The 288,358-nt window shown below is 40.3% G+C and overlaps 4 protein-coding genes across 10 annotated transcripts; 2 read left to right on the forward strand and 2 right to left on the reverse strand.

Annotated features, from left to right (window-relative positions):
* The first annotated feature begins 16,646 nt into the window (after window positions 1-16,646).
* LOC149068738 (fatty acid synthase-like) lies at window positions 16,647-80,120 on the forward strand. Of its 4 annotated transcripts, none has more exons than XM_089250533.1 (29): window positions 16,647-16,733; window positions 46,174-46,373; window positions 47,640-47,792; window positions 48,015-48,188; window positions 48,324-48,524; window positions 49,447-49,569; window positions 52,174-52,404; window positions 52,538-52,980; window positions 53,939-54,178; window positions 55,567-55,756; window positions 57,357-57,586; window positions 57,744-58,045; window positions 59,037-59,407; window positions 59,633-59,884; window positions 60,078-60,257; window positions 60,849-62,061; window positions 62,178-62,329; window positions 65,990-66,196; window positions 66,332-66,661; window positions 69,563-69,682; window positions 72,203-72,325; window positions 72,442-72,662; window positions 72,789-73,139; window positions 73,264-73,507; window positions 73,943-74,182; window positions 74,832-75,334; window positions 75,465-75,737; window positions 77,520-77,771; window positions 79,783-80,120. In XM_089250533.1, the coding sequence occupies exons 2-29, from the start codon at window positions 46,244-46,246 to the stop codon at window positions 79,891-79,893; spliced, it is 7,560 nt and encodes a 2,519-aa protein (XP_089106659.1). In that variant the 5' UTR covers window positions 16,647-16,733; window positions 46,174-46,243; the 3' UTR covers window positions 79,894-80,120. The 4 variants fall into 4 exon arrangements, with proteins under 4 accessions (XP_089106659.1, XP_089106658.1, XP_089106662.1 ...); XM_089250532.1 differs by lacking the exon at window positions 16,647-16,733 and adding an exon at window positions 36,254-36,565; XM_089250536.1 differs by lacking the exon at window positions 16,647-16,733 and adding an exon at window positions 38,162-38,247.
* Window positions 80,121-83,190: 3,070 nt separating this feature from the next.
* LOC149068739 (uncharacterized) lies at window positions 83,191-83,556 on the reverse strand. The gene has a single exon (XM_089251215.1). The coding sequence runs from the start codon at window positions 83,554-83,556 to the stop codon at window positions 83,191-83,193; it is 366 nt and encodes a 121-aa protein (XP_089107341.1).
* A 5,320-nt stretch (window positions 83,557-88,876) lies between these two features.
* Window positions 88,877-198,641, forward strand: Pxn (Peroxidasin). Of its 2 annotated transcripts, XM_089251319.1 has the most exons (22): window positions 88,877-89,169; window positions 157,429-157,500; window positions 163,122-163,193; window positions 163,359-163,430; window positions 163,632-163,703; window positions 164,149-164,220; window positions 164,542-164,705; window positions 165,720-165,837; window positions 166,754-166,926; window positions 167,110-167,379; window positions 169,308-169,424; window positions 169,712-169,867; window positions 169,978-170,247; window positions 175,006-175,269; window positions 175,370-175,603; window positions 178,043-179,136; window positions 183,382-183,571; window positions 183,967-184,084; window positions 186,720-186,931; window positions 189,618-189,895; window positions 190,205-190,327; window positions 190,447-198,641. In XM_089251319.1, exons 1-22 carry the CDS (start codon window positions 89,003-89,005, stop codon window positions 190,537-190,539), a joined length of 4,401 nt encoding a protein of 1,466 aa, XP_089107445.1. In that variant the 5' UTR covers window positions 88,877-89,002; the 3' UTR covers window positions 190,540-198,641. The 2 variants fall into 2 exon arrangements, with proteins under 2 accessions (XP_089107445.1, XP_089107447.1); XM_089251321.1 differs by lacking the exon at window positions 164,149-164,220.
* A 3,037-nt stretch (window positions 198,642-201,678) lies between these two features.
* LOC149068741 (uncharacterized) lies at window positions 201,679-214,119 on the reverse strand. 3 transcript variants are annotated; one of them, XR_016195109.1, is made up of 5 exons: window positions 213,230-214,116; window positions 210,516-210,697; window positions 207,225-207,373; window positions 206,346-206,423; window positions 201,679-201,847 (listed from the first exon to the last, which is right to left on the reverse strand). XR_016195109.1 is itself a non-coding variant. In XM_089250481.1 (4 exons), the coding sequence occupies exons 1-4, from the start codon at window positions 213,974-213,976 to the stop codon at window positions 201,843-201,845; spliced, it is 1,083 nt and encodes a 360-aa protein (XP_089106607.1). In that variant the 5' UTR covers window positions 213,977-214,119; the 3' UTR covers window positions 201,679-201,842. The 3 variants fall into 3 exon arrangements, 2 of the variants coding, with proteins under 2 accessions (XP_089106607.1, XP_089106608.1); XM_089250481.1 differs by lacking the exon at window positions 206,346-206,423 and having other exon boundaries at window positions 213,230-214,119; XM_089250482.1 differs by lacking the exons at window positions 201,679-201,847; window positions 206,346-206,423 and having other exon boundaries at window positions 207,046-207,373; window positions 213,230-214,107.
* Window positions 214,120-288,358: the final 74,239 nt, after the last annotated feature.

Raw genomic sequence — 288,358 nt, forward strand, 5'->3', positions numbered from 1 at the left:
CTTGAGTGATCTGTATATGCACCGTTGGAAGCTTAAATAATCTGCAAATGTGCTGTGAGCCACTTAAGTGGTTTGAAAATGCGCCACAGCCTCCACTTAAGTGATTTAATCATCTTTCGTGGGACCGCTTGAGTGGGTTGGTTATTTGTCTTGGGCACATTAAATGTCTCCGAGAGCCACATTTGGCCCGAGTGCCATGGATTGAGCATGTATGCGTTAGAGGGTTTTAAGATTTTATTCCTTTTTCAACACTCTTCATGAAACACGCCCAGGGGAAGAACGCAGGATTGGCCTTTGTGGGAGGTGAAAAGGCACCAGAAATTTCTCTAGATTAAAACAGCGTATGAAAAGCATTTTCTTTCAGTACATTTTACTCCTTTTACGAAAGTATTTGGATTTTACTATAAATTTTTCGTCAGCTTGTGGAGGGGAGGGGGGTAGCCACAAGCCCCCGACTGCCCCTTCCCTCCTGCGTACTTCTCTGTGCACGCTGTACAAATTATGGGCGCTCCCCCCCCCCACCCCAAGCACTGTGTTTTTCAGAAGAGGGGACATATATTTTCTACATACATGCAACATGCATCTCCCATTTCACTTCAAATATGGACGACAGGTAGCAGCACTTCTCGAACACGGAACCCACATTACTCTTGCATCATAAATACGCTAGGACCTCGCATTTACCTAAATACAGTGGATCCCATGTTTCGAGAAACAGTCAATAAAGAAACTTTGTAAGCGGGAAGACGCTCTGAACGGAAGATATCGATTAGCGTTAATTAGAATTACGAACATGAACATGAAAATAATTCTTAATAGGTGGGGGAAAAGCTCTAAGTGGGAACGTTATAAGCAGGATGCACTGTTGTAGCCTGACGTATTTTCTGACGATAATTTTTTTTTTTCATTTTGTTAGATTGACGTCAATCGGAAAAAAAAACAAAAGACTTACATTTTTGGTGACGGCTCTGAATGACTCAAGACCAATCACACGGGAAAAAACTTGCTTTATTTTTAGGCACTTCAATGTCGTGAACCCGCATAACTCTTGTATCATAAATACATTGGAGCCACGCATATACGCACACACAGCATTTTCCGGAATACTTTGGTTCAGTAGTATCCCAAGTCATCACGACGCAACTTACATCACGACATGGCGGTAGATTGAAGCCGTCTGTCTCACCCAGTACGGTACGCCGTAATGTTTACGGCATCACTTCCGGTAGGAAGTTTGACTTGCAGAATCAGCAGCGAGTATGTCAGAGTAGTGCCGACCGAAGCCAATAAAAAGCTGCGAGTGAGGACAATGATATCACATCCAGTGTAGCCGAGGTCTCTTCTTTCAATGGCTTCCCTCAAACAGCGTCCTTCAATAGATTCGAACAAGGGATCGAGGCAAACAAACTTCCTCGCGATCGTCGATTTCAGTCTCTTAAATTCTTCGTGGACTTCAGCAGCTGAACAGCTCACCAAGAAATAAGAGATCGCTAGCTCCAAAAAGTATATGTACCACGTTATACGTACACACGCCGAATCAGCGAATTCCATCATTCCGAAAATACCCGCCAATCCGGTGAACATGTTGACGAAGGCACCAGTGAAAAAAAGCATGACTGGAAAGTTCAGGGTATTTTCGGCTTCTTCTACGACGTTGAAAATCACGCGGCATTGGTCTAGAAGCAGCCGGCCTTCGAGCTGCGTTCCGTCTAGGAACTTCCTGTGATAATTCGAGATCAGCTTCTTCGTCTCGATGCAGATGCAAGAGAAATACACCCCAAAGAAATCGCGCAGTAAGACCGTTATGCACGTGAAGACGAGGTAGAAGAACAACATGGCATTTGTGATGTGTCTGTCCTCTTGTCCGAATGTACAGTAGTATTTAGACACGACGGTGTTGGTCTCGTTCACAAGATTCGCCATGGGGGTCATAACCACGGGATAGGCTACAGGTAGCACCCATAGAATGAATATATGCAGCAAATGGACTACATACAAGCCTTTGCTCAGTTCGGTCGACTGGTGGGTAATGATGTTGTCAGCACGAGAAAGATCCTCGACGAGACATCGCATTCGACGGCTCCTGCTGATGATGCAGTACCAGAAGATGGTATGATAGATCATATAGAATATGAATGTGAATACAGACACGAACGTTTCTGATGAGGGGTTTTTTCTACATAACAAGAAAGCGTAGATCGAAATGTAAGCGAAAAAGCTCGCCACAATCATGAGGTTCCTGAAGAAACGGTTGGTTTCCATTCTCTTGCTGCCACTTCCAAAGTCCATCATCGTGATCGCCAGAAGCGACAGCTTCGTCGCGAGAGTTTTGCGACAATTTTCTGCTTTCGGGTGTTTTCTTGAACTAATGCAATTGAATATGTTATTCTTATGGGCATCTATGAACTCCACTGTAACCGTCATCATCGATATCTCTTCCTAATGCCAATACTCGAACTTGAAATCTTACTTTTTCTTGACAGTTAATCTGCTATTTGTATTATCTACAACAAGGTTCCTCAACCCTTGTAAGACAGCGAGCACTTTCCACTCCCAATATCAGAAGAGCATACACACGGCAGCTCTGACTTTTGCTCGAACTAAAACCAGCAAAATGTAGATTTCCTTGAGTGCACCTTGAATAAGATGCTTCACTTGTAATGTCGATGAAGATCTCGAGCACGTTGAGAACTCTTGGGTGATTCAATGAGCACCTCAATTTTTGAGGGCGGCAGAGTGAAGAAATATAGAGATAGCCCAGTAGTATATATAGTTCGAGATATAGTTCGAGCCCAGAAGATGTGAGCACGTTGAGCACTCTTGAACGATTCAACGGACATCGCAATGTTCGTGAGCAGCAGAATGAAGGAGGAAAATACCTACACGCATGTTCCGGAATAATTTTGGTTCAAACAATTATAGCCGCGTCCACTTCATGTCCTCTTCAAGCATTGATACGGTTTCAAGCTCCGTACGAACTCAAACGATAGATAATGTAAACGGTGCGTTTCCTTTTGTCGTATCTGAATAATCGCAAAACGTCAGCTATGGATTTGCTGAGTTTTTTCCGTGTTATTGCTCTTTCTAAAACACGTGTCATGGCTTATACGCGTTACAATTTTTTCAACTGATTTAAAGGTTATTTCATTTTGACTCGGCATGCCGGATCTATCCTTTCATGTATCCGCATATCTGAAAGCTAAATTAAGAAATAATCGGTGATGGCTCCAAGTGATAGCGAGTTTTGAACACGAGGTTCAGTTTCCTCATAGACGCATGTACATGGAGCAAATATTTTAAAATTTCTTACGTTCGCGGTGTCCCTGTTAATAAGAAATATTTCATAGAACCAACCCCCTGTTCGATGTCGAAGCAGTTTTTTCTTGGTGGGGGGGGGGGGACGTGACAGATAGCATGGCCATGTCCCTGAACAAAGATCAAATAAGACCTTAAAGATCATATACAAGGGATTTTTTTTAACAATAAAAGGTATGATGCAGATTTAAAGGTAGGTTATATATGAAAAACAACCAGCCGAGAATTCCTTGCTACAGCATATGCCTCATGTCTAAAACAATCTACCAACTGAATTAGATGGCATTTGTCTCACAGGGCTAAATTCTGTTTCTTACTACAATAGCTTTGTCGGATTCCCACAGTAGGTCCCCACAGGTCAGACTGGATGTACGAAATCGTCTTTCTTACTGTTCTATAGGGCTGCAGCATGCGTAGAGAGTCGGTCTTTGCTGCGCTCGATGTGAAGCTGTCCACTTCGTTTGCAAGCTCTTCCTGAGTTTTGAGGGAGGAGGGAAGGTTTGAAACGGTCGATCGATACTGTTTAAGACTTGCCATTGCCGTTGAAGGTGTGGAACGTGTCAAACCGTGTGAGAAGCTTAAAGTACAGCTGTATCTGTTGTAAGGTGTCTGAAGAGGTTGTCGAACTCCCTCAACTCGGACGAAAACATGGGCAATTGGCAACGTTCGAAGGACGTAGATGTCCGTGTTTATGGCGCCCCCCCCCCCTTATTCGAGGTACCTGTTAATTACCTGTTTAATTCGACCTTTCCCCTAAGAATTTTGATAATTCGAATTTTGATTCTGATATGTCATTTACAAAAAATGTCTCTTTTCTCTGAATTTCTGGCAAATTTTTAGTCTTTTTTTTATGTCGTGGTTCACTGATTTTTAGCAGACTACATTGAAACATTAAAAAAAATGGAGTACGCTGTGTCATAGACATGGCCGTAAGTTTTGACGTGAATACGTTTTATATTCCTCATACGAATATTCCTTTGCCTACCATTGCGTGGTAGGGACCGACGTAATGAAACTGGTATCATCGGATTTGTCTATGGAGTAGCTAAAGGACGATACTAATTTTGCCTATTTGCGTTGCAAACCTCCTGAGATCGACATCAATTTCGTTAGAAAAATGGGCCGCTAGCCTGGTGCCCAGACCAAAAACGATATTTAAACCGGTGTGGTATCATGGGATTTTTCTTAAAGATGCCTATCAGTCAACACCATAGGCTTTTATTTGCGTTGCCAACTTCCTGAGATATAGCGTAAAACAATTTCGTTGCGAAAGCGGGCTAAGAGCATACTGCCTGGACTGAAAGAGGTGCTAAAACCAGAGTAGTATCATAGGATTTATTTCAACGAGATGTACCCGCAGACATCAAAAACACTGATTCATTCTGAATACTTCGTGAGATATGAGCGTTTAAAGCATTTCGATACGCAACTTTTTGCGAGCGCATCCATTCTCGTCAGACGATTTAAAAGACTGAGGTTTTAACAGCTGGCTGATGCGAAGATATGCTAAATGCTAAATGGTAGATTCTATTGCTAAATGCTACATGCTGTCACTAAATGCTAAATGGTAAATTCTATTGCTAAATGCTACATGCTGTCACTAAATGCTAAATGGTAAATTCTATTCTTAAATGCTGCATTCTATCACTAAATGCTACATTCTGTCACAATGCTACATGCTGTCACTAAATGCTACATTCTGTCACAAAGCTACATGCTGTCACTAAATGCTACATTCTATCACTAAATGGTAAATTCTATTGCTAAATGCTATTGTACATGCTGTCACTAAATGCTAAATGGTAAATTCTATTGTTAAATGCTACATTCTGTCACTTAATGCTACATGCTGTCACTAAATGCTACATTCTGTCACTAAATGCTACATGCTGTCACTAAATGCTACATTCTGTCACTAAATGCTACATTCTGTCACAATGCTACATGCTGTCACTAAATGCTACATTCTATCACTAAATGCTACATTCTATCACTAAATGCTACATTCTGTGACAATGCTACATGCTGTCACTTAATGCTACATACAAATGCGTCATGGACGTTAAGCCTAAGCCAAGAGATGGGAACGTGAACGACATCTACAGAAAAATGAGCAAGAAAGCCACCACGATTTCAGCGATCCACAGTATATCCGAGGGACTGATATTTGAGGACGAGCGTAAATGAATTCGCAGTGTATCTAGAACAGCAGTTCTCTCCAAATGACGTCTCCACTCCAGAACATCGACAGCGAATAAATCAAGTAGTCAGAGAGTACCTGATTGACCTGACTCCATTGGATCACGCAATTTTGCCACCGACGAGCCTGGGCAAAAGAGAGAAAATCATATCCAAATTGAAGGTCCGTAAAGCACCTGGCATGGATGGCCTCGCATCTAAAGCGATAAAAATGCTTACTCCGAATACCATCATATCTTTGACAAACATTTTCAATCTCATGTTAATTCTGGCTTATTTTCCCGCGTATTGGAAAAATGCTATAATAAAATTAATTCCAAAACCTGGTCAACCTCCAGCATTCACATCATCGCATAGGGCTATCGCTCTTCTTTCTCATCTGCCCAAGTTATTCGAGAGAGTGTTTGCTGCAAGACAGATCGAATTTTCTCACGAATTCAAGTAGGCCGAATGGAACAGTTCGGTTTCAAGGCAGAGCACGGAACAGTTCAACAGCTCGTTGGGGTGATCGAATGCCTTCATACAGCTAAAAATTATAAAGATTACTCTGTTGCTGGCTTTTTAGATTACATTCCAGCTTTTGATAAAATTTGGCATGAAGGGCCGTTTTTCAAAATGATAAATAGCGGCTACCCCTCAATCATAATCAAATTTTTGAATTCATGTTTATCTTTTCGGACCTTTCAGGTAAAGATAAACGACTCATTATCAAAAAAAGACGTATAACCGCAAGAATTAACCAAGGCTCCTGCTTGGGCCCGATGATACACAATATTTTCATGGATGATTATCCTATGGTACAAAAGGGCATCCTGAATTTATACGCCGACGATGTTATATCAATTTCAACCGACAGGAAGCCCTTGAAAGCGCCAAGTAACCTCCAGGAGATGATCACAAATGTCGAAAGATGGAATGCATACAACAATGCCAAGTTTAATGTGAACAAATGTGTAATGATGTGGCTCACAAACCGAGATGTCCCATCGAATACGAAGATCATCATAGAGCGACAAGATATCGTGCCATCGACGCACACTAAGTACCTGGGCGTCACCCTGGATGAAAGACTCAACTTCAGGAGCCATACCAAGAACAAAATCAAAAGGGCTCAGATGCTCTTAGAGAATCTATTGAGATTCTGCTATCCGAAGTCCAAACTTTGTATGAAGAACAAAGTTTTGATGTACGAACAAATCGTTCGCCCAGTGTAGACACATGGTGCCCCAGCTTGGGCTTTCGCATCTAAGAGCAACACGTGCAAATTAAAACGATTCCAGAATCGCGTCCTCAGGCGCTTCACTAAAGCACCAAAATTTTTCCGCCTCACCGATCTGCACCAATATTTGATGGTGTCGTCTATGTATTCCCACATCAAGGAACTATCTCGAAACTACTTCAAAAACAAGAAAGTTCGTGTCACCAACATCTGAGAGAGATCTCCAATTATGATGCTCGCGAGTTACTGACACGTCTATAAGGTCTAAAAACATACTCCGCACAAAATACGTGTCGAGTTTTGAAAAATGTGCGTGCGCTTCCATGTACATATATATACTGTATTTATAAACGATGTCGGGTGGAGGTGCGTCTCTTTTCCGATGGGGTTGGCGGAATAAATTCCTAGACACTTGATATTGGAGGGGTTTCCAATTCACGCACAAAACTACGGAACTTAACGAAGATGACTTTATTTCAAAGCACACTCACAAAACAGACAACGGAAGCCACATTCCAACTCATTCTCTCCTCTCTTGGAAGATAAAATTTCTCTTCTCACCTTCTTTCAACAACGTATAAACAAACAAAATGCATTATAAAGCCACGGAGAGATAGTAAAAATGTCCATACTGAATAAAGTAGAAAGAAAGATTCTCGTTACATATTTATTTGATTTCATTTATTTTTATTCTTCTTGTAAACATTCAAACATTCGATAGTTCTTCTTTCAAGACAATCTTCAAGACAGTTTCACGAACGAAAACATCAAATATTTGACAAGCTGGTGGATAAGACAATTTTCCGCAACAAATTTTATTTCCTTTTCTCTTTAATATTATCATTTCATAATTATTATCATTTTTATGCCATATTTTATGCCAATTTAATATTGTGTTACTCCAAGATGAATGGGATTAGGGCTCTGCTGAGATCGGTGCTCTGTAAAATGATCACGGTCACGAAAAACGTAACACCGAAGTTTTACCAGGTCTCCCTGGTTAATCAGAAATAGGCATATACCCGTCGAGATACCAAAATTGAAACACTCATAGATTATGTCGAAGGGCCATAGGCGGAGATAGACTTGGAAGTCTGGGGGAGGGCACGGTCATTATTGCTGGGGGCACGATGATGATGATGTCAAATCATATATACATTTATACATTAGATCAGTCGACTCCACCTTAGACGCTGGGGGGGGGGGGCCGTGTCCCCGCCCATGCGAAGAGCTCTCCAAAAACTGCTATGATTCTCTACTCAACTCTGACTGTGAACATCTTCGGGAAATCTTTAATTAAGATATATCACTCACACTTTCAGACTTAAAAAGCCTATAACTTTTCTCGAGATGTCCAGACCTAATATTCCTGGTCTCTTATATGTACTTGTATTACACGGCTAATTTCTTCCTTATGGTCAGCATTGATGCACTGCATTATGTCATTGTAAATACTTCATGAATTGCACATATTAGACTTTTGAACGGGGAGATCGACTAGCATTCGCGCCTTGAAGTTGGGACTCTCTTGAGCTATTCCCTATTTAATCTCAAGTATATTATTAACCATTATTATTTTTATCTACAATATCATATTCATATAATTGCATCACTATTAACATTGTTGCATCTCCAACATCCTACTCATCGTTTGGTGACTCTTTATCGTCATTTATTCATATTACATCATATTATCATGTATAATTAGTTACCATCAACTATGATCTACACATGATATCCATTAGTTCCTGTGGTGGAGGCTGTTAATTCCCAGGGGAAAGACGTACTTCCATAGCTACATTTCTGAATTTTTCACCATCTTAGAGATTGCGTGAGATGACTCTTAAATTGTCATGATCCCTATTCCTCTTATTCCAGCCATGGCTTCAATACACCACTGCTTTTAATTGGCAGAGTGATGATGGCGGGGGGGGGGGTTATGAACTGTTAAAGTCTCATCTACGGCACCCCGATATACGAGTGAAGGTTCAAGGAGAAAAATTTTTTTGAAATTATTACATTAAGAGCGGGATTTTGATTCTAGAGGATTTTTATCCGAATAAATGGGGTATCGTTTATGCGTTATCCTATTAATCGGGGCCCGACTGTAATTAGTAAATACACAATTTTTCATTGAGAGTGTTGCCTTCATATTTCGAGTGTGATTTAAATTTAGAGAAAAATATTTCTCAGCAGTTTCAATCAAAAATAGTTCTGGGGATACTTAAAGCAAAAAGCGTGAAGACATCGTGAGACATCTCGGTATCACGTCACCGAGGATGTGCGATGCATTTACACATTTTCTTTATAACGAGGGCTCGGAATCAATTAAAATTTTGAACTGATTAAATCAAAAATTTTTAATCTACTGATTAATCAAATTTTAATCGAAAATTTTCAGATACTAACCATTTATAACCGTGGCTTGAACATACTAGGTCAGGGCCCGTAGGCTGAGATCTTAATCCCCCTCCCCCTTCTGCGGACCAGATCACGAGTCCCTTCTATATTGAATTTATAGCTTGAAAAAATAAAAAAAATCATGAGAATTGTCCTGGCTCCAAGGCTGGAGTCCTGTCAGCCCCGCCCATTTGGGTAGGGTCGTAACTGGGCATGGGGGCAACTGCCCCGGATGGCAAGATTTAGGGGGAAATTTTAGTTGGGAACAAAGTTACAAACACTGTTATAAAATTATCGAGTTTTAAAGTTGTGGGAAGCGGGAAAATAATGTTTGCCCCGGGAGGAAAAAATCCTAGTTACGGCCCTGCTTGTTGGGGGCCACATGTTTATAACTATACATGGCAAGTCCTAATTCGGCCATTATTTCACCAACCATACATCGTAGAGGTATGGTTCCAATTATAAAAATACTTGAAATCTGTTCAGAAATCACCCTACCAGGTTTGCGCGAATTTGACAAATTTTTTTTGCATTTAATTGGCAACTTTACTTGCCTTTAGAATTTTATTTTTAGCTGTAATTCGCAACTTTACTTGCCTTTGAATTAATTTTCTTTTTAAATCCTCTCGTTTAGAGTCCCGTTAAAGTGTTCCCGGACCAGGAACCAGAATGTAGTGGGTCCCCTCAACTCTTCCCTCTCAATATGGCTCTGTCTCTAAATCACTCTTTTGGTTGATCACATGCTTTCACATTCCATAATAACTCTTCTCATCCCTCACTCGCTAAGTGACTCTTTTTGTGACGATTGCCTCTGGGTCAATCCTTTGGTCTCTCGCTGACATGTTTCCTAGTTTTCCAGATCACTCCCATGTTTGAACACTTTCCATGGCACTCTCTTGGTCAATTACATACGTATGCATTTTGATCACTCTTTTAGTCACTCACATGCTTGCACACTCATTTGGTCACAAGTGGCCTACACTCGCTTTCAAGGGTCAACCTTTCGGTTACACAGTGGCGTATTCTTTCACTCTCTAGGTAACCCACATGTGTGCACACTCGCTAGGTCACTCTTTTAGTTCCTCCCATGCTTGCACGCTCTTTAGGTCTCTCACATTCCCAGTGAGCGACCAAAACAGCGTGCAAGCGTGTGAATGACCAAAAGAGGGACTTAGAGAGCGGGGATCACGTGTGATCCTTTTGGATCCAAAAGGGACAAAAAAACAACACGGAAGTGTGCAAGAATCGGAGTGACCAGATAAGCGACATAGGGCCAGAGAAGTATTGACAAAAGCGAGGACTAAGCGGGTCGGATGGCCCAGGGTAGAAATTTTGAGGAATATGTGGTCAAGAAACTTAGATTAGAATGGAAGGAGAGCAACAAAATTTGTGTAGCCCACAAGTTGCAAAACAATATAAATCTTCCTCTGCTCATGCATAGGCTGAGATTTTTCATAGGCCCCTGTCTAGAAAAATGTAGACTCATGTTGTGTCATGTAGTAACTCATTTTGTCGTGATGAGAAGATAATTCCAGGATAAGGAGCCTTGTTGGATTGGAATTTGAATTTCCAAATGTTTCGTTCAGATCTACGGGAGGGGCAGTCACTGTGGTCTTTTTGGCTCTCCAGAAAAGACCGACACGGCAACAAATACTGTATATCAGGGTGTGCTCAAACTCCCCCCCCCCCCCCCCGGGCCAAATGCAGACACCGTCAAGGGATTCCATCCTGCCCGCGAGAGGTAGAAAACTATCGGTACACACACAGCACACGATAAATGCTGACTATATTTCCCTCATAAAAATACAAATGAGTAAAAACACGTTTTACTCCCCATTTACTCTGTTGTTCCCCCCTTTTTTTAAATTCACGTATCTCAGCAAATATCACATTTAGGAAAGCGGAATTTTTTTTTCCCGCAGGAGAAAAAGGGCAACAACTTTCTCACTGGATTTTCGAAGATAGGGTGTGTATTCGTATAAAAAGTTAGTTTTTTATTTTAGTTTAACAACTATGCAACCCCTAGTAATAATGAGTGATTTATCTGAGGTCTACACGTTATTTGTAGATATACTTTTTCTACGCAGGACCAGCGGTTCGCCAGTAATTTGCGGTGCGTGTTGTTAGCTATGCACCCTGTATAATATCCAGAATCCTCAGTTATTATTTTCCGACAGTGCCGCTATCACTCTTTCGTCTGATCATATTTTACTTCAATATCAACAACCGTAGAATTTTTATTATTTCGGACACACTTCGTGAAAACACCCTGTGTATCTTCATAACTGATTTGTGTGGTCAAGCAATTATAGTCGCGCGTCCACTTCATGCCCTCTTCAAGCTTTGGTAAGATTTCAAGCTCTGTGCGAGGTCAAACGCCAAATAACACACAAAAGAATAACCCTTAATAAGCAAAAACAAAAGAACTTTAGCAGTAAATTGCTTTTGTAAGTAGTCAGTTTCCTTTTGTCGTATCTGAGTTTATCGGAAAATGACAGTTATTGATTTGCTGAACACTTCTCCCCCCCCCCCCCCCGTGTAATTGGTTTTCCTCAAACCCGTGTCATTGCTAATACGCGTTGCAATTTTTCAACTAGTTAGTCAGTTTGGGGTTACGGCATTTTGACTCGGCATGGCGGATTTTTCCTGTCATGTATCGGCATACCTATAAAAACAAAATTAAGAAATGAACGGACGGACGTGTGTTATGTAATCGGTGGTGGCTTTAAGAGATGGCGAGTTTTGAATATAAAGATTAGTTTCCTTATAGAAGTAACTACCTGGAGCGAAAATTCCAAAATCGTTCATATTTTTGGCGCCCTTGGAAATAAGAAGGTGAAGCATTTTTGAAGGCAAACCCCCCCCCCCCCACTACTACAGTAGCGTGAAGCACTGGTTGAAAACCACTGTCCAGATAAATATATACAGGGATTATTATTTTGTACAGGGTACATATTATTTGTACAGTACATATTATTTTGTCCCTATATATATACTTATTATTTAAGTATATATATAGGGACTCTGCATACGGAGGATTTTAAAATATTTGGACTCACAGAAATGGAAAAAATGGGCTCGAAAATACTAAATACAGAATACTCGTTAAACATTGTTTCTATGACGAAAAAGCGATCGTTTAGGTGGATTTTTCAAAGGCATGTATCGCTACCAAACGCTCCCTGCCGGCCGAAATAGTGTGAATTCATCGGGGAACTCGACTGTTCTCATGAAGAGTGTGTCTAGTGTTGTGCTAAGTGTTCAGTAGGTGCTGTCATCCACTATTCAAACTGACAGTGGGTGAATTTAGTTTCTAATGTTATAGATCAGGGGTGGCCAACCTGATTTGGCAGCGTCACAGCCAAATCAGGGGTTCCACTCCGGAGTAGAAGTCACACACCACCAAAATGAACCGTAAATCTTAGTGATTTGTATACGGGTTGTCCTTAAATTCATAAATAGTTTAAATAAGTCATAAAAGTTGAAGGAATTGGTTTTTGTGAAAAAGTTATTCTCACGAAGGAAGGGGGTGGGGGGGTGTTTTTTTTTGGTACAGAAAAAATAGTTCAAATTTTTGTCGATAGGAGCGCTGCGCGAAAGCAACTCACTGGGTAGATGCAAATCAGAGTCCTATAAAATGCAAGGTGCATGATTAATAGCTCATTTCTGATTTTCCTGTTACTGGCTTACATAACAAGGTTTCTATTGTGATGTTAGAACATCGGTGAATAAAGCGCTATTAGTGAAGTTGTTTTACTGAAGTTTAATAAGTCCTTCAATTTTTATGAAGTTTTTTAAGTATTTACGAATTTATGGGACACCCCACAACTTACCTTATCGGAGATCACTCAAAATCACCTCGTGGGCCAGCTGTTGGCCCACCCCTGTTGCAGAAATTCCATGTAGTGAGGCGAGAGCTCGGTACTACCGTGGATATGCAACCGCATGGTGACAACAATTAATTTACTTATCTGACTCCATGAATTGCTACTACTTTAGATTTTGGTAAATTGACCGATTCATTTATTAAAAACATAACTTCAGAATAAACTGGTTAACATGTTAAAAAATTATGTAACTTAAAACGCATATAACGAAGATGCATAATGTTAAAAGTAAAAAGTTGAATGGGAGGAGCGAGTCGTCACCGCATTGTTATACAATACCAGCGGTGACGTCACATCGACATAATCGACATCTCTTTCTCGTTAGCCTCGGACATAACATAAGGTGCGATAACGGTACAGCAACATAGAACTTTCACAGCGACACCTACAATACTCCCCCCCCCCCCCCACGAGTCCGGAGGACATTACATGAAAAATTTTATAATTTAGGTACAAATCTAACTTTACGGCTGGACCTCGTGACGTAGGGCTTAGGTTCAGTAACAGGATCTGAAATTATAAGATCAAATTCATTATTAAACAGTAATATAAATCATATAATATTATGATATATAATTATATTATTAAATAAATTTTTTATACAGTCCCCGTGTGCCCCAAAACCCAATCAGAAAGTTGTTACCCTGTCTCTTCTAATGACAACAAAAAAATTCCATGGGGACTGTGTATAAAAAGTTTTTTTTTTTTTAAATTTCAATAACTATACAACTCCCTTGAAACATGGATGACATATCTGAGTACTACACGTTATTTGGAAACTTTTTCTAATTTGAAGTATACCTCTAGGATCAACGGTTCTCCAGTAAAATGTCATGCCCCCGTTTGCTATACACCCTATATAATTATACGGGGTGGGCAGGTAAGTCCGTATAAACTTTAAAAATGAATAAAAACCCGAAAAAAACTGAAATAAAAAACGGTTTGCAGGGTCAGCATCGATAGGTCCCGGGAATTTTTTTAAGACAGGAAAAAACAGCCGATAGGTGGCGCTGGTACGAGCGACTTCGGTGGAAATATGCAAATGAGACGGTTATAAGAACTTTCGCTTCTAATCCACAATCAGTTCACTGTTGTAAACCGTGTACGTGGAGCTGCTGCACTATGCCGTTGCTGGATTTGTGACTCGCCTGCAATGTGTTGTCCCCTGTGGTGGTGGTCATGTGGAGCACATACTGCTGTAATAAACGATTTGGAGGAATTTTGTTCGATATTTGCGTATCTTTTCTTTGACTTGTGTACGTCAGCGCCACCCATCGGCAATTTTTTTTTTTTCCTGTCAGAAAATATTCCTGTGACCTAGCGATGCTAATCCTGCAAACCGTTTTTTATTTCGGTTATTTTTCTGGTTTTTTTCTTAAGTTTCTACGGACTTTTTGCCTACCCTGTGTATATTAATATAATGATGTATAGTGATATTATCACATCTAGAAGCATACAGCGGGTATAGTAATATTATAAATAATATAAATCAATTCAAAAGAAAACGATGTTCAAAGAATGTCGACTTCGGTGGAAGAAGTGTCTAAGTCACCAGTAAGCCGGGGCTCTCTCAAGACGGCAGCGGCAGTGAATTCTCGCAACTTCGATGAACTCAAAACTCGTAAATTGCAAGAAAAGATGTGGAAACAAAAATAATTACAGTAAAAATAAACAAACTATTTCACCGAGAGGATTGTTGTCCTGATATTTCGAGCGTGTGATATAAATTTAGAAAAATACATCTCAGCAGATTTTGAATCAAAAATAGCTTTCGATAACAAAAAACAAGATGGAAAGCGTGAACACATCGTGGAAGAATATTCGGTATCACACCACCAAGAATGCGTAATGCATATCTCAAGACATGGGTGTGTTCCGAACACGTGATGATAAATCCTCCAGACGATGACGATGATGAAATCTAATGTTGCCTCATAGAAACTACCCGAAAAAGCGAAATCATTCGATCAACGGCTGCTCACACCGTGAACGAGAAATCGTGCGATCTCCCCCCATTTATGCATAGCAAATACTTGTCGAAACGTACTTATTTTATTACCTCATTATTGTTAATAGCGTCGCGTCACGATAGCGCTTGAACGCCCTCCTGAGATAATGAGATAATTCGAGATAGTTCTCATGACGAGCTTTGCGGCGCATCGTCATCTCTTGGGGGTTTCTTATTTAGATCCGATCTGGAGGAAGGGGGGTTTCTGGGGTCAAGCTACATGAAATGCCCCTCGCGTCCCATTGTGAGCAGAGCAATCATTGCATAAGCTTCTACGGTGACGGCCCTGGAGATCGGTGATTCTTAAAATGGGAACTTGGGGGAAGGAGGGGGGGGGGGTTCAGGAGGGATTCCGTGTGCTTGGATGAGAAAGCAATCAACTTATTTGAAATCAATTGGCTTTCTAGATATTCTGCCGAGGTGAACAGGAAAAAAGGCGTCATCTCTCCCCACCGGGAATCGAAACCAAGATCTCTTGCATACCGGGCAAGCACACTGATCATTATTCCATAGAGAAGATCCTTGTATCCTTAAAACACTCACTGTAGCGTTACTTGCTGAGTAGAGACATTGCAGCTAAGGTGCATGAAGATACCTTATAGCCGAGCAAAAATTCAACATCCAATCAAATTATTGTTTTTACATTATTATGCGCTGAATATTATCCCTGGCCTTCATTGACACAAACTGTCCGTGGAACGCAAAAGGTTAAGAACCCCTACCCTACATGCATAGGTGTCTCATATTAATAAGATTAATGAGATGATTTAAATTGTGAAGAGCTCAAAATGCACCACCTTTTACCCAAGAGCCTTTGATTCTATTAAGACGACCCTAGTGTAGGGTGAAATTTTATGTGGGGTTTCCAATAAGCACTTACCATTGGTCACGCATCTAGAAAATCAGGGACCAACTATTTGAGCAACAAACTATTTTTATCATAATTTTGGCATTGGTAAAAAGCACATCCCATGCTTATCTAGAAATTCTTATAGAACCGAAGGGGCCCCACGGACCATTTTTTGATACCTTGAAATTTGAATTTCAATCGGCTATGTTGTGTCATCTTCGGTTTCAGCAGGAGTTCTTAACCTTTTGTGTTCCATGGACCCCTAGAGAGAAATAAAATGGAAATCACGGACTCCTTTATAGAGTAATATCCAGCATATAATGAAGTTAATTTTTTCCCCTATTTAACCTCACGGACTCTGAAAACTCTCCAAGGACCCCAAGCGGACCCCTGGTTGAGATCCACTGGGATATATAAATATTAGCTATTTTTTTAATGAAATTATTACTTCCAAGCTAGAAAAACAAATCACCAGATTATGTTGTTTTTCTTTTTGTCTTTAAGTAAGGGATAATTAGATAAACTATAATCTAAAGATTTTCGGGAAAGCAACCTTGGCAAGTTGATATCATGAAATGAATCATTGTAACTTGTAATATTATCGAGGCCGGCCATAATAGCCAAGTCATGTATCAGCAATAAGGTTTTTAAGAAATCTTCTTCCGTTTCCATCCAATTAAGTTAACCGATGACTGACAGATGATCATCGCGGGGGTCGATGATTTCTCAGTCCAAAATTCATCTCTTTAGTCATTAAAACAAAATAGACCTGGACACGAGAGCCGGATCCCATTCCTACATCTGACCTGAAGACAGAGACCAGACATACCCCAAGCTCACCAACTGACAGAAAAGGTAAACTATGTTCAAGTTATTTTTATCATTTACTATTATCGGGGTTGAAAAATGGCCTTCAACTCATTAAAACATTAGTGATGAATTTTAATTCATTAAGGCAACTGACTACGTGTGGGGCGCTTTTCTTGAAAACCCTGTGATTTTCACAAAACAAGTGGGGGGTTTGAAACAAAGTAAATAAAGTAAATGAAATAAGGAAATCCAGTGAAATTTTTCGAAATACAGTAAACCTCGGTAAGTCGTCACCTTAATAAGTAGTCGTTTTTCTTCAGGCTTGTCCAGCTTTCATAGACAACAATGTTATTAAACCCTCGTTAACTCGTTGCTAATTTCGGTTAACTCGTCACCATGAAAAAGTTCGAGAGAGATAAACAGATAATTTCTATGGCTTCCTTTAAAAAAATAGCTTGTGTTAACAGTATTACCATATGCTTAAAAATCACCATAAAAGTCTTATGTACCAAAACGTAACAGTTCAAGTAATGAAAGTTACGCTGGGGAAGCTCATTTGCCGACTAAAGTTTCTGAACCATTAAATACTGTTCGAGTAAGACCTGATTTCTGCATGGGTCCCACTAATTTAGGGCTCCAAATTTAATATTATCCTTGTTGGAAAAACCAGACATTTTTTTCCAAAGTTGGTCTTCTAATGTGTGATTTTTCCCTACTCCAGGTCCTCCACAAGTCCCTCAAAGTGTACCCTGTGTTCGAGATCACCTTGTAGTTAGTATGTGGAAGATTACCGTGATAAGTTTTACCAAGATTACCTTGTAATTGTTTCATGAACTACTGATAAAGAATTAAAACACTAAAATTAAATTTCATACATATGTAAAATTGATGTGCAGTAGTTCTGTTGTGAATAAAAGCTAACTATTTTAGCAATTGCTCTGATTAGTCTAAATTAAAAATTACTAGTATAAATCAAAGTGTACCAGTACATTTTAACACAATAAGTTAAGTAATAAGAGCTCTAAAAAGGTAAAAATTCCAATTTTTTTTTTCTTCTGCAATCCATGAATTTTCTTAATATTGTAATTCTAATTCATGTTTTAATATAAATGTTATATTACTTTAAATTTATGCTGTTTTTTCACAATACTGCACGTTAAAACTGACGCCACTTCGCTTAAGTCATAATTTTTCGATAACATGAGATGACGACTTACCGAGGTTTTACATTATCTCTGAAATCTTTTGAGATATTCTGAATTATGTCCTCAAAATTGGCTCATTTGCAGTACTTACGCTAGACATTGTGCACTGAAAACCACACAATTTATTTGAATAGTTTTGATATTGTATGTGATATTCTATGACTGTTTTCTGTGGAATGAACTAAAAGTTTTAAGATACGCAAAATGTTCTGAGATATATATGACAGAAAAAATACGTGAATTTTCACAAAAAAAAATTCAATTTTTTTTCATTCAAACAGCTGTAAAATATTAAATTCTAAACATATGGCCGAGATTCTAGTTCATGGCACAGTTAAGGTTATCTGGAACACTGTTGAATAATTTCATGAGAATACCTTGCATAATTTTTGAAAAATTTGATTTCGCGTGGAATAAAAGTCACGGAAAAATGAATCTTCGAAACTATATATATATATATATATATGTATGTGTGTGTGTGCGTGTGCGTGTGTGTATAAACAGGGCTGCAACTAGGAGGGAGCACCCGGGTCTGGTGCCCCGGGCACTGGAGCAGAAGGGGTGAGAAATTCCTTCTGTAATCACTCCTTCAACATTACACGGGGTGGAGGCAAAAATTCGAGCTTGCCCTGGCTGATTGAGTATCCATTTGGGGATTATTTTCTTAAATATCACATATATACACTGAAGAGCCAAAAAAACTGGTACACCTGCCTAATAACGTGTAGGGTCCCCGCGAGCACGCAGAAGTGCCGCAACACGACGTGGCTAATGTCTGAAGTAGTGCTGGAGGTAATTGACACCATGAATCCTGCAGGGCTGTCCATAAATCCGTAGGAGTAAGAGGGGGTGGAGATCTCTTCTGAACAGCACGTTGCAAGGCATCCCAGATATGTTCAATAATGTTCATGTCTGGGGATTTAGGTGGCCAGCGGAAGTGTCTAAAGTCAGAAGAGTGTTCCTGGAACCACTTTGTAGCAATTATGGACGTGTGGGGTGTCGCATTGTCCTGCTGAAATTGTCAAAGTCCGTCGGAATGCACAATGGACATGAATGGGTCCAGGTGATCAGACAGGATGCTTAAGTACCTGCCGCCTGTCAGAGTCGTATCTAGACGTATCAGGGGTCCCATATCACGCCAACTGCACACGCCCCATACCATCACAGAGCCTCCGCCAGCTTGAACAGTCCCCTGTTGACATGTAGGGTCCATGAGGTTGTTCCATACCCATACACGTCCATTAGCTCGAAACAATTGGAACCAAGACTCGTCAGACCAGGCAACGTGTTTCCAGTCCCCAACAGTTCAATGTCGGTGTTGTCGGGCCCATGCGAGGCGTAAAGCTTTGTGTCGTGCAGTCATCAAGGGTACACGAGTGGGCCTTCGGCTCCGAAAGCCCATATCGATGATGTTTCGTTGAATGGTTCGCACGCTGACACTTGTTGATGGCCCAGCATTGAAATCTGCAGCAATTTGCGGAAAGGTTGCACGTCTGTCACGATTAATGATTCTCGTCAGTCCCGTTCTTGCATGATCTTTTTGCGGCCGCATCGATGTCGTAGATTTCATTTTTTACCGGATTCCCGATATTTACGGCCCACTCGTGAAATGGTCGTACGTGAAAATCCAAATTTCATCGTTACCTCGGAGATGCTATGTCCCATGTCTCGTGCGCCGACTATGACACCACGTTCAAACTCATAACCTGCCATTGTAGCAGCAGTAACCGATCTAACAACCATGCCAGACACTTGTTGTGTTATATAGGCGTTGCCGACCGCAGCGCCGTACTCCGATTGGTTCCATATCTCTTTATTTGCATACGCATGCCTGTACCAGTTTTTTTTGGCTCTTCAGTTTATATTACCCTGTGTAAGCATTATATATTTGGGAGAAAAAAAAATCTTTGGGATTTTTACTTGGTTTTGCAACCAGGCAATGCGATCTATCTACCCATAAACGCTCATTTTGATCTATCTGCTTTTGAATCTGGTTCCTTCACTTATCCGGTTTTGCAACCAATCGCTACTCAGACACGAATGCTTTTAAATGTTATGGCTTCACCTGCTGCTAGATCTGTAAAAAAACTAAAAATAAATTAAATAATCTGGAAAAATCTAAAAAAAAATGAACCCATCTTGTTTTGAAACTAGACTGTTTAATTGTGATACTGAAAATGATCCCCTTCTGCATTTAACCATACCTAAACACGTTTATCCTCATTCTGGAATATTCAGTAAAACCTAAGGAGGTTGTCATCTGTTCCTTAGTGCAATGTTTCTCAACCGCTCGTTCGTGGGCCAGTCTGTGGGAATTTCCTACTAGTCTACGAAACATTTCCCAAAATTCTTACGCCCAGTAGCATGGTGAAAAGGATCCTTCTGAAATTTATCTCAGAAACAGCGCTGAAGCCACGTAAAAAGGGGTTGTCTAACTACGGAAAAAATGAAACTTCGAACTCCTAAATTTGCTCGTCTGGGTGCCGGAGACTATAACTGCTCATAACCGCCCTCCATCATCCTTATTCATCATCATTGCATTTTCGTCGACATATTTTGCAAAGTCCCTTTTGGCTTTCTTGGTAACTTCAAAGTAGTTAATGATGTGCGAATAAAAGACGTTTATATCAAACATCTCTCCAATAGATCTGAGTGTGTCAGAAGGATAAATTATGTTACCTTGAAAATCGATGAATGAGTTCAAATTCTATTCGCTTTCCATTCTGATATTTTTGCATATAAGAGAAATGCTCATAAATGTTGCTTAAAATAGAGAAACATCGTTCCAGGGCATCTGCTGCCACCTATCAAATAAAAACAATACCATTTGTAATTATTTTTCAACTAAACTTGATTGTTGTTTTAAACTGGCGTGCAGCTTGAAAATAAATAATATGCAGTATGATTCATATATTGTCCATTTTCATATTGTATACCGGCGTAAACCTTATGCGCCAAAATACTTAAAATGTTTTTATGTTTACCGCAGCAGTGTTTACAAAAAGTGATTTTGCGGCAAACATAAAAATTTATTAATAACCGATATTTTGGCGCATAAAATTCCACGCTGGTGTGCAGCATAAAGCTAAAACTTTTTGTATTATACCTCATATTGTTTATTTTAAGCTGCCAACAGCCAGTTTCATTTGAAGAATTATAAGAGGTGGTTCTCTTTTTTTATTCGATAGATGGCAGCAAAGATCCCAGCTCAATGATGTTTTTCTCAAGTATAATTGTGCGTATAATAGTAGAATTTGAAATATAATAAAAGTAGTGTAGGTTAGGAGAAAATTTTCTCCTATTATGGTTTCCTGTAATTCTCAACTTCGAGGCGCGAATGCGAGCCGATCTCCCCATCAAAAAAAAAATCTTGCCACGGAGAGCAACAGGCCTACTACGATACAATTATTCAATCATAACACTGCACTCATAGTTAGAAAACTGATGGCAGCACTATATCAAGCATTACACAGAAACAAAGCTTCACGTTAAGTTCACCAACACATGCACGCACATTTTGTAGCGTGGCCCAAGTCTTATTCGACCACCTGCTTATATCTCTTCATTGAGACAGAGTGGCGTGCCATGATCTGGTTAGGAGGAAGAGGAAGTGCCACAAGTGAAAAAAGTTGAAGAAGACCGCCTTATATATAGAACCGCCCCTACAGAGATGTAGTCCCTGTGAATAAGTGAACTAATATTTATATAGGGGAAAAATTCCGGCTTAAACAAAATCAGCATTTTTGTTAGGCACCCCGAAAAACTCACATTTTTATACTGCCCGCGCAATGAAACAAAATGAAAAATAGTGAAATATGCGTCTTTTTTCGTCATACGAGAGGAAATTGACACCGAAACATTTCGATGAAAAAATCGTCATTATATCGAAAGTCAAAATTCTTGATTTTTGCCACTTTGTATGTGCCGAGTCTGAAAAGGAATACGAAAATGATCATGAAAATCTTAACATTTTCAACTACTATTTTATACCTCGACGAATTTTATTTGAAGGCAAGGGGGGGGGGGGTGAGTTTCTTATCACGTGATACAAAAAAAGAGCAAATTACAGTAAATAATTGATGTATTTTTGGAGCCGAATAAAAATTTCAATTCTTAAATATTTCTTCACTATTATTATTGTTGATATTTTCTTTTGTGTGTGTGTGTGTTTCACTTTAATTTCGGAATCAACTGAACGAATATGATTTATATTTGGTTATAACGGCATTGTAGATTCTCCGAATTTTGTTATTATGACCGCGAGGTGTCGTTTTCAAGAACTTTTTCATATGATAAATATAATTAGATGTAATCAAAAATAGTATGGATGAAGTTGTTGTTTTATTATGACTGTGGAGTGGTCATATTTGATCACGAAAAATAAAGAAAATTGGGATCACAAGCGAGAATGGGGGGGGGGGGGATCATCGTAAATTCTCGTCAAAAAAATGTCGCCAATCGTCGGTAAAAAAAAACCCTTGGCGAAAAATGCAGTTTGTAGTGATTTAAACTGCATTTCACGGGGGGAAAAATTTAGCAAGCCAAATACGTGAGATTTATATTTATATAGGATAATATTGGCATAGAAGAATACGCGGGTGTGGAGGGGGTTAAGGAGGTGTCTCCCCCCCCCCCCCAATAAAAACAAATTGTATTATTATCACGAAATGAGAAACTTTGCCTGGCGGAAGAGCGTAGAGCGCTCATATTCGTGCCCTACCATTCACTATACATAAACTCGGCGATTCGCTCTCACCGTTCGAGGAGCATGTATCCCCTTATGCATAGCCTAAGGAATAAAATAATTCATACGTTTTATGCAAATTATTTTCATCCTCAATTTTGGTAAAGATTATGATTTAAGGTAAGTTTCGTTGTAAAAACAGCATATTTTGTAAAAGAAAATTCAGGAATCGAAAATTTGTAGAATGTCTCTGGTCTACGATCACCCTAATTACAATAAATGAATGATACAAATTAGTGACGAAAAATGTGCCGTTATATCCGAGGTCGCTGCGTTTTCAACATTATTTTATTCAGGAAAGACAGGGAACGCGTAATTGCAATCCTTACATTCTTGGTAACGCAAGAGGTATTAGCACGAAGTGATAGATAGATAGATAAAACCGCTCACAACCTCGGACTGATGCAAAGCACCTTACTTCCGTTATCTAAAAAGAGGCAGAGTTGCGTCGGAAAAGTTAGCAAAGATTTATAGTAGTGGCTCCCCTTGGCCCCGTACTCACAAGTATCGAATCACTCGCGACGTTCTCCCCATGAAGACATCTATCAAGTCAATGCAACGTGCCAGCCATTTGACTGTGACGGGAAACGAAGAAACAAAGCCTCCTTCCCCAGCGCTGGGCAGTTCTGTTTCCCCTTTCCTTTTACGGAATATGCAAATTTACCCACACAGAAAACACACAGAGCCTTCCGTTGACAGTGCTGGGCATTCACATTCGAATTACACATATATTATTTACATTATAAAAATTTCCCCTTTTTTACGTTATATTGGGAATGTACATGAACATTACTATGAAGGTAATACATATTGGGAACGCATTACCTTCATAGTAATGTTTATGTACGAAGTGATTGGTTATACGAACAAGAAAGATAGCAAGACGTCAAAAGGAGAGAAGCTTCTGACGAAACTTAATTTCGCCAAATAACTCGCTAGGCACTTTTTCCTTGACACTACTGTGGAGCTGCTCGTCTTCCACGATATTATTCACAAAAGATGATGGCAACTCTATTGAAAAAGTTAATTTTACCTTTGAAAGTGCCTTTTTTTTTTAATTAATAAAATAGAACAAGAATCGAAAAAAACCGCCCGCACCCACCTGAGAAAACAAAACGATAAGGGGAAAAAACATCACTCAACTTCGCCAAATGTAAATTTCTCCAAGTATTTCACTATGAGTGACGTAATGGTTCATCACTGAATCCGATCAATCACGATGCGCTAAATTCCATACAATGTATCGTTAAAAATGTAAGGTTTATTTATACGCAGTCGCCAATAACTGACGTTATACAGGGTAATCCCATAAAAATTCGTTAATAGTTTGAAAATTCATTAAAATAAAAGGAATGGATATATTTGAATGCGGTTTGCAAAAAAATTATTCTCTCAAAAAGGGATTTTTTTTGGATGAGAAAAAAAATTACCTCAAATTTTTGTTAACAGAGGGCGGTTGCATGGAAGCAAATCACTGCAAATGTGCAAACTAGAGTCCTATAAAATGCAGGGTGTACGATTAACAGCTCATTTCGGAATTTTCCTGTTACTGACGCTTACATAAGGTTTTCATTGTGATTTTGGCATTGGTGGATAAATTATTGTTGCTGAAGTTCCTTTACCTCAGCCCCGAACCACCGGCTGAAGCTTTACGGACGTTTCAGACACAGAAGAGATTGAAGAAAGATTCAGGTCAAATAACTCCTGTAGGACTGGCGTGCAATGTCCTCTATCTACAAAAATTTAGACTGAATTTATTTTTTCCTGAACCAAAAAATATCCCTTTTTGCGAAAATAACTTTTTCGCATTCAAATATAACAATTCCTTCAGTTTTTATGAATTTGTAAACTATTTAGTTATTTATGGAACACTCCGTATAACCGAGGTTGTTGTAACCGTGTTCAACTGTACATGGATTAGAATACATCGAAATGACGAGAAATATCATGCCAGTTTAAGTCAATTAGAGGTTATTTTTTTTCTAAAAGATTACTATTCTAATATAATTTCATTGAAGGTAATCATAGTTAGTCGAACATGACCGCAAACAAATACAAACAATCTAGAAAACTGCCGCTAAGGTTCGGAACGACCGTTAATGAATAGTTCTATAAGTAGGCGTAAAAAAGGAATTTCCAACATATACACATAATGGAAAAGTCAGTAATTTCCTTCACACGTGACGCCTCGGACATTGGCAACATCCGGAAATTTCCATGGCATTGGGTAATAAAAATGGAAGCGAGGTCACTAAACCATTAATATACTTTTTTTTTTATTTCTCGAACGTTCACTCCTCTTCATTTCATCGCATAAGAGAAAAAATAACAACGTTGAGTATAAAAAAAAGAAATAATTTCGAAATCTTGTTAAAAAAAGCATAAAAAGATGCAGCCCAAAATGACAATGATGAACAGCACCTACGTTATGAAGAAGAAGAGAAGAAGCCGTTCTTATATAAAGGGTATAAATGTTGTTGTTTGTGTGTGTTCTTCGTTAAGTAAAAGTGACGGCAATTCTCAAGGTTTTTCCAGCGTTCTTTCATTTCTGAACGGCTGTGGCCTAAGGGCTAATGGGATGACCGAAATGATCTAGAAACGGAAAGAAAAGTTCTTACCTTTAATTCTCGAAAGAAGAACCAAAAAGAAAGAAGTTACGCGTGGAGAGTTGCGGGAATTTCCGCGAATTTATGTAGACGTCCTGAAATTTTGAGATTGTGACTCGTATATTGTATAACATGGCTTCACACAAGGGTAGGGCGGAGGACAGGGCTTCCTCCCACCACCCGGAGGGCCCCGGTACGATTCTTATCACTTTTGGTTTTTTCACACTATAAATTCAGTTTTTTTTGGGGGGGGGGGGTGTCAGTGAATAATCTCGCCTTGGGGTCTGATCAAATTCCTTACAACAAAAAACGGCGACTTGACCGCAGCAAAAAATTGCTATCGCAGGGAATCCCCCATCGACGGGGTTAGCGCACCAACCTCTCGATGAGTATAAAAAACAAGCCTGCCATTCGGAATCGGCAATAAATTGTAGGTCCTGGTCTAATTAGCCCTCGTGCGCAGAAAATGACCGTGGTGCGACAAAAATGATCGAAATGATCGAATTCCTCTGCCAGGCCCGTAGATAGAAATTTCGTTCGTGGGGTGGACAACTTTCATTTCGGGGGGAGGGGCAAATTGATAGAACAATAGATTTAGCCATCTTTTCCACTTTTTTCGGTCATTTTTTCACATTTCGGGGGGGGGGGGGACCAGACCAATACGTCATCTACCCCCCCCCCCCCCCACTCGATCTATGCCTATGCGACTTGATGAAAGATGAGGAATTTTGTTTTGAATATGAAAAGCATTCTATGGCAAATATAAGTACACATCATATTAACCCTTCAACGTCGAGTGTCGTAGTGAGTACGTCGAGCCCGGACTGCACACGTGCCATCGACCGACGTGGTCACTTCGTCGCGGTGGGCATCGGAAGAGGAATAATGTGGCTGTGTACGAAATCATATCTTATATGTTATTTTCATTTATCATATTTTATTGTGAGTGTTTCAATAATACGAAATTTTCGATTTTCTTCTTTCACACTCTCTGAACGTTTGCTGCTTAAAGAATCTAATGATGCAAAATAGTTAAAAAAAATGTGAAACGGTTCAAAAATTTGAAAAAATAAAAAAAATCTAAAAATTACAAATGTTAAAAAAAATTTTTAATGTTTAAAAAATTCGAAGAATGTGAGCAAAAATTTTAGGAATGTGAAAATAGAAGACAATATGAAAATAAAATGACTAATTATGAAAATAAAATAAAATGACTAAATGATATGATAAAATAAAGTGATTAAATATGAAAATAAAATAGCTAAATATAGAAATAAAATTTAAAAATGTTAAAACAAAATTTAAAAATATTAAAACGAAATTTATAAATGTGAAAATAATATTATAAATGTGAGAATTAAATGACTAAACAAGAAAATGAAATTATAAAATGCACAAACAAACAAAAATACTAAATGAGGAAACAACACATGGAAAAGTGAAATCTCAAAATGGAAAAATAAAATTTCGTAAGGTGAAAGTAAAATTTCGAAATGTAAAAATAAAATTGAAAGATCATAAAGAAACCCCATAAATCGGAAAATTGAAAAAATATATAAATGACAATTTAAAGAAAAAAAAACAAATGCTAAAAAAAAAGTGAAAGTTTCAGAAATGTGAAAAATTCGAAATAAATTTATCGAAATGTATAAATCAGATAATTACACCACGCGTGAAGAGCCACAATAAAGTTATTGAGATCTAAAAATGAAAAAAAAAATGAAATGAATACATTAAAATCCAAAACTTAAACAAAATTAAATACTCATAAAATATAACAAATACGGTATAAAATAAACTTTTTTTGTTAAAAATGAAAAAAAAAATGAATAATAATAATCGAAAATTTAATTAAATGGAATGAAAAAAATCTACAAAAAAATTTTTTCGCAAAGATTACAGTCTAAATTTTTGGAACAAATTTTAGGATATGAATAAAATATTACATTTTCTTTAGTATGTCCCAACCAGTTATCCAGCATATTGCATAGAGACTAGCAATGAAAAAGGATTATGAATATTGAATACAAGTTTTCTAGAAGGAAAATATGTTCATCATAATTTTTTTACACATTTAAATACTCGTGAAAGCGTTCGTACTCTGTTAGTGTGGTCAGGTTTGCGCCGTGAACAGAAGTGAAAATTCTTCCGCACTCACTACTGAAATTATCAGTTACGTAGGATAAAAATCAAACCGTAAATTTCACTTGTCTTCGTAACAGTACTTCAAGTCGGAAAAATTCAGAAATCGTATACAGATAAACGATAAAACGGGGAAAAAAAGGGGTTATTCCGGCATTGCATTCCTCTATGGAAAGATTTCGTGACCTTGAAAAAAAAGCAAATGCTACCATAAATACAGACGAAAATTTAACATGCAGCTCATGCCTTCTATCTGATAAATAGCATAGGATGACGTAACTGTGAAAAAAAAAAGTTCTTGAAAAATGTACGAGTTCCTTTTTTACTTCTTATATCTCAAATTGTTTGCACAGCGAATATCTCTGCAATCGTTGGCTTTGGAAGCATACTTTCAATTAAAACTTATATTCAAATGACGTGCGGTTGCTTAAAATGTCTTAAATTCCCCAAGGGGTCGTATACATGAAAAATGTAGATTCTGTGTGCTAAAACTTACAATTATTCAAATGTAAATGCGACTCAGATGTCATTTACAGAAAATTGCTTACTTTTAAATGAGATATTAACGGAGGTAGGGAGATCCGATATATATGGAGTTTGCAGCATTTATCGGATTAGGGCCCAGATGCTGATGACATTTTCATTTTTTAGCATTCTTTGCATTTTTCCGCACTTTTTCACTTTTAAGGCATTTTTTAAAGTAAACAAATTATATGCATGCTTATGATACATTAGGTAGTTACAAAAAACAAGGCTGGATTTTTTTTTTGAACAAAAAAAGATGCATTGCTTTCATCATTTCATTTATATCCCTCTTTTCAGATAATAAGCAAAGTTAAGTATGTACCAATGCAATTCCAAGTAAATTTAGTACTCAGTAAAATTTTTCAAATGCTGCCACTCCACTAAACATTAAATAAAAGTGAATACAAAACAATTCTGATCCTATATGAGAGGTTGAGAGAGACTTCTTTTTCTGTTATTTAAAAGAATTGATTATGAACATGGGAAAATACGTGCATATGTTGTACTGCAGGGAAAATTTTTAAATCTCCAAATTCATGTTAAATGACTTTGATCCCTAAGATGCTGCGTGCATCAGTATTTCACAAGCTTTGTTTTGCCAAAAGAATATTGAAGGGCAAATGACATACAAAAGATCAAACTTCAGCATTCTGGGGTTTCTACCATTCCCATTCTTGCAGGAAAAAACGGGTTGAGATCATTAATGCTATGAATCAAGTCAGTGATGTCCTTAGTTGTACGAAAGACCAATTTGCTTTTACAATATTCAACAGTGGACTTGCTACCCTTAGAAAAATTTCTCTTGTCTCGCTAGCATTTAAAAATTTTGAAGTTAAAGAGAAATTAATTTTGTGTAGATTTTTTTTAATATCTCCAATAACATCTGTTGATAATGAGGAAAGTATATCTCGATATAAAATATGACTTGCAGAAATTTGTATTTAGCTTTTTAGATTTCTTAACCCATTCATAAATTATAAACGTTTTATTTGAAAAATTTCATTGAAAATTTTTGATGAAATCTAATGTTTAGAGTAAATTTAGATGCAATTTTTAAATACAAAAATTTTTTTCGAATGAATTTTAAAACTATTCGCTTTGTTATTTTAAGAGCGTTTTTGTCATTTTTTAGGGCATTTTTTGTCATTTTTAGAGCATTTTTTATGGTAATTTTTTAGGATTTTCAGGTCAACAACAATATCCGGGCCTTAGTAATGATTGTGGGTGTGGTTCACAAATTGTGAAACGAAAATTAAAATCAAAGTTGTGAAAATTCTGCAATTGTCAAAAAAAATGTGATTGCTATTTATTGAGAACAAAAAAATAAAAGGGTTGAGTTCAATTATATATTGTGCAGTCCCAAAAAATAGTAACTTTTGAGTCAATGAAAACATGCCAATATAGTGATAAATTGCCAAAGCATAATGGTTTTACGTATTTAATATCTCGGTAAATATTGCATTTAAAATTATGAATTTTTTCGCGAATGATTTTTCAGAGCGGGATCTACATTTCAATAACTGGAAGTTTTAGCTCACGTGGACTGTATCAAAGGGTAATTTCTTTGTTGTTGTTTTTTTACGTAAATGACCCCTCAAAGAAATTTTAAGTTCGTCATTTAAAAACTTTATGTACCTGTGGAAAATATGTTTCTAAAGTCAACGGTTGCAGAGATATCTGCTGTGCAAACAAATTGGGCCAGCCTGTATAACAGATATCGAGTATAATACTATACGCTCAGAGAAGCCGATTTGAGCAGTCGGCTTTCTAGCCAATCATCACAGTACCTCTGGAGTTGAGCGGTTTTTTGAAATGTTGAATGTTTTCTTTCTGTCCATGCCGACTGTTGATTGACAGGACGGGGAGGGGGAGAAACATGTTATCACGAGAAGAAAACTCACAACGGTAGCTGGGGTCGGGGATGCTGAAACAAAAGACCTCTAAAAACCCGAGATATTTCTGGTTACCCAAATAAAGCAGATCAAGTTAGACGAGATATCTCGTGACTGCCACTGTAAGGGTTAAATTGGGCTGGAGAAAGATGGTTTTTTTACCTTCTAACTTTTCACCCAATTCGTAGGTGTTTATAAACGGGGCATGTCAGTACCTTCCCATAGATAAGACCATGAAGGTTGCCATCAGGTCGATGGGTTCGATCCTTGGGAAGCAAATGAATAACGAGTTCTTTTCCGTACCGAGCCTGAAGCGAACACTGGCAGATGGGACGTTTCATTTCCAAACCAACTCGTCCGGTAGTAAATTGCTGTACGGCGATATGACCGGAGTTGGTATGGGGAAAAGTAGCAGCAGCAGCACAACACGAAACAAGCACAAATCTGAGGTCAGAGCTGTCAACCGCTATTTCATTCTGATCACGTTTTTTCGTTGGGACAGAACGCGTTTTTTCCACCTAGGTAACGACACCCACGAGTGCCGAAACATATGTCGGTGCGTTATAAAAATGTTATTTGTCCTCATCACGTTGTGAATATTTTCTATACATTTTTATATAAATCTAATAAAATTTGTTTTTCACATTTATCAGTGATTATGTTTGACTTCCAGCTGGTATTGGTAAATAGGATAAATCGTCAGTAAATTAATCAAATTTGCAGGAAATTTTGCTCAAATTTCGGTTTAGGACGATGTATTCGATCAGTGATGTAGTTTATGTTTAAAAATGTTGATAAATTTGAAGAAAGCTAACATTACAATTAATGACCTTATCAAAACATGGGCAACATGGCTTATCGTTACTGGCAAACAAGTCGTGCCCTCTGCCCAGCCGAAAACATGTTTCTTTACAGAGCAATTGGTTCGCTTACATTTTTTTTTTAAAAACTGTGGAAAATTTTAAAACTCGCTCTATCTTAACCATGATGAAATAATTAATTTTTTTTAAAAACCCCGGCTTGAGCAACGTATACCATCAAAGGTAACAAGCATCATTGGTAATTCACAAAAAAAATCCTCTCTATATATAAATGCTTTTATGTCAGATACGAACACTTACCAATTGCTCATTATTCATGTGCATTTTTAAAAGCAATACTCATTGAATAGCATCTGCCCTGCTAGAAGGCATCTTGGATTCGTCTCGGAATTTCTAGGGCGTTGGTCAAAGCGTGTAAAAATGTGTGGGAAAAAAGACACACATGCAAATACTCTTATCAATGCTTCAGATTGAAGAAAAATAAAATTACCCTGAAAAAAAAAGGATTCTGGACACTAAAGGACAAAAGGACAAATTTTCCGAAACGTAGGAGGACGCTCCGAATGACACCAAAAAGGAGGACGGTTGGTAACCCTATTCTAGAGATCTGTGGTAGCCTCCTCACAAAATCTTATTGTGCCACGGGCTTAGTGTCGTCTAGCCCAGTGGTTCTTAACCTGGAGTCATAGCCCCCCGCCCCCATGGTCTTAGGATATTCTAGGGAGCTCCCTAGTCATTTAGAGGCCCGTCATTTAGGGGGGGGGGGCAGGGGAAGCTGTTGCCCCCACCCCTGGCTTTTGAAAATACACTAAAAATGGTATACATAAATAAATATATATATATATATACATTGAGTAAATGCGCTTTGCCTCCTCCTCCCCCCCCCCCCCGGAAAAAGTTGAAATGACGGCCCTGCTAAGGAGGCAAGAATGAAAATCGGGTGAAAGTGGGGAGCCACGAAAGGTTGTTAAGGGGCCTCAGAAAGCTGTGAAAAAATATTCTGCTGTGAAGAAATAAGCTTTCAGGTGAAGTATGGTGGGTGAAAAAAGACGAGACTACTTTCATGATCCATTAGAGCTGCCCATAGAATCTTGACCCATTTAAACGCAAGGGCCCATCCGGGCATGACCCGGAGGCATCATGTCTATAGAAGACCTACATGATGAGAGCTGGTACCATGATGTTTTGCGAGTTAGTGAACAAATTTATTAACTCAAGGAAACAGATATTTTTTGGATATTATGCCGAGGTGAACTCAGAAAGAAAAGCAATCTATTCTCCGCCAGGACTTGTGTGTAAACCCACGCCTTCTTGCAAACAGAATTAAAATTTGTTAACTGTTACTTCGTGCTAAATATGGGGTCCAAAAAGTGGTATGTCCAGTAAAATACGTGACGATACAACGAGACTACACAGTAAATACCCCTCCTGACTTGGATCCGTTCCTTCCCTGAACTAGGTTTCAGTGAGCTTCTTTCTTATGGGAGAGGTTCTGTGCAGGGCTGAAGATCAGAAGTCCTCGGGAAAAAATGGTGTTCTGGGACCCCATCATCATCATCATCAACCATCCATAGCTGGATGTAGGTCTCCTCTAAATTTTTCCATTTCACTCTGTCTGATGGTTTTGCCATCCAGTTGACTCCAGCCACTTTTCGGATCTCGTCGATCCATCTTGTTGGGATGCCTTCTATGACGTTTAACACCACGGGAGTACCAATCCAGAATACTTGTGGTCCATTTGTTGTCCCGTCTTCTTATAGTATGTCCAGCGCAATTCGGTTGTTGGAAACAATGATCGCGCCCTCTGGATCCGCTTCCTGTGCAGGGTTCCAGATCGATCTTATTTATAAAATTTTCGCTCGCTATTAACTTAGTTTCGACTAAATTCAATTAAGTAAGTAAAAAGGATCACACTCCTAGATAAGTGGGGGGGGGGCCGGATAAGACGGGAGGCACAAGAAGAAAACACGGTCCCCAAAGGGATGCCATGGGATAAAAAATGTTTAAAAACCAGTGATCCAGCCGCTGTCCTGACTGTACAAGACCACTATTCTGGATATCTGTTGGAGATCACATAACATGCTTCGATTGTGTATTACACGATGGCCGTGAGGAAAAATTCGGTGAACATATTTTTCCTGACCAATGAAATTGCTTATCTTACCGTTCCTTTGCATGAAGCTTATCGAGTTGAAATCACATTTGTGAGCATGAGAAGAGAGAGAGAGAGCTTCAATCCTGATTCAAAGAAAATGCAACAAATTACACAGGAAATATCTAATAACCGTTTCGTATATTTTGTAGCTAAACCATCCGTCCAGACAGAAATTTGAGGTTAATGATTGATTGTGTATTAAATATTTTTTTGTTCCTACTAATTTCACAAGGTCGTTTCCCTCGAAAAATGTAATAGTGAAACTATTCAGAGAGAGAGAGAGACTCTTCCGCAATAATTATCGCATCACTTCCTTGAAGAATATTTCTATGCACTGAGAACGCGGAAGATTATGCATAAAACTTTCGAATAAGAAATGAAAACAATGCCTAAAATGAAGGTCGGATGACGAGAAAAATGGACGATATCCTTGGAAAAATGATGATATTATCGAGAAACTTAAGTTTTTAAAGGGTTTTTTTTTTTAATATTTATGTAATTAACCTGCATAATAGGAGGTTTATAGGGAATCAGTTACACAGTAAAATATGTCTAATAGAGGAGGGCCTTTCCTCTCTCCTTACAAAGCTGACCTTTTTTTTTTTTTTATTGAGGGAAATTATTAGGGAAAATACCGTGATATATTAAAGTAATGTTGATTTTATTGCATTGCAACCTCGCCCGAAATACTGATAGAAAAACAAAACTAACTGATAATAGTTTCCCGGTTATGTACGTCACATAAAATGAGCAACGATATGATACGAGTTTGCATCATTCTTATCACTGCGTGGAAGTTTTGAGTTCTTTGAAAATGATTATCTTACAGTGATCACACCCAGGAAAGAATTGCACCATAAATGACTTGGTATTGTGATAGGCAAACTACGGCCCGCTTAGAGGTTCTATCCGGCCCGCCGCAGATTTCAAAATAATAGTATAGAAATTTTCGATTTCAGTGTATTGAAAAAATTCATTTAAGCGGATGATCCCCTATTTTTGCATATGGGGAAATATAAGTGTGAAAATTTAAATAAAGAAATTTATTTAAAAACTTTTGCATATGCAAATAAATGGAACACATACGCAATAAATATGCATAAAATTGTTAAAAAAATGCTTCCTGTATTTATTTTTTCACAGTTGCGAAGGATAACCCATTGTCTCATTTGCAATTAAATATTTTCAGGTAGTTTTCAAAATATACAACACATTCCGTCACTTTATTGCCAAGCGTGAAATTCCATTTACCGTATTCCCCCACCCCGTCTTTAGCCGGCATGCCGGGAAATTCGAGTCACATACTCTGGAAAATTCTTAAATACTGTATCTATGTTTTAAAAATCCATTCAATTGATTAAATGCATATTGTGATCCTTATTGAACCTCGCTTTTCCCGGAATACGGGGAACGGACCAGACCCCAACATCCAAAAATCTGATGTCCCTCGAGTTTTATGGAATGCCGGCTAATGCGGGGGAATATGGTATGAATCAATATAAAGTTCGAATATTGCCCAGCCCGCTTCTAAAAAAAAGTTTGCCCAGCCCGCTTCTAAAAAAAAGTTTGCCCATCCCTTACTTTAATACAATATTTTGCGTACCTAATATAATTATCCATATGCATATTAGTCATTGACCCCTCATCCCTATATGTATAAATTCCATCATGTTCGTTTGGTGTTGGTTTTTGATTTGTGTTTACCATCTCTTCAGTTATCATTTTAAATTAGGTATCAAAGTCAAGTTTACCTGTTCCCTTGAATCCGATAAAAATCGTAATTAGGGGGAGAGGCAAACAGGACTGAACAAATCTCCAAACATTTACATGCCTTAGGCCGGGATTACACTGTAAAAGTTTTGGAAAAGTTCTTCAATAAAACTTTAAAAATTCAACTAATAAACGTATCGGCTACATTGGATTGAATGTAATAGATGCACTTATTGGTTGCATTTTTCAAGTTTTATAAAATAACTTTTATCATTTTATCAAACTTTATAGTGTAATGCCGGCCTTACATTAAAATAATTAATACATACCTGAATCTGTACTTTAGGGGGTCATTCAAGTATTACGTCAGCATCGGGGGGGGGGGTCAGTGTTTCGCTGACTTTTGCTGACGAGGGGGGGGGTCAAAAATGGCTGAAAATCTGCTTACGTAATACTTGAATGGCCCCTTATATGAAAGCGTCGGGCATGGCACCACAAGGGTAGGGCTGACAGGGCTCCGGCCTAGAGACTGACGATAATGATTCTTGTTATTTTCTGATTTTTTTTGCTTTTTCACAATATAAATTCACTATAGAGAGGTTCGTGAAAAGTTTGTCCTGGGGTGGGGGGCTACTAAAGATCCCACTCAAGGGTCATACTGCATATGGGCCACGGTGTACGGCACGTAATTTTGAAAGATGCATATCCGATCGAAATTTTTACACATTCACTGGACATTAATTTGTCCAACCGTGGCCACAAGTTACCTCCATCTTGAGAAGCAACCATTTTAAGAGAAGGTATTCACAATCAGTGCCGTCTTAACGCATGAGCCCACCCGAGCACGGCTGAGTTGCAGGCATCAAGCGAAGAAGGAGGGGGGGGGGGTCTCACAAAAATGAGATCTCGTTGAAATTCTCAGTAATTTGCCTGGTAGTGCCTCGCAAAAATGACTTGGTCCGGGGCCCCCCATGATGCTCTTAAGATTACCCTGCTCACAACTCGAAAAAAAAAAAACGAAATCCCCCCCCCCCCCCACCCCGTTCCATAAATTCTCAAAAACAATTTTTACAAAAAAAACCAAAAATTCGCAACTGTAAATTATATTATTTTATGATTTTTTTTTCTTTTCATATTTTCAATGGTTTCAATGATTCCATTGATCATGGATTTAGATAAAAATCTAAATTAAGAATAAATTTCCAACAACACTTATAAAAATAGCATCGATATATATGACCGATGATCGATAAATGATATGACGTCACGTGAAAACCATCTATTCATCAACGAAATACCAATAGAATTTTTTTTTCACACCACTGTATTAGCCGCCACTGTATTATTATTATTATAGTATTGTAGTAGTAGTACATGAAATCCGCATGATTTTAACACGTGAAAAACTGCTGTGCTAACATGAGCTATTAGCGCACAAGACGTAAGAGCATGGCGTATTCAAGGACGTATAATAAAAAAATATAAAAAATTCTAGTCTTTTCCTATCATTTTTTCTTATAATGATCACATTCAACCATCTCTATTCCCGGGAGAAGAAGAAGAAATAACAAAAAAAGTAAAAAAAACAACTGACCGGTCTCTTTACATCACTGCCGTCGACGGCGAGCATCCTGATTTGCTGGATCCGCTCACGTGACATGTGAGACCACGTCGTTCCGGCCATCCTATTGGCTAACGTCTCTTATTGTGGATATCGTACCATTGCGGTGACGGGATTTGACTAAAAGGGGGTTTTTGTAGGATTGATTCTCTCTCTTTCTTTCACTCGGGGAATACACTCAATACTCTCGTGCTCGAAATCTGATTACAATAAGCACGTAATACCTCTCTCTTCTTATTTTTTTACTTCAAAAAATTTTTCTTATCAATCGTGATTTGAAACCTAAGGATTATAAATAAATTCCCCCCGCGAGCAGTTTTCATCTCAGAGTCAGTGGTGTCGATACATTTCTATCATCAGGTGCCGGTCCTCTCTCACTTCATCAACATTCCACTGTAAATACATTTTCTACATAAATCTTGTGTGGATTAGTACCTTGAATATTATCTACTTGAGGTAAGTTACGCTTATTCTTCTCCGAATATGATAAATTGCTTCAAATATTTTCCAGAGCCGCCCTTGTGAGTGTGTGACAGGTGCAGTCGCACCGGGCCCAGCGTTTCAGGGTGGGGGGGGGGGGGTCCCCGTACTTACAGTAATGATAATTTCTTTCGGAAGTTCTAAATTTCCTCAATTATGGAGTTGTTTCTTTCATTAATTCTGCGTACTCATCTACAAAGAAATAATTCTGCATTTCCGTTTACAAAGAGGTAATAATTGGAATTATACCAAATAACTGGTATAATTCCAATTATACCAGTTATTTCGAATAACTGGAATTTTTCTGAATATTTTCATCTAGAAAGAAATAACTCTGGAATTTTATTTCTTCCAGAAATTCTGGATTTTCATAAATTGTGGAATTGTTTCTTTCATTTTTTCTGGATTTTCATCAATTCTGGATATTTTTTTCATTTATTCTGCGTTCTCATCCACAAAGAAACAATCTATAATGAAGTAATTCTGGAATTTTCTACATTTTTATCTAGAAATTTATTTATTTATTTATTCACGTCTCAACAGGCAAGGATTGCCCAATTTACAGAGATGGACAAAAGAATAAAAATACAAAAACGCAAATACAACAAACTACAAAAAAAAACGAGTGGAACAATAGAAATACATACGGAAAAGCATAATAACATGAATATTCAATACTCACACATAACTTTGAAGAAATTCTCTTATAGTTGAATTGAACATATCGGGTTTTACATCGCACTGATTATATATATTGCACATCTCAAAAATATGGGACCGTCGTAAAATATTTGTTCGGAGTTTAGGGAGGCGAAAAGTTCGCCGAACAGGCCTCCTATTTCCAATTTAAAATTCTTCAAATTCTTTAAAAAGCTTCCCAAATAATTCTGGAATTTTATTTCTTGAAGAAATTCTGGATTATCATCAGTAATTATTCTTTATCAGTTCTGTAATTATTTCTTTCATTTATTCTGAATTTCATGGGTGCTGGAATTATCTCTATCAATTACTGTTCATGTTTTCAATTCATGGATTCTTGTGCGTCTATATATATATATATATTTTTTTTTTTTTTTTGTATAGATTTTTTCAGCATTCCTATATATTTTATAATAATGTATGATTTTTGGAGGTCGAAATTATTAATACTAGTCTGGCAAGGGTGGCCCTGATTTTTTTTCTCTACATATTTTGGGAATAAATTTTCTTCTTCAGCTGACTTTTCGTGGAATAGATAAATGTCGATTAATATGGTTGGATATTCTGAATTGTTTCCGTGGGAGATTTTTATAGGAGAAATGATAATCCCCGTGTCACATTGAAGCTTTATTATATTGAAGCAAGCAAGGCAGTGGCGTACACCTGCTATTGTTGAAGAAGAAGAGGAGGAAAGAGTAGAGTGGAGAGAGAAAAGCAGTTGTGTTGCCATAGAAACGAGCTATTGGAGTTAGAATTTTTCTTTTCCCTTTATGATTTCCGTCTGGCAGTGGCGTAAAATGTCAGGTGATGTTAAATGTTACGACCTCACCTGAGCTGATCGGGACTGAAAAGGAAAACATCTCTCTTATGTTTAGTGTTAAATATCACGGCACATCTCTTCTCATCCTAGTTGAGAGTGAAACCTATCACACTGTGTGTGAAGTCAATACAGTTCAAAGGTATTGCTTTCTTCTTTTTTTCCTTTCTTTTATTTCATTTTAAAGTTCAAGCAAATTTCAAAAATGTCCTCGATAATAGTAAAGAAAAAAATGTAATTGTTAAATTTGTTTTTCAATATCGATGACTCGTGTCTGTAGCATATAAGTAATCACATGATGTATTGTATTATGAAAGAGATTTTAAAGTCCTATTCAATTCATACATTCCAGTGGCACATACAGTATCTAACTAATAGATTGGAAAGATGTGGGGGTATAGGGAACTCCTCTTCTCTACAGAAATTTTTATTTACTAACCTAAGCAATTAATTAGTAAGTAAATTTTGCGTAAATGAGTCCAAGTAAGTTTTAAGTAAATGAGTTCAAGTAAATTTCTAAAATGTCCTCGATAATAGTAAAATAAATTAATTGTTAAAGTTGTTTTTTTAATATCGATGAATCATAAAAGAAATCATGATGTATTGTATCATAAAAAGGAGTTTAAAAATTCATACATTAGTAAGGAGTTTAAAGATTCATACATTCCAGTGGCGTATGCAGGTTCTAACTTTACAATGATGGATTGGGATATGAAGAACCTCTTGTAGGGAAAATTTTGTTAACCAACCTTCATTTCTGATCAGTGACTCTCAAAATTTTGTGACCCCCCTTTTGTGCTCCCTTACCCTAGTTATATTTCATGCGCAGCTCCCCAGAATAGTGCAGTAGATATTCTGCATCTGAGAACAGGAAAACATGAATATCGCCCGCACTCCGCGATGCCCTGGACAAAGATTGGGGACTCCCCAAGGAGTCACGCCACACACTTTGAGAACCTCTGTTTTAGATTGATAAAAAATAGTTTCAACGAAGATATTTGATATTTTTAATATTTGGTTGACTTGAAAATAGGCACATGTTCCCCCTATGCTCCCTCCCCCCCCCCTCTCACCCTGAAAAAGCCTCTGATACGGGGTGTAGGTTGTGATTCAGAAAGACAGGTCGTTGGCCGTCACCCATTTTTTAAGAATCACGGGTAAACCCTTTGTTTATTCTGAGTGCAATCGACTTGTTGAAAGTTCCAACCAGTGTTCTCCAACATGCATCAAAACTCAGTTTCATCCAAATTTCGTTGGGGAATGAAAATATTTCACAATCGACACCCCAAAATTGTATAGGTTACTTTTTTCAATGGAACTATATTTCTCACTGACAGCTTATTTTGCAAAACCCTTATAATTTTGAAAAGAACAGTGAAAAATAATTACTCTTAAAAATTATTTTTCCGAATAACACTGGTTCCAACCCTTAGGTTTTAAGGCCAATCGACCAAGGTTCCCACCGTTACCTATACGAAGGAAACGAAGATGAATTCGTATAATTATTATTTTGGCTATTTTTAGAAGCTCCCGACATTCTGAAGTAGTCCTCTAGACCAGGACTTGACAAATCCCAGGCTCCCGGTCACCATGCCGACTAGGATATTGGAATTGGCGCCTAAAATTTTATGTATGTGATTGCTAAATTCAGTCCATGGATAACACAAAATGTTCTGATTACATGATAGCGTGTATTTTTTAACATAGGAAAAGGGAATAAAATCCCGGAGAAGTTGAAAAAACATTATTTAGGACTGTGTTTTTCTCTCTTGATGTTAAAACCTTCCTTGGCTCCTAAGAAATTTGGTGTCGCGGCTGCTAGGGGCGTCGCCAACCTTTTTCAGGGACATCGCAGTGAGCTGACGATATTGATGTGTGCCTGTTCGGTGCTTTGTTCGATCACCTTGGGAGGCGCAAGTGACCAAGAAAAGGGAGCCGCGGGTGCGGAAAAGGGAACCACTGCCCTAGACAAATATTTTTAGTGCCCTAACTTAATTGCAGTCATGAGTAGTAGGAGTGGGAGAGAGGCATCCTATATATATATATCGAGTTCGTAGTAAATTTACAGTATACAAAACTTAAAAAAATTAAGGAAAGTCCACAGGCTTCTAAGCTACAATCCAGTCAGTCTCCAATACGCATCATGGACGTATAGTGTTATGAATATCGGAGAAAATGTATCTTATTTTTAAATTTACAACTGATTTATTTCGTGATCGAATATTCTTATTCCTGTTATTAAACCTGCGAATATGATATATCACTCATGTAGTCATCCTACCGATGAGAATAATGACAAGATTCCCCAAATTATTTACATTTGCAGCAACCATGAGAATAGAATTTTAAGTATTTCCCGGCACCCCTGTATGATATCGAGGTGCGTGCTTTTTTTTTTATACATACTAAATTGCGGAAAACACACTGGATGGTGAAAATATATCTATTTCTATTTTTAATATAATTTTACCGCGAAAAATATTTTGTGGCAGACACCCTGTGTGATTCTCGCGGCACCCCAGGGCTTCACAGCATACTATTCTGAGATCAATATTCAAATCAGTAGGTAAGGTGTTCTCTCTCTCTCTCTCTAATCAAAAGAATATATTTGATCAAAAAAAAAATTTTTTTTGAATGGATACTATCAATTTCTGAGTTTTAATGATTCCTGAAAATAGATTAATTTTACGCAAGACTATTCTAAAAAAATGCACTCATCTCTATCTGTAGACTAGAGGCATATTTACATGGGGATTAGGAAAAGGCTGCATGGGTGCCCAAGGTAACAAATTCGGATAGGTGGAAAATTTAGGGAATGAGTGGTCAAAATAAAATCAGATCTGAAGATGAGGGTAGCAGTGCTCTTACAGGCAATAAAACCCACAAATCCGCTTTATCACTGGACCAGTGCCGGAAAAAAAAATTCCAATTCTCTAGTGCAATATTCACTGAGATATTCGAGTTCGAAAAACGAAGGAAAGTTGGGCGGAAAAACTGTATTAAATGCGTGTAAAACGGTTTCCCCACATTCAATGCTGGTTTTTTTCCCAACTTTCCCCCATTTTTTAGAATTTGAATATCTCAGTGAATGGAATGGAAGTCTCAGCACTTGGGAATGCATATTTTTTTGACGGTAGGGGAGTCAGGAGAACAACTTTATAATTGGAAGTTAGAGGACAGGGGACAGTATAAAAAGTTAGTTTTTTTATTTTAATAACTACACCCTTGCAATATGAAAGGCGTATCTGAGTTCCGCATATTATTTGGATACTTTTCCTAGTTAGAAGTATGTCTCTAGGATTAGTGGTTCGCCAGCAAAATGCCGTGCGTGCTGTTACCAATGCACTCTGTATATGCATAATTATAGTGATGCTCCCCCCCCCCCTTTCTCTCGAAGAAAATTAACGCTTTCACAGCAGTATCGCCGCATCTAGAAGTGGTGCTCCTGCGGGATCTTTGGCAACACCCCCCCCCCCCCAGACGAAGATAATTTTAATGGGTCTTTCCTAATCAATTTTTGTGTGAAAAAATATCGTATCTCGGACCTAGGGACGCAGCCCTGTCAGCTCTCCTTCCCCCATGGCCCCCATATGGGTGGTGCACGTGGGAGGGGGGAAGCTTGGAACGATATATATTTTTTTTTTTCTCAATATTGTTCTGCAGTAGAACCACTGGATAATGGGCAAATATTACGGAAGAAGATTTTGTCCGCTTACGAGGAGTTTCCATTTTAATGGATAGTAAAATACATATATTTAGGCAGTTGACGTAATTCGAAAAGTGCCCGTCAGTGCCGGACTTCGGCAGGTGCGAAGGGTGCGGCCGCGCCGGGCCGCTAAATTTTTGGGGTCGCAAAAGGGGATAAAAGTTTTTTGATTACATTTTGACTTCAACTTCTTAACAAAGCAATAGATTGAAATTCAGTCCAAGATAGAGAACCTCTAAGGTTGATGGCCAAGGTACATACAGTCAGTCCCGCTTATAAGGTTCCCGCTTACAACTTTATCCCGATTAGTAAAAATTGTTTTCGTGGTCCTAACTCTAACAAATTCTCATTAAGATTTCCCGTTTAAAGCGTTATCTCGCTTACAACGTTTTTTCATGACGATTTTTTGAAAACCGTTACAAGCGGAATCCACTGTAATCGGTTTTATAGCCTTGAGAGCTCTAAACCTTCAAGTGCCTGGGGGCGCACTCACAATTTTTAACTGGAAAGCGGACACTTGTGTCCATATTTATTGCCAAATGACATTTTTTTTTTTACGACCACGAAGTAGTTTTACAGTCGTTCACCAGTGTGAACCTGGTGGCCACCAGAGTACCCTTTCTTTCTTTCTTTCAAACCGAGCACAACTCAGGTCTATCGCCATGGGCAATTTACTACCTAGTGAGTTGTGCCGGAAGTGTAACTGTGTGTGTACCTAACCGTCTGAGTGCGTATGTAGTGTTGTGTTTGACTTTTCAGTGCTGCTATCTATACTGCAGAAGTGAAGTGAGTGATGTGTTATGATTGAATTACATTTGTAGGTCTGTTGCTGTCTGTGGCGAGACTTTTTAAAGGGAGATCAGCTCGCATTCGCGCCTCGAAGTTGGGAACCACAGAAAACCAACTTCAGCCGACCACCACTGTGGTGACGGTGGGGTTCGAACTTAGGACCTCGCGACGCGAGTCCGTCACTATGACCACTTGACCACCACAGCGCCACCAGAAGGTACTGGAAAATCCCTGTTCAGAGAGGCCGCAATTTTTTTTTTTTTTTTTTGCACCGGGCCGCAATATACTCAAGTCCATCCCTGGTGCCCGTTAACGAGAGTGTCAGTTTTATGCGAGGTTTCACTGTAGTATGTATAGGGACCAGTGAAAAAGCTTACCGGGGGTCCGAGGAAGATTCCAACCCGGTGTGGCCGTGAAGATCCCTTCTATGTGGGGCCATGACTTTTTGGATGAAATAGGGCTTAGATTTCACCTTGAATTTAACCTCAAAAAATCATTGTTGATTAGGGTGACCGGTATTTTTAAAAAAAACTCTTTGTTGGTGCACATCTCTCACGTTGAAGAACTAATTCACGATTTAAAAACTTTAAAATGAGCAAACCCGACAAAATGAGCATTAATGCTCATTGTGATTAATGCTCATTTTTTTCATCATGAAAATTTTCATTAAAACGATGATGCGAAAGCCGAATATTATGAAAATATAACTATTATTATATCATGTCCCGGATTATACGGCTCATGTGGCCATGGCCGTCTTAAAGGTAGGGCTATCAGGGCTCCAGCCCGGGACGATCTCAATTTTTTTTTACACTATAAATTTATTGTAGAGGAAGTTCGTCCAAGATCTCAGCCAAGGGACGCAGATCTGAGATGTGGGGGGGGGGGGCAATGCATATGATCACCTTATCATAGCTACCAAGTCTCCCGGATTTTCCGGGAGTCTCCCGAATTTCTACTCTATCTCCCGGACTCCAGAAAAATTCTTCCATCTCCCGAATTTCGCCCACGATTGTAAAAAATCCCTACATTTAAGGGAAAAATATTCCCCAAGAACACACCTGCTGCTTCACAAGCGTTGTGTAAATTTTGTCGCCCATCGTCAAATCACAAAAAAAAAATTCATTTTTGGGGAGAAAACAGTAAATTCGCCAATCAGCAAGCGTCAATCCGACGTTTCGAAATCTAAAATTGGCACGATCACGTGTATCTCCTTTATCCATATGTCCTGTTTCGGTACCGACGGAGATTTTTTGGTTTGCGAGATTTGATTTTTGAGAGGTAATTTGAACCAATTTCTAATTTAGCTCAACCTACTCGTTAGCCATGATTGGCGATGGCTTGCACGGTGTCACAGTTTTTGCAACGTGAAAATATCCCTAAAATTTCCTTTTTCCTAATGAAAAATCCCTAAAATGTTTTAACAGATCACTTTTACTCTGTACGGAACTTCGATCCGCGCGAAAACCTCCCGAATTCTCATTCTCCAAATTTGGCAGCTGTGCCTTATTATTAATCCCTTTTTTAGACTCATGTATATAATTTCTTCTTTGAAAATATCATTTAAAAAATATTAATTCTCATCCAATCATCTCAAAACCTAATTTTTTGATTTAATATTTTAAGAGCGAAAACAATGCATTTTTGAAAATCCCGCGTTTTTTCCTCTTCATCGATTTTGTATGCAAAATGCATGGAGGTATTATGGGGATCTAGATAATACCTCCATGGCAAAATGCTATTGAACATTACGCCATCAAAATCCCATACCAAGCAATATCAAGGCTGCCACTCATTAAAGTAAATATAATTTTTCATTCTTATCTTCAAAATTTTTTGTGTAAAATACTAAATAATTTAGTTTTCTTACGCACAATTTTTCTTTAAAAATTCCGAACCAGAGAAAACTACTAATAAATAAGCCGCGTTTTCATGGGTCGGTTAAGGCCGTACCGATGACTCCAAATTAAAAATAAAAAAAAAATGCTTTTTGCGCAGCACAGATTGATTTAGACATGTAAAGAGCACGTCATGCTTTGAAAAATCCTTGAAATGGACGTTTTAATAAATTATTAGCGTACGTTTTATTTATTTTTTTAAATTTTAAGTTATTATTAAGATGTAAATATTTGTCCACGTGTACTTCATACTCACTTATAAAAAACAACTAATCGAAACCAGTGAGTTAAATATCGATATAAATTCGTTGTTTAGAATATAATTTGTTTATGTACTTTCTCGGAGGTTGTAATTCAAAGTATTCATTAGATATTTTATTAATAGGGGGAAATGATTGTATTATTTTTAAGAATTGGTGTGTTTTTTGAACTGTAGCGGATCTGGTTTTGCCACGTGTAGGATACAGCGCCGTCTTAACGCATGGGCTCACCCGGTGGCCTCAAGAGGGGCCTCTCAAAAATGAAATCCGGTTGAAATTTTTTAGAATTTACAAGCTAGGGCTTCAGTAAAACCACTTGGCCCGGGAGGGGGCATGATGCTCTTAAGACAGGTAGGATAAACAAATTTTACCGCCCTTCTCCCATTTTGGTCTAATTTTCTTCACCACTCATTCCACCCCGAAAATACAACTCATCTCCAAGTCACTCACATGCTTTTGCACTTTCTTGATCATTTTTTTGTCACTCTTTTGGTTGTTCACTGATATGGTCATACTCTAAGGCACTCTTTTGATTACTTACATTCTTGCAGACTCTTGGTTGTTCACATGCTTGCACACTTTCTTAATCACTATTTAATCACTGACATTTAATGAAAAACCTCTGGGATTAGGTTAAGTATTTTGGTTTGGTAGATTTTGTCAAGGTCTTAAGAGTTGTCAAATCACGTTTGATTGCGATATTGTCATGTTCCCAACTTTTAGGCAAGAATGCACGCTGATCTTCCCGTTGAAAAGTCTCGCCACTGAGAGCAGCAGGCCTACACCGATACAAATATTTAATCATTGCACTTTATTCACAATTTGAAATATAGATGGCATCACGGAAAAATTAGACAACACTAGATACACACTTTATGTTCCAGACTATGCCATAAAGCTTGGCTGAAAGAGATCTCAGCAACTGGATAAATCTGGTAGAGTTCTGGCATTCGCTAATTCAGTTTGAGTTTTTCAAGGTTCGGTTTATGATGTGTGTGTGATTTCATAGAAGTTAACTGTTTCGTGGGGATTCACTTCTTTCTCATCACGAATGATGCAAACTATGCCGATAATCGCATATTGCAGAACTTTTGACTCATCTCAGTATATTTATGATGGTACAGTGAAACCTGTATATAATGATGAACTATATGTAATGATATTTTCTTTGGTCCCGACAGAATTCCTATTCAATGAAAAATAGCGCAAATGCTCAAACTGTTTGAGAATAACCTGTCTACAACAATATTTTTTCTAGTTCACTGCAGTATCATTATAGACAGGTTTTATCAAAATATGAAATCTATCCATACCATTTATTCCATATATACAGCTTTATACACTTGGTGCAGTAATGATTTTAAATATGATTTTATATGTGTTGTGTTAATTGTAATTTATTGTTTTCGTTCCAGGAAATTTCATGTTATTTATTAAGCTGTAAGTTCCTGTGTAAAGAATCAGACTCTAATAAAAATCAACATAATGGATAGTGATATAGTCATATCTGGAATCTCTGGGAAATATCCAGAATCTGAGAATGTGGCTGAATTCAGCGAAAATCTCTTCAGCAAGAAAGACATGATGACAGAGTCAACCAAGCGTTGGGAACCTGGTAATTTCTTCATGTTTTAAACTATGCTTGGAAAAGCTTCGATTAATTTCTTTTAGAAATATTTAGTGCAGTTATCAGATCATTCATTGGGTGCCCTTTTTTCAAATTGGCATTATTTGGAGCTAATTTTTATGCTCAACCTGTATCCCTCTGAGTCATCTGAAGCGATTCCCAAACCTAATTTTATAAAAATGAACTAAATGGCATATTTACAGATGCCTTGAGTGACCTGTGACACAGTTCCAGAGCATTTAAGTGGCTTGTGGTACAGTTCCATACAACTCGAGTGACCTGTGGCACATTTACTGATCACTTAGTGATGTTTGGGGTGCAGTTCCAGAGCACTTGCGTAGCTCCCAGTGCTGGTCCTCATCACTCAAGTTACCCACAACACGGTTCTGGTTCACTCAAGTGGCCCATACGCATTTACACATAACTTTAGTGGGCTGCAAAACACATTCCAAAATCACTTAAGTGACTATAAGCACTGTGCCAGAGCACTTTAAGTAACCCACAAAACATTTCCAGATCACTTAAAGGATCCACAGCACAGTTCCAGATCACTTAATTTGCCCACAGCACATTTAGAGATTACTCAAGTGGCATGTGGCACAGTTCCAGAACACTTAAGCGTTCCTGCAGTGCAGTCCTACATCACTTAAGTTACCCGCAATGCAGATCTCCAAAGTGACCGATACACACGCAGAACATTCTCATATCACTTAAGTGACTTAGAGCACAGTTCCAGATAACTTGAGTGACCCGCAGCACATTTACAGATTGCTTGAGTGGCCAGCACTCTCCTAAAGGTTGAGCACCCTTGATTAAGAGCACTTTTGATGGTAGCCTGGTAATCCTGTTCATACTTTTGTACTCAGCAACTATATTTTATTTAATCATCAAAACCTCAAAACAGTTTCACATAAGGCTTGGCTGGTTTTTTTCATCACCAATTGGAAATTTTTCTGGATTCCTACAAGAAATTTTTACTGCTACAACTTCTATTGATGCACAAACCTTTAAATTTTTGGGTAAAAATGAACAGTTGGGGTGTATTTGGTTAGAGGAAAAAATTGAGACCATCAGAATCCATTGAAATCCATGTATACGTCTGGGCTTGACTAATTGAAAAAACAATTCACCAGAGACATTTCTTGGTAGCCAATTATATTTTTGCTTCGAGAAAAATAATTGTTCAAGTTGCTAGAAGATTTTTATGTATAAAAAATGAACTCTGATCTTATATTCTCGTAATCTCTCACCTAGGTATACATAATCTGCCAAAACGTTTGGGCGTGTTGAAAGATATTAGCAAATTCGATGCTGGTTTCTTTGGTGTACATCATAAGCAAGCAGCTCAACTGGATCCTCAAATACGAATCCTCCTTGAACTGACATATGAATGTATTGTGGATGCCGGTAATACGCACAGTCCTTTTTTCAAGTTTTTAGTTATTAGTATCTATGATTTAAAGTTGTCATTGAAATGTGAAGTGATCATTTATTTCAAATGGCATTAGCTGTCTATCTTAAATACAGAAATATAAGTAGGTCTTTAAAAGACATAATGTGTCAAAATTGATTTGGTTCGGATTTTCACACGTATATCTAAAAATGAAAAATATATCTTCATCATTGCAGGTTATGACCCATCCGAACTCAGGGGAAAGACAATTGGTGTATATATCGGAAACAGCTCCTCTGAAACTGATGAGTATTTCAATAAGGATCCCAAGATGCTCAGTGGCTATGCAATGACTGGATGTTGCCGGGCTATGTTTGCGAACCGTATTTCATACACCTTCGATTTCAAAGGTATTGAATTTTTTTCCATTCTTATGTTGTAGAATAAGCATTATGTTTTATCCATCCTGTAAAAAAAATGTTAAAATGTGGTTTTTACAAGTTTTTTTTTTACATTATATATTATTATCTTTATTATTAATTCAGGTCCGAGTTTTGTAATGGACACAGCATGTTCCTCTGCCGCACTGGCTCTCCATGAAGCTGTTGCCGCCATCAGAAATAATGTTTGTGAAGCAGCATTTGTTGGAGGAGCGAATTTATGTTTGCGACCGGGAACATCGATCATGTTCAACAAGCTCAACATGTTATCTGCTGATGGGAAATGCAAGTCTTTTGATGCCAGCGGTAAGTTCTTTAATTTCCCCATCTTTATGATTTTTTTTAAAACTTATCTAACATGCACTTTGTTCCTCATCTATTGTTTCTTAATATACTCACCAATTCTAATGCACACTTGTATAAACAAGTTCAATTTCAGAGAAAGTATAAGTTAGATTTCAAATAGAAAATGTATCATAGGTGCTGATGCCTCCGCTTTTTTTCAGGCTTATTAAAGTTTTCTGGTCTGAAACCAGATTCTTCCAATTTTTCATATCATTACAGAAAAATCTTCCAATTGCGTTTAGTTTAAATGAAAAATCCTCAAAGGAAATATTCTTTCAGTCCTTGCAATTCCAGGCTGACGTTTTCTCAAGAAAAATGTAGGGCATTAGGATTTTGAACATGGGAAATCTGCAATTGTCGCGAAATATAATGTGAAAAGTAAGCAAATTTGCCAATTGCTGCTATAACGAAAAATCATCAATGGCTGGAAATGAGGCACTATTACAAATTACGGTGGATACAATTTTTTAATGGTAACACCATTAAAATTTAATTGAAACATTTAATATGACAAATATGCAAATTAAAATATTCATATTTAATATAATTTTCATTCATAAGTTGGCAAAATGATTTTTATTCTTGATTTCAGTGAAAGATACACTTGAAACTCAAGTGGGGTTTGTTGAAAAAACAAAATATATTTAAAAAATGCATATATAGGGACTGTAAAATCTGGGCGTGTCCTGGGAAAACAGGTCATGTGGTCACAACAATGCAATGCCAAAAAAATCCCATATGACATGCTTCCTTTAGTCTGAAGTATTTCATCACGTTTTTGACTAAAGATTTTTCAAGTCTGGGAATCGGCACCTACGATATATTATTTATACTTGAAATTTTCCTTGCAAAATTCACAATATATATTTTTCTTTCGGTTCAGGTAACGGGTATGGAAGGAGCGAAGCTATTGTTGGCTTATTGTTGCAAAGAGCGAATGTTGCAAGAAGAATATATGCGACCATTGTCCATGTGAAGACAAATACAGATGGAAACAAAGAGCAAGGTAATGTTGATACCGTTTTATTTATAACTAGCTATAATACCCGGCGTTGCCCGGATTTTCTTCAATGAGGCTTTTTTGGATCACGTGATATCTCCGTCTTTCTTTGAGGGACATGCAAACCATGTCCAAGTTCACCAATATGGCGACTTCCTACGCGACTCATGAAAGAAACAAATGTAGATTTAAAGAAACATAAAAATAAATATATTTTTTTTCTTTTTGTAAAGGGTGCTAGGTATTTCGAGTCCCCTTCTGAACTTCAGGTTATCTCTGCCTTCATCTATCTCTGCCTGTTTCTGCTTCAAAAAATGCTTAATTAAAGCTGTGGAATTTTTTCGATGTACTTTTTACAGGCCCATAATTAATTTTAAAGCAACCTAAACTTATGAAAATTTATGCAGTTCAATATTAAAAGTCAATACAGGGACAAATTTTCATGCTTGAGAAGATATAAATAGAAAGTTGAAGTCAATGTTATTGCATGGATATCCAACTCAAAAGTAGGTCTGGATAATTACTTCATATTTAATTTTCTCTGGGCTTCGTATATCTCTAAATGAACTCAATATTTGAAAAATTGAGAATTCAATTCAATTTTTTAAAATATTGATGTGGGAGGAAAAAACCCCACCAAATTTCCGCATTTCTACATTAAAATCGGCAATTTTGACACTGATTTCTATGGGGGGAATCATCCTTTGCCTTACCCTCAAAGTGATGCTGATGATGGTGTCTATTCAAAAAGCTCTCATTACTAGGAGCATTGAATAAAGTGGCAAACCATTATAAAGGCATAAACTATTATACATATACGTGCAGCATTGAAGAAATGACAAACCATTGTAAAGGCATATACACGTCTTAAACGCATTGCTAGGGAACCACGGTAACCAAAGTAAACGTTCAGAAAGTGATTGTTGAGGTCCAAAAACAATTGTTGCCCTAAGGCTTTTTGCACATTTGCCCTGGTCTGACGAAATTTTAAAGTAGCCTATCTTTCAAGTCGGATCCCATTTGGTATATATGCAAAATTTGGCGACGATCGATTTAAAATTATAGATTTGTATAGAGAACATACACACACACAGACAGAAAATCAATTTTATATATATAGATTAGTTATTACTAGGACTCATTAAAACTCTGAGCTCTAGTTATTATTGTATTTCTCTGTGTGTGTGTGGCATGACACTGAGATTGTTTTGAAAACATTGTTCTTGAGCATATGGTAGATAAACTTGGTCTTACTCTGAAAGAAAATTAGCTTCAAATATCAGATCATTGAGTTGCATTGGAAGTGTTTAGAATTTAATACTGCTCATTCAGCAAATTTTAGCAACAGCTGTTTATTTGTGAAATAAATTTTTTTTTAACAAAAAAATTTTACAGTGCTGGATACCATGGAACCACCAACCCTTATGGATAACACACCTCTCATTATGAAAAGATGTAGCAGCTCTAACATAGAAGGTTAATTCCCAATATACGGGTTTACCTTTTACCACCTAGTTTTCAACTACGCCAAAACAACAATATATTAGCAACAGCATTCCCCCTCCCTGGACTGTTTTGTAATGTTATCGGGTGTTGCTATCTTCCTACCGGTAATCCTAGAAAATGGCAGAGATTGTTTTGTTCATAAAAATATTGTCACGGTGTATTGTTAGCAGCGCACAATATATTTAAAATTTACTGCATAAAATTCACGCATATAGTTTTTTTTTCCTCCTTTTTTATTATTCCCTCTGAGTAGTATACTTTTTCCAGTAGCTTACACCAGACTTTCTGGTAGGGTGAGGGAAAGGGAGGTTACATTTTTCACTGCATAAAAACACTACAATCTTTGCTGGGGAGGCATATTGTGTATGCTAGCACACTTGACTATTATGATCAAATTTCACAGTCTGAAAGGCCTATGCTGATTTATTTGAGTTGCTCTAGGAAATTTTATTATAGTATAATTTGATCTTGGAAAAAGTCTCTCCACAGAGAGCAGACCTTCAACAAAATACATAGATAACATGAAAATTCAAGCATTTACAATCCAAAATATGGAAGACAGATTACAGCACCTTCAAAAACACAAAACAAGCACAACTCCAATAACATGAATACGTTATAAACCTATACAAACAACTCGGAGCATGCATTCCAACATTCATCAGAATGTAGCATTGATTCATTAGAAATTCCGCAGAGGAATGTATGAGGTACATGTACTGTTAAGTAATAAGTATAATTTTATCATATTAGTGGTTCTGAAAACCCTATTTTATGCTGAAATTGATGGTATTTGGTAAGAATTGGCTAGATATATTATTATCATGTTGCAATCTGCTCACTGTGAACATTTTATATATAACAGCTGTTTGTGCAAAATGCCATGTGTCAAAATCCTGAATTTTTTTTTTTATGCCACTGCAAACTCCACATGTGTTTCCTAGGGATGTTCCCTAGGAGCTACGATGCGCAAGTTCAGAAACACTGTGTTAATAGTTAAAATTCAAAGGTACTAAAGACATTGTATTGCCATTAACAAAAAATATATAAATGAACCATAAACAAATCAAATTTTAAAAAAAATTCATCTATCCCTCTTTATAGGTATCACTTTCCCATCTGACAAGATGCAGAAACGCCTCATTCAAAGCGTGTATGAAGAATGTAAACTAAACCCAACAAATGTGAGCTATGTTGAAGCTCATGGTACTGGAACCCCAGCTGGTGATCCAATCGAGATGTCAGCAATATCAGACATTTTTTGTAAAAACCGGAAAGACCCCTTGTTGATTGGCTGTGTGAAAAGCAACATGGGACACCCCGAACCATCTTCAGGTAAGAAATATATTGACAATTTTCTCATTATTGAGAATCTTTTTTTTTTTCATATGCAGGCTTATGCTCATGCGATAAACACAAAAACTAATATATATATATATATATATTTTTTTTTCATTTTGTTTTATAGGTTTGTGTAGCATAACAAAAGTAATCATATCGATGGAAAAAAAGTGTATTCCACCGAATCTCCATTTTGAAAACCCGAATCCAAACATCCCTGCTTTACATGAAGGGAAAGTGAAAATCATCACGGAACCAACACAATGGGAAGGAGGTTATGCATCAACAAGCTGCTTCGGGTTTGGAGGTGTAAATGTCCATACCATTTTAAAGTCTCATTCACCTCTTCCGGGACAAAAAAGGACTATGGAGTCTTTGTTTCCACAGTTGACTCTTTACAGTGGTCGCACTGAAGAGAGTGTTGAGTGGCTGTTCAAGTACTTAGATGAGAATAAAGTATCCAGAGACTTTTTTGGACTTCTTCACAAATCAGTGTATTCGTCACCCGTGCAAAAGCCTTTCAGAGGCTACAAAGTGATTGATGCTGAAAATGATGTTTCTGCTGTCAAGGTTGGTAGCCTCAGTTAAATATTCAGTTGGAGTTCAGCTTTTTCTTCTTGAAATTCTGTGTGCTCTTGGGCGGAAACATAGTGGGTGGCAATGACCCCCCTCCCCCAAATGTCAATGACAGAGCCGACTGACCTAATGTTATGCATTTATATGTTACAGTAAATGTGATAAATCCGGTTATTGTGTGTAATCGCCAAGCATTTCGGTAAGTTTGATAAGTTCTCCTAAATTTATTACCAGTGATTATACATAGTATTCAAGCATTGTTGATAAATTTCCCTAAATCACTTTTACCTGTGATTAATCATGGTATCCAAGCATTGTGTCATAGATAAACGTGATAAAGCTTACTATATATGATATACTATACATGATAATTCGTACACGTATTGTCTCATTATATTGGGGTATGATTGTCAAATTTATTATATCGAGGGGTCCGATTATAGTCATTGCACATAACTGCAGTACGCTCATCTAGAATTCTTTTTTTCCATATTTATCAAATTCACCAACTACACTAGGATATTGTATATAATCACAGACAAAGGCGATAAATTTCAAGTAGTCATCAAATTTACCAGTGACGCTTGGGTATTATACATATTCGCTGTAAAAGCGATAAATTTATCAAACTTGCCAAGCCAATTGGTAAGTATGCATATAACCTATTTATCACATTTACAGTGTGATATATATTATGATTATGTTTCAAATATAATTTGATGCAGATTGCATTTTAATTGCCAAATCCATTTGATATGGTAAACTGGGTATAACCTCAGACTAATTATAAAAGATATATTTTATTTTTATTGATGTTATCTGTTATTGTTTCTTCTAAATATTTTTAAAAATAATTTTGAACATGCGCTTTATGTTTAAGCATTCTGTCGTGCCATGTTTTGAATTGAGCATTCTTGCCTGTTAAAATATATTTCATCCTGCTTTATTTCAGCAAGTGGCAACTATGGAGAAGCGTCCAGTGTGGTACATTTTTTCGGGTATGGGAACACAGTGGCCAGCAATGGCCAAAGATCTCATGCAGTTAGATGTGTTTGCCAAAACCATCCATAAATTGGCAGAAGCTCTCAAGCCTCATGGAATTGATCTTATCGAACTTGTCACAAATGGCGTCAGTGATAAGGAGAAGAAACGAGCTATCATTCCTGCCTTCGTGTCTATCGCTGCTGTTCAAGTGAGTGGCATGGAACTGTAACTTTGACTTTGTGTTGTATGATGTAAAAGGTGTGAATACAGTTAAAACAAATTTTGATGGACTGAAAGTTTGATTTGTTGTATCTATGTTCACAACAACCAATCTAACAAGGGGACATCCGATGGGGTTGGTACTGAAAGTTTGGTTTGTCATACACCCAAAGGTTCACTTTATTAGGTTTGACTGTATAATAAGAATAACTGAATGTTTTGCTGTTTTGGGGGGAAGTCATGTTTGTAATGAGGTATTTCATGTATTTATCATATTTTGCCCCAAAGTTTTTGTGTGTTTTCCAAACGTAGCGGCATGTCACAACTGCAACATAACTAGAACTAATATATTTGCAAATGTTTTTAATATATGGTACAGCTGCCAAGTCTCCCAGATTTCTACACCATCTCCTGAACTCCCAAAAAATTCTTTATCTCCTAAATTTTGAACGTGATTGTAAAAAATCCCTACTTTTGGGGAAAAAAATTATTCCCAAAGAATTTACTTGTGCTTGCCCTTACTTCTGTTTTTTATCCCTGAAATGACGTCACAAGTATAACGTACATTAAGGAACTAGACATTTTCTGGATATTGTGCTGAGGTGAACTCTGAAAGAAAAGTCATCTCGTCTCTGCCGGGACACAACTCAGGACCTCTTGCATACCAAATAAGCATGCTACCATCTACACCACTGGAGACATGATCCGGCTTTCCTTATTTCACATCACTGTGAATATAATGTACATTGTCGCCATTGTGTCAAATCACAAAAAAACAAATTTATTTTCAAGGAGAAAAATAAATTGCTGAACAGTCAGCATCAATCCAGTTCAAAGATGTCCAAGATTGGTGACGCGATTTGTATCTGCTTTGACCATATATGTCCCGTTTCACACATTGTTGGCGAGATTCAATTTGAGAGTAGTAATGGCAGGTGATTTGGCCTACTGGTTGGCGATGATTGGTGACTTGGCGCTGATCAGCAGTGACTTGCCAAAGACCCCTTTTTTGAAAATTGAAAATATCCTTACAATTTCACTTTTATTATTGAAAAATTTAAATGATTTCTTCAACAAGAGGTCATTACAAGCAGCATTAGCATGAATCATTATTGTGTGGTTTCATTGTCCAAATAAGCAATACTGCCCTTTTTTTCTCTCTTTGCATTTTCAATCTCTACACCTCTGGCTTGAACCCAGCAATATAGAACTGCATGGTTTTTCAAAAATCCCTTTTATATTCATTTTTGTACTGAATTTATATCCCTAAGAAACCCCCTAATTCTCATTCTCCAAGCAGTTATGTAATGATTGATGCGAAAAAAAATGTCAATATCTACATTAAATAAAAATTGAATTACTTTTGCCTCCTTCTAGGTAGCTTTGGTCGATGTATTGAATGAACTGGGAATTGAACCAGATGGCATGGTTGGTCACAGTGTTGGAGAACTTGGATGCGCATATGCTGATGGTTGTTTCACCGGTGAGCAGATGGTTTTGGCTGCTTATATGAGAGGAAAAGCTGTTGAAGACTCCAATCTTGAATTAGGTGCTATGGCTGCTTTAGGTAAAAATATGATTGGTTTATTATGTTTAATAATACTACTTTTAATTATCTTAATGTTTATATTATACATTGAAGCTTCTTTGTAACGAAACTCTGGTATGTTATAAATACAATATTACTTGCAATAATTTCCCATAATATTACAATAATTTCCCATAGCAATAATTTACATCAAAAGTCATATTCTATCTATAACAATGAATTTTTTATAACAAAAATGTCCATTTATCATTATTATAGAGAGAGATTTCACTGTAATACTATTTGTATTAATCACATGTGTCTACAGATTTTATCAGTAAACTTTCATATAGTAATATTTGTGTATAAAAAATGTCTGTATAATTAATATTGGCATGTTCTGAGCTGTCTAAAGCCATGATACAGTAGAACCTTGATAACTCGACACTCTAAAAGTATCAAAAAACATGTTGACTTAATCGGGTGTCAAGTTAGCAAGAGATTTTATTTCATTTCACCTTTAACAATTTTCAAAAGTTGTTTGTGTATGTTATATGTGCCAGTATATTGTTGAAAAATATGGCAGCAAGACCGAAAACACCCGTTCTCGTCCGATCACAGAGGTATATTGTTGAACAATTTTATATTGCATCATCTACAAGTTCATAAAATGTTTTTATCTGCAATTTTCTATGAAAGGTTTTCGTATTGGGGATAATCCCAAATATTTTAACAGCCAAATTTATTGAATGAGCATTGCAGTTGCTTAAAATAACTTTCCTTCTCTCACTTGAAACATTTTGATCTAGCTTTCTTAACCATCTCTCAATCAAAAATTTCAGAAACCATTCACATCTTTGTGGCTGTCATAATCCCAAAGTTGAGTTTTCATGTTTCAAACAGAAGAATAAAGTGAATTAACCCACACTTTAAGGTGTGGGAGGAGAATTTTCGACTCGTATCAATCAACGAAAGAAAAAGGCAGAAACAATGAAACAAAATTTTTGAAATACGCAAAGTGATGTGAAATTTTTTGAACTGATCAACACGTGTGATTTCCAAAATTTTAAATTCCGAATTTGAGTTGTCATATTGCAGTATAAATCTTATTGGACTTGAGCAGAATGTGGTCATCATGTGTCGAGTTAGAGCGATTTTTTTCCTCCATTGCATTTAGTATTTTGCCAACCATGAAAATAAATGTTGAGTTATCTGTGTGGCAAGTTATGAATGTGTTGCTCTGTAGCATGCCTTTTATCAGAAATCTAAGAAATTTTGAGAATGTGATAGAAATCTAGAGCAAAACAGAAAAAAAAAATCGGTGACATAAATCTATAAAAAATATATATGTATTGACGATCAGAAGATGTTTTCTGTTTTATTTTTCTGCCGAAACTCTTATGAACACATTGATTCCACCCAAAAACTATGTGAAGGTTTTCTTTCTTTGAAAATGGTCCAAAAATTCCACATCTACTTTCTTCCTTAAGAAGTTCTCAAAGTTTCATAATCATCCTGGTTTGTAGCTTAGAATATGCCAACTTAAATTATAGACACCCTTTGTCTTATGTAATATGGAATAAATATTTATCACAAATTTTTGTGTATAATTTGTATTTTTCTCTTGTTAATATAATAGGCTTGACTTGGGAGCAGGCTAAAGAGCGCTGCCCAGAAGGTGTCTATCCATCCTGTCATAACGCAGCAGACTCTATCAGCATATCAGGCACGAAGGATAAAATCCACGATTTTGTTGAATCTCTTAAAGAAGAACAGATATTTGCTCGTGAGGTTGATAGTTGCGGTTTCGCATTCCACAGCAAATATATATATCCAGCTGCAGAAAAGTTGAAATGTGCTATGGAGAAGGTATGTGATAATAAAAAGATTCCCAGGAGAGCTTTAGAATTCCAATATAATTAGTGTTATTCAGACTGTATTTGTGCGCACTTTTATTTTGTCCCTACATTCATAAATTTATAAGCATAACATTGGATTAACAACCATGTGAACTCTTTAATATTAGGTTATACCAAAACCGAAAGTGAGGACAGCTCGCTGGGTAAGTTCATCGTTCCCTGAAAAAGAGTGGAGCGAATCATGTACGAAATTGGCTGACGCCAGTTATTTTGTACACAACTTGGTGTCACCCGTGCTATTCCATGAGGCACTGTGTCATGTTCCGAAAGATGCAATCGTCATAGAAATAGCGCCACACCATCTTCTTCAGGCTATTTTGAAGAGAGTTATTGGGCCGGATGCTGAATACATAGGCCTGATGAAGAGAAACACCAACAATGCGGTACACCTTCTTTCAAGCATAGGACGGTAAGTGTTATAACTTATCAGTTTGGATGTGTTTAACATTCCTTCTAATTCACCCCCCCCCTCCCACATGTTGTATGACAATGTAAGGAGCATAAACTGAAATAGACATGAAAGGCTGGAGGGGAAAACATGATAATAAAAGTTGGGGAGGTATAATGACGATGCCAATTAATATACAGGGAAACCCATCAATAGACTGAAATAATATTCCATTTTAGACAGATTTCAGATTTATGAAGTTGCAAGTCAAAGCACTAATCATTGAACAGACTTTTGATTCCGTTCAAGACAGATTTCCATCACATGCAGTGTCTGTCTTTAACATATTTTAACACTGATGGCTATAGTGTGCCTTCTCAGGATCTCCGAGGCGAACTTTTTCTTGGGAAGAGGAGTGAAATTCCTCTTCAAAATTATTTTTTCTGAAATGCATCTGGTAGACTACTTAGCAACTTTTTGCAGACCACAAAAATCACTGCTATAGAGTATCTCAAGAAATCGTTATGAACAGCAATAGCATGAACCAGTATCTACACCAGCGGTTCTCAACCTTTTTTGACTTGCGGGCCCTTTCTGGTATATAATTTCTATGGTGGAGTCCTGTTGGGCTATTTTTTATTCATTTATCAAAGTTAATTGGTTTATTTTTATTTAAAAATGTTTATAATTTTTTTTTAAATTTAATGTTTTTTATTTTTCTTGAATGGCCGCGGAACCCCTAGAGAGTTCACATGGAGCACCGGTTGAGAACTGCTAATTTACACCATTGTTTTACACATTTCATGCAACTTTATTTTATTAACATACATACTTTCAGTTCCTTGACCTAACAAAAACAGATTCTATCTTATTTTTATATGGTCCTTTGTTTTGGTGCATTTTGACCTAATTGGTCCTTGCTCCAATAAGTTCAAAATCCAAATCAAGTCATTAATTATTTTTGTGTGGTAACAAATAAGCAAGACTACTTTTTTTTAATTTGCATTTTTAGTCTCTACACCTCTGGCTTGGACCCAGTGATAGAGAACTTATATCCTCCAGTGTCCTTCCCGGTTGCTCCAGGAACACCAATGATTTCTCCTTTGATCAAATGGGATCACTCAGAGAGTTGGTTGACTGCCAGTTGGGTAAAGAATGAAAGTCAATCTCAGATGATCGTTGATGTAAATATCAGTTCACCCGACTCTGGTGATGACTACATTTCTGGGCACGTTATTGATGGGAAGTGTCTGTATCCAGCTGCTGGGTACCTCAATTTGGTATGGAACGCCTTTGCAGAGCAAAAGAACAAGCCAGTAGAAAAGCTGCCAATCATGTTTGAAAATGTAAAAATCCACAGAGCTACCGTCTTATCGAAAACAAGTGAGTGAAATACCTTGAAATAAAGTTTAAAAACAAAAAAAAAATGTGTTTCATAGTGTATATGAAACTTTCACTCAGTCTAATTCTCAAAAATGCCAATAATTATGATTTTAGTTTATCTGTTCATTTTATAAATTTCAAGCAAGATTCAAGCATTTTATTGTAAGCGAGAATGAGAATTTGATAACTAACATTAAATGTGTATGGATTTATATGTTTATTTAGACATTACCAAGTTTATGGTAGACATCACTTCGGCTGGAGGAGAGTTTGAAATCTCGGAAGCTGGTATGACAGTAGCAACTGGTCGAATCTCAGTGTTGGATACTGATTCGTCTGCTGTCAATCCATCTTTAAAAGAGCCCTGTTTGACAAACGGGATCAAACTAGACTCTAAAGACATCTACAAAGAGTTAAGACTGAGAGGATATGATTACGGTTTGACTTTCCAGGGTGTTCTTGAGTCAGATTTAGATGGTAAGTTTCAAAAACTGATGACATTGATATAAGACTATGCATCACAAAATGCCAATAACATTTCATTATTAATTTAACTTGTTGGGGCAATTTCTTATTCTTTTTTTCATTCTTCCCTATTCTTTCATTTCTATGGATTCCTTTAACTTGTCAGATAACATTTTACCAGAAAATTTTTGTTTTATTTCTTCAGGTAACAGAGGATTATTGAAGTGGACTGGAAACTGGGTTGTATTCCTGGACAATATGTTGCAGTTCATGATTGTAGGATCTGATAAAAGAGCGCTTTGTGTTCCTACAAGAATTCCGAACATCAAGATAAATCCTTTGGCTCATAAAAGAATCGTCAAAGAATTGGCTGATCCATCTCGAGGTGAGATTTTACTTCTGCTCCTGTATATATGTTTACGAGGAGTTTCTCTTCAATGCTTTGGTGAAAAGACACTCAAATGTACATTTTCAATACATTCAAACTTGTGTTGGAACTTTGTGGGGAGCTAGTGAAACCTTTGTACGATCACAAGCACTTGTAGTCATATGATTGTTTCGGGGGAAAGATGGCAGCTTCACAATCTAGACTAGTATTTCCCTCAAAATTAGCAATATCATCCCATGGGTGGGCATTAGTTCTTTTGTTTATAATTTAGGTTCCTATAAACGCACTTAAAAGTATCTAGTGTTTTGTGTGAATATTTAGTGCTGCCATTAATATTAAGACTGTATTAAGAGGTTCAATTTCTGTATGAACATTGGGGGCGGACATTTATGCAGGGCCTCAAAATTTGAACAACATATAATCACTGACTAACCAAAGATCTTTGACCCTCCTCCAAGTTGCAGGGTCCCCTTATTCTTGCTTTGCCCCAGCCCCAGAGCCTCTTCTTGTAAATGTCAGGTGCTGACTGTATTACAAAATAATTTATTCACTTATCAACAAACTTATTTAGCATGATCATTTTCGTAGGTGTCCCAGTCATTCATGAGAAAGAGACAAGAATTTGTGCTGCAGGTGGAATAGAAATGACCCATCTGAAATCTAACATCATTGCAAGGCAGCCAAATCGCCAAATTCCTTTGTTAGAGGAGTATTCCTTTGTTCCTTACGAACAAACCAGCGTACTTCTTAAATCTGAAAAGGCTGCCGTTGAAAACTACATCCACGCATGTTCTACCATAGCCAAAAAAATACTTGAATGTTCAGGAAAAAATAAAGAACAAATCTGTGATGTGATGAATGGATTCGGTGAAGTGGATGAGAATGTCATGTCTACTTACCTCAATGAGCTGTCATCAAATCAAATCCTCCTGAAAACTCTGGAGAACATTCTTGAAAAGGTCAGGACCGAAAATTTTATGGAACTTGTAACTTCAGCTGTTAAGAAATATCTTGATGATCAAGATGAGGACTTCATCCACAGAACATTAAAAAATGAAATTCCTCTCAGAAATGTTCTGGATGTCATCACAGAGAACTCTGCGTCAAGATTATTGAAATTTCTGGAAGTTTGTGAAACCAGATTTCCTTTGACTACAGAAATCCAAAACATATTCCACGATTTCAGCATGCATAATGTTTCTTGTACCATCGCACACTCAAATCCTGATATCATTATCGAAGAAGCATTATCCTCCAATAACATCAAAACAATGAACTGGTCGTTATCATCTAAAACGCCACCAGATACCAAAGATATCGATGTAGTAGTTATAAAGAACTTAAACTGTAGTAAAAAAGAATTGAAGAATTCCATTCTGAAAATTTCATCAGTTGTCAAAAACTGGGGCTTTGTCATCATACTGCAGCGAACGAGACTCGTACCTGCCGAAATGTTCTTGTCAGCAGTGAGTGAAATTCCTATATCAGTGCATACAGAAACCGAAATGGAGAAAATGTTCAAAGAACTGAACTTAGTAACCATATGCAAGAAATCAGACTCCCTGGCATCCTCCATGTATTTGCTTCGTAAGCTTCCGGCCGAAATCTCATTTACTGATACAGTAGTCAACATCAAGACTGGTGCTTATGATAGCTGGGTTGACCAACTCAGAAGTATCTTGAGTGATGAAGCTGCACCAAAAGACCGTAGAATTTGGCTTGTTGCTGAAAAGGATCCAAACTGTGGAATAGTTGGGTTGGTCAACTGTATTCGACAGGAACCTGGAGGTGAAAACATTAGGTAATTATTGAATATTTATTTACCTTAAAAATATGTTGCCTTGAAAACTATATTCTGTGAAACAGTAGACAAAACACCAATAAAACTCTCGTTAAATCTGTATATTTATTTACTAGATGCATGTTTATTGACTCCTCGAATCAACAAAAACTACCCAAATTCAAGACTACCGATACCTTCTATAAGGATATGGTAACGAAGAACTTGGTAATGAATGTCTTCAAGAATGGAGTTTGGGGCTCTTATCGTCATATATCTATTTCAAATAGTAAGTAACTATTTTCAAAGCAGCTCTAATATCCGTGTATCTAATCCTTTTAACGGTTTTACTCATAGTTTATTCCAGAAGGAAAATGTTTTTCATTGAATTCTCCCTCTCTCTTCTAATAATATTTTTCTTATAACAATTCTGTCTGGAATCAGCTTCACAAATTCATACCCCAAAAAATTATAAACAGACCTTATAATTTCTATTTGATGGACATTATTTTGAGTTATAAATGGTTTCCAAACTCGTAGGAAATGGTCTAAGGCTTTTTCTTTCTGATCGTCCTCATCTGTGGCGAGCATCTGAGGTTAAACACGTAGCTTTCTACGACAAGTTGTTCCTCTTTATAGACTTCTAAGACTTGATTGGTCGCATTGGCTAGCTGGAGTGGATGCATCATGCTCTGATTGGCTGTGTGTGGGTCAATGTCGTTTCTTCTCTGGCTCTCGTCGGGGGCACATCTCAACTCTCTGCACCACTGAAATAATGAGACCCAAGTGGAATGCACCTTCATCAATTCCTCCTTTTGGTTTATGTTGTTGTGCTTGAATATTTCGATCTCTTTTGATTTGGGTAAGCATAGTGCACCTCAGACGATATTACCTTCGTATTTTCAAATTTAATTTCATGTGTGGTTTTCCCACATATGTTCTGCAATGGCTGAACTTTCTCTTTTCCTCAGGCAGCAGCTTCTCTGGGCGGGACATTATATATATTCATTTTTAGATTTTATAAATTTACTAGAAAATAAATATAAATACAGTATGTTCTAATTATAGCGACTGTTCTGTTACAACGACCGTGTGCACTAGGCCTAGATGTTTTATGTAACAACTATCTTATTAATTTTTCTTCTAATGCAATGACCCACATGTTATAATGTCCATTTTTGATGGAATGATGGGGATGGTTATGAGAAGCATTGACTGTATTATATTGATACATAGCCAAAAACCTTGGGCCAGGGACACCACTCACAGATAAAGAGGTTCATGGTCCCAATCTAAAATCACACTGTTTGAGGGAAAACTTTCATGAGTATTAACATTACCTCAATTTTTTTTTCACCCTTGCACATGTGGATTTTTTTTTTTTTTGAGATATAATAATAAAATTAGATACCCCGTATAGGCCAATTGTGTACAGTATATGGTGACTTTGTATGTTCTTGAATGTTTTGGTTTGGCTTCATGCGACCACATATGCTCAATAGTGTAGTGAAAACAGATTGTTATATGTAAAAACTGTCATTGAAATTAATACAGTGGAACTTGCTTACAAGAACAGATATTACAAATTTTCACGTTTAAAAAGTTTTTCCCATTTCTATGCTTATGACTCTGGAGCCAATATCTGCATCGTTTGGAGAGCCCTAGATAGAAGATTTTAGCAGCAACTTCTCTACATGCCAACATCATTGACCCTGCAGACAGTCATGTGAGAGAAGATGACTATGCATGGGAAGTTAAAAGTTTCGGCGAAGTTTGTGTTGGTCACCTATCGCCATCCTGTCTTCGCAACCAATATCCGGGATTCGTGGCTGGACTTCCTGAAGAAGCATGGATTCTCTGTGGGTATTCGGAGTGACCAGTTGCACACATTGAAAGAACAACACATCCTACTTGAAGGTTGTTACGACAAAGTCCTTTTGTGGAAAGTGATGGCTGCTACAGAATCAGGAATCCTCAACAGGTGCATGCACAATGCCGGGATCTGAACCATTCTCTTGAGAATGCTGTAGAGCCGTAAGAGAGGGATCCATTATCATAAGGGAGCATTGCAGAGAGGTGCTGGCGCCTTGTCGAGGATACCATGCCCACAGAACTGTCGTCTTTGTCTGAAGGCAGGAGAGAAATATGGACCTGCGGGCAGTATAATGAGACAAATAACATCTCAAGACTTAAGAAGTGACAATGCTTGGAGTGATGAGAACACCCAAAAAGCACAGCTGAAAGATCCTGACATACAAGTGATCATTCACTGGAAGGAATCCACTGGGAACAGACTAATGTGGCAAGACGTCGCCTCTTCCAGTCCAACCATCAGGAGATATTGGGCCCTCTGGGACTTCTTTACATCAGTGGCATTCATCGGCGTGTGCAAACTTCTGGGAATGGAAAAGACACGAATTACTCCACTTCATCCGAAATCCGATATAATGGTGGAGAGATTCAACTGAACCATTCTGAATCACCTCTCGTTGTTTGTGTAGAAGAACCAACAGGATTGAGACTCCAAGTTGCCACTCTTCTTGCTGGCCTATGGGAGTGCTGTTTGAGGCACCAGTCCCTTCAGAGGCATGGGTTCGGATCCCACACTGCCACCATGTTTAGTGATTGAATTCTACATTGATTACGAACGAGAACATAACTAAACTTTAATAATCCAGAAGAGACATGTTGCCATAACAACAGAGCCGACATTCGAAAGCCATGCTGTTGCCATTCTGCAATTTGTTATAATAATAATGATAATAAATTAATATCTTCAACAGAGAGCGCCTAATTTACACCATCACAGATTTCGAACCCGAAGCACCGGAAAGGATTGTTTCCGAAACTCTAGATTTCATGGGACAGATCTTATCGTGTCGTGAAGTAACTAAATAACGTTGTGATGAGAATTCATGGGACACTGTTGTGATGAGAATTCATGGGACACTGTTGTGGAAGTTCAAGGTGGTCCTTGTTAAAGACGCTAAGAGGATGTCAAATGTTAACAGGATGTCAAATATAACTAAAATACAGCAACTCAATACAAAAGCATATATCTCAGAAATAATTAATACTGTATAATACACTGCCCATAAAAAAGAAAAAGAATATTTTATGGTCATCTTATTTAAGTATGGATAGCTTCTCGATTTATCCGAATATGTTTATCATACTTCTTTTTTAAGAAGGTAAGCTATTTAGCTAGGAATCGTGATATCCTTCCACTATTTCTATATCCTTCTGCTTTACAGCCCTACCAATGAACGTAGAATGGAAAATTAAACCATACTTTGGAGTGTTACCTCTTGCTTTAAGCGCTCTGAATAAAGTTTTTTCTGCACCCAATATCTGAAGTCAAAGCTGGATACTCTTTGTGACAGTTGAGTTAATGCTTTGTTATAATGACCCGCATTATTTTGTCAAAAACGATGTTGTATTTGGTGGTCATTTATATCAAAAGGATAACATAGTTGCTGGAAAAACGTGTGGGACTTCTCATACTAATCCTTGCAACGGAACAGCCTTTATAATGCATGGTCATTATAAGAATCATCGACTGTATATTCTCTATTCATCAATACAAATGCATGTGAGACATCCAATTATGTGATACACCACTGCGTTACATAGTGTTTTGTTTTTACTGCAACACAGTTACTTTTTTCTTTATATTATACCAAACTTTGTGATAACTAGTCTCATTTGCATCATACTCATCTTATCTACTAAAGTCTCATCTATTAAACTACCATTACTGTAGTGATAAAGGGTAGACATTTCTTCGCCAGATTTTGTGTCCTTCAACCAATGATAGGCCTGCCTCTATCTGTCATTGAGCATTATAATGAATTGTTATTACAAAAATAACGAAGCTTTCATTGCAACAATCAAATTCTTGAGTTTATGAATTTTATTTAACTTTTTTTCTATTTTCTGGCTTGAATAGATAAGAAACCTGTTACCTCAGAGCATGCTCACTTGAATGTGTTGACCCGTGGAGATTTGACCAGCCTACAGTGGATAGACTCGCCACTTAAGTACTTCTCATCTACTGCATCACCAAACGATCTTTTATGTCATGTATATTATGCTCCACTCAATTTTAGAGATGTCATGCTGGCTAGTGGAAAGTTACCACCAGATGCTATACCAGGTAAACAATTTATTGAGTGGGTTTTGTTTAAATAGCGGTAAGATTGAAATCACTATGTATGGTCTTGTGTCATGCAGATCATCTTTCAGTGTGTCGTTGATTCGACATGATATTATTGTCATTTCTTACTTGAAGGAGACTTGGCTCTTCAAGACTGTATTCTTGGACTTGAGTTTTCGGGCCGGGACAAGCAAGGTAAAAGAATCATGGGTCTTGTTCCTGCGAAGGGTCTTGCTACCACGATAGCGGTGAATCGTGACTTCATCTGGGATGTGCCCGACAACTGGAGCCTGGAAGAAGCTAGTACAGTGCCTGTTGCTTACTCTACTGCTTACTACGCCCTTGTCAATAGAGGTGGCCTACAAGAGGGTGAAAGGGTGCTCATACATTCTGGAAGTGGTGGTGTTGGACAAGCAGCCATTGCAATTGCCCTTGCAAAGAAATGTGAAGTTTACACTACTGTAGGTGAGTGGATGAGCTGATTATGTAACTGTAATAAAGAATGCTGGAAAGTGCATTTCAGATATAAATGTCTCTTGTCAAGCTATAAAAAGTCTTACGAGATACTTATAAGTTAGTAAAGGGCTGAACATTGAAAGAATTTGCTTATTTTATGTTTAATTTTACATAAATCTGACAAAATATTTTTTGCACTATTTCTTTGGTCACTGGCTTTGTGCGCAGCGTCTCAGTTCACACAGGTTTTTGAATACGCATTTGGGATAAATTTTTTCAGTGTATAGGAGGTTCTATTCCATATTTATTGAAACATTTCTGCAAAAATACCTTGGAAATTTTTTCAGAAAAGTTGACCTTTTGAACAAATTTGGATGATGTATATTTGAAGTATATCTGCAATAATTAAAAAAAACTGGTTTTCCTTGTTAGAAAAAGGAAGAAGAAAGGAAAAAAGAGACGAGAGAAAACATTACAGTAAATATGAGAGATTACAGTAGTACTCTTTTGCCCTTGACCATTTCTTTCTCACCCCTCCTTACATGTTCTATTTTTTTTTTATGTATAATAGAAAGAGATGTATTATATGTGGGGGAAAGAATCACACTAAATAGGAGCGAAGAAAGAACGAGGAGGGGAAAAACAACTCTCGCTCATAGAGTTACAATGAGGCTTCATGTTGATGAGAAAAGAAGTAAAAAAGCCAGAAGGCTGGAATGAATTTCTTTGATTGCTTTTGGATGAGATATCTCGTCCATGATTGTTAATGGATTAATAATTTTGTTCTTTTTTTGAAATTTTACCTTTAACTTTGCATATCACACATTTTTATAGTCAGAGTTTCTTGAGCTAAAGGGCCACAGAGAGCATCACCCCAACAAGGGTACAAATATTGAATCATTTTCAATCTACTCATAGTTTATAGAATAGATGGCAGCACTAAAAATTCAGGCACAACATTAGATACACACACTCAAACTGTGAGGTACACGTGTATGCTTCTGGCACAACTCATTCCGTAGTAAATTTCCCATGGCCATAGACCAGAGTTGTGCTTGGTTTGAAAGAAGGAAAGCTAAAGGGCTGACCTTGTGTCTAACAAGGAAAGGGTCTCAAAGTTGCATCTTCGAAAAGTTTTGTAATTACCTCTGATTTTCTACTCATTTAAATATGCACACAAAAATTATAAAAATCTGGTGGAATTCAAAAAACTGTAAATTTTTACATTTTGACTGCCAATAGAGAGGCAGAGAATGAATTTAGAAATCCTGCAACCCTTAAGTGTTAGACTGATGATCAAGCACAGCACAAAGAAAAAAAGATAGAAAATAACTAGTGTTTTTAGAACAGAAAATCTGGAGGAAAGAAAGGAAAAAGTGAAAAGTTTTTTTTATAGATACTGCCAAGAATCACAATAGGTGATGAGTAGCCGACTGTTATAATTTTTAATAACTTTTTTGCTGCTTCGATAATTATATTCCGCTGCTAATTTTTTTTTTCCATGGGTGTCTGTTGAGATGAATATGTAAATTTTTTCATAATTTTTTGAGTACAACATCTCTTGGGGGCCCTTTCCTTGTCATTTTGTTATCAATAGAGCCTGGAAGTTCAGGCAAAAATTTTTGCCTATTTTCAAACTTTTTTGGTAAAAATGCCTTTTTTTTTAATTTTTGTACAATCAATGCCTATTTTAATATAGTTTTAAGTTTATTAGTGAATTTCAGAGGAATTCAGAGAGGTTAGACATGAATGATTTTGTTTCAAATGAACGCAGCCCATGTTAGAAAAGCAGAAGAAAATGAGAAATTTTTGTTTCTTCACATGCTTCACATAATGTCCCGCTCAGGCACTAGACTGTTTTATGTGTATAGCTTACCAATGACTGCCTCAAGAGGTCATGAATTGACGTCATGGCTCACACAAAGTGGGGGTAGGAGCAGACAGTGCACTGGGGCACATTTTGTTTCATTCATTTCATTTTTTTCACCATAAATGCACTGCAGACAACTATGGCTATTTATTAAACATACACATTTAGTATTCGATTTAAATTGACCAGAGTCACCCTCAGGGGTATGTGACAAATGCAACTACACAAGTCCCCGCACTTGAAGGAGTCCTGCATGTGTGGTAATATTTAAAAAAATCATTTTTTTTACAAAAATAGAACCAGATAGCCATGTTTCAACTATACAAATGACAAAGATTATTCATAATAATACAAGAAATAAACAGGGATTATTCGCAACTCGGAGCCCCCCACAGATAATTTTCTCTACCGGCTCCACGTCTGGTAATTGTGGTCTTGTATCTGGCCTAATCCTGAGGGTCTACTAACATTTTATTTTGGGCTTGAAATCAATTTAACTTGGATAATAATGCAGTTATAAACTGTAATTAAAACAGTAGATGGATTAAGTGCAACCAATTTTTCAGGTAGTTTCTGGATCCTCAATACCTTTATTTTTAGTTATTTTTCTTCCCTCCAAAAATTATTTTTTTAGTGGCTTTTTCCCTGCCTATTTCGACCATTTTTAGTGCCTAAACTTCCAGGCTCTAGTGATCAATGCTTCCCCAACACTAGTGGTTGGCGTCGAAGATGTTGAACAAACTCAAACTAACAATAGCTCTTTTTGTCTAAGAAACTCTTCTATGTGACATAGGCAACAGCTGCAAATACATGGTTGGCTATTTGTAAAAATACCTATTAATTATATACTGACTAATTGGTCAAAAGAATGTTTTGGTAAAAATTCAAAACCCTTAATATTGAAATATCACATGAGAGGATAATAATATCATTTTAGTAATACAGTATACTGTGTGATGAATTTTTAATGTGAAAAATATAATATATATTTGAAAAAATGTTGCAAAAATGATTTTGATATGATTCAATTTTAAAAAAAGGATCCAATGAAAAGAAAGAATTTTTGAAGAAAAGATTCCCTCAACTGAAGGAAAAGAATTTTTGCAACTCCAGAGATCTTAGTTTTGAACGACACATCTTGAACAGTACAAAAGGAGAAGGTATTTTGTTAAAATTGAAATTTTTTTAACTTTCATCAAAGTTTCAAAAAATCACAATGAAAAAATCTCTTAAAATACACTCATTGCCATATAAATTTCCACACCAAGAAGTAACTGTCACATCATAACGAAACTCAGCATGAAGATATGTGTCTGGAAGATACGCAAATCATTAGATGCACATCGTGATTGCATAATGTGTAATATGCCACATGAGGGTGTTGAACTTCATTCTCCTTGGCTTATAAAACAGATATGCAAAGGAATTTTGCCTGTACTTAATCTGCTGCAGAAGAATGTTTTTTCATTAGGGATGCTGTTATGCCACCATCAAAGACAATATGATCAGCTGTCAGAGTTTGAGAGGGGGAAGAATCATCGGTATGATGGAAGCCGGGTGGTCAACTCAGCGAGTAGTCTGCCACTTAGGCCAATCTGACTTTAGTGTGAGGTGTTGGGATTAGTAGATGAGAGAGAGGTTGCGTGCGTGTGTGTGTGTGCACGATGGCCAGGCTCAGGACACCCTGGCAGACCAATATAAAAGGCTGTTACATCACTTGATAAGCACGCACAGCACCAACTGCATCATTGTCTAGTATTTGGACACACTTCATTGTGGTAGGCCTGAGCTATAGTCGGTTTCAGATAAAGATAAAGTATTTGGACACAAGCAGCAGCTTCACTACATGCTCCTGTGTCTCTCTATACTGTCGTAAAACTCCTTGCTGAAGAATATTTGGTATCACGGCGCCCATTACATGTGCTACCAATGACACCCACCCACTCAGTTGCCTCCATTTGGAGTGGTGTCAAGCTCGACAGGATTGGACTGCTATCGAATAGAACCAGGTGGTCTTCAGCGATGGATCAAGATTCAATTTGGGCAGTGATGACAACCATGTACGTGTGTGGAGACCAAGTAGCAAACGCCTCAATCCTGCCTTCACTATACAGAGTGCACTGCTCTCACAGCTGATGTGATGGTATGGGTGCTGTTGCACGACACCGGGTCACCTTTAATATTCATCCACGGTACTATGACAGCCCAACGGTACGTTCGTTACATCCTTCAGCTACATGTGTTTGCCACTCATGGCAGGTCTCCCAGGAGGCATTTTTCCAACAGGACAATTCTCAACCACACACACAGCAAGAGTGTCACACGAATGCCTTTACCACATTAGCACCCTTCCTTGGCCTGCCAGAACCCCAGATTTTTCACCAATCAAACACATCTGAAATCACTTGGAATGACAAGTTGGGCAGCCTATGAATTTGATTGAACTAGAGGCGCTCTTACAGCAACTGTGGAATGAGATGATGCAGAACACCATACGGGATCTGTATTCCTTGATGCCACCTGTATCACATAGTGTATTCAAGCTAGAGGTGTCCCAACACGGTACTAGAACCGCCATTCATTTGTAGTTTTTCATGTAACAAATGATTCTTTTGCTTTAATTATGTAATCACTTACTTATATCAGTGTTGTACTCACATATATCAAATTTCTTTCCATTCGGACAACTCTTTCTTGGGGCCAAGTTTTTATGGCAATGAGTGTATATGTTGACAAACTTTGATATCTCCAAACGTTGCTGGAAATCAATATTATACTCTTTGAGATATCAAAAACTTGAATACAGTAATTTTCTGCGCATATAATCTGCATGTATACGAATTTCATTCACCAATTATGGTATCTAAAGGAATAGAAAGATATGTTGTTTGTCACAATAATTTTCTTTTAAGATTACAATTTTCTTACTTGCATCTATACAGCCTGTTATTTTTCATGAAAATCTGATCCTTAGGCAGGTGTTTTTGACCACCCTTGTGCTAATAGATGAAAGACACACTCTTTTCAGAATAATATTCAGTATATGATACAATATTATTACATTACACGCTGCTTAATGTGATAACATCAGGACTCAGGGTTTCTGATAATAGTAACCAGGTGATAACTATACAAAAAATCACGGTTATAAGTATGATGACCATATGCCCTGCTATTGCACCTAAAATTTCATTTGTGCAATAACTAAATTGCCAACTGAGAGCAGCACAAAATTCTTGGAATTTATAGCATCGTATCTATCTGCCAACATGAAAGAAAGAGAGGGAATCACTATGCCCTGAAAACACGTTATGATATTGGTCTATTCTGTACTTTATGAAAGTGATAATAATACTCAAATGATAACATTATCTGTGATTCTCTAATAAATTCTGTCTATTGTATAAAAATAATAAGTTAGTATGACTCTCAACTAAGTTCACAGACTCTGAAATCTTTCCGAGGATTTCAAAGGTCCATTGTCCCTGATTATGAACCCCCTACCTTAAATGTGTGCAAGAATCTCTTAAACCATAATAAAATCTCAAATTTTCTCATAATAGAAATATGTTGTATTGCCATTTTAATCTAGCCAAAAAAAAAACAAGAATTTACAATGACTATTATGCATATGTTCTACGATAAACCCATTACAATAATCGTTAAACTTTTTTCCCCAGGAGTGGATGTTGTACTCAATTCCCTTGCTGATGAGAAGCTGAAGGCCAGTTTGAACTGTCTCGCTCAACACGGAAGATTCCTTGAAATAGGAAAATATGACTTGTCAAATAATAGTCCTCTAGGTAGGAAATTGATTAATGACTATACACATTATGTGAGATGTTTTTCGAAGTTTCATGTGCAGAGTGAGAATAGAGACAATTTTTTCTTTTTTTAAGAATTGTATTTTACACCTTAGGAATGGCAATATTTTTGAAGAATGTTGCTTTCCATGGCATATTGCTAGACGCTTTGTTCGAGAAAGTCTCAACTATGAAAGATGTGCAGAGGTTAGTTAGTGAAGGAATCAAGGAAGGTACTGTTAGGCCCCTGAACACTATACTCTTCAACTACGATCAGGCTGAGCAGGCATTCCGCTTCATGGCAAGCGGTAGGCATATTGGTAAAGTTGTCCTTAAGGTAAGAGAATCTTCAAGTCCATTTCACTACAGTTCAAAACTGTTAGAATTTTTATTTAATGTATAATTCTAATGACACCTCAGGACTTCTATATCACTTTATTTAAAAATGTTTATATTCTAACAGATAAAAGAAGAAGAGACTGAGAAACGTGCCATTCCGACTCCTGTCAAGATTTCTGTCCTCCCAAGAACAGCATTGGATCCAAAAAAGAGCTACATAATTATTGGTGGACTTGGAGGTTTCGGACTGGAGTTATGCCAATGGTTGATTGACAGAGGAGCAAGAACCATCATCCTAACGTCACGATCTGGTGTTCGTTCGGGTTACCAGCACTTGTGCTTGAAACGTTGGAAGACAAAGGACATAAATGTAGTTGTGTCTAAGCTGAATGCTTCGTCGTATGGAGATGCTAAGGAACTTGTAGAATTAGCTTCTCGACAAGCTCCTGTTGGTGGCATCTTCAATTTGGCACTGGTGAGTATCATAAATTAGTACCAGGGTTTTTTTACTTTTTATTACAGCAGAAATAAACGTTGTGTCTCAGGTGTTGCAAAATTGTAAATTTGCCATTAACTTGAATTTGTTTTTCCTTCTCCAGGTCTTGAGAGATGCTTTTATGGTCAATCAAACAGCAGAAAATTACAAGCTTGTCTGTGAATCCAAAGTACAGTCTACAGTAAACTTGGACGAACTTTCTAGGTCCATGTGTTCAGAACTTGAATACTTTGTCTGTTTCTCATCTGTCAGCTGTGGTCGAGGAAATGCTGGACAGAGCAATTATGGTTTTGCAAACTCTGTCATGGAGCGAGTTTGTGAGAAGCGTAAAAGTGATGGTCTCTGTGGTGAGTTTTTATTATGCAACATAGTGTATATGTCGTTGTCATTATTTTTTATGCTGATCTATTGCTTCTGTAAGAGGTAGTTACTGTAAATCATTGCAAGATGATTTGCCAGGAGTGTGATTAGTCATTGATTGGTTGTCAATGTCTCAAGTCCAGATGCTTCACAATGCCGCCTACCATTTGCTTGGGGCGCGTCTAGATTTCAGAATTTCACCATAAAATATACATCCATCCTGTGTGCTCATTTGAGACTTTTCCCTCATTATTCCGTCCTGTGAAACTGAATCTGCATTACATCAGTGAAGTCTGTCAACTTCAGATTGATATCGCTCTTTGCTGAACTATTATTTGAACTTTTTTTCATATGCTATGTAAATGGGAGAGGGGAATATTTTGAAATATAGAATAACATCTTTTTTTTTCAATACTTCTCAGGTTTAGCCATTCAATGGGGTGCCATAGGAGATGTAGGCGTCCTTCAAGACACAGTGGGTAATGATGTAGTAATCGGAGGAACAGTTCCGCAAAGAATAACTTCATGCTTGACTGTCCTGGACTCTTTCCTAACACAAACACAACCAGTCGTCTCGTCGTTTGTTCCATATCAACCCACAGATTCTCCTGGACAGAAAACTTCTAAAACGGATATCTTATCAGCATTGGCTAATGTATTTGGTAAGCATAACTATCTCTGGTTTAGCCATTCAATGGGGTGCCATTGAGTGGCTAAACATATGGAAATTATAATAAATTGTCACACAATAATTAACAGTTTTTACTTGGGGATGAAAACTATTATTTCTTTGAGTTCTAATATTATTTAGATTTCATTTTCATGAGCCCTCTCTCCCACTGCATTTGAGATGCCCGGGAGAGAAGCCCATGGGTTAAGACAGCACTGCATTCTTTCTGTTTCCAGTAAGGGCATTTTCTGTAGAAATGACAACACTTAATCTTTCTTCCCCAAGTATCAGAGGTCAAGTTCAAACACTCCTCACAACAACAGATTTTGTCCATATCTTTGTAAAAAATGGGGGGGGGGGCGCTGAACTGAGTTTGGTCGTTGTATTAGATTGAATGATATTTACTGGCTGTTATATTGGATAAAAAATAATATGCAAATATAGGAAAAAATTTGGAACCTGTGATAATGGTCTTTGTAATGGAACAATCATTATGACGACAAGTGTCGACTGTATAGTGTGTCCATAAATACTCCTCCCCGAGGTGTTAGAAACCCTGATTGAGCGTGAAGATGTCAGTATCTTTAACAGTGAAATATTTGAAGTAATTTCCAATGCTCAATTTGTTTTCACTTTAACAGGAATCAAAGATACTAAGACCATAAATATGGAAAGTACTTTAGCAGAGTTGGGCATGGATTCTCTGATGGGTGTCGAAATTCAGCAGTTTATCGAGAGGAACTATGAGATGTCGCTCTCTATACAAGATCTCCGTCAAATGAAGATTAGGGATCTTAAGAGGCTTGATGCTGGCTCATCTGACGTCAAAGAAAATGGTAAAGTAAATGAAGGTGGTGATGGTGACAGTGAAGGCAGTAGTACCAAAGAAGTATCCAATTCTCTGGAGAAATCTATCAGAGAAATCGCCTACCCAGCGTTACAAAATATAGTTCCTGATAAGGCTATTGTGCCACTCAACCAGATCAAGAAAGGCACACCATTGTTCATTGTACATCCAATAGAGGGTTTTGTCCAGATGCTGGAGCCTCTGGCCCAGATGATCAGATGCCCTGTGTATGGCTTGCAATGCACACCAGATGCACCATCTAATTCTATCCAAGACCTTAGCATGTGGTACTTGGAGGTGAGGAGCCTTTTCGTTATTCATATTTTCAAAATAAAAAATTAACGTAAATGTGTTTGAAGCTTTGAAAGTTACTTCGTTTCATGTTTTAATAATTGTCTTCTGACCGATACTGAACATTTTCTTTCAGAAAATTAAAGCTCTGAATGTCGGAAAGACCATTCATGTCGCCGGGTATTCTTTTGGTGCTTCAGTAGCTTTTGAAATGGCTCTTATAGTCGAAAACAAACAGGTGTCTGATATTCAAATCAAGGAACTGTTCATGCTCGATGGCTCTCCGGCTCTTGTAACCGCATACACTCGAGCTCAGGAGTCTCACTTCACAGTCAATGCTTCAGTCGAAGGAGAAGCACAATCCCTAGCCGCATTTGCTTTGCATTTTACAGATGTCAACTTAAAAGAGGTAAATTGAAGATATTTATCAAGAAACATCCAAGTGAATTTTTTTTCTACTAATATTGTGTGTTCATAAATTGATCACATCTCAATATCTGTCTATAAACTGAAATGTTGATGTCAAATTCAGTTTGTGTACCTTTGTTTCAAGAAATTAGAACATCCCAGAAATGTTAAAGTGCAGTTCATGAAATGCTCAAGTTAGAAAGCCAAAATTTACAGTATGGCTATATTTTGCATTTCCATCTTCTAAGAGGTTCTTCTTTAGTATATTGGTCATAAAAAAATTTCATAAAGTTGATTGAATTCATCGTAAAATATTAAATTACCGCATATACTTGTGTATAAGCCGACTCGTATATAAGCCAACCCCCCACTTCAGGACCACCAAAACCGCAAGAAATTAAAAACCCGCGTATAAGCCGACTCCCAAAAAATCCGTGCAAATCAGAAAAAAAAAATTCTTATATTTTCAAGCAAAATGAATAGCTTGCGGATATTTACAATAGAAAATGATTCAAACTTTTTAATCCGTTCCTTCTGAGTCTCCACGCTCATGGTAATCCATCAGATCATCACAGGGGATGCGGCATCTTCATTTTTATCCTCATCGTCATTGTCACTTTCAAAGAGGATATCATCTTCAGTTCCGTCCATCGCATTGCTGATGCAACACTTTTTGAAGGATCTGCGGAAACAGAATTCCACACGTCTCATGTACCCATTGGCACACTAGGCCAATGTCAGGTTTCTTCAAGGCGACACTTTTTGTAGTTTCTTATCATCGGAGCTCATCCATTCGATCCACAAGTTTCTCAAATAGTCTTTGAGAGGTTTGTTGATGCTCACATCTAAGGGCTGTACAATCAACGGTTAGCCCACCTGGTATCAAAGCCAATGATGTTTTCAAATTCTTTGCCTCGGTTGACATCGGTTCTGTGGGATTTGAACATAGCCCATACCAATAATGCCGGTTTCCCGAACTCTGCTACAAAAATGACTACTGATTTCGGGGGGTAAATATTTTTTTCATCAAAAACTGACTTGAGTATAAGCCGACCCCCCTACTTGAGGAACGAATTTTTCTACAAAAAAACTCGGCTTATACACGAGTATATACGGTAGTTTTTTCTCCATTTAAATTTGCATCAACTTGATCAAATTCATGTTGTATGTCTTTAGTTTTTATGTATGTAAATAGTTCAATCTTTGTGTTATGGGTAGAAAAATATGACACATCTGGAAATAATTAAAACCATGATTCCCATCGTCACTATTATAGAGCCAGCCGATAGCAGCTGGTTTACAATTGGCCAGCTCATTTTCTTAGCGCGACACTACATTCTCTTGATAGGATCAGTATCTGGTACAATAATCATATATCACAAAACCACTGAAAGAGGTAAAGTTTGATAGGCATGGCCAAATTCTTGATCCAATCTGTGTTTTGCCATCTTCTAAGTCTTCAGCTGCTGGAACCAAAAGATAGACACCAATGAATCAGAAGAATTTCTACCTTTGATTCCAGGTGTTGAAGGCGTGTGGAGATGAAAATTTTATTTGCCATCAAGATTTTGCCTATGTAAATTGCTGCAACATTGATACAGCTTCTTGGATAAAGGCCAAATAGTGATGGCAAATGAAATTTCCATCTCCGTGAAAAAATGTCATTTTTCTGTGTCTTCTGGTTTTTAGTAGTACTGCGTCTTTTTTTATATGTGCAAAATAAAATTCATGTTTGGAATTTAAATACTGATACGAGATTCTTTTTTTTATTGGTCTTGTATAGTTCAAGGAAAGTCTCATGGCTCTTCCAAGTTTCCAAGAGCGGGTAGACCTCACGACTGATTTCATAACGCTCTCTTGTCCAAACATCGAAAAGACTGAAATTGTTGGAGCTTTTGATCTCTACTACAAGAAACTCATGATGTCCATGAAATATACCGAGACACAGACACTGAAGAGGGGTCTGTCTTTGATCAGAGCTTCCAATGCGCTGAATCTCATGAAATATTTCTCTGACAAATATGATCTAGAAAAGGTGAGTTCGATCATTACTGCTATACATTTGCTGCAGCTAACAGTATGTGTTTATCTTCTGCCACTACAGTTGAACCTCATTATTAAGAAGTCTCAAATATTTTGTGCTAACTAAACTTCATGTTAACTGATAGAAGAATGTTCCTGATTATGAATTCTCTGTAAGTCTGTATGTGAAGTGAACATTCCTTTTTATTAATTGCAGAGCTAGTGGCAAAATGAGGAAGTTTGGGAAGTTTATCGTTCAACTGTTCTTAAGAAATTTTATCTGTACATTCCACACACATTTCTTTTTTTTAGTTGCTTGCTTTTTATATTATTTCCTTTTATCAGATTGAAGTTTATTTGACCACTTAAATATTGGCTGATTGCTGTTTTCGTGACCCAGAGTGAAATTTATTGAACCATATATTTTCTGCACTGTGGTCAACTGCCCCTTTTACTTTTGTAAAAAAAAATTTAAGTTGCTTCTGCTGCATTATGGCTAGCCAAACTATAAATAAATATTTTTATCCCATCCCATTTAATGTTCTATAATTAGATCAGATAAACAACCTGTGGATATAGTATGAGCCAGATTTTCATTTTCTTGAAGTTTGTTTCGACTGGATTTAACTGTACACTCCTGTCCAGTAGTCACGTGATACAATCAGTGCTCTTATGCAAATACTTGCAATATTAAACTATGCTGTAAAACAGTTGTTACTTAGCCTATATCATACGCAGATTCTATTAATGGTCTATTACATGGTTCTTCAACTGTTGACCCATGGACTAGCACTGGTTCACAAAACATTTGGACCAATCCACATAACTGCAACATGATTTTAGATTTATTTACATATTATACTGTGGCTATATAGGTTTTTATTTCTGTCTTAGCTGTCAGTAGGTCTGTGAGTGCCCGAGTGGCATGGTGGTAAGATACTCGTCTACCATCGTGAAGGTTGTTGTCTGGGTCCCGGGTTCGAACCCAAGGGAGGATATAGATAAGATATTTTCCCTAACGAACTCGAGACGACCACCGATAGACAGCGCCTTCACTTCCAACCTATCTCACTAATGGCAGTAAAATTGCAATATAGCGATATGGCCAGAGTTGGTGTTTGGTGAAGTACTAGGTCTGTGAATTTTATTAATGTACTTTTGCGTGTCTGCAAATCATTTCTCCCATTTATTTATTTTTCCTGCCCATAAATTATTTTTCAAATTTTTTTTCCCGTGTCATTCTTGAAAAGAAATTCCCATTCATCTAATGTATTTTTTTGCCAGTTCACAAATTATTTGTTGAATTTTTTTTATTTCTTGCCGGTCTGCAAATTATTTGTCAAATTAATTTTTTTTTGCTGCATGTACTAATTATTTTTCTAATTTATTTATTTATTTTACTGGCCTTTAAATTATTTCTCTTATTTATTTGTTACTGTATTTCTCCTATTTCCTTATTTTTTTTGCCAGTCTGCAAAATTGTTCAACTACGTACTTTTCCAAAATTTTTGTTCCATTTCTCCCCCTCCCCCAAAAAATTTTTTCTCCTCACTCATCTCAAACGAACCCATGGGATCCTAAAGTCCCCCAGAGGGTAATATTGCCCACTTTGGGAAACACTGAACTGCTTTCACTTGTCCGTAGCTTTAATAAGGTTGAACACTGGTCTATTGAGTAGGCAGATTTAACTTATGAAAAATGTTTTCAACCGGTCTTTTATGACATGATGGAACAGTCTCATGGTTTTTCTCATATATATATATACACAATTTTTTTTTTTGTAAACCCTAAATGTTAATATTAATGTTATATTTATGTAAAATATTTCTGTTTTATGTTACTAATATTAATGTTAACATTTAGGGTTTACAAAAAAGAAATTGAGAAAGAAAACCATGAGACTGTTCCATTATGTCATATAAAAGACTGGTTGAAAATATTTTACATAAATATATTTACATCTTTATCATTCGAAACCACGTTAGACACATCTATTAAATTCTTAATACTTCTTATCTTTCTAGGTATGTTCTGGAACGATAAACATGCACATAATCAGTGGCAACCATAAGACATTCATTCAAGACCAAAGTGGGAAAGAAGTGTCAAAAATATTTAATTCGTTGGTCACGTAATAAGAGAAAAAATATACAACATTTAAGGACCGGTGAAAAATTTTATTTAAGAAACAAAAAAAATTGCATTTATTATTTGTTTTACGTGTTTATTTTATCATTTCATATTTTTATCTCGTGCAGAGTTATATCGATGTATGTTATCAGTATGTATTGAGTGTATTAAAAAAAAACCATGGGTTGTTATGTACAGAGAGTATCAAAATAAACATGCTTTGTGACCCTAACTTCATTTTTGTTGATTTGTGTGAAAATGTTGAATTCTTATGTCATCAGGGACGGGCTCAAATATTTTATGGCCCATTGCAAAACAACTTTTGTGGCCTTCTATATAAAATAGGGTTTTCTCAGTGTCCATAAATACCCTAGTGCATGCTAGGTTTCCATTGGCACCCGAGAATGACCATCAAACTACTATTCCATGGTCATATTATTTGACAATAAATTTGGATGATAGTACCCGCAAAAAATTGCAAGTGTGTCCCCAGGCATTTGAAGGTTGTTGGGGCTAGAGAACCGATTGTCTACCCAGGGTCACAACCAGATGAGCTGTGAGTCTGCAAGCATTCATTAGGCCTGCCTCGTCATAAGCGCTGGGATCTTACGACAGACTGAGTGATATGCAATGACCCTTTCCTCTACTAAGTGCGATCTTGAGTCACATATATGCTGGATAACTTATAACCCCGCCCCCCTAATATTTTGTGTCAGTACTTCTGTCCTGACATAATTTTAAAAGAATTTAGTGCGTTGCTTCAGTCCAGCACCTGGGACACCAGTACCACCTACAATCTTCTCTTTTGTTGGGGAAAGGGGTTCTCTGAAACCCTAGAACAAAGGGTTCAATGCCCGAATTTTAGAGGTCTTAGACAGAATTTTGTACTATTGCTTTAAATTAAAGCGGGGGGGGGGGCGGTCTTAACCCTTTCTCGAATCACGAGCACTGCCTATACTTACCAACAAACTAAAGAGCATTCCTTACAGCAAGGGTGCTCAACCTTTAAGAGTGTGGGCCACTTCATTGGTTTGAAAAGTTGTCACAGGCCACGTAAGTACTCGACAGTCACTCGAGTGATCTGTGAATGTGCCGCGCGCCACTTAAATGATCTGGAACTGTGCTGCGAGCAGCTAAAGTGATCTGTAAATGTGCCACGGGCCACTTAAATGATATGCATAAAAACCCTGCAGGCCGCTTGTGTGAACTGCAACTGTGTCACAAGTCACGTATCACTTAAGTGATCTGAAAATGTACCGCTTAGTTCATTTTCACAAAATTAAGGTTTGAGGCCGCGGGTCATGAGTTGAGCATGTATGCCATACGGCAACATATGCTTAAATTCTGATTAATCGTAATTCTTGAATGCAATTTTTACAGGATATTTAATTGAGTTGATCAAAGCAAGTACTCGCGAGAACGAAATCTGGAATGAGCATGGAGCACTCTTGGTGCTTCAGGTGCTCGCGAGTAACAGGTTTAAGATGATTGAGTTAAAGTATTAATGCAAACAAAGTATTTTTCCCCTTATTTAGCGGCCGCACCCTTCGCACCTGGCCAAGTCCGGCCCTGTATGCCATGCAGTATTAAATTATAGCCGTTGTGGTGGTTATAGTGACGGACTCGCATCGCGAGGACTCCACTACCGTAGTGGTGGTCGGCTGGTTTTCTGTGGTTTCCAACTTCAAGGCGCGAATGCGAGTTGATCTCCCCGTTAAAATGTCTCCTCATCGAGAGCAACAGGCCTACAACGGTGCAATTAATCAATCACTACACTTCACTCATGGTTAGAAAAACTGATGGCAGGTGACAGCACTCTAAATTATGTGAGAAAAATAGGTCTGCTTAATACCCGGGAAGTTCAGACGAACCTACACAATAAATCAAACCTCTCGACGCATCACGCTGGATCCACACCTGCCGTGAATGGCCGTCTGTATATTTTGGGTCCTCGAGCATTTATGTTCCCCATACTCAGCTGTATAAGTAACAGATTACACACATTTTTGAAAATCAGTGCTAGATCGCGTGTAGACTTCCTGTGAAGGCCTCGAGTCTAGCCAACATGAGGCAGATGGGTTAAAATGACCCAGGTTCTATGGAAAGCTCTGCTGTAGATTCTGAAGATAGTCATCCCCCTACCACTTGTGGCTCCCTTAGAATATCCCAGGACCCACAGAGGAACCGTATGGCCCCAGGTTTAAAACCACTGCTCTATTATACTAGTATGAACGAACAAGTTAGTCAGAAAATAACTCAAGGAGGATGAAACCCACAACATCCACATCTTAGGAATACCATTGCTCGCTCAGCAGCAGCTAATGTTTAGCACTGGGAGAAGGTTACCTGGATCCATCTCAATAGCATCATGGGGCCCCAGGGCATAGTAATATTTCAGGAGGGGCTTATACGTGGCCACAAATACCAACCTATCAATTTATAAATGTACTTTCAAATACCATATTTGGAAAGTACATGATCCAGTTTCCACTAGATCTGATTGTCATGGAATCCCTTTTGTATAATGTACACTTAGTACACATTCATTCATTCAAACCGAGCACAACTCCGGTCTATCGCCATAGGCAATTTACTGCCGATTGAGTTGTGCCGGAAGTATGAGTGTGTGTGTGTGTCCCACGGGCCACGAAAGCGAATGTATATTAAGTGTACCACATACAGAATGCATTCAACTGCCTGAAACCTGGCCAGCCCAGCCCTCAAAGTCCAGCTGCTCATCCGACATGGTTTCAAGGGAGCTGCCTCGCGACCGTTGCATACAAGGAACAGCTTTCGCCCTTATTTAATTAAAGACTAATGCGTGACTTCCTGCCTTCCTCCTTCTTCGCCTCGTCCTCATTGGAAGTCGGAGCCTGGATCGTCTGCCTCTGGATCGTCTGCCTCTTGATCGTCGTTTTCCTCCTCAGTCCATTCTTCTTCTCCCTGTCGTCCTCTGTCTCCTGACGTCTTCTGATTCTCTCACTCCTCCTCCTGGGTGCAAGTGGGCTCGACGCTCGATCTGCCGCTCCCGTCCGCTTATTATGGAGCCACTCCGTGTTCTCTTCCAAAAAGCCGACCAGTTCCTTGATTTTCCTGAGTGCTTTATCATCCTTGGCCATTTAAATCACTCGTTCCCCCAATTGCGACGGTGGCTTAACTAATTGGAAACGACTGGTGTGGACACATTTCGTGGCAAAGTGAATTGGACTTCCCACTCCTCCGCATATACACTGCTCGTTGTCGGAAATTTTGAAACGCTTGAAGTTGGTGGGAAACGGTCCATGGCCCGAGAAGAAGATTGTCTATTGCCTACTCCAGTAACGTTCTTTCCACTGGACTTTTGGGATTACTCTATGAATAAGGCGTCCGTTTATTTTTGGATCATTCCATTGTTTCTGCCATTCCACTATTGTCTGCCCTTTAATTATTCTTTTGACCGTTGCCGCAGGGATTTTCTTCTCCTGGGACGTTGTCTCCAGTTTCGTCGCTTCCTTCGCCAACTGATCTGCCTCCTCGTTCCCACGTTCGCCCACATGACCTCTCACCCACATCAGTGCTACATCCCCCCTCTCTTTCAGTATTATTCTTATGGCTCTACCATCTTCGTGTCTTGTTAAAGGGTCCTTGATAGCTTCCAAGCTTAATTTACTGTCTGAATATATGGTCATCTTCTCCAAATTATCCTCCCGTTGTTCCTGTGCTTTTCGGATCACCCACAGCTCTGCTTGAAATACCGTGCATTCCTCGCTCAGTTTCTCTCTCCAGGACTTGACTCTTTCACCCCCCCCCCCTTTATACTCCACGTACGCGCGCTGCTCCTGTTCCCCTATCCGTCTTGGACCCATCCGTAACACTTAGTATGCAGTCGCTTTCGTGGCCCGGGGAATTTGGGGGGGGGGACACACTCATACTTCCGGCACAACTCAATCGGTAGTAAATTGCCTATGGCGATAGACCGGAGTTGTGCTCGGTTGGAATGAATGAATGTCATGGAATCCCACTATGCACCTGAACAAGGGCCTAGCTGCAGGGCCGCGGGATCATGACCCGCGGGAGAAGTAATTTTTCTGAGAGCCTCCCTCCCCCGCTACAAATGCTTACCAATTTCCGTGTTTACTCTCGAAATTTTTGTTATCAAATCTCATTTTCGTGAGGTCTCCTTTGCACTTCCAGCCGCCGGTCTATGTACGGGTGGGTCCATGCTTTAAGGCGGGACTGCCCAGGTGGTGTTGTGGGTGTCAGGTGCGATCCAGAGAGATTAAAATTGTGTAGGTTTGGGAGATCGTCCCACATTTTGCGGGGCTTACCGATTTTTGCCGAATTATTCGTCTCTTGGGAGGGGCAACCGTACCGCTTCTGGATTTGCATCTGTGTGCAACGACAACAGAAAAGAGCTGTCTATGGAGAAAGGCTTACCTCACCTTATTATACCCATGCTGTCTTGGAAAAGGCTACATACCCACTCCGTTGAGCAAACCAGAGGCCTAGAAATTCAGGAAAATGAAATTTCCTCTCTTACGTACAGGGTGTCCCATAAATTCGTAAAAAGTTTAAAAATTCATAAAAATTGAAGGAATTGGTATATTTGAATGTGGTTTGCGAAAAAAGTTATTCTCACGAAGGAATATTTTTTAGCAAAGAAAAAAAAATTAGTTCGCATTTTTGTCGAACAAGGGCGCTGCACGAAAGCAGAATTCCTTCATAGAACCTTTTGTTGAATCTATTCTGTGTCCAAAACATTCGTGAAGCTCTGAAGCTTCAGCCAGCGATTCGTGGCTGAGGTGCACAACAGCTTCACCAACAGTGCTTTACCCACCAATATGTCACCATCACAATGAGAACCTTATGTAAGCGCCATTGACAGGAAAATTCAGAATTGAGCTGAATCCTGCGTGTTATAGGACGAATATATTTGCATATTTAAAGCGATTTGCTTTCGCGCAGCGCCCTCTATTAACAGAAAGTTGTACCGATTTTTTTTTCTGTATCGAAAAACCCTCCTTTGTGGGAATAAATTTTTCGCAAACCGCATTCAAATATGATTCCCTTACCAAAATTTATATGAATTTTTCAACTATTTACGAGTTTATGGGGCACCCTGTATTTCGCTTGTTTGGCTTAAAAATATTGAAATCAAATTCAAAAAGTTTCTAAATGTATCGCTAGAGGGCATTAAGATGATGTTGTGTGATAAAAACTGTTCAGTTTATTGAGTTGAAAAAGAAAAAAATCTTTATTCCATTTCTCTGTTTCCGTTCAAAAAGTGTAAAAGGGTATATCCCATATGCATATATTTTCTATCTCAAAAATGTATATTTCAATCAGATGGGGGAGGGATCTGTCCGGAATGCCCATGATGCATTTGAGATGACACTAAAGTCGGTGCGTAGCCACGTGGTTGGAACCCTGGGTGCCTATTGGGAGGCATATTCACACGAATCAATAGATTTGATTGTAACTATCACCAAGATGGTTACAATTTTTCTTTGTGGCACATCAATCAGAAACCGGTCGTCAGTTTCAATCTAAGACTTACAACAGTTTTATTTGATAGGTGGCAGATGGCGTTCCAGTTCAGTGATGTCTTTCACATGCAATATAATACTAAACTGTGTACTCATTTTCAATATTTTATAGAAGGCACATTTTTACTAATAATTTTTTATTCTTTTTATTGCTTATGGGCAAAAGTAACTAAGAAAAGCACCATTTTTTCACGGTGCGTAAGTTTACAAAATATGGACGTACCTAAAGTCTGAGAATTCTTCCGTATACATAGTTTTTTGTTGCCCAGAAAAAAATTCCAGATAGTGTATAAAGTAGCAGGTTATTTTGTCATTCCGCATTAATATCAAAATTCTGTGCCCAATGCAGGTGAAATAAAAGCGAATGCGATCCCCCCACGTATCTGGAAAAAAAAAAGGAACCATCGTATACCATCATAACTGTTTTTTATACCTCGGAAATATGTACCGTCCAGCACACCACACATAAAAGAAATTACTGTAGAATAAATGAAAGAAATAATTCTAAAATAAATAGAAATAATTTCGGAATTAATGAAATATAATATATATATATATATATAAATAATTTCAAAAGTAGTGAAATAAAAACTTATAAATCAATGTGCGAAATAATTTCTTAATTTCTGATAGAGATTATTTCGCAATCAATGAAAGAATAATTGCATAATTATTGAAAAAATTATTTCAAGATATATTGAGAAGAGAGAAAAATAATTTTAGGATTACCGAAATAGATAATTAAGGAAAATTAGTAGAATGGGAGGAAAAAAAGGCGACAAAAACTTGTATAGCCCACCATAAATCTGCCTCTGCCCAAAGAGAGAGGGAATAGGTCAGTGAGTGACTAAAAGATTGACCTAAAGAGCGATGGGTTAGGAGCGTGAGCAAGCATGTTAATGATCAAAAGAGTGATCTAGAGCAGTGGTTCTCAACCGGGGGCCATATGGGCCCCCTTGTGGTACTGGGATACTTCAAGGGGGCCACGGAAGAAAATGGAGAAAGGGGCCATGACAGGTGGTTTGGAGAGCTGAGAAGAAAAATTAAGGTGTGAAGAAATAAAGATTTTATATTAGTGACTAACACTTACAGTGAGAGAGAGAATCCAACAAAACCACCCATTAAACCAGGGCCTTCTATAGGGCATGGACCCACTCAGGCCTCACCGCCTACATTTTGCAACAAGTTCCCGGCTAAATTTTTCAGACCCCCTTCCCCATATGAAATTTATTGTATGAAAAACAAAAAAAAGATGAAAACCATATTAGGCCCCGGGCTGTAGCTCTGTCAATCCCACTCTTGTGAGAGCCCTCATGCCCATAAGTGACCTCACCTTATGATATTTTGTATAGTACAATTAATTTTGAAAATACAGGGTGATTATAAAAAAACTATCCCGACATATGGGCCCCTAACTATCATACCATTCACAGAAACTGAATGAAATTTTGGCATAAGGTATTTTGATGTATGCGGTCAAGAATGATATGGGCCCATATGTCGGGATAGTTTTTTTATAATCACCCCGTAAATAGGAAATATGTAGGCTGTTTATTCCCAGCTAAAGTATGGGACTACCATAGCATCACTTTGCCTAGGGGGGGGGGGCATGATATTGAGACGGTCCTGATAGAACTCGGACAATCGGGGAGATCAATAAATTCTAGGCTACTAGGAGGCCAATTTTCTTTGCAAATATTTCGTTCAGTATAAATTCACTGAAAAAAATCATTTCAATACGTATAAAGTGTCTTGCTTCTAGATGAGAGTTGAAAACTCTGGGGGTAAGACAGGGGAGCCACGAGAAAAAAATATGGTTCAAAGGGGGCCACGGGCAAAAAAAGGTTAAGAAACACTGATCTAGAGCATGTGGTAAGCTTGTGAAATGATGACCTGTTAAGAGAGGGGGCATGTCCAAGTGAGTGACGAAGAGTGAACTAGAAAGTGTGTGGGCATGGGAGTGGCGTAGAGAACAAGGAACAAGGTCAGTGAGTAACCAAAAGAGTGATCCAGAGCGTGTGACCAAAACAGTGTGTAGGAATGTGGATGACTGAAAAGTGACCACACACACACACACAAAACAGTGTGCAAGAGAATGTGAATGACTAAACTGGTGAAAGAGCATGGAGTTATCAAAAGAGTGACATAAAAACGCAGGTGTACTCAGGGCAGACGGGCTCAAGTATTTTGCAGACCGGTGCGAAGACAGTTTTGCGGCCCTCAGGAATGACTTTTCCGATGCTTGGGGGGGGGGGGTGCTTGAAATAGCCTCAGAACCCCCCCCCCCCCCCCGACAGCTTCCGATGCCTATGCTAGGAACCCCTACTGCAAAATGTATGCACCATGTGTACAATATCTGTACCACCACAATGGAAGAGCTGTCAGGGCTAGACGACGGACTAACTGCCCAGAGTGTCAACTAAATACTCTTTCAGCTGTAGCAGGTATACATTTTGCCACCCCATGTAGTTTTAAATACAGTACGTCGTTAGAATGAAAATTCAGCGTTTTTTGTCCAGCACTCGGGGAACCAAACGCGCGTGCACTCTTGGCTTGGGCCAAGGCCTGTTTCTCGCATGGGCCAACTAGTGCCCAAAATTTTTCAAAGTGCCGAAATTGATTACCTTTTGCATTGTAGGCACGAGTTCCCCCCCCCCCCCCACGCCTCTGCCTCAAAGAACATTGTTTGCCTAGCGCCCGAACTTATGAGTTGCAGGCCCTGAGGGTTTGAGAAGGGGTTATCAATATCTTAGACCTCAAGTGTCACCCATCTTGGCAGAATTTTAAGCTTTTTCTTCGTTACGAAGTCAAAATGTTACTTAATGTAATCAAAGCATTATTTTTAATCCTTTTTGCTGGCCCTAAAATTTAGCGGCCGGTGCGGCTGCACCCTTCGCACCTGCGAAGTATCCCCCCCCCCATAAGTACACCTAGGACCACGTCCGCCGGTTCTAGGTGTACTTATGGGGGGGTGGAGGAGGGCAAGCGGGTTATAGAAGGGCGGCGAAGTCATGAATCCGCCTCTGCCTGGGCTAGCTGTTATTTTCGCCAGGGACGCAACTGAATGCTTAGTCATTTGGTGCCCCCTTGTAATGTTGAAGGAGAGGTTTGAGAATAAAATTTGCGCCCTCTCTGGTCCAGCGCTCGGGGCACGAGATCCTCCTGCTCCCCACTAGTTGCGGCCCTGATTTTCGCACCGGTCTTCGCGTCTGGTAAGGGCAGCCCTGGGGCCGTGCTGTTGTCTCTCGCAAAATTATTTCACAATACCATAATTGAATTTTTGTACTGCTAGCGAGATGATATTTCTTGTGTGAAAATATTCCACACATCTCTTAGCAGAGACTTTTCTCTTACTGGAGCCAACAATTTTCAGTCGGTCGCCAACTTGGCTCCAAAAGGATTCACACTTGGCTGGCGGAGCATCCCGATCGCGTGTTGTTGCCGGCAAAACAAGATCGTCTCCGTTGGGTGGTGTTTGTGTTTTCTTCTTCTCTCTCCCCCCGTTTTTCTCCATGTGGTTATTCTAACAGCTGAGGAATTAGCTTTGCCGATTATTTTGTAATTAAAAATACTCATAATAATTATCATTATGTATTTTTCGGGTGCGTGGATTATTATATTATGGCTTTCATTTGTTGCTGATGGTCAACAAGACCCTTCGTGTCCACACCGGTGCTTATGTTTTAGGACAACAGTGAGATGCATGTTCTTACAATTGGAGAAAGTTCCGGACATACCGCCGGAGGCGACTATCCTGTAAGTTTCATGTTTTTCCCTTTTGTTTCAGACTTGATATTCAACATGCTTATTGAGTGATAACATTAATTTTTGTTCCTAAAAAGAGGGCCGGACTTGGTCAATTTGCGACCCAGTTCAAAAACAGTTTTACAGCCCACCACTAGAGGCCAGAGGCATGGGGGCCCCCACAAGCGTGGAGCTGTCAGGGATTCTCATAATTTTTGTTTTCTCGTTCTCATCATTTCACTCTATAAATTTATCATTGAGGGAGGCCCGTGAAAGTCTGTTCTGCCCTCCCCCCCCCCGCTGCAGGATGTGGGGGGCCATGGCTAGAGGCGTATTTACGGGAGGGAGGCCGTGCCGTCTTAACGCGTGGGCCCATCCTTGCAACACAAGTGCAGAGTGGGGGGGGCTCCCCATGAAAATATCTGGTAAACATTTTCGAGAGTAAGCATGTAGATTGGTAGGCGGACATTTCCAGTGAGGTAGGGGCCTCAGAAAAATAACTTATCCCGGGGAGCCTATGATGCTCTTAAGACGGTCCCTGGGGGAGGGGTTAGCGGGCTATGGCCCAGGGCAGTAAATCTGAGGATGCGTGGCTATGAAAATTAGTAGAATGAGAGAAGGACGGCAAAATTTGAAACCGCACAGACGGGTAAAACCAGAAGTCCCCTACTTCTACTGCTGCCTTGAGATATAGGGACAGTGAATCAAACAAACGAGTGACCTAAAGAGTTTACAAGCATATGAGTGACCCACAGAGTAAGAGACCAGGTAAATGAGCGACCAAAAGAATGATCTAGAGCAAGGGTCTTCAACCTTTTTTGAGTCGCGAAGACATGCCTATCATATGTAGAGCATCCTTACGGCAAAGTTGACATGCATGTGCATTGAATCTGCATGATTGTAATTCCTGAATGAAATTTTTCTTAGCTATTTAATTCAAGCTTTGATCAAATGCTCGCGACTACGAAATCGGGCACGAACATAGAGCAGCACTCTTGGTGCTCCAGAAAGCACAGTGGTGCTCGCGAGCAAATGGTTGAAGATGGCTAATCTAGAGAGTATATTCAAGCATGTGACCAAACAATATGCAAGCATGTGAGTGACCGAGGGAGCTAGGGGCTACGTCAGTTAATAACCAAAAGAGTGACCTTGAGAGTGATGGACCAGACCAGTTAATAACCAAAAGAGTGTTAATAACCAAGGACCAGGTGCGTTTGGCTATACATTCTTCCGCCCTCCACCTGTTCTAGTCTGAATTTTTTTTTACCACAAATTCGTTACCCTGGGCAGTGGGTCAGTTACGCCACCCCCCTCACCCCCACCGCGTGCCATATTTGGCCCTCGATGCTTTTTGTCGTGGCCCGCCGATAATTTCCAGAAAACGGTCGAAAACATTAATAAAAATTAATAAAAGAAACAATTTCGGAATTAAAGAAAGAAAATAATTTCATAATTACCTCAATAAATAATTACACAATAATTCGAAGATAATTTCAGATCAAAACTAATCATAATTAATTACTAATTTAATCAGTAATTAATCAAAAACTTTTTCAGAATTGGTGGAAAAAAATGATTTCAGAACTAATTGAAATTTATAAAATGGAGGAAATAATTTCGGAAAATAAATAGTCTCCCATATTACTTTTGTCCCTGTTTAACTCCTTCTATTAAGATGTTACTAAATTACACGAGTTGGTGGTTCGCGGGCTTCGTGGGAAGTTCTGATTTGGTGGCCCACGGTGTTTGAAAGGTTGAAGGCCCCTGCTTTACGATATCTGTATGATTCTTGTGGGAAGCGCCATAGGAGGCCCCTAGAGTCGAGCTAGGCCTTTCTAAAGCGTAGATTTCCAACTGGTGTTCCGCGGGACCTTGGGGTTCTACCAGAGACTCGGGGGTTCCGCGATATAAAAATTTTATTTTCATTGGTTTTAAAAATTTCACACTGCTTATACCTTGAATATCACTGTGAATATATTTGAGATATACTGCATTATCTCATGTTTTTGCTTGAGTTTCGTAGAACAGTCCCGTAACAACCAAGGGTTCCGTGGAACAGTATTACCAAGGGTTCTGTGGGACTGCATCACCAAGGGTAATGCGGGACAGTCTCGTAATCATCGAGGGTTCTGTGGGAATCTCGTTACCATCAAGGGTTCTGTGGGAATCTCGTTACCATCAAGGGTTCTGTGGAACAATCTCGTTACCATCAAGGGTTCTGTGGAACAATCTCGTTACCATCAAGAGTTCTGTGAAACCGTATTACCAAAGGTTCTGTGGAACAGTGTCTCTCGTAAACATCAAGAGTTCCGTGAAACGATATCACCAAGGGTTCCGTGGAACAATCTCGTAACCATCAAGGGTTCCGTGGAACAGTATCACCACCTGGCTTTGTGGAACAGCGTGTCTCGTAACCATAAAAAGCTCTGGGGGTGGAAAAGTATTATCAAGAGCTCTTTGGAACAGTACCATCAAGGGTTCCGTGAAACCGGCTGATAACCATAAAGGGTTCAGCGCGAACTGAAACCTTGGAAGCCCTGTTCTAAAGAGAGAGCAAATCAATATGAAAATAGTCGGTATATTTTAATCCAGTTTTTACTGTCCCGACTCCCTCAATATTTTGCGGCTTCACTGTGCACATATGTGGTCCTTGACCATACAATGTTTTTTTTCCTCCTTGCATATCCCCACAGAAAAACAAAAACTTTGCTCCTTAGGCTATAACCAGTCACACACGAATGTTTGAAGACGTTTTATGTGTAAACTGTTTACTCTCTTGAATAAACTCTGGGGGCACGTGCCCCTCGACACTTGAAAGTTCATATAAATAAAATTGCAATTTCATTTTTAAGCTCGTGAAATGTTTTTCTTTTCAGCCAAGGATTTCGAGTTCAGGTTTCAATAGACAAAGATGTCTGTCTGCGTTTCGAAATGCCATCTTCGAAACTACAAACACGATGATTCTCTTGAACCTTTGCCCCCAGAAATAATTTACCGACAGGTTCCTTACCCTTGCCCGCGATTAAATAGGGGGTCCTTTATTCTGTTGATAATTTTCTTGCGGATTTATTATCATAACCTTCTCCTGCGCCAATGACGAAATAGGCTCCTTTGTCCTAATAGGCCAGGAGTCCTTGGAGAATTTCCAAGATGGGGAGGGGAAAGGTCGTGAGTTCGGACAAGAATTGTTTTCACATTATTATATGGTCTACATATTATTGTATAAAGGGGTCCGTGATGCTCATTTTTGCTTCCAAAAGTGGTCCGGATGTTCATTTTACTGGCGAAAGAGATCAGTGGCCAAGGGCTTGACAAATTCCAGACATCGCGTTGCCATTGCGAGTAAAAAATTAATATTAGCACCTAAAATTGTCTCTGTTATATATATGTATATATACGATATAGCAGGCCGACGTAGGCGAAATCTTTACCTTTTTTTGCAGTATATCCAATGACTACCGGTGAAATGGAAGACTTTAGTGACGTCAAAGCTTTGCGCGGAGAGTTTCTGCTGTAGAAGGTGTTGCCGGAGCCCTGTCAGCCCTGCCCTTCTATGGGGCCATGCGCTGATGGGTATGATGATTAACCTCATTTATTAAATGTCTGTACTCTATGAATTGACTCTAAAATCGACAATGAGTAGAAAGGTTCTCACTCCTGGACAGTAGCATATGCATGTTTCCCCCCCCCCAAAGACGGGAGGGGGGATGGGGAGAAGGGAATAATGTTGGTTCAACGTTTTTCTTTCGGGGGGTGGGAACAATTTGTTTTTTACTCGGAATTTTCTCATGGGTGCTGGAATTATTTCTATCCTGAATTTCCAAGATTATCATTTTCTGAATTTTCGATTTCACGCTTTCAGCATGGGTGGAGATACCCCCCCCCCCCCCCGCGGAAAAGATGGGGCCTACTGATATAATATATATGCGTATCAATGGACATAATCATGCCCCCCCCCCAGACTTTCACGCCTATCTCCACCTATGGCTTTCGCAGAAGAGGAAAATTGTGGCTAAGAGGCCCCGCTATTATTCTCTCACCTTGTCCCCACCGCGTCTGGTAAGGGCGGCCCTAGAGATGTAAAATTCTCGAGGAGAATATTCTCTGGTAGGACTACTATTATAAATAACTTGAGAATGTTCTTATAAGTTCTTGATCAGAATATTCTCCGTTATTTATAATATAGTTACATATAATATTCTTGAGAATATTCTCTGGAAGGACTACTTTCATAAATTACTGGGGAATATTCTTATAGACTTATAGAAAATAATGAGAATTATTCTCAAGTTATTAATAATAGTCCTTAAAGAGAATATTCTCCTCGATGAGAATATTCTTCAGTTACCGAAATCTTTCCAGAGAGTATTATGAAGAATATATGTAATAGCATGTATTATAATAAATAATCTCGATAAATAACTTGAGAATAATAATTATTTTTGATAAGAATATTCTCTTGTAATTTCTAATAGTCCTTTAAGAGAATATTCTCTGTCCCCGTCTCTGTTCCCGTCAAGAAGATGGGCATTTGAAGTTTGTAGACCACAAATATTAAAGTTTGAAAGCAAGAAAATTAAACCAACAGGGCTGAATTGCACAGCTTTTAAAGAAATGTGAGTGATACAGAATTTAAGTGTATGTGCATTGAAGAAAACAACAGTTCTGTATCTTCTTAGACTGAAGGTGATTAAACTAGTAATTATATAAGAATAGCTTCCTTTATCAAACAACTTTGGTTTAATTTCTTTTGTTTTGAACTTATTTCTGAAAATTTATCTAATTTTAAAATAATTTTTTAAGGTTTTAATCTAAAGATTTCTAAAAATCTTTATAACCAAACTTTTAAAACGTCTCATCATGACCTGGAGAATATTCTGAGAATATTCTCGAGCTAAAAGTTGTCATTGGGGAGTGATTATACCAAAAATTGTTTTGTTGTAAATGTTTCAGGCAATGAAAACTGATTTATATTTCACAATATAAACAAAATTAGTACAAAAAATTTAAATTATTTAAAAGAAAAATGAATATTCTCGATTATTCTCCAATTTTTACATCCAGGAGAATATTCTCAGAATATTCTCGTTCTCCGAGAATATTCTCACCTCACATCTCTAGGCGGCCCTGTCTCCAAAGGTCGATTCTGCCTATGCCCCTGGTTGTGGGTCCTGATTAAGACAAAGTGGTCTCAAGGACAAAAAGACACCCCCATGGACGAAAAGGGTTAAGAAACACAGCTTAGGTGCGAAAAAATATTTTCATATTTTCGTGGTTTTTTTTTCCCCTTGATTTTTTTGGAATCCGTTGGATTCAAAGCCGTGAGTGAAAATTCAAAAATGGCGGTCTTGGATTTCATTTCTGGTTCATTATCAGACCGATGAATACTGAATTTATTGTCTCTCCCCTCTTCGATCATAATCATCACCGTGATCGATGAGGGCAGAAATGTCTGGCTGGTTGCCATCCTCTCCATCAACGCCATTTATTATTATCATTTCTTATCCCGACCCGTTTTATAATAAGACTTGTCATGTGTTTAGCCTATTTTGATAATAAAGTCGTGACAAATTCGGGTTCTTATCTCTCATGAGATCCCCCCAGCCATCTCACCAAAGAAGTTTTTTTCTGCCATTCACGCTGTTGCTGATGGCAGTTTCCGCGGCGGACATCAGCGTTATCAAAACAGCAGTTCGTTGAGGCGACATATGCGCATAAATCTTTACCACGAGATAGTTATACCGTCCAAGGGAGGGTCAAAATATTCGGTGGCGGACGTGCGTGAGTTCGTGCCTCATTCGTCCTTAAATCACAAGACAGAAGCCATCTTTCACTCGCAAATAAGCCATGATCTTTTTCCAGGCATGCATTTGAATACGCGTCGTATAATCTTGATTAGACAAGAAATTCGTGATATCATGAACGTCTCTGCAGATGTTTATGCGCTGATGGATGCTCTGCAGATTATGTGTGTTTTACGATATTTATCTGTACTGTGGAAGCCTATAAATTTAGCGGAAATCAAATGTTGCCTAGGTACGCTCCAGGGCTGAACAAATCTCCAAACATTCACTCCAAAAAACAAAAATTACATACCCGACCAGGTATGCAACTTACATTAATAGATGTCCGAATCAATAATTTTCGTGCCCGAAAAATATTATCACTGGATGCACTTACTTAAAAAAAAAATTGGAAACAAATTGTGATTTATTAGCAATCGAAATTTTGAAAGAAACGCGAAAATTCGAAAGCGGGGGGAACGGTAGCACAGGTCGATAAGCTACTCGCCTAAAGTACCAAAGGATGTGTAGAGGTGTCGCGAGTTCGATACCCGGTTCGTGCTTGTCAGAAACTTTCCTGACGCAAGGGTACAACAGAAACAGCGACATGACCACAGAAAAAGATTGCTACCACAGAGAGTCCCACACCGAGGGGGTTAGCCACGGCCGACTAGACATTCGATTAATTGTTTAGTGGGCTATGGGTTAGCGCACCAACCTCTATCTGAGTGTATAAAAAAAGATGCCGTTCTCTCTCTCTCTCTCTCCTCGCTAGGAATCGGCAATAAACTGTAGGTCCCGGTCTAATTAGCTCTCCCGTGCAAAAAATGACCGTATTGAGACAAAAATGATCAAATTTAAACGGCATGATGTGGTCACCAATTATAAAAATCTAAAATTGGTAAAACTGCTAATTATGATTTTTCCCGCTATTGGCGTCGGAAAAGAATGTCACCAAGTTACAATTCTCCTCGCTTATCCCAGGGAAAGTTTTATAAAAACATGGGTTTTTGTTATACGAACGATCGTTTGGGTTTAAAGGGTTATAGAATCATAGCCGATTTACGGTACGGGAGTCGCGGGCCTAGGATAGGTTGGTTATATCACGCGACTGAGAGGCCGCGACAAATCTTAATAAAAACAAGGACATCTTGAAAAAATTTTTTTATAGGTCATTATAGTGTTGAATTAAAAGGCAATGGACAAAATTACCTATTGGAACTAAAAGAATGGGTCCTTGTACGATTTAGTTCAGTGTTCAACCTTTTTTCTATTGCAAATCCGCTGAAACTGGGTGAAAATTTTGAACCGGCAGAAATGGGAGAAACAATTTCTCGAACCGGTAGGGGGAAAAAAAAATTTGGAGGAACATTTCCTAACCTTCCGATTTATTACATTTCATATTTATATATTTTGCTATTATAATTACTGGAAACCGCATTAAACTGGTACCCCCCTATTGTCATTTTGAGCCTTGGTGAGAACACTGATCTAAATCGTATTTAGATCAGTGTTCTCACTGAAGGTGGGAGGGAGCAGGCTGGTCTGATGCCCTTCTCCAAATTCACCATTTAACCCAGTAGTTATCAAACTTTTGTTGCTCGCTGCTTCCTTGCCCAATTCGTGGTTCATCTGTGGTTATAGTGCACGTGAGTTTCCGATTGGTTAAAAACCCCAAGGAAAGAAATGGGGAGCAATCATGTGGACAATTAATTTTCTATTATAATCTAGGTTATAATTTATTTTAATCTTCATACCAACCAAATGGCTTACTTATCGGACTTGGCCCTGAACTTGGCTTGGATGTTCGGGGCGATTCCTTTGCTGGCAGCGCAGGCGTCGCAATTCTTGCGCCACTCGTCCACATCGGTTCTGGATTTGTCCCAGTAGAACCCCTCACGGACCTTCCAGAGTCTTAATTATGCCGAAATGTCCACCGGTCGGGCTTTCGTGCAATTCTTTCAGCACTTCTTTCACACGGCTCCTTGGCAGGACGAGTTGTTACCGGAACGTCTTTCCATCCTCCGACTCCCATCTGAAGTACAGCACGCCATCTCTCATTTCCAGAGTCCCATAGCGTCCAGTATCTTCTGGTTGTCGGACTGGAAAAGACGACGTCTTGCCATGTTGGTTTACTCCCGGTGGATTCTTTCAAGTCCATTATCGGTCGTATGTCGGGATCTTCTAGCTGGGCCTTTCGAGTATTCTTGTCGCTCCAAGGATCGTCACTTGAGACTTGAGATGTTATCTATCTCACTACAGGATCCGCCGGCTTGTACTTCTTTTCTGCCTTGAGGCAACGACGACGGTTCTGTGTACCCGGTGCTCTCGTCAGGGCGTCGGCATTTCCATGCGCTCTTTCTTTACGAGGCTGGATCGTCCTCTTCATGCCATCTGACCCTCGTGAGAGAATAGTTCCGGTCCTGTCATTGGTCTTCTCTGCATCGGCGATGCACTTTTTTCCGCCTCTGGAATGTCCATCATTTTCCTTGGAGGTACTTTGTTACGACCACATCCGAGCAAGGCGATACGTTCCTGCGGCGTGTGCAACTGGTCATCCGTCATGTTCAAGGAAAACCCGTGTTACCTCAAGAAGTCCACTCCGATAATGCACGGATCCCGTATGTCTGCCACGAAGACTGTGTCGGTAGGTGACCGTGGCGAACTTCAGTGAGACTTTCAATTTTCCTCGCACAGTCATTTTTTATCCGGTGACTGTCTGCAGCGTCTGTCGATGGCCATCCTACATGGCAGTCCATCAATCTCGCCTCTTACATGGAGTCCGTGGTCTCTTCCGTGCAGCTGTGAGACGTGGTACACTCGGCGTGGCGCATCGCTCCGCAGGTGGCCCTTTTCGTGTCGTTTCCAGGTTCCCAACGACTTGTCTTTCTCGTTCCCACGATCGTTTTTGGCACTCTTCAGATCTTTCAGCTTTGTGACGGCAGCAATGGAGGTGGTGACATCTTTCACGGCTGCCCTCATGGCCTCCTTCCTGAATGGAAGATTTCTTCATCTCTTCTCTTCGACGATGTCCAACTTCATCTGGCCCATAACATTCATCAACTGGTTCAGCTGTTCTCGCATCGCCATGTCCATCCTTCTTATCTTCAGAAAGTCTTGAATTATCCCACCTTTGACACCAAATTGTTCCAGATAATTTTCCACAAGACTTCGAGGTCGTAAAACAAGAAGCGGTTCGACGGACAAACACATATTTATTTACAGAACAGCAATTTACACGTATTTACAAGCCAATCAGAGAGCTAACAACTTTCTCTCAACGTTCAATCACAACTGACTGTTCATCGAATCTCTCTAAAATCTCCCTCTCCTGTGTGATTGCCTCTCTATTCATAACCCTAGTGGAAACTTCAAGAAAAAGAATGTTCTAAAAAATTCCATTTTACAGTTTCCAAGTTGACGGCACCACCGTACGGAGGTGTGGGAACCACTGTCTGGAGGGGCGGGACCTTCCAGAATGTTCTCACCAATCGCACCCCTCTCCGATAAACCGAAACCGGCATCAACTCCCGTTGCCAACAGAAGGCCACGATAAAGAATTGCGCCATCTATCGTCTATAGTTCGTAACAATATATATGCCCACGTCAGGTATGAGGTCGAAATGTTTTCATGCCTCTGACAATAGATTTGTTCAGCCCTCGTGCTTTCATTTTATGCAAACGAAGTGATTGCGATGGGATATATTTCTCTTATAGCTTTCTGGGGCAGCCACGGCATCAGTAAAACAAGGCCGTGAGTGATTCCCTTTTTCATTTTCACGCACTTATTTCCCATTAGTCATCGTGTGCATGACCGGGCCCTCCACTCATAAAAAAGAAATCAATGGCCGCGGGCTCCCATAGATTGAGAGCCACTGTTCTAGGGAGCTTCAGTCATTTCAGACTTGAGTGGACGAAATTAAAAAAAAGGTCAACAATCATACTTAATGCTCTTAGAGTTACCAAAATCTGCACGTGCTTCAGTCCCCTGAAATCTGCACATTGCTTCCACGAAATCTTAATGTGCTGCCCCACAAGCTTCCAAAATTTAAGTAGGTTCCCAAAATATATGCACTTATTTTCCCAAGAGTTCCCAAAATATGCGCTCCTAAAATCTGCAACTTGCTCCATTGGTCTCTAGGAAATCAGTGGAGGAATGTAAAGATTTCAGTTTGCACATCCCTAGAGCCATCTTAAAACATTGTTCAACGGTCACGATTTGACTCGTGTTTTTGCTCGCAAATACTTCGCCGGCGTGATGAGTGAGCTTTTTTCCTATATAAAAAGACCGGTCTTTCTTTTCTTTCTTTCAAACCGAGCACAACTCAAGTCCATCGCCAGGGGCAATTTACTACCTAGTAAGAGTTGTGGCGGAAGTGTAAGTATGTGTACCTAACAGTCTGAGTGCGTATCTAGTGTTTGATTTTTCATTGCTGCCATCTATATTTCAGAAGAAAAGTGAGTAAAGTGTAATGATTGAATATTTGTACTGTTTGTAGGCTTGTTGCTCTCTGTAGCGAGGCTTTTTAACGGGGAGATCGGCTCGCATTTGCGCCTCAAAGTTGGGAACTACAGAAAACCAATTTCAGCCGACCACCACTCGGTGGGTTTCTAATCCGAGACCTCGAGATGCAAGTCTGTCACAATGATCACTCGATCCGCATGGCATGTGATCACCTACTGAAAAAATCTAAAATTAGACAAACAATCATTATTTTTCACGCTGTTGGCGTCGGAAAAGAAGTCAAGTTACAATTGGACGGCTTTTATATAAAAGAAACCGAGCGTCATTTTTTTACTGTGGGCTCGAACCCGGTTCCCCGTGATGCGAGTCCGTCACAGTGACTAAAAGATCGGTCTACAACGTAAGAAGCACTGTTCTATCAGCACCATGTACACCACTTCCCACCCCCCCTCCGGTCTGAGGCGCATGCAGTGGGGGAGGCAGCATATTTCGCTCATGCCTTTGCGAATGGATATTAAATTTCTAAAAGATTATAATACCTTTACTTTTGTTTAACCTTCAAAAGAATTTTTCACAGTTTTTTAATACAAGCAATTTTTTAATCGTAATTATAGTCGACGCATCATTTCGTCAGCCCGAGGAAAACCGGAATCATGTTATTGACATCATTACCCCCCCCCTCCTCCTCCTCCTCTTCACCCATTGTCATGCGTTTCAATGGGGGAGTGAATCATACCACCATTTGCTGGTTATTTTGAATTACATACCGTATGCTTTTTTCCTCTGTCGTGCACGATTTTTACTGTCAAAACACCGCTGCCTTTTTTGGTTTCAATCAACTTCTTGACCCGATTCTCTGCCGTTTATTTCCACAGAACTCGTTCTGCCATCGAGAATTGAATCGAGAAGCATTTGCAGATATATTATGGCTTGATTGATTTACAATTGCTGGTGAGATCAATTTATGAAAGCAAATTGTGTAATGATTTCCTGGTATTCTCTCCCATCCCCCCCCCCCCGAATCATGACTTGCCCTCTCATCCTCCTTATTTTCATTTCAGAGACACAACGCCATCTAAGTATTCATGTGATATCGCCATTTAGTTGAAATTATAACTAAAGTTATTTAGGTGCTTTTCGATATAGAGGCCTATGTTAAATAAGGTTCATCAATTATCCGCGCGTTTTAGGTTTCTTTGTACACTTCCACAATTCTTCATTTCTGTCATCATTTTCAGCATATCCCTCTGTGTTTTTCTCGCACGCTATATTTCCGCATGGGCAAGAGGGGCATTTGCCAACGGCCCAAAACAAAATTTGACCCTAGTTGCAAGGGCTCCCTCCTAACTCTTGCTTTGCCCAGGCGCCCTTCTCACGTCAAAGTCGGGTTCTGTCTGTGTAAGGCCGGGATTACACTACAAAAGTCTGATAAAAGTACTTTTATAAGACTTGAAAATTTCCACCAGTGAGCTTATTGGTTACATTCTAGAAAATGCAACCGATGATCTTATTGGTAGCATTTTGCAAGTTTTATAAAAGGACTTTTATCAAACTTTTATACTGTAATCCCGGCCTTACCATGTTAATTCCCACCCTCCAGTCAATCTTCATCGAAATTTAGCAGAAAATAAGTCATGACGTTTGCCGAGGGAGGGGGAATCCAGTCACTATTGCTTGCAGCTACGGCTCTCCTCTAAGACAATAATAAACAATTTTTCATATCATAACCATATAGTAATTTTCATGCTGCACACCGGTTCAATTTTTTGGTCGAATAAATTTTTTTTTCTCGCCCTCTCTCCTCGGATTTGACGCTGTCGTAGAACCGGGCGGAAACAATTTTCCCAATTTCTCGGTCACAAATCTTTTTTCCGCTGCCTTTTCACCTCGGATCATAGGCAGAGATAGACTTGAAAGTCTGGGGGGGGGGGGGGCGGCACGATGTTATATTATATTTATTCATATATACACATATACATTACATCAAACGGCTTCACCTTTGACGCTGCCTCCCCTCCCTCTACTCTTAGACCGGACAGAAATAATTTTCACCCCGTATTTTCTAATATTTTGAAGCCCAATATCCAATATTAGCCACTATCAAATATGGTCAGCCTACTTTTGCGAATTTTTTTCCCCTCTGAAAATGAACCCTCTCTTCGCGCGTCAAGGTCAAAGGCCAACTCAATATGGGCATACAATACACATATACATTAGATCAGTCGATTCCACCTTTGACGCGGGGGGTGGGGGAAATGCTCTTCCCCCCCCCCCCGTATCCCCAGCCATGACTTTCTCTAGCCAAAAAAAAAAAATCTTCGCCCTTTTACCTGGAAATCGGCGCCCGTGTGATTGATGCACGGCCCAAGAGCACAATAGACTTTTCACTGTGAAAAGTCTGACCCTGCACATTCAGGATTTCATAATTTTTCTAAAACCTACTAATATTTTCGTGGTATATTTTCACGAGAACCCCTTTTATTTTTGTATTCGGTGCATAAAAAAAAAGGGCCAAAGGTCACTGAAAAATGGCTCCGTGTCCAAACTTAATGTCAGTTATAATAGCTTCTTTATACGTCAATACCGCAGACTTATATATATATGATGGCCAACTAATATCGCTTTACTTGCAACCAGGTATTTATTTATTTATTTACCGGGAGGCATTTGTTAAGACACGATGGCTCCGTAATTACGCAACAGGCGTAGAAAACTTCTGAGAAAGAAGAGGGGGGAAATAGGCGTTTTTTATTTTATTTTAGCCGCCATTAATCATGTCCTGGATGGAAAGAAGATGGTGTTTAATCTTTGGCTAAACATTGCAATGGCGGTCTCTCCGTAACTGTTTTTTTTTTTTATTTCTCATTCAGTCAATGAATGATCACTTTTCAGTTAATGGCGTGGGGGAAAGGAATGTATTTTGTGCTGCATGTTGTAGGGGGTAGGATATCGTTTCCGAAATGAAAAATGGCCATCACTCTCATGAATCCGTTTTCTTTTTGTTTTTTTTAGTTTAAGGACGCATGTTGTGGTAGGAGATGATTAGAGAGGCGGAAGCTCTCTTTCTCTCGTGGTTATTTCATAAATAAATTGCACTGAAGCCCAAAATGCCCAGTAGGTTAACTCTTTTTGGTTCGGCAACTAAAACCATATAGTACTGTAATGTCTTAATTTTTTCTGTACTTAATTGACGCCGTTGTGGTGGTCGAGTGGTCATAGTGGCGGACTCGCATCGCGGGGACCCGGTTTCGAACCCCACCGTTGCCACAGTGGTGGTCGGCTGAAGTTAGTTTTCTATGGTTCCCAACTTCGAGGCGCAAATGCGAGCCGATCTCCACGTTAAAAAGTCTCGCCACATGAGAGCAACGGGCCTGCAAACAGTACAAATACTGTATTCAATCATTACACTTCACTCACTTCTCTTCTGAAATATAGATGGCAGCAATGAAAAAATCATACACTACACTAGATACGCACTCAGACAGTTAGGTACACACACTTCCGGCACAACTCGGTAAATTGCCCGTGGTGATGGACCCGAATTGTTCTCGGATTGATAGAAAAGGCTCGAATGCGAGCCGATCTCCCCGTTGAAAAGCATCTCTCACATACATTCATGTCCATAAATTAAGGATAATTAAGAATCACACGGAAATCGAAATCTAAAGTAAAAATTTCACCTGTATAATTATCACACACATCTGCAAGAATGATATGCAAATTTCAGGAAGCCACCAGATGATGCCGATAGTACGTCACAATGACGAGAGTGTAAGGGGGTGGTATATAAGGAATGGTGGCAAAGAAGTGAAATTGTTCACAATAGTAAGGCGCTCAGTGCCATAAGCGAATAGTTATGACACAGAGGACGCATGTGGATGATTTTTTACGTGGTAGAATTATCGGCCGCCTGGAATGTGGGCGCACTCAGATGGAAGTATCCGAGGAACTTAGAATTGCCCAAAGTGTCATCTCTAGGCTTTGGCAACGATTCCAAGATAACGGAAATGTCAGTAGACGTTATAGTCCTCCTACCACGAGATGAGATTTGGCTACGGCACGTCATGTCACGTCAAACGATTCTATTTTATCCTAGAGGGACATACCAATCGTGAAAGCTCCGTCACTGATGAACTTTTCTCGATGTGCAATCGTTTTACCAAAAAAAATTGAATAAAATCATCTGACGTGACATGACGCAGTGAAAATTCATCTCGTGGTCGGAGGACTATACAGTACATGTCGCCCCCGAGTTACAACGGTTACCCCGAGTTACCCCGAATGAAGACCGGTATTTGGCAGTAACTGCCAAAAGAAGCAGACGGAGCACAGCATCCGACCTGTCTCGTCAGCTATCTGCAGCCACGGGTACCACAGTTTCAAGGCAAACCGTGTACAGACGTTTGGGAGATATTGGTCTATATGCTCGCAGGCCTGTCAGATGTGTTCCACTTACGGCAACTCACTGTCGGCAGCGATTAGCCTGGAGTAGAGAACATGCAATGTGGACATCGTCACAGTGGGCTTGTGTGATGTTTTCCGACGAGTCCAGGTTTAGCTTGCAGTCTGATTCACGTCGGACTTTCATATGGAGAACGCCAGGTACCCGTTACCACCAAGACAACATGATTGAACGACACCGTTACGGTGGTGCAGCATTGCTCGTTTGGGGTGGAATTATACTGAGTTCCAGAACAGATCTGCATGTTCAAACCGGAACCATGAAAGCCCAAATTTATCGGGACATCATTCTGGAGCAACATGTATGTTTGTTTAGGGGTGCCATGGGCGCAGAATTTGTGTTTATGGATGACAACGCTCGTCCTCACCGAGCAAACATCGTAAACGAATGCCTTGAATCTGAGGATATAACCCGTATGGAATGGCCAGCATTCTCACCTGACTTGAATTCGATAGAGCATGTGTGGGACATGCTTGGCCGACGAGTTGCAGCCCGTCAACCACCTCCTACATGTGTACCGGAACTTCAGAGAGCATTGCTTGCTGAGTGGAGTGATCTTCCCCAAGATCAGATCGATAATTTGATACTCAGCATGCCTAGGCGTTGTACGGACTGTATTTCATCGCATGGGAGACATACAATGTATTAACCATCATACCAACCATGTAATAGTAAGTTTTTGTAAAGGAGATATTTTTTACAATTGCTCCAGGGAGCAAAAATCGTAGTTTTTATGAATGGTATCATACATACACCATCGTTTTTGTTCTTTATCTTTTGTTTAATAAATGGGCTTTATGAATAAGTAACGTTTGTTTTGTTTCTGAACTTTTATTTGCCGGAGCTGGCATTATCCTTAATTTATGGACATGTGTGTAGATCAACAGGCCTACAACGATTCAATTATTCAATCATTGAACTTCACTCATATTTAGAAAAAGTGACGGCAGATGGCAGCACACTACATAGCAAGCATTACTCAGAAACAAACTTATTCATAGCGGAATATTACGGCATGTACCAATTCGTTAGTAATTTCGTAGAGGAATGTGTACGAGGAGTATGTACGGTTCAATAGTAGTAGATGGCAGCACTACACATAACAAGCATGACACAGAAAAAGACTTCACGTTAGGTTCGCAACACACACATGCACAGCTTCCAGCATTGCCCAGGTCTTCTTCGGCTACCTGCTGAAATCTCTTCATTGAGACGCTCTGTCTCAATGAAGAGATTTGTGATACCGTGTTTTTGTTTGGAGGAGTACTTAATTGAGAATTTCATCGAAACAAATATGGTCGATTGATAACACGATAAAATACAGGATATCGCTTGGGTGAATAGCCAAAACGGTCGCCAATTATTCCTTAATACTGCCAAAATATTCTGGTCATTATTAAAAAAGAGGAAAATCAAAAGGAGAAGTTAGTTTTAAATTTAAACCTGCGGCATAGCTCGAGATCACGGATTAAAATCTGCAGTGGATTGGAATGTACGGATTGGTACCTACACTGCACCCGTACATTCCCGTAACCTCTATTATCCGACACGGGAACAGGGGGGTGTTTGGATGACTGAGAGAAGGTATTGCCTAAGATTGAACTTTTTGTAATTATAAATGCCTTATAAATAAAGTGAAATTGCATCCCTCTATAGTGAATCATGTTTATTAAGAACCTCCATATGTCCGGTATAACGTCCTGTAGAGAGGACAATCTCTCTCTCTCTCTATATATATATATATATATTCATCAGTAGGATTCATCATCACCGAGCCGAAACCGCTGAAGTTATGAATATGATATTAGGTCAGTACTTTCATTTCATAAAATAAAGAACCCCTAAGTTTTTCAAAATTCGATCCCTAACGGTGGGGGGAGGGTCATGAAGGGGGTTCAAAAATTACAAAGAGAAATCACGCCGAGACAAACCGCTGAAACTATATGAAATTTGGTCTGTTTATATTTTATAATACAGAGAATCACTACGACTGGATTTCTGAAAATTTAACCGCCAGGGGGGGGGGGGGGATGGGTTAATGTAATACGGGGAAAACCATTGCAGAACAATTTTCAGACTACCAAATCTACGCGAGCGAAGCTGTGGGTAACAGTTAGTCTCTTTCAATATCGGATGCAGCGAATCTCTGGATAAAGGAAATGAATTCTCTATCCCTAAATTTAATGATTGAAGTTCGATACAAAGGAGTTCAACTGTAAATAATTATACTAGCACAAGTACAATAGCAAAAATACATTATAAAAATACTGCACAGTCAAACCAAACGGTATTAAACTTGAAAGGTTTAAGGTGCCTATATTAATAGTGTACTCATAGTATTCCATCTTGGAGTAGCAAAATCTGTTATTTTGTTCCAAGTGACGTGTAATCGTTTGAAAAAAAGAAGCTGGATAGGGAACGACGACTCTCTATAGTGATTACACTGACGTCATACTTCGTTCAAAGATGATGGATAAGTCAGCCTGCTGTGTCAAGAAGTCCAGAAAGGACCTTACGTACTAACCCTACGCAGACCGGTCCATCGCCATGGATGCGCTTGCATGCATTCATGTATATGTTCACGTGCTATGAATACAACTTGAAGGGACCGAAAATTTGGTCCGATATATGCGAAGGTTCAGCATATCCAACCTGTTAATGCTGTAGTTTTTAATGCAGTGTTTTTCCCCAACCTGAAAATGACTATAAGGACGCATTTGTAACTTTTTTGCCGTCCGTTGAGGGTGGGAGCCAATATCCAAAATTGCCAAACGGTAGGTCTATGAAACATAGGAACTCTTAACTTATTCCCGTGCGCCAAGTCTAGGTGGGATCGCTATTTTGATTGTGTGGCATATAAATACTGATGACGATTGGGGCCCCCCAGGAATTTGAAATTTCCTTGCGTTCAGTAGTGTAAACTGCAGCAGTTAATGACCGCCGTGAGATCAAAGAGGACGTTTTAAAGAAAGCGGAACAGACCTTGACGCTTTCCTAATGGCTGTGAACCCCACGCCTTTTATTTTTGTTCTTGACCCTCTTCCCCTCAGATAGAAAAAAAAAATATATATAAAAGGAGGCTTCTGTGTAATTCATCTAGATTTTATCAAAGTTTCCTTTGAACTTAAACGTTTCGTGTGAAACGATACCACATCTCTCCAACTAATACTGTATAAAGTGCAATTAAGTGCAGCTTCGTCATCCACTGGATACTTCACATTCTACTTTCGACCATTTTTCCCTCCCTCTTAGTAATACAGTAGCGAGTTTTGAGAAGTTAAAAAAATATATATTTCGTTTTATATAACATTTGAGACCATCGCGGAACCATTTCCCTGAATCATGTTTCGTGACACGGAAATTGCTTTTCATTTGGTTTAATTTAATATCTGGTTTCAAAGCGTCATTTTGTTTTCTTCTGTGCGATATCGGCTTTTTTTTTTGACTGATACGCGGAGGTCAAAATAACATGGGACAAAAAAAAAAAAACCTAAAAAAATTGCCCTGTCCCAATCTTCTTCCGCCTGTCGCGTCTATGTGATACCACGAGTCCCATCGACGACAAAAATGTTTTGACTAGCTTTGGAATTGGAGACGTAACTATTTACTGGATGCATGTGCCGTCTGTGTGCGCGTAAAAATAATAATACGAACCGTACCATTATTATTTTTAGTTGTTTTTCCGTTCGTCTGCGTTTCCGTCGTGCCGCTCGAAATTACCCATCTTTACATGAAACTAATGATGGTTACGTATATTTAAAGGAAGTCAAGCTAATGTGATATGGGAAAATTATGCACATTCCTCAATTCATACTGGAGTGTTATGGAGCCAGGTAACGCGTCAAAACATTGCCGCGACAAAGACATCATAGACTTTTATGCTATCCAAGGTTTTTCTATCATATTTTCCTGTGTATAATCATCAGTGGGGTTACGATTTTTATGCTCTAAAAATTCAATGTCATTGCTGATTGGTGAAAAATTCTGAAATTCAGGTTTTTTTAACCAATCAACAACGACGCTCCATTTTTAGAGCATAAAAATCCTAGCCCTAAGAGCTCTCGTCAGAGGATTCGTAAAAACCAGTCTGAAGCTGGATTAGAATAGCGAGGGAAAAATTTACTTTTTATCGAAAATTATATGAAATATGCAAAATATACCTTAAAATTTTGCAAATATGCTCTATCACGTAAAAATAGCGAAATATGAAAAACAAAAATGCAAAGACATAGAAATCCGAGCCCTAAAGTCATCAGATTATGGTTATTAAAAATTTTTTCTTAGTGCGGATTATGTACCACTGCGCCTTACGTCCCGAATTTTTTTTTCTGAATTTAGAAACTTGCGAAAGTGGGGTTTGATATACAGTGAAACCCCGATATAATGATATTCTACGGGCCAAGAAAAATATCGTTATAGGGGGATTATCGTTGTAGAGGCGTTGACATTCAATGTATTGAGAGGCAGCATTATCACCATCGCATGCCACCAAATTTATGCTGTTACTGGCGTCTTTTCTAAATCTGCGTTGTTAGTACCATCAGGGAAAAAGCACTTTGAAGGATAACTCGTAACGAATTGGCACATGCTAGAACACGTGTTGTGAGTGTATGCGTTCATGTTGCCCGAGTTATACACGTTTCGTGTTCTAGTGGCGCTGCCATCCGTCTGCAATGTTTTGAAGTTGTAATGGAAGTTGCCTGAGAGACTTTTACAATACGTGTGATGCAAGTATTGTTTTGAAGGTCTGCCTGCTACAGGGAGAAGCATTCCAGGTGAACGGGGCGTCTATTTGTACGACGAGGTGCTTCTGACTACTTGTATAGCAAATCAAGATCAAGTGTGTCAAATAATTCTAGCAATGCTGTAGCATCATAGGGCGCAAATATTTCTCTGCACTGCGGATGTTATTTTACGGGTTCTCCGCCAGGACGAAAAGGATGAAGAATGCAGCTTTTGGGGCGTGTACCACCGTTATGGAAAAGGGATGTCTGGTGGTACTAAATATTCAGATCTCATCTTCCCCCCCCCCCCCTAACTGCAGTGAACGTAAAAAGTTTTGGAATCCCTGAACTATCCTACAGGGTCAGAGGCGAAAGAAAACAAACCCACTGCGATCGATCTAGCACTTAGAACGAAGGTCTTTCACCTTTTTTTTTTTAAGCTGCGACCACCGTTCAGAAGGAGAACATCGCATTTTAACTCAGACGTATGGTCGAACTCAGATCATCTATGCTCGAAAGTGACTTGGATGGGGTAGTGAATGGAAACCACGGGTCAGGCACGATAATAACAAGAGTTCGCTAAAATCTGTGAGCACCAGGTTGAAGATGCCTGCTCAGAGAAAGCATTTGCGATGACAAAATTTTTTTGTTCTTGATGAATCTAAACCAGTGTTTCCCAAAGTGGGCAATATCGCCCCCTGGTGGGCGATGGAATTGTCCAAGGGGGCGATAGAACCTACTGATTTAACATAGGATCCTATGGATTTACTTGAGTTGGAGGGCGATGAGAGGAAAAAATTTCTGATGAAGGGGGCGAGATGGAACAAAACGTTTAGGAGACTATGATCTAAACCATAAAGCAAGTCACCCGAGCCTCAAGTTTTTTTACAAATATCCTGAAATTTCATGGGAAAAATCCGCATGTCATGAGCGAAAAACCCCCCGTGTGAAAAAATTTCAAAAAAAAAATGTTTTCAGCTTCTCGAGAATATAATCATGTGCTATTGTCACGAAAAAGCATACGAAATAGCACACACAAAAAAAAGTGTTATATTTTGCAAAAGTTTCAAATCATTTCCGGCTTCTTATGACGCAGGCTTGAGAAAATACAGGGTGTCCCATAAATTCGTTAATAGTTAAATTCATAAAAATTGGAAAAATTTGAACGCGGTTTTCTGAAAAAATTATTCTCAAGAGAGATTTTTGGTACAGAAAAACAAAGTGTTCAAATTTTTGTCTATAGAGAGCGCTGACAGAAAGTAGATCACCAGAAATATGCAAATCACAGTCCTGTAAATTACAGAGTGTACGATTAACAGCTCATTTCTGGAATTCCCTCTTGGTGGATAAAGCATTATTAGTGAAGTTGTGTGTGTGTGCTTTACCTCAGCCACAGCATTATTAGTGAAGTTATACCTAAGCCACCAGTTGAAGCTTTACGAACGTTCCGGACACAGGAGAGATGAAAGAAAGGTTCGGGTCCAATCACCAATGATTTGCTTTCTTTCATCCTCTATCGACAAAAATGTGAACTAAATTTTTTCTGTCCCAAAAAAACCCCTAAGCGAGAATAACTTTTTTCGCAAACCTCATTCAAATATGCCAATTCCTCCTCACCAGATTATTGCCGACCACTCTGTCTCAATGAAAAGATTGTAGCAGGTGGTCAAAGACCAGGGCCATGCTGGAAACTGTGGGTGTATGTGTTGTGAACCTAACGCGAAGTTTGTTTCTGTGTAATGCTTGTTATGTGCATATCTGCCATCTGCCGGAAATTTTTCTAACTATGAGTGAAGTGTAATGATTGTGCCGTTGTAGGCCTGTTCCTCTCTCTGTGGCGAGACTTTTTAACGGGGAGATCGGCTCTCGTATTCGGAGCTCCAAATTGGGAACCACAGAAAACCAACTTCAGCCGACCACAACTATGGCAACGGTGGGGTTCGAGCTCGGTTGCAAGTCTGTCACCATGACCACTCGACCCACCACACTCATAAAATCGCCATTCATAAAAATTGCACGGTCTTATATATATATATCAATGTGGTTGCAAAAAGTAGCAGGAATGGGTATATACCTATTCCTGCAGTTTTTTATGAATCTTTAAACTATTTTTGAATTTATGGGACACCCTGTGTCTTTGTCTTATTTAATTTCTCGCTGGTCTGCTAATTGCACTGATGACTGAATCCTCACTGAAAATAATGAGTTCAATTCTTTCGAGTATTTCTTCTAGAAATTCTCGAAAGATATCAAAAATCCAAAGTGCCCGATAAATTTTTGGCGTTTTGTGTATTTGAAGCAAAGGAAAAGGTCACATAATGTGAGGTCAAACCCGTGGGTAGGTTGATCGTTAAAAATAAAAACCAAGACGGGGAGGTCATTTTATTGACCCTTCAGAATTCAGAGGTTGACTGAAAACTTTTCAGTTTTGTTTCCTCTCACACATCATGCGTCTCATTCAATTTCTCTTTTGACTTTGTGACCTCTCTCATTTTAGCGGACAATCCCTTATACCGAGGTTATTCAATATTATTCCAACTCGTTACATAACGAAATTCGTAGGCGTTGGACGAAGAAATGATTATTGAAAAGACAGCGAATCGCGCTATAACCGTTTTTCTTCCCCTCGTGAAAACTTTTATGTCTTGTTCGGTTTGTTTTTATATAAACGAAACGGTGATTTTTACGACTTGTAACGAATAATTCGGTTTTTATGGCTAGTTTTTTCAAGTGCGTAGAATCTTCTATGATGATGACGTGGTGTGGTGTTTGTTCATGATCATGCCTCTTCATAGTCTTATCTAGAAGCAAAAGAAGATTACATAACCTAATTTTTGATGTAATAAAATTCTAAAAAAGAAAATGTTGACGTGGGGGCCCCAAAATCGATAAATAGCCACAAGTTCGTCACGGTACACGAAGGAAAGCCAAGTACTCAAACTTGAAGACATAATTATATTAATGGAGTCAGTTCCGGTCATAATTCCGGCAGACGAAATCTCGCTAATACAGAATCCCGAGTGACCGAAACGCCAACCAGAGCAGAATACCAACAATAGCACCGAAAACCTGACGACACTGAAATCCCGAGAAGACCAGAATCCTAACCAACCGAAATCTTGAGAAACCAAAATCCCGACTAGGCTAAAATCCCAAGAATATCAAGCGACCAAAATCCCAACCAACTGGAATTCCGAAGTGGCTGAGATCCCAACAATTCGGAATCCTAAGCTTACGCAATCCTGACTAGGTCAAAATCCCAACAATACCGAAATCCCTATATACCAAAATCATGTTAATACCGAGAGTCCGGAATTCCGAAAAGGCTGAAACTACGAGAGACCGAAATTCCAACAATACTTAGTCCCGAGGAACCAAAACCCCGACGACACCGAAATCGCTAGAGACCAAAACTCTGACAACACCAAAATCCTGAGCTACCGCGATTCCGAAAAGACCGGAATTACGATTCGAATATCTTAACAATGTTGAATCCCGAATGATCGAAATCCCAACTTAGGTAAAACCCGATAATACCAAATTCCCGAAACGACCTCAGTTCGGAACAGACTGAAATTACGTAAGACCAATATCATGATAATCGAGCGACCGAAATCTCGACTGCACCAGAATGCCATCAGTGCCAAAGTCCTGACAACATTGAAATCCCGAGCTACCGAAACGCCAACCAGAGCAGAATACCAACTATAGTACCGAAAACCTGACGAGACTGAAATCCGGAGCGATCCGAATCCTAACCAACCGAGATCTTTAGAAACCAAAACCCCGACAGTACCGAATCCCGACCAACTGGAATTCCAAAGAGGCTGAGATCCCAACAATAAGGAATACCGATTCAACCCAAATTCCGTAAAAGCCGAAAAACCAACAATACGAAATCCTAAGTGACCGCAATCCTGCCTAGGTCAAAATCCCAGCGATACCGAAATCCCTAGATACCAAAATCATGCCAATACCTAAATCCCGAGTGTCCGCAATTCCGAAAAAGCTAAAATTACGGGAGACCGAAATTCCAACAATACTTAATCCCGACAACACCGAAATCGCTAGGGACCAAAACTCTGACAATACTAAAATCCTGAGCTACCGCGATTCCGAAAAGACCGAAATTACGAGTCAAAAATCATGACAATGTGGAATACCGGGTGATTGAAATCCCAACTTGGGCAAAACCCCGATAATATGAAAATCCCGAGCGACCGAAATCCCAACTGTACCAGAATGCCAATCAGTGCCAAAGTCCTGGCAACATTGAAATCCCGAGCGACAGAATTCCCAACCAGTTGAAAGCAGTAAATTGCGTAGATGTGTGCTGAATCTGAATTTGGTTTTCTGCGATTTTCCAACTTCGAGACGTGAATGCGAGCCGATGTCTCATTTGAAAGAGTCTCCAGACCTTCAAAACGATACTTACACAACATAAAAATTCAGGCATTTAACCATCTTAACTTCAAGATATTGAAGACAGATAACAACACGAAAAAAGCATAACTTTAACAACGCAAATACTTTTGGTCCACGTCTTTACACACACACACACACAATGTATCAATTCGTTAAAAATTCCGCAGAGGAAAATGTACGAGGTGCATGTACAGTTAAGTAATTGTTCATTCTGATAATCGTTCAGTAAGGTTTGCTCATAGCCACAGACCGGAGTTGTGCTGAGATATGAATGCTCAAAATGTCAGGTAGGCAGTCTTGGAAGGCATATTCACTTCAATAGGAACCGTAGAGTAAATGATGGACCTTCAGACACCAATTTTAGCCTTCTATAATTTTGGTTTCTTCAATTGAGTGAAATTTTACCATAACTTAAATTTATGAGAACTTTTTTTACATCTCATTTTGCTTTCTCTGAATCGGCATTCCCGAGGGTTCCATCTTGGCGCCGTTTCTCTTCTGGACATGATATACGTTCGAACTCTTGTCATCGTTCCTTCGTGACGTCATTCACGAAGTGAGTAATAAGATATGAATGAAAGCAAATGAAACCCAATGTTTATAAGCAATATTTTTTCTGCCTCGTGACGTGTTTTAGAAACGTGCCATCATCATCATCATAGTCGCTGTTCTTTTCTTCCTCGTTAATGTTTATGCGTCCCACGCAACTCGGTAGTCGCACGCCCCTTGGGTAATAAATTTTGGAATTTTTCAAATGTGAATCTCGGCTCCTCTGAGTGCTCAAAATCTTCATGTGTCTACGTTACTAATGATCTTGATGTGGGTCCTTAGTACTCTCTCGTGCTCGGCAAGGGGATTCTTGAAGGTGTTCGCTTGCGCCCGTTTGGTTTACGTCCGTACTAATTTAGTTGGCTACTAGGTTTTGGCTCGGGAGCACTCGGATTAACGGGCATCTACTACTACTACTGCAAACCGTACATGCACCTCGTAAACATTACATTCCTGAGCATATACAAGCATTCAACTCATAAGGCTCTGCGCAGTCTTCATAGAACTGCCGAACCTTTTCGATGTATTGTCTTCATAGAACTGGCGCGGTCGGACTCGAACCTTTTTTATGTATTGAAAACAGATGGAAACTCACGAGCCACTGACTCGTCTGAAGTGCGCTATTCGTTTCGTCATCGCGGTTTTTTTCTTGCTCATAGGAATTTATAGGATTCTCTTGCTTACGTCCAGAAATGTGTAGGACTGTTGCTTACCCCCCCCCCCCACTAAAAAACTAACTCGTGTGTAGGATTGAAGCTTACGCCTAGAAATATGTAGGATTGAAGCTTACGCCTAGAAATATGTAGGATTTTTTCTTACTCCTAGCAGCAATACGTAGGATTCTTGCTTACCCCTAGAGAAGCATAGGATTTTTTCTTTCTCCTAGAAATCTGTAGGATGTTTGATCACTCCTAGAACTTCGTAGGATGTTTGATCACTCCTAGAACTTCGTAGGATGTTTGATCACTCCTAGAACTTCGTAGGATGTTTGATCGCTCCTAGAACTTCGTAGGATGTTCCAGCTTATACTCTTAGTAGAATGGTTTCTTAACCCCTACAAAAGCGTAGGGGGCGTTGAGTCGCACTATGAAAGCTTAAAACGCTTGCCGCTTGTGTGTTCCTAGAAATGTGTGGAAAGATCTTTGAGAGGCCGGTATTGCACTTTAAAAGTTTTATGGAAGTGGTTTTATAAAACTCCAAAAATGCAACCAATAAGCGCATCGGTTGTATTCGAGCGAATGTAACCAATTTGCTTATCGGTTGTTTTTTTTTTTCAAATTTTGTAAAAGATCTTTTATCAAACTTTTATAGTGTAATCCCGGCCTTACCTCCTTTGGTGTGACATGATGTACGTTAATGTACGTAATACTGCAATTTGATTTTATGCACTTTTATTATCCTTCCCACCACGATTTCTGATAATTTTTCGGGTAGGTACCCTTGAAGGCCCCTTCACGCGTACCAGATGTTACGAAAGCTCGGGGATATAAAATACAAAAAACAAATTTAGAGGCAAAACACAAATATGGACAGTCATAAGCAGATACAGGCTGCTCGAAAGGGGAGGGCGAAACACCGAGGGTGTGTATAGTGAACGGAGGGGGGAGGGGCGAATGTGTACCTGCACTTATGCCAGTGGTTCTCGAACTTTTGTCACCGACGGCCGACGGTTCCCTTGCTCAATTTGTGGTTTATCTGCGGCTTCCCAGAATAGTTTGATAGATATTTTCTCATATAAAAGGAACCACTTCAAAGCGTAAATAAGCACACAAATCCATATCTCCAGCTCACCGTGACGTCACTTTGAGAAACACTGGCCTATACTAATAATACATGTTTTTCACTTAACGGGGAAATGGTGACTCATTCACCCTACCCCCCTCTCCGTATCCGCCTATGTGGACAGTCATCTTAGTAACTCACGATGCTGATTCAGGCCAAAACCACTTGATTCTGACACCATTTATCAAAAAAAAAAAAAAACTGCATGGCATGGACCTTTTCTGTGATTCTGCGCATGTCATGTCATTATAAACACTTCATTTGGTGAGGGCCAAGGATCCCTTGTTTCCCCATGTGGCACGGGCCTGTCACGGACGCGTGTATTATTTTCTCTGTTCCAATCATTTTTCATAACTAAATTCAACAACAATCCACGTGCAAGTAAGTACACACACACAACACTATCAATCATCATCAACATCACCAGCACACACACACACACACACACGCAGCTGGGCAATTCTTTCTCCTCAGTGACACACGTCATCATCGAAGTGACAGCGTGAGGATACTAACAATGAATCACACGTAACACTGAAAAATTAAACGGAAATGAAGCGGAAGTATTTCGAGGGTGCGGAAGCGCCGGAAAAAAAAAACTAAAAACAATCATTATTAATCATTGTCGTTGTCACTCGCACAGAAGAAATGAGTTGCACTTGAGAACGAGAATACACGTCGTTATTGGCTTCTCGTGGTTTTAATATTATTTATTGCACTTCAGGGGGAAAGACATTTCGACGAGAAGCCATTTACGTGATACATGGGATGGATTCGTTTATTTATGGGCTCGGTCACCGAGGCCCATTTCGAAAGTGATAACATATTGGCCTTTTTCTTTCGTTGTTGCATGTTGTGTGTGTATTTTGCGAGATTAATGTTGTTTTCGTTACTCAAAATTCTCATAGCCCTGTGCTTGTCTCAAGAGGCGCCATGTTTACTTGGGAACTAAGCATAACATCCAATGCTTAGCTTTATTGGTGTCTGAGTGTTCCAGAAAAATAAAACCACGGGCTTTGTCTTTACATTGAGTCGCGAGCACCTTCAATGATTCTTAACCAGGGGTCCTCGGATAGTTTTCGGTGGATCAAAGGAGGAGGGTTCCCTGGATCATCTTATTAGCACATGTCCGTGGAGCACAAAAGCTTAAGAACCCCAGTTTTTATGTTATGGATGCACATATTGCGGGCTGATCGATATTTTATCCTACCCGTGGAAGAATCCAAAGCCTGAACATTCATATTGTGGCTTCATTAGGTTTTTTTTTTTTTTTCATTTTATATTTGGCCCCTCGAAATTGTAATTTAACTTTTATACGGCTTTTGGTGAAGCCACCCGGTTTTCATATGGCCCTCGTGTGAAGAGGTATTTCAGTCTTTGTACGGCCCTCGAAAAAGTGCTCCAGCTCTTAGGTCGGGATTACACTATGAAAGTTTTATAAAATACCTTTTATAAAACTTAAAAAATCCAACCAATGGAGCTCATAGGTTACATTCGAGAAAATGCAACCGATGATCTTATTGGTTGAATTTTTCAAATTTTATAGAAAGACTTTGCGAAAAATTTTATAGTGTAATCTCGGCCGGCCTTCAAAGAAGTAATTCACCGTTTATATGGCCTTTGAAAAAAATAAATCCATAAAAATTGAAGGAACTGGTATATTTGAGTGCGATTTGCGAAAAAGTTATTCTCAGGAAGGAGGGGTGATATATATATATATATATATATTTTTTTTTTTTTTTTTGGTACAGAAAAAAAAAATTTTAGTTCAAATTTTCGTCGATAGAGAGCGCTGTACTAAAAGAAATCACTGGAAATATACAAATCAGAGTCCTATGAAATTCTACCTATACTACTACATGTATTCATCCGCTATCCAATATCAATAACATGATCAACTAACTTAGCGACCCAACGGTCTATATCAGTGATTCCCAACGTGGGCGTTAACGCCCCTTGGGGGCGATAGAATGTTCCATGGGGCGGTAGAAGCTACGGGCATAACATGGGATCCTATGGGTGAGATTGCGTTGGGGGGCGATGGGAGAAAAAAAATTCTGAAAAAGGGGGGTGATGGGAAAAAAAAGGTCGGGGAACAAAAAATATTATCTATATTTTCAATTTTAAAACTTACTAAGTGTTTGTGATTGACAAAATGTTTATTCTAAGATATTAGTGAAAGCCGTTCATGATATCCTAACAGGTTGGCCAACAGGGCCACCGAATCAAATAGGCGAGGTTGGGGGGGGGGGGCAAATTATCGAACTGAAAAAAAAATTATGCATTTCTTTCATAAATATTGAATTTTCATTAACTCTGCATTTTCGTTAATTCTGGGAATTAACGTCTCTGTTCTAAATTCTTAATTTTTATTTATTCTGCGGTTATTCCTCACGTTAATTTCAGAATGGTTTTTCATCAGTTATCGAATCGTGTTCTTCCATCCATTTCAAATTCTCGAGAGGTCCCCCAAAATGTCTGGGGCCCAGGCCACTTAAGCGTAAAGCGTTTTAAGACTCACTGAAACCAATAGTGCAACAAATGGATTTATAATCGGATTGTAAGTGTACGAGCTATCTCGGGAGCTCCTGCGACCCAAGTCTATGTCGCGAATCCCTGTTCTAAGGAAATGATAACTAAAGTCATGCTGTAAAACTGGGTTTGGACTGAAGCATTTCCTGAACGGCGTTCGGATGTTATTTGGGATGTCTTTTAAAACAGAGTAAATGTTCGAAATAATAATTTCCTAATAATGTGTAGCGTTTCGTTCCATTGAATACTCAGCTCATATTCCGACCCACTCTGAAGTATAGTCATTCTCCACGTAAAATCAAAATTTGCGAGATGCCATTAAAATTTCTGCCATTCCATCAAATACAATGTACTGAGAAGACATGGTTATGTAATACGGTAAACAACTATGAAATTTTTTAGCGGTTTTGTGAGAAGAGTGAAGTTTGATTGAAGAGCGAAATCGGTGTACAATAATAATACATTTATATATCAAACATCAAATCATCTATAATGTAATAAAATATTGGGGAAAAAATTGTGCATTGTTAAATGACGTTGTTGATGTCAGAAGACTACTGTTGTTGAAGAAGTAAAAAAAATTTCTTTCAAAGATTCTGACTTAATAAGTGCTCAGTAGTTGTCTATATCAGGGAGGGGGAAGTCTCAAGACTTTGGAGTCGCGAACACCGTCTAAATTCCCACCATCAGAAGTGCTTTCGCGTAATAGCAACACTAGCATATTCTCCAACTTCTCATGCCAATCCGCTAAGAGCTTTTCAGTGAGATTGAATGTATATGTTGCCCCATGATTTCCTAAATACACTGCTGGCCACCCAAATTGCAACACCAAGAAAGACAAGAGATATCGCAACAATATTTATTTTGTAGATAACATGTTGACCAAGCATCAAATGATTAAATTTATAGACTTCTGTGAAGTGTGGTTCCTGCCAAAATCAGTAGCCGGAGTAGCAGCCATTGTTGGAGATCACCGCTGCCACACGCCTCGGCATTGATTCAAAGAGACTTTGGATGTGTTCTTGGGGTACAGCAGACCAAGCAGCTTCCACGCGTTGCCAAAGTTGATCTGGTGTGGCAGCTGGGGATGTAATCTGGGTCAATCGTTGAGCAACCATGGACCACATGTTTTCTATCGGCGAAAGATCCGGAGAGCGAGCTGGCCAGGGAAGCAGTTCAATCTGGCGATTGACGAAGAACCTTTGGACAATGCGTGTGGTCGCGCATTATCCTGTTGAAATATGGCTATGGGCAAGCCCTGAAGGTAAGGAAGGACAACTGGCTCCAACACCTCGGAGATGTAGCGCTGGCTTTTTAAAGTACCGGCAATGCGTACTAGAGGAGTGCGAGAGTGATATCCAATACCGCCCCATACCATAATACCCGGTGCAGGACCAGTGTGGCGGTGCATAACTGTTCAGCATCCTCTCTCCACGGTGTCTCCAGACTCGAATCCGACCATCGTGGTGTTGCAGACAGAAGCGTGACTCGTCAGTAAAGACAATTTCATTCCATTGTGCCGTCCACATCCTTCTTTCATCGCACCATTGGCGGCGGAGACGTCTGTGGTTCTGCGTCAAGGGTAGACGAAGCAATGGACGTCTTGCGGACAGACCACTCTGCTGTAAACGGCGTCGAATGGTACGCGCAGACACTGGATGATGCGGTACAGACTGAATGTGCTGTGCTATGGTTCGTGATGTGGCTGAGCGATCCGTCACTGCCATACGCCTGTCATCACGTGAAGTGGTGCACTGAGGTGGATGCGATCGAACACGTCGGTCCGTCGTACCCTCCTGCATCCAACGATCACATATCCGCATTACAGTTGTTTGGTTTCGTCCAACACGACTACCGATTTCCCTGAAAGATAATCCACAATCTCGGTAGGCCACTATCCTTCCTCTGTCGAACTCGGATACTCGATCAAAAGATGATCGCTGTTTTCTACGAGGCATAATTGATCGTTTTTTTGAAAAAAACACAATTGCCGTACTTCAAATCGTCGAAATCTCCAAGCCTTAAATAGCGCTTTGAAGTGGCGCCACAGGCGCGCGTGATGTGCGTCTGCGCTGAAATTCTAATCATTTGCATATCTCACCTCCGCTAATGCATGTTGTAAATTTCATATTATTTGCATGCTTCCTTCAGGGTGTTGCATTTACGGTGGCCAGGAGCGTAGATTAAAAATTCATAAAAATTGGAGAGATTGACTTAACCCTTCACCCCCAGAATTTAAATTTTTTCATTCTCACGAGAGGGTGTGTATGTGTGGTTTTTTTTTTTGGACAGAAAGAAATTTAGTTCAAATTTTCGTCGATAGAGGGTAATGCACGAAAGCATACCACTGGAAATATGCAAATCAGAAGAATAAAATGAAAGAGTGTTGCGATTAACAGCTCTTTCCGAATTTCCCTGTTACTGGCGCTTAGATAGGGTTTTCATTGTGATGTTGACATTAAATGAGTGCTTTATACACCGAATTTCGGTAGATAAAGCACTCACTGTTGGCGAAGTCGTCGTATCTGAGCCACGAATCGCCGGCTGAAGCTTTAAGTAAAGTTTCGGACACAGAAGGGATTGAAGGGTTCAGGTCTAATCACTGATGATATGCTTTCGTGCAGCGCCATCTATCAACAAAATGTGAACTATTTTTTTTTCTTTTTTTAAAGAAAAATCCCCATCTTTTTTCTCTCGCAAACCGCAATCAAATTTACCAATTCCTTCAACTTTCATTTTTTTTAACCATTTGCGTATTTATGGGACACCCTTTATCAGTAATAACTAGGGCTGGGATTTTTATGCCCTTAAACTTCGAAAAATGCTCTATAAAACAAAATTCATTCACGCCCTTAAAAAACTGTAACTGCGCCCTATAAAACGAAAAATATGTCCTAAAAAATTTTTCATTCTTACCTCAGATAAAATTAGTTTTAGCAAAATAATATGATAATGAGAAGTGTTGATGCGGTCTAAATAATTTGAACTCACTGTATGAACAAAAAATCTTCCTTTTACTAACCACTGCTCGTATCAAAGAATCAATAAAATAGCTTTCAATTTTTTTTTTACAGTTAATGTACACAAAAAACACAAATTTTTTACTGTAAAAACAGAAGAAAAAAACCACGATTTTTATCGTCTTCTAGTCATTGAAGACCTCGTTTATGTTTTTCGGTGTTGAGATGTGCCGCAGCAACTTCTGTATCGCACAGCTTGCAAAACAATATTGTTTCATCTGTACAGAACACTTTCTCGCCATATTCAGAAACGAATTTCTTCAGTCTTGTGCTTGCTTCACTTTAGTAGGCATGTTGAGAAAATTCGATTCCACTATAATACACGAATCATTCACAATCGATACAAAAATTATTTACAGTTACTTTATATTAGGGGGGTAACTTCCGAAGAATTTGAAAAACCTATGTTATTTTCATCTGGCCCAGCTCGAAATTGATCAGATGCATTGATGGTAATCTCATCGAGCGAAAATTTCCTTCAAAAATTTCCCTTTTGAGTAAGTTCCCCCCCCCCCAAATTTAGAATTAATTTGCTGCCGTCTATAGGTGAAAATATCTAGCCAAGTATTTAGCTTTAGAAAAGCATTGTAGAAATTAAAAAAAAATTAATAATCTTCTTTATTTGATAAAAACTCAAAAAAATTTCCTAAAACATTTCTTCCATGAACCAAATTTAGCCAATTTTTCCCACGAGTTACCATCACCGATTCAAATGATTAATATATTTACAGCCACACGCCAGTGTCGTTGAAGGGGGTAATTTTCAATTTTCCAACATTCAATGTCGCATTGCTGATTGGTTGAGAAACCCGAATTTCGGGATTTTTTACCAATCAGCAACGACGTTTCATTTTTAGTGCATAAAACTCCTAACCCTAAGAGCTCCCGTCAGAGGCGGGAACCACAAAACCAGTCTGAATCGAGATTGGAATAGTGAGGAAAAAATTTACCTTTTATCGAAAATTATGAAATGCCCCAAAATATGCCTTAAAATTTTGAAAATACGCTCTGTCACGTAAAAATAGCGAAATATGCAAAAAAAAAACAAAAAAAAACGCAAACACATAGAAATCAGAGCGCTAGTCAGTGCCGTCTTAACGCATGGGCCCACCCGGGCCTCAAGGGAGTAGAGGCCTCGAAGAAATCAGAACTTGTTGAAATTTTCGAAAATTTGCCATGTAGGGCCTCAGAAAAATCACTTGGCCCGAATCCCATGATGCTCTTAAGACGGCCCTGGCGCTAGTAATAACAATACCAAGCATAAGTATCTAGAAGTCTTCAGTTCGTCAATGAGTGCCACCGTGTTCGCGAGCAACAAGTTGAAGATAAACCTGGTCTACATTTTTCAACCTATTTTTATTGAGGATGCGCAGAGATATCGATACCCAGTAATGTTTCCAGTTGGCCATTTTCAAGTCCATGTGAGAACTTTTGGAGCAATTGTCCTAGCGAATGAAACTATTCTCTCTGTGTCATTGATTAGTTCGCTAGTCAATGAGGAATCGAGGCACTTTCTGAAATGACTGAACTGAGATGTCGTTCACATTGACCTACCATCGAGTTAGAATAGGTCGAGAAAGAATAGTAGCACATTCTTTCTCGACCGTGGCGACATCTTGACATCAATAGATTTTAACACTGTTCATCAGTGCTGTTGTGCGCTGATGTACTCGTCGTCCGAAGACCGTACATTGTCACTGTCTTCTGATGGACAGTCCAACTCGTCGCAGTTCATCCCACCAACGACAACTCCCAACCAGGTGCTTTTCAGTACATCCGAGACTAAGTTGAAGGATCCCGTAGAAGGTTCTCTAGGTCCTGTAGGTGACCTTCCCGTGATCGCTTTGCAGAGGTACTTAATCAGGCACTGACCTGGGCGCTTGTCCTCCCTGTAGTCACCGTTGAGGTTGTCGATCATCTTAAGGATGCTCGCAATGTTCGAGAGATCATTCTCACGTCTTCCTGCGACAGCTTCTGTGGTTATGATCGGTGTGACCTGCGGTGGGTTGTTGGCCGCCCTCAAGAACGCTGGTAACACTGCGGCTATCAGGAGCGATATCGGTATCGCTGCTGCTATCAGAAGCAGTTTGGGATCGGACTTGAGCTTTCCTAAGCCGAACGGTTTTTGATTCGCCGTCTTCATGTGCTTCAGGGCGTTCGCCAGAATCCACAGGTTGGCGTTAACTTCATCGTCTGCCCAAGGATCTTCCTCCCATTGTCCACCACTACTCGGTGATTGTGGCATATCATGATGTGGTGGGGATGGTGGCGGCATGTGGTACGAACGAGAAGGAGATGGCATCGATTGACCCACCGCGTATGGTACCTCGTTCAACAACCCGTAGTTTTCGGAATCGAACTTGTATACCTTCCAGTCTCTTTCCCAGTGGCTTTCCCTCGCTGGGATCCGATTTCTACCCTTCTCGGAACCACCCGGACGGGTTCCCGTCATCGGGTTCTTTTTCTTGATTTTCTTGCTGTTGGGCTTTTTACGTGGACGACCGTCGGTACTGATGATCGTCGACCACTTCTGCAGCTTGATGTTGTCATCCGACGACTCGGAGCTGTGACCTGTAGTGGTTGTTGCCGGCGTGGATCCTTCGGGCTTGGCGATATTGACTTTGACGTATTTGGTCCAACCCGCAGCTTCGTTTGTTTTCGTTGCATTGGCAGTCATTCGTTTTGGATTCCAGCTATTGTCCATTGACATCACTGTGCTGCTCACCTTCACGTATAAGACAACTATAAAGATGACAAGATTCAAGGTGATGCCGTCGGCTCTCAAGATTGCTGCCGACATCTTGCATACAACTCGGGATGTTCTCGATTGCGTCATGAGGACTATGAACTTGAGCTCTTATACCAGATTAGTCGCACACATTTTACAATCTGATTGTTTTTGACCTTAATCTTGCCCTATTTAATATTCATGAAACCAGAAAGAAGACGCCATTGTCCCATAAACAAAATCATAGCGACATTTATTTTTGCTTGTCTTGCCTCGAAGAAAAGAGTTTTTCTTTTGAGTTCCTGTTCATGAGAGCACGATATGGAGACGATCAATCATGTGCATATGACGCACTCCAATTGTTGCCTCCTCTCATTGTTATAGCCGACAATAAAAAACTAGTTTGCGTGGTGCGATTGGCGCAGTCTTCTGTGCATAAAGGGTTATTTTCTGAGAATATGAATATATTTTAATAGTGAGTCTGACTCTTTTCGTCACAATGGTGTAAGCGTTCGTACACCGAATATTGTCGAACCACTATAGCGTACCGACCGTTACAAAGAAAGAGATATTTTTGCCTTTTTCCTCAAGATGTTATCCTATTGCAGTGGTTCCCATGGAGTACATGATGGGCCATTCACGGGTCCTCGAAAAATAATCCGCAATGTTCCAAAACACAACGACTGGAATAATAAAATAAATGCAACACATTGGCATGCTTCCTATACACACACATTTCTAGGAATACGCACACCTACTACTTCTAGTAATAATCATCATTTGAGTTGTCGTTGAATATCTCCTGAGTACGAAATCAAGCACCCATCCTCAGTGGTTTAAGTGAGCGAGGACCATGACATCTACAAGGGTAGGGTTGGCAGTGTTCTAGCTTGGGGTGCCGGAACAAATCTCATTATTTTTGGGGTTTTTTTTTATACACTATAAATTCAATATAGAGGTGGTCCCACCAAATATCTCAGTCCAAGTTGTCTGGCGCACATGAAGAGCACCGAGATGCTCGTGGATAAATGAGAAATTTTATTCTTCCAACGTGAAATGTGCCCCCCCCCCCTGACTTTCTTTCTCCAAAGCATTGGGGAGGGGGCTCATTGTCTTTTATTTCACCTGTGAAGAGCTGTTTCGCTGCGCACAGAATTACGATATCTGTGCGGAACGACGAGGTAACATGCTTGCTACCTTATACAATATGGGGAATTTTTTATGCGCAGGAAAAAACTCCGTGTACACGGAAGCATTCCCAGATTCTAAACGTCCATATTTGTAAACTAATTCACCATAAGGGGGGGGGGGGATCTTCTTAATTACTCCTGTCCGTAACCAATAAACGGGTAAAAATAAAATTTTGTCAGCAAAAATATGCTGGTCCGATCAGAGCCGCAACTGGGGGGGCAAGTGGATCTGGTGACCCGGGCGATGGACAAAATTTTATTCTCAAACCTCTCCAACATTACAAGGGGGCGCCAAAATGCGCACTTGCCCCGGGTGACCAAGCATCTAGTTGCAACCCAGACCAGAATCAAAGTATATTCCTCTTTGACCACAATTACAAATGTTTACAAAATATGGACGTTTGGAGTCTGAGAATGACTAAGACTACTTCCGTACACGTAGTTTTTTCCTGCGGCGAGAAAAAATTCCCAAAATTCCCTTTATTGTATAAGGTAACGTGCGATTTTGTCATTCCGCACCAATATCGAAATTCTGTGCGCAAAGAAACAATAGGTGTGTGTAGGTGAAACAAAAGTGAGGGGTGTTTTTTTCCTGTCTGGAAAAAAAAAATTCTCTGGTACCAGAGAAATAAAAGTTTTTATTCCACTCACCCCCCCCCCCACTTATTTTTATGCAGGCTGATGTTTAGTATTTTCTATATTCGATAGATGGCAACAGGGGTTCGAATGTGTATGTGTGTGTGTAGAGACATTTATCATTTGCGTACTCAATATGCGAGAAAAAGGGCTGAAAAGTAGAGTTACCAGAAATTCCTAAACGTAGACATGAAAACGCATGCGCACCCATCTTTAGATGTTCCTTCCATATGTTTACAATAGATGGCGCCACTGCACCAACAACGAACAACTAGTTTTCCAACCAAAACAGAACCGCTTTTAATATATATATGGGCATTTGTTATGGGCACCTTGTTGTGCATTTCGCCTGTTGTGGCGTTGTATTTGTATATATTTCTATAACAGTGCTTTCCAATGGAAGATAGTTATTAACAAGCATTGAGTGATATTTTACCCATTTTGTTCGTTTCTGAATCGAAGAAGCATAGGTGGAGATAGACTTGGAAGTCGGGGGGGAGGTCAATATTTGCTGGGGGGGGCACGATCGCTTTTGACGCTGGGGGGGGGGGGCAATGCCCCCTCGTATCTCCGCCCATGCGAAGAAGGAAGGTATCTCCTGATTCTTTGATAAACTACCTCGGGGCCGTCTTAACGCATAGGCTCGGAGGACCTTCCGGGGTGCACAGGACTCCACGATAATTAGATTAGGCTTTATGATAAATAACAGGAGCTCATTTTTTTCAAGCAGAAATTCGAGTAATGAACAATGGGCCACATAATTTAGGGTCCTCCAATGAAGACTGTCCTGGATCCTTCCGGAGATTGAGCTATACAAATTGTGCCGCTCTTCACTCATTTTTAGTCTAGTTTTCTTGACTACTTATGCCTTCGAATTAGCCGCCTTGGAACTATAGCCTTCTTAGCTCTACTTCCCCCACCATAAATATGCTTCTGAGTCTAAGGCTGAAATTACACCATAGGAGAGGACCTACCGTAGGACGTACTGTAGGAAACGTGAGTGAGGGACGAAGACAGTGAGGGTGTGAAAACGTTCGAAAGAGTTACTTAGATCGGTAAGACACTATAAAAGTTTGATAAAAAAATCTTTTAAAAAGTTCAAAAAACAGCCAATGAGCCTATTAGGTTATGTTTGCTCGAATGTAACCGAACGTTTATTGGTTGAATTTTCCCTTTTCTAAAAGAGCTTTGATAAATCTTTTGTAGTGTAATGCCGGCCTAAGTAACTCTTTCGAATATTCACATGTTTTCACACCCTCTAAGTCTCCTATAATTGTTTGCGTCGCTAGGTCACTGGAATTTTTTTGACAGAAAAAACAGACGATAGGTGGCGCTGGTACGAGCGACTTCGGTGGAAATATGCAAATGAGACGGTTATAAGAAATTGTGAACCGTGTATGTGGACCTGTTTGCACTCTGCCGTTGCTGGATTTGTGATTCGCCTGCAATGTGTTATTCCCTGTGGTGGTGGTCATGTGGAACACGTACTTCTGTAATGAAAACTAACTGTTTAGATGCATTCTGTTCGTTATTTATGTATCTTTTCTTTGACTTGTGTATGTCAGCGCCACCTATCGGCTGTTTCTTTAGTTTGTCTGTCAAAAAATTTGACCGTGACCTAGCGATGCTAATCCTACAAATCGTTTTTTATTTCGGTTATTTTTCCGGTTTTTACGAATTTTTAAAGTTTCTACGGACTTTTTGCCCACCTTGTATCTGTAATTGAATAAACGTGAATATACAGTATATATATTCTATTAATATAATGGAGAATAAGAATTGAGCTAAAACCCCCTCCCTCACATGCCGCCATATATTAAAAACAAAACCATCAGTTATAATTCTGGAAATAAAATGAATGAATTAACAGATTTTTTCTCACAAAAGAAATTGAAACAGATTTTAAATGAATAAGCAGAAAACCGTTGTGTAGCACAAAAACGAATGTATGATATGATACCGTGTGTGTGTGTGTGTGTGTGTTTATTTTCATGCTGCATACCGCTGTAAGTTTTATACAACTACGTATGTTTAACGCAGAACTTTTGTTATGCTATTGTTTCGCTTTTTTTGTATACATTATTTAGGGTTGAGAATCGATTAAAATTTTTAACTGGTAAATCAGAAATTTTTAATCGATTAATCGGAGGGGGGACTTATAAGGGCACTTTCACAAAAAATTTTTGGGAAGTCTCAAGCAACCTCAAACCCCCCTAAATTCTGGCGTTTATGGTAATAAGTAACCAATTGAGGCATGCTGATATGTATAATTATATCATCACTGACAGCAATAGAGACTGATCACCTCTTTCTTATGAAATATTCATCAACTCGAGGATGTGCCTCTTGATACTACCAATGCCTGAAGCAGTCCAACTACTGACCACTATAACAAGCCACCTTTTGCACGAAATCATGAAGATAATGAGCAATTAATAGCTTATATAGTTTCAGATGAAACTGCACTTCCCTATACTACCTTTTCATAAATTAGTGTAAAATATACCCCATGCCCTATGTGTAATATATTTCGTCGTAATTTCCTTTCCATCGAACCTATCGGTCTATTCTATTATATTCGGAAGGATTGTATAAGCTAGAGAATGCGGTTAGTCATAGAGTTAATTGATTTGCGAATTGAAAACGAGAGAAAGGCTTGGTCCACGATTGTTAAATGGACGTTTACGTCCAGGCTAATCATTAATCAAAGTGCGCTTCGTCTTCTCGTCCCTCCATATCGTATTAATGATCGTTAAAAAGCAATGAGAGTGCGTATATTCATATTTATTTCTATTAAATAATAACTCGTTTCCATGGTCGTTTCGTCCGGTTGATTAAGCTGATTTCATGGCTGTCCGATCTCTTATATTTTTGATTATAATATTAATGAGAAAGATTAGTAGATAATAGTTCGTGATGACGTCAGGGATCTTGCAGCAAGAAGTATTATCTTTTTTTTTAAACGAGTTAAGGTTGTGGAAATAACCGTAGACTGTATTATTTGTCTATCTCAGTGTTTCTCAAATATTTTCTCTTTAGCCACATTCTCCGCTATTTCTTAGATCAGTTTCCCTACATGTGGTCTCTCTGCTCTACGGGTACCCATAGAGCAGAGGTCTTCAACTTTTTTCTTGTCGCGAGCACTGCCTGTACCCATCATCAAAAAAAGAGCACCCTTACGGCGAGTTTAACATACGATTGCACGAAATCAGGATGATTTCAATCCTTGAATGCAACTTGTGTATGGTGTTTTAAAGTATCCGACTACTTTTCTTGTCACTTTTCTTTAAAATGGTTCTGGAGTGAACTTTAAATACATTTTTTGATAGAAAGTGGCTCGAAATGGTGAAAGCAGTGACAAATTTGGGTCTATCTATTATATTTTCTATGGAAAAAGTCGTTTTTATGTCAAATTTTAGGCAAAATTCATGTGATATTCGAAACACGATTGCAAAAAATGGCTAAATTGGAATGTTCATCAAGTGAAATCGGTAATAGTTGTATAAAATCGGTAGATAATTGCTCATTATCTTCATGATTTCGTGCAAAAGGTGGCTTGTTATAGTGGTCAGTGGTTGGACTGCTTCAGGCATTGGTAGTATCAAGAGGCACATCTCCTCGAGTTGATGAATATTTCATAAGAAAGAGGTGATCAGTCTCTATTGCTGTCAGTGATGATATAATTATACATATCAGCATGCCTCAATTGGTTACTTATTACCATAAACGCCAGAATTTAGGGGGGTTTGAGGTTGCTTGAGCTTTCCCAAAAATTTTTTGTGAAAGTGCTGTTAATAAGTTCCGTGGGAACTTTATAAGCGGGATCTACCATATACAATAACTCCAAAGGAAAAGCGGTTGGAAAGCCTGTGGAAAATCGTTCAAGTAGAAATCAGTGCTGCTCGTCATTCCTAAAATATTCAAAGATTTCGAATATACAGTACATGGAAAATTTATGTATCGAGCGAAGTATAGGCACATAAAAGAATGTATTCCCGGTCAGAATTTTTGTATGTCGGGCAATTTGTCCAGCCCCCTTTTCCTACATTAAAAAAAAAACACACAATAAATAGACTCTAAAAAATACATTTTCAATGGGCATCAGATTTTTCAACATTATTTGAATGGTTCATTCTCATGAATGCAGAAGAAACATCGTATTTACCGATATTTCACTGTATCCGATTATTTTATAACTTATCAAAAAAATCACTTATTCCATAAATTATTGAGAAACTGATTTCTCGGATAGGAAAAAAACCCGATAGAATGTGCAAAAATAGAATCAAAATTTATGTGTAAAATTAGAAAGTAATATTCAAAGTCACAAATAGATGTCGCTCACAAACAAAACTATGAGTTTAACTTAACTGTAATAAATTTCATCAATGAATTCAAGAAATTTAGAACATAAATCTCTCCAAAGGAAGAGGTTAAACATATTTTCATAATATTCATTAATTCAGGAATTGGTGTTTTAAGTCGACAGCAGAGGACGCTAGTAAAAACTTTTTTTTTTAAGGCGAATCAACACACATCAACTCTTTCAATTTCACAAACACATAATCACTCTTTATTACATCTCTATCATACAAGTTTAGGAGAAAATGCTCGCATTTGCTTTGTATTGCTTTGTATTTGTATTTGTAAAAAACCTTGAACCAAACGACTGTAACAACGACCAAACAAAGTTGGAACCAAGATATCAATCTAATATACAGTATAATTTCTAATATTTTATTTTAAAATTTAGGTATTTAAATTCAGCAGCTGTGGGAATTCAACTCGTTCCTTCGAGCGAACGCGTAGCTAATTTTGTTTTCACATAATTAATTCTGTCTCAGCCAGACTTTTGACAGGACAGACAGGAAACGATAATTCATCAAGAACTCATTATATATTCGAAAATTATACGTAAAACATACTGTAGGAGTAGAAGTGGACAAAAAAAAAAAGGACCATCTTATTTAAATAAAAGGATTGTGAAGCACAGGGGCATTTTATTACCTTGGTGTTCTGTCATAGTAGTTAGACTCTTGTAATCGCTGTTTTAAATGCGGTCAAACAGCTGTTAGTGGAAAAGCAAGGGGTTCTGTGAGTGTCATCTCATAATTATTATGTCTCCATTAACAAAAAAAAAAACCGTCTCGTGGGCGATTCCAGTAGGTTTCAAGGATTCGCCCACGCCGTTTTTTCCACAACACGTAGAGGAAAGTGTCTTCCTTCATCGAGTCTTCAAAAGTGTTAAGCGGCTCTTTTATATCACTCAAGGGCGAAGCGATAGTCTTTACTGACCTGAATGCATGTTCATGAGGATGTTTAGATCTGTCTGTTTCTGTAATCACTAGTATTCTGTAGAAATTTAAATGTCTGCTATAACGAACAATAATTTCTCTCTTCGGCTATTTTAATCAATCGACGCCTTTATGATGTATTCTCTCTTGTATGTTGCGTGAATGTTGTTCCAGAGAATAACTGTGAGTTATTATGTGGTGAATAGGTTGCGCAAGTTGGGAATCTGCCCGGAGCGTCCATAACTCTGGCAGCCGAATATCAATGCCGTCTTAACCATAAGCGCATACAGATTTATTGTATGGGGGGGGGGGGAGGCTTACAACCGAAGGTATGCATAGAGTTACGTGCTCTGTGGGACTACACCTTTTATCTTGGCAGCATAAAGGCACGGGTATTAAAAAAATTATTATAAAAGCATAACATCGTGTCTGTATAGTGAACGGGGAGTGGGAGATTAAAAATGTCCATCTCCTCCCATCTATGCCAATAATGCAACTTTTTCACTGAATGGGGGAACCTCATTCCCCCCGCCCCCTACATATAAAATCCAAGATACGCAATACGAGTCCCTTTCACTTGCCGACCGTCGACGGGTCGTCCAAAGCTTGACGTTCGCCTAGTGCAGAGGTCTTCAACCTTTTTCTAGTCGCGAGCACTGCCTGTACCAATCATCGAAAGAAAATTACCCCTTACGGGCAAGTTTGGCATACGAACGCATGAAATCAGAATGATTTCAATCCTTGAATACAACTTGCGTATGGTGTTTTATTGGAATGTTGGTCAAGAGCTCGCGGGCACGAAATCGACACGAGCATCGAGCACTCTGGGGTTCTTTATGGAACACCGCGGTTCTCGCGAACAACGGGTTGAAGATGCCCTGGCTTAGTGTGCGTTGCTTGGCTTGCGATGAAATATTTCGTGACAGCCGTACACATGGATGGGAAATTTATTTATTTAAAATATATATATACAAAGCTACAGGTTTAAACCAAATTACAACTTGCAGTAAAAATAAAAATTAGCACAGTATAGAAAATACGACTACATAATAAAGTACACAAACGACAAATAAAAAGTAACTGAAACTACGCAAAATACAAAAAACTCTACACAAAGATATAAACAACGCAATCACAGCAAAAATCTTCTAAAGTCTGTAACAGACGAATGCAAAATATCCAGATGTCGAGGAAGCTCATTATAAAATTCGGAAAATCTGTTTATACAGCACAGTAATTACCAATATAACTATTATATGATTTGACGGCAAATAAGCAATTAGATCTTTTATTGTGGCACTTAATATTGAAACAGATTTCGTTAAGAATGGGTAGGCAATCGATTTGGTTAGTCAACAGTTTCTTGAGAAAAAATAACGAGCAAAGTAATCTCTGCGTTTTTGTGAACTAATGACGTTGAAACTGTTTCGTAAATGAGTGGCAGATAAGAATATTGTTATAAAGAGACCATATTTTTTGAAATATAAATACCTTAGAAAACTGTTTTGAATAATTTCATGACTCATAATATCGAAAGCGTGAAATGGGTTCCAGATAACTGAAGCATATTCTAGTTTAGATCTTATAAGCGTGATGAAAAGGGATATTAGAGTATTACTATCGTTGAAATCTCGACATGATTTTAAGCAAACTAAGTTTTACATAATCTCAGCAAACGAATCAAGGTCATGGCATGGTAGACGCACCTTAACAACAAATGCGCATGTCTAAAGCCGTTCGGGTGACGTGTTCAGGAAATGCTGCTATCTATCGTCCGGATTGGAAGTGAGAAACCTGAAAATTATTCATTTTTCTTGGTGTATTTTTTCTGTTTTGAATCCGATTGAAATTTCTAGGGAGACTTCTTTTCTTTAATAAAGGGGGAGACCGGTTCGCATTTGCTCCTCAAACACGTTGCACGAGCGTCCTTCTATGATGAAAAGTATCACATTAATGCAGTACCAGATATTCGTAACAATCGAAGGCATCTCGCTTATAATTCCGTAACATTGAATCCTCATGCGCACGCGCGCGTGTATTGCGCGCTTACGAGAAACTAATTTCATTACGCTAAGAAATATTTAATCTCTTTCTCTTCCCCCATTTTACTATTTTTACTTGAGAATTTTTAGAACCCACGCATCTTGGTAGGGGTTGTGGAGACGCACGCACACAGGAGAAAAACACTGTGGCTTTTGTTTCTCTTCGAAAAGAAACAACAAAAACTTTGTTTTGTTTTTTCGAAGAACTGATGACAGGAAACGAATACATACATACTGGGTATAAAAAATCTTATATATTTTCTTATAATAAACGTTTTCTTAAACCGCGAAGCGTTCGAACGAAAACGGCGACGCCATTCTGCTTGTCATGGCTATTTTTAAAGGGAATATTTTTGAGCGAATAGCATTTTTTTTAGAGCAATTCTTGCTCACAATTCCTCGGAAGTGTGCAATTTTATTTATCAAGAGCCATCCTCTTGAAAGAGATTGGATTGGTAGCTGATAAAACTATTCGAGAGGATGAAATCAAAAAAGCAACCGAAACAAAGAGTGAATTCTACTTTTCCGTCTATGATGGATTCTTAACCTTATGGGTCGCAAGGGGCTTCCGAGATGAGTCAAATTTACATGCTTGCTCTCGGAAATCGCTACCAGATCTCATTTTTGTGAGGCTCTCCTCTTCTCTTAAGGCTTCCTATTTTGTGGTTTTTCAACTTCGAGGTGCGAATGCGAATTCACAGAAGTTAGACGTTCTACGTGTAATAAAAACACAAAAATATAAACACAACACACACGTTGTATAAACACAAAAATCCAGGCATCTGCCAACACACATAATTCTGACAACTTAAATACGCATAGGCCACAAATGCATCCAGAGTACGTGTTTGAGTTCCTTAGAAATTCCCCAGAGCACTGCTTACGAGGCCTCGTGCACGTACTCATACGCGATGGCGTCGTCTTTTGAAAATATTCTACCCTCAATCACAGGCTCTCTTGATTCTTTCAGCATGGTTTGTGTGGACGTCGTATGTCTCTGGCTTATATATGTAGACAGAGATGAGATGATACATTAGCTCTGCGCATGGCGGATCTGTTTCATTTAATGCTTGTGTAGTTTAATGCGTTGCGGCTGAGTTGGCTTAATGCTATCGCTATTTGTTCCTAAGGCATTTCAAATGAAAAAGAATAATAATCGGATGCTCACGCGAATTCCTGGGTGGAGCGACGGCTATTCCGGGTCTTTTTGGAATTCCATTGTAACGAAATATTTCGTGTGCTGGAGAAAAGAATTCTGCCAGTTCTTCATATCAAGACGAAACAAAAAGCATTTTGTTTCCTTCGCAAAAATAAATCCACTTTTAGCATCAGAAAAAATAATAATAATAAATAGGTGAATACTTTCGGGTAAATTGTTCATGTATGTTTTTCCTCTTGAATACTTTTCTGACAACTAACATGAGAGCCTAGTCATTAATCAAAAGAAAGTTGTTTCTTATTCTAGTAGATGGCGATTTTTATTTTGGTGCTTTAACAAGTTGTTTTTCTAAATTTTGTTACATGCACCTTTAATCTAACCAGACCTCAGTAACTTGAAAGCATCTCAGCAAACAGATTCCTCAAAATATGTTCTTCTGCTCTAACTTGAGACGTTGTATTAAAATATCTAACCGATGATATAATATTGATTCTGATATTAGCATGTTATGGTATTGATTAATACGTATATATTGTATTTTTAAATAGAAACTTTCAAACAAGCTATCCGTGGTTTTTACCTTAATATTTTTGAGAAAATTATTGTTGAAAACTTTCAGTTTCTTTCAAAAGCAGTTTCAAACAATGTTTTAACAGCTGTTTCTAGCAATGCTTCTGCAAACAGTTGTTTCTAACAATGATTCTGCAAACAGCTGTTTCTTATAACGCTTCTTTCAAAAGATGTTTCCTCTCAAAGATGCTTTTTAACAGCTGTTTCTTACAATGCTTTTCAAACAGCAATTTCTAACAATGGTTTTTTTCAACAACTGTTTTTTTTAATAATGCTTTTTTTAAAAGCAAATTAACAAATACTTCCACCATGGTTTCACATCCTTAATACAGTAATTGTTCGCAACTATTGTTTAAAAAAACTTTCTCCTCTACTAAACTGTTTATAGCATTAACAACTCTACTACTAAATGTTTACCTTGTACTAACCTAATGTTTGTAAGCATGGTTTTTCCAACAGTTGTTTACCAACAATAGGGCTGTTTCAACTGAAGCTTTCCAATCGTTTTCTTTTTAACAATACTTCCCCGTGTTGTCTTTCTTAACACAGCGCGGTAATTGTTTGAAAGGCTTTCTTGCTTTTAAGAAAGCTTTTCCCAACAGTTTGTAACGAAGCTTTTTTTTCCTGAGAATGTTTATAAAAATGCTTTTCTCCACGGCTGCTTCCAATGCAGCTTCCTTCAACTATTTTTTCACATGTTGCAGCTCACATGTATTTTCCCCATGATTTTCCCCTTTCCTTTATGCTTTATCTACCAAATTATGAAAAGTAGAACAAGAACAGAACCATATAAGTAAAAATATTAATAAAAGGATAAATAATTTTGTGAGTGATTGATCATTTTAATTATAATTTACAAAAATACTGTTTTTCAACCAATTAGTACATAACAAATTATCCAATACGTTACTTTAAAGCATTGGTTCTCAACCCCCTCCCTTGTGGTCCTGAGATATTCTAGAGGGGAGAGGGGGGCACGGGTAAAAATCTGATGAAAGGGGGAGCCACGACAAGTGGTGAATGGGGGGCGCGCACAGAGACGTGAAGAAACAAAGCTTTCCAGTGAAATATGGTGGGAGAAAATATTTGCGACTTTCAGAATCCAGCAGAGATGTCCATAGAATCTAAGCCATCTTAACCCACGTGGGAATGGCCCGGGGACTCGTATCCATAAGAGGCCTACATGATGAAATCTGGTACTGATTTTTGAATGTAAGCATGTAAATCGGTAAGCTGTTACATCCAGCTAAGTATGCACCCCCCCTTCCCCCCCCCCCAGGAAATCACTTTACCCGAACCCATGATGTTGAGACGGCCATGCATAACCGCCCCCCCCCCCACACCAAAAAGAAAACTCGCTGAATTCTAACCCAGGGTGATGTGTCGGGAGGGTCGATTGTATATTGTTGAATCGTCCCATATTTCCCACAGACCTATTTTTCACATTTAATTCGGTTCTTGGGAGGGATGATCATCTCTCTCCCCTCCCCTCCTGGATCCGTGCTTGGCCCATTGGTCCAGAGATCGATCTTATTCAAAATTGTTGTTCACTATTAATTTAGTTTTCACTGAATTTATATAATTCGGTAAGTTGAAAGGATCTGATCTGGGAAAGGGAGTGGGGCGGATAAGACGGAGGGAGCACGAGAGGTCGTGTCCAAAGGAGGCCACATGAGCTGATAAAGGTTGAGAAACACTGCTTTAAAGTACGTCAGTAGGTAAAGGGTTAACTTCCGGCCGTGGCTTCTTTTATAGCATTCTAGGAACCCAGGTAGCGGTATGGCTTCAGGTTGAGAACCACAGATTTATGCTTGCTTTCTCTAGGTCCACCTGAAGTCAAAATTGAGCACTGTCTTCAATATAACTATGCTATTTTCAAGTCACAGTAAGTACGTATTGAAAATTATATAAATGTTCTCAGCGGTAAAAACAGTTCCAAGCAAAAGTAAAATGGGTCTCTTTGTTAATTTTATGAATTCGCTTTTACCTTGAATGGCATTACCTCAAAATGCAGGTCATTAAGCTAACCGTATATCTTTGCGATCTCAAACGAAGAAAATGGAGAGCCCTTTTCAAAATTTCTTTGGTGAATTTCTAAAACAATTTCTCAAACCATTTCTTTGAAAAGTAATGGTCATCGGCTCGCCGATCCAACATTAACCAGATCGCAGACCATCATTAAATCCTTTTTTTAGTGCAGTGATCACCGCATCATGAATAATTCTACTGCAAGGGACAGTGAAACGTTTTTTTGTTTCGATGCCTTTCAAGGGAATCTGATTTCTCTAATTGAAGTGTTCGTGTCTCTCGAAGATCACGTGAATGCGTGAGAAATCCGGATTAATAACAATCACATGCAGATTTCGTTCTCTAGTGAAACAATACAATTACGAGCCCATGAAAGTTGTGTTGGGAATGCACACAGGGCTGATGTGTGTGCGTCCTCGGAAGCGTGAAGTCGAAAAACTCGCGCTAAATGTCTCGAGCACGCGACCGTCTGCACGCGGAATTCTGTTCGTGTTTAGGACGAAAAGCTTAAAGGATGAAAGCATCTTACACACCATTAATCCATCTCTCCATCCTCGCGTGGTTGACCAAAGCTATGTCGGTCATCAAGAAGGGAATCTCCAGTCACACCCGTTGCTTAAAACAAATGCCGCTTTGAAGCGGATGCTGTAGAATTTCGGACGAGTATAAATACTGTCACTCTCACTGCTGGAAATTCATTCCGAATCTCATCGTCATCAGCTTCAGTTGCTTTGTGAGGAAAGACTACTAAACTCTCCGACATGTATCTCTCGAGATTGTTGTTCGTCGCCATCGTCGCTTCTCAGACGTTTTGCTTAGTCCTTGGTGGCGATTCTGCTGCCGCTGCTGCTACTCCGGCAAAGAACCGCACTTCCAGGAGGTTCTCGTCGACGCCAGTGAGCATGGGTGGATTCCCAGATCAGCACTTGTCTAATGGACCCAGTGATGATGAAGAGTATGCCTCGCTGTCGGACGCCGCGGATCCTAAAAATGATGACACCAGCAATAACGTTAAGCACTATTTCTTCGCCGACACCAGACGCGATGGGTCGGATCGTGACGATCGAGTCTCCTCCAGTCAACCAGCTGACCGCCGCCTTCCAGGACGTCAGGGTAACCTCGGCGGGGACAGCTTCAACGCCTACGAAACGATGATGATGATGGATAAGTTGCAGGAGATGAACAAGATCCGGGACGGTGCTTATCCGATGCGAGACCGCGGTTCTTTCCTCTCCAGGTTGACTGAAGATCCTCTGAAGTTTACCCTGGCCATCTTCCTGCCTCTGCTGATCGTGCTCGCCAGCGTTCTGCCGATCATGTTCAACATGATGATGTACGGAACCGTCAACCCTCCCGTCACTGTCACCACCGCCACCGGCGGGGCTGCTCCTGGGGCTCGCTCCGTGGGGCCGTCTTCTAGCTTCATGGCTTCGGTACTCGAGGCCGTTAACCGTTTCGAATCCCAAACCTCGACCGACGGACAATGCCTGCAGAAGACCGTGTGCGTCTTGGTCCGCAACAACGTACGCAAGGGTACCAGCTGGAAAGCCGTCCAGGACATGGTCCTCGGCGTCGCTTCTCGACTCGACCGAAAATGGATCGAGACTGTCGGCGTCAAGCCTCTACTTCGTGCTCTTAGAGAAGGGAGCTGCTCGTCTCTCACTTGCTCGGGGAAGCCCGAGACACTCGAGAGAAACCAGAAAAAAGACATTTGATTGGCTTAGCGGTTGGACAGTCTGGATAGGGTTCATGACTTTTATTTTTGTAGGACATACGTAGAGCCAATAGAGCCAAAGTAACTTGTACATAGTGCCATTTGATCTGAATTAAACATATTTGTTCTATGCTTTTTAATTTCTTGGCGAATTTCTTTTGAGTGATGCTGTACAGAAAAAATGGGGGGGAGGGGTTCAACCTCTTTTTGAGTCACGAGCACCGTCTCTGTCGTCGAAATTAGAGCACTCCCATTAGGGTTGGACAAATCTCCACAAATTTACAGGACCAGTCAGGCAGGTAACTTGAAATAATATGTGTCCCAATCAATGTTTTACATACCCGAAAATTATCACAAAATTTACTTAGTTTAAAAAGTTTTAAAACCAAATTGATTTATTTGCATATATTGTTTTTAAAATTGAAATTTTGAAAGAAATATGAAATTATAAAAGAATGTGGTCACCCCCCGATTAAAGAATTAGTCAAACCGGTAATTATTTATTTTCCTCGCTGTTGATGTCGGAAAAGAAATCATCAAGGTAACACATTACACAGGGATCGGAGCTAAGTTACAAATGAGCCTGTACACGGCTAAGCGCTGAACTCTTGGTACACTATTCACTTTATGTTTATTGACTTGTTCATATATTTAAAAAAAAAATTCAACCTGAATTTTGAGGAGTATTTTCACCCCGTAAGAAAATTTCGGGGGGGGGGGTGTGAAAATGAATTTCAGGAGGTGAATATTGGTGAACGCTGCATGCCACTACGGTGGTGGAGTAGTCATAGTGATGGACTCGCATCGCGAGGTCCCGAAACCGACCGTGACCTGTCCCCATAGGGGATATAAGCTGGTCACCCAGAGGGTTTGGGCCATGGTGGAAGAGCGATGCAACATCCGGAGCACGAGCGGTGCGACTGGTGTTAGGGTCCGGTACTGTACCGCGGCCCGGCGGTTGGTAAACACTGGCTTAGAGGGTAGGTCACAATGAATTTGTTAAAAGAAATTTTGAGTTATCCTTCAAACAGCATTGAAATTGGCAGAAATTCATTATAATTACATATAAAGGTAGTATTTCCTTTGGAAATTTTAATTTTTTTTTAAATATTTTTCTCGTCAAAAAAATTGATCGTCGGAGGGGGCTCCTTCCCGCGCGTGCGTCCCTGGTTCCAATAGGCATTATGAGGTAGTGGGGAAATACTGACGAAATTTTGCGTGTTTGCTGACAAGGGAAGGGGGGGGGGTCGAAAATGGCTAAACATATGGGGACGTAATACTTGAACGGCCCGTAAGTTGAATGCTCGATGGGGCACATAAATTTTTTGTGATTTGTCTAGCCCTGCCTCTGGAGCCATATTTGGGATTCTTCTTTCTGCGTAACAAAAACTACATAGTAATATGTACAGTGTGGGGGGGGGGGGGGGTTATCACTCAATGAAACGATAACTGATAACACCTTATCAGAGGGGAATAACGTAACCTAAAGTGTTTACGCTTTCTCTCTCGAAAGTTTCTTGACCTTAAATATCACCGATATCTGTCAGAGGGGAATAACATGACGCTATTTTTGTACTTTTCTCTTTCGTTTGTCCAGATGTTTTGCTACTCCGTATCCCCCCAAGGTCGATGGTTCGATTCCAGGAGCACAAAGCCACAGTTATTTACACAGTAGAGCTCGAGCAATACACTCGAGCAGCTATTATTTCCACTGTGTCAAGCACACGCGTATACGGTGGCGTAGCCCTTGATGGGACTTGGGAAATCTATTACAGTGGAACTTCGGTTAGCGAGCTTAATTCGCTTAAACGTGCTCGTTATACGAATCGCTCGTTATTCGAATCAAACTCCCCCGTGAGAAATTATGGAAACGCGGATACTTCGTTCCACAATTCACATAAAAATGACTGATAAAAACGCCATTTAATCAATAATACAATGCAATATTATATATAATATAATACAATAAAATACATATATTGGACGAGCCAATGAATTTTCAGAAATATTGACCTTGGCCCGCGCCTATCTTGAGCTAGAAATCAGTGAACTTCCCTCTTGTGGGGAGAGCGTCTCAACATCATGGGCCCTCAGAAAAAGTGCAGGGTCGTCTCAAGAGCATCGGTCCTCCCCCCCCCCCCCCCGGATACAGTAATTTTTCTAAGACCCCGTATTTGGATAGAAATGTCTGTCCAGTATGCTATTTTGAACCCAAACATCAACTGATAAAATTTTTTAGTAAATTTAATAATTTTATGTATATTATTGCTTTATAAAATATTATTAATATTGAAGCTCTCAAAAATTTTGAATAAATATCGTTATCATGAGCACCGCTTTCAAACTTGAGGCGTCCGGGCCGTTCTAGGGTGGGCCCACGTATTAAGACGGCACTGACAAAGTGTTCTGGGTTCACCCGTACTTGGCTGGAGAGAAGTAATAACTTACATATTAATTACATCCAGAAATTGTAGTACATGTCTCGTCATGTGCCCGCCCCCCACCTTCCATGGATATGAGAGCTCGGGTCCTGCCCATATGAGCCCGCTGATTTAGATGGTCCTGGTTCCGTGCTGGATTCAGAAAGTATTAGCATTTCTCCCACCACACACACATAATTCACTTGAAATCTATCACCTCTCTCTCTCTCTCTGAGGGCCCCTGTTCTTGTCGTGGTTCTCTTTCATCTGATTTTCACCTGTGCTTCCCTTCTCCCCCCCCCCCCCCCCCTGCAATCTAACATGTATAACATAAATTATTGATCGGAAATATCTGCTGCCACCTACCGAATAAAATTAATATTTTTCAATTGACATTGGTAAAATGTTTCCGATTGGTGAACTATACTGAAAAAATAATATAATACGGTTAATAAAATATTTTTAATAAACAATAATATTTATTAAATTATCAAATTTGCTTCAAAATATTAACGGTAATATTTTTGTAAAGTAACATGAATAAGCTTGCAAAGTAGGGCCGTCCCTGGTTTGCGTCCTTTTTAATCTCAAATCACTCGTTCAGGTGAAGGACGACCGTACTTGACAATATTTACTCATATTATATTACTGCACACAAACATCAACTGATAAAATTTTTCAGTAAATTTAATAATTTTATGTATATTATTGCTTTTCAAAATAGTATCAATATGATACGATATTTTTCTTATTACTTTATTACACTATTCAGAAACCGGTCAGCAACTTCAATGTTCCAGTGAAATGATTTTTCTTTGCATGTTATATATATATAATACTGTAGTAGTTCGCAACTTGATGCCATCTGGTTCGTTTGTGGCCCTGGGATACTCTAAAGGGGAGCCACAAATGGAAAGTGGAGCCATGACAAGTGCTGAAGGGAAAACACACACAAAATGTAATAACGCCATAAACAAACGTGTAATGTATACAAATTAACTTACGTTAAACAACGAGAGAGAAGAGGGCCATCTCGTGCTGGACGATTTACGGACTCACCGTTGTTTTGCATTCTCATTCTTTTTGTGTGATTTTAAAAAGAACGTATCCAATGACACACTTGCTTTTTGCCTCCTTTTTAGGATTTCTCGGAGATGGGAAATTGCATTGTCGTTGGACAGATTTACTGCTGGCTTTAACTGCGCTTTTATTTCATTGGTGCTTTTTCTACAGAATTTTGCACGGATTCCCACATTTTACACATCTCTCTAATCACATTTGAAAAATGAGTGACTTCTCACTTTTCTCTTCCTCAGAAAAAGATACCTTCAATAAGCTCTTGCTGTTGCTTGCATGCAATGGAGGTCCATCAGTTCGTCTATGGTCAACTCCTGGTCAAGCAGAATTTATAAAAAAAAAAAACAAGCCATCATACGTGCGATTGCAATGCGACATCTAGTTTCGTATAATAAGTCACACACTCAATTTTCAAATGAGGCGCGCTGACCGGACACTGTAGGGGGGAATATTACCTACAATTCCACAGCACGTGTGTGCACGAAAGCGAAAAATCTTCAGCTTAGTTGTGAAAACTTGACAATAAATAAACAAAGCGCAAAAGTTTTGCTCGTAATGCGCGAATCGTCGCTCGTTAATTGAATGGATTTTTTTCAAAAATTTTTGCTCGTTATGCGAATTGCTCGCTAACCGAACCACTCGTTAACCGAAGTTCCACTGTACCTCGGAAAGAGGGGATCCGAGACTAAACACAAGAGACTTCTTTTATAAGAGATTATCACCGTGAGAAATTTCAAGTGGTGGTGCTCTTAGTGTGAGGTCAAGTATACTCGACCTTTGTTTATTATACGGGCTTGCTATTATATAGCAATGCTATATATACCTTCACACTTCTGTGAGGTGATGACTGAACGCTTCTGGTCACAGATTGCAACGAGAGACATTGGCATTCGTTTCTGGCGAGTTCCGGACGAAGTGCCTTCATGGGTGGGCCAGTGGATAAGGGGGGGGGGGTGCTGAATCATAAAAAAACTATTCACTCTAAATCTTTAAAAAAATCCACTTTTTACTTAAATACATATATAACAATTTTTCTGGTAGTGGTGACGGAATTCGATGTTTACCTCTGTAGCGTTTTGTAGACATTTTCTTAAAAGAACATTTTGGAGACATGTTCTTAAGATGTTTAAAAGATGAGCTCTGGGAAAAACTTCTGGACCCGAAATGATAGCCTTGTACAAGAGCCTTCAATCTTTCTTGAGCAGCTGGCATAGCCTATTGCTTATCATCGGGAGACATCTTACTCTGAACAGTCTGTTGCCGTGAGAATCCATTAGGAAGTCACAAATTTTTGTGTATGTCTTTGACCATTACAGCGGCAATGACGAGGCATCTCGCCTCACTTAATGCCTTTCGTTTCGGCAATGTCCGAGTTATCTCCATAGGTGGGGATACGAGGAGGGGGGGGGGAGCATGCCCCAGCGTCAAAGGTGGAATTGACTGATCTAATGTATATATGAATTGCATCATCATCGTGCCCCCCTCCCCAGACTTCCAAGTCTATCTCTGCCTATGGTTATCTCGCTGCCTCAAAATCCTCTCATTTCGGCAATGCCAAGCCCAAATAGATTTGTACCGCAGTCTTTGCCAAACGCGTGTGGGCATCGTGAGGATCCAGGTTCGAATCCCGTCGACGTTGAATTTGGTTTCCAGCGGTTTTTTAAATTCGAATGTGAGCCGGTCTCCCATTAAAAAAAAAATTCTCTCCGCAGAGTGCAAGCGGTCCTACAACACGATACTATTTCACCAACTCTGGCTATATTGCAATTTACTGCCATTAGTGAGATGGGTTGGAAGTAAAGACGCTGTCGCCTAGAGTTCGTTAGGGAAAATATCTTATCTACATCCTCCCGTGGGTTCGAACCCGGGACCCAGACAACAACCTTCACGATGGTAGACGAGCATCTTACTACCATGCCACTCGGGCACACAACACGATGCTGACGCAACATGATAATTCAAGCATTTACCATCTGCACTTCAAAATATGGAACATAGATGGCAGCACTAGCGAGTATACGAAATAAGCGAAAGTCGGACAATACATATGTTAGGGCCACGCATATACATACTCACGCAACACGTTTTGACATTTACCGATTCGTTAGAAATTCCGCAGAGGAATTAGTACGAGATGCATGTTCGGTTTAGTAGTCTTTGCCAAATAAAATGTTTTCCATCTTCCCGAACGAGCCTTTGTTTAAAGTTTGATAAGAGAAAGACAGTGTCCCCCCCCCCCCCCATTTTCTTCGGTTTAGTATAAGAATAAGCGTTCCGTATAACAGAGTATTTCCTCTCTCCTTACTTTCCCTTTATTATTATTGGTGTCGGTATCAGCTGTTTCACAAGATTGATAGAAAAATATTCTTGGAAACAGATGGCATTTTGCAGGATTTAGTGATTTCCCCTGTGGCAGTTAAAATGCGAATCAGGGAAATTTTGAAAACTGCTTAAAGGATTAATTAAAGGATGAGTGAGAGAAAGAATGAGGAAAAGTACTACACTAGTTACGAAATTCTTTACTTTGAAGGTGTACTAATGTTTTGTTCTTGATTTTTAAATCGGACTGCTACATTGTTGATTCATAGCAGAACCAGGGCCGCCTTCATCGCGTGGGAGGCTTTCTTTATGAATTTACAAAAATGCTGTAATAATGTTCATTAATTTCTGGTATCACTTAGATTTTCACGAACGTTTTCACATCGATGTGCACGACCACCTTACTTATAATCACTAATAAAATTTATAATTTCAGTCGGGGGGGAAGCATTGCGGTTGCACCTGTCGCACCTCCCCCCCCCCCCATTCCCCCAAGGGCAACTTGGAGCGTAACATGTTGAATAAGATGACTACCATTGGCATCTACCGTCTGAAATTTTAGAAAGAAGAAAAATCACATCTCGCATGTTCACCCGTTCAATTTGAGGGTGTGCCTTCATGTTGCGTTACGTTTTTGCGATCTAAGATGTTACGTTTTAGCCCAACAAGAGATGTGAGGTGAGAACATTTATTCTCCTGGATGTAAAAATTGAAGAATAGTCGAGAATATTCGTTTTCCTTTTGAATAATGAAAAAAATTCACTAATTTTATTTATATTATGAAATATAATTCAGTTTTCACTGCCCTAAATATTTAAAACAAAACTATTTCTGGCACAATCACCTCATAATGATAACTTTTAGTTCGAGAATATTCTCAGAACCTTCTCTTGGTCATGATGAGAGGTTTTAAAAGTTTTGTTTCGAAGATTTTAGAAACCTCAAGGTTAAAATCTCAGAAAATTTTATTTTAAAATTGGATAAGTTTTCAGGAATTAGCTCAAAGCAAAAAGTAACACACCAATAGTGATTGACATAAAGGAAGCTATTCTTATAATCACCTTCATTCTAAGAAGATACAGAACTGTTATTTTCTACAATGATCATACACTTACATTTTGTATCGCTCATATTTCTTCGCAAGTTGTGCAATTCAGCGCTAATGGTTTCATTTCCTTGCTTTTAAAGTTTAATATTGTGGGCTGCCAACTTCAATATTCCGTCTTCTTGATAAAGATGAAGATGGGGATATAAAGAATATTCTCTGGAAGGACTGGAGTACTATAAATAGAGGAGTATTATTATATTATAATAATAGTCCTTTACTTGTAATAATGGTTCATTCAGAGAATATTCTTCAATACACTCTCCTCGATGAGAATATTATCAAGTTGTTTATAGAGATTATTTATTATAATACATGCTATTGCAAATATTCTTGAGATATTGTTTGCAAGGACTACTGTTATAAATGACAAGAATATTCTCATCGAGGAGAATATTCTCTGGAAAGACTATTATAAATAACTGGAGAGTAATTATTATTTTCGATGATATTCTCCATTAATTTGCAATAGATTAATGAATATTGTCAGTCCTTCTGGAGAATATTCTCAAGTTATTCATAATATTTCGCATATATTATATGCATAACATTTCCCTCCAGAGAATATTCTCTAATATTCTGTTAAATATTATTCTGGAGAATTTTAGATCTCTAGCCCCCCAACAGCCAGAAAATAGTTTGGATTGAGATCTGCGGCTAGAGCCAAACATCAGAAAAGTCTCAGCGGCCTTTTTTGTTTGAGCAACAGCAACTTTTTGTATGAAGAATAGCTTTTGAGCAGATGTTTAGTGCCGTCAGTGAATTTATATCGTTCTACCAAATAACTGATGCCTGAAATATTTGAGGATTGTGTAAATATGAACTGGATTGTTTTGGCCAGACTGGTTAAATCAGCATTTGAAAATAATAATAATTTAGAAGCCGACAAAATTTCTTAGGAACCCAGCATGTTTTTATTCGAGAAAAATGGTCCAAAATAATGTCTTAGGACTTAGTAGGACCCTTCTCCATGTAGGTAGAAATGCCGACATAATTTTGAAACGTTTTCTGTTGAATGTTCGAAATTTTATAGAGTAGGTGAAATGTAATATTTGCGTCGCCCTCGCGGCTAGAGGGTTAATAATCTTAGATTAAAGTAAGTAATGCTTGCAGGTCGTTATAGGCTACTACTCCACGTGGGGGTGTCACAGGGAGGTCTTCTCTTCTAGGGTTGTGAATAAATGGGATAGTTCACCTCCCCTAGTGTCGTGCAGTAATTCTACTGCAATTGCTTCTGTTTTTTGGGTTGCGGAATCTTTTTCAAATATATTTTACATTTGTATTTCTATGGGTACTCTTTAATCTCATTTTTCAGCTTTGTTGTATTTCGATTTGTATGAACTTGAAGCCGAACCAAAGGAGTAGCGCTTCATTAGGAGTGTCACGTTTTAGTTCTTCTCAGATATCTCTAGGCCTTTGACCTTTGAAGACCGGGCACACCCCGCTTCCCATCTCAGAGAGATATCGAAGCGCGGAGCCCCTGAAGAGTGCGCAAGGAGCCCCAAGGGCTCCACGGAGCACCGGTTGAGAACCGCTGCTCTAGGCATAGATTAGAGTTCATTGAGTAAACCTCCCCCTCCCAGCGGTTCCCAAATACTTTTTGTCGTGGACCTCCTATCTTGATGTCTGCCATGGACCCGCATTTATTGCAATAAACTACAGCCATAGGACTTTCTATCCAGTACTAGTAACTATGATGCGATAGTAGGGCCATCTACTGGACAGCACTAAAAAGGTAAATGTTTCATACCCTCTATCGAGAGCTGTCGCCACAAGTACAATTTTTGTCAAATCATACTGCAGTCTATCAACATTCCAGCGGTGTGTGTGTGTGGTCTATGCACCTCTAATTGAGAACCGCTGGAGTAAACTACAGCTAGATTTCTTTAGCTAGGAGGTGTTTTTAGCCCGGGGGTGTCTTGTAGTTGTACTGTATTTGTAGTATTATACGGTCTCCTACGCTTCCAAGGTTCAAGTTATAGCATATCCAAAAATTTTGCTGTAGCTGCTTCAATAGCAATGGCCACTACTGATAGCCCACCAGAAAAAACTACTAGTCTCAAATTAAGTCTTGTCATTGGCAGTGCCGTCTTAACGCATGGGCCCACCCGGGCACGGCCCTGGGGCCTGAAGAGAAGAGGGGCCTCACAAAAATGAGATCCGGTTGAAATTTTCTAGGATTTACTAGGTAGGGCCTCCGAAAAACCATTTGGCCCGGGGGTCAATGATACTCTTAAGACTGCCCAGGTCATTGGTGTGGTGTGGTGGAAAATATATCAAGTCATTGATCTGATTACGCTTTATTTACAGTAATAGTTCTGACGGAGGAAAAAAAACTTTACAAAAGCAGAATAGAAGAAAGTGCAATAAATACATGTAGTAACTTCAACCGGGGTCTCTGGATCATATTTCCAAAGATAACTGTCCATGTTATCGATGTTTCTTCTCGCCACTGGTTTCGTTGCCGCCTTTCGTCTTAGTTGCCGTCGTCGTCGCGTCCGCCTGAGAGGACCTGCAAGGGATCTGCTCGCATTTCCCGTCCCGAAGCGACTTCACTAGATTCTTGACACCGATGGAATCCAGCCATTGGTCGTCGATGAAGGTGGACGCCTTGTACAGCACTCTCCTGAAAGTGCTGGCATTTTCGGTCCCGTTCGAGCTCCGGGTTCCTCCGGCCACCTGGCAGAAGATCCTCTGCATGCAGGCCGGGTTTTCGAGGCTCCTCGCCCCGAACTTCCCGATCGCCTTCAGGACCGGCTCGACCAGCGCCATCGTAGCATCGACGTTCCTGCCGTTGGTGTTACCGGTCGCGGTTGTGGTGATGACCGGTGGTCCGGCGTTGGCCATCATCATGTTGATGAGAGACGGGAGGATAGCGGCGACGATCAGCGACAGCGGGAGGAATATCGCAATGAGGTACGGGATCGGATCCGCGAGGAATTTGCCCAAGAGACCGCCGAATTTCGAGGTATCCACGTCCGTGTTTGGGTGGCTGTCCGTCAGTTGGCTCATGATCATCAGCATCTGGTCGGGGCTGAAATACGGTCCTTTCTGAGACGTCGGGAAATAGTAGTCGGAACCCTTACCGCCGTCATCGTCGTTGGAACCACCTTGATCTCCTTTCCAGGGACCGTACTTGCCGCTGTTATATGATTTACCTCCGAAGTAACGCGAAGGCTTACCGGGTACTGGTGGCGGAGGAGGGTAGGACGAACCGGGAACGAAGTCATGGAAACCCGACGGTGTCTTATAGGATGGCCTGTTGTCGTCTTTATCGTTCGATCCCCTAGACGAAAGTCCATCGTTGTCACCGTAGGACGCCGAATAGTCACCACCGTCATCGGCGTCATTATCATCGGGCCGTCTATCCGATGACTGCTGGTAGTACTGGTAGTCATCGCCGCTCCTTCCGCTCCTGCTGATGTTCAGCTGCACCTCGTTGACCGGATCGCTCTTCCTGCCAAGTTCGATACCGCAAGCCACGGCCCACATCGTGCCAATGACGACGAGCGACGGAAAACACTGTGGGCTGCAAAGTCTCATGATGGATCAGGATCCTCAGCTGTAATCCTAGACGACGGTTGGAAGTTGTGATGATTCGACGGTTCGTGTCTCAAACCTTATATATCCGTGATATGAATCAATGCCTGCCATTGTGTCACAGCTCGCAGAACATCCTCGTGCTTCAGACGCCATTTGCATTCCCGAATCTTTTCATCGTTATCTAGGTGATGAGGTAAATAAAAAAAAAATCCTAGTCTCAGTCGGATCGGTGTCGCAAGTTTTGATTCGCCATTTTTGAAAAGGAAGTTTGCTTTAGAAGCCCAATAGAGCCTTTAGACATCGCGTGCGTGCGTGCTTTTTTCGGGTGCCGCCGCCATTGACGGCGAAGGATTCCCGATTAGCGGGTCAATATGGTCGATTTGGGTGACGAATCGCATTGTAGTTAAACATACTAAATAAACCACGTTATAATATGTGCCGCCGGTTGTTCCGCGCTAAATTTCGTCTCTGATCTCGCTTTTATTGATTTTATTAGCCGTGACGAGGAATGTGTTGGCGTTGAAATTATTATTGAATAGGATTATATATATTCTTGGGATTGATTTTTGTATGGAATTTGTTTTCGTTGAATACATCGTGGGGATTGTCTCGATTTTATGTGCCCTAGAATCTTGGCGTGAATTTTTTTTTGTAGAGTTGTGCTTTTTTAACCCTCTATGGTCTCACGTATAGTTGAATGTACATGGTAAATGCATGGTCAAAAATCCCATATTATACCAATTTCCATTCTCAATTTTTTTTTTTTTTTTTGGTATTTTATGAAGTACAATAGTTTTTCTATCTAGAAAAAGTTGGTTCCTTGTTGTCATTTTTTAAGAGCTGCTGAAACTTTGCGTTCAGAGATTTATAAATTCGTACCAAAATTCAAGGTAACAACTGTCCAACTCCGCTAAGTAGATTTTATCTGTTTATGGATGAGAGTAAAATAAAACTGTATATTTTGTATATTTCACCATTAATTAGCCATCGTAACTAATTTAAAAAAAAATTCCCTCTAATTAGATTGTTGCGTTATAATCAGGGCCCAGATGTTGATGAGATTTGCATTTTTTTTTTGCGTCTTTTGCATTTTTCTTCTTCGTTGTCTGGGCTTTTTTTTTTTGGCATTTTCACGCCTGTTTTCACTTTTTCACAATGTAAAAAATTATATGAATACTGATTGCATTGAGAGAGAAGAGCTTTAACCCTTTCCGACTCAGTGTGCCCAGACTGGGCACATCTAAAAATGTCCCTTTTCAGACACTGAAAATAAACGATAAATAAAATGAAAATGAATTTAGGGATTACTTTTCGAACCTTCTTTATCAACACCACACAAGCCGATCCATACTTTTGGCCCGTGTTTATTTTTTGAAAAACCTTATTTTTCACAAAGAAAATGAATTCAAATTTCAAAGATTTTTTTTTATTTTGGATATAAAAAGTATTTCTGGGGAAAAATTTCTGTTACTTTGTTGTCTGTACACTAATCGCTAATCTCTTTATTCTATATACGTTTTAACTTTTTACATTGAAAGCTTGCGTAAAATCGAGTCCCGAATTCAAGGTGTTCCCAAAGAGGGCACACCGACAAAATTAACACGGCAAGTCTTTACAAAATTTACACCTGCATATTCCTATATAGGCCGGAATAGACTGCCTGCAAATCTATTTATTTTTTGAAATTCCATCTTCAAAGGGGATTAATCAAAAGATATGTTTGAATTTCTGGAAAATAAAAGATGCTTTTATGCTTCCTAACTATAGAGACACAGGATTTTCTCGGGGGGGGGGGGGGGGGAATTCATTTTTTTTACTGCAAAAAAAAATCCTATTCCTCCTCTTGCCCCAGTACGCCAGTTATGGCCCTCCACATCCAGTGCCGTCTTAACGCATGGGCCCACCCGGGCACGGCTCGGGAGCCTCAACAGAAGAGGGCCTCACAAAAATGAGATCCGGTTGAAATTTTCTAGGATTTACCAGGTAGGGCCTCCGAAAAACGACTTGGCCCATGATACTCTTAAGACGACCCTGTCCACATCTAGCAACCGGATCTTCCGATCAGATTCTTCACCGGCTTTTCAATAGTGGATTTTTTGTTAAGAAAGAATGAAATAAGAATTGTCGCATGCCCCCCCCCCACCAAGCCGGAGTCCTGTCAGCCACACCATTGTGGGGGGGGGGGGGGCCCAACACGAGTATTCTTAACCTGTTGATGAATAACAACTCGTTTATTAGAAAAATTGTTATTTTTGATGAAATCTAAACGAGAGAGAGGAAAAAAACTTGAAAACACAATTTACATATGTGTGATTTTGTGTGTGTGATGCTGTCAATTTTTTTTCTTCCGATTATTCGAACGTAACCACTTTTTTGAGAGAACTTCGTTTTATTATTTTGATGGCATTTTTCTCTCATTTTTAGGGCATTTTTTGAAGTGATTTTTCAGGATTTTTTTAGGGCAACAACTTCCGGGCCTTGGTTATAATGTATTATTTCAATTAAAATGTTGAACATCACCTACATTTTTACATCCATATTTTAAAATATATACAGTCGGCCCCCCGTATTCGCGGGGTTTTTTCCTTTCTGGAAATTTTTTTTTGCAACACTCAGAAATCGTCATTGATGTGTTTTGTTTACAAAACTTGAGTTGTGCATGTTTAGAATGGCTCGCTAATGGCATTACTGTCATCACTAGAACCGTTGCAACTCCCAAGAGAGAAACGGTCACCTCGGGTTGGATTAACCCCTTTGGCCACAATGTGCGCTAAAGGACACAACCAATTTTACAGAGCCAACTTAAGAGAGAATGGTTCAATGATATAGATATATAAGTCTCGAACAGCTAATTAATAGCAGTTCGGAGGTATTGATCGAAGAACAATTAATGCAGTTGACTGCTCCTGAAACTCGAGCGGTATCAGATGAAGAAGATCAATATAAAAAAGTAGAAGACAAGTTCACCATGAGTAACATAGCGGAAATGCTTCGCACGCTCAAATGAGCAATAGATTGTTTTCATGGCATAGATCCCTCTATGGTCTATGGTACGCTCTTCACATGTAGAAAAATTTGTAGAGGAAGCCTTGTCATCATATCCCAAAATACTTGATGATATGAAGAAGAAACTGCAAATAGAAATCACAATGTTCTTTCAGAAAACATCGCCAACAATTTCTGCACCCTCTTTTACATTCCCTTACACCTCTGCGTTACCCTGCTCTTCTCATGCTGTTCAATAAACGAGATATACAAGAAAAAAAAGTATGGTTTCGGTTATTCGTGGATTTCCCGTATTCGCGGTCACCCCTGGAACGTAACCCCCGCGAACACGGGGGGCCGACTGTATTTCAAAACGTTTTTATGGGGGTGATCCCCCATAAAAACGAACTAACCAAGAAACTAACCAACATTAAATAACCGAATGTTTTGAAATGACCTGTTAAAATCAGCATTAACTTGTTTTGCTGATATTTGATTAATTTTTTTCCGATTCTGAATTTTTATTTCATTTTTGTGTATTTCTCATAATTAATGTCATTATTTCTGGAAGAAAATGAAGCATACCGTTATTATTTTGTTAAATCAAAATTTACATTTATACAAGTTGAAAAGGGGTATCTCTTCTATTTTCCAGTCGTTATTAAAATCAGGTTTAACAATATTATAACAGGTGGGGGTTTTTCCCTCAAAAAACAGCAGAAGCATGTGAAATGATGATTGGGTGAAACTATAACTATTGAAGCATATGGGGAAATGTTCATGCCAGGGCCGTGAAACTATGATTTTTGCCGCCCCCACAGCTTTAAAATCATATAATTTTGCAACGGTGTTCTTTGTTCCTACTTAAAACTGCCGCCCCACCTGAATTTTGCCGCCCCGGGCAGCTGCCCTGCCCCTCTTCCCCCCTCTAATTGTGGCCCTGGTTCATGCGATCGATTTTGTAGACAATACGTTTTAATTCAGAGGTGAGATGAAGTGCGTCATGCGGGGTTCCGTTGACAGGACTGATGCATGTTTTTCGGATGGCTGCAGATCAATATATTCACCTTTTTGATCTTGGTACGAAAACTGCCAAAATTAAGAAATATAATTGATTAATTTAATTTGATTAATCTAAGTGGAGAATGTTGAAGATGGGTGAGCTTGTCGGCCTTGTTCAGCTTTGATTACGAAAAATATCAAATTTCTCTTAGCAATATTCAGAGTGTTCTATAAATTCTAGCTTAAAAGTTCATAAAAACAAAGAATTGGACCGTTTGAATGCGGTTAGCAAAAAAGTTATTCTCACGAAGGGGAATTTTTCTTGATACAGAAAAAAACATTAGTTCAATGTGTTATTCCCTGGTGGTCATGTGGAATACATACTGCTGTAATAAACGATTTGGAGGCATTCTGTTCGTTATTTGCGTATCTTTCCTTTGACTTTTGTACGTCAGCGCCACCTATCGGCTGTTTTTGAGTTTCCCCCCCCCGTCTTAAAAAGATTCCTGTGACCTAGCGATGCTAACCCTGCAAACCGTTTTTTATTTCGGTTATTTTTCCAGGTTTTATGAATTTTTAAAGTTTTTACGGACTTTTTGTCCACCCTGTATAGTGACTAAAGTGTATCTCATATTCTTATCTACTATACTGTTTACCTTTCATTTGTTTCTTTTTCTTAGCTTTCTGTTGTTTTTTTTTTTTCGTTCCCCTAACACGTGGTTAGGTTAGGACAAGGTTACCATATTTATCACCGATTCGTTCAGAGATCATCCGAATTTCTTGTCAATCGCTTTTAAGCGAAGGAGTGAAGATGTTTCTTTTTTTTTTCGCATATGACAGTGACGAAGTAATGTTGAGTACCAGATCAACATTATTATTATTATGATCTATATGTCCTTCATCTTGAATCACTAATGCCGTGATTATAGTTGTTAACAATGATTTTTTTCATTAAAAAACAACAAAAACCCTCTTGATAATATCCTTCATTGTGCATTCAGCCAAACACGCATGATCGGTCAATCATCCATTTCCCAGTCTTTCGGACATGAGCCGGGTCAACTGGCTGGCTAGTTCGTGAACTGGCCGATTTCGGGCTTTGGCAGTGATATATAATTGGCATCAGCGCTGTTTTTGAGATATAAAGCGCTACAACAACTTTCATTCGATTCCTCTGTTGAGTTTTGATTGTTAACTAACACGGCTGAACAATTTTGTTTGACGTGAATAGAAATTTCAACAAAAAAGCATCTTTTTCAATCCTCAGCAAGGCGAAATGCGTAGCGGACCAGCGGTTGAAGAACATTAATATAACTCAGTGTTTCCCAACCTATTTTGTCCCCCATCGCCCCCTTCTTCAGAATTTTTTTCTCCCATCGCCCCCTTCTTCAGAATTTTTTTCTCCCATCGCCCCCAATGCAATATAACCCATAGGTTCCTACGTTATACCTGTAGCTTCTACCTCCCCTCTGGAACATTCCATCGCCCCCCACGGGGCGTTAACGCCACGTTGGGAATCACTGATATAACTAATATAAGCCATGTTTCATGCCATCGACGGATTACAAAAAACGTTATGACATGAGTGGTTATTTTTATGCTCGTGAACGATTTTTGATTATTTAAATAGTTTATTTTGTAGATTTTGATGAAATAGCCACAATAGACCGAGTATTTGTATTGGGACTCCGAAGTCAATGAGCCTTCACACATCACCAACATCTACATCGACACCAAAACGTCCATAAAATAAAAATGAATTAAAAAGGACGTGCTTCTACAGCGCCGAGTCCATGTATATTCCGAATGGCCACACCTCGCCTCTGCCAACTCATATCAGAATATCATGCAGGTTTTTCCAACAGAACCTGAGAACGATTGAACTCTGGAGTGAGTGAAACGTCCTCCCACGAAAAGGGAGAACATGTTTTTTTTTTGTGTTCTCACTCATCACCCTACCTTCCTTCCGTCTATTGACCTGATCGCATCCGTTCGTCCAGCAAATGATGTCTGACACAGAATTCATATCGCCATTGTCATCTTGAAAAGAATCCAATGCGGTGTTGTGTACTATCAGTCCATCCTATTTATAATCATTTGCTGGACTGTTCGAAAATTTCATCCCATTGTTAGGAATTCTCATTGTTGAAATTCCGTGAACTTCAGTGATGCCAAATGATAGGATGTTGTAAATACCGTTTGTTGCAATTGAAATCGGATTCGTAATCTGCTATTTGATAACGTTCGATAGGATTACCAAATATGTTCAGCCAAATATCAAGACATCCCCCCCCCCCCCCCGCTATCACAATGAAAATTACATTTTCCAGTCTAAACAAACACAGTACCTCTTCTGTTTGTCTATGCACCCAATTATAGTATTGTATTATGTACCCAGCGGTCATTTTTACAGAAAGAAGATAAATGGAATCGCCCATCATGACGTAGCCAGAGGCCAACTCAGCGTGGGTGTACAATACTCGGGAGGGTGTGACCACTAGGGATTAACATTTACCGGGTTTCTCATAATCCCTAGATTCGGTTGCAATATATAAGCAATTTTAAAATTAAAAGTCATTCGATGACAAAAGGAAATACCAAGTTATTCGAATAAGTTAAAATTATTTACGTTATGAAAGGTCCATTTTTGATTCCAAAACAGGCTTTGTTTTGTTATATGATGCGTAGAACCAAAGTTACGCCCACTTTAGTGTTGCGTTTTTACATACCAATAATCCGTGAATAAAAACGTACTTTATACGAAGAATGCTATTTTTGACATTTTACTTGAGTTGGAAACATGATTTCTAAAAATCCATTCAATGTGTCAAGTGCCGTCTTAAAGCATGAATACACCCGGGCCTAAAGTGCAGTAGGGAAAATGAAATCAAGTTAAAATTTTCGAAAGTGAACATGTCTCGCCGACGTGGAGCATTCAGAAAAATCACTTTGCCCTGGGGGCCCCAGGATGGTCTTAGGACGGCCCTGATTGTGTCATTACAAAATTTTAATATATTCTGCTATATATTGTTGAGGTTATGAATCAAAATCTAATTTCTGTCACATACATTTGTCTAATTGCAGTGTTTTATAGACCATATGCAGAGTGAAATTTCAAGAAATTCATACGTACATTAACAGATTTGAATGTAACTTATGAGCATACTATACGCACGCACACACAATCCTTTAAATTTTGATTCTAACCTACACCATCATTAGTTGAATATACTGTAAAAATAATAAAACATTCCATTCGTAGAATTTTTTTTGCAATCATGTTTCGAATATTACATGAATTTTGCTTAAAATTAGACTTAAAAATGACTTTTTTTCGTAGAAAATGGCAAATGGAGTCCAAAATGTATTTTTTTTATCATTTTGGGATACTTTCTATCAAAAATTATTATTAAAATTCACTCCAGTGCCATTTTGTAGAAAGTAACCACGAACATAAGTCAGATATATTGGAATAATAATTCCTCCCACGGACATTCAACAGATCGTTATCATTCTTCTGTGTGTGTGTGTGATGACTACTTCACTTACAATTCTTATTCTGAACAATTCATGTAATGTCCCAAAACTTTTGACTCGTGATTCATTTGGCTGAAACGATGATAGCCAGATCTGATATTCCACCCCCACCCGAATCAGTTAGTGAAGTCAAAACACCGCTTTGATCACAGCAGCAAATTGTATTAAGAAGGCGCAGGTTGATCACGCCACTCAGCGACATCTTTTTCTGTGCAAATAGAAGAAAACTATATAATCGGGAAAGAGAGTCCAGGCTAGGGGGTTTTGGCTTCAGCGGTGTTTCTGTAGAAGCTATCGCTGCATTAACTTCTATTCGATTTCTTTATATGGTTTGTATTACTGATGCTAACAGTTTTCGTTTTATTCACGTAAATGGGAATTTCACAAGTATCCTTCTCACCGGTGATAGTGGTTTTAATAATTTAACGAAATGTTTTGCGAGCCGGTGGGTGAGGAAACAGTGCTCTATATATACTGAATACAATCTATCTCTGTGAATAACAATCTCTCAGCCCACGTGGTCTACTACTTCACCAAACACCAATTCTGGCCATGTCGCTATATTGCAATTTACTGTCATTAATGAGATTGGAAATGAAGACACACACTGTCTATCGGTGGTCGCCTCAAGTTCGTAAGGCCGGTATTACACTATAAAAGTTGTTCTTTTATAAAATTTGAAAAATTTAACCCGTAAGATTATGGATTTCATTTGCTCGAATGTAGCCTACGAACTTTATTGGCTGCATTTTTCAAGTTTTATAAAAGTGATTTTATCAAACTTTTATAATGAAATTCCAGTCTAAGGGAAAACGTCCTATCTATATCCTCCCTTGGGCTCGAACCCAGGACCGTGACAGCAACCTCCACGGTGGTAGACGAGCATCTTACCACCACGCCACTCGTGCGCTGGCCCGCGTGGTCTGGTGTTTGATGAACAGTGAATAATTTATGCAGGGAGAAAAATGGCCATTAATAAACTTCCTGTTCTGCTTTTTCAATCAATCCGCTTATATCCCGCAAGGGGCAGAGCGGGGGGCCATGTTTGGTGCTTTTTCAATTACATTGATCATGTGTTGTTGAATTCAGTGTGTTGAATCGATATATTGATTTTAGAATTATTATATGAATGCTTAAAAACGGTAGAGTATTCATTTATAAGTATTTCTTTTTTTTACAGAGACCTTCGGTTCAATAAGATCAAGGAAGTGAAAACAAATGCATTCAAGAATTTGGTTAATCTTAATACACTGTAAGTACAGAGACGTTTTGTTATACATAAACAATTTCAAATCATTGCTGATAACGATTTTCTGTGGAGCAAGAAAAATATCTGTTAGATATCGTTTCAACGAAGTTTCTTTTCTTATCCATATTTACAGCCTGATTTGAAAATCGAAAAAAAAGTTGCACACACTAAGATTTTATATTGGACCTTCTTTAATAATATTAATAACAACACTTATATATTCGAATCGTGCCTTTGATTTTACGCATTATCTCGACACTCATTTTCAGCCAGATTTGCATCAAAATCTTTAGCTGATCAAGGAAGGGTTGAATGGCTCCTTTCTAACAAGTTGTGCAGACTCTCAATCGTTCGTAACTTTGGGGTGGCCAGTCCGAGTGTCAACATCACTCTTCTTGGAACTAAATATTTCAGTGATGGTGGAGCCGGGAATAACGTCTGTGCTCGTAGTATTTTCATACAGCTTCCTTTCGAAATTATCAGTCTTAGGCCTTCATTACACTATAAAAGTTCGATAAAAGTCCTTTTATAAAACTTAGGAAAAACAACCAATAATCGTATCAATTACATTCGCTCCAATGTAACCAATGCGCTTACTGGTGGCATTTTTCAAGTTTTACAAAAGAACTTTTATCAAACTTTTATAGTGTAATCCCGGCCTTAGGCCTTCATTACACTATAAAAGTTTGGTAAAATCCCTTTTATAAAACTTAAAAAATTCAGCCAATAAAGCTCATAGGTTACATTCGAGCAAATGTAACCGATCAGCTTATTCGTTGTATTTTTCAAGTTTTATACAAGCACTTTTACAAAACTTGAAGAAAAAAAAAAAAACAATAAGCCTATCGGTTACGATGCTCTTATTGGTTGCGTTTTTCAAGTTTTTTAAATGAACTTTTATAGTGTAAATCCCGGCCTTAAACCTCTTTTCCGCGAACGCTTGAGACTAGTCTTCATAATTGCTTCAAAACGGTAAGCTGTAGGTTTACAAGGTTCGATGGAACCTTTTAATGATTTGACCTTTTATTTGATTATATAGCGAAGCCCCGACATAATAAAGTCTCACGGGAACGTGAAAATTCGTTATATCCATATGCGTTATAACCGATACACGATAAATACTCGAGTTTGATGAGAGAAATCCTCTTGAAGTAACCTTTCTCAACCTGTCTGCAGGTTGGCTGGATTTTCCAAGGATGGCCGACCTTCGGGAACGCTCTGATGTCTGTATCGGATGGGGGGAGCGGGACGCGTGTGGTAATAAAAGAAAAAAAAGCCTGCAAGAATGGGACAGGTGGTCTTCGGACAGACTCGGAAATTTAATTCACGTTGATCATGCACATTTTTGGAATGACAACCAGTCTTTCCCTCTTCAGTATACTAACATGATTTAGATTACAACCACGATGTTTTTTTTTTTTGGCGCGCAGTGTATGTACTCAGAAACATGGCCTGTATCTACTCTATAATATAAAATCACAAACTCCGAAAGGGCCTGTTTCTAAGTAACCGAAATTAGTGACGATTTTATGTTACGGAAATGGGTGACGTTTTTGTGTTACGGAAGTCGGTTACGATTTTGGGTCAAGTATTCATTTAACTCTAGCATATATCGGGACCCATTTGACCCATCGGGACCATGTTATGTGCATGTACCGAGAGGCTCCCACATCCTACCGCAGGGTCCTTGGCTGTAATTTAGATAGCGAGCCTCTAAACCAGCTTGTCAGGGGCCCCTCTGTGGTTAATTTATAGTGTAAAAAATCAAAAAGTGATAAGAATCGTTGTGGCCCCCCTGTCAGCCATTGTGGGGAGGTCATTTCTAGAGGTATGTATAATATGCATATAACACCAGTGCTCCCAACACACAGGGTCCGGGTACCCGGGGGGGGGATTGCACGTATACCTTCATGGGGAAGTTAAAAGTTTTCATTTCCAGGGGCCCTTGATATGGATCTCATTGTTTTCTTACTGCTTTAACATTGAAAAATTTGCGATAGCGAGAGCCCAAGATATATCCAGTCTGGGGCCCCCCCATAAAATTTGCGAATTCGGTCACGGGTAGTTGCGTGGATGGGCCTGGATTTTATTCGTTGGTAAAACGAATACAAATAAAAAATTTTCATGACACTCGCAGCGGGGGATGACCGACAAGCTTCCAAGTTAAGGCCCCCCATGTTTACAGGTTTCATTTTGGGGGACCTGGATGAATATCATCTTTTCTGTTGTAGAATTTGCAACAGCGGAAGCTCGAGATAAAACCAGTCTGGGGCCCCACCAAAAGTGTTCGAATTGGTGTCCCGGGGAATTGGTTGGGGCCCTGGATTTTATTCTTTGTTAGAACGAATACAAATGAAAATTTTTCATGGCACTCGCAGTGGGGGATGACCGACAAGTTTTCAAGTCGGGGGGGGGCCCATGTTTACAGGTTTCATTTTGGGGGCCCTGGGTGTATATCATCCTTTTCTGTTGTAGAATTTGCAACAGCGGGAGCCCGAGATAAAGCCAGTTTGGGACCCCACTAAAAATATGCGAATTGGTGTCTTGGGTAATTGGTTGGGGCAATGGATTTCATTCTTTAGTAAAACGAATACAAATGAAAATTTTTCATGGCACTCGCAGTGGGGGATGACCGACAAGCTTCCAAGTCTGGGGCCCCATGTTTACAGATTTCATTTTGGGGGCCCTGGATGAATCTGATTTTTTTTTTTAAACATTGTAGAATTTGCAACAGCGGAAGACCGAGATAAATCCAGTCTGGATTCCCCACTAAAAATTTCGTATTGGGTCCCCACTACTGGTGGATGGGGGGCCCTGGATTTCTTTCGTTGTAAAATTGATGAAAATTTAAAATTCTCGTGGCCCTTCACCGGGGAGATGTCCGGCAAGCCTCCAGATCGGGGCCCCATGGAAATGTTGACAGGTTTCATATTGGGTGTCCCTTGATGAATCTCATTGATTTTTGTTGTTTAACATTGGAAAATTTGCAACACGTCGGTAGCCTGAGATAAATCCTGTCAGGGGCCCCACTAAAATTCAGAGAATTCAATCTGGGGACCCCCATGGGGGAAGTTTTCTGGGGTACTTGATGAATCTCATTTGTTTTTTGTTGCTTTATTTAAAATTTTTATTAAAATTCGCTTCTTCAGTAAGCTGGTGCTTTCACACGTCCCTTTCCATAGCACGCTGATGAAGTGGGACGAAATAAACAAGACGTGTTGGGAAGAGAAGTTGGGGGAGGGCCCTAGTTACACTCTAAAAGTTTGATAAAATCCCTTTCATAAAACTTGAAAAATTCAGCCAATAAGATTATTGGTTATATTTGCTCAAATGTAACTTATGAGTTATCTTCAGTAAGTTTAATAAAAGAGATTTTATCAAATTTTATAATGTAATACCGGCCTAACGGATATAAATTTTTATCTGCCAAAGTTGAAAAAAGGGGAAAAAAATTTTAAAATTTGGGATTGCACCCATAAACTTCTCACGTTGCAGTGAAAAAAACGAATTCAAAACTGAAAATGTAATATTAAGCCAACAGATGGCAGCAGTTTAGTAAACAAAAAATTTAAGCATGAATTTCAAACTGACTAGAAATACAAACTGCATGAAATGTAATATTATTATTTTGTTTTTCAATGATTTTCCCTGGGGATATTTCGACATATTTGCTTCTTTTCTCTGAGTGAAAATTTTTCTGTCCTCCGCGAAAGAGGGCTCATGATAATTTTCCCACCCGATCGAATTCCGGTAGGGTTTACGGTCAATCCTATTGGAATTTGACCCTGGTTTTTGAATGAGTTTTTCTGCAGAAAGATTAGCAACATCCCCCGATAACTTTCAAATACATTTATTAAATTTTTGTGTTCCGTTAGTTCAAATGGATCTCTTTCATTACTCAATGCTAGTATACAAGATGGAGATAATTTTACATTGTTTTAACATTACCTTTTTAAGAAAATAAAATGTGGGTTACACTTCTCAGATCTTTAAATTGGAACAGAAAATCAAACTTTGTTGAAAATTGGGGACATTTCATATCTGAATCAGCGCATTATGAATTAGCCACTTTCAAACATACTGCATAAGTCTGTTTTGGTATACAAAGTTATGCCTATATAAATTTTCTATGTTGAATACAGTATTTCATATTTTCCTGAAAATCTTTCCCGACATGAACTCATGAAAAATATTTGAGAGATTTATAAACAAGCCGAATACAAGCTTCCTATACGACTCTCTCACTAGTGTTATACCAATGCAAAGCTTATCAAGCTCTCCTGGATGTTCCCTTGGGTTAAGACTATACAGATGAAAGTATTTTTCAAGTATTCAATGTGCGTACTTTTGATCAACCAGATCTTTTTTTTCTACCGCTACTATACAGTCAAACCTCGTTAATGAGTCACTCTGGGGGGAGCAAAAATATGACTCAGTAAGCGGAGTGACTCGTTAAACGGAGTAAGCCATAGCTTGCCAATTCCTGCCTGAGGACAATTGGGACTTCCAAAAAAGTGATCAGGTAAGCGGAGTGACGTGTTAACCGGCCGGGTGACGCACTAACGAGGTATTTGACTGCATATACACACAGTGGATATCGCTTATAACGTTTTTTGAAAACCGAACGTCACGAAAAACATTGTAAGCGGGAAACGCTTAAAACGGGAAATCTTAATGAGAATTACTTAGTTGAGACCACGAAAATAAATAGTATTAAGTGGAAAAACGTTATAATTGGGAACGTTATAAATTGGATCAACTGTATATAGTGTATATATTACATTAGAAAGTGGCTGGAGACCCTATATACCAACCATCTGGCCCGTAGCCAGAAATTTCGTTCAGGGGGGGGGGACCAAAGTGATAGAACAATAGATTTGGTCATCTTTTTCCCTTCTTTCAGTCATCTCACATTTCGGGGGGGAAACCAACCCCCCCCCCAAGTCCCCCCACCCCTCGCTACGGCCTTGCCAACACCACACTAGAAATATACACTACACACTATCTCTACTGTGGTATTGATAATACCAATATCAATCCCCTAACACACACTGTGGCTCTCAAATTTTTTTCACCTGCGCCTCCCTTTGCCTGATGATGAATGCCGCAGATGACCATTATTCATCTGCGGCTCCCCAGAATAGTTTCGTAGATATTTTCACATATAAAATGGCCACTTCAAAGCATAAATAGGCACACAAATCTCCAGCTCACCGCGACGCACACTTTGAGAAACCCTACCCTAAGATATCGACATTCCGATTCCTTTGATCGTTAGGGTTGCCATAGCTAAACATTATTTTAAATGGCCATTATTATCATAAAAAGTACACCCAACTTAGCGATGACCCCGAATCATGCTTTTTCTTTGGCCAGGGATCTCTAGCCACTTCACGAACTGGCTGGCCAAAGCCCGAATTTCGGATATTGGTCTGGTCAACTGGCTGATTTCGGGCTTTAGCCGTAACATATATGCATATCAAATGCATATATGTTACGGCCTAATACTGAACTACTAATACTAATTCAATTAAACATACTAATTCTGAACTTTTACTATACCATATATTTACGAATGTACATCAAGCAAATAACATTTTTGTTTCATTCTCTTTGTATTGCAGGCTCCTCAACAACAATCATATTACAAGAATAGAGAATGATGGTTTTGCTGGGCTTTCAGAATTGCGCTACCTGTATGCATCTCATCCATCTTTACAGTTTCATCCCCATTTTCTGAGATTGATTTCAAAGTTTAAACTCAAATTTGGTTTTTACTGCCATGTTATGTCCATTTTAAATCCAATTTCGATTATTAATGTTTTTGCTGAATAACCATTAATGTCCTAATATTATTACAGATATTTGTATAAGAATAGAATCAAGACAATACAAGAGAATGCTTTCAAAGGACTTCACAAGCTGGAACAACTGTAAGTTAACTTTAACTTATTAGGATTTATGGGCAGGATGATCACTATTAAAGTTTCAATTTGTGATTGAGTAACTTGTGATTTCCGTTATGAGCCTCTCGAATGAAGTTTGATACACTGAGCTTGTTATCTCCATAACAAATTTTTCATTCTTTTTTTTTACAATAAATGAGTACGTAAATCATTTTTCCCCCCTCATAGGTACATACATTTCAACAAGATAGAGAAAATAGAGCAGAATACTTTCTCTGATTTGCCATCTCTGGAACGACTGTGAGTGATGTCTGTTTTCTTCATTTTTTTTCCTTAAAATGTCTGCTTCTTTCCAGATTCATTAGTAAATTATCATTTGTGTACTAAAGCAGAGAGGGTTTTTGAATTCCCTGGGATGACCTTGAATTACCTTTGAGAATGGGAGGTGTGAAAAATTCCAAATCTCCAAATTATTCACTGGCAAACTCTCTTTTAAGCAATACCTTGATTAAATTTGTCGTACACATAGATTTTTGAAGTTCGCAAAAGTTGCCACAGCAAAAAAAATTTCAGAAACCTCTGTGCTGAAGAATTAATTACATCAACTTGGTGAATAATCTTGACATGTTTATAGGCAAGACAATCTGTACAATGGAATGTTACCTGTAACAGTATATTGCAGTAAGAAAAACTCGTACTAATTCTGAACAGTAGGATTTAATTTTTCACATCTTGATCTTTATAGGTTCTTGCACAATAATCACCTGTTCAGGTTATCCACTGGTATATTCGAGAATCTGAAGTCACTAAGGCGTTTGTAAGTAAAATATGTATTTTTATGGGGTATAATTATTTTTATTATCTGTATTTTTGATAATACAGTGGTGTGTGAAATCTTCAGCTTGTCCATACATTTAAATTTGATCTTTTTATTTCTGTTAATGTGAAATTTGATGGATGGCTGAATAGTTTTTTTGATTTTTACCAGTATCTCAATTGTGTTGTTTATGTTACTGTAAAGTGATGCTCACCTATGCATTTGAATCTTCACTGAAAGAAGTATACATTTTCTGGTGACTTTTTTTTTATGTGTCTATTTCTTTCACTAACTTGTTTCGAATTTGACTTTTTTTTCCAGGAGACTAGATTCAAACTCCCTGATCTGTGATTGTCAGTTGGTGTGGCTGGTCAAGTTATTGAAGCATAACAAGGGTACAATTCAAGCTGCTGCCACCTGCGAATATCCAGAACGATTAAGAGGGAAACCATTGACAGCACTCGGCATCGAAGAATTCAAATGCAGTAAATTGGTTTTTTTCTTCCTACTTTGCTTTTTTTTACGCTTTCATGTATTTTGTCCTGTCATTTTGTGATACTTTTTTTTTTCTTATTTGAAATATTTTAAAAAAAACTTCACTAATAATGAGCACCCAGGGTCCACAGGCTTCATAGATTGTTTTTCATGTTCCAAATCTGAGTATTGTTCCAGGATATCTGCTTCTAAGATGGGTGTCGCACACCTGATCTTTTTTCCAGCTCGGATTCTTTTGTATCGAACTTCTTTCAATTTTTTTGTCAAGTTCATAAAGTCAATCATATTTCATTACAGAAGTGCTAAATAAACACATTTCAAAATGTTTAAAAAAAACTTTAACTGAAAAAACAATTGCATGAAAATTCTCACAGTATTTTTCAATGGAATACCACGACCCAGCTAGATATGACCATGCTGGATCATATTTCCCACATTTCTGTACATTGATACCATTAAATCCTACCAGTACAACAAGGTGAAATAGGTCACAGGAAAGCGAGTGGCATTCAAAATCCAATTATTAAGGTGGATTAGCATTATTTCAGTTGCATGTCAGGCTTTGACCTGATAGGGTCCAAAAAAGTCAAGCATCTCCATGTAGTCAACTGATTAGGTTCTGCACTGTCTCAAGTGGCTCAGTACGAACCTCTTTTTTATGGACAATACACAGAGTCCAGCAAGATACTAACTTATCTGGAATGTGTTGTTTGTTTGTTTCTCAACTTGCTATCATCAACATTACTTGCAAGCTCAGCAGGTCCCATGAGGGTTAACTAGAACTCTACTAAATCGACTACATCATGCAATGTAATATATGTGCCCTTATTGAAGATATTCTGATTACAGCCGAAAAAAATTGAATTCATCAATCATATTAGCTGTTTTCAGCTCAAGGTTTTTATTCACATCTACCAAAAAAATTAAGTGTGCAATGAATACTAAAATTGTGACTTGCATGTTATTCTTAACGAACTTTTTTTAAACATTGTCATTTGTTTTAGAGCTACCGAAACTCACTGAAGAACCAAATGATTTGGATGTAACTTCTGGCAGTACAGCATATTTCAATTGCAAAGCAGATGGTGATCCAAAACCAGACATTGTGTGGCTGCATAATAGGTACCTGGGCTTTTTCCAAAATTAATTTTTATGTACAATAATAAATTCAACCATCCAATCTACAGATGTAATTGCTTTTCCTTAACCCCTTTACTATCAGGGACGTAACGTTGTGTCCGAACGCTAGTGGAATAAATTCAATCCATTTGTCTCTTCAACCTCTTTTTTTCCTTGTGGTGAAGGTTTTTTTGTAAACCATATGAAACGAGATGTTGTGTGTATTTCCCCCCTTCTCTCATCTGAACCAGATAATGAGCAACTGAGATAATGATATAGTGGCGGTTCTGCTCAGCTTTTTTTCCCCTCTTCCTTTTCCACAGTATCATCACACCCCCTCCCCCACACACATGCATATATATAATGTATCTTTCTCAGAACTTATCCTTCTATTATATACTGCACATAAATGAGGAAAAAAAACAAGTGAAAAAACTGCAAAACAAGTTTGTAGGTGAGGGTGAAAAAGAAAGGCACTGTACCAATACTCTCATATACAATCATCTCTGTACTATTCCTCCTCCACACTTTTTTTACCATCTTTCTTTGCCTTTCTTCCATTTTTTTAACGTGGAACAAGCCTACCACATTTATCGCCTATACATCTAATACAGATCATTCAAATTCATTGCCAGCAGCTTGTAGACGAAGGGGTTAAATGATTTTTCGTAACTTGTCTTTAGAAAAAAGCAAGTTTTGAACAAAATGCTAGTATACTCATCTTGATCAACAGAGTTCTTCAAAAATCTTCTAACTTTCAGTGGTGATGGAAAAAAACTCAAATGAACCACTTCAGTTTTATGTTGATATCATCCAATAATTTTAATTTGTCATCAGCTATTTCCAAGTATAACTATAATGTTTACACAAAAATTTGAAAAGAAAAATAATATTCTCTGATTTCTTTTATTATGGGTAGTAACGAGATTCTCCCGGAGGCAGACGGTCGCTATATCATACTTAAGGATGGTACACTAATGATAACAGAGACAAAGGACTTAGATGAAGGCATCTATGAGTGCATGGCCAAGAATCCTGCTGGGGAGATCAAATCAAGGGCAGCAAAGATGCATTATCGTAATGAAAGAAGAGGTTAAACAGCATTTCATATTTCTTTTGCTGAACTTTAAAGCTGTTCAAACTCGCACACAGTTAAGAATTCAATATTTTTCTCCAAAAAAGTTTGCTTTTAAGATGAATACTTAATGTTTTGGCGAGCAAACATTATTATAATTTTATTAAAACTAAACACAATTATAATTATTTTTCTTTTAGGAGATATAGCCTTCACTAATAAACCATCTGACCAGAAAGTTTCCATCGGTTCCACAATAAATCTACCGTGTGCAGTGTCTGGTAGACCAGTTCCACAAATAAGATGGACCCACAATGATTCAAAAATCATTACTTCAGGCCGTTATCATTTGTCACCTACTGGAAGTTTATCTATAAAAAATGTACAGCGCCCCGATTCAGGAGTTTATCACTGTATTGCATCAAACAATGAGTCACAATTAGATACAGCAGTGAAAATAACAGTTTTAGGTAAGCCAGTTTTTGTTTGTGAACTGAAAAATAATCAATGGTACCTGCTGTCAGGGGGAGGTCTGTGCAAGAGGTGTGGTGCAGTGGGGCGGCAGGTCGTAAGGGGCAGGAGCCTAAGCTTTTTTTAGATACATAAATTTTTTAAATTTTGGAACAATAAATATTCTCACAACAATACACACTGTGACTATTGTGAACCATACCTCGACAATGGAAATGTTGGGAAAACTTGGGGGAAAGAGAGGACCTAGGGTCGTAATACCAGAAACAAGATAATACCAGGAAACAAGAATGGACCCTATCACATGGGGCGAGCAAGTGTACATTTTGGTTCTGCCATGGCACCAACATCCTACAGCAGAACCTCCTAATAGGCAAGGATCTTTGGTGGGCCCCAAGATCAGATTTTTCATGGGGTTCTCTATAGTAAATTTATAGTGTGAAAAAATAAAAAAATGGTGAGAATCATCCCGTGTTTGAGCTCTGTCAGCACCACCCAGTAATTTTTCGGGAGCGGCCAAATAAAAGCAAAGAAAAAATTTGGTTTCTCATTTGTCTGGGTCTAAAGCACCAGCAAACCCCTCTCGCTCCCTTAATTTCTGCCTTGGGAACCTTGAAGTAGGTATTTTGGCATTAACAATTAAAAAAAGCTTTAGAATAATTAAACAATTCAATACTAAAAGGAAGGGAAAATATTATGACTTATCAATAAGAGCTGTAATGTGGAAAAAGTTATCTGACACAATTAATTAACAGTAAAGTAATTCCTGACCCAAAAGAAACGGACAGTTTCTGCCAAAACAAGAAGTATGGTCAAGTACATTTTGCTGGTTGAACATATATTTGTTTACCAATATTGGCGTGCAGCTTCGGATGGGTGAAAAATCAGGTTTATTCCAGCGTCTTTCTTGGCAAAAGCCCCTTCAGCCTCCCACCAAAGACATCTTTAGGGGCGACACATGAGGTTTCCACCCATGCTGCAGGTTAGTTAGAGCTGCTCCTGCCTACTGTAATCATTACATGCTTGTTAGGAATTTATACAGGTTGTATAGGAAAGTTCCTTTATTCCGGAATAACTCGCAAACCGGTGATCCTAGAAGCACACTTCTTATTAGAAAAAGCATTCAAATCACGTATGGACCACAGATAAGTCATTCATATTGCAAGAATGTTGTATAGTTATTAAAATTTGTAAAAAAATCAATTTTGTATTTGGTCACGCCCTGTTATAAAAAACCTAATTAGAAAGTTGTTGCCCTGTTTCTCCCGAGCTCAACAAAAAAAAAAAATTCCATGTTTTTAAACGGCAATAGTCTCTGAGATATTTGAATTCAAAAATCGCTGAAAAAGAAAAAACTGCATAAACTAACAAACTCATTCTACGCTTCATGTACTGTTCTTCCCTTATTTCATCAATTTTAAAAATTGAATATCTCGGCGAATATTGCACTTGATGCCAAAAAAAGTCCATGTTTTTTTGGCATCAGGAGGAACAAGGTAACAACTTTCTTATTGAGTTTTTTTTGGACAGGGCGACCAAGTGAAAAAAAAAATTTTTTTATTTAACTATACAACTCCTTCCAATATGAACAACATATCTGTCGTCCACACATTATTTGGATATTTTCGTGAGTTATTCCAAGATAAAGGGACTTTCCTATGCATCCTGTACGATTATCTCAAGTATAAATTGTGATTAAATTAAAATAATGCTGTCAAAATAATCGGCACAAAATTGAAAAAATGTTATTCAAAAGAAGCTCAATAATGAGAGAAATTTATAATTAAAAACTTGAAGCTTTGTGTACTTCTCTTGCGAAGTACTTGTGATTTTTCTTCCTTTTCACTCGTATAATTGAAGAATAATTTACAAAATTATTTTTCACACATAATATATATTTAAAACTGTTGCTTTTATTATGTTGTAGCTCCTCCAACATTTTTGGAGCGACCAAGAGATCAAATAGCCATCGAGGGCAACAACGTCGATTTGATTTGCATTGTCGAAGGGTTTCCTCCACCTCTTCTCACTTGGAGCAAAGACGGTATGCATTTATTCAAATAATTAGTTTGTTACAGAAAAATTCTGCTAATTGTCAGAATAATGGTAATACTGGTTATTTATTGAGAAAAAATAGTAATTTTAGGCAAGTGCATGACATGATTGGCATTGGCTAGATGTACTCGATAATAATAAACTCTATATAATCATATTTTCTCACCTTACAATTCAGTTAAAAAAGTTTTTTAAACAAATATTTTAGTGTCAAATTTTAGAAAGTACAATTATTTTCTACACAGAACTGTGAATCATGGAATTTCTTTCACACAGGCAAACCAATAAAATCTTCAGGAAGACTTCGCCATAACGGTACTGTGTTCAGTATAAGAGGTGTTCAGAAAACTGATGAAGGAATATATGTTTGCCATGCAGACAATGAAGCTGGCGAGAAGAACTCTTCAGCATTCTTAATGATAATCGAAAATGGTATGTTAAATTTTTTGTGTTACTGTTGTTATTAACCATACTTCAGAATAATCTCATTCTGTATTGCATGGAGAATCAAATCGAAATACCTTCTTGATTATCGATTTTAGTGTCACCTCAATTCACCACCACTCCCGAAGACAAATCCGTTCCAATTGGTTCAAGTGTCGAACTGCCTTGCCGTGCAAGAGGACAGCCCATGCCATCGATTCGCTGGAAGAAGGATGGTATATACCTAACCGAAGATGACCGTCGTCGAATCAGCCCTCATGGTGTTCTGTACATGTTCAACTTGAGAGATGATGATGAAGGTCATTATGAATGTGTTGCAATTAACAATGTTGGATCAAAGTCTGTTTCTGTTCAGCTAAGGGTTGGTGGTAAGTATTGACTGCAGTTCTTTTTTTTTTTTTTCATTTGTGCCTCTTAAGGTTGTACACACTTTCAGCATACCAAGCTTTTTCTTCGTCACCCGATATACATGATATAAGGGGGAGGGGGCTCAATGGCTTCTAGTCTGACTAAGTTTTGAAACATTTATTTTTGTAATTTAAAGTTTTCTCTGAGACTAACAGTTGAAGATTTGGCCAGTGGACAACGATGATAGTGGGCACCTTGTATGTGCAAAATGTTTATAATTACTCTCTGAGTAGTTTCTCACAAACTCTGCTTATCAGAATACAACCAAATTTCTGGGATATCTTAATGAGACCATGGAAAAGAGATTTATGCAAAAAAATATTGTTCAATTTTTGTAACACCAGGTGAAAAAGTGACACTTTTTTGCATTTTCCCTCTCCCCCCCCCCCATCTATATTTCAATGGAATACACCCACCCACCAATGTGGCCACTATAGATCTGCTTAATGTCAGTATACTGATGAGTGCCAGATTGGTTTGAGCAGCATCAGTACACTGAACCTACTCAGATGTATGTAGCACCCGTTCTGGTGCAAGTATTCCATTGAAACCCTTGTATATACACTACATGGATCATGGGACCATATAGTGAAATAACTGGACCATTATCCTGAAAATTTGGCTGTAAAATTCAAACTATAATTATGAACACCCTGTCTATGGTTTTTTTTAATTATGTTCAAGAGGACTCAAAGTGCTCTGTGGGTCACCTTTAACTGATTAATATGACCCTGAGTATTGCACCCTGTCTTCAACATGCAGTAAACAAATTTGAAGTTTGGCATCGAGAAGTTTTCTGTAGGGTTCATATTTTTCAGATTTTCATTGAATATAATAAGACCAGATTATACTCACTAAGAGCTAACTCTCAGCCAGCACCACAACTATTGGGAAAAGTAGGCAAGTCTGGGCTCTGGCATAGCATAAGGCCTCCACGCAAAGCTTGTGATGTCACTGAAGAAGGTCATCTAACCTATAGCCATTGGATGTACTCTAAATCTGAGCCCTAGGGTTGCGTGACAGCTTTTTTGGGGTTCTGCATGATCAAATCATATGAAACCTTTAAAAATTCCAGAACCTGGAAAGATGGTAGAGATGGCGCATGCGGCCTGCTATATCCAATGGCCATAGGTGAGATGACCGTCACAAGCTTCGCACAGATAAGATAGATGGTGTTGGCTCTGGACTAGAGGGGGCACTGAAATTCACCCTTCAACACTGCTTCTTCTTCTACATTACACTATGATGCCAAAATGTGCTTGTCCTGCCCAACTAAGTATCTTAATTGTCGCCCTGCTGTCAGCTGTTTACTATGTAGTTTATAGACTATTATTTGCCACTGTGCAGTCATGGGGCATCATGCTGGACTCTCATCTTGAGAATCTGGGTTTGAACTGCGTTCATGATATAGTGGTGGTTGGCTGTCTGGTTGGTTTTCAAGGTGCAAATGTGAGCCTGTCTCCCATTTGAAAAAGTGTCTCTGCAGAGAGTAGGCGTAGACCTACAATATACATGATACTTATGACATGAAAATTCAAGCATTTACCATCTTCAATTAAAAACACGAAAGGCAGATTTCTGCACCAGTAAGAAACCCACACAAGCTCAACTCTGACAATATAAATACATAAATACATTAGGGCTACACATACACTCAGAACACATTCCGGTGTACTGATTTGTCAGAAATTCCACTAAGAAATGTGTACGAGGGGATGTACAACTAAGTAATAGTATGGAAGAGTTGATCAACTTTGCCCAAGAATATTAAGAAGTCACCAATGAATAAGGCACATACACGAAAAATACAAAAATCCTGAACAGACATACTTTTTTTTCCACTGAGCAATCGAGAGTTAAGACTTGGTATTCAACCCAAGTGGGATGCTTGGTCAGCGTGAGATAAGTGGTTAAATATTTTTTCCTCTGAAGATGACACCCATTAGTGTCGAAATACATTAGGATTTTTCTATTTTTCGTGTATTTGCCTTATTTATTGATGACTTCTTAATATTAAATAATAGTCACAATCATTACCAGTTCTTATTTCTTAAATACCTGATATTGAAGAGATAGTATAGCTTCACTAAGCTTCTCACTTTAAAATTTTCAGCTAGTACAATAAAACATACCTGGCTTTTGATACCATCATGAATGAGTAATTAAACTCGACATTTCAAACACGAGTGACAGGCATCTTCAGGATTCAGTAGTAAAACAGCACAAAATCCTTCCAGACGTAAACTAATTGTTTAACACATTTAAAAAAAAGCTGAACATGCTAAATAGATGAAAGCACCAATTTTCTGGCTTGAGTTGAATTTTCATAATGCACCATCGGTGAACTCCCAGGGGCTCTGGTGCGGCTCGAGGAAAATACAAAAAAAAGTAAATTTGAAGAAAAAAAAAAAATTAATATTTTTGAATAATAAAAATAAGCCAGTAATTTTGATGAATAAATAAAAAATAGGCCTACAGGCAATAAAATTATATACTGGAAAGGGCTACGTGGGTCAAAAAAGGTTTAGAACCGATTACTAGAGCATGGGTTTCCAACTGGTGTTCCACTGAGCCCTAGGGTTCCGTCACAGCTTTTTCGGGGTTCCGCCACAGCTTTTTTGGGGTTCCGCATGATCAAACGCTATGAAACCCTTAAAAATTCTAGAACCTGTAAAGCTTTCAAAAAAGAAAACTTTCTTGTTATTGATATTTGCAACGCTGCTCTTGGGAGGGGATTGGCACACTGGTCCAGGGTGGCTAATTTGAAGGAATGAGTAGTCAAGAAAACTAGAACAGAATGGGTGAAGGGCATCAAAATGTGTATAGCCCATAAGTCACAAAATGATAAATCTACCTCCCAAGAGGGACCCCCCCCCCCGGGAAAAGTCCTTATTGGAGGGCCATGGCCTCTGTCTATTGCTCAAATTTCCAGGTAGAAAAATGAAGGACTCTCGTGGCACTTTATTTATGTAAGTGGCACCTGCTATTTGTCATGGCACCCGATCCCATTATCGCCACTGTGGTGGTCGAGTGTTAAGGGTGACAGACTCACATCGCGAGGACCTGGGATCGAACCCCACCAGCACCACAGTGGTGGTTGACTGAAGTAGATCTATTCACCATGAAAAAAATGGTGCCTTTCTTAGTCACTTTTTCCCGTACCCAATGAACGGGTAAAAGTAACATTCTATCAGCAAAAATATACTTTCTAGAAAATATCAAAAATAACTACACTGTATAACAAATATTATGTTACATGTAGGAAACATCATTGAACTAAAACTCTTGCTGTCACCTATCAAACAAAAAATGCAACTTTTAATATTCTATGATTGGAATTGGTGACCAGTTTTTGAACGTGCCGCATGAAAAAAGAAATATGGTATGATATTAATAAATATTTTTTAAGCAATAAAATATTAAACTGAATTGAGTTTGCCGCGAAACTTTAACACCTTCTTGCGAGTTGTGCTTGTGTTATTTTACAGCAAATAAACATCAACTGTGGCAAACTTGATAATTTAACTAATATTATTGCTCAAAAAATATTTATTAATATCGTAGCAGATTTCTTTTTTTCATGCGGCACTTCAATCGAAAACGGGTCACTAATTCCAATCATAAGAATTATAACAGTTGTGTTTTTCATTCGAAGGTGACAGCAGCCTACATGTAATATAATATTATATAGTGTAGCTACTTTCAATATTTTCTAGCAAGTATACTTTGGTGAAAAAAAATTAACTTTTACCCATTTATTAGTTATGGGCAAAAGTGACTGAGAAAGGCATAATTTTTTCATGGGGAATAAGTTTACAAAATATGGACATTTAGAGTCTCAGAATGACTGAGAATGCTTCAGTTGTACATAGAGCATGACCCCCCCTCCCCCCCAAGGGTAAGGGTTACAGGGCTTGGGACAATTAACACCATTTTTTTTGTTTTTCATGCTATAAATTCATCATGGAAAGGAGCCCGTGAAAAGTCTGGCTTAAGGGCCCTGCCAAAGATCTCAGCCGAGGAGCCTGCTCCAGGATGGGGGGGGGGGCATGACATAGGGTTTCTTTTTGCTGCGCAGAAAAAAATTCCCTATATTGTATATGGTAGCACTGATATAACATCTTGTTATGGGCATCTTTTTCTCAGCCCAGCCACCTCGTTGGGCATTTTGCCTGTTGTGGTGTATTTGTTATTTTGTGATCCCGCAGAGATATCAAAATTCTGCACACAAAGAAGCAACAGGTCTGTGCAGGTGAAATAAAAGAGAATGTGACCCCATCTGGAAAAAAAGGAACTTTGGTAAAAACAAAATAAAAAAATTTTATTTAGCTCAGCAGGTTTTTTTTAAGCAGGCTGATGTTTAGTGTAACGTGCAGGGGGGGGGGGGGTATTCAGAAAATGAGTTTTCAATCTGAAATCGCAGTTCCTTGTCCTGAGAACAGGATAAAAAAATCGTAAAATCATAGAATAATCACTTTATTATGGACTTACGGTTCATCAGTGACAAAATTTACATTTTTTCAAATTGATAAACATAATAGGTTTTTGTCGCCACCAGTCACACATTTGGCCTGATTGTCACTGGTTGAGCATATATGCTCGGTACTGATTGAAGCATTGTTGGAGATAAGTTTTTATTTAATCAGCTTTGTATGTTTTTTAGATAATACACATAGACTTGGTGTTTTTTCATTTTCAAATTTAGCTTCACTTTTTAGTGGGGTCGTCTCCCAGGTATCCTGGCAACCGCTTCGTCATTTCAGCTTTGGATGAGGCGAGGAGAGAGGTGGAGAAAGCTCTCAACCACACGTTAGATGAACTTTTCAGTGAGCCACACAAACGTTCTCCAGCTGAACTAATGGAGGTATTTCGCTTCCCATCAACAGAAGCTCAAGAAATGGCTCGTGCTGCTGAAATATACCAAAGAGCTTTGGAAATAATTTGGAATCATGTACAAAATCGTCCGCATTTTGATGTGACAGGTAATGAGGAACCTTATCATTGAACCTTCAAATGTGAAACTTACAATTTGATTAGTTTTTGAGTGTAAGCGCTCATTCAAAGATCTTTTATTATTTTCAGAATTCTCTTATGAAAATATTGTATCGCCGACACAGCTGGAACTGATGGCAAACTTATCAGGTTGTCTCGTTCACAAACAACCTGTATCATGCTCTGATATCTGCTTTCATCGCAAATATAGAACAATGGACGGAACATGCAACAATTTCAACAAACAGTTGTGGGGATCATCTCTCACTGCATTTGTGCGGCTGATGCCTCCAATTTATGAGAATGGTTTTAATATGCCTGTAGGTATGTTGTATAACTTGTTTTGAAACTTTTTTTTTTCATGTGAATATGTTTAAGTCTGGTTGGAAAAAAAATGGGTTTCACAAACATGTTTGTCTGCAGATCATCTGTCTCATTTTCATGGACCATAAGTTGAGAAATGCTGCTATAGATGATGTACTGGACCTTTGAATTAGCAGCTATCTGTTCCAGCAATTTGATGAAGTTGTTTTAATACGGGTTCCTTAAACAACTGATACAGAGTGTAGCATCTTAGGAGGCACCCTCGTGGGCCACTAAGTTATACTAAATGTGTTATGTTATAGTCCTCCAACCACAAAATGAGACTTGGCTATGGCACGTCAGGTCACGCAGGACGATTTTATTCTTTTCTAGACGGACAAACTTATCGTGAAAGCTCAGTCTGTGCTTAGCTATTCTCGATGCGCAATCGTTTTATCTAGAAGAATAGAATAAAATGTTCTGACATGACATAGCCAAGTCTCATCTCGTGGTTAGAGAACTATACCCGAAAGCTTGGTGGGCCACAAGTGTCCCATGGACTGTGTTGAAGACCCTTGTTTTAATACATAACATATCTATTTATTTGTAATTAAATCGTTTCCCTTTTGTGATAAATTCAGGGATGGCATGTTATTATTGTATGTCTGGCTCGTGACGTAGTTACTGAAAATGTTTTCATAGGAGGACGATGAAAGTGAAATCGGTCTTGTCAACTGTGAAAGTCATTGTCGAGCTGCTGCAAATTTATCCATATTCAATTATCCAGAAATTTTGTTTTACAAATATGAGCTTGTTCTAATTACATAACATGATCAAGGTTTCACTGCCGTAATTTGGTGCTACTGTGCGGTCATCATACCGGAATCTCGTCATGAGGATTCAGGTTTGAACCCAGTTGGCAACACGACTGTGATCATCTGAGGTTGGTTTTCTGCATTTTTCTAATTTCGAGGCTTGTACGCGAGCCAATTTCGAAAAGTCTCTCCTCAGAGAGCAGACACACCTTCAACATGATACAAAACATGACAATTCAAGCTGTTATCACTTCAAAATAAAGGAGACTGATGGCAGCACCAGTATAACATAAAACAAGCCTAGCTCTTGCAACATAAATATCTTAGGGCCAGGTACATACACACACTTCCGGAAATTTGTTCGAAATTGCTCAGAGGAATACATGCTCTGTTCAATAGTAGTTAGTAGTGCAATTTGGTCATGCTACTGGTTGTGGAGAGGCAATATTTGGATAAAATAGAGATATTTGGCAGGAATTGGCTACTAGTGCTACTACTTAACCATAGATACATCTTGTACATATTCTTCTACAGAATTTCAAACGAACATGCAGGAAATGTGTTGTATGTATGTGTATCTCTAACATATTCATGGTATCAGAGTTGTGCTTGTTTCGTGTTTTTGTTAATGCTGCCATCTGTCTTCCATATTTTGAAGTAAAGATGGTAAATTGCTTGGATTTTTCATATTATATAAGCATTTGTCTGCTCTCTGCAAGGCAGAGATCTAATGAATCTACCTTGGTGTGCTACAACGCACCATTTAAATATCCTCAATTTAGAACATAGTTTTCCAACCTTTTTTGTCCCATCACCCTCTTCAAAATTTTTTTTCTCCCATCGCCCCCTAACGCAATCTAACTCATAGGATCCCATGTTATAGCCGTAGCTTCTACTGCCCCCGCCCCCGGAGCATTCCATCGCCCCCGGAGGAATTAACGCCCACGTTGGGAATCACGAATTTAGAACTTTGATGAAAAGTCAGCTCTGCTGCTACAAAGAAACTTTACTGGAGCCTAGGCTTGTTAGATGTCCCCTGCAGGGCCGCAACTAGGAGGAAGCATGTGGGTCTGGTGCCCCAAGTGCTGCACCAGAAGGGGCAGCAAATTCACTATTTAACTGCTTGTTTTACATGGCAAGGGGAGCCAAAATGCTGGTTTGCCCTGGGTGACATAGTATATAGTTGTGGTCCTGGTCCCTTGTATATTGCATATGGTGTTCAAGGAAATAATGCAATGCACATTTCCTTGCATGTGTATATTCATGAATTATTATAGGAGGAAGAGGCTCAACACCTCTCCCGAATCTTTAGATGGCAGCATCTTTCAGAAACCAATGTAGCAAAAAATGTCGAAAAAGAAACGTTCAAGCAGAACTTTTCTTAGAAATCTGACATTATCTGAGATTTTTGTTCAAAACTGCCAATTCGAGCATCTGTCCAATCGCAGTCAAGGCAAATTAATTCAGTGACAATTTTTTTTTCTTGTCAGAATTATTATTATTATTTATTTAGCAAATTATTCTAATTTATTTTCATGTAACCTTGAAAATTCCACTTTATATTCGAATACATTTGATATTAATGATATCTTTGCCGTTTATTCATTGATATGAGGAATTACTTTTTATGTCTTTCAATTTGCAGGTTGGTCAAGCGAGCAATTATACAATGGACACCCAAAACCCAGTGCTCGTTTGATATCAATGAAAGTGGTGTCAGCAGATTCTGTCTCCCAGGATGCAGAGTTTTCCCACATGCTAATGCAATGGGGTCAGTTTCTTGATCACGACCTTGACTTTTCCATGCCTGCAATCAGCCATGCAAGTTATGTCGATGGTGTCAATTGTGCAACATCGTGTGACTATACACCACCTTGCTTTCCGATATCAGTTCCTCCTTCGGATCATCGCAGTAGAACCCACCGGTGTATGGAATTCGTGCGTTCCAGTACTGTCTGTGGATCAGGAATGACATCAGTTTTTTTCAACCAGGTCCAACCACGAGAACAAGTTAATCAATTGACAGCATTTATCGATGCCTCAAATGTTTATGGTAGCAATGATAGAATAGGTAGGCATCTCAGAAACTTGACATCACCTGAAGGATTGTTGCGATCTGGAATACCTATGCGCACAGGGAAACGTTTGCTGCCTTTCAATGACGGCCAACCTATAGATTGCAAACGGGACTTGAGAGAGAGCAGCATTGACTGCTTTTTGGCTGGCGATGTGAGAGCCAATGAACAGCTTGGCCTTCTTGCTATGCATACACTATGGATGAGAGAGCACAACAGAATTGCAGAAGAGTTATACAAGTATAATCCCCAGTGGAGTGGTGATAAAATATATCATGAAACCAGGAAAATAGTAGGAGCAGTGATGCAGCACATAACATATTCTCACTGGTTACCAAAGATACTTGGGTCGAAGTTTGACGAACTGGTTGGACCATACAAAGGCTATGATCCATCTGTTAACCCATCTATATCAAATGTATTTGCAACGGCTGCCTTGAGATTCGGGCACACTCTGATCAATCCAGAGCTGCTTAGGTTGAATGAAACTTACCAACCTATTCCCCAAGGGAATATACCGCTACGCAAAGCTTTCTTTTCACCTTTTCGACTCGTTGAAGAAGGTGGCATTGATCCATTGATGAGAGGACTTGTATACGCATCTGCAAAACTGAAGAGGCCGAATCAGTTACTGAACTCTGACCTGACAGAGCATTTATTCACAGTAGGTACATAAAGCTTTCTTTATACTGGAAAACATTTTATATTTCAAGTTTTCATTTATTGAAATGAGAAATTTACCTACGATTTACCTACCTTGTGTAGAAAAAAACTATATAATAAATGATTTTTTTAGTGCAATAGTGCCTCCCTAATCAACCACAGACTGGCCTCGAATTTCAAAACTGTCAAAACAATATTTTACATATGTATATGTTTATATAGCGACTTTGCTCAGTCGAAGTAGAAAATTATAAAATTCTGCAGTTGCTAGGAATTTAAGTATCCAATAGGGAGGCACCATTATATTGTATCAATTTTTTCCCTTTCTCATTAACCTTCTGGTGCAGAGGTTCCCAATGTTTTAGTTCATGTGGGAATCCTTAAAATGCAGTTCTTGACCATTTTAAGCCGCAACCCAAAATGAACAAGATCAGCTTCGCAAACCATGGAAGTATTTATTTTTTAAAATTAGTAAAACCAGTGATTCAATAACTGCATTTCTAACAAGACTGTAAGTGGGTTCATACAACTCATCTAGGAAGCCCATGTGAATCAAGTCAAGGTTGTGACCCATGGCTCAATAATCCCTGGCTGTAAGTAGATTTGCGCCCAACTTCAAGGCGCAAATGCGAGCCGATCTCCCCGTTAAAAAGTCTCGCCACAGAGAGCAACAGTCCTACAACGGTAAATCATTCAACCATAACACTTCACTCATAGTTAGTAAAACTGGGGACAGATGACAGCACTACACATAACAAGCATTACACAGGAACAAACTTTACGTCAGGTTGCACTACACGTACACGCACATTCCCGCATGTACCGATTCGTTGGGGGGTTCCGCGGGGGGGGGGGTGCATGTGTGGTGTAGCAGTAGTAGGTAGGGGCTCGGGGATCCATGATGTTCTTAAGTCAGCCACCTCGTTGGGCAATTTGCCTGTTGTGGCGTTGTATTTGTATTTGTATTTGTATTTGTATTTGTATTTGTATGGCCCACCTCGGAAGCCCCAGCAATTACGTTTATCAATACTAATTATTTGCTTCCTTTATTATTTATTATTAAAAACTAACAGACGCACAACGCTCCTTTCCCTAATTTATGCTGTCCTTTCCCAACTTCTCTTAGATTTTTGAATTTGATTATCTCAGCGAATATTGCAAGTAGAAACATGAAACTTTTGTTGATCTCAGAAGAGACAACTTTTTAATTGGAAATTAGAGGACATGGGAATCGTATAAAAATTTAGATTTTTATTAAATTTCTTATCACAAAAATTAGAACTTTGCCTGGTTTTAATTTATACAAAAAATTGACACTTTTAAGACAAATAAAATTTGAATTGGTCCACTGATCGATGTGTTTCTGCTCTACAATGGAGAGCTGTCGTCAGAACCTCAAGGGGTGATGTTTGTTTGGTCGTCTGGAGAATTCACCTTTGTATTTGCTGAGGCTGAGTGGTGTTTGCAACAGATGGCGCCTCAATTCGCATCCAAAGACCAACTCGGCCTCAGCAAATACAAAGGTGTACTCTCCGAACGACCAAACATAAACATCACCCCTTCAACAACTCACTTGTGTGATTTCTGACCCTGAGGTCCTGATGACAGCTCTCCATTGTAGAGCTGAAACCCGTCGGCCAGTGAACCAATTAAAATTTCATTCGTCTTAAAAGCATGTCAATTTTTTCTATAATTTTTTTTATTTTGTTACAAACTGTATTTTCACTCTGACAACTGGTACAGGGCAATTTTTGAATGCTTTTAAATTGAAACTATAAGTCTATGAAGGACGATTGATGAAATAAAGGCTGCATTAGCACATACAGAACACCCTGTGTGTGTATGTTTCTGCCATATTCGTTGATATAATTTCTTTGTCTTGCATTTATTATTATTTTTCGTTTTTGCTTGTTATTCTTTTTAAATGATTATTAGTTTATTATTATTGTAATTACTTTTCATGTTTGAAAATTAATTCATCAATAATTGTGTCCACCAGAATGGATAGACAAAAATCCCTTGGATGGATTTTCTTTGTTTTGTGTAATGTACGTTTTATTAATGTGATGAATAAAACTGAAATGCAAAAATATTCATCTCATATTTGTCAGGTTCAACGGTTCTCCCCCCTTCCCCCACACAATTTTTCCAGCGATTACAGCTACAATTGGGGATTTTGCAGACTTATGGTAAAGTTTTTGATGGTAATTGATGACGTCCTGTATTTTACCATATTCAAGATCCCTGTTTCCTGTATTTTCCCTCAATGAAATATGGTCATCTAGTCATTTGAATGTTTTTTCATCAAATATATTTTTGTTCACTGTGATTTGTATCAGCCCTTCATTCCCCTCAACCCTTCAGAAATTTTGCAGTAATTAGCAAATTTGTCTTAAATTGCATTATTGCTACAATTAGTGATATCCTGTATTTAAAACCATAATTTCCCACATTTTCGTTGATGAGGTATGGTGAATCTAAGTATGAATGTATAATTTATATTTGAACTCGTATGGATATTACTAATATCAATTACAACAAATAACTTTTCATTCAGATAGAATCAAATTATCAAGTCTGCTTGTGAAGCACAGGTTGAAAACCGCTGGTCTATTTAAAATTAATTAAATAACATTAATCAATATTTATCTACTAATGGTGGTAAATTTCCCAGTAATGCCTTAATGCATGGGTCGACCCAGGCACGGCCCGGGGACCTCAGGTGCAGGAGGGGTATCGTGAAGATGAAATCTCTTAAAGATTTTCCGGATTTCTAATGTATATTTGTAAGTAATGACATCTAATCAAGTAGGTTGGCCTCAGAAAAATCAATTAGCCCGGTGGGGGGAAGCCACATGATGCTCTTAAACAACCCTGAAATTGCCCAATGGTGATAGAACAGAGTTGTGATTAATTTAGAAGGGAAATTAAGCAGATTTTGCTGAGAACCCTGTAAAAGGTTTTTACCTCACAGCTTAGAGCAGTGGTTCTTAACCGGGGGTGCGGGAAAGTATTTTTGGAGATGCAAGATGGGAAAAAAAATTACTACATGATGACTGATTATTCAAGAAAAGTGAAACGATAAAAACTGAATTTTTCTATTCTTAGAAAAACACTAATTATACAGACATTTTGACACCTTATCATTCAACTTTCTCTTGTAGAAATGTATCACATGAAATTCACTTAGTATAAGTTTTTTTCCAATTAGCATTCATACTTGTTCTTCATTTCGATTGACATAAAATACTGTTAATACCCAAAATATTTCACAGTTTGTTTACATTTGTACCTAGTGTTATTAGCATGCTGTGCTTAGATTTGAGACCAGAGGCGTAGATAGGATATTTGCAGACTCTGACACTTTAAAATTAGATAATTTTATAACTGTTTTTTGTTCCCATCTAAAATTTGCTGCCCGGTGCCCCCTGTTGACTCCCCCCTCCCTAGTTACGGCCTTGATGTATCATAGTGTAGGTCTGCCTGCTCTCTGCGGGGAGACTTTTTCAAATGGGAGACCAGCTAGCATTCGCACCTCAAATTTGGAAAACCACAGACAACCAACTTCAGCATTGGGAATCCATGCAATAACATTGATTTCAACTTTTTATTTATATCTTCTCAAGCATGAAAATTAATGTCTCTGTATTGTCTTTTCATATTCAACTGTGTAAATTCATATAATTTAGGATGTTTTAAAATTAATCATGGGCCCATAAAGTATATCGAAGAAATTCCAAAAAGCTCTAATTAAGCATTTTTGGAAGCAGAAACAGGCAGATGGATAACTTGAAGTTCAGGGGGTAATCGAAATACCCAGCGCTCCTTAAAAAGGGGGAAAAAATTCATTTCTACGTCTCTTTAAATCTAGATTTTTTTATTTCATGAGTCGCACAGAAAGTCGCTATATTGACTAACTTGGAGACGGTTTGTATGTTCCTCAAAGAAAGATGGAGATATCATGTTATCCAAAAAGTCTCATTGAAAAAAACCTGGGCAGCGCCAAAGTATAGATAATAATGTGATTGATTACAAAAAAATAATGAATAAAAACTAATTATAATTGAAAACTAACTAAAAAATTATCCAAGGAGGTTGTGCGAGATGGAAAAAAGGTTAAGAACCATTGGCTTAAAGGGAACATTGGTTTTGAGATTCACTTGAAATTTTAAAATGAAAGAAATGTTTTAATTTTCAGTTTAAGATTCAGATGAAATAACAATCGAATTAATTGCCTCTTTTGCAGCCTGCACACCTCATAGCTCAAGATCTGGCTGCTCTGAATATTCAGAGAGGAAGAGATCATGGTCTCCCAACGTACAACCAGTGGAGGAAATTCTGTAACTTATCTCTAGCTCAAACATTTGAGGATTTTTCAAAGGAAATAAGTGATGCTTCGTTATTGAGGAAAATCGAAGAACTTTATCATCATCCAGGTAATATAATCGTTTCAATAAATAAAAGTTTGTATAAAAACAGTTCTAATGAACTGAGTTGATTTTTTTTTTTTTTGGTTGGGAGGGGGAAAGATGTGCTGGTAGTAAACAATGTTATTGTAGTAATTCCCACACTTTCGTTAAAAAGTTAACACGCTTTACCAGAAAGTAAAGTGATGTATAATTTATAAATTGTTAAAAATGAAGGTAATTCTCGAATTATATGCTGAAAGTTATGGTTTGTATTTGCGAGGTCAAAATATTCAAATTAGTAATTCAATGGATTCTCTTATCTCTCATTTTAGTATTTAAAATACAATAACCTTTACCTTTTTTGTATTATTTTTGGTTCACATTGTATATGAATAATAATTGCATCGTTTTATTTTGTAAAGATAACGTCGACGTGTGGGTAGGTGGCATAAGTGAAGATCTCATCGATGGTGGTAAAGTTGGACCAACATTCCAATGTATTTTAGCTGATCAGTTTCGTAGACTCCGATCAGGAGACAGGTAATGGTCATTATACTCATTTCTGCAATGTGATCATCTGCTTATACATTCCTTTCTCCTGATCTATATAGAAAAATGTACAAAATGAATGTAATATTAAGTGTAGTGAGAAACATTGTAAAAATATCATTTTTTTATATATGAAAACAGAAAACAAATTTTTTATGTGTGATCTATATATTTTATATGTGATTGGTACATTTTGTGATACCCTGACAGGGTATCACAAAATGTACAAATATCATGAAATATTTCATTGCCAGTCAAGCAATGCACACCAGATGAACGCTGTCAAACTTGGGAGTACCCACAGAAGTTTGGTTCATTAAAAAGACTTGAGTTGCACCTCAGATTTTGTATAACTAAGGTTGTGGCACTGTGATCTGTGTGTGAGGAGAAAAGAAAAACAAAAGTCTGATGTATATTTAATTAATTACCCCATGGACAAAGCAAGTAAGCATATGTAGATGTACCTTAATGAAAGCAGTAACTAGGCTATGATTCTCATTGTGTTACTGCAATTCATGGTGGCACCAAACTGCATTAAGGTTGGACAGGGATAATTGCGAGTTAATCTTATTTCTCCTTCCCTAGCTTACAGCAAATATTATGTATACAGACTAATCCCATTTTAACAAATACTGTTGTAGTGAAACTTTTTTAATTCCCCCCAGATAAGTTTACATAGGAAAAATGCAAAAACTTGGAAATCCTTTACAACTAAATTTTGTTATAATGAAATGATTTCTCCTGTCTCTTGGAGTTAATTATAATGGGATTTGACTGAATATAAATATATCTCTGCATCAAAAACTACTGAAATAGTTTGTCTGATCAAAAAACTACCGTAGCTACTAATGGAAGTCAACTGGTTTAAGGCTGAATCAACTCAACCATTAGTTTTTTAGTCAACCAACCTTTAGCATTCAAATCAGCGATAAGGATATGTTTAATGCTCTTATGAAAAGGGGGAGGATAATGAATGCTGTCATCTATGGGCCCTCTACATCGTAGATCTGGGCCCATAGGCTGAGGATTTTGATGAGCCCTTTTGTAATTTAAAAAAATTAGATTTGTGTCAGGCCCTTGGGCTGGAGCCCTGTCAGCCCTACCCTTATGGAGGCCATGTTCTCATCAGAAGAGGGGAACAGGAAAGACAAGTAAAGACTATAAAGTGGTCAATATTTGTACAAGTTCACCTCAAAAATCTCATCACTAAATGTCAATGGTTTTGAAGCCTATGATCATAGGCTTTGAGAAACCAAATATAAAAAGCAAAAATTGATGCAGCATATAATTTATCATGCCTATCTCAAAAACCCTTTTATTTCAAGTTCCATACAGTAAAATATCTATAAAGTGGTCTGTGTTAGGCCCAGTCTTATTTACTTTGTACACTTACGATATCACTTGGGCTGTGTCACTCATCCCTCTATTGCAATTCACTGATGGAGTGAAGTTATTCTTTCCAGTAGAAAACAATAGGGGGGTCTAAGAATTGCATGTCAACTTTTCCAGTAGAGTTGTCAGAATAAACTCCTTATTTCTACATCAAAAAGTAGATTAATGCATTTAGGCAGGCACACCGATCCTGAACATTATCAACTTGATAATGAAACGTTACAGCAATTAGATACATACGTGGATTTAGGTATTGCAATGAGCCGCATCCTGGATTTTGCTGATCATTATCGTGGCATAGTCTGCACAGCTGACAGATAGTCTGTACAGCATATTTCAAGCAAGTGTGATGTGCCTCTGATGTGCATATTTTGTCATGCTTTCTGTGTGTATGTTCGCTCAACTCTAGAGTTTGTTCGCAAGTATGGAGCTCTTACAAAATTAAGAACAAAGCTCCTTGAAAAACCACAGAGGTCTTTTACAAAACGAATAGCTGGCATGAATGGCTGGTCTTATTGTGAGAGGCTTCAATTTCTAAGTTTGCGCTCACTGGAATGGCGTAGCATGGCTGCAGATCTGAGATGGACTACAAACTAGTCCAACAAATGGTTTATCTACCATCGGGAGAACCTTTCTTCGAGATCATAGACAAGTTAACCTACAGAGGCATCGTTTGCAAAGAAGAATACCAACAGCAAGAAGAGATTGCTTTTTCCATGGTTTTAGATGCTGTGTGGCGAGAATATGGAACTGTGTGTGTGCGCTGTCAGAACTTTTATGCATCTCCTATGCAAGATTTGCTTCCACTTTTGATTATTTCTACTTGGCTCCATATACTAAGTGCTTTCCCTTCTGACTATTGTTTCTAATTATTTTTATTATTTATTCATTATTATTTTATTATTTATTCATTATTATTTTATTATTCATTCATTATTATTTTATTATTTATTCATTATCATTTTATTATTTATTCATTATTATTTTATTATTTATTATTACTTTTCCAGTGTAAGTGCATTTCATGCCTTCTAGGTTATTGTAAATAAATAAATATTTGAAATAAAATTGATGTCACAGATTTAAATCAGTATTTCCTATAGTGGGCAACATTGCCCCCTGGGGAGATCGATAACAAAAAAAATTCTGAAGAAGGGAGGGGTCGGTAGAACAAAGTTTGGGAACCTCTGATTTAAATAATTTACTCAAAAGTATTTAATTGAATCAATTTCAGGTTTTGGTACGAGAATCCAGGGATTTTCACTCCTGAGCAATTGCACCAGGTTAAGCAAAGTTCCTTAGGAAGAGTTCTTTGTGATAGTGGAGACAATATCACTCTCATTACAAAAGATGCATTTTTGGTACCTCATGCTCAACGGCCGAATTTTGTTGATTGTACTGCCTTACCGAAAATTGAGCTTACAGTTTGGGCAGAATGTTGTGAAGGTATGAGATTTAATTGCTAACTATTACAAAACACAGTGATGTAAGGCTGAAATTCTGCTTTTCTTCTACCATTCTTCAATGTTAAAAATTCAATTTGATTCTTGCTCTTAACACCTTCAACACTCATAAAAAACACAGATCTAACTGTTATAAGTGATCTAGCCAAAAAAAAAAAAAAAGATTAGGAATAAATTCCTTTTCAAACGTGTGTATGATATACTTACAGCAGCAAAGAAATCCTTCACTATAGCTCCAATATCATGGTGTCTGCTTGGAAAAAATTGATAGCTAATCTGGCTGTAGTAAAATACAAATGTAATTACACTTGGCATATTTGCAGTGGGGAGGGGTGCTTAGCGAGCTATAGTCCAGGGCGGCAAGTTCAGAGGGGGCAGCAAATTTGAGGAATGATTGGTCAAGAAAGTTAGTAGAATGGGAGAAGGGTAGCAAAATTTGTATAGCCCTGAATAAATCCGCCTCTGCCCAGACGGCTAGGGGCTAGGTCAGTGAGTGAATAAGGAAGTGACCTGGACAGTTTGCAAGCATGTGAGAGGAGCAAAAGAGTGACTTTGAACATGAGCAATCTTGTGAATGACCAAAACAATGACCTAGAGTGCATACAAACATGTGAATGACCAAAAAAAGTGACCCAAAGAGTGTGAAAGCATGTCAATGACCAAAAGAGTGATGTAAAGCATGTGTAAATGACCAAAAGAGTGATGTAAAGCATGTGTAAGTGATCAAAAGAGTGACATAGAGCATGTGTAAATGATCAAAAGAGTGACCCAGCAAGGAACCATGTCAGTAAGCAATAAAAAGAGTGGCCTATAGCGTGTGCAAGCATGTGAGCGGCTGAAACAGTTACTCAGAAACACAAATGTATTTGCATTAGTCGGAGGACTAAGTGGATTATAGCACAGGGTGGTGTTTTCGAGGAAAGAGTAGTCAAGAAAATCAGACTAGAATGGGAAAAGGACACCAAAATTTGGGTAGCCCGCAGGTGGCAAAACCATAAATGCACCTCTGATTACACTGATAGATTATGTAAGACATGTTTTTCTTTTTGTGTACAGAAAATCTGGTCTGTTCATGATGAACAATATGAAACATCAAAATTTTGCATTCATTAACATAAATCTACTGAAGCAGATATAAAATGTTGCAACAAAAATAAAATGTTTTGCCACAATCAATAGCATTTTGGTGATTCAAACACTGACTTCTTTCGCTTTCAGGCCCATCCACTGTTGCACAGTGATTGAACAGTAGCAGCTACTGTTTATGATGTTGCTCACTATTCACCCAAAAAAAACTTGGCTTTGAAAATAAACTGATTCTTTCTTTCAAGTACAAGTATACAACCCTTTCACACACAGTATATGGGATTGGTATGCAAGGTCACTGACAAGGCAAAAACTGGTGTACTTATTTTTTTTGTGCAGATTAACACTGTTTAAGGAGCATCTCTGACAGGCTTATAAGGTTAGGGGTTCTTAACCCATGTCTTAAAATGTTTGAATCACTGAAATACTGTTGATGGCTGAGGATGATATTCACCATATCTTTTCTACATTTTATGTGCTTCGATAATGTATTTCTACAAAGGAATGCGGAATTTCTAGGCTGCATATTGCTGCTCATCATGAATGGACACAATTTTTTGAAAGTAGAAAAGAGCTCATAGGTATTTGCGTTTTATTACCACCAAATGAACTGCTAGGTTCACTTACACTTATCCTTAAGAAGATCTCCGAGCTGTTGGCAAAGCTTTACTTCCACTGCCTTATGCAGGGTAGTGGACCGTTGATCCTAGAAGCATACTTCCAATTGGAAAAAGTATCTGAACAGTATATTGATCTCAGATATGTCATTTATATTGCAAGGGGTTGTATAGTTATTAAAATAAAAATTACACCAACACCCTGTTTTTAAAAACCATTAGAAAGTTGTTGCTTCATATGCTGACCTTCCCATCGCGTAAATTTGTATCTGCCCCCCACATTTACCACCATCTCCATAGTAACCTTATGGAAATGTTGGGTTTGACCCCCCCCCCCCCCCCCCCCAATAATTCTGAGCCCTCTCAATATTTTCAATAAAGCCTCGTTTACATGGGAAATCGGAAAAAAGGGTTTAAAACCTGCTTCAAGAATTTTCACTAATTCTTGCTCTCAATTACTTTCCTTTCAAGGGGAAAAAAACACATCAAGCAGGTGCTAGAGCTCCCAGTGCTACCGCAATATTGCACATGTAAAGGGGGCTTTTCTTTATACCTACGGTTCTTTCCTTCCTTTTCAGCTATGTGAGAATGAAAAATTTTTTGGTTGGGCTCAAGAGCAATGGGACTACACGCAGCTTTATGATTGGGTTTTTTTGGACAGGATGACCAAATAAAAAGTTAATAACTGTACAACCCATTGCAATATACATGCAGTATCTGAGGTCTACACGTTATTTTGATACTATTTGCGATTGAAAGTATGCTTTTAGGATCAGTGGCCCACAAGTTATTCTAGGATAAAGGGACTTTTCTATGCACCCTGTATATCTTCCACATTTCTAAATATAAATTCACTCTCTTCTTTTTTTGATAAGCCCTGATATCTTTATTGGTTTTATTTGGCTTATTTTGGCAATATCGGTGGAATATAATTAAAGCTCTTGTTTCATTTCATCAATTTTGTAGAATGTGAATCATCGAGGAATGAAAATGGGCTCACACAAAACCGTTCCAGAGCGAAAAGGTCGAGTCAGCATTTAAGAAGGTTCTCGAGATTTAATTCTCCCGATGATATCTGGAATGATCAACACCAATTAGCTAACATCAGTGGTGTTAATGCTGATAATTTGGTCCAAGTCTTGAACAAGCAAGAGAGAGATTTTGATGCCACTGAGCAACGCATTGAAGGAATCGAGGAATTAGTTGAAAGACTGGAGCATGCAGTGAAGAGATTGAGTAGGAAGGTTAGTATGCCATTTTTTTTATACTCATTGTTAATACCTGATTTGCATTATTTTTATGTTGAAATGTTTTTCCTTTTAACTTATTACCTTTTGCCAAGTAAATTTTTGTATATGTCAAGTATTTATTTGACAAATAAGAATCGTATCATTTGACCGATTCACATCAGTCATGAAATATTCAGATTTTGATCCAGCGTTTTCGTTCCTTAATTCAATTTGATACACTTTTCTTCTATAATTTTTTCTAAGTCTGACTGGTGCCTTATGTATTATGGTGCATTGTATATTCATTATTACCGTTTTCCAAAGGTGAAAAGATTGGAAGTGGAATGCAGAGCAAAAAACAGTGATGGGTGTACTGATGATCAAGGAACGAAACGAAAAGCTGGGGAAAAGTGGCATAAAGATGCTTGTACATCATGCTTATGTCAAGTAAGCTAGGTTAAATATTTTTAAGATGAACGATAAAATTTCCTGCTTCCCAATACCTGAACTCTATGAAATATGAATAATTTCGTTTGGTAAAATATACTTTGTTTTTCTTTGCGCAGGGAAACCAAATAACTTGCTGGGTAGAGACATGTCCGAAGCTTGCATGTGCCCATCCAAAACACATAACAGACCAGTGCTGTGCAGTTTGTTGATCATAGCATCCAAACTTTGTACAATAGCTTTTACCAGATTGTGCCAACGAAGTGTTTATCATGTACCAGAATCACATTTCTGAACGTTCTACAAGAAATTGTTTTCCTTTTTTTTATATCAGTGTTGCTTGAGGACATGTCGAAAGTGTACCATGGATGTGCGTGTATATTAAGAAAAACTAAAATACTCAGTGTATTGCTTTGGTGATGGTGAAAACTGACAAGTATGGTATTTTCATATCCACTCTAAAAATCTAAATTTCATCCATTACCAATTTACTTCCCTTGAAACCAGATCTGAATTCATCGAAATTATTTGATGTGAAGTCATTCATGCGATGCGAACATCTATCTTGGGTAGAAACTGACAAAAATATTTTCCAAGTATTTCGTTTGGCTTGATATTTGCAATGTATTTATTTTCAAGCTCCTGATTATACAGTGAAACCTCCCATAATGGTCACCCAAACAACGGCCACATTTTCTTAGATCATCATATCCCATCAAAATGAAAAAAAGACCATTAAGGTCAACCTCAGAACAAGGATTTCTAAATAAGGGCCACTTTTGGACACGGCCATGACAGAAAAATTACATGTATCATGAGAAAAATGGCCCTCAATATTCACTTTGAAGGAGTTTTTTCCCTTTGAACCCTACTTTTTTTTACCAGAACCAGTTGAATTCTGTATCTAGAACCTAACTGTTTATTGTCTGGATGAAAAGAATAGAAAGTTTCTAATCACAAATTAAAGAGCTCTTCATGCATCTTGAATGCAAAGTGAATGTGGTGTACTTCAAAACAGCCTCTTATTTTAAATATGGGTTATCATTATTTTATGTGCAATCAATTTTTTTTTTTCAGAAATAACGAGCCTCTCAACAACAGTAATCTCCCAATAATGGCCACATTTTCTCAGTCCCATTAATGACTGTTGTTGAGAGATTTCACTGCACACCCATTCAAATTTCATTCATAGCCTATGGGATCTTCCAGTCCTCAGTGTGAAAAACCAAAAAATGATAGGAATTGTCCTGGTCTAGAGGCCTGTCAGCCCTTCCCTTGTGGGGTGGGAGCGTGCATGGCTTTATTCACCAATTAAAAGTATTATAAAGATTTAAGTTTGATTATATTTTAAGACTGACCATACGGGTGATCATGAGAGTGGCATGGACAGGGTTCGTTCCTGAAGAAAACTCCTGACTGTCAATAACTCCTACATATATATTAGTTGATTCATTAATCTCAAGTTCTCATTCAGTCTACTTCCGTCCAACATAACTATTTCCAATTACAGGCCTCCCACTCATAAATAGACAACATAATCGTAGCATAACAAAAAAAAAATTCCTAAAAAAGTCTTTATTTAAAAATTTTTCCCCCACTAATTTTTTTATAGCACTCTATTTCAGTATCTTATAAGACAGAAATGACTTGGTCACAAAAACAATTTTTGACCAAAACAGTGCATTACCAACCACAGAAAATTCTTTCCTGTTCTCAAATTATATATTAAATTTTTTTGAGTCTTCCAAAGTCCAATCTGTCAACTCTCTTCGACAATGCACAGCAAATTATGAAGGCATGTAAGATTTTTAAGAATGACGCTCCTTCAAGACCACTTTCAAAAGCACAGTGAAAAATGTGTAAATTACAAGTTCCAATGTAAATAAGTCAATTGCCATCATTTTTTAAAGGGATTTGTGTACATTTTACTGTTCAATACCAGTGTAATTATTTTTGAAAAATGAAATACTTTCATTTCTAGCTCTTTGCTGAGTATTGTATACATTGGGTGCGTGTATACCATGTGGTTCGCCGCTGTGGTGGTCGAGTGGTTATAGTGACGGACTCGCGATGTGAGGATCCGGGTTCGAACCCCACAGTGGTGGTCGGCTGAAGTTGGTTTTCTGTGGTTCCCAACTTCAAGGCGCAAATGCGAGCCGATCTCCCTGTTAAAAAGTCTCGCCACAGAGAGCAACAGTCCTACAACGATAAATCATTCAATCATAACACTTCACTCATAGTTAGAAAAAAAACTGGTGGCAGATGGCAGCACTACACATAACAAACATTACACAGAAACAAACTTTACGTCAGGTTGCACTACACGTACACGCACATTCCCGCATGTACCGATTCGTTGGGGGGTTCCGTGGGGGGTGCATTTGGGGTGTAGCAGTAGTAGGTAAGGCCTCCAAAAAAAATGGCTCGGGGATCCATGATGTTCTTAAGTCAGCCACCTCGTTAGCAATTTGCCTGTTGTGGCGTTGTATTTGTATTTGTATTGTTTATGCCTCTGCATCCCTAAAAATATGAAAGACAATAGAATGCTATTGGGTAGCGCATCAGAATCACCAAACATTGAATAGGTCTGTGTATCCAACTGCTTAGTAATGCAAACTGTTGTTTCACCTATACACAAAATCTGCACCATAATTTTGAATGATGATTGCTAGTTACTGTCCAAGCCAAGACCATGGACAGTTGCTCCCCCGACCCCCGGTATTCACAGAGGTTACGTTTTGAAGGTGACCACGAATACGGAAATCCACAAATAACCGAAACAATAGGTTTTTCTTTGTTTATCTCACCTATTGAACATCATGAAAAGAGCAGGGTGACGCACAGCTAGAAGGGAATGTAAAAGGGTGCAGCAGTTTTGTTGGCGATGTTTTATGAAAAAGAACATTGTGGTTTCTGTTTGCTGTTTCTTCTTCATATCATCAAGTATGTTGGAATATGTTGACAAGGCTTCCTTTACTAATTTTTCTACATGTGAAGAATGTACCATAGAGGGATCTATGTCATGAAAATAATCTATTGCTGATTTGAACTTGCGAAACCCTTTGGCAATGTACTCATGGTAAACTTTTTCTTGACTTTTTTATCTTGATCTTCATCTGGTACCGATTCAATTTCAGGAACAGTCAACTGCATTAAATCCGCCTCGGCCAATGCCTCTGAAATGCTATTAATTATTTGCTCCGCATTTTCTATATCTATATCATCAAATCCTTCTCCACCAACTTGTTTCGCTAACGTGACAGTGTCTTTTATAATCTCTTCAATTGGCTCTGTAGAAATGGTTGTGTCCTGGAGCGTGGCATATTGTGGCCAAATGTTAATACAACCCGAGTTAACTATTTCTCTCTTAAGAGTTGCCATGGCTCTAGTTATGAAGTAATGGCATTAGTGATAGTCAATTCTTCCATACCTTCAAGACATTTTATGCATTTGCATCTTCTATTGTGTTCACAATCATCTCCATTGAGTGGCGTGTATAGTGAGCCTTGAATGCTCCATTTACCCCCGATCAAGGGGCTTAATGATAGATGTTGATTAGGAGGCATATAAAGGACTTCCACACCATCAGCTTTAAACACATTGGCATCTGGGTGTCCAGGAGTTTTATCCAGTATCAAAATAACTTTGATATGTCTTCACTGTCAAGGTGACTTCTGAGTTCTGGAATGAATCACCATTTAAACCAATCCAGGAAAAGAGTTTTCATAGTCCAAGCCTTTTTATTGTTCATCCAAAATACTAGGAGCTTTGACATCCTCTCTCTTATTTGCTTGCAGATTCGCAGATTTGAAAATGATGGTGGGCTTTATCATGTACCCATACGCCTTTGCACAAAACACAGTGTCTATCTTGACTTGCCTTAAAAACAGGCGCTCGCTTTTGTTCTTGATTGATAAGTGTTCTGCTGCATTTTCTTTCAAAATATTGCAGTTTCAGCAGCGTTGAACACCTGCTGAGGTGCATAACCCTTCTCTTCAATAATTTTCTGCAAAGTCTTTGGAAATTTTGTAGCTGCCTGCTGGTCAGCAGAGGCTTGATCACCAGTGATTTTTACATTGCATAATCCGAATCGTTTCTTAAACCTATGAAATCAACTTTTACTTGCATAAAATTCTGATGAAATAGACGTTTCACTAGCCCTTACCTTCATAGAAGAGTAAAATGTTTTCCCCTTTTTCTTGTTATAATATTATAATCAATTGGAATTAGTGTCCTTGTGGCCTAATGGATAAGACCCTGGACTCAAGAGAATATATTCGGAGGCAGATAATGATATTTTATATATTGTTGCGCCGAACATATCACGTGGTATATCTATTGTGTGTAGAAAGTATTGTTGCGAAGCTATACCTTACCTGGGGGACGCCGCGGGCGAAAAAATAAGGGGGTTTTATCTGAATTTTCATTCCGATTCCATGCGAGCATGGGTTCGAATCCCACCCAAGACAGTTTCTTCTTTTTGCCGCTGTGGTGGTCGAGTGGTTATAGTGACGGACTCACGATGTGAGGATCCGGGTTTGAACCCTACAGTGGTGGTCGGCTGAAGTTGGTTTTCTGTGGTTCCCAACTTCAAGGCGCAAATGCAAGCCGATCTCCCCGTTAAAAAGTCTCGCCACAGAGAGCAACAGTCCTACAACGATAAATCATTCAATCATAACACTTCACTCATAGTTAGAAAAAAAAAAACTAGTGGCAGATGGCAGCACTACACATAACAAGCATTACAGAGAAACAATAAAACTTCACGTCAGGTTTCACTACACGTACACGCACATTCCCGCATGTACCGATTCATTGGGGGGTTCCGCGGGGGGAGGGGTGCATGTGTGGTGTAGTAGTAGTAGGTAGGGCCTCCAAAAAATGGCTCGGGATCCATGATGTTCTTAAGTCAGCCACCTCGTTGGGCAATTTGCCTGTTGTGGCGTTGTATTTGTATTTGGAATATTTTTTTGTAGCAGTCTTGTACCCCCCCAAAAACAGCATTTTCTGTACGAGAAACACATGGATCCCATAGGCGATGAAAAGTTTTGACTGCTACGGGTGCAGCTACAGCCATGGCTGTGATCGAATTTAAGATTCTTTTTTCTTGATATATCTTACCGTAGATTCGTTGATTCCATAATGGCGGGTCACAGCAGCAATTGACTTACTTTCACCAAGCATAGTCAATATATCCAATTTTTTATGTAAACCTTTCACTTTTTTGTCTTTTAAAACAATTATCAGTAGCACTAGAAACATGATCATCCAAAACACGCACAACTCAAATTTTTTAAACAAAACACATGAATGACGATTGCTGAGTGTTTCCAAAAAAAATTTTTCAATTAAGTAAAAAAAACCATGAATATAGAAACCGCAAATACGGGGGACGGATAGGGGGACTGTAAATGCAAAATTATTTTTTCCATCCACACCGAAGTTTTTAATGACTACTCTACTTGTTGAACCCTCAAACTAAGCAAAGGAAAAATTAATTAAAAAATGGTTCACATACGACCCCCTAAATAACCTTGAAAACGATACAATTTTTGCTTTGGCAGGATCATTAATTGCAATCTACAACATTTGTACTATTTGGCAATATATCGATGATTCCCTGCTCAATTAAAACCTATTACATGAATTTTATAGATAGGATTTGGGACAAAAGTAGGGCATTTTACCAAAAAGTAGGAAAAATAGGACGAGTGGGTGGGAGCCCTGCAATTATCACTGCTATTACATTGCAAGCAGCATATATACAAAGGCAAAATTATTGGAAAAGTTGGATAGTAAAAAAAAATGTGTGTGCTCGTTAAATTGAAACTAATTTAAATCAGTTTTTAATATGAATTTTTATGCTTATGTATTTTCCAAAATACGAGAACTGAAACACTTGACCACTGCATTGTGCAATTGTAAACTTTGTTTTACAGTGATCATTGTTGAAAATAAAAAATTACAAATTACCACATCACTTATCAAAATCATCAGAACCTAATAAATGAGATTGTAGCACATCTCATCTGAAGTACAGATCATTTTAATTTCATATCATTCTGTGCAGCAGAACCCACCTAAAGTGTGAAAATTAAATTTTGCTGACCCTAAAACATATCATCTAATTAAGAGAAAAACAGAACTGTATATGACCTAATATTTTTTTCATGTTAAACACGATTTATATAGTTTTTCTCAAAATAGTATTCAATTTACAGTGTTTTAATAACGGCTTCCTGAAGCAAAATGTATCACTGCCATTTTTCGTTTCGCGAAATGACAATAAAATCCACAGAATTTTCACCAATTATTAATTTGTATAACAAAAAAAATTTTGTAAAAAAAATCAGTGTCTGGATATACAATAAAAATTTCTTGCGAAACTATCAGACTTGTTCATTATTACATTAAAATATTGAAAAAACAAAAGTTTTAATTACTACTTTGTGAGACTCTGTAATCCCGCACATATCAGACCAGAGGTGCATTGGATTACTACACCAAACACCAACTCTGGCCATGCCACTATATTGCAATTTACTGCCATTAATGAGATGGGTTGGAAATGAAGGCGCTGTCCATCAGTGGTCACCTCAAGCTGGTTCGGGAAAATATCTATCCTCCCTCAGGTTTGAGCCCAGGACTGTGACAGCAACCTTCAATGGTGGTAGATGAGCATCTCACCACCACACCACTACGCTGGATTACTGGAAGGTTTTTGCAAAAACAATGCATTCAAATAATTTAAAACATTTTACACCAGATTAACAAAACTTTGCGTGAAGCCAAAAATGAACTGAACTGTATATGTGAATTTAGAATGGTGTATATTTTGTCAAGTTACTGAAATGAGTTTGCATAATGAATATCTAGTGACGAGAAAAAAAAATTCAACTATACTTGGTAACTGTATTTCCATTGGAGAACAGAAACTGGGGTTGCGGGAGAAAGGGCAAAATCATATTCCTGGGCAAGGTCAACCAACTTTGTGAAATTTTTTTAATGATCACATTTTTTGAACAGTTACTTCAATGGCATTGCATCTGTTTCTTTTGCGTGTACAGACAAGACACTATCATGAATGAATCAAAAAGAAGACTGATTTGTATTGACACGATGGGTACGATACAGAATATTATTCGGTATTGTTTTCTTTCCAAGCAGCAGACACAAACAGAGACATGGGTGACATTTTGCATTTCTCCACATTCGCAAAGAGCCAATAACAAGATATTTATAGGGGAAAAAAGGAGGGGGTATATAGGCTCTTGAGACCACACACACAGCGTCTGCAGTTGTTTGTTTTTTCCTTCCTCTTTATCTTATCCACACATTTGTGTAACATGTTTGTATTCCCGTTTTTCCTGTAAAAAAGTGGTCTGCCAAGAAAACACTGCATTACTAGACGGTTGGGTCATTTTAATGCACAGCCAAATAATTAAGAGTCTACTTCAGTGGTTCTCAACCTTTGGAAGCCTGAATTAAAAAATGAATCACTCACAGCCCAGTTTGATGCCAAGGCCTTGTACCGGGCCGCGGTTGAGAAACACTGGTCTACTGTATTTCAAAGGAATATAAATCAGGGCTAGACAAATCGCAAAAAAATATTAGTGGGAAAAAAATTTTAGGCGAAGAAAAAGATCCAAAATAATGCTGCTTTTGACTTTTTCAGGGCATAGCGATCCTCTTTCATATGTTGGCAGATATGCAGATACATTTTGTGCTGCTCTCGGCCTGTAATTTAGTAACTACACAAAGAAAATCTGAGGCGCCAGTGCCAATTTTTTACCTGAATTTATTCAGCCCTGATATAAAATTCATGTTTGATTTTGAAATTAAAGTAAAATATGCAAATGATCAATACGCCTGATTCTATTGAAGGAAAGAAAACAGTGCATCAGCATCAGACAAGTTTTTGCTCAATCTTATAACGTTTGGGGGGGGGGGGAGCTTATTCTTGAAATATTAAGTGACCGAAAAATTGCCAGTTTGTGAAAAATTCATTGTCCAGTTTTACTTTCAGAAATTAACTTAGCGGTCAAGAGGTTTTTCTGTACTTCATTGGTGCAGTTCGTACTTTATAGCACCCTCGACATAGGACTACAAAAGGTTAATACAGCTCACTGATATATTTCTGACATTCAACTGAAATTATCTAGATATATAAAACTGATTTTCTCTGTGTGTGTGTGTATATGTTCTCTATATAAATCTACAATTTTAGATCGCCGCCAAATTTTACATATATACGAAACAGAACCTGGATTGAATGATAGACTACTTTAAAAGTTCGTCATCAGAGCTGGGCAAATGCCCAAAAAACTGTCAGGCATCAATGGTTCCTGGACCTCAACCAGTTTCCTAGAGTGGAACCTAGTAGTTCCCTAACAATGCGTTTCAGACATGCATTTCCTTTACAGTGGTTTGTCACTTCTTTAATGCTGCCAGTATTATGTATGATAGTTTATTCCTTTATAATGGTTTGTCACTTTTTCAATCCTCTCAGTAATTGAAGAAAACCCGGGCAGCACCGTATATTATAGCTAGTTTTTTTTCATATAAAAAATGCCCTGTATGTAGTTGACAACAAAATTATGTAAAAACGAAACTGATATCCTTACGTGTACACACGTGTGAACTTGAACATTTTCTTTCAATACTTATATATCCTGCTGAATAAATTTTTCTCATTTCAAATTCCAATAAAATGTTTTTCTTGTTCTCTATATAAGTTTTGTGAAATGAAATTTGCTTGAAACTTTGCATGTTATAAGCAAAGAACATATTTTTGATCAAAAATATACATTTTTTTAAAATATATATTTCCTGCTTGGTATTCTAAATGTGCCCATGACTGAATGTTCACTGGAAAACAAGTCTGAGCATTATGTTTACATGCCTCTGCGCTATAAAGACCAGTTCATAGAGTATTTTTCCAGAAATTTAAAAGGTGTCTAAAACCGGGTGTCCCATGACTTTCGACTGTACAGCAATATCCAGAGTTATGTAACCCCACATTTACGTTGTCTCATCCTCTAAAACTTTTCTCTACAGACGCATTTTGAACAACGCCGGTAGGCTTTTCTCCTCTCGTTCTCTAAGAAAAACTTTTCCCTGAAAGAGTCGCAAACAGAAAATAGACAAGAATAGAGAATTTACAATTTTACCTCCCTTCTGAGGGTGGTGGGACATTTCCATTGAAGTTACCTCAACTTGTCATCAGATTTTGGAAGAATTACTGACATCGTCTGGGTATCGTATAATTGGACTTGCCAGGTCGTCATGGGGAAAAAAAAAATGGAATTGGTGCTTTAAATTCTTTCATCATCAACCATTTTCAATCCACTGCTGGATGAAGGTATCTTCTAAATTTTTTCATTTTACTGTCTGATAGACAGAGTTCATATTTATTTTTTAGGGGTTTTTTTGGCCGTAGTCCTTCACACTGGCCAGTGCGGGCTGGAGAAAGCCCATCTGTTCACCACATGTTAAAATGGCTACTTAACGAGGTGGTGTGGATTGGACCTTAAACCTCTACTCCTAATTGATTCCTTCAAGTCCTCATAATGAAACAATTGAAAGGTCTTCTCCTAGTTAACAAGTAAAGACTATTCAACAGACCTTAAAATTTTTTTATACAGAGTGGGCAAAAAGTCCATAGAAAGTTTAAAAATGAATAAAAACCAGAGAAATAACCGAAATAAAAAACAGTTTGCAGGTTTAGAAAAAAACCTAAAAAAACAGCCGATAGGTGGTGCTAGTAAAGTATGAGCAACTTCGGTGGAAATATGCAAATGAGACAGTCATAAGAACTTGCGCTCCACAACCAGTTCACCGTTGATTTGTGACTCGCCTGCAATGTGTTATCCCCTGCGGTGGTGGTCATGTGGAACACACTGCTGTAATAAACGATTTGGAGGCATTCTGTTCGTGACTTGTGTACATCAGCGCAGTGGCGTAGCAAGGTCTGGTGGCACCCTGTGCAGAGTTTTAACTTGTCACCCCCCATATCCACCAAAATATAAAATGAAATTTATTAAGGAAGCATTTTTTTATTTAATTGGTTAAGAGGGTATGATATACGTTAATTATTTTATAAACAATTTTTTATGAAAAAAACCCGATTAATGTGCTATATTAAGATAGACATACTTGTTTACTTTATGGTCGGTTCTAGACCGGACAATGCTTACACCCTAAATATTTAATAACCCCAAGGCAGTCTTAAGAGCATCATAGTCCCCCAAACCAAGTGATTTTACTGAGTCCCACCTTAAAAAAATTCTTGAAAAATTTAACCAATTCCTGAAGTCCCCGGGACATGCCCAGGTGAGCCCATGCGTTAAGACGTCACTGCCCACCCAACTATCTAAAACGTTCCCGCACCGACTATATATTATGATGTTCGGTTAAAAAAATATCTTGTTGCGGGAAATGATAGTTGGGCAGGGATGAGAAGATGAGTCACGAGAACACTCCTACGCACCACACAATACTAAATCATTACAGCATCACATAGTTCACCCACAATTTACTATTGTAAAGGTGTATGTAAATTATTTTATGTTATTTTATGTAACAAAAAAGCACATTAATACCGGCAATGTTTTGTCGCCCTCTCAGAGCTGGTACCCAGTGTGTCAGCGCCACCAATCGGCTGTTTATCTTTTTTTTTTCTGTCAAAATTCCCATGACCTAGCAATGCTAACCCTGCAAACCATTTTTTATTTTGGTTATTTTTCCGGTTTCTACAGACTTTTTGCCCACCCTGTATGTGAATTGAATTACAAAAATTGTGTTGCTGATTCCAGTTCGGTGTCTCTATTTTCTTTGTTGATAGACATGAGAAATTGCACTTGGGCACTTCCTCATACAGGAGATTGCTTGGCTCCTAAGAAATCTGGCTAGTACCAATTTTTTTTTCTTTGTCAAGCACTGCTGCATAACTTATAGAGCGCGCTCAACGTTTACAGTCTATTCACTAAATAGGCCTATGCGTGGCAGCTACTGTTCGCAGGCCATAAACTGGTGTGCTTATTGTGCCATGGAAATTGTAATATTTTTATGAATGCTTTTACGCAATAGGGAATGTGTGCTTTTTTTCTAAAATTATGTGATATGGTACTATTGAAACCAGTTTCAATGCATATAGGAATAAAATGTTTCCTTTCAAGATCTTCCTATTAGTCCCCACCAAATAACGCCCCTTCATACTCATCATTTTGGTGCATCTTTAGTGTTCCCGACATGGTCCAGATTCTTTTCAATATATAATCGGGCTATATTTGATCAGCTACTCGCAGACATGAATAAAAGTTATTAAACGCACCGAATCATACACTGGCAAATTTATCAAACAAAGCATAATTTAATACACGATAATGCATTTCAACAGAGAATACAAAAAACTGCCAACAAATAACGCTTTGCTTGCAGCGTTAAAAGTAAAAGCAACGAACAAGGATATAGACATCTGCAATGGACATTTTTCGCTATTTTTTATTCCAAATATCTAATCTGAAATATGGAAACAGGAATTAGAGATTTACCTGCATCACAAAAAATACTCGCAGAATAAATAAAATTACCATTAAACAAATCATTTGCAATTTCAAAAATATTTATTTCTGCGAAGCAAATATTACAAAAACAAACACGAAATGTAAATGGCAACATGAAATAAATGCATTCGTAAACACAGAGATCTGTCATATCTTGTATAATCTTCACAAGCAAATTTGTAATATTTTATTTAGATACTGACAGTTTGAATTCTAATCCCGACATCTCAGTAATGAAATGAATTATCTTTAAGCTGATGTAGTCACCAAAGATGGACATTTTGGACCATTTACATCATATACATCAAAATGAAAAACCTGGCACATTTACTTTGGATATGGAAGTTATTGTCTCAAACTCTTATTTGGCCAATGTCACAAAACAATGTATTCAAAACATACAGACTTTGTGATTCCACAAATAACAATGGTTCGACAAAAACCTTCAAGCTGTAGTTATTTCAACTCATTTTAACTAAAAACCATAATATTGAAAGGGGCCATATGAATACCTTGACTTAATGGGCTCATCATATCAAGAATTGAATATATCATGCATGTAATAACTACTTCTGATACAAGATTAAACGATATGTAGGAAATAAATTACATAATAGTAGACACACCAACCATTACGAGACCAGAAGATGTAATGTTCAAATTTACTGTCTAAAACAGCTATTTCGTAAATCATAATACAGCTGTTACCATAGTTACATAGACATTTTTTTATTCAGGCTATAGACACAGGGTTGGAGACCACTGGTGTAAAACACACACATTTTGATACTTTTCCTCCAGCATCAATTCACAAATTTAGGAACATTGGTTTGGTTATTTTTATACATGTCTTAGAAATTTGGTAGAGCCATTTATATTTTCTAAAGGAAGACATTAGGGAACAAATTTTTAAAGGAAAATAAAAAAAAACTGAAAAATCATGTCTCACACACCTGCTGAAATATTTTCCATCAATTAGCAATGACTAAAGCCCAGAAATTTGGGCACCAAAAAAAAAAAAAGACATAATTTTTGGAAGGAAGAAAAAACTAAGGTATTAAAGGGTCCAAAAACTAACTGAAAAAAACCTGTTCCACTTAGTCAGTCTATTGTTTTAATTATAGTTTATAATAACTGCATTATTATCCAAGTTAAATTTATTTCAAGTCCAAAATAAAATGTAAATATAACCTCAGGATTAGGCTAATTCCAGGGCCACCATTACCAGACTCGGTAGAAAAAATGATCAGTGGAGCTCCCTTGAGTTGCGAATAATTCTCGTTTATTTGTCGCGTTATTTCGAATAATCATTATCATTTCTATAGTTGAAACATAGCTATCTTGTTCTATTTTTGTAAAAAAAGAGAAAATTTTTTTTTCAATATTACCACGCATGCAGGACTCCGAGCACAGGGCCCTGTGTGGCTACATCTGTCACACACTCCTGAGGGTGGTGGTTGTTAAATTAATTGAATACTAAATATGTATGTTTAATAAATAGCCATGGTTGTTTGCAGTGCATTTATGATGCAAAAAATAAAATCAAAACATGGGTCCGTCTGTGTGAGTCATGCATCAACTCAAGCCCTCATGGGATAATCATCAGTCTGCTATACGCATACAACGCAGTCTAAAATGCCTGAGCGAGACATATGCGAAGCCTGTGGGGAAAAAAATTTTCCTCTGCTTTTGTTAACATGGGCTGCGCTCATCTGAAAAAAAATCATTCCCGCCCAACACCATCCGGTCAAAGCAAAGTTGATGCATGGAAACACTGATCTCTCAGAATCACTTATTTACGTTTAAATGGGACTTGAGGGGGGGGGGGGTTATGATAATTAGTAGCGAGAATTGGACAATTTTAAAAAGAGCAATTCTTTTGAGAAATTCTCAAATATCGCAAGTTTTAAAGATTATTGCACAAAACTTTCAAAAAAGGCATTTTTACCAAATAAGTTTCAAAATAGGCAAAAAAAAAGGCATTTATGGCATTTTGCTTGAACTTCCGAGCTCTAACAATGACGTTCAGATTTGTGGTCACCAAGTTGGTGCTAAAGGCAATGTGTGCAATCTCACTCATTGTTTCCGAAAGTTTATGATATAGTCCCCTTGAGGATGCTGAACTGAACCAGGAAGATGATAGAAGCTACGGGTATCATATGGGTTTTAATTTTAACCAGCACATTCACAAAATATCTCTCCTTACAAATCAGCATTGACACAAAATATCTCGCCTCTGTAAAAGCCTCTTATTTCAGCATTGACAAGCCCAGATATTTTGTAAAGTGAATTTCTCAATGGAATACCCTTTACCCCCTCAGTTTGCACTTGCCGAAAATCAGAATAGAAACCTACTCCATTTAAAAAAAAAAAAAAAAATATGGCATTTTTGAAAAAAGTTTAATGATTTCTGCTGATCCACTTGAAGGATTAATAAAGGGGACCCAAGAACAAAGTGATAGGAAATAAGTTTGGAAGATTCTGGTTTGAAAAATAACTAAAAATAAATTTCCTTTCCCGCACCCCCCCCCCTCCAGTTTTCTAAGCACTATTTAATTTCTTGGTTATTTGAAAAAATATATATTTTTAAACAATTTTTTTTAATTTGAGGCGAAAAAAATATTTCAACAATATACATTTTATTCAGTAAAATTTGCTCTAACAGCCACATTTTGTTGGACCCGAACGCCTCCCATGGACTTAACATTACAAGAAACCTTAAAAAAAAGCGAGTCTTCCTGCTTCCCGAACTTTATGGGATGAGGAGGAAAAAGGATTATGTACACTTTCTTTTCCTGGGTATATTGAAGGCAGTGAAGAGGAAAAAATCTTGAGATAATATAGGGAACAACACAGAAGAGACCTGTTTTCAGCACTCTAATCACTAGAGGGATATACAAGTTCACAGGATGGTTCCGTGCAAAAGAAATGGTGCTCGCAAATAGGAATAGAAATGTAAAGGGTATTAAGTTTTTGAGAAGGATTTGCCAATTTTTTTTAAACAAGAATGTACGTACAGCGCCTATGTCTTCAGCTATCGGATTGGACTTGGGAACGCCCTATACAGTCCATAGCTTCCCAAACTTTTTTTTTTTGTTCCTTTTCGCCCCCTTCAACATTTTTTTGTTCTCATCATCCCCAAACTTAGGCTAATCCATAGGATCCTATGCAAAACCCATAGCTTCTACCACCCCCTTAGATCATTCCCTTACCCCCTCCAGGGCATGATATTGCCCACTTTGGAAAACAATGGTGTAGTTAAAGGTCCAGTGTGAACCAAGAATTATTTGGCGTTGCTGTGTGATACACTGTCTTGGTTCATATCATTTTTTCCTCGCTTGTGTTCTACCTGAGCACTGCAAGACTGAATTTCAGAATGTCATAATGGTGCCGTAAATCGATTGATCAATCATTATATTATCATCAAAATATAATCATATATTTTAATATAATCAATTATATAACTATTGTAAATTACAGAATGAATTGTCATTTCACATGCTATGTGTGTGGATCGGGCAAATTTTACTTGTTTTTTTTTTTTTAAATAAAACTACCTCTCTCTATAACACCCACCTCCCAATAGCAGCCACATTTTCAATTTTCACAGTCCTGTTGTTAAGTATTGTTGGGAGATTTTACTGTACGCGCTTGTTTGGCATTTGATTAAATCTTTAACCTTTTCCTTAGTCATGCTCACGATAATATCAAATGTAAATGCTGCATGCTAATAACACGAGATACAAATGTAAGCGAACTGAAAAATATTTTTTGGGTATTCAAGGTATTTTTCCTCAACCTTAATGAAAAAAATGATCGCTAATCAAAAAAAGAAATTTTTCAATGTAAATTTTGTATGAGACATTTCTATAATTGAAAGCGGGGGGGGGGGGGATACGAGACATCAAAATGTTGGTATAATTTGATGATTTTCCTAAAAGAAATGAATGAAGAATTCAATTTTTCTCATCACTTCAATTTTCCTGAACAATCAGTCAACATGATATTTCCCCCATCTTGCATCCCCAAAAAAAGTGCTTTGCCCAATTAAGAACCACTGGTTTAAATCAAGGTGCAGATTTTTTTTTTTTTTTAGTGCACAGGCCAGATATAAGAGATGATTACACCTTGTGGGCTGTAAACTAGTGTTCTCATTGCCAAGAGAATTATACATCAGCAGACCACAAACACCTTTCAGGGGGTCGGATTGAACCCCATAGTGGGCTGGTTCAAAACATATATTTCGGTGTTTTTAAAAAATGCAGACCGATCTGTTTCAATCAACTTGGTATTTCAGAAATATGAAAATTCGAACCTCATAAGTAACAAAATAAATGGCACTAATCGCATTGAGAACTCAGTTGTATAATAAATAGTATGATGAAAAGCTTGCTAAATAAATGCATCATTCTAATAACAGGCACTGTATATATTTTTTTAATCATTAAACTTACCAATAAACTTCTATCATTGCTCAGTTTCTCAAATTTAAGATTCATGGCGTTTCAAATAAAATAGAAAGTTTCAGTTATCTGGAATTTTCCAAAACGAGTATTTTCACTTTGATTAACAATTTTAATCTAAATGCAACCATGCATTAAAATTCCTCAGCACTAGTTTTATACCTTTAAATATCAACTACGCACTAATAAAAAATAAGAATATGATGGTGAAGATATACATATAATGCAATTTGTTCAATAAAAAATGTTCTTTTGACAACAATAAGCAGTTTAGCTGCAAAGGAAGCGAAGCAAAAATTGTTTTTACATTGATAATATAATTATGATAATAAAATTTTAAATAAACATTCATCGTCAGTCTTGCATTAACTACTCAATCCCTGTTTGGCCAAGGGTGTCAATTCTAGCAATTATGCAATCTACTTGAAAACTAGAAAAATTAAACAATCGAACTTACAATTCCATACATTTCTGAAATTTCTTGTTCGTGAGAATTATTCTCGTACAATAACCATCAACATGCAATAGTCCTTTATTTTCACTTGGTATATTTTTCATGACTCATTCAATTTGATATAATATCACGTCAAACATCGTCAATTTAAATGTGGCACAAATCACTTGAAATATCGGAACAAACATACACAAGTTTTATGCTTGTGTATGCAGGGACAACTAGTTGTATGAAAAAAATAAATGCAAAGATGCGATTACCATGAAATTCCTAATTCTATTGGTTTAAGGAAAAATTTATCAAACTGGGGGAGGGAGGGGGCAATGAACAGAATATTTAACAAATGTACACAATGAGTTTTTTTTCGTTTTATGTAATCGTAGTTGATATGGTTGTGGAGGAGGCACCAGACTCACCGACAAACTTGGTATGTTTACCCTGAGCGATAAGCTCTCCCGTGATCTTATTTTTTATATCTACCGTCAGGAATGCCAAGTTCTTGCCAACTTTTAGGATTTTTGACTCTATGAATAACTCGTCAGATATATTAGCTGGCCTAATGTACCTGAAAACGAAAGAAAACTAGAATTATGAGTGCATCTACAGTAACAAACATCAAAGGAAAGTACTCATTATTTAATGTACTGACCCGTTATTCATATAACTGAAAATTGGCAAATGAAAAAACCAGCTAAGAACATTATGTCAATGTTTTGGCAGTTAAAAAAAATACAGAGCAACAATAGGAACATAGGCTATGGTTACCTCATCAAAAGCGTAATAATGGCCGTCTCAATAACCAATCAATACCCAATTTAATACTTAATAGCTTGACAAATCTGAGGAGTCAGATCGCCATGGCCTTCTCCCAAAGTAAAATGTTTTACATTGTTCTGCAACGAGCCATCGGCTGACTGGAAATGTCCTGCAGTCAAAATTCCCATGAGAGTGTTTTGTACACTTTTCTGAAAATTCTTTCAGATTGTTCTGCGCCAGGTGGCGCAGATTTTGGCATATTTTAGTTTGGGGGGGGGGGGGCATGGTGACCAAGAAATTAGTATTGACTCCTAAAATTTTCTTTGTGTGGTTACTAAATTGAAATCTGAGTGCAAAACAAAGTTTTAGAATTTATATTATAGAATAGAATCGTATCTATCAAAACCATAAGCGGTCATTGTTATGTCCTGGAAAAGTCTAAAGAAACATTTTTGTCCTGTTTTCTTTAAGGGGAAAAAATGTTCGGTGCCTGAAAAACTGTTCTGGCGCCCAGATCTTTTGGCAACTTGTCCTTTGCTTAATAATTTAAGTTAGGATTACACTACAAAAGTTTGATAAAGATCTTTTACAAAATTTAAAGGCAGACGTGCCAACTTTTGGAATCCAGAAATCTGGAGATTCTCCCGATGAGGGTACCCCCCTCCGACACTCATAGACTCGATCAAAAAAAAAATTCACAATTTTTTTTTTAATCAATTAAGACAAAGTTCCATTATTCCCCACCCCCTCCCCAAGGCAGGTTCCACATTGCCCCTGAGCATAATATAATTTCATGTCAGTCTTTCCATGCAGAATTGAGAAATCACATCTACATACTGTTCGTAAAACATAAGTGTTTCCCTTCATGGATGCTATCAGTGATTGATAATCTTGGACATATGAACTCTTAAAAGCTTGATATTTAGCTTTATATAGCTTAAAGTTTTATATTTTCTTTCTGAAGACATATTTAATCAGAGGAAACAATTTTAAAAACTTCAAAATACAAAGTTGCTGACGAAAAAAACTTTTTTAAAGTTTAATCGAACGGCTGTTAATGGAATACAATAACGATTATACAGGAATTTCGGCAACCAAGGTCATGCCCCTGATAAATGATTGCCGACAAACACTACGTAAACAAAGTCACGTCTTTGTCAGTTGCTTATATGCGGTCACCAAGACTTTTTTACAGCTGCTCGATGGAAATGACCACAGCTGTCCTCTATGGGTGTTTTCCCTAATGACAACAGCAGTCATAGACGTCACAACAACGTGAAAACTCGCGTAAAATCTAATTTTTTCTGCCAAAATCCAGAGAGCAGGAGGAAGGATGAAAAATCCGGAGTCTCCTGCCTAAATCCGGTGAGTTGGCAAGTCTGTAAAGCAGGGTTGGCAAGGTTTTGGACAGTACGGTAAAAACCACAGTAAATACAGTGATTTTTACCGTACTGTCCAAAACCTCCTATTTATAACTATAAGTGAAAAACTAAAACTTTGCAATTTGATGAAGAGGTAACTTCTATAATCAAATAATAAACTTTATAGTATATAAATTATATATTATTAAAATTACATTAAATATAATAAAATTTTGAAATTCAAAACAGTATGTGCAAAGGGTTATATGACTGATATCAGGTTATCAAACAATTGAAAACTGAACTGTCTTGATGTTAAATATTAGATTTACCGAAACATGAAAGATACAAGAATGGGATAGAAATGTGTCACATGAAAATTAGATAAAAGCAATAGATATGACTACAGAATTGAATTAAACTTAATCGAACACTAATAATCAAGCAGCTGCACCTTTTAACATTTGATAACATATAACTGACTAATTTAGCTGCCTTATCTGTGCCAAGATGATTTTTAAGATATAACAAAATTTGAAAATATTCTTTCAATTGATGCATAACTTCGGGGCCATAAAAATAAAAAAACGTGTTAAAGACAGTCTTTTGATAACCCTTCTTCCAGTGTTTTTCTTATTGCTGTCCCCCATGTGATTTAATTGTAAATATAGCTTGAATTTATTCAGCGAAATATTAGCTTATAGCCTAACAAGAGCAACAATTTAAATTTAACAAAAAAGTTCACTTGAAAATTTAAAGAAAAAAGTTTGAAAAGTCAAAATAGAACAATTTGCATTAAATAAACACTACATCATTGATATTTATTCACATCATTATATTGGTATCTAATAAAAAAATAATATTTATGTTTAGTTTCACAATAATGCAATGATTATAACTGACTATGTGTATTTAGTACCTTCAATATAATGTATTTTTTAAAGATAAATGTTTGAACAGATTCTGCAGGGTTTTGGACAAGAACTGTCCTAAATACAGTACCTGCTTCATAATCATACATGAAAAATAAGATAAAGTCGAAATAACATTTACAACAAACTAAAAAATTGAAAAAGGTTAACATTTAAACAGTTATATGAGTGATATTAATTTACTATCAGATTTCCAGCTTAAAACCATAAATTTGGTGAAACAATTAACTTAGAAAAAAACCAAGTGACACAGTTTTGAAATATTATAAATTTAATTTTCTGCTAGTATTTTTTTTTAATATGTATCATGGGGGAAAAAAACCAAAGGTTTCCACATAACATTTTGAAACTTGGAGGTTTTAGACAGTTTTTCCCACGTGTCCTGTCCAAAACCAGTTTTGGACGACCAAAATCCCAACCCTGCTGGGAAGGAGGGAAAAATCAATCAGCATACTGGTGACATTTGAGCAAATGAAATAGATTAATTTTTCAAGTTTTATAAATGAACTTTTACAGTGTAATCCTGGCCTAAGAAGCGGTATTTAGCTGCATTAATATTTTACATAGTAGAAACTTGAATATCTGCCGCAACTAAAAACGGTTTACATCAGTGAATCAAAATATTCAGATAATTTAACAAGCAGAAAATATCACTTACGAAACACTTAGCTCAATACTAGCTCCTGGTCTCTCAATTTTACTGAAAAGCGCCATAGTAGAGACGGCATCGACGAGAGTAGCAGTCATCCCACCATGCAGAGTGCCATTGCGGTTTTTATGCTCATGAGACACCTTCAACTCACAGACACATTGACCAGCTCCGGCAGACATTATCTCCAGCTATAAAACCAATAAGGTGAATGAAATTAGGCCTACTTGGCAGTTAGCACAAAATTAAGACTGCAAACAAATAACAGCTGAACATTCTCCCAATATACAGACACCACTCACAACAACAGTCATGATCTGGCAAAAAAATGTCAATGTATGCAGGGCTGAACCAATCCCAAAAAAATCTAGGTGCCAAAGAAATTTTTACCCGAAAAAAAGAGTCCTAAAGATTCTTTTAATTCTTACAGGGCATAGTGACCCTCTTTCATGTGTGCAGATATGCTGCTATAAATTCCAACCATTTTGTGCTGCTCTCGGCCTGCAATTTAATAACTACTACACAAGGAAAATTTTAGGTAGCAATACTAATTTTTTTTGTCGCCATGGCGCCTGGGATTTGCCCAGCCTTGAATATATGTCTTCCAATAGCTATAAATTAGTGATATTTTAGTGCGATATTATCCATCATATTTTCAATTTCCACCCTTTAATAATAATATGTACAATAGAATCCGAATTAATGTGGTGGAAGGGCAGGCCAGATAACAAAGTTCTATAACTGCTCACTTCCTACCACCCCCATACCTACATGCCAGCATTAAATGTATCACATATACTTAAAAAAGCATTTCCACAGGTTTGTGTGAAAGGTGCCACCTTCAAAATAGTCAACAGCATAATACGTAAGTAGACATACCAAAAAAAAAGGAAAAATCAGATTTTCAAAAACAGAAATGAAAGGGAAGGGGAAAAAAAGCTCATTAGGTAAATTCGAACCACTGAAGCTATAACATATGCTAAGAACAAAACTAAGAATGACAACATCGACAATTGAGTAAGGGTCTGAGGTCGAAAACCTATCACACATATTTGGAACAAGCAGCTCTATTTCACTTACTAAATTAACACAGCAGGGCAGTCATTTTAACTTTTTCTGGGGGGGGACAAAGCACATGTACTTAACAGGGTTTAAGCTACGATCACATTTTTCGCAAAATGCGAAAGAAAATCGTAGAATGCGAAAAAAGTAGTAGCCACTTTCGCAAAAATGCATACAGCGCAACGAGTAGACATCCAACCATCAATCATTACATTAGGGGTCATTCAAGTATTACGTCAGCATCGAGGGGGGGGGGGGGAAGGGGGTTTCGGATTTGCTGACTTTTGATGACAAGGAGGGGGGGGGGGTTTGAAGGTTGCTTACGTCATCAACCACCCTTTTTGAAGATATGAAATATTCTAAGCTGCTAACTAAATTTTGCTAACAAGGGGGGGGGGGGTCAAAAATGGCTAAAAATCTGCTGACGTAACACTTGAATGGCCCCTTAGCATCGTAGCATTTTGCTAAAGCTTTTCCCCCCATTTTCACTTTTTTGCGAAAGGAATTTTTTATCCAGCTTAAACCTTGGTACTTAATGTGTGTATGTATGTATGTATGTATATATATATATACCATTTTTTTTGAGTATTTTCAAAAGCCCCCCCCCCCCCAAATGATGGGCTTGTAACACAGGTAATCAATAGATAAAATGGACTATAAAATTATATGTTGTCTGTTCTAGACTGTCGAGGAATTCAAACTTGTAAATTATGATTAATATTTTTGTTTTGATTATTGTAATAAATAAGAGTTTAAAAATAAATTATAATATACAAAAAAAGTCAGTTTCTCATCAACCTATTGCGTTGAAATATTATCCAAAAGCAACAATTTAGGTTTTTGACACATTGTCATGTCAAAAACCCAACTCTGGTGTAAACCAATCTTTGCCCTGGGCATGGCCCCCCACATCTTGGAGTAGGACCCCCCCCCCCCCTCCAGGCTTTCTTTTCTTTCATACTGTACATAGACCTGGCTCCACCAGCGAAATTTGGCAGTTATAGCCATTGCTCTCTCATGAGGAGAATCATGTCAGAGAATTTTATAGTACATATGCACATATTTACATACAAATAAATTTTGCAATGCAACAACAAAGCAGCAGCCCCCTCAGACAAGACTTTTCACTGTTCCCCCCCCCCCTTTAGAGTGAATTTGTAGAGGGGAAAAAATAACCAGAATCGTTCCGGGCGCCGTCAGCCCCACCGGTGGCCCCCAGCCTAGTTAGGACTCCTCAGCTAGAGCCCTCGTAGCCTGCTCCATGCAAAGGAGATTGGGGGGGGGCACAAACTCAATACACGGACCCCAAGTTTTTATGGTAAAAATCTGTCCACAAAAAACCCCACAAATTGGGGGGGGGGAGTCGTCCCCCCAACTCCACGTGGTCTTTCGATAAGCTTCATCACGTGATACATAAACACCAACACACACACAAATTCACCTCGATTCAAAAAAAAAAACATAAATTAAAACGTAAATTCAATTTTTAAACTCGAAAATGCAGTTTGTAAACGGCTCCCGACCCCCGCTATAAAAACGAAAACGAACAATGGAGGCGATCGCGGAAACATGGCCGCTCTACGCACGCCCGACGTGAGAACGGATCATCAACGAAGTGATATATATACAATTAAACAATAATAACAACAACAATCTCAAACCTTATCTAGGACTCTATCGAATCCACCTTCGTCGATGAGCTGCTTGAGCATGGTAATCGTCCGAACCTTCATCAGGGACATGGCTGCCGTCACTACTTTGCCGACCTTCAACGAGCAGGACCTCACAACGTCGCTGAAGTGAGATGTGGTGGCGGCGGCGGAGACGGCTCCCAGCAGGAACGACGACGAGGAGGAAGAAGGAGGGGGTGGGACGTCGTGGCCGTAGTGCTCCTTGACGAACTTCACGATAACCTCCCCGGAGATTCTGTTTATGGTGGCCACCATGCTCGCGGTGCACTGGTGGCCCATCTTGCACGTGACTTTGGCCTTGCGCTTGCCCGTGCTCTGGCTGACGTACGACCCGGACCTATTGCAGTGGAAGTACTGCTGGACCGCGTTCTTCCGGAGCTTGTCGCCCTGGGTCTTGATGAAGCGGACCCTCTCGGCTTTCTCCAGCTTCCTCTTCCAGTGGAGGAACATCCTCTTGCTGGGAAAGTACCTGTAGTCCTCGTTGAAGGCGAACCCATGGACCTCGTTCAGGTGGTTCCTCAGGTCGGCGATCGTCCCGAAGAGTCCGTCGCAATAGGATTCGGCGCACGGGATCCGGTGGTTGCCGGTGTTTGAGGGAACGTCCACATCATGACATTTTTTCATGTGCTTGTTACGGTTGCTGCTCGTCGTGTAGGTCTTGTCGCACTGTTCGCACGTAAAGACTTCTTCGCCGCCGTATTTACTCGTGCTGGCCATCTTTCCGCATGACCTCTTAAATCGATTAATTTGTATAAATATATTTGTTTTTGATTCTTTACTTATTTCTAGCCCTAGCTCTAATTTTCGTCCGGATTCCAAACATGGCGGCCGCGGACCTAGAGATTTGCGATTGCCAGCCTCCCGCTGGACCCCCGATTTCTGATTGGTCGGTGGATTCTCCCGCCTAAAAGCGTGCTCGGTCGTTGATTGGATGGACTGGAGCACGTGGTCTCCTCCTGAGAGAGAGGAGCTCTCTCTCTCTCTTTTTTTCTTGTTTCTCTCTCTGTTGCGCTCCCTCTCATCTTTTTTCTTTATTCCCGTTATAACCGAAGCCTCTAAAGTAGTATCTAGAAGGCTTTGTTATAACGGGTTTCTTAACCTACCATGGACGTTTTGTGTCTAAAGGGACATGGACGCCCCACCCCCCAACAGGGTGATGTGTTGGGAGGGACAATTTTTTTATTATGGTTCGATCAATTATCCCGCATTTTTTATGGGACAGATAAATTCCCTCCCCAATTTTGGTTCTTGGGAGGGTTGATCACCTCCCCCCCGGATCCTCGCATGGGCTGAGGTAAACATCTTCAGCTGCGATTAAAGCCTCGGGCAGACATTTTCAGCTACGAATGGAACCGAGGTGATATCTCCAGTTAGTAATGACGCGGAGACGGGCATCTTCAGCTGCGAATAAAGCCGACGCAGGATATCGTCAGCTGCAGATGTAGTGAAGGCAGGCAGGTTAAGGTTCGTTGAATCGTCCCGTATTTTACGGAACATAAATTTTTCCCTCATTTTTTGGTAAGGGGCCGTTCAAGTATTACGTCATCATCGATGGGGGGGGGGGGTTTCTGATTTGCTGACTTCTCGATGACAAGGGGGGGGGGGGTTTGGATAGTGCTTACGTCATCAACCACCCTTTATGAAAATATGAGTTAGGATTCAGAGGGCATTCAAAAATGGCTAAAAATTTGCTTACGTAATACTTGAACGGCCCCTAAGCGCGATGGCCCTCTTCTGGATCCGCACATGCCTCACCCCTCCATTGCCAATAAGATGAATGCCATGGACCCCAGTACAGAATATAAAAACAATTTTTCTCATCCAAAGTCACAGACTCCCTGTAACCTCTCCAAAGACCCACAAAGGGTCTACGGCAGCGTTTCCCAAACTTTTGATGTTCGCGGCACCCTTGGGAATAACATTAAAAACTTGGGGGCACCCGCAAGCAGTGAAATCTATTTCCTCAGCACTGTGTCTGCGAAATCAAATGGTGACACAACCAGTGCCGTCTTAACACATGGGCCCCATCCGGGTACGGCCCGGGGTGCATCAAGAAAATGAGAACCGGTTCAAATTTTCGAGAATTCGCCAGGTAGGACCTCAGAAAATTCAATTGACTCGGGTGCCCATGATGTGTTTATGACGACCACAAGCCAGTCAAAATTCTCAGTTTAAAGGGACCGCTTAAGTATTACGTCAGCATCGATAGGGGTCTCCGATTTGCTGACTTTTGATGATGACAAGGAGAGGGGGGTTTGGATAATGCTTACGTCATCAACGACCCTTCAAGAAAATATGAAATATTTTTAATTGCATCTTACTCGGTGCGCCGAAAACAAGAAAACCTTTCGATAGTTTGTCGGCCCTTGAAGTAGGAACATCCCCTCCCTATTGATAAGTGCCCTACAGAACCACTTTAGTGATCTGAAAATGTGTCCGGACCGCTTAAGTGCTCTGGAACTGCCTCGCATCACTCAAGTGTTCCGTAATTATACGCCACGAATCACTTAAATAATCAGAGAATGTGCCGCGGGTAACTTAAGTGATGTAGAACCGCTCTGGGGCCCACTTAAATGCTCTAAAACTACGTCACATGTCACTCAAAGGATCTCTAAACGTGTCACGGAGCGCTTAAGTGTTCTGGAACTGTGTCCCGGGTCATTTAAGTTATCTGAAAATGTGCCACGGGCCCCTTTAATGCTCTGGAATTGTACCACGGGACACTTAACCGATCTGTAAATGTGCCGCTTAGTTCATGTTTACAAAATTAGGTTTGAGGAGGGCAGGCCGCATCAGATAACCCCCAGGGCCATACTTGGTCCATGGGCCAAGGGCCTTCATGCGATCTACAGTATCGTCATATGGCTTTGATCCCGCCAATATGCGTTAGGATTCAGAGGGACAGAGCTGATGACGAAATTTTGCTGGGAAGGGGGTCAAAAGAATCTAAAAATTTGCTTACGTAATACTTGAACGGCCCATGAAAGTACATATCTATTACATCTTGCAATAAGTGTTGACAAATGACGTTTTATCACAGCTTATCTGAAAGTGTGTGTGTGTAGCGTCACTCTCCGTTATTATTTCGAAGGTTTCGGCAGCTGGCTGATGCGAAGATAAATCCAAGAAAGAAAATTAGCCTTGCATGGAATCGAACCCACGTCCTCTCACTAGCCGGGTGAGCACCCTAGACCATTAAACTAGAAAACCAACGAATCCTCGTTCCTTAGAGATGCGCAGAACAGGGCCGTACATGGACAGCCAGACGTAACTCAGACCAAAACTCAAGTTGCTGACACTGCCACCAGATGGCGACTTATCCGATAAGTCTGCCACACATGAGAGTAATTAATTCGACTTAATTTATTTTAAGACTTTAAGTGGACCGTGATATTTTTTTGACGTATCTCCATAATATCTCGCGTCACCCCTTAGCCAATATCGTGGCACCCTAGGGTGCTGGGGCACACCGGTTGGGAAACACTGGTCTATGCAAAGGTGGACACCGGAAGAAGGGGCGATCATCCTCCCATTCCTCCAAAAAAATCTGTATTGCTAGTATAAGCCATGGGTGGAGAATCGGGGGAGCGTGGGGGGGGGGGGGGGGCATTGCCTCCCAGAGTCAAACGTGGAGTCGACTGATCTAATGTATATATGTATAGATGAATTGACATCATCATCATCGTGCCCCCTCCCCCAGCAATAATGACCTTGCCTCCCCAGACTTCCAAGTCAATCTCCGCCTATGGTATAAGCGTAAGATTGGTGGAGGTCGAAAATCCGCCACCGCTCCCCTTCGTTGTATCCAGTGCCGTCTTAACGCATGGGCCCACCCGGGCCTCAAGAGAAGAGGGGCCCTCACAAAAATGGGAACTAATTGAAATTTTCGAGAATTTTTCAGGAAGGGCCTCAGAAAAATCAATTGTTTTGGGGGCCCATGACGCTCTTAAGACGGCCCTGGTTGTATCTACTTATGGGCCTGCGGACAGAGACGTATCCACAGGGGCGTAAGCGGGCTATAGCCCAGGGCAGCAGCTTTTAGGAATGAGTGGTGTCAAGAAAACTATACTAGAATGACGGCAAGAAGTTGTGGCAAGTCCATAAATCCGCTTCTGCCTAGAGAGCGAGGAACCGAAAGAGTGATCAACAGAGTGTGCGAAAGCATGGGAGGGAACAAAAGAGAGACCAGGTCAGTGAGCGATCGCAAGAATTAACTTGAGAATGTGCAGACAGGTTAGTGACCCAAACAATATGCACGCGACCAAGAAGGTGACGGGTCAGTGGTTGAACGGCGACCACGGTTGGTCTGGAGGAGGAGGTCAGTGAATGACTTAGACAGTGGGGGGGGGGGGGAGGGTCCGATCAGCGAGTGAGAAAGTACAGGTGTGATTTAGAGTAGTGGTTCTCAACATTTAGAGGCCCGCAGCCCGGTGGAATTTTTTTTGTGAGTAGGAGGAGACCCGGTCGAACACACGAATAAAGAAAAATGGGGAAAAAAACCGGCAAGTCACTCGCGGCCCGGTATAAATGATGTCAGGGCCCGGTGGTTGAAGAAACACTGACTTAAATGGTCTGGTAACATGCCGCCGCGGTCCTGATGTAGTCCCTAAGTGATGTGAAACTGCACCGCAAATCACTAAAGTGATCTGGTATGTGCCGCTAAGTCTATTTTTGAAAAATTGGATTTGATGTCACGGGCCACATCAAATGATTACAAGTCACCATATTTGGCGCGCGAGCCGCTAGTTGAGCATGTATGTTAAGTGATTTCCAAGTGGTGCACCGCGGCTGGACGCCGTAACTTGGGGAGACCGGGGAAGGTCTGGTGCCCAGGCGCTGAATTTACTGTTTTTACGTTCAAAGATTACGAGAATGAGGTGTCACCATGGGCACTGTGGCTCCAAGTGTCGAAGTAAAATTTCATTTATATTTACGCCCTGGTGTTGAGAAATTCACACGCACACGGACAGATTTATGTTTTTCCGCTGGGGACTTTTCGAATTTTGCCGCCCTTTACCCATTTTGCTCAAATTTTTTTGACCACTGATCCCACAAATTTGCCACCCGGGCATCCCCCCCCCCCTATATGTCCCTGTCTTTAAGTCACTCGTTTGGACACTCACATACTTTTAAACCCTATACAGCAGCAGTCTTTTGTTCACGCACGAACTTTTAGATGATTTCACATACATACGAAAAGAGTGACCTTTTGGTTCTCAGTGCTGCCATCTATATTTCAGAAGTGCAGTGAGTGAAGTGTAATGATTGAATATTTATATGGTTGTAGGCCTGCTGTGTGGTGAGACTTTTAACGGGGAGATCTACGGAATAATTAAAACCTCCGAACACGTCGCCCCGTGCCAGCTTAGCGTTCTTCCTGTGAGGGTTTTATGCACGGCCGTCTCGACATCGTGGCTCCGAACCAAGTGATGTTCTGGGAGCCCAAATGGGGCCGTAACATGCCTTCTCCTGGATCATAGGCGACGACATGAAGGAAGCATTGGGGGACTGAAAGTTGCTGGTCGTCCCGTATGTACGGGACTTGAGCGAGCACGCAAGAGAGAGGGAGGATACATTGCATTATCTTTTCTTTTTTCAGAAATTATTGGGGGACAGGGCCGTCATTTCAACTGTTTCCAGCGGGGGGGGGGGGGGAGCAAAGCACATGTACTCAATGTATGTATATATACCATTTTTTGTGTATTTTCAAAAGCCAGGGCGCGATCCCCCCGCCCCCCCCCTAAATGACAGGCCTGTTGGGGGGGGGGACTCAAATGGACTCAGACCCCTAGGTTACGACACCTATGCCGGGGCAGGCTTTTTCTTGATTAATTATTCAAAATAACTGTATATTTTGTGGGGTCCCCCATTCACCTGGGAGCCCCGGTAGTTACGGCGCTGGAACCTCCATACTTATCTGGAAGTAACAGCTGACACATTTACATACTTGCACGCGAAATTAGCGTGTATGTAAATAGCACGAGATCTCATCACGTAGGCCCCTTATGGACATAAGGCTCTCGTACCCAAGGATTCTGGAAATGCCCAAATGGGCCTATGGGTTAAGATGGCCCTGGTTCTATAGACAGCTTCGCCGGATTCTGAAAGTAGTCGAAATTTTCTCCTTTATAATTCACTTGAAAGCTTTGTAGGCCGCGGAGCTGCGGCCCAGACAAAGGTTTTTCGAAGAGATCTCTTTCTTAAACTGCTCGGGGAAGCCGCGGACAACTATTGATTATAGGGAAAGGTGCGCCGCGAGTGCAAAAAGTGAATAGGCCCTGCTCTAGGCAAAGGCGTATTTTTACGCCCTTCCCGCATTCTACTTTATTTTTCTTGACCACTCATCCCTTAAATTTGCCGCCCCTCCGAAATGACCACCCTGGGGCTACAGCCTGCTTTTCTGTCCCCCCCCCCCATCCCCCGTAAATACGCGTCTGCAGGCTAACAGTTTCACTGTTTTCACAATCCAGAAACAGAATCTCAGCCAAGAAAATCCCAGAGATTCGTCGCCAAAGTGGCGCATCGCCCAATGTTTTCGAAAAATATAATAATCACGTACAAAAGTCATGATGGTTTTTCCGGGTTTTCAAAAAATGTTTTCTTTTATAGCCAAGTTTTTCCTCCTTTTCAGAAGCACGTGCCAACGTTAAAGTCACGTGCGCAGGAAAACGCTCGCAAAAAAATGTTATAATGCTCAGGAGAGACATTAGGTCATCGATTTTTCCTCCCTCTATTATTATTATTATCATTGTTATTTTTCTTTGCAGCCAAATCTCTGCAATGGCAAGAATGGCAAGCAAACAACGATCCTAGATCGTAGAGGAAAATTGGCTGTTTTTGCGCGAACATTTCATATTGGCTTAGAGAGGCGGGTTTAACGGCGGGCGCACCGGGCGCGGGGAGAAAGAAGGCCCTTTAGAAGTCGGGGCGCGGCCCCGAAAAACCAAAACTTCACTCTTTTTTTCTAATTTAAGGGGCCCAGTATTTTCCTTTGCTCCCGGGGCCTCGACCGACTTTAATCCGCCACTGTAGCTATATGATGATATTCTAGTTTTGAAAGAAGTGCATTTCGCAGGACTACAATCCATGGGCGGAGATACGGGGAGGGCATGGTGGGGGGGGGGGGCAGCGTCAATGGTGTAGTCGACTGGTCTAATGTATATGTCTATATATGAATTGACATCATCATCATCGTGCCCACCAGACTTTCAAGTCTATCTCCGCCTATGACTATAGCTTGCTTTCTCGAAAATCGGAGAAGCTTTCCCTCCTCCTCTCATACTTTCAATGACTAAAGTATAGGGTGATCCAAAAGTCACGCATTCCGTTATAAAGAAATAAATTTCTCTGATTCTACTGATTGTAAATGGAACGTTTTTTCATAGACAGCAGCACTATATTGTTGAAGATGGAAGGTTTTTTTTCCCATTCTCCATGCTCACTGATACTCTCGGTGGCTCTTTGTTTGTTGTATGCTCAAGCTATTTTTTTGGCAGAAGCAAAGAATTTTTATGGTTAAACTGTTTTTCAACTCATTCGTTTGAAGCCGTTATTGAGGCGATCAAAAATGAATTCCAAATGTTTCTGTGCCCAGGGCCATCTTAAGAGCATCATGGGCCCCCGGGGCCAAGTGATTTTTCTGATACCCTACCTGGTAAATTCTGGAAAATTTCAACCAAATCTCATTTTTGTGAGGCCCCTCTTCTCTTGAGGCCCCCCCCCGGCCCGTGCCCGGGTGGGCCCATGCGTTAAGACGGCACTGTATGTGCCTGATTTGTGCCTGTCCCATTTTCGAGAAACTGGAAATGTTGAAGCCCGCAGGCGAAGTGGGCGTCTGTCTGCAATGAGCCAACATGGAATACGTGAATATTAAAGGGCAAAAACGTTGAAATGTTGCACCATTCACAGAGCCCTGAATAAATTGTAGTTTAACGCCCGTCGTGTTCGGGTTGTTCCGGATTGAAAAAGCTCCAGATCAGATCAAACGTCAGAATTTAGTGCATCGAAAATCCACACGTTTATCATGAAAAAGCCTCTGCATTCGATCAAAATCAGTGTTTGGTGCTCAACTGCAAGCCGTAGGAAAGTGTGGGTCCATTTTTTTTTTTTTTTTTTAATAAGAAACGGTGGATGGGAAACTGTATAAGGGTATTATCATGCAATTCATTTTGCCACTGTTGGATGAAATGAATGTTTTTGCTTCTTGAACAGAATGGAGCAACCTGCCATACGTCTGATAAGACGATGGGTTACTCCACACCATTGGCGTACGCAAAGGGGGGTTTCGGGGTTCTAACACCCCCCCCCCTCAAGCCGAGATCATAGTGTTATTTTTGCAGGAAAAAAACGTACCCCCCCCCCCCAAAGAAGAAAAAAAAATCGAAAACTCTCCCCCTTCAGCAAATTCTACGTACGTCTAAGCTCCACACACTTTTCGATGACCACCTTATTTCAAAAAGGATTGTGGCCATCAAGATCACACACAGGCCCTGTCATTCCCCGATTTTTTTTTTGTGGGGACACCTCTCTGGAGGCAAATGCGCAAGAATAATCTCCCTTTCATTGATTAACTAAAAAAAATTCAATCGGAGAATGAAAATGTGAGTGAGTGCCCTGAGAAAAGTGGCCAGAAACTTGATCATTTGATCATTTTTGTCGCACCACGGTCATTTTCTGCACACGAGGGTTAATTAGACCGTGACCTACAATTTATTGCCGTTTCCGAACGGCAGGCTTTTTTTTTGTATTCATCGAGAGGTTGGTGCGGTCGGTCATATCGCCCTTTCTGTTGTACCCCTGTGTCAGAAACTTGGCAAGAAGAATGCGTGGTTCCATTCACGCAAAAGGGGTCGTTCAAGTATTACGTCAGCATCGAGGGGGTTTCGGATTTGCTGACTTGATGACGGGGGGGGGGGGGGGTTGAAAGTTGCTTACGTCATCAACCACCCTTTCTGAAGCTTTGAAACATTCTAAGCTGCTGACGAAATTTTGCTGACAGGGGGGGGGGGGGGAAGGGGGGTCAAAAACGGCTAAAAATCTGCTTACGTAATACTTGAATGGTCTCAAAGGCTCACAATTTGAATGCATATCGTAACATTTTGAAACAAACCATGTTTTTGTATCCACAAATGTCATATTCGAACTATTTAGTTTATTTCTTTTTTTTTCTTTTTATAGCATTTTAGAAATAAAATATTTTAGAACGGGTTGCGTAACTTTTGGATTACACCTTGTAGTAGTAGAACACACAAACACTGCTGAAAAATATGTGGGCTCCGAAATATGATCGGAGTAGGCCCAGTAGCGGTTACGCTTGCCGCTGTGGTGGTCGAGTGGTCATAATGACGGACTCGCATCGCGAGGATCCGGGTTCGAACCCCACCGTCGCCATAGTGGTGGTCGGCTGAAGTTGGTTTCATGTGGTTCCCAACTTCGAGGCGCAAATGCGAGCCGATCTCCCCATTGAAAAGTCTTGCCACAGAGAACAACAGGCCTACAACGACTAATTATTCAATCATTACACTTCACTCATAGTTAGAAAAACTGGTGGCAGATGGCAGCACTACACATAACAAGCATTACACAGAAACAAACTTCACGTCAGGTTTCACTACACGTATACACACATTCCCGCATGTGCCAATTCGTTAGAGGTTCCGCAGAGGAATATGGACGAGGTACATGTGTGATTTAGTAGTAGTAATAGCGGTTACGCTTGAGGGAAGGGAATTATGGGGTTAATTACCCCCCCCCCCCGACCGAAAACGCCTATGAAAGACATGCGAGTTTTACTTTTTTTTTGGGGTCAAAGCCCACGACAGACAAAACAATTACCATCCTCCTACCCTAGACAGACTCCCTGAACCAGATTTAATAGGCCTCTATATGAAACAAATGTTTTCAAAATAACTATAAGTTTTTTTTTCATTGGGGGGAGGGGAGGGGGCATTCGGCTCGGTTGCCCCAGTCTAATGGCGGACTGACATATCAAGATTATTCGTCAAGCCCGGAATCCCAGACAATCCCCACACAAGGAAAGGGGTGACACCCCTAGGCCCGAGAAGTAGATAATGGTTTTTTTGCACTATAAATTCACTATGGAGCCCACCAAAAATCTCAGCCTTTGGGCCGGCTGAAGGATGTGGGACCGTGAACAATTTTTTTTTTTTTGGGACATGGGCTTTTAGTATTGTTTGGGTATTATTATTATTTATTTAGTGCCCCTCCAGAACGGCACCTATTGCGGCCATACGAGTCATCATTTAATGAACCTAGACTTGATATCAACGCAGCTCAGAGCAGATACCTCAAATATAAGATCATCTTGGTGCTAAGCCAACGAATCCGCGTACAGGCGCCCCTCACTTTGGCGCGATTAATTAGGTCTGAAAATAATCACGCCGGGCGAAATCTCGTAAAGGAAGATCGCTTAAATAAAGCGAAGGATACCTTTAACAGGGCATAGGAGCAAAATATAACATAAGCACCAGAATTCGTAGCAAAATGAAGATCGATCTAAAGTTGGCTTCTCGGCAACTACGGAGGGAGGGAGGGAGGGATGGTGGAGGAGAGATATACAATTACAATGGATGATGATCAGTACCGTCTCAACGCATGGGCCCACCCGGGCACGGCCCGGAGGCCTCAAGAGAAGGCGGGCCTCACAAAAATTAGAACCAGTTAAAATTTTCGAGAATTTGCCTGGTGGGGGTCTCAGAAAAATCACTTGACCCGGGGCCCCATGATGCTCTAAAGACGGCCCTCTGATCATGATACGAACTTAAAAAATAGTTATAGGGGAAATATGTTGATAAAGAAGAATAAAAGGAACGCGTCAAGTGATTCAAAGTTGTTGAAGCAGCAGGGTCGTCTTAAAAGCATCATGGGGCTCCCGGGCATATTGATTTTTCTGAGGGGTGCGGTAGCCCAAGTCGATAAGATACTCGCCTGAGGGAACCAAAGGATGTTTAGAGGTGTCGCGAGTTCGATACCCGGTTCGTCCTTGTCAGAAAACTTTCCTGACACAGGGGTAGAAACGGTGACATGACCACAAAAAAATTGCTACCGCTAAGAAGTCCCCCCTCGAGGGGTTAGCGCACCAACCTCTCGATGAATAGAAAAACAAGCCTGTCGTTCGGAATCGGCAACAAATTGTAGGTCCCAGTCTAATTAGCCCTCGTGTGCAGAAAATTACCGTAATGCGACAAAAATGATCAATGATTTTTCTGAGGCCCCTCCTCCCACCTAATTAAAAATGATTGCTTTTTTAAATGTGGATTTTTTTTGCATGTTTAATCTTGAAAATTTCAGTGAGATCTAAGCTCGAATATCGGCGGCCCTATGTAAAGTTGAAATAATTGGTTAAAGAGGTAGTTCGGTCCCCCTCCCTCTGATCTAGCGCCTGGGACACTAAATCCGCCAGCCCCCCCCCCCCCATCTTCAAGTTGCAGCCCTTATCCTATATTTCATCAGCACAAGAGGTCTTTGGATTTCGATCAGTTCACAATGAAAAACGAAGAACCCTTGGCCTAGAAAGAAACAGCATAGAACTAGAATCATTGCTATTTTTGAAAGGGTTCTCTGCGAGGATTAATAACTGGCATTTCACCATACTGCCATGTCAGAAAATAATATGTTGCAAAAAAATGTAACACATGTAAAAGAGTAACAATACTAGTCATGACCCTACATCACGCAGCAGGCTACCTCGGCTATGATTTCTTACTGATGATACTTATGATTTCTCTGAAGTTAATTTTTTTTTTTTCTTTCCTTTTTTTTTTTAAATCAAATTTATTGTTATCATATAACAGTACAAAAAGAAAAAATTTACCAAGGAGTCAATCAAAAAATGACCCATTCTGGTAAATGCTAGTAAAGATTAGTATGGAAAACAGAATAGTCAACTAAAAAAAAAAATCAAAATTATTCAAATTAAAATAAAAATTAATGGCAACAGAGGAGTGCAATTTAAAAACAGTTCTACATGCTGCAACTAAAAATATAATTTTTTTTAGATGTTGGAATGAAAGCAAAAACGACTAGATGCAGCATGTAGTTAAATTAAACTGTTACGTTATTTAAGGATTATATGAGCAAGTGAAAAAAACATTAAAACAAATTTTCTATACCGTAAAGTGAGAACATGTATTGCTTGACACACTTTTTAAAGGATGATAAATTAGTATTGCGAGTGATTTCTGGTGGTAATGTATTGTAGAATTTTGGGATGAGGTAAGTAAAATGTTTCTTCAACAGTGTTTTGTGAGGCAGCGGAAGTGAATACATATTATTTAATCTATTTGAAGATCGAGATGTATTTAAAGGCAAGGAGAATTGACCTTTGAATAGGAGGAGAATAGATTTATAGAAATATAATTGACGTAATGTAAGTATTCCAAGATGTTGATGAAGTTGTATTGATGGTGTAGTAAAGTTATTTGTGATGATTCTAATTATTCTCTTATGGAGGCTGATTATAGGGTAAAGGGTTGAAAGGTAGTCAGAACCCCAGACAGTTAGACCATATAGTAGGAGTGAGTGAAACAAGGAATAATAAAGGGTTAATAAAAACGACTGATTCAAGTAGGATTTGAGATAGTAAAATTTATAAATTGCTAGTCGTAGTCTTTTTTGCAAGTACTTGATATGACTCTTCCATTTAAGATTGTCATCAATGTATACTCCAAGGTATTTAATTGTAGTAACTTGTTCGAGACATGAACAATTACAATCAGAATTAATAGTACAATTGCAATTATGGAAAATTAAATTAGGGTGAAAGTGAGTGTTAGATTGGGAAGAGAAATTTATAAACTTAGTTTTTGATGTATTTATCTGAAGGTCGTTAGCAACAAACCACTTTCGGATTCTAATTAAATCAGTATTGATTAGGTTAGTAAGAGATTGAAAATCATCAGATGAGTAAAGTAATACTGTGTCATCGGCGAAGGTTATGATATTGCCATTTATGTTTAAGTTACATAAATCATTTATGAATATTAAAAATAATAATGGTCCCAATACAGATCCCTGAGGGACGCCTTTCACTATTTCCAATGGGGTGCTACGGCTATTGTGAATTTTGACTGATTGTGTTCTATGAGTTAAAAAAGAAGCAATTAGATTCAGAGTATTACCTCTGATTCCGATATATGACAACTTATTGAGTAATATATGATGATTAACGCTATCAAATGCTTTTCTTATATCAAGAAATATTGCAATGGTTTTTTTAGATTTATCAATATTTTCAGCGATAAATTTAGTAAATGTTAGTAGAGCAGTTTCTGTGTTTTTATTAGGAAGGAATCCAAACTGGTTGTTAGAAAAGAAACTGAAATGTGACAAGAAAGAAAAAATTCTATTTTTGATAATTGTTTCAAATATTTTTGAGATAGAGGGTAGAACTGAGATTGGTCTGAAGTTGTTAAAATCATTGGGATCTCCAGATTTATAAATAGGTGTTACGATAGCTGATTTTAAAGACCTCGGGAATATACCATTAGCCATACATATATTTATTAAATCTGAGAGAGTATTCAAAATATTATATGGTAGAATTTTCAAGACCTTGGTATTGATTGTTTCTGCAAAGGATCCAGAAGTGGGTAATTTTTTAATAATTGTCAAGATTTCATCAGCAGTTGTTGGAAAAAGGTATATTGAGTGAGAATTCGATTTCATGTATTGCTTAAAATCTTCATTTATGTTGATATTGAGTGTGGAAATATTAACAAAATGGGAATTAAAGTTTTGGGCCAGAGAAATAGGATCAGAATCGGAGGAAAACAGTTTATTATGACCATCAGTTTTTTTAATTATACCATCAATGAATCTCCAGCGTTTTGTGGGAGTGTTACATTTTGAAAATTGGTAGGAAAAATATAAAAGTTTAGCAGATTTTATTTTGGATTTGACCAGTTTTACAACATTTTTATAGGCTAAATTTAATGGGATATCGAATGGAAATTTTCGTGTTTTATAATACAGTTTTTGCTAAATTTTTGTCAGGTGTCGTAATTCATGAGTGATCCAAGGATTCAGCTGCGATCTATTGTTTTTACAATTGATATATCTAGCGTGATTGTGTACTATTGTTTCAAGTTTAAGTAAAAATTCTTCAAAATTATTAGAAGGGTCAATATTATTGAATGAAAAATTGTAATTTTGAAGAAAAATATGAAGTTTCCGATAATCAAGTTTTTTAAACTGACGGTTAGTTAGTTTTGATCTGATAGTTGAAGTGGATATACTAAAACATAGCTTACAAATTATTGCATAATGATCTGTCAAATCAGAGAAAAAAATAGAAGAATATATATCAGAAATATCAGATGAATTCCGTATGAATATGTGATCAAGACATGTGTTTGATCGAGGTCTAGTTATGCCTTCGATATATGGCTGAAATCCTTTACTACACAATAAGTTTAAGTATTCAGTAGTAATATTAGAGTTAGAGTCAAGAAGGTCAATATTGATATCACCAATAATTAGAACATTTTTACATTTGATTTGATCAATAGTAGTTTTCAATTCGTTAATGAAATCGGTAGATAGAAATGAATGAGATCGATAAACAGATAAAATAGTAAACTTCAAAGATTGGTGAAACAATACAACAATCTCAGCTGTTTGCATGGTGATTGATGTTAAATGTTTTAGGCTTAGGAAATCGTTAACGTATACCAGTATACCACCTGAATTATTATATTGTCTACAACAATGAAATATTTCGAATCCGGGAATATTGAAAAAGTTTATTTCGTTATCAAAAATCCAGACTTCTGAGAGGACTAAAATATGTATGTTTTGAATATTGGTACCTAAAGTTGTTAGTAGTTGATTAAAATTCGATCTAACACTGCGTATATTTATATGGAAAACGTTAAATGAGGAAAATGTAAAGTTAGTATTATTTAAATTTGAATTGCTGGTAGAGAAGTATGTTTTCAGTTCATCCAGGGTGTTCAGGTCAGTGTAGTTTAGATTGGGATTAATAATTAATAAACATTATTTAAGTCATTTACATGAGTAATACTGAACACCCTGGAATCATCGTATTGACGCAAAAATACCTTACCATCTCTGATCCAGCAGTGATTGAAATTCCTCTGTTGCTTGAATTGTTTACAGTGATAATAAACGTTTTTCATATATGGACATAAGTGGCAATTAAAATATACAGGCACCGATTTAAGTCTGTTATCAATTGATGACGCTAACAATTTCTTTGTTTTTGCTTCTTTTAAAAATTTGTCTCTGCTGGATTTCCCATCAAACTGGACAATTATGGGCTTAATTTTGTCCTTTATCTTCGTTGGGACGCGGTGGATGGCTGTGATGGTATTTGACATCTCGGGATCTATTAGAGAAACAATAATCATTTTCAAATTGTCGATATTTTCCTCTGGTGTCTCTGGCAATCCTTGTATTTCGATGTTGCATCTTCTTGAGTATTGTTGCAGACCACCAATTTCACTTTGTAGTTTTGTGATTTCGGTTTTCAAAACTGAGTTTTCGGATATTATTTCCTGGTGTTGGTTTTGGAGGTCAGCTATTTGAATTTGATATTGATGGTTCTGTTCTGTCAGTGTTAGAAACTGAGTAGAAATGTACGATTTCAGTGCCGTAATTTGGTTTTCGAAAGACTTATTGATTATGTCAACTATTTGTTTTAGATCGGATGGTAAGTTTTGTAAATACTGTTCATCGCTAGATGGCAAGGCCATTTGGGTATTCACTGAAATTGAGCAATCTGTGTTTTCAGTCACTGTTGGCGGTTGGATGAGCGGAATTGATGATGTAGAGACTAAGGAGTTATCAGCGATTGATGCTGTCGAGGTAGTAGATGCTGTGTTTGTTGATGTCATGTTGATGTATGGATGTCATATATTTCATAACATTATACCCCTATAAAAGATAACTTGCTCACCTTGTACATGTTATCAACTCATCGTTACGAGAATGAAGAATATTTTCTTTAACGACAACAAAAGAGAACTAAGGAAAAATCCGTTCTTGAGACTGTTGAGCGTTACAATGACTAACAAACACGAAATCAAAAAATGCACATACGTTGTTGGCTTCCCATCAACAAAGGAATCTGGATGAAAATTGTCCATAAAAAGGATGGCTCTAACGATATTATTTAATCGCGCCTTTCTACGAAGAAGAGGCAGGTCGCACAAACAGCTCTCCAACTCTGAGCTTCGCATATTTCTTTTTCAGAACAGCAAAGATGGCAAGTGGCACCTCCAACTGAACATAAAGCATCGCATAATCAAAGCGGACCGAAAGAAGGTAAAGAAAGCCGCCAGCTACCAAAGCTTACCGCTACAACCAAGGCATCAGGAAGGAGCATCGGGGTGAGTGAAATTTAATTTCCTGCCGCTCCATTTTGGGGGACTTCGATGGCCAAGGATAAATGCACGCTCGTGCGTGATCTCGAGCCTAACGCTCGTAGATACTGGGATGATTTATCTAAAGCTTCTCAGGCGGCTAACCTTCCAGGAAAAGATAAACAAAAATTTATTGGCATGTGTTAAGGAACTTCCATAAGGAGATTCCCATTGATTCTACGACCGTAAATTGTGATCGCAAACTAATGATAAATATGATAACTAAGCAAATAGATTCTTTTGAAAGGCACGAAGAAAGCCTAGAACCACAAACCCTTTTAGGAATGCTAAATTCGATAGTTAAGCGCGGACAGGAACTAGTAGATTTAAAATGTAGACACAAGAAAGCGAAAAAAAATAATAATAAAAAGAAGACAGTAGAAAGTAATAGCGATTCTGAGGAAAATGAAATAATTGAAAACGATAACACATTAAATGTGGATCAAAATAATAGCATTTCAAATTCTCAAGATAAAAGTAATAACATAAACGAAATTAAAAAATTGTTACTACTTGAGGCAAAAGAAAGCAAAAATATGGAAAAGACGTAAGCATGCGCCATAAACGAAAACACGTCATTGGAGGAAAAAAATTGTTCCAACCAATAGCGAAAGAGATAACAGCCAAAATAATGTTAACAAGGAAAGGCTTAATAATAACGTAATATTCTTACAAGAAATTCAAAACTGGCCGAAAATAAATGATGATCTAATGAAATTGAGTATAAAAAATTTTCACGGAACAGTTATTACATAAATAAATAAACTTGAATTTCTCAATAATGAAGACCCTAAAATAGCAACTCAATACTTCAAAGATAATAATATTTTAGTAAAAAGTAACGAAACTAACAAGAATAATCCAATTAAGTAGTAATTAAAAATCTCCACCATTTATGCCCAACTGATTTAATAGACAAAGAACTTGAACGAAAAAAATTTAAAATTCAAAGCGCATTCACATAATGAAAAACTTGAGAAATAGTACTTTTGTAGGCAAATTGTCAGGAGGGCAGAGATATTCCATTACGCATCTCTCGAGAGACATGAAGGCAGTCTAATAAGAGGGAACAGTTGGTGGTTGTGGCAAGCTTCGCAACTGTTACGGGTCTCGAGCTCTAAGAGCCGAGAATTGGTGGCGTGCCATGTTTCTCGACGCGGCAAATAGGGTTGCCATTTTCCCTAGCCGCAAGAAATGTGAAAAGGAAAGTCTTTTGTAGGCAAATTATCAGGAGGGAAGAGATATTCCATTACGCATCTCTCGAGAGACATCAAGGCAGTCTAATAAGAGGGAACAGTTGGTGGTTGTGGCAAGCTTCGCAACTGCTGCGGGTCTCGAGCTCTAAGAGCCGAGAATTGGTGGCGTGCCAAGTTTCTCGACGCGGAAAATAGGGTTGCCATTTTCCCTAGCCGCAAGAAATGTGAAAAGGAAAGTCTTTTGTAGGCAAATTACCAGGAGGGCAGGGATATTCCATTACGCATGTCTCGAGAGACATCAAGGCAGTCTAATAAGAGGGAACAGTTGGTGGTTGTGGCAAGCTTCGCAACTGTTACGGGTCTCCAGCTCTAAGAGCCGAGAATTGGTGGGGTGCCATGTTTCTCGACGCGGAAAAGAGGGTTGCCATTTTCCCTAGCCGCAAGAAATGTGAAAAGGAAAGTCTTTTGTAGGCAAATTATCAGGAGGGAAGAGATATTCCATTACGCATGTCTCGAGAGACATCAAGGCAGTCTAATAAGAGGGAACAGTTGGTGGTTGTGGCAAGCTTCGCAACTGTTACGGGTCTCGAGCTCTAAGAGCCGAGAATTGGTGGCGTGCCAAGTTTCTCGACGCGGAAAATAGGGTTGCCATTTTCCCTAGCCGCAAGAAATGTGAAAAGGAAAGTCTTTTGTAGGAAAATTACCAAGAGGGCAGAGATATTCCATTACGCATGTCTCGAGAGACATCAAGGCAGTCTAATAAGAGGGAACAGTTGGTGGTTGTGGCAAGCTTCGCAACTGTTACGGGTCTCGAGCTCTAAGAGCCGAGAATTGGTGGCGTGCCATGTTTCTCGACGCGGAAAATAGGGTTGCCATTTTCCCTAGCCGCAAGAAATGTGAAAAGGAAAGTCTTTTGTAGGCAAATTATCAGGAGGGCAGAGATATTCCATTAAGCACGTCTTGAGAGACATCAAGGCAGTCTAATAAGAGGGAACAGTTGGTGGTTGTGGCAAGCTTCGCAACTGTAACGGGTCTCCAGCTCTAAGAGCCGAGAATTGGTGGCGTGCCATGTTTCTCGACGCGGAAAATAAGGTTGCTATTTTCCCTAGCCGCAAGAAATGTGAAAAGGAAAGTCTTTTGTATGCAAATTATCAGGAGGGCAGCGATATTCCATTACGCATCTCTCGAGAGACATGAAGGCAGTCTGATAAGAGGGAACAGTTGGTGGTTGTGGCAAGCTTCGCAACTGATACGGGTCTCGAGCTCTAAGAGCCGAGAATTGGTGGCGTGCCATGTTTCTCGACGCGGAAAATAGGGTTTTCATTTTCCCTAGCCGCAAGAAATGTGAAAAAGAAAGTCTTTTGTATGCAAATTATCAGGCGGGAAGAGATATTCCATTACGCATGTCTCGAGAGACATCAAGGCAGTCTAATAAGAGGGAACAGTTGGTGGTTGTGGCAAGCTTCGCAACTGTTACGGGTCTCGAGCTCTAAGAGCCGAGAATTGGTGGCGTGCCAAGTTTCTCGACGCGGAAAATAGGGTTGCCATTTTCCCTAGCCGCAGGAAATGTGAAAAGGAAAGTCTTTTGTAGGAAAATTACCAAGAGGGCAGAGATATTCCATTACGCATGTCTCGAGAGACATCAAGGCAGTCTAATAAGAGGGAACAGTTGGTGGTTGTGGCAAGCTTCGCAACTGTTACGGGTCTCGAGCTCTAAGAGCCGAGAATTGGTGGCGTGCCATGTTTCTCGACGCGGAAAATAGGGTTGCCATTTTCCCTAGCCGCAGGAAATGTGAAAAGGAAAGTCTTTTGTAGGAAAATTACCAAGAGGGCAGAGATATTCCATTACGCATGTCTCGAGAGACATCAAGGCAGTCTAATAAGAGGGAACAGTTGGTGGTTGTGGCAAGCTTCGCAACTGTTACGGGTCTCGAGCTCTAAGAGCCGAGAATTGGTGGCGTGCCATGTTTCTTGACGCGGCATAGGGTTGCCATTTTTCCTAGCCGCAACAAATGTGAAAAGGAAAGTCTTTTGTAGGCAAATTATCCGGAGGGCAGAGATATTCCATTACGCATGTCTCGAGAGACATCAAGGCAGTCTAATAAGAGGGAACAGTTGGTGGTTGTGGCAAGCTTCGCAACTGTTACGGGTCTCCAGCTCTAAGAGCCGAGAATTGGTGGCGTGCCATGTTTCTCGACGCGGAAAAGAGGGTTGCCATTTTCCCTAGCCGCAAGAAATGTGAAAAGGAAAGTCTTTTGTAGGCAAATTATCAGGAGGGAAGAGATATTCCATTACGCATGTCTCGAAAGACATCAAGGCAGTCTAATAAGAGGGAACAGTTGGTGGTTGTGGCAAGCTTCGCAACTGTTACGGGTCTCGAGCTCTAAGAGCCGAGAATTAGTGGCGTGCCAAGTTTCTCGACGCGGAAAATAGGGTTGCCATTTTCCCTAGCCGCAAGAAATGTGAAAAGGAAAGTCTTTTGTAGGAAAATTACCAAGAGGGCAGAGATATTCCATTACGCATGTCTCGAGAGACATCAAGGCAGTCTAATAAGAGGGAACAGTTGGTGGTTGTGGCAAGCTTCGCAACTGTTACGGGTCTCGAGCTCTAAGAGCCGAGAATTGGTGGCGTGCCATGTTTCTCGACGCGGAAAATAGGGTTGCCATTTTCCCTAGCCGCAAGAAATGTGAAAAGGAAAGTCTTTTGTATGCAAATTATCAGGATTGCAGCGATATTCCATTACGCATCTCTCGAGAGACATGAAGGCAGTCTGATAAGAGGGAACAGTTGGTGGTTGTGGCAAGCTTCGCAACTGTTACGGATCTCGAGCTCTAAGAGCCGAGAATTGGTGGCGTGCCATGTTTCTCGACACGGAAAATAGGGTTGCCATTTTCCCTAGCCGCAAGAAATGTGAAAAAGAAAGTCTTTTGTATGCAAATTATCAGGAGGGAAGAGATATTCCATTACGCATGTCTCGAGAGACATCAAGGCAGTCTAATAAGAAGGAACAGTTGGTGGTTGTGGCAAGCTTCGCAACTGTTACGGGTCTCGAGCTCTAAGAGCCGAGAATTGGTGGCGTGCCATGTTTCTTGACGCGGCATAGGGTTGCCATTTTTCCTAGCCGCAACAAATGTGAAAAGGAAAGTCTTTTGTAGGCAAATTATCCGGAGGGCAGAGATATTCCATTACGCATGTCTCGAGAGACATCAAGGCAGTCTAATAAGAGGGAACAGTTGGTGGTTGTGGCAAGCTTCGCAACTGTTACGGGTCTCCAGCTCTAAGAGCCGAGAATTGGTGGCGTGCCATGTTTCTCGACGCGGAAAATAAGGTTGCCATTTTCCCTAGCCGCAAGAAATGTGAAAAGGAAAGTCTTTTGTATGCAAATTATCAGGAGGGAAGAGATATTCCATTACGCATGTCTCGAGAGACATCAAGGCAGTCTAATAAGAGGGAACAGTTGGTGGTTGTGGCAAGCTTCGCAACTGTTACGGGTCTCCAGCTCTAAGAGCCGAGAATTGGTGGCGTGCCATGTTTCTCGACGCGGAAAAGAGGGTTGCCATTTTCCCTAGCCGCAAGAAATGTGAAAAGGAAAGTCTTTTGTAGGCAAATTATCAGGAGGGAAGAGATATTCCATTACGCATCTCTCGAGAGACATGAAGGCAGTCTGATAAGAGGGAACAGTTGGTGGTTGTGGCAAGCTTCGCAACTGTTACGGGTCTCGAGCTCTAAGAGCCGAGAATTGGTGGCGTGCCATGTTTCTCGACGCGGAAAATAGGGTTTTCATTTTCCCTAGCCGCAAGAAATGTGAAAAAGAAAGTCTTTTGTATGCAAATTATCAGGAGGGAAGAGATATTCCATTACGCATGTCTCGAGAGACATCAAGGCAGTCTAATAAGAGGGAACAGTTGGTGGTTGTGGCAAGCTTCGCAACTGTTACGGGTCTCGAGCTCTAAGAGCCGAGAATTGGTGGCGTGCCAAGTTTCTCGACGCGGAAAATAGGGTTGCCATTTTCCCTAGCCGCAAGAAATGTGAAAAGGAAAGTCTTTTGTAGGAAAATTACCAAGAGGGCAGAGATATTCCATTACGCATGTCTCGAGAGACATCAAGGCAGTCTAATAAGAGGGAACAGTTGGTGGTTGTGGCAAGCTTCGCAACTGTTACGGGTCTCGAGCTCTAAGAGCCGAGAATTGGTGGCGTGCCATGTTTCTCGACGCGGAAAATAGGGTTGCCATTTTCCCTAGCCGCAAGAAATGTGAAAAAGAAAGTCTTTTGTATGCAAATTATCAGGAGGGAAGAGATATTCCATTACGCATGTCTCGAGAGACATCAAGGCAGTCTAATAAGAGGGAACAGTTGGTGGTTGTGGCAAGCTTCGCAACTGTTACGGGTCTCGAGCTCTAAGAGCCGAGAATTGGTGGCGTGCCAAGTTTCTCGACGCGGAAAATAGGGTTGCCATTTTCCCTAGCCGCAAGAAATGTGAAAAGGAAAGTCTTTTGTAGGAAAATTACCAAGAGGGCAGAGATATTCCATTACGCATGTCTCGAGAGACATCAAGGCAGTCTAATAAGAGGGAACAGTTGGTGGTTGTGGCAAGCTTCGCAACTGTTACGGGTCTCGAGCTCTAAGAGCCGAGAATTGGTGGCGTGCCATGTTTCTCGACGCGGAAAATAGGGTTGCCATTTTCCCTAGCCGCAAGAAATGTGAAAAAGAAAGTCTTTTGTATGCAAATTATCAGGAGGGAAGAGATATTCCATTACGCATGTCTCGAGAGACATCAAGGCAGTCTAATAAGAGGGAACAGTTGGTGGTTGTGGCAAGCTTCGCAACTGTTACGGGTCTCGAGCTCTAAGAGCCGAGAATTGGTGGCGTGCCATGTTTCTTGACGCGGCATAGGGTTGCCATTTTTCCTAGCCGCAACAAATGTGAAAAGGAAAGTCTTTTGTAGGCAAATTATCCGGAGGGCAGAGATATTCCATTACGCATGTCTCGAGAGACATCAAGGCAGTCTAATAAGAGGGAACAGTTGCTGGTTGTGGCAAGCTTCGCAACTGTTACGGGTCTCGAGCTCTAAGAGCCGAGAATTGGTGGCGTGCCATGTTTCTCGACGCGGAAAATAGGGTTGCCATTTTCCCTAGCCGCAAGAAATGTGAAAAGGAAAGTCTTTTGTAGGCAAATTATCAGGAGGGCAGAGATATTCCATTAAGCACGTCTTGAGAGACATCAAGGCAGTCTAATAAGAGGGAACAGTTGGTGGTTGTGGCAAGCTTCGCAACTGTAACGGGTCTCCAGCTCTAAGAGCCGAGAATTGGTGGCGTGCCATGTTTCTCGACGCGGAAAATAAGGTTGCCATTTTCCCTAGCCGCAAGAAATGTGAAAAGGAAAGTCTTTTGTATGCAAATTATCAGGAGGGCAGCGATATTCCATTACGCATCTCTCGAGAGACATGAAGGCAGTCTGATAAGAGGGAACAGTTGGTGGTTGTGGCAAGCTTCGCAACTGATACGGGTCTCGAGCTCTAAGAGCCGAGAATTGGTGGCGTGCCATGTTTCTCGACGCGGAAAATAGGGTTTTCATTTTCCCTAGCCGCAAGAAATGTGAAAAAGAAAGTCTTTTGTATGCAAATTATCAGGAGGGAAGAGATATTCCATTACGCATGTCTCGAGAGACATCAAGGCAGTCTAATAAGAGGGAACAGTTGGTGGTTGTGGCAAGCTTCGCAACTGTTACGGGTCTCGAGCTCTAAGAGCCGAGAATTGGTGGCGTGCCATGTTTCTCGACGCGGAAAATAGGGTTGCCATTTTCCCTAGCCGCAAGAAATGTGAAAAAGAAAGTCTTTTGTATGCAAATTATCAGGAGGGAAGAGATATTCCATTACGCATGTCTCGAGAGACATCAAGGCAGTCTAATAAGAGGGAACAGTTGGTGGTTGTGGCAAGCTTCGCAACTGTTACGGGTCTCGAGCTCTAAGAGCCGAGAATTGGTGGCGTGCCAAGTTTCTCGACGCGGAAAATAGGGTTGCCATTTTCCCTAGCCGCAGGAAATGTGAAAAGGAAAGTCTTTTGTAGGAAAATTACCAAGAGGGCAGAGATATTCCATTACGCATGTCTCGAGAGACATCAAGGCAGTCTAATAAGAGGGAACAGTTGGTGGTTGTGGCAAGCTTCGCAACTGTTACGGGTCTCGAGCTCTAAGAGCCGAGAATTGGTGGCGTGCCATGTTTCTCGACGCGGAAAATAGGGTTGCCATTTTCCCTAGCCGCAGGAAATGTGAAAAGGAAAGTCTTTTGTAGGAAAATTACCAAGAGGGCAGAGATATTCCATTACGCATGTCTCGAGAGACATCAAGGCAGTCTAATAAGAGGGAACAGTTGGTGGTTGTGGCAAGCTTCGCAACTGTTACGGGTCTCGAGCTCTAAGAGCCGAGAATTGGTGGCGTGCCATGTTTCTTGACGCGGCATAGGGTTGCCATTTTTCCTAGCCGCAACAAATGTGAAAAGGAAAGTCTTTTGTAGGCAAATTATCCGGAGGGCAGAGATATTCCATTACGCATGTCTCGAGAGACATCAAGGCAGTCTAATAAGAGGGAACAGTTGGTGGTTGTGGCAAGCTTCGCAACTGTTACGGGTCTCCAGCTCTAAGAGCCGAGAATTGGTGGCGTGCCATGTTTCTCGACGCGGAAAAGAGGGTTGCCATTTTCCCTAGCCGCAAGAAATGTGAAAAGGAAAGTCTTTTGTAGGCAAATTATCAGGAGGGAAGAGATATTCCATTACGCATGTCTCGAAAGACATCAAGGCAGTCTAATAAGAGGGAACAGTTGGTGGTTGTGGCAAGCTTCGCAACTGTTACGGGTCTCGAGCTCTAAGAGCCGAGAATTAGTGGCGTGCCAAGTTTCTCGACGCGGAAAATAGGGTTGCCATTTTCCCTAGCCGCAAGAAATGTGAAAAGGAAAGTCTTTTGTAGGAAAATTACCAAGAGGGCAGAGATATTCCATTACGCATGTCTCGAGAGACATCAAGGCAGTCTAATAAGAGGGAACAGTTGGTGGTTGTGGCAAGCTTCGCAACTGTTACGGGTCTCGAGCTCTAAGAGCCGAGAATTGGTGGCGTGCCATGTTTCTCGACGCGGAAAATAGGGTTGCCATTTTCCCTAGCCGCAAGAAATGTGAAAAGGAAAGTCTTTTGTATGCAAATTATCAGGATTGCAGCGATATTCCATTACGCATCTCTCGAGAGACATGAAGGCAGTCTGATAAGAGGGAACAGTTGGTGGTTGTGGCAAGCTTCGCAACTGTTACGGATCTCGAGCTCTAAGAGCCGAGAATTGGTGGCGTGCCATGTTTCTCGACACGGAAAATAGGGTTGCCATTTTCCCTAGCCGCAAGAAATGTGAAAAAGAAAGTCTTTTGTATGCAAATTATCAGGAGGGAAGAGATATTCCATTACGCATGTCTCGAGAGACATCAAGGCAGTCTAATAAGAGGGAACAGTTGGTGGTTGTGGCAAGCTTCGCAACTGTTACGGGTCTCGAGCTCTAAGAGCCGAGAATTGGTGGCGTGCCATGTTTCTTGACGCGGCATAGGGTTGCCATTTTTCCTAGCCGCAACAAATGTGAAAAGGAAAGTCTTTTGTAGGCAAATTATCCGGAGGGCAGAGATATTCCATTACGCATGTCTCGAGAGACATCAAGGCAGTCTAATAAGAGGGAACAGTTGGTGGTTGTGGCAAGCTTCGCAACTGTTACGGGTCTCCAGCTCTAAGAGCCGAGAATTGGTGGCGTGCCATGTTTCTCGACGCGGAAAATAAGGTTGCCATTTTCCCTAGCCGCAAGAAATGTGAAAAGGAAAGTCTTTTGTATGCAAATTATCAGGAGGGAAGAGATATTCCATTACGCATGTCTCGAGAGACATCAAGGCAGTCTAATAAGAGGGAACAGTTGGTGGTTGTGGCAAGCTTCGCAACTGTTACGGGTCTCCAGCTCTAAGAGCCGAGAATTGGTGGCGTGCCATGTTTCTCGACGCGGAAAAGAGGGTTGCCATTTTCCCTAGCCGCAAGAAATGTGAAAAGGAAAGTCTTTTGTAGGCAAATTATCAGGAGGGAAGAGATATTCCATTACGCATCTCTCGAGAGACATGAAGGCAGTCTGATAAGAGGGAACAGTTGGTGGTTGTGGCAAGCTTCGCAACTGTTACGGGTCTCGAGCTCTAAGAGCCGAGAATTGGTGGCGTGCCATGTTTCTCGACGCGGAAAATAGGGTTTTCATTTTCCCTAGCCGCAAGAAATGTGAAAAAGAAAGTCTTTTGTATGCAAATTATCAGGAGGGAAGAGATATTCCATTACGCATGTCTCGAGAGACATCAAGGCAGTCTAATAAGAGGGAACAGTTGGTGGTTGTGGCAAGCTTCGCAACTGTTACGGGTCTCGAGCTCTAAGAGCCGAGAATTGGTGGCGTGCCAAGTTTCTCGACGCGGAAAATAGGGTTGCCATTTTCCCTAGCCGCAAGAAATGTGAAAAGGAAAGTCTTTTGTAGGAAAATTACCAAGAGGGCAGAGATATTCCATTACGCATGTCTCGAGAGACATCAAGGCAGTCTAATAAGAGGGAACAGTTGGTGGTTGTGGCAAGCTTCGCAACTGTTACGGGTCTCGAGCTCTAAGAGCCGAGAATTGGTGGCGTGCCATGTATCTCGACGCGGAAAATAGGGTTGCCATTTTCCCTAGCCGCAAGAAATGTGAAAAAGAAAGTCTTTTGTATGCAAATTATCAGGAGGGAAGAGATATTCCATTACGCATGTCTCGAGAGACATCAAGGCAGTCTAATAAGAGGGAACAGTTGGTGGTTGTGGCAAGCTTCGCAACTGTTACGGGTCTCGAGCTCTAAGAGCCGAGAATTGGTGGCGTGCCAAGTTTCTCGACGCGGAAAATAGGGTTGCCATTTTCCCTAGCCGCAAGAAATGTGAAAAGGAAAGTCTTTTGTAGGAAAATTACCAAGAGGGCAGAGATATTCCATTACGCATGTCTCGAGAGACATCAAGGCAGTCTAATAAGAGGGAACAGTTGGTGGTTGTGGCAAGCTTCGCAACTGTTACGGGTCTCGAGCTCTAAGAGCCGAGAATTGGTGGCGTGCCATGTTTCTCGACGCGGAAAATAGGGTTGCCATTTTCCCTAGCCGCAAGAAATGTGAAAAAGAAAGTCTTTTGTATGCAAATTATCAGAAGGGAAGAGATATTCCATTACGCATGTCTCGAGAGACATCAAGGCAGTCTAATAAGAGGGAACAGTTGGTGGTTGTGGCAAGCTTCGCAACTGTTACGGGTCTCGAGCTCTAAGAGCCGAGAATTGGTGGCGTGCCATGTTTCTTGACGCGGCATAGGGTTGCCATTTTTCCTAGCCGCAAGAAATGTGAAAAGGAAAGTCTTTTGTATGCAAATTATCAGGAGGGAAGAGATATTCCATTACACATGTCTCGAGAGACATCAAGGCAGTCTAATAAGAGGGAACAGTTGGTGGTTGTGGCAAGCTTCGCAACTGTTACGGGTCTCCAGCTGTAAGAGCCGAGAATTGGTGGCGTGCCATGTTTCTCGACGCGGAAAAGAGGGTTGCCATTTTCCCTAGCCGCAAGAAATGTGAAAAGGAAAGTCTTTTGTAGGCAAATTATCAGGAGGGAAGAGATATTCCATTACGCATGTCTCGAGAGACATCAAGGCAGTCTAATAAGAGGGAACAGTTGGTGGTTGTGGCAAGCTTCGCAACTGTTACGGGTCTCGAGCTCTAAGAGCCGAAAATTAGTGGCGTGCCAAGTTTCTCGACGCGGAAAATAGGGTTGCCATTTTCCCTAGCCGCAAGAAATGTGAAAAGGAAAGTCTTTTGTAGGAAAATTACCAAGAGGGCAGAGATATTCCATTACGCATGTCTCGAGAGACATCAAGGCAGTCTAATAAGAGGGAACAGTTGGTGGTTGTGGCAAGCTTCGCAACTGTTACGGGTCTCGAGCTCTAAGAGCCGAGAATTGGTGGCGTGCCATGTTTCTCGACGCGGAAAATAGGGTTGCCATTTTCCCTAGCCGCAAGAAATGTGAAAAGGAAAGTCTTTTGTAGGCAAATTATCAGGAGGGCAGAGATATTCCATTAAGCACGTCTTGAGAGACATCAAGGCAGTCTAATAAGAGGGAACAGTTGGTGGTTGTGGCAAGCTTCGCAACTGTAACGGGTCTCGAGCTCTAAGAGCCGAGAATTGGTGGCGTGCCATGTTTCTCGACGCGGAAAATAGGGTTTTCATTTTCCCTAGCCGCAAGAAATGTGAAAAGGAAAGTCTTTTGTATGCAAATTATCAGGAGGGCAGCGATATTCCATTACGTATCTCTCGAGAGACATGAAGGCAGTCTGATAAGAGGGAACAGTTGGTGGTTGTGGCAAGCTTCGCAACTGTTACGGGTCTCGAGCTCTAAGAGCCGAGAATTGGTGGCGTGCCATGTTTCTCGACGCGGAAAATAGGGTTTTCATTTTCCCTAGCCGCAAGAAATGTGAAAAAGAAAGTCTTTTGTATGCAAATTATCAGGAGGGAAGAGATATTCCATTACGCATGTCTCGAGAGACATGAAGGCAGTCTAATAAGAGGGAACAGTTGGTGGTTGTGGCAAGCTTCGCAACTGTTACGGGTCTCGAGCTCTAAGAGCCGAGAATTGGTGGCGTGCCAAGTTTCTGGACCCGGAAATATGGTTGCCATTTTCCCTAGCCGCAAGAAATGTGAAAAGGAAAGTCTTTTGTAGGAAAATTACCAAGAGGGCAGACATATTCCATTACGCATGTCTCGAGAGACATCAAGGCAGTCTAATAAGAGGGAACAGTTGGTGGTTGTGGCAAGCTTCGCAACTGTTACGGGTCTCGAGCTCTAAGAGCCGAGAATTGGTGGCGTGCCATGTTTCTCGACGCGGAAAATAGGGTTGCCATTTTCCCTAGCCGCAAGAAATGTGAAAAAGAAAGTCTTTTGTATGCAAATTATCAGGAGGGAAGAGATATTCCATTACGCATGTCTCGAGAGACATCAAGGCAGTCTAATAAGAGGGAACAGTTGGTGGTTGTGGCAAGCTTCGCAACTGTTACGGGTCTCGAGCTCTAAGAGCCGAGAATTGGTGGCGTGCCATGTTTCTTGACGCGGCATAGGGTTGCCATTTTTCCTAGCCGCAACAAATGTGAAAAGGAAAGTCTTTTGTAGGCAAATTATCCGGAGGGCAGAGATATTCCATTACGCATGTCTCGAGAGACATCAAGGCAGTCTAATAAGAGGGAACAGTTGCTGGTTGTGGCAAGCTTCGCAACTGTTACGGGTCTCGAGCTCTAAGAGCCGAGAATTGGTGGCGTGCCATGTTTCTCGACGCGGAAAATAAGGTTGCCATTTTCCCTAGCCGCAAGAAATGTGAAAAGGAAAGTCTTTTGTATGCAAATTATCAGGAGGGAAGAGATATTCCATTACACATGTCTCGAGAGACATCAAGGCAGTCTAATAAGAGGGAACAGTTCGTGGTTGTGGCAAGCTTCGCAACTGTTACGGGTCTTCAGCTCTAAGAGCCGAGAATTGGTGGCGTGCCATGTTTCTCGACGCGGAAAAGAGGGTTGCCATTTTCCCTAGCCGCAAGAAATGTGAAAAGGAAAGTCTTTTGTAGGCAAATTATCAGGAGGGAAGAGATATTCCATTACGCATGTCTCGAGAGACATCAAGGCAGTCTAATAAGAGGGAACAGTTGGTGGTTGTGGCAAGCTTCGCAACTGTTACGGGTCTCGAGCTCTAAGAGCCGAGAATTGGTGGCGTGCCAAGTTTCTCGACGCGGAAAATAGGGTTGCCATTTTCCCTAGCCGCAAGAAATGTGAAAAGGAAAGTCTTTTGTAGGAAAATTACCAAGAGGGCAGACATATTCCATTACGCATGTCTCGAGAGACATCAAGGCAGTCTAATAAGAGGGAACAGTTGGTGGTTGTGGCAAGCTTCGCAACTGTTACGGGTCTCGAGCTCTAAGAGCCGAGAATTGGTGGCGTGCCATGTTTCTCGACGCGGAAAATAGGGTTGCCATTTTCCCTAGCCGCAAGAAATGTGAAAAAGAAAGTCTTTTGTATGCAAATTATCAGGAGGGAAGAGATATTCCATTACGCATGTCTCGAGAGACATCAAGGCAGTCTAATAAGAGGGAACAGTTGGTGGTTGTGGCAAGCTTCGCAACTGTTACGGGTCTCGAGCTCTAAGAGCCGAGAATTGGTGGCGTGCCATGTTTCTCGACGCGGAAAATAGGGTTGCCATTTTCCCTAGCCGCAAGAAATGTGAAAAGGAAAGTCTTTTGTAGGCAAATTATCAGGAGGGCAGAGATATTCCATTAAGCACGTCTTGAGAGACATCAAGGCAGTCTAATAAGAGGGAACAGTTGGTGGTTGTGGCAAGCTTCGCAACTGTAACGGGTCTCGAGCTCTAAGAGCCGAGAATTGGTGGCGTGCCATGTTTCTCGACGCGGAAAATAGGGTTTTCATTTTCCCTAGCCGCAAGAAATGTGAAAAAGAAAGTCTTTTGTATGCAAATTATCAGGAGGGAAGAGATATTCCATTACGCATGTCTCGAGAGACATGAAGGCAGTCTAATAAGAGGGAACAGTTGGTGGTTGTGGCAAGCTTCGCAACTGTTACGGGTCTCGAGCTCTAAGAGCCGAGAATTGGTGGCGTGCCAAGTTTCTGGACCCGGAAATATGGTTGCCATTTTCCCTAGCCGCAAGAAATGTGAAAAGGAAAGTCTTTTGTAGGAAAATTACCAAGAGGGCAGACATATTCCATTACGCATGTCTCGAGAGACATCAAGGCAGTCTAATAAGAGGGAACAGTTGGTGGTTGTGGCAAGCTTCGCAACTGTTACGGGTCTCGAGCTCTAAGAGCCGAGAATTGGTGGCGTGCCATGTTTCTCGACGCGGAAAATAGGGTTGCCATTTTCCCTAGCCGCAAGAAATGTGAAAAAGAAAGTCTTTTGTATGCAAATTATCAGGAGGGAAGAGATATTCCATTACGCATGTCTCGAGAGACATCAAGGCAGTCTAATAAGAGGGAACAGTTGGTGGTTGTGGCAAGCTTCGCAACTGTTACGGGTCTCGAGCTCTAAGAGCCGAGAATTGGTGGCGTGCCATGTTTCTTGACGCGGCATAGGGTTGCTATTTTTCCTAGCCGCAACAAATGTGAAAAGGAAAGTCTTTTGTAGGCAAATTATCCGGAGGGCAGAGATATTCCATTAAGCATGTCTCGAGAGACATCAAGGCAGTCTAATAAGAGGGAACAGTTGCTGGTTGTGGCAAGCTTCGCAACTGTTACGGGTCTCGAGCTCTAAGAGCCGAGAATTGGTGGCGTGCCATTTTTCTCGACGCGGAAAATAAGGTTGCCATTTTCCCTAGCCGCAAGAAATGTGAAAAGGAAAGTCTTTTGTATGCAAATTATCAGGAGGGAAGAGATATTCCATTACACATGTCTCGAGAGACATCAAGGCAGTCTAATAAGAGGGAACAGTTCGTGGTTGTGGCAAGCTTCGCAACTGTTACGGGTCTTCAGCTCTAAGAGCCGAGAATTGGTGGCGTGCCATGTTTCTCGACGCTGAAAAGAGGGTTGCCATTTTCCCTAGCCGCAAGAAATGTGAAAAGGAAAGTCTTTTGTAGGCAAATTATCAGGAGGGAAGAGATATTCCATTACGCATGTCTCGAGAGACATCAAGGCAGTCTAATAAGAGGGAACAGTTGGTGGTTGTGGCAAGCTTCGCAACTGTTACGGGTCTCGAGCTCTAAGAGCCGAGAATTGGTGGCGTGCCAAGTTTCTCGACGCGGAAAATAGGGTTGCCATTTTCCCTAGCCGCAAGAAATGTGAAAAGGAAAGTCTTTTGTAGGAAAATTACCAAGAGGGCAGACATATTCCATTACGCATGTCTCGAGAGACATCAAGGCAGTCTAATAAGAGGGAACAGTTGGTGGTTGTGGCAAGCTTCGCAACTGTTACGGGTCTCGAGCTCTAAGAGCCGAGAATTGGTGGCGTGCCATGTTTCTCGACGCGGAAAATAGGGTTGCCATTTTCCCTAGCCGCAAGAAATGTGAAAAAGAAAGTCTTTTGTATGCAAATTATCAGGAGGGAAGAGATATTCCATTACGCATGTCTCGAGAGACATCAAGGCAGTCTAATAAGAGGGAACAGTTGGTGGTTGTGGCAAGCTTCGCAACTGTTACGGGTCTCGAGCTCTAAGAGCCGAGAATTAGTGGCGTGCCATATTTCTTGACGCGGCATAGGGTTGCCATTTTTCCTAGCCGCAACAAATGTGAAAAGAAAAGTCTTTTGTAGGCAAATTATCCGGAGGGCAGAGATATTCCATTACGCATGTCTCGAGAGACATCAAGGCAGTCTAATAAGAGGGAACAGTTGCTGGTTGTGGCAAGCTTCGCAACTGTTACGGGTCTCGAGCTCTAAGAGCCGAGAATTGGTGGCGTGCCATGTTTCTCGACGCGGAAAAGAGGGTTGCCATTTTCCCTAGCCGCAAGAAATGTGAAAAGGAAAGTCTTTTGTAGGCAAATTATCAGGAGGGAAGAGATATTCCATTACGCATGTCTCGAGAGACATCAAGGCAGTCTAATAAGAGGGAACAGTTGGTGGTTGTGGCAAGCTTCGCAACTGTTACGGGTCTCGAGCTCTAAGAGCCGAGAATTGGTGGCGTGCCAAGTTTCTCGACGCGGAAAATAGGGTTGCCATTTTCCCTAGCCGCAAGAAATGTGAAAAGGAAAGTCTTTTGTAGGAAAATTACCAAGAGGGCAGACATATTCCATTACGCATGTCTCGAGAGACATCAAGGCAGTCTAATAAGAGGGAACAGTTGGTGGTTGTGGCAAGCTTCGCAACTGTTACGGGTCTCGAGCTCTAAGAGCCGAGAATTGGTGGCGTGCCATGTTTCTCGACGCGGAAAATAGGGTTGCCATTTTCCCTAGCCGCAAGAAATGTGAAAAAGAAAGTCTTTTGTATGCAAATTATCAGGAGGGAAGAGATATTCCATTACGCATGTCTCGAGAGACATCAAGGCAGTCTAATAAGAGGGAACAGTTGGTGGTTGTGGCAAGCTTCGCAACTGTTACGGGTCTCGAGCTCTAAGAGCCGAGAATTAGTGGCGTGCCATGTTTCTTGACGCGGCATAGGGTTGCCATTTTTCCTAGCCGCAACAAATGTGAAAAGAAAAGTCTTTTGTAGGCAAATTATCCGGAGGGCAGAGATATTCCATTACGCATGTCTCGAGAGACATCAAGGCAGTCTAATAAGAGGGAACAGTTGCTGGTTGTGGCAAGCTTCGCAACTGTTACGGGTCTCGAGCTCTAAGAGCCGAGAATTGGTGGCGTGCCATGTTTCTCGACGCGGAAAATAAGGTTGCCATTTTCCCTAGCCGCAAGAAATGTGAAAAGGAAAGTCTTTTGTATGCAAATTATCAGGAGGGAAGAGATATTCCATTACACATGTCTCGAGAGACATCAAGGCAGTCTAATAAGAGGGAACAGTTCGTGGTTGTGGCAAGCTTCGCAACTGTTACGGGTCTTCAGCTCTAAGAGCCGAGAATTGGTGGCGTGCCATGTTTCTCGACGCGGAAAAGAGGGTTGCCATTTTCCCTAGCCGCAAGAAATGTGAAAAGGAAAGTCTTTTGTAGGCAAATTATCAGGAGGGAAGAGATATTCCATTACGCATGTCTCGAGAGACATCAAGGCAGTCTAATAAGAGGGAACAGTTGGTGGTTGTGGCAAGCTTCGCAACTGTTACGGGTCTCGAGCTCTAAGAGCCGAGAATTGGTGGCGTGCCAAGTTTCTCGACGCGGAAAATAGGGTTGCCATTTTCCCTAGCCGCAAGAAATGTGAAAAGGAAAGTCTTTTGTAGGAAAATTACCAAGAGGGCAGACATATTCCATTACGCATGTCTCGAGAGACATCAAGGCAGTCTAATAAGAGGGAACAGTTGGTGGTTGTGGCAAGCTTCGCAACTGTTACGGGTCTCGAGCTCTAAGAGCCGAGAATTGGTGGCGTGCCATGTTTCTCGACGCGGAAAATAGGGTTGCCATTTTCCCTAGCCGCAAGAAATGTGAAAAAGAAAGTCTTTTGTATGCAAATTATCAGGAGGGAAGAGATATTCCATTACGCATGTCTCGAGAGACATCAAGGCAGTCTAATAAGAGGGAACAGTTGGTGGTTGTGGCAAGCTTCGCAACTGTTACGGGTCTCGAGCTCTAAGAGCCGAGAATTGGTGGCGTGCCATGTTTCTCGACGCGGAAAATAGGGTTGCCATTTTCCCTAGCCGCAAGAAATGTGAAAAGGAAAGTCTTTTGTAGGCAAATTATCAGGAGGGCAGAGATATTCCATTAAGCACGTCTTGAGAGACATCAAGGCAGTCTAATAAGAGGGAACAGTTGGTGGTTGTGGCAAGCTTCGCAACTGTTACGGGTCTCGAGCTCTAAGAGCCGAGAATTGGTGGCGTGCCATGTTTCTCGACGCGGAAAATAGGGTTGCCATTTTCCCTAGCCGCAAGAAATGTGAAAAGGAAAGTCTTTTGTAGGCAAATTATCAGGAGGGCAGAGATATTCCATTAAGCACGTCTTGAGAGACATCAAGGCAGTCTAATAAGAGGGAACAGTTGGTGGTTGTGGCAAGCTTCGCAACTGTAACGGGTCTCGAGCTCTAAGAGCCGAGAATTGGTGGCGTGCCATGTTTCTCGACGCGGAAAATAGGGTTTTCATTTTCCCTAGCCGCAAGAAATGTGAAAAGGAAAGTCTTTTGTATGCAAATTATCAGGAGGGAAGAGATATTCCATTACACATGTCTCGAGAGACATCAAGGCAGTCTAATAAGAGGGAACAGTTGCTGGTTGTGGCAAGCTTCGCAACTGTTACGGGTCTCGAGCTCTAAGAGCCGAGAATTGGTGGCGTGCCATGTTTCTCGACGCGGAAAATAAGGTTGCCATTTTCCCTAGCCGCAAGAAATGTGAAAAGGAAAGTCTTTTGTATGCAAATTATCAGGAGGGAAGAGATATTCCATTACACATGTCTCGAGAGACATCAAGGCAGTCTAATAAGAGGGAACAGTTCGTGGTTGTGGCAAGCTTCGCAACTGTTACGGGTCTTCAGCTCTAAGAGCCGAGAATTGGTGGCGTGCCATGTTTCTCGACGCGGAAAAGAGGGTTGCCATTTTCCCTAGCCGCAAGAAATGTGAAAAGGAAAGTCTTTTGTAGGCAAATTATCAGGAGGGAAGAGATATTCCATTACGCATGTCTCGAGAGACATCAAGGCAGTCTAATAAGAGGGAACAGTTGGTGGTTGTGGCAAGCTTCGCAACTGTTACGGGTCTCGAGCTCTAAGAGCCGAGAATTGGTGGCGTGCCAAGTTTCTCGACGCGGAAAATAGGGTTGCCATTTTCCCTAGCCGCAAGAAATGTGAAAAGGAAAGTCTTTTGTAGGAAAATTACCAAGAGGGCAGACATATTCCATTACGCATGTCTCGAGAGACATCAAGGCAGTCTAATAAGAGGGAACAGTTGGTGGTTGTGGCAAGCTTCGCAACTGTTACGGGTCTCGAGCTCTAAGAGCCGAGAATTAGTGGCGTGCCATGTTTCTTGACGCGGCATAGGGTTGCCATTTTTCCTAGCCGCAACAAATGTGAAAAGAAAAGTCTTTTGTAGGCAAATTATCCGGAGGGCAGAGATATTCCATTACGCATGTCTCGAGAGACATCAAGGCAGTCTAATAAGAGGGAACAGTTGCTGGTTGTGGCAAGCTTCGCAACTGTTACGGGTCTCGAGCTCTAAGAGCCGAGAATTGGTGGCGTGCCATGTTTCTCGACGCGGAAAATAAGGTTGCCATTTTCCCTAGCCGCAAGAAATGTGAAAAGGAAAGTCTTTTGTATGCAAATTATCAGGAGGGAAGAGATATTCCATTACACATGTCTCGAGAGACATCAAGGCAGTCTAATAAGAGGGAACAGTTCGTGGTTGTGGCAAGCTTCGCAACTGTTACGGGTCTTCAGCTCTAAGAGCCGAGAATTGGTGGCGTGCCATGTTTCTCGACGCGGAAAAGAGGGTTGCCATTTTCCCTAGCCGCAAGAAATGTGAAAAGGAAAGTCTTTTGTAGGCAAATTATCAGGAGGGAAGAGATATTCCATTACGCATGTCTCGAGAGACATCAAGGCAGTCTAATAAGAGGGAACAGTTGGTGGTTGTGGCAAGCTTCGCAACTGTTACGGGTCTCGAGCTCTAAGAGCCGAGAATTGGTGGCGTGCCAAGTTTCTCGACGCGGAAAATAGGGTTGCCATTTTCCCTAGCCGCAAGAAATGTGAAAAGGAAAGTCTTTTGTAGGAAAATTACCAAGAGGGCAGACATATTCCATTACGCATGTCTCGAGAGTCATCAAGGCAGTCTAATAAGAGGGAACAGTTGGTGGTTGTGGCAAGCTTCGCAACTGTTACGGGTCTCGAGCTCTAAGAGCCGAGAATTGGTGGCGTGCCATGTTTCTCGACGCGGAAAATAGGGTTGCCATTTTCCCTAGCCGCAAGAAATGTGAAAAAGAAAGTCTTTTGTATGCAAATTATCAGGAGGGAAGAGATATTCCATTACGCATGTCTCGAGAGACATCAAGGCAGTCTAATAAGAGGGAACAGTTGGTGGTTGTGGCAAGCTTCGCAACTGTTACGGGTCTCGAGCTCTAAGAGCCGAGAATTGGTGGCGTGCCATGTTTCTCGACGCGGAAAATAGGGTTGCCATTTTCCCTAGCCGCAAGAAATGTGAAAAGGAAAGTCTTTTGTAGGCAAATTATCAGGAGGGCAGAGATATTCCATTAAGCACGTCTTGAGAGACATCAAGGCAGTCTAATAAGAGGGAACAGTTGGTGGTTGTGGCAAGCTTCGCAACTGTAACGGGTCTCGAGCTCTAAGAGCCGAGAATTGGTGGCGTGCCATGTTTCTCGACGCGGAAAATAGGGTTTTCATTTTCCCTAGCCGCAAGAAATGTGAAAAGGAAAGTCTTTTGTATGCAAATTATCAGGAGGGCAGCGATATTCCATTACGTATCTCTCGAGAGACATGAAGGCAGTCTGATAAGAGGGAACAGTTGGTGGTTGTGGCAAGCTTCGCAACTGTTACGGGTCTCGAGCTCTAAGAGCCGAGAATTGGTGGCGTGCCATGTTTCTCGACGCGGAAAATAGGGTTTTCATTTTCCCTAGCCGCAAGAAATGTGAAAAAGAAAGTCTTTTGTATGCAAATTATCAGGAGGGAAGAGATATTCCATTACGCATGTCTCGAGAGACATGAAGGCAGTCTAATAAGAGGGAACAGTTGGTGGTTGTGGCAAGCTTCGCAACTGTTACGGGTCTCGAGCTCTAAGAGCCGAGAATTGGTGGCGTGCCAAGTTTCTGGACCCGGAAATATGGTTGCCATTTTCCCTAGCCGCAAGAAATGTGAAAAGGAAAGTCTTTTGTAGGAAAATTACCAAGAGGGCAGACATATTCCATTACGCATGTCTCGAGAGACATCAAGGCAGTCTAATAAGAGGGAACAGTTGGTGGTTGTGGCAAGCTTCGCAACTGTTACGGGTCTCGAGCTCTAAGAGCCGAGAATTGGTGGCGTGCCATGTTTCTCGACGCGGAAAATAGGGTTGCCATTTTCCCTAGCCGCAAGAAATGTGAAAAAGAAAGTCTTTTGTATGCAAATTATCAGGAGGGAAGAGATATTCCATTACGCATGTCTCGAGAGACATCAAGGCAGTCTAATAAGAGGGAACAGTTGGTGGTTGTGGCAAGCTTCGCAACTGTTACGGGTCTCGAGCTCTAAGAGCCGAGAATTGGTGGCGTGCCATGTTTCTCGACGCGGAAAATAGGGTTGCCATTTTCCCTAGCCGCAAGAAATGTGAAAAGGAAAGTCTTTTGTAGGCAAATTATCAGGAGGGCAGAGATATTCCATTAAGCACGTCTTGAGAGACATCAAGGCAGTCTAATAAGAGGGAACAGTTGGTGGTTGTGGCAAGCTTCGCAACTGTTACGGGTCTCGAGCTCTAAGAGCCGAGAATTGGTGGCGTGCCAAGTTTCTCGACGCGGAAAATAGGGTTGCCATTTTCCCTAGCCGCAAGAAATATGAAAAGGAAAGTCTTTTGTAGGAAAATTACCAAGAGGGCAGAGATATTCCATTACGCATGTCTCGAGAGACATCAAGGCAGTCTAATAAGAGGGAACAGTTGGTGGTTGTGGCAAGCTTCGCAACTGTTACGGGTCTCGAGCTCTAAGAGCCGAGAATTGGTGGCGTGCCATGTTTCTCGACGCGGAAAATAAGGTTGCCATTTTCCCTAGCCGCAAGAAATGTGAAAAGGAAAGTCTTTTGTATGCAAATTATCAGGAGGGAAGAGATATTCCATTACGCATGTCTCGAGAGACATCAAGGCAGTCTAATAAGAGGGAACAGTTGGTGGTTGTGGCAAGCTTCGCAACTGTTACGGGTCTCCAGCTCTAAGAGCCGAGAATTGGTGGCGTGCCATGTTTCTCGACGCGGAAAAGAGGGTTGCCATTTTCCCTAGCCGCAAGAAATGTGAAAAGGAAAGTCTTTTGTAGGCAAATTATCAGGAGGGAAGAGATATTCCATTACGCATGTCTCGAGAGACATCAAGGCAGTCTAATAAGAGGGAACAGTTGGTGGTTGTGGCAAGCTTCGCAACTGTTACGGGTCTCGAGCTCTAAGAGCCGAGAATTGGTGGCGTGCCAAGTTTCTCGACGCGGAAATTAGGGTTGCCATTTTCCCTAGCCGCAAGAAATGTGAAAAGGAAAGTCTTTTGTAGGAAAATTACCAAGAGGGCAGAGATATTCCATTACGCATGTCTGGAGAGACATCAAGGCAGTCTAATAAGAGGGAACAGTTGGTGGTTGTGGCAAGCTTCGCAACTGTTACGGGTCTCGAGCTCTAAGAGCCGAGAATTGGTGGCGTGCCATGTTTCTCGACGCGGAAAATAGGGTTGCCATTTTCCCTAGCCGCAAGAAATGTGAAAAAGGAAGTCTTTTGTATGCAAATTATCAGGAGGGCAGCGATATTCCATTACGCATCTCTCGAGAGACATGAAGGCAGTCTGATAAGAGGGAACAGTTGGTGGTTGTGGCAAGCTTCGCAACTGTTACGAGTCTCGAGCTCTAAGAGCCGAGAATTGGTGGCGTGCCATGTTTCTCGACGCGGAAAATAGGGTTTTCATTTTCCCTAGCCGCAAGAAATGTGAAAAAGAAAGTCTTTTGTATGCAAATTATCAGGAGGGAAGAGATATTCCATTACGCATGTCTCGAGAGACATGAAGGCAGTGTAATAAGAGGGAACAGTTGGTGGTTGTGGCAAGCTTCGCAACTGTTACGGGTCTCGAGCTCTAAGAGCCGAGAATTGGTGGCGTGCCAAGTTTCTCGACGCGGAAAATAGGGATGCCATTTTCCCTAGCTGCAAGAAATGTGAAAAGGAAAGTCTTTTGTAGGAAAATTACCAAGAGGGCAGAGATATTCCATTACGCATGTCTCGAGAGACATCAAGGCAGTCTAATAAGAGGGAACAGTTGGTGGTTGTGGCAAGCTTCGCAACTGTTACGGGTCTCGAGCTCTAAGAGCCGAGAATTGGTGGCGTGCCATGTTTCTCGACGCGGAAAATAGGGTTGCCATTTTCCCTAGCCGCAAGAAATGTGAAAAAGAAAGTCTTTTGTATGCAAATTATCAGGAGGGAAGAGATATTCCATTACGCATGTCTCGAGAGACATCAAGGCAGTCTAATAAGAGGGAACAGTTGGTGGTTGTGGCAAGCTTCGCAACTGTTACGGGTCTCGAGCTCTAAGAGCCGAGAATTGGTGGCGTGCCATGTTTCTCGACGCGGAAAATAGGGTTGCCATTTTCCCTAGCCGCAAGAAATGTGAAAAAGAAAGTCTTTTGTAGGAAAATTACCAAGAGGGCAGAGATATTCCATTACGCATGTCTCGAGAGACATCAAGGCAGTCTAATAAGAGGGAACAGTTGGTGGTTGTGGCAAGCTTCGCAACTGTTACGGGTCTCGAGCTCTAAGAGCCGAGAATTGGTGGCGTGCCATGTTTCTCGACGCGGAAAATAAGGTTGCCATTTTCCCTAGCCGCAAGAAATGTGAAAAGGAAAGTCTTTTGTATGCAAATTATCAGGAGGGAAGAGATATTCCATTACGCATGTCTCGAGAGACATCAAGGCAGTCTAATAAGAGGGAACAGTTGGTGGTTGTGGCAAGCTTCGCAACTGTTACGGGTCTCCAGCTCTAAGAGCCGAGAATTGGTGGCGTGCCATGTTTCTCGACGCGGAAAAGAGGGTTGCCATTTTCCCTAGCCGCAAGAAATGTGAAAAGGAAAGTCTTTTGTAGGCAAATTATCAGGAGGGAAGAGATATTCCATTACGCATGTCTCGAGAGACATCAAGGCAGTCTAATAAGAGGGAACAGTTGGTGGTTGTGGCAAGCTTCGCAACTGTTACGGGTCTCGAGCTCTAAGAGCCGAGAATTGGTGGCGTGCCAAGTTTCTCGACGCGGAAATTAGGGTTGCCATTTTCCCTAGCCGCAAGAAATGTGAAAAGGAAAGTCTTTTGTAGGAAAATTACCAAGAGGGCAGAGATATTCCATTACGCATGTCTGGAGAGACATCAAGGCAGTCTAATAAGAGGGAACAGTTGGTGGTTGTGGCAAGCTTCGCAACTGTTACGGGTCTCGAGCTCTAAGAGCCGAGAATTGGTGGCGTGCCATGTTTCTCGACGCGGAAAATAGGGTTGCCATTTTCCCTAGCCGCAAGAAATGTGAAAAAGGAAGTCTTTTGTATGCAAATTATCAGGAGGGCAGCGATATTCCATTACGCATCTCTCGAGAGACATGAAGGCAGTCTGATAAGAGGGAACAGTTGGTGGTTGTGGCAAGCTTCGCAACTGTTACGAGTCTCGAGCTCTAAGAGCCGAGAATTGGTGGCGTGCCATGTTTCTCGACGCGGAAAATAGGGTTTTCATTTTCCCTAGCCGCAAGAAATGTGAAAAAGAAAGTCTTTTGTATGCAAATTATCAGGAGGGAAGAGATATTCCATTACGCATGTCTCGAGAGACATGAAGGCAGTGTAATAAGAGGGAACAGTTGGTGGTTGTGGCAAGCTTCGCAACTGTTACGGGTCTCGAGCTCTAAGAGCCGAGAATTGGTGGCGTGCCAAGTTTCTCGACGCGGAAAATAGGGATGCCATTTTCCCTAGCTGCAAGAAATGTGAAAAGGAAAGTCTTTTGTAGGAAAATTACCAAGAGGGCAGAGATATTCCATTACGCATGTCTCGAGAGACATCAAGGCAGTCTAATAAGAGGGAACAGTTGGTGGTTGTGGCAAGCTTCGCAACTGTTACGGGTCTCGAGCTCTAAGAGCCGAGAATTGGTGGCGTGCCATGTTTCTCGACGCGGAAAATAGGGTTGCCATTTTCCCTAGCCGCAAGAAATGTGAAAAAGAAAGTCTTTTGTATGCAAATTATCAGGAGGGAAGAGATATTCCATTACGCATGTCTCGAGAGACATCAAGGCAGTCTAATAAGAGGGAACAGTTGGTGGTTGTGGCAAGCTTCGCAACTGTTACGGGTCTCGAGCTCTAAGAGCCGAGAATTGGTGGCGTGCCATGTTTCTCGACGCGGAAAATAGGGTTGCCATTTTCCCTAGCCGCAAGAAATGTGAAAAAGAAAGTCTTTTGTAGGAAAATTACCAAGAGGGCAGAGATATTCCATTACGCATGTCTCGAGAGACATCAAGGCAGTCTAATAAGAGGGAACAGTTGGTGGTTGTGGCAAGCTTCGCAACTGTTACGGGTCTCGAGCTCTAAGAGCCGAGAATTGGTGGCGTGCCATGTTTCTCGACGCGGAAAATAAGGTTGCCATTTTCCCTAGCCGCAAGAAATGTGAAAAGGAAAGTCTTTTGTATGCAAATTATCAGGAGGGAAGAGATATTCCATTACGCATGTCTCGAGAGACATCAAGGCAGTCTAATAAGAGGGAACAGTTGGTGGTTGTGGCAAGCTTCGCAACTGTTACGGGTCTCCAGCTCTAAGAGCCGAGAATTGGTGGCGTGCCATGTTTCTCGACGCGGAAAAGAGGGTTGCCATTTTCCCTAGCCGCAAGAAATGTGAAAAGGAAAGTCTTTTGTAGGCAAATTATCAGGAGGGAAGAGATATTCCATTACGCATGTCTCGAGAGACATCAAGGCAGTCTAATAAGAGGGAACAGTTGGTGGTTGTGGCAAGCTTCGCAACTGTTACGGGTCTCGAGCTCTAAGAGCCGAGAATTGGTGGCGTGCCAAGTTTCTCGACGCGGAAATTAGGGTTGCCATTTTCCCTAGCCGCAAGAAATGTGAAAAGGAAAGTCTTTTGTAGGAAAATTACCAAGAGGGCAGAGATATTCCATTACGCATGTCTGGAGAGACATCAAGGCAGTCTAATAAGAGGGAACAGTTGGTGGTTGTGGCAAGCTTCGCAACTGTTACGGGTCTCGAGCTCTAAGAGCCGAGAATTGGTGGCGTGCCATGTTTCTCGACGCGGAAAATAGGGTTGCCATTTTCCCTAGCCGCAAGAAATGTGAAAAAGGAAGTCTTTTGTATGCAAATTATCAGGAGGGCAGCGATATTCCATTACGCATCTCTCGAGAGACATGAAGGCAGTCTGATAAGAGGGAACAGTTGGTGGTTGTGGCAAGCTTCGCAACTGTTACGAGTCTCGAGCTCTAAGAGCCGAGAATTGGTGGCGTGCCATGTTTCTCGACGCGGAAAATAGGGTTTTCATTTTCCCTAGCCGCAAGAAATGTGAAAAAGAAAGTCTTTTGTATGCAAATTATCAGGAGGGAAGAGATATTCCATTACGCATGTCTCGAGAGACATGAAGGCAGTGTAATAAGAGGGAACAGTTGGTGGTTGTGGCAAGCTTCGCAACTGTTACGGGTCTCGAGCTCTAAGAGCCGAGAATTGGTGGCGTGCCAAGTTTCTCGACGCGGAAAATAGGGATGCCATTTTCCCTAGCTGCAAGAAATGTGAAAAGGAAAGTCTTTTGTAGGAAAATTACCAAGAGGGCAGAGATATTCCATTACGCATGTCTCGAGAGACATCAAGGCAGTCTAATAAGAGGGAACAGTTGGTGGTTGTGGCAAGCTTCGCAACTGTTACGGGTCTCGAGCTCTAAGAGCCGAGAATTGGTGGCGTGCCATGTTTCTCGACGCGGAAAATAGGGTTGCCATTTTCCCTAGCCGCAAGAAATGTGAAAAAGAAAGTCTTTTGTATGCAAATTATCAGGAGGGAAGAGATATTCCATTACGCATGTCTCGAGAGACATCAAGGCAGTCTAATAAGAGGGAACAGTTGGTGGTTGTGGCAAGCTTCGCAACTGTTACGGGTCTCGAGCTCTAAGAGCCGAGAATTGGTGGCGTGCCATGTTTCTCGACGCGGAAAATAGGGTTGCCATTTTCCCTAGCCGCAAGAAATGTGAAAAAGAAAGTCTTTTGTATGCAAATTATCAGGAGGGAAGAGATATTCCATTACGCATGTCTCGAGAGACATCAAGGCAGTCTAATAAGAGGGAACAGTTGGTGGTTGTGGCAAGCTTCGCAACTGTTACGGGTCTCGAGCTCTAAGAGCCGAGAATTGGTGGCGTGCCATGTTTCTTGACGCGGCATAGGGTTGCTATTTTTCCTAGCCGCAACAAATGTGAAAAGGAAAGTCTTTTGTAGGCAAATTATCCGGAGGGCAGAGATATTCCATTAAGCATGTCTCGAGAGACATCAAGGCAGTCTAATAAGAGGGAACAGTTGGTGGTTGTGGCAAGCTTCGCAACTGTTACGGGTCTCGAGCTCTAAGAGCCGAGAATTGGTGGCGTGCCATGTTTCTTGACGCGGCATAGGGTTGCCATTTTTCCTAGCCGCAACAAATGTGAAAAGGAAAGTCTTTTGTAGGCAAATTATCCGGAGGGCAGAGATATTCCATTACGCATGTCTCGAGAGACATCAAGGCAGTCTAATAAGAGGGAACAGTTGCTGGTTGTGGCAAGCTTCGCAACTGTTACGGGTCTCGAGCTCTAAGAGCCGAGAATTGGTGGCGTGCCATGTTTCTCGACGCGGAAAATAGGGTTGCCATTTTCCCTAGCCGCAAGAAATGTGAAAAGGAAAGTCTTTTGTATGCAAATTATCAGGAGGGAAGAGATATTCCATTACGCATGTCTCGAGAGACATCAAGGCAGTCTAATAAGAGGGAACAGTTGGTGGTTGTGGCAAGCTTCGCAACTGTTACGGGTCTCGAGCTCTAAGAGCCGAGAATTGGTGGCGTGCCATGTTTCTCGACGCGGAAAATAGAGTTGCCATTTTCCCTAGCCGCAAGAAATGTGAAAAGGAAAGTCTTTTGTAGGCAAATTATCAGGAGGGCAGAGATATTCCATTAAGCACGTCTTGAGAGACATCAAGGCAGTCTAATAAGAGGGAACAGTTGGTGGTTGTGGCAAGCTTCGCAACTGTAACGGGTCTCGAGCTCTAAGAGCCGAGAATTGGTGGCGTGCCATGTTTCTTGACGCGGCATAGGGTTGCCATTTTTCCTAGCCGCAACAAATGTGAAAAGAAAAGTCTTTTGTAGGCAAATTATCCGGAGGGCAGAGATATTCCATTACGCATGTCTCGAGAGACATCAAGGCAGTCTAATAAGAGGGAACAGTTGCTGGTTGTGGCAAGCTTCGCAACTGTTACGGGTCTCGAGCTCTAAGAGCCGAGAATTGGTGGCGTGCCATGTTTCTCGACGCGGAAAATAAGGTTGCCATTTTCCCTAGCCGCAAGAAATGTGAAAAGGAAAGTCTTTTGTATGCAAATTATCAGGAGGGAAGAGATATTCCATTACACATGTCTCGAGAGACATCAAGGCAGTCTAATAAGAGGGAACAGTTCGTGGTTGTGGCAAGCTTCGCAACTGTTACGGGTCTTCAGCTCTAAGAGCCGAGAATTGGTGGCGTGCCATGTTTCTCGACGCGGAAAAGAGGGTTGCCATTTTCCCTAGCCGCAAGAAATGTGAAAAGGAAAGTCTTTTGTAGGCAAATTATCAGGAGGGAAGAGATATTCCATTACGCATGTCTCGAGAGACATCAAGGCAGTCTAATAAGAGGGAACAGTTGGTGGTTGTGGCAAGCTTCGCAACTGTTACGGGTCTCGAGCTCTAAGAGCCGAGAATTGGTGGCGTGCCAAGTTTCTCGACGCGGAAAATAGGGTTGCCATTTTCCCTAGCCGCAAGAAATGTGAAAAGGAAAGTCTTTTGTAGGAAAATTACCAAGAGGGCAGACATATTCCATTACGCATGTCTCGAGAGACATCAAGGCAGTCTAATAAGAGGGAACAGTTGGTGGTTGTGGCAAGCTTCGCAACTGTTACGGGTCTCGAGCTCTAAGAGCCGAGAATTGGTGGCGTGCCATGTTTCTCGACGCGGAAAATAGGGTTGCCATTTTCCCTAGCCGCAAGAAATGTGAAAAAGAAAGTCTTTTGTATGCAAATTATCAGGAGGGAAGAGATATTCCATTACGCATGTCTCGAGAGACATCAAGGCAGTCTAATAAGAGGGAACAGTTGGTGGTTGTGGCAAGCTTCGCAACTGTTACGGGTCTCGAGCTCTAAGAGCCGAGAATTGGTGGCGTGCCATGTTTCTCGACGCGGAAAATAGGGTTGCCATTTTCCCTAGCCGCAAGAAATGTGAAAAGGAAAGTCTTTTGTAGGCAAATTATCAGGAGGGCAGAGATATTCCATTAAGCACGTCTTGAGAGACATCAAGGCAGTCTAATAAGAGGGAACAGTTGGTGGTTGTGGCAAGCTTCGCAACTGTAACGGGTCTCGAGCTCTAAGAGCCGAGAATTGGTGGCGTGCCATGTTTCTCGACGCGGAAAATAGGGTTTTCATTTTCCCTAGCCGCAAGAAATGTGAAAAGGAAAGTCTTTTGTATGCAAATTATCAGGAGGGCAGCGATATTCCATTACGTATCTCTCGAGAGACATGAAGGCAGTCTGATAAGAGGGAACAGTTGGTGGTTGTGGCAAGCTTCGCAACTGTTACGGGTCTCGAGCTCTAAGAGCCGAGAATTGGTGGCGTGCCATGTTTCTCGACGCGGAAAATAGGGTTTTCATTTTCCCTAGCCGCAAGAAATGTGAAAAAGAAAGTCTTTTGTATGCAAATTATCAGGAGGGAAGAGATATTCCATTACGCATGTCTCGAGAGACATGAAGGCAGTCTAATAAGAGGGAACAGTTGGTGGTTGTGGCAAGCTTCGCAACTGTTACGGGTCTCGAGCTCTAAGAGCCGAGAATTGGTGGCGTGCCAAGTTTCTGGACCCGGAAATATGGTTGCCATTTTCCCTAGCCGCAAGAAATGTGAAAAGGAAAGTCTTTTGTAGGAAAATTACCAAGAGGGCAGACATATTCCATTACGCATGTCTCGAGAGACATCAAGGCAGTCTAATAAGAGGGAACAGTTGGTGGTTGTGGCAAGCTTCGCAACTGTTACGGGTCTCGAGCTCTAAGAGCCGAGAATTGGTGGCGTGCCATGTTTCTCGACGCGGAAAATAGGGTTGCCATTTTCCCTAGCCGCAAGAAATGTGAAAAAGAAAGTCTTTTGTATGCAAATTATCAGGAGGGAAGAGATATTCCATTACGCATGTCTCGAGAGACATCAAGGCAGTCTAATAAGAGGGAACAGTTGGTGGTTGTGGCAAGCTTCGCAACTGTTACGGGTCTCGAGCTCTAAGAGCCGAGAATTGGTGGCGTGCCATGTTTCTCGACGCGGAAAATAAGGTTGCCATTTTCCCTAGCCGCAAGAAATGTGAAAAGGAAAGTCTTTTGTATGCAAATTATCAGGAGGGAAGAGATATTCCATTACACATGTCTCGAGAGACATCAAGGCAGTCTAATAAGAGGGAACAGTTCGTGGTTGTGGCAAGCTTCGCAACTGTTACGGGTCTTCAGCTCTAAGAGCCGAGAATTGGTGGCGTGCCATGTTTCTCGACGCGGAAAAGAGGGTTGCCATTTTCCCTAGCCGCAAGAAATGTGAAAAGGAAAGTCTTTTGTAGGCAAATTATCAGGAGGGAAGAGATATTCCATTACGCATGTCTCGAGAGACATCAAGGCAGTCTAATAAGAGGGAACAGTTGGTGGTTGTGGCAAGCTTCGCAACTGTTACGGGTCTCGAGCTCTAAGAGCCGAGAATTGGTGGCGTGCCATGTTTCTCGACGCGGAAAATAGGGTTGCCATTTTCCCTAGCCGCAAGAAATGTGAAAAAGAAAGTCTTTTGTATGCAAATTATCAGGAGGGAAGAGATATTCCATTACGCATGTCTCGAGAGACATCAAGGCAGTCTAATAAGAGGGAACAGTTGGTGGTTGTGGCAAGCTTCGCAACTGTTACGGGTCTCGAGCTCTAAGAGCCGAGAATTGGTGGCGTGCCATGTTTCTCGACGCGGAAAATAGGGTTGCCATTTTCCCTAGCCGCAAGAAATGTGAAAAGGAAAGTCTTTTGTAGGCAAATTATCAGGAAGGCAGAGATATTCCATTAAGCACGTCTTGAGAGACATCAAGGCAGTCTAATAAGAGGGAACAGTTGGTGGTTGTGGCAAGCTTCGCAACTGTAACGGGTCTCGAGCTCTAAGAGCCGAGAATTGGTGGCGTACCATGTTTCTCGACGCGGAAAATAGGGTTTTCATTTTCCCTAGCCGCAAGAAATGTGAAAAGGAAAGTCTTTTGTATGCAAATTATCAGGAGGGCAGCGATATTCCATTACGTATCTCTCGAGAGACATGAAGGCAGTCTGATAAGAGGGAACAGTTGGTGGTTGTGGCAAGCTTCGCAACTGTTACGGGTCTCGAGCTCTAAGAGCCGAGAATTGGTGGCGTGCCATGTTTCTCGACGCGGAAAATAGGGTTTTCATTTTCCCTAGCCGCAAGAAATGTGAAAAAGAAAGTCTTTTGTATGCAAATTATCAGGAGGGAAGAGATATTCCATTACGCATGTCTCGAGAGACATGAAGGCAGTCTAATAAGAGGGAACAGTTGGTGGTTGTGGCAAGCTTCGCAACTGTTACGGGTCTCGAGCTCTAAGAGCCGAGAATTGGTGGCGTGCCAAGTTTCTGGACCCGGAAATATGGTTGCCATTTTCCCTAGCCGCAAGAAATGTGAAAAGGAAAGTCTTTTGTAGGAAAATTACCAAGAGGGCAGACATATTCCATTACGCATGTCTCGAGAGACATCAAGGCAGTCTAATAAGAGGGAACAGTTGGTGGTTGTGGCAAGCTTCGCAACTGTTACGGGTCTCGAGCTCTAAGAGCCGAGAATTGGTGGCGTGCCATGTTTCTCGACGCGGAAAATAGGGTTGCCATTTTCCCTAGCCGCAAGAAATGTGAAAAGGAAAGTCTTTTGTATGCAAATTATCAGGAGGGAAGAGATATTCCATTACGCATGTCTCGAGAGACATCAAGGCAGTCTAATAAGAGGAAACAGTTGGTGGTTGTGGCAAGCTTCGCAACTGTAACGGGTCTCGAGCTCTAAGAGCCGAGAATTGGTGGCGTACCATGTTTCTCGACGCGGAAAAGAGGGTTGCCATTTTCCCTAGCCGCAAGAAATGTGAAAAGGAAAGTCTTTTGTAGGCAAATTATCAGGAGGGAAGAGATATTCCATTACGCATGTCTCGAGAGACATCAAGGCAGTCTAATAAGAGGGAACAGTTGGTGGTTGTGGCAAGCTTCGCAACTGTTACGGGTCTCGAGCTCTAAGAGCCGAGAATTGGTGGCGTGCCAAGTTTCTCGACGCGGAAATTAGGGTTGCCATTTTCCCTAGCCGCAAGAAATGTGAAAAGGAAAGTCTTTTGTAGGAAAATTACCAAGAGGGCAGAGATATTCCATTACGCATGTCTGGAGAGACATCAAGGCAGTCTAATAAGAGGGAACAGTTGGTGGTTGTGGCAAGCTTCGCAACTGTTACGGGTCTCGAGCTCTAAGAGCCGAGAATTGGTGGCGTGCCATGTTTCTCGACGCGGAAAATAGGGTTGCCATTTTCCCTAGCCGCAAGAAATGTGAAAAAGGAAGTCTTTTGTATGCAAATTATCAGGAGGGCAGCGATATTCCATTACGCATCTCTCGAGAGACATGAAGGCAGTCTGATAAGAGGGAACAGTTGGTGGTTGTGGCAAGCTTCGCAACTGTTACGAGTCTCGAGCTCTAAGAGCCGAGAATTGGTGGCGTGCCATGTTTCTCGACGCGGAAAATAGGGTTTTCATTTTCCCTAGCCGCAAGAAATGTGAAAAAGAAAGTCTTTTGTATGCAAATTATCAGGAGGGAAGAGATATTCCATTACGCATGTCTCGAGAGACATGAAGGCAGTGTAATAAGAGGGAACAGTTGGTGGTTGTGGCAAGCTTCGCAACTGTTACGGGTCTCGAGCTCTAAGAGCCGAGAATTGGTGGCGTGCCAAGTTTCTCGACGCGGAAAATAGGGATGCCATTTTCCCTAGCTGCAAGAAATGTGAAAAGGAAAGTCTTTTGTAGGAAAATTACCAAGAGGGCAGAGATATTCCATTACGCATGTCTCGAGAGACATCAAGGCAGTCTAATAAGAGGGAACAGTTGGTGGTTGTGGCAAGCTTCGCAACTGTTACGGGTCTCGAGCTCTAAGAGCCGAGAATTGGTGGCGTGCCATGTTTCTCGACGCGGAAAATAGGGTTGCCATTTTCCCTAGCCGCAAGAAATGTGAAAAAGAAAGTCTTTTGTATGCAAATTATCAGGAGGGAAGAGATATTCCATTACGCATGTCTCGAGAGACATCAAGGCAGTCTAATAAGAGGGAACAGTTGGTGGTTGTGGCAAGCTTCGCAACTGTTACGGGTCTCGAGCTCTAAGAGCCGAGAATTGGTGGCGTGCCATGTTTCTCGACGCGGAAAATAGGGTTGCCATTTTCCCTAGCCGCAAGAAATGTGAAAAAGAAAGTCTTTTGTAGGAAAATTACCAAGAGGGCAGAGATATTCCATTACGCATGTCTCGAGAGACATCAAGGCAGTCTAATAAGAGGGAACAGTTGGTGGTTGTGGCAAGCTTCGCAACTGTTACGGGTCTCGAGCTCTAAGAGCCGAGAATTGGTGGCGTGCCATGTTTCTCGACGCGGAAAATAAGGTTGCCATTTTCCCTAGCCGCAAGAAATGTGAAAAGGAAAGTCTTTTGTATGCAAATTATCAGGAGGGAAGAGATATTCCATTACGCATGTCTCGAGAGACATCAAGGCAGTCTAATAAGAGGGAACAGTTGGTGGTTGTGGCAAGCTTCGCAACTGTTACGGGTCTCCAGCTCTAAGAGCCGAGAATTGGTGGCGTGCCATGTTTCTCGACGCGGAAAAGAGGGTTGCCATTTTCCCTAGCCGCAAGAAATGTGAAAAGGAAAGTCTTTTGTAGGCAAATTATCAGGAGGGAAGAGATATTCCATTACGCATGTCTCGAGAGACATCAAGGCAGTCTAATAAGAGGGAACAGTTGGTGGTTGTGGCAAGCTTCGCAACTGTTACGGGTCTCGAGCTCTAAGAGCCGAGAATTGGTGGCGTGCCAAGTTTCTCGACGCGGAAATTAGGGTTGCCATTTTCCCTAGCCGCAAGAAATGTGAAAAGGAAAGTCTTTTGTAGGAAAATTACCAAGAGGGCAGAGATATTCCATTACGCATGTCTGGAGAGACATCAAGGCAGTCTAATAAGAGGGAACAGTTGGTGGTTGTGGCAAGCTTCGCAACTGTTACGGGTCTCGAGCTCTAAGAGCCGAGAATTGGTGGCGTGCCATGTTTCTCGACGCGGAAAATAGGGTTGCCATTTTCCCTAGCCGCAAGAAATGTGAAAAAGGAAGTCTTTTGTATGCAAATTATCAGGAGGGCAGCGATATTCCATTACGCATCTCTCGAGAGACATGAAGGCAGTCTGATAAGAGGGAACAGTTGGTGGTTGTGGCAAGCTTCGCAACTGTTACGAGTCTCGAGCTCTAAGAGCCGAGAATTGGTGGCGTGCCATGTTTCTCGACGCGGAAAATAGGGTTTTCATTTTCCCTAGCCGCAAGAAATGTGAAAAAGAAAGTCTTTTGTATGCAAATTATCAGGAGGGAAGAGATATTCCATTACGCATGTCTCGAGAGACATGAAGGCAGTGTAATAAGAGGGAACAGTTGGTGGTTGTGGCAAGCTTCGCAACTGTTACGGGTCTCGAGCTCTAAGAGCCGAGAATTGGTGGCGTGCCAAGTTTCTCGACGCGGAAAATAGGGATGCCATTTTCCCTAGCTGCAAGAAATGTGAAAAGGAAAGTCTTTTGTAGGAAAATTACCAAGAGGGCAGAGATATTCCATTACGCATGTCTCGAGAGACATCAAGGCAGTCTAATAAGAGGGAACAGTTGGTGGTTGTGGCAAGCTTCGCAACTGTTACGGGTCTCGAGCTCTAAGAGCCGAGAATTGGTGGCGTGCCATGTTTCTCGACGCGGAAAATAGGGTTGCCATTTTCCCTAGCCGCAAGAAATGTGAAAAAGAAAGTCTTTTGTATGCAAATTATCAGGAGGGAAGAGATATTCCATTACGCATGTCTCGAGAGACATCAAGGCAGTCTAATAAGAGGGAACAGTTGGTGGTTGTGGCAAGCTTCGCAACTGTTACGGGTCTCGAGCTCTAAGAGCCGAGAATTGGTGGCGTGCCATGTTTCTCGACGCGGAAAATAGGGTTGCCATTTTCCCTAGCCGCAAGAAATGTGAAAAAGAAAGTCTTTTGTATGCAAATTATCAGGAGGGAAGAGATATTCCATTACGCATGTCTCGAGAGACATCAAGGCAGTCTAATAAGAGGGAACAGTTGGTGGTTGTGGCAAGCTTCGCAACTGTTACGGGTCTCGAGCTCTAAGAGCCGAGAATTGGTGGCGTGCCATGTTTCTTGACGCGGCATAGGGTTGCTATTTTTCCTAGCCGCAACAAATGTGAAAAGGAAAGTCTTTTGTAGGCAAATTATCCGGAGGGCAGAGATATTCCATTAAGCATGTCTCGAGAGACATCAAGGCAGTCTAATAAGAGGGAACAGTTGGTGGTTGTGGCAAGCTTCGCAACTGTTACGGGTCTCGAGCTCTAAGAGCCGAGAATTGGTGGCGTGCCATGTTTCTTGACGCGGCATAGGGTTGCCATTTTTCCTAGCCGCAACAAATGTGAAAAGGAAAGTCTTTTGTAGGCAAATTATCCGGAGGGCAGAGATATTCCATTACGCATGTCTCGAGAGACATCAAGGCAGTCTAATAAGAGGGAACAGTTGCTGGTTGTGGCAAGCTTCGCAACTGTTACGGGTCTCGAGCTCTAAGAGCCGAGAATTGGTGGCGTGCCATGTTTCTCGACGCGGAAAATAGGGTTGCCATTTTCCCTAGCCGCAAGAAATGTGAAAAGGAAAGTCTTTTGTATGCAAATTATCAGGAGGGAAGAGATATTCCATTACGCATGTCTCGAGAGACATCAAGGCAGTCTAATAAGAGGGAACAGTTGGTGGTTGTGGCAAGCTTCGCAACTGTTACGGGTCTCGAGCTCTAAGAGCCGAGAATTGGTGGCGTGCCATGTTTCTCGACGCGGAAAATAGAGTTGCCATTTTCCCTAGCCGCAAGAAATGTGAAAAGGAAAGTCTTTTGTAGGCAAATTATCAGGAGGGCAGAGATATTCCATTAAGCACGTCTTGAGAGACATCAAGGCAGTCTAATAAGAGGGAACAGTTGGTGGTTGTGGCAAGCTTCGCAACTGTAACGGGTCTCGAGCTCTAAGAGCCGAGAATTGGTGGCGTGCCATGTTTCTTGACGCGGCATAGGGTTGCCATTTTTCCTAGCCGCAACAAATGTGAAAAGAAAAGTCTTTTGTAGGCAAATTATCCGGAGGGCAGAGATATTCCATTACGCATGTCTCGAGAGACATCAAGGCAGTCTAATAAGAGGGAACAGTTGCTGGTTGTGGCAAGCTTCGCAACTGTTACGGGTCTCGAGCTCTAAGAGCCGAGAATTGGTGGCGTGCCATGTTTCTCGACGCGGAAAATAAGGTTGCCATTTTCCCTAGCCGCAAGAAATGTGAAAAGGAAAGTCTTTTGTATGCAAATTATCAGGAGGGAAGAGATATTCCATTACACATGTCTCGAGAGACATGAAGGCAGTGTAATAAGAGGGAACAGTTGGTGGTTGTGGCAAGCTTCGCAACTGTTACGGGTCTCGAGCTCTAAGAGCCGAGAATTGGTGGCGTGCCAAGTTTCTCGACGCGGAAAATAGGGATGCCATTTTCCCTAGCTGCAAGAAATGTGAAAAGGAAAGTCTTTTGTAGGAAAATTACCAAGAGGGCAGAGATATTCCATTACGCATGTCTCGAGAGACATCAAGGCAGTCTAATAAGAGGGAACAGTTGCTGGTTGTGGCAAGCTTCGCAACTGTTACGGGTCTCGAGCTCTAAGAGCCGAGAATTGGTGGCGTGCCATGTTTCTCGACGCGGAAAATAAGGTTGCCATTTTCCCTAGCCGCAAGAAATGTGAAAAGGAAAGTCTTTTGTATGCAAATTATCAGGAGGGAAGAGATATTCCATTACACATGTCTCGAGAGACATCAAGGCAGTCTAATAAGAGGGAACAGTTGGTGGTTGTGGCAAGCTTCGCAACTGTTACGGGTCTCGAGCTCTAAGAGCCGAGAATTGGTGGCGTGCCAAGTTTCTCGACGCGGAAAATAGGGATGCCATTTTCCCTAGCTGCAAGAAATGTGAAAAGGAAAGTCTTTTGTAGGAAAATTACCAAGAGGGCAGAGATATTCCATTACGCATGTCTCGAGAGACATCAAGGCAGTCTAATAAGAGGGAACAGTTGGTGGTTGTGGCAAGCTTCGCAACTGTTACGGGTCTCGAGCTCTAAGAGCCGAGAATTGGTGGCGTGCCATGTTTCTCGACGCGGAAAATAGGGTTGCCATTTTCCCTAGCCGCAAGAAATGTGAAAAAGAAAGTCTTTTGTATGCAAATTATCAGGAGGGAAGAGATATTCCATTACGCATGTCTCGAGAGACATCAAGGCAGTCTAATAAGAGGGAACAGTTGGTGGTTGTGGCAAGCTTCGCAACTGTTACGGGTCTCGAGCTCTAAGAGCCGAGAATTGGTGGCGTGCCATGTTTCTCGACGCGGAAAATAGGGTTGCCATTTTCCCTAGCCGCAAGAAATGTGAAAAAGAAAGTCTTTTGTATGCAAATTATCAGGAGGGAAGAGATATTCCATTACGCATGTCTCGAGAGACATCAAGGCAGTCTAATAAGAGGGAACAGTTGGTGGTTGTGGCAAGCTTCGCAACTGTTACGGGTCTCGAGCTCTAAGAGCCGAGAATTGGTGGCGTGCCATGTTTCTTGACGCGGCATAGGGTTGCTATTTTTCCTAGCCGCAACAAATGTGAAAAGGAAAGTCTTTTGTAGGCAAATTATCCGGAGGGCAGAGATATTCCATTAAGCATGTCTCGAGAGACATCAAGGCAGTCTAATAAGAGGGAACAGTTGGTGGTTGTGGCAAGCTTCGCAACTGTTACGGGTCTCGAGCTCTAAGAGCCGAGAATTGGTGGCGTGCCATGTTTCTTGACGCGGCATAGGGTTGCCATTTTTCCTAGCCGCAACAAATGTGAAAAGGAAAGTCTTTTGTAGGCAAATTATCCGGAGGGCAGAGATATTCCATTACGCATGTCTCGAGAGACATCAAGGCAGTCTAATAAGAGGGAACAGTTGCTGGTTGTGGCAAGCTTCGCAACTGTTACGGGTCTCGAGCTCTAAGAGCCGAGAATTGGTGGCGTGCCATGTTTCTCGACGCGGAAAATAGGGTTGCCATTTTCCCTAGCCGCAAGAAATGTGAAAAGGAAAGTCTTTTGTATGCAAATTATCAGGAGGGAAGAGATATTCCATTACGCATGTCTCGAGAGACATCAAGGCAGTCTAATAAGAGGGAACAGTTGGTGGTTGTGGCAAGCTTCGCAACTGTTACGGGTCTCGAGCTCTAAGAGCCGAGAATTGGTGGCGTGCCATGTTTCTCGACGCGGAAAATAGAGTTGCCATTTTCCCTAGCCGCAAGAAATGTGAAAAGGAAAGTCTTTTGTAGGCAAATTATCAGGAGGGCAGAGATATTCCATTAAGCACGTCTTGAGAGACATCAAGGCAGTCTAATAAGAGGGAACAGTTGGTGGTTGTGGCAAGCTTCGCAACTGTAACGGGTCTCGAGCTCTAAGAGCCGAGAATTGGTGGCGTGCCATGTTTCTTGACGCGGCATAGGGTTGCCATTTTTCCTAGCCGCAACAAATGTGAAAAGAAAAGTCTTTTGTAGGCAAATTATCCGGAGGGCAGAGATATTCCATTACGCATGTCTCGAGAGACATCAAGGCAGTCTAATAAGAGGGAACAGTTGCTGGTTGTGGCAAGCTTCGCAACTGTTACGGGTCTCGAGCTCTAAGAGCCGAGAATTGGTGGCGTGCCATGTTTCTCGACGCGGAAAATAAGGTTGCCATTTTCCCTAGCCGCAAGAAATGTGAAAAGGAAAGTCTTTTGTATGCAAATTATCAGGAGGGAAGAGATATTCCATTACACATGTCTCGAGAGACATCAAGGCAGTCTAATAAGAGGGAACAGTTCGTGGTTGTGGCAAGCTTCGCAACTGTTACGGGTCTTCAGCTCTAAGAGCCGAGAATTGGTGGCGTGCCATGTTTCTCGACGCGGAAAAGAGGGTTGCCATTTTCCCTAGCCGCAAGAAATGTGAAAAGGAAAGTCTTTTGTAGGCAAATTATCAGGAGGGAAGAGATATTCCATTACGCATGTCTCGAGAGACATCAAGGCAGTCTAATAAGAGGGAACAGTTGGTGGTTGTGGCAAGCTTCGCAACTGTTACGGGTCTCGAGCTCTAAGAGCCGAGAATTGGTGGCGTGCCAAGTTTCTCGACGCGGAAAATAGGGTTGCCATTTTCCCTAGCCGCAAGAAATGTGAAAAGGAAAGTCTTTTGTAGGAAAATTACCAAGAGGGCAGACATATTCCATTACGCATGTCTCGAGAGACATCAAGGCAGTCTAATAAGAGGGAACAGTTGGTGGTTGTGGCAAGCTTCGCAACTGTTACGGGTCTCGAGCTCTAAGAGCCGAGAATTGGTGGCGTGCCATGTTTCTCGACGCGGAAAATAGGGTTGCCATTTTCCCTAGCCGCAAGAAATGTGAAAAAGAAAGTCTTTTGTATGCAAATTATCAGGAGGGAAGAGATATTCCATTACGCATGTCTCGAGAGACATCAAGGCAGTCTAATAAGAGGGAACAGTTGGTGGTTGTGGCAAGCTTCGCAACTGTTACGGGTCTCGAGCTCTAAGAGCCGAGAATTGGTGGCGTGCCATGTTTCTCGACGCGGAAAATAGGGTTGCCATTTTCCCTAGCCGCAAGAAATGTGAAAAGGAAAGTCTTTTGTAGGCAAATTATCAGGAGGGCAGAGATATTCCATTAAGCACGTCTTGAGAGACATCAAGGCAGTCTAATAAGAGGGAACAGTTGGTGGTTGTGGCAAGCTTCGCAACTGTAACGGGTCTCGAGCTCTAAGAGCCGAGAATTGGTGGCGTGCCATATTTCTCGACGCGGAAAATAGGGTTTTCATTTTCCCTAGCCGCAAGAAATGTGAAAAGGAAAGTCTTTTGTATGCAAATTATCAGGAGGGCAGCGATATTCCATTACGTATCTCTCGAGAGACATGAAGGCAGTCTGATAAGAGGGAACAGTTGGTGGTTGTGGCAAGCTTCGCAACTGTTACGGGTCTCGAGCTCTAAGAGCCGAGAATTGGTGGCGTGCCATGTTTCTCGACGCGGAAAATAGGGTTTTCATTTTCCCTAGCCGCAAGAAATGTGAAAAAGAAAGTCTTTTGTATGCAAATTATCAGGAGGGAAGAGATATTCCATTACGCATGTCTCGAGAGACATGAAGGCAGTCTAATAAGAGGGAACAGTTGGTGGTTGTGGCAAGCTTCGCAACTGTTACGGGTCTCGAGCTCTAAGAGCCGAGAATTGGTGGCGTGCCAAGTTTCTGGACCCGGAAATATGGTTGCCATTTTCCCTAGCCGCAAGAAATGTGAAAAGGAAAGTCTTTTGTAGGAAAATTACCAAGAGGGCAGACATATTCCATTACGCATGTCTCGAGAGACATCAAGGCAGTCTAATAAGAGGGAACAGTTGGTGGTTGTGGCAAGCTTCGCAACTGTTACGGGTCTCGAGCTCTAAGAGCCGAGAATTGGTGGCGTGCCATGTTTCTCGACGCGGAAAATAGGGTTGCCATTTTCCCTAGCCGCAAGAAATGTGAAAAAGAAAGTCTTTTGTATGCAAATTATCAGGAGGGAAGAGATATTCCATTACGCATGTCTCGAGAGACATCAAGGCAGTCTAATAAGAGGGAACAGTTGGTGGTTGTGGCAAGCTTCGCAACTGTTACGGGTCTCGAGCTCTAAGAGCCGAGAATTGGTGGCGTGCCATGTTTCTCGACGCGGAAAATAAGGTTGCCATTTTCCCTAGCCGCAAGAAATGTGAAAAGGAAAGTCTTTTGTATGCAAATTATCAGGAGGGAAGAGATATTCCATTACACATGTCTCGAGAGACATCAAGGCAGTCTAATAAGAGGGAACAGTTCGTGGTTGTGGCAAGCTTCGCAACTGTTACGGGTCTTCAGCTCTAAGAGCCGAGAATTGGTGGCGTGCCATGTTTCTCGACGCGGAAAAGAGGGTTGCCATTTTCCCTAGCCGCAAGAAATGTGAAAAGGAAAGTCTTTTGTAGGCAAATTATCAGGAGGGAAGAGATATTCCATTACGCATGTCTCGAGAGACATCAAGGCAGTCTAATAAGAGGGAACAGTTGGTGGTTGTGGCAAGCTTCGCAACTGTTACGGGTCTCGAGCTCTAAGAGCCGAGAATTGGTGGCGTGCCAAGTTTCTCGACGCGGAAAATAGGGTTGCCATTTTCCCTAGCCGCAAGAAATGTGAAAAGGAAAGTCTTTTGTAGGAAAATTACCAAGAGGGCAGACATATTCCATTACGCATGTCTCGAGAGACATCAAGGCAGTCTAATAAGAGGGAACAGTTGGTGGTTGTGGCAAGCTTCGCAACTGTTACGGGTCTCGAGCTCTAAGAGCCGAGAATTGGTGGCGTGCCATGTTTCTCGACGCGGAAAATAGGGTTGCCATTTTCCCTAGCCGCAAGAAATGTGAAAAAGAAAGTCTTTTGTATGCAAATTATCAGGAGGGAAGAGATATTCCATTACGCATGTCTCGAGAGACATCAAGGCAGTCTAATAAGAGGGAACAGTTGGTGGTTGTGGCAAGCTTCGCAACTGTTACGGGTCTCGAGCTCTAAGAGCCGAGAATTGGTGGCGTGCCATGTTTCTCGACGCGGAAAATAGGGTTGCCATTTTCCCTAGCCGCAAGAAATGTGAAAAGGAAAGTCTTTTGTAGGCAAATTATCAGGAGGGCAGAGATATTCCATTAAGCACGTCTTGAGAGACATCAAGGCAGTCTAATAAGAGGGAACAGTTGGTGGTTGTGGCAAGCTTCGCAACTGTAACGGGTCTCGAGCTCTAAGAGCCGAGAATTGGTGGCGTACCATGTTTCTCGACGCGGAAAATAGGGTTTTCATTTTCCCTAGCCGCAAGAAATGTGAAAAGGAAAGTCTTTTGTATGCAAATTATCAGGAGGGCAGCGATATTCCATTACGTATCTCTCGAGAGACATGAAGGCAGTCTGATAAGAGGGAACAGTTGGTGGTTGTGGCAAGCTTCGCAACTGTTACGGGTCTCGAGCTCTAAGAGCCGAGAATTGGTGGCGTGCCATGTTTCTCGACGCGGAAAATAGGGTTTTCATTTTCCCTAGCCGCAAGAAATGTGAAAAAGAAAGTCTTTTGTATGCAAATTATCAGGAGGGAAGAGATATTCCATTACGCATGTCTCGAGAGACATGAAGGCAGTCTAATAAGAGGGAACAGTTGGTGGTTGTGGCAAGCTTCGCAACTGTTACGGGTCTCGAGCTCTAAGAGCCGAGAATTGGTGGCGTGCCAAGTTTCTGGACCCGGAAATATGGTTGCCATTTTCCCTAGCCGCAAGAAATGTGAAAAGGAAAGTCTTTTGTAGGAAAATTACCAAGAGGGCAGACATATTCCATTACGCATGTCTCGAGAGACATCAAGGCAGTCTAATAAGAGGGAACAGTTGGTGGTTGTGGCAAGCTTCGCAACTGTTACGGGTCTCGAGCTCTAAGAGCCGAGAATTGGTGGCGTGCCATGTTTCTCGACGCGGAAAATAGGGTTGCCATTTTCCCTAGCCGCAAGAAATGTGAAAAAGAAAGTCTTTTGTATGCAAATTATCAGGAGGGAAGAGATATTCCATTACGCATGTCTCGAGAGACATCAAGGCAGTCTAATAAGAGGGAACAGTTGGTGGTTGTGGCAAGCTTCGCAACTGTTACGGGTCTCGAGCTCTAAGAGCCGAGAATTGGTGGCGTGCCATGTTTCTCGACGCGGAAAATAGGGTTGCCATTTTCCCTTGCCGCAAGAAATGTGAAAAGGAAAGTCTTTTGTAGGCAAATTATCAGGAGGGCAGAGATATTCCATTAAGCACGTCTTGAGAGACATCAAGGCAGTCTAATAAGAGGGAACAGTTGGTGGTTGTGGCAAGCTTCGCAACTGTTACGGGTCTCGAGCTCTAAGAGCCGAGAATTGGTGGCGTGCCAAGTTTCTCGACGCGGAAAATAGGGTTGCCATTTTCCCTAGCCGCAAGAAATGTGAAAAGGAAAGTCTTTTGTAGGAAAATTACCAAGAGGGCAGAGATATTCCATTACGCATGTCTCGAGAGACATCAAGGCAGTCTAATAAGAGGGAACAGTTGGTGGTTGTGGCAAGCTTCGCAACTGTTACGGGTCTCGAGCTCTAAGAGCCGAGAATTGGTGGCGTGCCATGTTTCTCGACGCGGAAAATAAGGTTGCCATTTTCCCTAGCCGCAAGAAATGTGAAAAGGAAAGTCTTTTGTATGCAAATTATCAGGAGGGAAGAGATATTCCATTCCGCATGTCTCGAGAGACATCAAGGCAGTCTAATAAGAGGGAACAGTTGGTGGTTGTGGCAAGCTTCGCAACTGTTACGGGTCTCCAGCTCTAAGAGCCGAGAATTGGTGGCGTGCCATGTTTCTCGACGCGGAAAAGAGGGTTGCCATTTTCCCTAGCCGCAAGAAATGTGAAAAGGAAAGTCTTTTGTAGGAAAATTACCAAGAGGGCAGACATATTCCATTACGCATGTCTCGAGAGACATCAAGGCAGTCTAATAAGAGGGAACAGTTGGTGGTTGTGGCAAGCTTCGCAACTGTTACGGGTCTCGAGCTCTAAGAGCCGAGAATTGGTGGCGTGCCATGTTTCTCGACGCGGAAAATAGGGTTGCCATTTTCCCTAGCCGCAAGAAATGTGAAAAAGAAAGTCTTTTGTATGCAAATTATCAGGAGGGAAGAGATATTCCATTACGCATGTCTCGAGAGACATCAAGGCAGTCTAATAAGAGGGAACAGTTGGTGGTTGTGGCAAGCTTCGCAACTGTTACGGGTCTCGAGCTCTAAGAGCCGAGAATTGGTGGCGTGCCATGTTTCTCGACGCGGAAAATAAGGTTGCCATTTTCCCTAGCCGCAAGAAATGTGAAAAGGAAAGTCTTTTGTATGCAAATTATCAGGAGGGAAGAGATATTCCATTACACATGTCTCGAGAGACATCAAGGCAGTCTAATAAGAGGGAACAGTTCGTGGTTGTGGCAAGCTTCGCAACTGTTACGGGTCTTCAGCTCTAAGAGCCGAGAATTGGTGGCGTGCCATGTTTCTCGACGCGGAAAAGAGGGTTGCCATTTTCCCTAGCCGCAAGAAATGTGAAAAGGAAAGTCTTTTGTAGGCAAATTATCAGGAGGGAAGAGATATTCCATTACGCATGTCTCGAGAGACATCAAGGCAGTCTAATAAGAGGGAACAGTTGGTGGTTGTGGCAAGCTTCGCAACTGTTACGGGTCTCGAGCTCTAAGAGCCGAGAATTGGTGGCGTGCCAAGTTTCTCGACGCGGAAAATAGGGTTGCCATTTTCCCTAGCCGCAAGAAATGTGAAAAGGAAAGTCTTTTGTAGGAAAATTACCAAGAGGGCAGACATATTCCATTACGCATGTCTCGAGAGACATCAAGGCAGTCTAATAAGAGGGAACAGTTGGTGGTTGTGGCAAGCTTCGCAACTGTTACGGGTCTCGAGCTCTAAGAGCCGAGAATTGGTGGCGTGCCATGTTTCTCGACGCGGAAAATAGGGTTGCCATTTTCCCTAGCCGCAAGAAATGTGAAAAAGAAAGTCTTTTGTATGCAAATTATCAGGAGGGAAGAGATATTCCATTACGCATGTCTCGAGAGACATCAAGGCAGTCTAATAAGAGGGAACAGTTGGTGGTTGTGGCAAGCTTCGCAACTGTTACGGGTCTCGAGCTCTAAGAGCCGAGAATTGGTGGCGTGCCATGTTTCTCGACGCGGAAAATAGGGTTGCCATTTTCCCTAGCCGCAAGAAATGTGAAAAGGAAAGTCTTTTGTAGGCAAATTATCAGGAGGGCAGAGATATTCCATTAAGCACGTCTTGAGAGACATCAAGGCAGTCTAATAAGAGGGAACAGTTGGTGGTTGTGGCAAGCTTCGCAACTGTAACGGGTCTCGAGCTCTAAGAGCCGAGAATTGGTGGCGTGCCAAGTTTCTCGACGCGGAAAATAGGGTTGCCATTTTCCCTAGCCGCAAGAAATGTGAAAAGGAAAGTCTTTTGTAGGAAAATTACCAAGAGGGCAGAGATATTCCATTACGCATGTCTCGAGAGACATCAAGGCAGTCTAATAAGAGGGAACAGTTGGTGGTTGTGGCAAGCTTCGCAACTGTTACGGGTCTCGAGCTCTAAGAGCCGAGAATTGGTGGCGTGCCATGTTTCTCGACGCGGAAAATAAGGTTGCCATTTTCCCTAGCCGCAAGAAATGTGAAAAGGAAAGTCTTTTGTATGCAAATTATCAGGAGGGAAGAGATATTCCATTCCGCATGTCTCGAGAGACATCAAGGCAGTCTAATAAGAGGGAACAGTTGGTGGTTGTGGCAAGCTTCGCAACTGTTACGGGTCTCCAGCTCTAAGAGCCGAGAATTGGTGGCGTGCCATGTTTCTCGACGCGGAAAAGAGGGTTGCCATTTTCCCTAGCCGCAAGAAATGTGAAAAGGAAAGTCTTTTGTAGGAAAATTACCAAGAGGGCAGACATATTCCATTACGCATGTCTCGAGAGACATCAAGGCAGTCTAATAAGAGGGAACAGTTGGTGGTTGTGGCAAGCTTCGCAACTGTTACGGGTCTCGAGCTCTAAGAGCCGAGAATTGGTGGCGTGCCATGTTTCTCGACGCGGAAAATAGGGTTGCCATTTTCCCTAGCCGCAAGAAATGTGAAAAAGAAAGTCTTTTGTATGCAAATTATCAGGAGGGAAGAGATATTCCATTACGCATGTCTCGAGAGACATCAAGGCAGTCTAATAAGAGGGAACAGTTGGTGGTTGTGGCAAGCTTCGCAACTGTTACGGGTCTCGAGCTCTAAGAGCCGAGAATTGGTGGCGTGCCATGTTTCTCGACGCGGAAAATAAGGTTGCCATTTTCCCTAGCCGCAAGAAATGTGAAAAGGAAAGTCTTTTGTATGCAAATTATCAGGAGGGAAGAGATATTCCATTACACATGTCTCGAGAGACATCAAGGCAGTCTAATAAGAGGGAACAGTTCGTGGTTGTGGCAAGCTTCGCAACTGTTACGGGTCTTCAGCTCTAAGAGCCGAGAATTGGTGGCGTGCCATGTTTCTCGACGCGGAAAAGAGGGTTGCCATTTTCCCTAGCCGCAAGAAATGTGAAAAGGAAAGTCTTTTGTAGGCAAATTATCAGGAGGGAAGAGATATTCCATTACGCATGTCTCGAGAGACATCAAGGCAGTCTAATAAGAGGGAACAGTTGGTGGTTGTGGCAAGCTTCGCAACTGTTACGGGTCTCGAGCTCTAAGAGCCGAGAATTGGTGGCGTGCCAAGTTTCTCGACGCGGAAAATAGGGTTGCCATTTTCCCTAGCCGCAAGAAATGTGAAAAGGAAAGTCTTTTGTAGGAAAATTACCAAGAGGGCAGACATATTCCATTACGCATGTCTCGAGAGACATCAAGGCAGTCTAATAAGAGGGAACAGTTGGTGGTTGTGGCAAGCTTCGCAACTGTTACGGGTCTCGAGCTCTAAGAGCCGAGAATTGGTGGCGTGCCATGTTTCTCGACGCGGAAAATAGGGTTGCCATTTTCCCTAGCCGCAAGAAATGTGAAAAAGAAAGTCTTTTGTATGCAAATTATCAGGAGGGAAGAGATATTCCATTACGCATGTCTCGAGAGACATCAAGGCAGTCTAATAAGAGGGAACAGTTGGTGGTTGTGGCAAGCTTCGCAACTGTTACGGGTCTCGAGCTCTAAGAGCCGAGAATTGGTGGCGTGCCATGTTTCTCGACGCGGAAAATAGGGTTGCCATTTTCCCTAGCCGCAAGAAATGTGAAAAGGAAAGTCTTTTGTAGGCAAATTATCAGGAGGGCAGAGATATTCCATTAAGCACGTCTTGAGAGACATCAAGGCAGTCTAATAAGAGGGAACAGTTGGTGGTTGTGGCAAGCTTCGCAACTGTAACGGGTCTCGAGCTCTAAGAGCCGAGAATTGGTGGCGTACCATGTTTCTCGACGCGGAAAAGAGGGTTTTCATTTTCCCTAGCCGCAAGAAATGTGAAAAGGAAAGTCTTTTGTATGCAAATTATCAGGAGGGCAGCGATATTCCATTACGTATCTCTCGAGAGACATGAAGGCAGTCTGATAAGAGGGAACAGTTGGTGGTTGTGGCAAGCTTCGCAACTGTTACGGGTCTCGAGCTCTAAGAGCCGAGAATTGGTGGCGTGCCATGTTTCTCGACGCGGAAAATAGGGTTTTCATTTTCCCTAGCCGCAAGAAATGTGAAAAAGAAAGTCTTTTGTATGCAAATTATCAGGAGGGAAGAGATATTCCATTACGCATGTCTCGAGAGACATGAAGGCAGTCTAATAAGAGGGAACAGTTGGTGGTTGTGGCAAGCTTCGCAACTGTTACGGGTCTCGAGCTCTAAGAGCCGAGAATTGGTGGCGTGCCAAGTTTCTGGACCCGGAAATATGGTTGCCATTTTCCCTAGCCGCAAGAAATGTGAAAAGGAAAGTCTTTTGTAGGAAAATTACCAAGAGGGCAGACATATTCCATTACGCATGTCTCGAGAGACATCAAGGCAGTCTAATAAGAGGGAACAGTTGGTGGTTGTGGCAAGCTTCGCAACTGTTACGGGTCTCGAGCTCTAAGAGCCGAGAATTGGTGGCGTGCCATGTTTCTCGACGCGGAAAATAGGGTTGCCATTTTCCCTAGCCGCAAGAAATGTGAAAAAGAAAGTCTTTTGTATGCAAATTATCAGGAGGGAAGAGATATTCCATTACGCATGTCTCGAGAGACATCAAGGCAGTCTAATAAGAGGGAACAGTTGGTGGTTGTGGCAAGCTTCGCAACTGTTACGGGTCTCGAGCTCTAAGAGCCGAGAATTGGTGGCGTGCCATGTTTCTCGACGCGGAAAATAGGGTTGCCATTTTCCCTTGCCGCAAGAAATGTGAAAAGGAAAGTCTTTTGTAGGCAAATTATCAGGAGGGCAGAGATATTCCATTAAGCACGTCTTGAGAGACATCAAGGCAGTCTAATAAGAGGGAACAGTTGGTGGTTGTGGCAAGCTTCGCAACTGTTACGGGTCTCGAGCTCTAAGAGCCGAGAATTGGTGGCGTGCCAAGTTTCTCGACGCGGAAAATAGGGTTGCCATTTTCCCTAGCCGCAAGAAATGTGAAAAGGAAAGTCTTTTGTAGGAAAATTACCAAGAGGGCAGAGATATTCCATTACGCATGTCTCGAGAGACATCAAGGCAGTCTAATAAGAGGGAACAGTTGGTGGTTGTGGCAAGCTTCGCAACTGTTACGGGTATCGAGCTCTAAGAGCCGAGAATTGGTGGCGTGCCATGTTTCTCGACGCGGAAAATAAGGTTGCCATTTTCCCTAGCCGCAAGAAATGTGAAAAGGAAAGTCTTTTGTATGCAAATTATCAGGAGGGAAGAGATATTCCATTCCGCATGTCTCGAGAGACATCAAGGCAGTCTAATAAGAGGGAACAGTTGGTGGTTGTGGCAAGCTTCGCAACTGTTACGGGTCTCCAGCTCTAAGAGCCGAGAATTGGTGGCGTGCCATGTTTCTCGACGCGGAAAAGAGGGTTGCCATTTTCCCTAGCCGCAAGAAATGTGAAAAGGAAAGTCTTTTGTAGGCAAATTATCAGGAGGGAAGAGATATTCCATTACGCATGTCTCGAGAGACATCAAGGCAGTCTAATAAGAGGGAACAGTTGGTGGTTGTGGCAAGCTTCGCAACTGTTACGGGTCTCGAGCTCTAAGAGCCGAGAATTGGTGGCGTGCCAAGTTTCTCGACGCGGAAATTAGGGTTGCCATTTTCCCTAGCCGCAAGAAATGTGAAAAGGAAAGTCTTTTGTAGGAAAATTACCAAGAGGGCAGAGATATTCCATTACGCATGTCTGGAGAGACATCAAGGCAGTCTAATAAGAGGGAACAGTTGGTGGTTGTGGCAAGCTTCGCAACTGTTACGGGTCTCGAGCTCTAAGAGCCGAGAATTGGTGGCGTGCCATGTTTCTCGACGCGGAAAATAGGGTTGCCATTTTCCCTAGCCGCAAGAAATGTGAAAAAGGAAGTCTTTTGTATGCAAATTATCAGGAGGGCAGCGATATTCCATTACGCATCTCTCGAGAGACATGAAGGCAGTCTGATAAGAGGGAACAGTTGGTGGTTGTGGCAAGCTTCGCAACTGTTACGAGTCTCGAGCTCTAAGAGCCGAGAATTGGTGGCGTGCCATGTTTCTCGACGCGGAAAATAGGGTTTTCATTTTCCCTAGCCGCAAGAAATGTGAAAAAGAAAGTCTTTTGTATGCAAATTATCAGGAGGGAAGAGATATTCCATTACGCATGTCTCGAGAGACATGAAGGCAGTGTAATAAGAGGGAACAGTTGGTGGTTGTGGCAAGCTTCGCAACTGTTACGGGTCTCGAGCTCTAAGAGCCGAGAATTGGTGGCGTGCCAAGTTTCTCGACGCGGAAAATAGGGATGCCATTTTCCCTAGCTGCAAGAAATGTGAAAAGGAAAGTCTTTTGTAGGAAAATTACCAAGAGGGCAGAGATATTCCATTACGCATGTCTCGAGAGACATCAAGGCAGTCTAATAAGAGGGAACAGTTGGTGGTTGTGGCAAGCTTCGCAACTGTTACGGGTCTCGAGCTCTAAGAGCCGAGAATTGGTGGCGTGCCATGTTTCTCGACGCGGAAAATAGGGTTGCCATTTTCCCTAGCCGCAAGAAATGTGAAAAAGAAAGTCTTTTGTATGCAAATTATCAGGAGGGAAGAGATATTCCATTACGCATGTCTCGAGAGACATCAAGGCAGTCTAATAAGAGGGAACAGTTGGTGGTTGTGGCAAGCTTCGCAACTGTTTCGGGTCTCGAGCTCTAAGAGCCGAGAATTGGTGGCGTGCCATGTTTCTTGACGCGGCATAGGGTTGCCATTTTTCCTAGCCGCAACAAATGTGAAAAGGAAAGTCTTTTGTAGGCAAATTATCCGGAGGGCAGAGATATTCCATTACGCATGTCTCGAGAGACATCAAGGCAGTCTAATAAGAGGGAGCAGTTGGTGGTTGTGGCAAGCTTCGCAACTGTTACGGGTCTCGAGCTCTAAGAGCCGAGAATTGGTGGCGTGCCATGTTTCTTGACGCGGCATAGGGTTGCCATTTTTCCTAGCCGCAACAAATGTGAAAAGGAAAGTCTTTTGTAGGCAAATTATCCGGAGGGCAGAGATATTCCATTACGCATGTCTCGAGAGACATCAAGGCAGTCTAATAAGAGGGAACAGTTCGTGGTTGTGGCAAGCTTCGCAACTGTTACGGGTCTTCAGCTCTAAGAGCCGAGAATTGGTGGCGTGCCATGTTTCTCGACGCGGAAAATAGGGTTGCCATTTTCCCTAGCCGCAAGAAATGTGAAAAAGAAAGTCTTTTGTATGCAAATTATCAGGAGGGAAGAGATATTCCATTACGCATGTCTCGAGAGACATCAAGGCAGTCTAATAAGAGGGAACAGTTGGTGGTTCTGGCAAGCTTCGCAACTGTTACGGGTCTCGAGCTCTAAGAGCCGAGAATTGGTGGCGTGCCATGTTTCTTGACGCGGCATAGGGTTGCCATTTTTCCTAGCCGCAACAAATGTGAAAAGGAAAGTCTTTTGTAGGCAAATTATCCGGAGGGCAGAGATATTCCATTACGCATGTCTCGAGAGACATCAAGGCAGTCTAATAAGAGGGAACAGTTGCTGGTTGTGGCAAGCTTCGCAACTGTTACGGGTCTCGAGCTCTAAGAGCCGAGAATTGGTGGCGTGCCATGTTTCTCGACGCGGAAAATAAGGTTGCCATTTTCCCTAGCCGCAAGAAATGTGAAAAGGAAAGTCTTTTGTATGCAAATTATCAGGAGGGAAGAGATATTCCATTACACATGTCTCGAGAGACATCAAGGCAGTCTAATAAGAGGGAACAGTTCGTGGTTGTGGCAAGCTTCGCAACTGTTACGGGTCTTCAACTCTAAGAGCCGAGAATTGGTGGCGTGCCATGTTTCTCGACGCGGAAAAGAGGGTTGCCATTTTCCCTAGCCGCAAGAAATGTGAAAAGGAAAGTCTTTTGTAGGCAAATTATCAGGAGGGAAGAGATATTCCATTACGCATGTCTCGAGAGACATCAAGGCAGTCTAATAAGAGGGAACAGTTGGTGGTTGTGGCAAGCTTCGCAACTGTTACGGGTCTCGAGCTCTAAGAGCCGAGAATTGGTGGCGTGCCAAGTTTCTCGACGCGGAAAATAGGGTTGCCATTTTCCCTAGCCGCAAGAAATGTGAAAAGGAAAGTCTTTTGTAGGAAAATTACCAAGAGGGCAGAGATATTCCATTACGCATGTCTCGAGAGACATCAAGGCAGTCTAATAAGAGGGAACAGTTGGTGGTTGTGGCAAGCTTCGCAACTGTTACGGGTCTCGAGCTCTAAGAGCCGAGAATTGGTGGCGTGCCATGTTTCTCGACGCGGAAAATAGGGTTGCCATTTTCCCTAGCCGCAAGAAATGTGAAAAGGAAAGTCTTTTGTAGGCAAATTATCAGGAGGGCAGAGATATTCCATTAAGCACGTCTTGAGAGACATCAAGGCAGTCTAATAAGAGGGAACAGTTGGTGGTTGTGGCAAGCTTCGCAACTGTTACGGGTCTCGAGCTCTAAGAGCCGAGAATTGGTGGCGTGCCAAGTTTCTCGACGCGGAAAATAGGGTTGCCATTTTCCCTAGCCGCAAGAAATGTGAAAAGGAAAGTCTTTTGTAGGAAAATTACCAAGAGGGCAGAGATATTCCATTACGCATGTCTCGAGAGACATCAAGGCAGTCTAATAAGAGGGAACAGTTGGTGGTTGTGGCAAGCTTCGCAACTGTTACGGGTCTCGAGCTCTAAGAGCCGAGAATTGGTGGCGTGCCATGTTTCTCGACGCGGAAAATAAGGTTGCCATTTTCCCTAGCCGCAAGAAATGTGAAAAGGAAAGTCTTTTGTATGCAAATTATCAGGAGGGAAGAGATATTCCATTACGCATGTCTCGAGAGACATCAAGGCAGTCTAATAAGAGGGAACAGTTGGTGGTTGTGGCAAGCTTCGCAACTGTTACGGGTCTCCAGCTCTAAGAGCCGAGAATTGGTGGCGTGCCATGTTTCTCGACGCGGAAAAGAGGGTTGCCATTTTCCCTAGCCGCAAGAAATGTGAAAATGAAAGTCTTTTGTAGGCAAATTATCAGGAGGGAAGAGATATTCCATTACGCATGTCTCGAGAGACATCAAGGCAGTCTAATAAGAGGGAACAGTTGGTGGTTGTGGCAAGCTTCGCAACTGTTACGGGTCTCGAGCTCTAAGAGCCGAGAATTGGTGGCGTGCCATGTTTCTCGACGCGGAAAATAGGGTTGCCATTTTCCCTAGCCGCAAGAAATGTGAAAAAGGAAGTCTTTTGTATGCAAATTATCAGGAGGGCAGCGATATTCCATTACGCATCTCTCGAGAGACATGAAGGCAGTCTGATAAGAGGGAACAGTTGGTGGTTGTGGCAAGCTTCGCAACTGTTACGGGTCTCGAGCTCTAAGAGCCGAGAATTGGTGGCGTGCCATGTTTCTCGACGCGGAAAATAGGGTTTTCATTTTCCCTAGCCGCAAGAAATGTGAAAAAGAAAGTCTTTTGTATGCAAATTATCAGGAGGGAAGAGATATTCCATTACGCATGTCTCGAGAGACATGAAGGCAGTGTAATAAGAGGGAACAGTTGGTGGTTGTGGCAAGCTTCGCAACTGTTACGGGTCTCGAGCTCTAAGAGCCGAGAATTGGTGGCGTGCCAAGTTTCTCGACGCGGAAAATAGGGTTGCCATTTTCCCTAGCTGCAAGAAATGTGAAAAGGAAAGTCTTTTGTAGGAAAATTACCAAGAGGGCAGAGATATTCCATTACGCATGTCTCGAGAGACATCAAGGCAGTCTAATAAGAGGGAACAGTTGGTGGTTGTGGCAAGCTTCGAAACTGTTACGGGTCTAGAGCTCTAAGAGCCGAGAATTGGTGGCGTGCCATGTTTCTCGACGCGGAAAATAGGGTTGCCATTTTCCCTAGCCGCAAGAAATGTGAAAAAGAAAGTCTTTTGTATGCAAATTATCAGGAGGGAAGAGATATTCCATTACGCATGTCTCGAGAGACATGAAAGCAGTGTAATAAGAGGGAGCAGTTGGTGGTTGTGGCAAGCTTCGCAACTGTTACGGGTCTCGAGCTCTAAGAGCCGAGAATTGGTGGCGTGCCATGTTTCTTGACGCGGCATAGGGTTGCCATTTTTCCTAGCCGCAACAAATGTGAAAAGGAAAGTCTTTTGTAGGCAAATTATCCGGAGGGCAGAGATATTCCATTACGCATGTCTCGAGAGACATCAAGGCAGTCTAATAAGAGGGAACAGTTGCTGGTTGTGGCAAGCTTCGCAACTGTTACGGGTCTCGAGCTCTAAGAGCCGAGAATTGGTGGCGTGCCATGTTTCTCGACGCGGAAAATAAGGTTGCCATTTTCCCTAGCCGCAAGAAATGTGAAAAGGAAAGTCTTTTGTAGGCAAATTATCAGGAGGGAAGAGATATTCCATTACGCATGTCTCGAGAGACATCAAGGCAGTCTAATAAGAGGGAACAGTTGGTGGTTGTGGCAAGCTTCGCAACTGTTACGGGTCTCGAGCTCTAAGAGCCGAGAATTGGTGGCGTGCCAAGTTTCTCGACGCGGAAAATAGGGTTGCCGTTTTCCCTAGCCGCAAGAAATGTGAAAAGGAAAGTCTTTTGTAGGAAAATTACCAAGAGGGCAGAGATATTCCATTACGCATGTCTGGAGAGACATCAAGGCAGTGTAATAAGAGGGAACAGTTGGTGGTTGTGGCAAGCTTCGCAACTGTTACGGGTCTCGAGCTCTAAGAGCCGAGAATTGGTGGCGTGCCATGTTTCTCGACGCGGAAAAGAGGGTTGCCATTTTCCCTAGCCGCAAGAAATGTGAAAAGGAAAGTCTTTTGTAGGCAAATTATCAGGAGGGAAGAGATATTCCATTACGCATGTCTCGAGAGACATCAAGGCAGTCTAATAAGAGGGAACAGTTGGTGGTTGTGGCAAGCTTCGCAACTGTTACGGGTCTCGAGCTCTAAGAGCCGAGAATTGGTGGCGTGCCATGTTTCTCGACGCGGAAAATAGGGTTGCCATTTTCCCTAGCCGCAAGAAATGTGAAAAGGAAAGTCTTTTGTAGGCAAATTATCAGGAGGGCAGAGATATTCCATTAAGCACGTCTTGAGAGACATCAAGGCAGTCTAATAAGAGGGAACAGTTGGTGGTTGTGGCAAGCTTCGCAACTGTTACGGGTCTCGAGCTCTAAGAGCCGAGAATTGGTGGCGTGCCAAGTTTCTCGACGCGGAAAATAGGGTTGGCATTTTCCCTAGCCGCAAGAAATGTGAAAAGGAAAGTCTTTTGTAGGAAAATTACCAAGAGGGCAGAGATATTCCATTACGCATGTCTCGAGAGACATCAAGGCAGTCTAATAAGAGGGAACAGTTGGTGGTTGTGGCAAGCTTCGCAACTGTTACGGGTCTCGAGCTCTAAGAGCCGAGAATTGGTGGCGTGCCATGTTTCTCGACGCGGAAAATAAGGTTGCCATTTTCCCTAGCCGCAAGAAATGTGAAAAGGAAAGTCTTTTGTATGCAAATTATCAGGAGGGAAGAGATATTCCATTACGCATGTCTCGAGAGACATCAAGGCAGTCTAATAAGAGGGAACAGTTGGTGGTTGTGGCAAGCTTCGCAACTGTTACGGGTCTCCAGCTCTAAGAGCCGAGAATTGGTGGCGTGCCATGTTTCTCGACGCGGAAAAGAGGGTTGCCATTTTCCCTAGCCGCAAGAAATGTGAAAAGGAAAGTCTTTTGTAGGCAAATTATCAGGAGGGAAGAGATATTCCATTACGCATGTCTCGAGAGACATCAAGGCAGTCTAATAAGAGGGAACAGTTGGTGGTTGTGGCAAGCTTCGCAACTGTTACGGGTCTCGAGCTCTAAGAGCCGAGAATTGGTGGCGTGCCAAGTTTCTCGACGCGGAAAATAAGGTTGCCATTTTCCCTAGCCGCAAGAAATGTGAAAAGGAAAGTCTTTTGTAGGAAAATTACCAAGAGGGCAGAGATATTCCATTACGCATGTCTGGAGACACATCAAGGCAGTCTAATAAGAGGGAACAGTTGGTGGTTGTGGCAAGCTTCGCAACTGTTACGGGTCTCGAGCTCTAAGAGCCGAGAATTGGTGGCGTGCCATGTTTCTCGACGCGGAAAATAGGGTTGCCATTTTCCCTAGCCGCAAGAAATGTGAAAAAGGAAGTCTTTTGTATGCAAATTATCAGGAGGGCAGCGATATTCCATTACGCATCTCTCGAGAGACATGAAGGCAGTCTGATAAGAGGGAACAGTTGGTGGTTGTGGCAAGCTTCGCAACTGTTACGGGTCTCGAGCTCTAAGAGCCGAGAATTGGTGGCGTGCCATGTTTCTCGACTCGGAAAATAGGGTTTTCATTTTCCCTAGCCGCAAGAAATGTGAAAAAGAAAGTCTTTTGTATGCAAATTATCAGGAGGGAAGAGATATTCCATTACGCATGTCTCGAGAGACATGAAGGCAGTGTAATAAGAGGGAACAGTTGGTGGTTGTGGCAAGCTTCGCAACTGTTACGGGTCTCGAGCTCTAAGAGCCGAGAATTGGTGGCGTGCCATGTTTCTCGACGCGGAAAATAGGGTTGCCATTTTCCCTAGCCGCAAGAAATGTGAAAAAGAAAGTCTTTTGTATGCAAATTATCAGGAGGGAAGAGATATTCCATTACGCATGTCTCGAGAGACATCAAGGCAGTCTAATAAGAGGGAACAGTTGGTGGTTGTGGCAAGCTTCGCAACTGTTACGGGTCTCGAGCTCTAAGAGCCGAGAATTGGTGGCGTGCCATGTTTCTTGACGCGGCATAGGGTTGCCATTTTTCCTAGCCGCAACAAATGTGAAAAGGAAAGTCTTTTGTAGGCAAATTATCCGGAGGGCAGAGATATTCCATTACGCATGTCTCGAGAGACATCAAGGCAGTGTAATAAGAGGGAACAGTTGGTGGTTGTGGCAAGCTTCGCAACTGTTACGGGTCTCGAGCTCTAAGAGCCGAGAATTGGTGGCGTGCCAAGTTTCTCGACGCGGAAAATAGGGTTGCCATTTTCCCTAGCTGCAAGAAATGTGAAAAGGAAAGTCTTTTGTAGGAAAATTACCAAGAGGGCAGAGATATTCCATTACGCATGTCTCGAGAGACATCAAGGCAGTCTAATAAGAGGGAACAGTTGGTGGTTGTGGCAAGCTTCGCAACTGTTACGGGTCTCCAGCTCTAAGAGCCGAGAATTGGTGGCGTGCCATGTTTCTCGACGCGGAAAAGAGGGTTGCCATTTTCCCTAGCCGCAAGAAATGTGAAAAGGAAAGTCTTTTGTAGGCAAATTATCAGGAGGGAAGAGATATTCCATTACGCATGTCTCGAGAGACATCAAGGCAGTCTAATAAGAGGGAACAGTTGGTGGTTGTGGCAAGCTTCGCAACTGTTACGGGTCTCGAGCTCTAAGAGCCGAGAATTGGTGGCGTGCCAAGTTTCTCGACGCGGAAAATAGGGTTGCCATTTTCCCTAAGCCGCAAGAAATGTGAAAAGGAAAGTCTTTTGTAGGAAAATTACCAAGAGGGCTGAGATATTCCATTACGCATGTCTCGAGAGACATCAAGGCAGTCTAATAAGAGGGAACAGTTGGTGGTTGTGGTAAGCTTCGCAACTGTTACGGGTCTCGAGCTCTAAGAGCCGAGAATTGGTGGCGTGCCATGTTTCTCGACGCGGAAAATAGGGTTGCCATTTTCCCTAGCCGCAAGAAATGTGAAAAGGAAAGTCTTTTGTAGGCAAATTATCAGGAGGGCAGAGATATTCCATTAAGCACGTCTTGAGAGACATCAAGGCAGTCTAATAAGAGGGAACAGTTGGTGGTTGTGGCAAGCTTCGCAACTGTTACGGGTCTCGAGCTCTAAGAGCCGAGAATTGGTGGCGTGCCAAGTTTCTCGACGCGGAAAATAGGGTTGCCATTTTCCCTAGCCGCAAGAAATGTGAAAAGGAAAGTCTTTTGTAGGAAAATTACCAAGAGGGCAGAGATATTCCATTACGCATGTCTCGAGAGACATCAAGGCAGTCTAATAAGAGGGAACAGTTGGTGGTTGTGGCAAGCTTCGCAACTGTTACGGGTCTCGAGCTCTAAGAGCCGAGAATTGGTGGCGTGCCATGTTTCTCGACGCGGAAAATAAGGTTGCCATTTTCCCTAGCCGCAAGAAATGTGAAAAGGAAAGTCTTTTGTATGCAAATTATCAGGAGGGAAGAGATATTCCATTACGCATGTCTCGAGAGACATCAAGGCAGTCTAATAAGAGGGAACAGTTGGTGGTTGTGGCAAGCTTCGCAACTGTTACGGGTCTCCAGCTCTAAGAGCCGAGAATTGGTGGCGTGCCATGTTTCTCGACGCGGAAAAGAGGGTTGCCATTTTCCCTAGCCGCAAGAAATGTGAAAAGGAAAGTCTTTTGTAGGCAAATTATCAGGAGGGAAGAGATATTCCATTACGCATGTCTCGAGAGACATCAAGGCAGTCTAATAAGAGGGAACAGTTGGTGGTTGTGGCAAGCTTCGCAACTGTTACGGGTCTCGAGCTCTAAGAGCCGAGAATTGGTGGCGTGCCAAGTTTCTCGACGCGGAAAATAAGGTTGCCATTTTCCCTAGCCGCAAGAAATGTGAAAAGGAAAGTCTTTTGTAGGAAAATTACCAAGAGGGCAGAGATATTCCATTACGCATGTCTGGAGAGACATCAAGGCAGTCTAATAAGAGGGAACAGTTGGTGGTTGTGGCAAGCTTCGCAACTGTTACGGGTCTCGAGCTCTAAGAGCCGAGAATTGGTGGCGTGCCATGTTTCTCGACGCGGAAAATAGGGTTGCCATTTTCCCTAGCCGCAAGAAATGTGAAAAAGGAAGTCTTTTGTATGCAAATTATCAGGAGGGCAGCGATATTCCATTACGCATCTCTCGAGAGACATGAAGGCAGTCTGATAAGAGGGAACAGTTGGTGGTTGTGGCAAGCTTCGCAACTGTTACGGGTCTCGAGCTCTAAGAGCCGAGAATTGGTGGCGTGCCATGTTTCTCGACTCGGAAAATAGGGTTTTCATTTTCCCTAGCCGCAAGAAATGTGAAAAAGAAAGTCTTTTGTATGCAAATTATCAGGAGGGAAGAGATATTCCATTACGCATGTCTCGAGAGACATGAAGGCAGTGTAATAAGAGGGAACAGTTGGTGGTTGTGGCAAGCTTCGCAACTGTTACGGGTCTCGAGCTCTAAGAGCCGAGAATTGGTGGCGTGCCATGTTTCTCGACGCGGAAAATAGGGTTGCCATTTTCCCTAGCCGCAAGAAATGTGAAAAAGAAAGTCTTTTGTATGCAAATTATCAGGAGGGAAGAGATATTCCATTACGCATGTCTCGAGAGACATCAAGGCAGTCTAATAAGAGGGAACAGTTGGTGGTTGTGGCAAGCTTCGCAACTGTTACGGGTCTCGAGCTCTAAGAGCCGAGAATTGGTGGCGTGCCATGTTTCTTGACGCGGCATAGGGTTGCCATTTTTCCTAGCC

Source organism: Pholcus phalangioides, unplaced genomic scaffold (genome assembly GCF_987345545.1).
Source record: "Pholcus phalangioides strain wild (caught in Gottingen) unplaced genomic scaffold, Ppha-v1.0 ptg000024l_1, whole genome shotgun sequence".
Taxonomy (NCBI): Eukaryota; Metazoa; Arthropoda; class Arachnida; order Araneae; family Pholcidae; genus Pholcus; species Pholcus phalangioides.

Coding starts and splice junctions, on each gene's coding strand:
- LOC149068738 (XM_089250533.1), top strand. CDS start 46,244: ATGGATAGTGATATAGTCATATCTGGAATCTCTGGGAAATATCCAGAA. Junction 58,046..59,036: donor CTTCTTTCAAGCATAGGACG/GTAAGTGTTATA, acceptor TTGCATTTTTAG/TCTCTACACCTCTGGCTTGG. Junction 72,663..72,788: donor TTGGTAAAGTTGTCCTTAAG/GTAAGAGAATCT, acceptor ATATTCTAACAG/ATAAAAGAAGAAGAGACTGA.
- LOC149068739 (XM_089251215.1), bottom strand. CDS start 83,556: ATGACCATATATTCAGACAGTAAATTAAGCTTGGAAGCTATCAAGGAC.
- Pxn (XM_089251319.1), top strand. CDS start 89,003: ATGTATTTTTCGGGTGCGTGGATTATTATATTATGGCTTTCATTTGTT. Junction 157,501..163,121: donor TTGGTTAATCTTAATACACT/GTAAGTACAGAG, acceptor TTTGTATTGCAG/GCTCCTCAACAACAATCATA. Junction 189,896..190,204: donor TGAAGAGATTGAGTAGGAAG/GTTAGTATGCCA, acceptor CGTTTTCCAAAG/GTGAAAAGATTGGAAGTGGA.
- LOC149068741 (XM_089250482.1), bottom strand. CDS start 213,976: ATGGCCAGCACGAGTAAATACGGCGGCGAAGAAGTCTTTACGTGCGAA. Junction 210,698..213,229: donor TCGATAGAGTCCTAGATAAG/GTTTGAGATTGT, acceptor TTGGTTTTATAG/CTGGAGATAATGTCTGCCGG. Junction 207,374..210,515: donor AGTATTGAGCTAAGTGTTTC/GTAAGTGATATT, acceptor TTTCGTTTTCAG/GTACATTAGGCCAGCTAATA.